Here is a 288358-nt window from a genome sequence, read left to right on the forward strand (position 1 = left end):
AAATTTCTTCTTCTGATGTCTCAATGAGTCCTCACTTAATTCTTACTTTATCGGTATAGTCTACACCGATATCACCGTAGGCGCTTCTATCTTCATTGGGGGTTGGAATAGCCATTTTCTATTCCTCCCGAAGTCCTGATAAGTCTCTAATGAACCTTTATGCTTTATACCTCCAAGTCTATTTTATCAGTATAGGTAATATCGATAGTTCCGCCCTCTGATTCTTCAAGTCATCAAGGATCGGCCTAACCATTTTGGGACTACTCAAATATGGTCCTTTTTTTCGATGGGCCTGCCTTCGGTTCCCTTCAGTCATCGAGTATCGGGATAGACTTTTCTCATTACTTCCAATCTCCCGATACTATAAGTCCATTACCCGCTTTGCCTTATTGTCACAAGTTACACCGATGGCTTCATAGGTTATCGGTATGACAATTTCTATGTTTTGTCGATAAGCCGATATATACCTATAGAAAACAACCGCCTTTTGCTTCATCGGAACAAGATATCCTGATGGTATGACTTTTTCAAGAGCATGCACCGTGTTGAGTATTTTTTAAGCGCTCCAATGCATCCGCCTTCTATTTCATCGGTATAAGTTATGCCGATAATCCTTCTTTTGCTTGTAAATGCTGCTTCATCGAGATTACTTGTGCCGATAATTGAAATTTTGCAATCTAGCACAGATGAGCCATCCATCCTGAATAATGGTGATCCCAACCTTTCCCACAGGATCTGATGCATACTAGAAGACAATCCTAGATCATACCATAATGACTTCTCTCCTAACAAATGTTTCCATAATGGATTCCTTGTGTAGTCTATACTTAGTGCATGCCCTTAGTGTGCCCAAGTGATACCTTAATACTCCTTAAACAACTGATCTTTTAGAGAACTTTACCTGTGGTAATAAAGTTCCTGCACATACAAACCAACAATAAATGCTCATATGATAAAAGAAAAAGGCCTCCATATAGCATACAATATTTTGTAAAAATATGTGCTAACAGTGGCTCTTTCTGGGGATGTATGTTCTCTTTAAGGACATAGCAAGATCCCAGCTATCTCTGGAGAAGAAGACCATCAAATAGCACCCCTTCTGTAGATAATTATCTGAATCTCGGGTAGCCCTAGGTCCCCACAAATTAATATTTTCCCTTCCCTCTGTCAAATACCTGATTCTGATTATGCAACAATATGAACCTTCTGAAAATACTATAGTTTTCACTTGCCCCAATATCTATATATTTCATTATATTCCTTTTCTCCACTCTACTATAATAGGCACAAATACACTCCACCAATATTACTTGATCATTGTATCCTTGATTATATATGGCTTCCGGATTTGCAATTTGAGAAATATTTATGCAATGTTTATTTGAAAACCCTAATTTTTCATCATATGCCTCATCTTTGGAAAAAATTAAATCAAATTTACTATATGTGAATCTCACCTGAGTGTAATTTTCCCATAAAACTTCCATATCATAAATTTGAATATTGCATTTTTCAACTGTGCAATACTTCTTGGGTAAAAAATATTTGGTAAATAATTCTTATAACATTTTGAAATATTTATATCCATAATATATGAATTTGGATCCCCCAAATTTTCATAATTATCCTTTGTGTCATGTTGTATCTTCTTTATTTACATTATGTCCCAAAACACCCTATTTCTTTCACATAACGATTTAACATGAAAGTGATTTTCAAAAATATTTTTGTGAGATAAGTCATCATATATTATTGTTTTACTTTCATCATATAGCTGATTTGAAAAATTTAGGTCATCCCCAAATGCATTTTCTCCTTCCCTTTTCTCATATGATGCTTCTGGACAAATGTTATTTTTGGAAGCATTCTGTGAAAATATGCTATTCCTTTTGGTCATATCACCATTTATTATTACCATATTTTCCTCTATGGTTTCCATTTCTGAAAAAATATGATCAAACTTGCTTCCCTCTAACTGCAACAAATAAAAAAATATAGGCATGCCTTGATGTGAGCCTTCATATAATTCATTATTTAAAAGATTATTATAATACGTACTTTCATGAGAGGTATTAGGTGCTTTATCTTTTGGAATAATGTCTTCACAAATATCCTCTACAGAGACATCCTCCTGTGCATAAAATGTATGTATATCTATTTCACAAAATTGATTAGAAAAGAATTCATATCTTGGAAACCTTTCTTCAATTTCCTCTGGAGATTTGTTGTACTCAAGATTTGAAAAACTATTTCCAAGCACACATCCCCTATTATACTCATCACCATGTACGAATTCCTTTGACATATTTTCCTGGGAATCATCACTTACTTCATCAAACGCACCCTGAATGTGCCCTAATCCATTAGTGTGCTTAATTTGAAAAAAAATTGGACCATTTTTCTGAACATACCTTTCATATTCCTTTTCTAACAGATAAGAAATTTCTTTTGTACTAAGAAATGGTTCTTCCTCCCCTTTGCATTCATTCACACAAATGGATTCTTCTTTATTTAAATCCATATTGTCCTCCTCATGTGATATCGGAACACCATCAAGTTCTTCTTCTAAAATTTTGAGCAAAATTTTTACCTGAGGATCATGATGAATCCCTAACTCACACATTTTTCTTGAAAATGAAGGCCTGATATTTGAAGGTATTTTTTCATAAATGTTGAACATCCTTATGAACAATTGTATTATAGATTCATCCTCATAAATTTCTAAATCAAAGAATGTCTCCAAAGGGGAAACATATGATTCCTCTTTCAATGAATATTTGTTTTTCATCCTGCTCATAACAACTATTATCTCCTTCAACATCTATAATATAAAACTCATGTGAGAACAATTTCTCAAATTCTCTCCAGGATGAAATGCTATGTGCAAGCAGTGAGTCATATTCTTCCCTTGCCCTATCTTCCAATGTTCGGGCAAATAATATCATTACTTTCCCTTCATCATCAATGTCATGGTATTCTATAAATGAATAGAATGCTTCTAAATGCCACCTCACTGATTCATTATACTCACCACATAACCTTGGTAAAACTTGTGCAAGATGTAAAAACAAATCATCAAAATTACATGAAAATCTTCTAAGGTCCAGTGGCCCATTGTCCCCTAGAAAAAACAAATTTTTTAACCAATTCTGAAACATCTTGTAATAGATTTCCTATTACCATCAAAGAGAGGAATTTTCATCTCCCTTTGGGTCTCTTCCCCTAGTAGAGTTACTAATTGAAATAAAACTTCTTATTAGGTAGAGTCGCCACCTCCTGTGGAGGAAAAATTACTTATTAATCTCTTGGGTTCTTCCTTCCATTAGAGCACCTTAAATGAGATTCTGGAATTGATGTTTTACAGACAATTCCCCAGCAAAGTCGCCAAATTGTTGGTGCCCAAAACCATAGATTGGAAAACCAAAAGACTTGCCAAATCCTCAAGCAGTCCAATCAGCCTTGGCCAACGAACAGGGATAGTCAAAGACTAACTCCCTCTACACTTTAGGCTCCACTGAACCTAGGTAGGTATACCTCCCCCTCTCAAGCACAATAAGAGTTATTTAAAGTGGATTTAAACTTTGCTAAAACAGCTCTTTGCAAGAATGGCAATAATTTCTTGCTACTGTTGAGTGCTTTTATTTGAATTCTTTTGAAATTGAAAACTGAATGTACAGATAATTGTGTATAAAGATTGTTGTATTTTGGAAATAAAATGCTTTCAGGACATTCAAGAAATATGCAATAGATTAATTCAAAATGCTTTAGAAGAATTTTTCTCTCTCAAGGACCTTATGCATATCAAATCAGAATCTCAAAGAATGAATAACAAACCAGTGCCTCTATCCAAGAATATATATGATACTTTGTGGACAAATAACTTTATCAACTCAGGAGACAATGTTAATCATCACTATAAAGGTTCAGTATGTGTCACATAAACAATAAGAACCTAATCTCACATTTAATGTAATGACATGTGATTCACATTATAGCAAATCCTTAAACAGATTTATCAAGAGGACAAAGAATATTTTATCAACACAGAAGTATACACTATATTTGAAGTAGAAACAATGAACCTTGTATATTAATCTCTGAGAAATGACAACACACAAAAGATACACTTGGAGATACTTCATTACAATTTGCTTACACAAAATGATACTTCTTCTTCCTACAGACTTCTCTAATACATATAGCCTACAACCCGTACAAGTAGTGATAGATTGTACCCTCTCATACAAAAAATAACTCCATATAAATATGTGGGCCAATAGACATGAATGAAAGGACACGTCCTTTCATTTACAGAAGGAAGCTACATACAGTTGTTTTCCAAAGGACACACCCCTTGATAAATGATTACAAATAAGAACCATAAATACATACTAAATAAAAACTTTAACAATACTCTTTTCAATCTTTCACTTTGATAAAATTCCATTTCCATTTATGCATTCTTTGATATTCCTCGTCATCAAGCTTTGATGAAATATCCTAGAGAGATCTGAATTTATGAAGCACATACATACCTCGCATCATAGGTTCCCCGAAGAACTCCTAGCAACTCACCATCTACCTTAACAGTCCTATCAGGACTCGACATAGCATAAAATTTCTTCTTCTGATGTCTCAATGAGTCCTCACTTAATTCTTACTTTATCGGTATAGTCTACACCGATATCACCGTAGGCGCTTCTATCTTCATTGGGGGTTGGAATAGCCTTTTTCTATTCCTCTCGAAGTCCTGATAAGTCTCTAATGAACCTTTATGCTTTATACCTCCAAGTCTATTTTATCAGTATAGGTAATATCGATAGTTCCGCCCTCTGATTATTCAAGTCATCAGGGATCGGCCTCACCATTTTTGGACTACTCCGATATGGTCCTTTTTTCTGATGGGTCGGCCTTCGATTCCCTTCAGTCATCGAGTATCGAGATAGACTTTTCTCATTACTTCTGATCTCCCAATACTATAAGTCCATGACCCGCTTTGCCTTATCATCACAAGTTACACTGATGGCTTCATAGGTTATCGGTATAAAAATTTCTACGTTTTGTCGATAAGTCGATATATACCTATAGAAAACAACCACCTTTTGCTTCATCAGAACAAGATATCCCGATGGTATGACTTTTTCAAGAGCATGCATCGTGCTGAGTATTTTTTAAGTGCTCCAATGCATCCACCTTCTATTTCATCGGTATAAGTTATGCCGATAATCCTTCTTTTGCTTGCAAATGTTGTTTCATCAGGATTACTTATGCCGATAATTGAAATTTTGCAATCTAGCACAGATGAGCCATCCATCCTGAATATTGGTGATCCCAACCTTTCCCACAGGATCTGATACATACTAGTAGACAATCCTAGATTATACCATAATGACTTCTCTGCTAACAAACATTTCCATAATGGATTCCTTGTGCACTCTATACTTAGTGCATGCCCTTAGTGTGCCCAAGTTATACCTTAATACTCCTAAAACAACTGATCTTTTAGAGAACTTTACCTGTGCTAATAAAGTTCCTGCACATATAAACCAGCAATAAATGCTCATATGATAAAAGAAAAAGGCCTCCATATAGCATAAAATATTTTTTTTAAATATGTGCTAACCGGTGGCACGTTTGGATGTGACAAATGATTCATCTGATCTGCCTCCCAAATGGAAAGCCAACTAATTCACAAAAAACCAATACGGTGACTTGTACTTGCTACGGTGCGTAGTCGAATTGTCAAAAACACAAGCTTCAACGTCACAAGAAGGAATAATAATAAAGAAAGGTTGCATTCAAGATTTAATTTTGGTATGGGATTAGGTAAATTCTCATAATGAAAGGCAAATAATTCGACTCACAACCTTTTTTGGCTTTGGGAGTTATATATTTAGTAAGAATGAAGGCATTATCATTGCATAATTTCCTTTGTCTAAGAAATTTGATAGTTGTAGATATGGACACCTCGGTTTTGTTGGAATCTACATATCAGCAAATGACATTTCTTGGGGAGATTTTGGAGAAGCATATTCTAATGGTTTTGGAACCAAATCATCCTCTGATTCTACATGCGGTGAAGAAGATTCTGGGTGTAGAATTTCTACGGGCATCACACAAGTATAGGGTGAACTCGAGCATCTCGGCTATGTTTCTAGAAATGTGCATCTAGATGGGAGTTTGCAAGCCCAGAACTCAGAAGGTGTACTGGATGGTCTTCAAGCACTCCTTCCTAGTAGAAATAGATGCGGTGTTGGACAAAATCAATGACCAGAATCGTATTCCCTTAGCTCACCAGTATTACATGTCCAAAGATGTAAGAGGGAAAATGAGGAAATTCTACATTCTACAAACCCTAGAGCTAGAAAAATTCAACCAAATCCATGCAGAGAGAAAAAAAAATTTGGTCTTCATTATGTATGTCACGCGAATCCTAGCAAGAACAAAAGTCTATGATTTGGGGAAATTCTTGAGGGAGGAAGGTCTGCAGGGCAGGAAAGATATTAGGGTGGATGAAAATGGGGTTTTTGCGAAAGGTAATGACTAGGGTTTGGGTCGAGGTGAGCTATGGATCCCAAATGACATGAGGTTGGTAGAGGAGATTGTGGCAAGGGAAGCTCATGTGGACTGTGGTAGAGACTGCCCAGTCATTGCTCAGACCCTCGCACCTCAATGGGTCTACGAGAGCATTCTGAGCCCCTCAGACAGTGATTGATGCAACTCCTTTTCTCAGTTTTTTTGTTTATGTCTAAAAACTAAAATGCCACTTCTTGTTTCCACTATTTTGTGTTTTAATGTTCATAATTTTTACACAGTTGTGAGTAGTGAGTAGTCGGTAGGATGTAGGCCTTTGTGCTTAGGTTTTGTTTCTCTGGCAAGAGGAGATATATAGTCAGGGGACATTTTGTTTGTTCTGGTAATGAAATTTCTAGCAGAGAAACTAGATGAAATTAGATGTTTTCACACTCTACACCAACATTTTGTGTACCTAGGGTAGAGTTGGGCAAGATAGGGTAGGCAAATATAGACTTCTCATAGATAGCCCTTTTGGTCAGGAGGGAAACGTAATACACACACCCTCCTCATATGTATCTTTTTACATTATCAATACTGGTGTTGGCATATCCATCTTTTTACTGATTAAAAATAATAATTAAAACATTTTAAAGTACCTGGGACCTTCTCTCTCTTTATGGGAATGAAATCCTCGGTCACCACAAATGTGACTGGAAATTTCCCATACTAGTAATACGGGAAGATCCAAGAAATGCTACTAAAACATCACTAGTACTAGTGGCCTCTGCATCCCCTGATACATCTCCTAATGCATGTTCTGGCATGTGTCAATTGCCAGAGGGTGCACCACCTAATGCCTTCATGCTATGTGTTGCCGATATTTCAGTCAACAATATAGACATGGATGATGGGATCAAATTATGCGATGTATGCGTAGGAAAATCAGGATCGACACTTGTACCAACCCCTACTCCCCGAGAAGCACCTACGGTACCCTGATCATGGACAACAACATCATGAGGGTGCAAAAAATCTTGTAAAAACAACACATATTTTAGTTCATGACATAAAATATTACAAAACATAAAACCATGAATGACCTTATGTTATAATTAAGTATCTCATGACAGCTTACTTGCAAGTTTTGTGCTCTCTTAGTCAATAATTTAACCCTTTCTCTTATCTCATCTATTTGAGGCACTATGAATAACAACTGAAGGATTTCTTAATTTCTTTTTTTTGGGGTCTTCCTTATCATATCCAGAGGGTTTGCGAAATATGTGATGTCATCATCACATAATAGTGACAACACCTCCCTATGGATGCTCTCCTCTACTGCTGGTGGCTTTCCCTGATCATCCGATTGCGACAAGAATATTAAAAACATTATCAAAATTAACCTGATAAACTTATGAAAAAATTATAATAATAATAATAATAATACCTTTTGCTCGTATCTAATTTGTACAATTACAATGAGGTCAACCTGTCGGGTAGAAGCTCCTGAAGATGCATCGTGATCTGTGCTCTGGGTCGGAGCCTTCCCCCTATGATCAATGTCCCACTGTGACAAAAATTAAATATAAAAAAATATTATCGAAATGAAACCAATAGACTTATGAAAAAAAACATAATAATAAAATGTTATATTGGAGTCATTAATTGGAGGTTGGGTAAAATGGTATATAGTATGTACCACCCCCATAGTAAATGTGTTTGTATCTATGCGATTCAAATTGTAATCGATTAGCAACTCTTCCGTGCAGTTATTGATTTTATCACACATTTGAATACACAGTTTCCCTCTCATGCCTCAAATATGCAATTGGTTTTCTTATTTGTTGACCCAGGTCATGTACTATTTATAAACCCTACAATATTCCCTGATGCTTTTGGCCTTCCATCAATATACATAGCTACTCCTTTATTTTGATCCTTATCTTTTAGCTGTATATAATTTGTTGACAGTGCATACCTATGCATACTTTGTGTATATCGAACCGGCTGCATCCAATCTTTATAACTGTAATAGGGTCCAACATACTCCATCAATTTTGTAACTTTGTCGTAACATACCTTTATGTTGTCCATGCAAAATAGGCCCAAACCATGTAATGATGATGGTGCTATGTGATATATCCTCTCGTTGACACAAAAATCAGTGTTTATTGGAGGAAGTTACATGGGTACCCATTGTTTCTATAGATGTTTGTACCTTAAGGGAATGTCGATGTCATCTATGCTCTCATCAACATAAGAACATGACCCCTCTTTAGTAAGAAAAAATTCCATGCGTTTACAAAATTTTCTTCTAATATTTTGACCTATAGTTGATCTCCCTCTTTTAGACCTACTACATATCTCGCTTTCTTCTTCTCTTCCTGAATTTCCCTCGCTCGAGGAAGACAGATCTAACAAATACCTATTTGGTGATACCTACAGATGAAGTGTTTGTATGGTGAATGGTGTTTGAAAGTGTTAGGCCCAATATGGAAAGATAATGTACTGAGAGGGGAGGGGTGAATCAGTACTACAAAACTTTTCTTGAATAATAACTTTACTGTTATGCATAAACAGAATAGTGCAGTAACATAAAATAAAGTTAAAACAAATAGATAACAATAATACATGATTCACTCCATAACACTTATATTTTGGTTACGTAGAAACTCTTGGTTAGAGAGAAAAACTGCGGTGGGGATGGCACCCACAACTTCACTATTGCAATAATAAAGAATGCTCAGTTAGAACTACATTTAGCTATTTCTGATAGCTTACCCTATTAGGAGTAACAAGATCTATTAGATCTACCTTGCTAAAGGATTTTACAACATTTATTCTGAATGTTGCACCTGATTAGAGGCTTTACAATTTATAGACTTGGTTAGAGTCTTTTACCCTATTAAAGGTTTCTCTTTCAACTTCACAATATTACAATAAAATAATTACAAATATTTGCAACTTTACATCTGAAATGTTATAGTAGATTCTATGTGCTCAGAATAGATTACCTTGCTTATAGCATACCTCAGTAACCCATATAGTAACTCGGTAAACCCTTCTATTTACTCTGTTCTTCGAGTGTTCTCTGAAAACCTTCTCGGTGACCTCTGTGTCTCTATAATAGTCTTCCTTCATGCATACATACACTTTTCTAATGCTGTATAAATAGATCTCTTAAAATGGTGATCTAATTCATTGCTTCGATCTTACAAACAAGATTCCTTGAATGAATTACTAAACAAAATATTTCATTGGTTAGATTGTCCTTGTAATCATACACAATCTTTTGGTGCAATTTCCAATGTAATAACGGATAGATGTGCCTCGATCTTGTAACACAATTTCATATGCATGTCCAGGTTCAACGTATCTGGTAACACATTTCACTCGGTGAATATCAACTTGGTGTGTCACCTTTACTGCTCGGTAGTCTCAAAAAGATACTCGGTAGACAGCTCGGTGTATACTGCATTTTGTGATTGCTTTCTTGTGTACCGACTAGACTGTGCATACCGACTTCTCTATGTGTACCGACTGCATGATTCGGTAGTGTTAACCGGCTAGAATATATAGTATGACTTTGAATATAAAAACTAATGGCAATTTGATAAGTAGTAACAATCTCCCCTTTTGACATTAGTTGAGATGTTTGACAAAAACTACTTTCAAAGTCATAACTCAAAAATCTATATACTTTGCAAAATGACTATACTTGACAATATATACAATAGTCAATGAAATAGTATATTCAGATATACTCCCCTTATCATTATACTGTACATAACTCTGATTTTGCATGCTCGGTTCTATGCTTGTTTACTATCCTTGGATATTCTGCATATTCTGCTCAATATACTCCCCTATATACAATACTCAAAACTGTATTATAAAAACTGTATCACTCCCTAAATATAGTATATTACTCCCCTTATGTAGTATTACTCCCCTTTTTTGACAAACATCAAAAACTTAATTTCCATCCGGGGGCGGTAACTGATCAAAAATAGATTTATACTTCTTCTGGGCATCAGTGAGTGCGACTGAGAGTGCATCCTTTACACTTTCCATTAAAGAATTTTGTGCTTGAATATCAGCCAATAGTGATATTAAGCCATCAAGAGTGCTTCCCTCTTGTGTAGTAGATAGGCGTGTAGCTCGGTTAATCTGTTCTTGAACTGATGAGAGATGAGGAAAGAATAATGTCTGGAGGGTCATTATATCCATCCTGATCTTATGTTCTTCATTTCTAAGTTCTAACTGTTGAACCATGAGCTGTTGAAGCTTGGTATAAAAATTCTGAACTGAATTGGGCTCTGTGGTCAACTTATTTGAGAGATCGGTGATCTCTTTCTCAATTGCATCAATTTTATTCTTGATATCTTTAATGAATATGGAAAATGTACAAAGTTTCTGAAATAAATAAAGAATATGCTTGAGTTGAGGGGACAACTCGGCAATGAATTTGACAAGCTTGACTTTCCCTATAGCTAGAGCTTTTTGTACCTCTTCTATCATTTTTGCAGTAAGCTCTTTATCTTTTAGCTTGCTCAAGTACTTAGATGCATCAACTCCAGATGTTTCTATTTGAGTAAGGAGTTCATCCAGTTGAATGTGGATGGTTGCATCGGTTGACATTGTTGCTGAAGGTAGCATATCTGTTAGTAGTGTCTTTACCTTCTGAAGTACTTTATTCTTCTTTTGAATGGCCATTTGTTTTTCTTGTTCGGTCTTTGCTTTGCATAGTTCACCGAAATCAATAAGTGCTTGCCCCTTTAATTTTGAGATATCCACATTGGGCAACACTATTGGTTTAGATAAATCAACTTTAAAACTATGCTTTTTCACCTTCTTCTCCTTACCTTTGGTTGGTTGGACCAAGACAATAGCTTGTGAGGCTTGCTGACCCTCGGTAGGTTGCTCGGTAGATGCAACACTTTGGTCTGTTCCTGTAGCCATTGTGGTGTCCTTGGGTGTCTCGGTAATAGGGGTCTTAGCTGTAACATTTTCAGTGCTTGACAGTGTTTGAGAGGTCTGTTCTTGAGTTGTACCTTCTGCTGCTTCAGACTTGTGACCTTCGATGCCTTGTGTTGTATCCGTAGGTGCTTCGGTAGAGACAGGTGGCTTGACCGGCGGACAAGGTTAAACTTGTTCTAAGATAGATTCACTAGATACAAGTTTTGCATAGGTAGTGCCTTCTATCATTTCCTGCTCTGGTGCTTCTGCATCCATGACATCTTCATCAATTTGAATAGTGTCATCCGGGTCTTGCTTGGTAGCATCAGGACCTTGCTCGGTGACATCAAGATCTTGCTCGGTGACATCAACAATTTCAACTTGAGATTGTTCACCAACATCCTTTATTTTGAAGATTTCCTGCCATTTTGCTTTTGTCTCATTTTCTACATCGATATATAGCCCATTCATCAATTTTAAGGCTCTTTGTTTGACAAACAATTTAGAATTGTAGGTTGTCAAATGTTCTTTAATTTCTACAACAGACATATCAGGAAATAGATGGACTAGACTTCTTTCTCTGATTTGTTTCTCTGAGTCCATTGCATATTTCCACCTATTATCAATATGCAAATACAGTTCACTCGGAAGTGACTTTACTAGTTCTAATGGAGCTAGCCGAAACTTTAGAAGTGTACAGATGACAACTTCTTCAATTTGTCGCTTCTCATCATTATTCCTAGTCTCATACTTGACATATCTAAAGGAACCAAATCCACCATATTCTTTAAGATTGGCACAAAAGTTTTCAACACTATGAATATTTACCTTTTTGCTCTTTACAATCTGGAATTTGTTGGCATCTTCTGATTCTGTATCACTAGACTCTTTTGCCAAAATGAGTCTCCGAGTAGATTTCTTGTAGGTCTTGGTTACCTTGGGAATAGTAACACTCTTTTGTTTCTTACTTAGTGATGCAGTTGATGCTCTTGTATTAGGTCTCTTTGTTGGAGATGGTGTCGGTAGGGCCTTTGAAATGTCCATTTTCTTTCTTTTCAATACTTTACCCTTAGGCAGTTCGGTGCTTAATGTTATTGCTGCCTCTTGAGCTTCTGATTCCTCTTCGGTAATGGCAAGAGTACCTTTGACAGGTGTACAGGAAGAATCTTCTCCAAATTTCTCAGATAATGTCTTAATCATCTTTGTAGCCTTTCTTGTAGCTTTAGGTACTACAATGCTCATTTTTACCTTTTCCTTAACTTCTTCATAAGTCCCATATCTCAGTTCGGTAGCATGCCTTGGTAATGAAAGATATGCATCAATTTGTTGTTGTGTGATATCATAGTCAATCTCGTAACCCATTGGTGGCAAAGATTGAGTCCTTGGTTCTACAGTATTCACATAACAGTAATCGGTGTCTACCTCAAAGCATATATCATCCTTATATTTCTCTACCAGCTGTGGTGGAATCCGGTACCTGTTTTGCATCTTTGCTTGAAATTTGTTGAAGTAGTCATCCATGATATCATTGAAATTATCTCCCAATCTCTTGATAAAGTCATTAATTTGATGGGTGATTGGACGGTGTAGCTCCCAAACTACTTTACCAGCTGATGGAAAGAATTTCTCAAAGTAGAAAAACATGCATACAAGAAGTGAACCAAATTTCAGTGTATTTGCCGAGTTGTTCTTCTTCGGCTTCCTTATTGTGTTCAGGTTCTCAAACAAGTTTTTCAATAACACTTCACATAAATCAACTTTCATACCCTTTTTCACTATTTTATAGGATAAGTCAACTACTGCACAGGGTACACTGTTTTCCCTTGCTGATTGGAAGAAACAGTAACCAATTACTCTAATTGCAAACTTAAGTTCTGCATCAGTGACATTGTTCAGTTTTAATCCTTGGTAATTGGATTCTACTCCAGTTAAACTGATTAACTCCTTCTGTGATATCATCTTCTGTGCTCATGCATGATCATAGATAGGATACCCAGTGATCACATGAATGATTTCCTTAGTGATTTTGAATGGTTGCTCCTCTAGCCACATGAAATCATCATGAACTCTGCTCAAAACAAACTTAACCCATTGGGGTTTGAACACATGGGGATAGGCTAGGGCTTCAGTTAATCCCTTGATTTTGATATGCTCGTACTTGCTATCCATTTTGCTATCGGTACATAGCTCATCATATGTGTCACTTATATCAACATGACCGAGTTCTTCAACACGGCATTTGGTGAAGAATCTAACATCTTCGACTAACAAGACTCGATCCGGGATGAGTGAAAAGGCAGTTTTGTCATCCGGTTCGGTGGCAAATTTAGGAGTCAAAGTGTATTTCAGTGAGGGCTTCTCGACATTCTTGATGATTATGGGATCTTGGATCTTGGGTGCCATTTGTAAATTTCAGATAAAACTAGCAAATTACCGTAGGGTTTGACAGCAAACAGCAAATGTTTCACACTCGGTAGATAATAGCAATTTGACAACATCGGAAAACCAGCTTAACAGTGTGATGAGATTTGATGTAAATACCTTGGATTTTCTTTGAATGAGGTTTGATCGCCTTGATTCGCTTTGCTCTTCTCTCTTGAAAACTTGGTGAATGAAAATGACCGCAAAAATACCTTTAAGTACACAAAATACCTTATCGGGCTCCATGCGGGTTAGGTCAAAACATTAAATGCACTCAGTTCACCTTTAATCGATTTACTCTTTTTTTATTTTAACCGAGTAACCAAATTTCCTTCATTTACCGACTTGACAAGCTTCCTATATTCACCAACTTAACAGGTTTCCTGTAAAGTACTTTTGATAGAATTTCAAACTTACTAATGCATCTTAACTATGCAAATTTTGGATTTAGTACATAATAGAATAGGAACTGTTATGATTTTAACCTTCAGAGAATGCAGTCCCTTCATACCTTTTCTAATTAATTTTGAATAGGTGCACCTAACTCGGTAGGTAAGGTGCTTTCTTCATTTGACATGATTTCCTTCTTTTTCCAAATCATCTTAATTTTTTCTTTTATCTCTTCAGTGTCTCCTCTAGGTTGATCTCTGCAATCTCCAGCCAAGTGTCCAACTTTTTGACAATGAAAACATGCCATACTAGGATTTCTCCATGATCTTTGGTTGTTCATTCCAAACCGTATAAAACAGTTGGCACTTATATGTCCATATCTTCCACAACATTCACACCATATCCTTGTATTGTAATCCTATGGTACTGCTGCATATTGTCGATAAGGATTTGTGTTAGTTCGGTAACCTCTAGTGTTTGCTCGGTGTGCAAACCACATGTAGTTCTTTTTCTTAAACCAACACTTCTCGGTACTATGTCCATATCTATTGTAGTTTTTACAAAACCCTTTGAATTTTGCCTTCTGATAGTTGTTAACAGACTTTGTCCTACATTGATTAGATGTGTGACCATATTTATTGCAATTGTAACAATAATCATTGGACTTAGTGATATTCAGTTGCTTACCTTTTCTGATTTGGCATATGTTGGCAGTATGACCTTGATTTCCACAGTAGTAGCAAATAGGCTTCTTTCTTTTGATGTTATTCCTATTTCCAGCTTTCTTTGATGATTCTCCTCTCTCGATAGTATGAATTCCTTTCTCGGTAGATTCTTTTCCTTTGTAATTGAGTCCTGCATCTTTGTTGGGTCTTCTTGTATTCAGTTGCTCATCCAACATCTTTCATGCTTCATAACTCTTCTTCAATGTTTCTTTCGATTTCTTCTCTGTTTCATGTTCATTGATCAATCTTGATACTTCAAGTCTCAATGCTTGATTTTCATCATTCTTCAGAATTGCTTCATGATGTGCATAACCTAGTTGATCTGTCATATTTTATTGAATCGCAGTTAACCTTATGATTTCATCATTCTCATCAGATACTAAGACTTCAAGTTGTTGTTTCTCTCTCTGTAGATCTCTTTCTTTATCCTCTGTTGTCCTCAATGCATCTAGATTTTCAGTCATCTGTGTACTGAAATGTTCATGTTCTCTTTTCATTTCTTTTAGTTGATCAACCAATGCTTTGTTCTTTTCTTTCAATACTCCAATCATTTCTTCAGTTTCTTCAGATATACTGTTCTTAGATGATGTCTCAATTTGTTCCACTAACTCTTGAGAATCCTGCAAGTCATCAGATAATCTTCTTCTTACTTTCAGAGATTTTTGCATTTGCCTTTGCATGTCTACAATCACTTGATTTGCATGATCCAGCTCTTCTTGTAGATAGACAATCCTCCGAGATTGTTTATAGCCTTCCATTGATAAGATCTTTCTCTTTAGGTTGTTAAACCCTTTTCCAAGATTCAAGCTCTGATACCAATTGTTAGGCCCAATATGGAAAGCTAATGTACTAAGAGGGGAGGGGTGAATCAATACTCCAAAACTTTTCTTGAATAATAACTTTACTGTTATGCATAAACAGAATAGTGCAATAACATAAAATAAAGTTAATACAAATAGATAAAAATCATACATGATTCACTCCATAACACTTATATTTTGGTAACACAGAAACTCTTGGTTAGAGAGAAAAACTGTGGTGGGGATGGCACCCACAACTTCACTACTGCAATAATAAAGAATGCTCGGTTAGAACTACATTTAGCTATTTCTGATAGCTTACCCTGTTAGGAGTAACAAGATCTGTTAGATCTACCTTGCTAAAGGATTTTACAATATTTATTCTGAATGCTGCACCTGATTAGAGGCTTTACAATTTATAGACTTGGTTAGAGTCTTTTACCCTGTTAAAGGTTTCTCTTTCAACTTCACAATATTACAATAAAATCATTACAAATATCTGCAACTTTACATCTAAAATGTTATAGAAAATTCTATGTGCTCAGAATAGATTACCTTGCTTATAGCATACCTCGGTAACCCATATAGTAACTCAGTAGACCCTTCTGTTTACTCTGTTCTTCGACTGTTCTCTGAAAACCTTCTCGGTGACCTCTGTGTCTCTATAACAATCTTCCTTCATGCATACATACACTTTTCTAATGTTGTATAAATAGATCTCTTAAAATAGTGATCCAATTCATTGCTTCGATCTTACAAACAAGATTCCTCGAATGAATAACTAAACAAAATATTTCATTGGTTAGATTGTCCTTGTAATCATACATAATCTTCTGGTGCAATTTCCAATGTAATAACGGTTAGATGTGCCTCGATCTTGTAACATGTTTTCATATGCATGTCCAGGTTCAATGTATCTGGTAACACGTTTCACTCAGTGAATATCAACTCAGTGTGTCACCTTTGCTACTCGGTAGTCTCAAAAAGATACTCGGTAGACAGCTCGGTGTATACTGCATTCTGTGACTGCTTTCTTCTGTAACCGACTAGACTGTGCATACCGACTTCTCTGTGTGTACCGACTGCATGATTCGGTAGTGCTAACCGACTAGAATATATAGTATGACTTTGAATATAAAAACTAATGGCAATTTGATAAGTAGTAACAGAAAGGCTGCAAGCAAAACAAGGCTTTGTTTTCTCCAAGGAAACCCCTAAGGTGTAAATTGGTTTGTGTCTAATTGTTGCCCCATGTTGGAAGTGCTAAAATTCATCTTTTAAATATGCCCCTCTTGTGTTTTAAAATCCTAGGGTTTAGGGTTTTGAAGGGTATTACTTCTGGTAAGTTTTCTCTTTGTTCTCCCTGGGCCATGTTATGTTTCTTAGTTGACTATCGTTTGTCGATTTCCTTGCCTCAAGTATGATCGGGAAGGTTCTTTGATCGGGAAGGTTCTTTGTCATCGGTTAACCAGCCCTATGCATTAGGGTTTTATATTGGGTCGGTAACCTAAAGTACTTGTTCCCTAAGGGTCATATAGTTTCCCCGATGACTAAAGCTTAGTCATAAATTTCCCTAGGAAGGCCCCATCGCACGATCACTTTACCCATCATAAGTTCCCACGTGTTTAAATTATTCACTTAAGTATCAACCTTAATATCCCAATTCTGTGAGATAAACATATCATAAGGATGTGTGAGAGGATGCTATCCCACGAGTAAAATCACAGTGGGTCCTACTCACGCGGGATAAGCTGAAGGCATCAAACAAAGGGAAATGTTATTCCACAGCACATCTGAAGCAAGGAAAAGGAACTGCAGGATAAGAAAAATTTTAAAGAACAAGGAGAGGCTTATCCCGCGTCGTTCTTCAATATGCAAATTAGCAGCATGAGATAAGATTGATCAAAAAAGACTAAAAAAAATCTTATCCCGCGAGGGAACCTGCCAGTTCGAAAAGGCTTGCGGGATAAGGTTCCAAGCAAATGAAAGAAGATTTCTTATCCCGCGTGGGGATAAGAAATAGGTTGCGAGATAAGAAGTATTGAGACAGAAATCTTATCCCGCCTGGATAAATGCATGGGGGGAAAGAACTCCCAAGCAGAAAATGGACAAAAGGTTATGAGCAACACAGGATACAGGAATTACCTTGCAGGCATGCCCAAAGTCTTATCCCGCAAAGGAAAACAAGGTCAGCTATTGTGACATGGGATAAGGAAGAATAAAAGTCCATAGAAGCAAAACAGTAAGGGAATATCCCACAATGATGAAAGAGGTGTTCCCAGATGGAACAGGATAAGAAAATAAAGTATAGACAAAGAAATCTAAGTATCCCACACGGATAGAGAAGACTATGAAAGGTTGTGCGGGATAACTAAACATGGAGGTTTCAAGGCTAATGTTATCCTGCATAGTTAAGACAACTAGAGTGGCCAAGGTGAAATAAAATAAAGGTGGTCAAAGAAGCCATATGAAGAATACCATTTCATCAGTCAAAAGACGTCAGGAGATGATCTTGACCGTTCCTTTCTAAATCAATGACCGAAATTCAGATTTAGCACCAATGACCAACTTTTCTCAGCATCAATGAATTAATAGTGACGCCATAAAAGAGAAATTTTATGGCATTATTCTACATCTTACATCTGAGCGAATTCAGAGCATTTGCAGAGCAAAAAAGAAGAGTGAATTATGGCAAACTAGTGCATCCTCAAGTGTTTTCAACTAAGTAGAAACTAGTAAGTGAATTGTTTCCATCTTTCTACATTGATTAGGTTGTTTTAGTGTGTGTGTACGTTGAGTTTCTATGTGTGCCCGAGAATCTATAGGTTTTATATTTGTATTTGAAATCCAAAGCCTTCTTTGTTTTAAAATTTCAAAATGGACTCCCTTGCTAAGGATTCTACCGTCCCCAATGCCAAAAAAGTCCCTGAGACAGGAAATAGCTATGCAATGCTGGAGATAACCCATGTTGTACCTATTGACATAATTGCACCCATGCCAGTGATAGAAAATGTTCCTGTTGAAGAACCAAACCCCAAACTCGTCCCACAATCATCCATGGAGGTCGAAGCTAGATCCCCTCCAAAAGAAAAGACCACAAAAGCCAAGAAGAGAAGAGTATCTCGGAAGGTTACTGCTATAATCTCAAATAGTGAGTCTTTCGATGAGCCTCCCCCTAATCCCAAACCCAAAAAGCCAACCCAAAAGAGGAGGGTTGCTCAAAATACCTCTACAGAGGCATCCTCTACAATAAAATGTATCTGTTGCAACTAGCCCTTCTGCCACAAAAACCCCAATTGCACAAGAGTTGAGTCCTCAGGAGGAAATCTCTCAGGAACAAGCCAAGGAAGTTGCTCCTGCAAAGAAACCCGCTCCTAAAGCTACTAAGTGGCCTAGGTAGCCCTCTAAGCAAAAATAATCTACACAAATAGAGCCACCCTCAAAGCCTACCACCCCTCTTGCTCCAGCCATGATTCCTGAAGAATTGCAATAGGAGGTAGAATAGAAGTTGGAAGAGTCTGCACAAAGGCCAACAAGGCAAACCAAGATCCTGCACCAATATATTCTTGAGCTATTTGAGGGCTCAAAAATGTAGGACAACTTTGAAGTTGTATTTAATGACAAGGAGGTCAGGTGCAGGGATGCCCACACAAAGAAGAGGGGGTCAGACATCTTCTATTATTTCTATGGGAATAGAGAAAATCTTGTCCCAATGTCCAACCCCTGGAATTTAAATTTGGGGAAGCTGGTAGTACCCAATATATTTTTTGAATCAATGTTGATCAAAGAATTGGCCAAAGCATATGATCCACAAAGTTTAACAGTAAGGATTGCAGAGGGATTGATCTTAGTTGATATTTCTCACAAAGCAATTTTATAATGCTTTGGTTTAGATGGGTTTTCCCTAAGAGGTATTACAGGGATAGCTTGCAAAGGGACTACCAATATAAAAGGGATAGATACAGAAAGGATCTCATTTCCCCTTTCATGAGAAAGATCTTCAAGAACTCCCAAAAGTATGTTTTACCATTGGAGAAGGAGCCTTTCAAATTGGAATGTTTTGAGCCATACTTGAATAAGATATACTTTGCCTTAGGCCAGATACTTGGGGTGGATTGTGGTTTAACAAAAATGCCCATTGATTTTATGATGTTGGCTATAAATATCCAACACCCTTCCATCAATGAATTGTATGACTTTTCTACCGTAATACAAGACACAATCCATGAGGGATTAAAAAGGGTAGAAATGAAGGATGAGAAGTTGGATTTCAAACACTACTCATTTTTGTGTCATTTAATTATTTTCCAGAATAGGTTCTATTGGGATGTTGAATAAAAAATAAGGGTCAATGATCCACATACTGGTTATGAATGACCAGTGCAAAGATGGACCTAGGTCTAGGATAAAGGGTCCAATTATGGAGTGTTGGCATTTGCATGAAGATTGAATTAATGAAATGTTATGTTGTCATTGATGTACATTAACCGGTAATGATATTATTGTAATGTTGTTTTGTAACCGGTAGGAAGAGCTAGTGGAAGGGAACTGTAACCAGTAGGTAATTTTGTGGACTGAACCAGTATTGCTAAGTATTGGAGAGTTGAATTGGTAAACCCTACCTATTGATTTGATAAACCCTAACCGATTAAGTCTGGTGAATTGGTTATATTGGTTTATGATCTGATGGTGAGCGGTAATGATTATGACACGTATGCATATTGTATGAAGAGAGTTTCAAAGTGTTTTTGGCACGTTGAGGTAACAGTTTTTGTCTTGGGAATGAACAAGTATATTGTATGTAATGCAAAGAGCATGATGAGTTACTAAGTTCGATGAAGTGATGATCAAGGAGTGGTCGAGGCTTTCTTGAATGATGTGTAGAGATTGTTATGTAATCCAACAGTCATACTTGAACCGAATTGTTTGTAATCTCTATGTGAATTAGGTTTTTGTTGTGTTACCGACCTAGTTGATTTGTTTATAAGGTCGATGAGTTGTTTAGTTTCAAAGTTGGAAATTTTTTAGTTGAGTGTGTGGTTGTTGAATCGGATGATGTATTTGCAGTTTGAGTAAAGGTAGATAGGAGCATGAAAAGGATCTGAACAAGCAAGTGAAGTGCTATTCAAACAGATCAGCAAACTCCTATTATTTTCTAACAATTATAGTAGATTGAAATCCCCTAACCGGGTAAGCTCTAACAAGCTTGGTGCTATTCAAATCCTCTAACCAGGTGGTCCATTAGCTTGGATTCTAAATACTTTACAAAGGTTACTCCTCATAGGGTATTGCTTCTAACAAGGTATTATAGTCAATCCCTTAACCGAGTGGTCCCTAACAGGATCTATTTTTAACATGACTTTTTGTAAAGCTTTAACAGGCTTGGCTCCTAACAGGGTGAACTTCAGAAGAGTTCAGATAGTTATCTTGTGAGTCTCATCTCACCGTGGTTTTCCCATTTGGGTTTCCATGTCAAAAATATTGTGTCAAGTGGTGAATGTTTTTTTGGTTATGTTTTGTATGGTTGATTTTTTTAACTACTTAATCCACTTTGATAAGTCATGATAACCGACACTAACATGAAATGAAGTTTTACTTATGTCAGTAAAATTATTTGGATGTTTGTGAGTTTCAAGTTGTTTACTATTAATTTGTTATGATGGTCAATTGGTTTAACTTGACAGTGTTATCTTGACAGTGATATTACATTGATAGGTCTAAGTTTACTTTGAGAGATTGATTAAGAGATTGGTGAGGTTTATCAGTTTTTCTATCTACTGATTCACCCCCCCTCTCAATAAGTTGATTGGATCTTTTTTCTTTCATCATACCATCAATTGGTATCATAGCATCTCGGGTCCTCTAAGGTCTAAGCCTAAAAACTTGAGGTAAAGATCTTGTAGAACATGATGAAGAAGGAAGGTCTGAAGTTTAATAGAGAGAACTATAGGATATGGAGTGATAGAATGAAAATTTATATCAAGAGTCTTGGAAATCAATACTGAGAACATGTTGGTACTCAATATGTTGCACCTAGTGGGATTATGACTGATGATTAGAAGAAAGAGCAACAAGAAAACAATCGAGCACTAGAGGCTATTATTAGTTCTTTGTCTGATGCAAAGTATGTATATGTCCATGGTCTGGAGACTGCATATGAGGTATGGAAGAAACTTGAAGAGATTTATAGCAGTGATGAACATGTGAAGATTGTCAATGAAGGGAGTCTAAGAGGAAAGTTTGATGACATGTGGATGGCTGAAGGTGAGAATATCCAACAGTATGGTCAGAGGATAAAAGAGATAGTTGGTGAGATCAGGAGTGCAGGTGGTAAAGTGGAAGATGCCATAGTGGTTAGTAAGGTATTGAGAACCATGCTACTGTTCTACACTATCCAAGTTACAGCCATTCGGGAGTTGAAATCTATTGACAAAACTAAGGTAACCCTTGACTCCATCATTGGTAAGCTTGCTACTTTTGAATTAAATGGTTATGATGGTAGTATTAAAAAATATGAATCAACATTTAGAGCTTCTATTTCTAACCCATCTATGAGGAAAAGTAGAGATGTCAGTCACAGTTATGAATCTAGATCCAGTAGAGAAGTTGATGATGAAGACAATTTGGTTAAGCTTGAAGCATTGTTGGCCAAGCGGTTGCCTAGAGGAACTGGTAAATATAGAGGTAAATTACCTTTGAAATGTTTTGCATGAAACAAGATTGGACACATTGCTACTAACTATCCTAATGGTGATAATGAGCACAAGTGAGAGAAATTCAAGAAGTACAAGGAAAAAGGCAAAATAAATTATCTTATTGCAGTTGATGGTGGTATCACTAATGAGGAATCTAATGGTGATGCTAATGAAGACATTGTGTTTGTAGCCATTAAAGAAGAAAAATCTGATCAGAAGGCTTTAGTTTCACGAATGGATAATTCTGATGAGTGGATCATTAATAGTGGTTGTTCGTATCACATGACCGGTGATCGGAGCAAACTTCTTTGTTTGAAGGAATTTGATGGCGGAGTTGTAAGATTTGGTAATGACTCACCCTGCATGGTTAAAGGTAAGGGAACTATTTCTCTTTATGGAAAGAGAAGTGCAGATGATGTCTACTAGATTGAAGGTCTAAAGCACAATCTTTTGAGTGTTGCACAACTCAATGACAAAGGATATCCATTGGATTTTAAAATTGGTATGTGAAAAATCTATTGGAGCAAAGGTGAAATGATTGCAACTAGCAAGAAGACTAAAGGTAACTTGTTTCACCTGAATCCTAAAGTTAGCAAGTGTTTAATTGCTAAAGTAGATGATAGTTGGCTTTTGCATAGGAGATTTTGTCATATAAATTTTGATAACATTGTTAAAGTGAGTAAGTCAAAGACAGTGAGAGGTTTTCCTTAGTTGGACAAACCGGTTAATGCTCTATGTAAGGAATGTCAATTGGGAAATATGACATCCTCAACTTTCAAGAGCAAATCTTTTTCAGCGGAACATTTGTTAGATTTGGTTCATACAGACCTCTGTGGACCAATAAGGACTAAAAGTATTCAAGGTGACAGATATTTCATGATCTTCACTGATGATTGCTCAAGGATGATGTGGGTCACATTCTTGAAAGATAAAACAAAGGCATTTAGTAAGTTCAAGGCATTCAGGGCCTTAGTTGAAAAGGAGAGTGGTAAGAAGATAAAGTGTCAGAGGACTGATCAAGGTAGAGAATTCACTTCTGAGGAATTCACTAGATATTGTGAAGAGAATGGTATCAAACGACAACTTTCTACACCGAGGACACCACAGCAGAATGGTATTGCAAAGCGAAACAACCGGTCAGTTGTTGAAGTTTCTAGGACGATGTTGATACAAGAAGGTGTAGCAAAGACTTTCTGGAGAGAAGCTATCAACACAACTGTCTACACTATGAACCAGATTTTGGTAAAAAGAGGTAAGGACAAGACTCCTTATGAATACTGGTATGGTAGATTACCTAATGTTATTTATTTCAAGATATTTGGCAAAAAATGTTTTATTAAGACAGGTGACTATATTAGCAAGTTTGAGGCTAAAAGTGATGAAGGTATATTTCTTGGTTATTCCACCAAGAGTAAGGCCTACAAATGTTATAACAATCGGACACGAAGAATCATTGAGAGCGGAGAAAAAAGATGAAGATCCTTGCATTTTGTTTTTGGAACCAGAACCTATGAAACCTGAAATCGGTAAAGAGAATGTTGTTGTACCAGTTCAATCGGAACAGGTAGATTCAAAAGAAGATGATGTTAATAATGAAGAAGAACTTGAAGATAATAATCATGTTATTCCAAGGTATGTGAGACTCAATCACAATCCTGAATAGATTATTGGAGATAAGGATGCTCGAGTATTAACCAGAAGAAGAATTAGAGAAAAATCTTGCATGATCTCCACTATTGAGCCTAGAACTGCTAAGGAAGCATTTGAAGATGATCATTGGGTTAAAGCTATGGAGGAGGGGCTTGAAAATTTTGAGAAGAATAACACATGGACCCTAGTAACCCAACCGGTAAATAAAAATGTGATAGGTAATAAGTGGGTTTTCAGGAACAAGCTAAATGAAGATGGTGTTTTAGTTTGCAACAAAGCTAGATTGGTTTGCAAAGGTTATGCACAAGAAGAAGGAGAAGATTATGGTGAGACTTTTGCACCAGTGGCTAGACTGCAAGTGTCAGAATTTTACTTGCATTTGCAGCACACAAGGGATTCAAAGTATATCATATGGATGTAAAGTCAACATTTTTGAATGGAATACTAGAAGAAGAAGTATACATTGAGCAGCCAGATGGTTATGCTCTGACTGATGAGAAAGACATGATATGTAAGTTGCATAAAGAATTATATGGATTAAAGCAAGCACCAAGAGCATGGTATGAAAGGCTTCATTCACACCTGATGAAGATAGGTTTTCAAAGAACCAGTGGAGATAGCAACATATATCTCAAATCTAAAGGAGATAAGATATTGGCTAGTGAAGTGTTTGTAGATGATACCATATTTGGAGGGAATGATGACATGATCAATGACTTTGCAAATGAAATGAAAAGTGAGTTTGAAATGTCTCTAGTGGGAGAGATAAAAAATTTCATAGGTTGGCAAATACAACAAATGAAGAGTGGTATTTTCATTACACAGTCTAAGTATGTGAAGGAAGTATTAAAGAAATTTGGTATGAGTGACTATAAACCAGTTGGGACACTAATGGTTATAGGTTGTAAGTTGTCTAAGGAAGATGAGGCCACATCTATTGATGAGAAGGAGTACGGGTCAATGATTGGAAAATTGCACTATGTTGTTCACAACAGACCGGATGTAGCTCATGCAGTTGGTCTAGTTGCTAGATTTCAAAAGAATCTGAAGGAAACACATTTGATAGCAACCAAGAGGATATTTAGATATTTGAAAGGTACTGTTGACTATGGATTATGGTATCCATATGAAGGAAACTTTGACTTGAAGGTGTACATAGATGTAGACTGGGCAAGTAATGTTGATGATAGGAAAATCACAACCAGTGGAGCATTCTTTCTGGGAGGCAGACTTGTTTCATGGAGTAGCAAGAAGTAGAGTTGTATTTCATAGTCTACTGCTGAAGCCGAGTATGTTGCAGCTTATATGAATTGTACCTAGGCTATCTAGATGAGGCACATTTTGGAAGGTTTTAAGATGAAGTTTACAGAACCTGTTAAGATTTATGTGATAATACCAGTGCCATAAATATTTCAAAGAACCCTGTCTTGCACGCACAAACCAAGTATATTGAATTGAAGTATCATTTCTTGAGGGAAAAAGTGCAGAATAAAGATATGATCTTGGAGCATGTTTCTACCAAGGAGAAGCTTGCAGATATATTTACTAAACCTCTACCTAAGACTACTTTTGAGTATCTTAGAAGTCAACTAGGGGTTGTACCCCTTCATGAGGTGAATTGAGCATGATGTAGAGTACATCAGTCCTGGAGCTACTTGCTGAAATTTACAGCAGGATTGATATAGGAGTGGAGTTATTCCACAGGGGGAGCATCAAGTTACAAGTTATTGATGTTGAATAGTGAATTTTTACATTGCATGTTTTACTTTCAATTTGGCATTGTTGTCAAAGGGGGAGAAGAACTAGGTGATATGGGGAGAAGAATTGTATGATTGACAGAGGCAAGATGTACAACCAGTTGGTAACTAAAGACAAACTAAAGACAAGGAGAGTACATGGTAAAATGTAAACCAAGATTCCTATTCACAATCACAGCAATCAATGGTATTGATATTTGTATTGCCATCAATGCCAAAGGGGGAGATTGTTGGCATTTGCATGAAGATTGCATTAATGAAATGTTATGTTGTCATTGATGTCAATTAACCGGTAATGATATTGTTGTAATGTTGTTTTGTAACTGGTAGGAAGAGCTAGTGAAAGGGAACTGTAGCTGGTAGGTAAGTTTGTGGAGTGACCCGGTATTGCTAAGTATTAGAGAGTTGAATTGGTAAATCCTACTTGTTGATTTGATAAACCCTAACCAATTGTCTGGTGAATTGGTTATATTGGTTTATGATCTGATGGTGAGCAGTAATGATTATGACATGAATGCATATTGTATGAAGAGAGTTTCAAAGTGTTTTTGGCGCGTTGAGGTAATGGTTTATGTCTTGGAAATGAGCAAGTATATTACATGTAATGCAAAGTGCGTGATGAGTTACTAAGTTCGATGAAACAGTGATCAAGGAGCGATCAAGGCTTTCTTGAATGATGTGTAGAGATTGTTATGTAATCCAATGGTCATACTTGAACCGACTTGTTTGTAATCTCTATGTGAATTAGGTTTTTGTTGTGTTACCGACCTAGTTGATTTGTTTATAAGGTCGATGAGTTGTTTAGTTTCAGAGTTGGCAAAGTTTTAGTTGAGTGTGTGGTTGTCGAACCGGATGATGTATTTGTAGTTTGAGTAAAGGCAGATAGGAGCATGAAAATGAACTGAACAAGAAAGTGAAGTTCTATTCAAACAGATCAACAAACTCTTGTTGTTTTCTAACAATTACAACAAATTGAAATCCCCTAATCGGGTAAGCTCTAACAAGCTTGGTGCTATTCAAATCCTCTAACTAGGTGGTCCATTAGCTTGGATTCTAAATCCTTTACAAAGGTTACTCCTCACAGGGTATTGCTTCTAACAAGGCATTATAGTCAATCCCTTAACCAGGTGGTCCTTAACAGGATATGTTCTTAGCAGGACGTTTTGTAAAGATTTAGCAGGCTTGGATCCTAACAGAGCAAACTTTAGAAGAGTTCACATAGTTATCTTGTGAGTCTCATCTCATCGTGGTTTTTCCCATTTGGGTTTCCACATCAAAAATATTGTGTCAAGTGGTGAATATTTTTGTGGTTATGTTTTTTTATGGTTGATTTTCTTAACTACTTAATCCACTTTGATAAGTCATGATAACCGACAACAACAAGAAATAAAGTTTTACTTATGTCAGTAAAAGTATTTGGATGTTTGTGAGTTTCAAGTTGTTTACTGTTAATCTGTTGTAACAGTCAACCAATTTAACTTGACAGTGATATTGCATTGATAGTTCTAAGTTTACTTTGAGAGATTGATTAAGATATTGGTGAAGTTTATCAGTTTTTCTATATATTGATTCACCTCGCCCTCTCAGTAAGTTGACCAGATCCTTGTTCTTTCATCATACCATCATGGAGATTATTGCATATTCTTTGATCATTTTGTTATGAAGGTTGTGTCAAGGCTTGGAGTCATGTTGCCAAGGCTGCCCAAGAGAATCATAAGAACTTTGAGGATAAGAATTTGCAGGGCTGAAGGGATAATTTATCTAGAGGGGGCCTTCACCCATAATTTTGGGGATTTATTTTTCTATGGAAACTGCACTATTATTAGAGTCTATGGGTGTGATCAAGTACCACTTTTCTTGCCAATTTTTGTCTCCCCAAGGCTAGTATTTATTGAGTTTATATGGCAATTTATGTGGATGGACAGCGACCAGATTAAGATAAACAAGAAAGGGAAACTCCTCCCTAGGGTAATAGTTTTTGAAGAATTCACTGTAGGTTGTGATGTCTTGGAAAATGTACAAAACTTTTTGGTGAAAATATACAGGTTGAAGGCTACCCAAGCCATGCATTTTGACCCTGAGGGGTGTATAAATGATTTAAGAATAAACAAGTTGAAAGAAAAGGGTTTCTTCCACTCATTTGATGAAAAAGAAGATCTGATAAAAAATGCTTTCCCCACTGATGTAGCCCAAAGAAGGAAGAAGTAGGAACTTTTGAAGAAATTGGAGAGGGAAAGGAAGGGGGAGGATCCCAATTTTGAAGGATTTTGCAGAAATTTTCAAAATGATTTTTGTTAGAATGTCTTTCATGATCAGAAAGGCTGATGAGATTATAAAAGTTGAGATGGCTAGAACATATGACATGGAGAAGGGAATGAAATTTGAAGAGAGGTTGGTTGATACTTCTCCAAAAGCTCACAAAATGAAGGGAAGTACAATTGTGATTAATGAGTTGCCTCCAGGGACCTCTCAACAAAGTGCACAAAAGAAGAGGCAGCCTACAACTGAATAAATTAGAAGAATTGAAAGGGAAAAGGCAAAGATATCCAACTTTGCAAATATATGGGAGGATTTTAATGTTGGCGTTCCACCACCTTCTCCCTCGTGAGATACTTTCCATGAAGATAAATTTGTTGAGGTCCTAAATGATATGTATAGGGTCATCATCCCAAGCATAATCTCAGAGGAGGAAGCTGATGATGAGAGGATTACTGCCTCTAAGAATTTCATGGTGGATGACAATTTTGTTAATACTCCCAAGTTCAAGTCTTTTTGGCTTAGGGAGAAATCGAAGAGTTTATCTGATGATGAGATCAAATATTTTGATAGAAACAACTTCCAATGCACACCTGAGGAAGACAGGGAAATGGTAACAAATAGTGGCATGCTTCTGGTACTTGACTGAGATTTTGAAAAAATCTTCTTATTAGACTAGATCATGAGGCAAAAAGACCCCAATTTTGCTAGAGAATTTGGAGAACATGGGTAAGGGGTTAATATAAGTTTGAATGCATTTGCTTTATGGGATAAGGCCCCAAACATTCAGAAGCCTATAGTCTTGCAAGGTGGACAACAAAAAATAGGGGATGATGTAGTTAGGACATTGGAAGACACTATTGCATCTGAAGTTGTGGCCATAACATCCCATGCAGTCTAGTTTGCTCAACTAGTTGTGGAAGACCTAGAGCAAAAACATGCCAGGCTTAAGGACATGTATGTGGCTCTCAATGCAAGCCATAATAATTTGTTCATTAAAAATGTTGCATTGAAGAATAAAATAAACAAAATGAATGCAGAATCTTCAGGAGGTATAAGGCCTGAAGAGCTGGAGAGAATGAATAAATAATTACAAAATGTTAAAGATGAAGTTGAGAAGAACTATTTTGAAATTAGAAAATCTTCAATTTTGCAGATTTCTAATAAAGTTATTGAAAAGTTGAATGAGGTGCACACCTCTTATTCTTTCACATCATATCCTCTCATCCAGCTAGATGAAATTCTTTCATTCTTTCAACCTATTAGGATTACTTGGCTATCAAAAAGTCAAATTTAAAGGAAGTCCTTTTGGCAGTCAAGAATGTGGCTTCTCCACCCCAAATTATGGGGATAACTTGGAATAACTATAATTTATTGATTAAGGAGTTGTCTTACATAGAAGAGGAGAAGAAGGAAGTGATGGGTATGATTGACTCCCTCCAAGGGCTACAAAAGTGGGATATTCCTACCATTTTTACAAGGGAAGGACAAATCAAAGACTTGGACATATGGAAGCAAGGATTCCAAGATGCCATCAATGCAGTTTTGAATTCATTGTCTATGGATCCTGCCCAAAATGATACATATCATAATTTAATTGATAAAATCATGGAAGTTGATTTAATGTATCATAGATTTACTGTGGAAGCCACAACTGTGCCAACCCATAAAACAAAAGAGAAAATGAGTGAGCTGCAAGGCTTAAAGGATTTTGCTTGGACAATTGATAAAATAGACATATTACATTAAAAGTATTGTTCTCTGGAAGAGGACCAGCCTGAAGAGGAAGACTAGTCTAAGTCTTTCCATTTTTGTTTCTCCTAAATTTTTTGCATAGATTTTCCATTTTGGGAGATTGATAAAGAGCATTTAGTCATCAAGAACCAGTCTCCAAGACACCTGCCACCAAGCACCAAGCTGCACTTTTTGACCCTAATAGGAGCAGATATAAAAGTACCAGTGTAAGGACACTTTTTGCATATCCATAGCCCCAGCACCCAAGATGATGCCTTCTCAACTGCCTTCATTTAATGTATCAAAGAAGACTACAAGCAAAAAATCAAGGACAAAAGCCTTAGGGAAGATATTAGTACAATAGGAATTTGGCATGTGTTTTTTTTTGGCCAGAAGCCTGTTTTGCTCCCTTGTGTTATAAAAGGGAATTTGGGGCTAGGAAGAAGGAAAAAAACTTTTGATTTGTATGTATTAAGAAATCTTAAGAGCAATACATCGACAGTTAGTCTTTTTTTAGGTTTAGTGTACTAAGCAGTTTATCATGAATGTATCAATCTTATTTTGAAGATCAATAAAGATAGAATTCATTGCTTGCTCATGTTTCTTGTGTTATATTGTATGAGTTAAAGTGTTAATGATGTTTTTAACTTCTCTTCTCCAATGGGAAATGTGTGTCTTCTTGATGGGTTTCATTTCAAGAAAATGAATTAATTTTTTTCTTAAGCGCTACAATATATGTGTAAGAAAGTGTGAGGAGGGTGTGGATGTATTTTTTTGGTTTAAGCATATTAAGCAAGTCTTGTATGTTTAATGTTGAGTATTAATATTGATAATATGATGTTGTTTTAAGCTTGCTATTTGACTTTGTATTCCCTTTAGAATAAGCACTAGTCATACTACTCATTCAGGATCATTCTTATTTCACCTTTTATATTTTTGCCTTTTACTTTTATGTATTAGGAGTAGTTATAAGTTTAGAATCAATCTCAATTTGTACAAGAATGACATAAACCAAGGTTAGAGTCATAGCCAAATGTTTATCTACATTTCCTTAGTAAATTTTCATTGAGAAATCCTCTTTGTTTTACAATGTCATAAGTCTAAAGAGTTGAAAATTTCTTAGTCGTTGTATAGGGGAACCCACCTAGGTTTTAAAAAGCCTAAAGTGTAGAAGCCCTCAGTTTTCAACTGAGTCTTGTTCGTTGGCCAAGTCCCATTTTGAGTTTGTTGATAATTTAGTGGCAATTTCTTTAGAACTCAGAATCTATTGATTTGGGAACCAACACCCCAAACTACTGCTCAGTCTAATCCATTGTGTAGTAGTCATATGTACAATTGACTCTTTGTTTGTTTTAGAGTTTGATGTGTCTTGAACCATCATTATAAGCACACCTAAGATGTATATTGTGCTTGGTAACTCTGGAGGAAGGTCTGATAAGGTTGGATCATGTTGTGTTATCCAAATGCCATTGTTATTGGTCCCCTAGGTTTGTCAGCCTGTCCCTTATTGTGAACATAACTGTTTGAGGGAAGTTAGTACTAAACAAAGTCTTTTATGTCCCAAGGTGTGTGGTGCAGGAGCACCTAGCTTCATTCTCAACTTCATTTTCATCACAGGTTTGATTTTTTGTTAGTTTTAAGTTGGAAAGTTGTCTTAGATGTTTTTGAAGTTGTTCTAGGTTGTTTGGATGAGTTTTGAACTCATTGTGTTGTTTCAGTTTCTTGTTTTCATCTTTTTGCTCAAAGTTGCCAGTTTGGTGTTGCCTGGCAAAATGATGGAAAAATGAGTTTTTAATGTGGTTTTTGTTTTAAAAGGTTTTAGACATGTTTTATGCTTGGGTTTTAGATGTGAGAAGTGTTTTTAGGTGATTGTTAGTCTTGGAGGTCAATCTTGCATTTTCTAGGCACCAAAACTTGTCATTTAGGCATCAAAATGTCAATTTTAGGTGCTATTGGACATGTACCTGTTCGTATAGGATGCTAACCAACTGGGAGAGGTATTTAATCTCCTATTTGAACCATTGTAAGGGTTGATTTCATGAGTTTATGAAGCATTTTCCAAGTTTGCACTAGTTTTACTTGGTTTTTCTCTAGTTTTTAACTCCATGTGAACAACAGTCCATACACCTGCTGTACTTGGTCATACTATTCTTGCATTTTTAGATTCTATTATGTTTTCTTAATCTTTTCCCTTTGGTGGCATCTAATTTTATCAAGTTTTGAGTTTGTAGCAAAATTAGTTTGATTTGACAATTTCACTACCTTGTCTAGGAAATTGGCAAGGATGCTTGACCAACTTGGTTTCTTGAAGTCCTAAAATATTCATGGCTTCCCAAGAACTAGTTGGTCAACTTGTAAATTATGTAAATACATTTTTTTCTTTCAAGAATGCAAGTGCAAGGATTTATGTGGCCATGGAGCCCTAGGCAAGTGTGCCATTTGGCTAGGGTCTTGTTAAGGTTTGATGCTTTGTTCTTCCATAGCAAATGCATTCTTCAGGTGGACAGACTTGTCTTGTTGTCCAAGATTGTAATTGAAAGCTAAGAGGCTTTCTAAGCCAAGAGAAGGAAGGTTACAATTTCAGTTTGTGCAAATTGTAAGCAAAAACAGTGAGTCACTGTTTTGGCATTAGTTTTCCTTTCATTTGTTGCTCTCCACCATTTATTGGTGTGTGTAAAACCTTGTATCTTCTTTGTTTGTTTGCAAACAAGAGAAAGGAAAGGTGTTTAACCCTTGTCCATGGGTTGGAAAGTTGCCAAGGTCAATTGATGATCGTTGAGGCAAAGTTGTAATGCCCAATTTGCTGCCACAGTCAACTATGACTGGTTTTTACTTTCTTTATTGAAGTTATACATGAAATTCTCTTCTCCAAGTGGCAGGTATGAAGGACATCAAGCTTTAAAAGGTAGAGCATTGCTAAGGAAGCTCAAACAGATCTTCAAATAGGAGTTTTGACAAATGTAAAGTGCAGGTCCAAAGGAGAAAACAGTGAAAAGAGAAAAGTGCAGTCATAAAAGACTTGAAAGTGAACAAATCTTTGTTGTAATGGCCTAATAGCTTTTGTGCAGGGCTAATGAGATATTTTTGTGTCTTTAATAATGGACTTGTTCTCATGTTTTGAGATGTAATTTCTTTTCATGCTAAAGATGTGCTTATAGACAGCAATAATGAGAAAGTTGTCAACGTTGCATGTGCCTTATGAGCAATTTTTGTAAATCTGATTTCCTAACCTTTTGAAGGTGTAAAACCTGTCTTTTCATGGCTCATTTAACAAGTAACAGGGTAGAAACAAGGTTGTATAGTCCATGTGGAAGGTCTCCAACTTGTTAGTCATTATTTGCCATTGAAACCCTTGCAAACCCTCCTTTTCACCCATTTTTGGGATAGTCACGGAGAAGGCCTGAGAGACCCTGAGACTTTGAAAATCTTCAAGTATTCCCAAAAGGGTATCCATATATGTGAATCTTTTAGTCTGGAAGTCCATCGCTTGAGCAGGGTAAGCACAAAACCCCAAATGGAGGGCTAATGCCTAGTAGCCCGTTTTTGGCCTAAAACCAAGTTTTTATCAAATCCGGTATGCCAGTGAAGGTTGCAAAGCATGAATTCCAACAAATCAAGTTGAAACAAGTTAACCTAATGTAAATCCAACCTATTTGGTGAGTTTGGCTTCATAAGTCAGTTTTGGAGCACTTGAAAGGATGACAACAACTAGGGAGTTGGAGCCTTTGAGTAGCCAAGGAGAGTTTGACTTAGGGAGGTGGAACAAGGTGAGTTGTTAGACTGCCTTTGAGCTATTTGCACTCTATCCTTGGGGACTACACCTTGAAAACAGTAAGGATCTATCACTTAGCAAACATACTAGCCACTTAACAACCACCTAGCACTATCCTCCCTATCATAGTCGTATCAGAGCCTAGTTACACTTGGGAAGAAGTAGCAATTTGGCAACCATGGTGACAAATGCAGAACTAGCAAAGAAAGTGGAAGACCGGGAAGAAGAAAATAGGTTACTCAGAGTGAAGCTAGACCTTTTAGAGCAGAAGTTGGGTGAAGTAGAAGTGAAGGCAGATGAAGCCAGCAATAAGATAGAGGGAACAAAAGGCAAGGGTAAGCTATTAGCTATATAGGATGAGACCCCTATACCAGACCCTGTGATAGAGAATGAACCCTTTTTAAAAGCCTTGAAGGCTATGAGTGGGAGAACACTAGAAGGAGTCCCACTATTCAGTGGTAAAATGGACCCAGAAGTGGTCATGGAGTGGATTGAGGGGCTTGAGAACCATTTTGAGTGTGATGGTGTGACAGAGGCCCAGAAAGTGAAGGTGGCTAAATCTAGGTTAAGAGGAGCTGCCTTAACATGGTGGAAGTTCATTCAGGATGAACATGAGAAAGAGGGCAAAAAGCCAATAGCAACTTGGGAGGGAATGTTGTCCAAGATCAGAGAGGCTTACATTCCAGAGGACTATGAAATACAACTCCATAGGAAAAGGCAAAACCTTAGGCAAAAAGAGTTAGATGTCAGCACCTACATTGAGGAGTTTCAGAAGCTATGCCTTAGGTCAAAGATCCAAGAGGATGAAAATGTCAAGGTTGCTAGGTATCTCAATGTCTTGAGATGGAACATACAAGAAGAGTTAAGTTTGTTGTGCTCTACAACAGTCCAGAAGTGCTATCAACTTGCACTCAAGGTAGAGGAAAGGAGTAGGAAGAAGCAAGAGCAGCATAATAGAGGTAGAGGAAGAGGCAGAGATGGTCGAGGCCATCGAGGCAGTTTTGGGGGAAGACACATAGATCAAAGGTCCCAGGGGGAATCTAAGCTTATAGAGCAAAGCGGGGATTCTCAGAGCAAACCTCATTATAGGGGAAGGGGATCAAGCAACCCAGGAAGGGGTAGGTCTAGTGGCCCAGGTAGAGGGTCTTACTTCTCCACAATGAAATGCTACAACTGTCAGAAATTGGGTCATCCTGCTTATAGGTGTCCTAAAAAGCCTAGTTCTTCCCATGGAGGTGAAAAGAGAGTGAATTATGCTCAGGAGGAAGGAAGTAGTACAAGAACTCCAACAATGCACCTAGAACCCAAAGATGGTGAGAGTCTAATGATGAGGAGAGTATTGATGCAAGAATCTCATAAGTGTGAAGTGTCTCAGAGAAGAGCATTGTTCAGGATAAAGTGCAAAATCTTGGGCAAGGTATGTAAGGTGGTTATAGATTCAGGTTCCACAGATAACATTATCTCAGAGGAGGCAGTTAGCAAATTGAACCTACCTAGAATGAAGCACAGTGAACCCTATAAGGTAACCTAGTTAAACAAGGGGCAACATGTCCTAGTGAATGAACAAGCATGGGTAGACTTCAACATAGGTGAATACAAGGATAGGATAATATGTGACATCCTTCCCATGGATGCTTGCCATCTACTATTCGGTAGGCCTTGGCAATTTGACAGAAGGGCACACCATGATGGTGAAAAAAACACATATTCCTTTCAAAAGGATGGCATTGTCTACAAAATTCAGTCCCTTAGTGAAGAGACAGAGAACAGCAAACCACAAGCACCTAAAGTGCTATTAGTCAATGAAAAAGAGTTCATCCAAACCATGAAAGAGGGAGATGGGATTGGTTATGCACTTGCAGTGAAACCTAAGGAGGAGAAGAAAGAAAAACAAGTTGAGGTCCCACAAGAAGTGCAGCAAATTCTTGATAACTTTAAGGGCATCATCAGTGATGGACAACCACCAACATTACCTCCTCCTAGAGCCATTAGTCATCAAATTGACTTTATACAAGGAGCTTCTTTGCCAAAAAAAGTAGCATACAAGATGACTCCTAAACATAACAAAGAGGTAGCTAGACAAATTCAAGAGTTATTGGATCAAGGATTAGTAAGAAAGAGTATAAGTCCTTGTGTCGTACCCACTGTGTTAGCACCTAAGAAAGGGGGCACATGGAGACTATGCACAGACTCCAGAGTTATCAACAAAATCACAATAAGGTACAGGTTCCCTATTCCCAGGATAGAAGATTTGATGGATTGTTTAGGGGGTGCGAGGTATTTCTCCAAAATAGACTTAAAAGGTGGTTACCATCAGATAAGAATCAAAGAGGGTGATGAGTGGAAAACTGCTTTCAAAACAAATGAGGGTCTTTATGAATGGTTGGTTATGCCTTTTGGATTCTCTAATGCTCACAGTACCTTTATGAGGTTAATGAATGAAGTATTGTAGGATTTTCTCAATAAGTTTGTGGTAGTCTACTTAGATGATATTCTCATTTTTAGTAAGACTAAAGAGGAGCATTTGAAACACTTAGCTATTGTTTTACAAAGATTATCTGATGAGCAGTTAACCATAAATCTTGAGAAATGTGATTTTATGCAGCAAGAGCTAATCTATCTTGGTTTTGTTGTGTCTAGTGGAGATCTTAAGATGGACCAATCTAAAGTTGCAGCCATAACAAGTTGGCCAACCCCACAATCAGCTAGTGAAGTTAGGAGTTTTCATGGTCTAGCCCAATTTTATAGGAAGTTTATCAGAGGTTTCAGTGAGATTTGTGCACCCATGTTAGATACAATAAAAGGTGGTCATAAGGTCAAGTTTCAATGGACAGAAGTAGCAAATAAGGGGTTTGAGTTACTCAAAACTAGAGTTTCTACACAACCAATGTTAATCCTTCCTAGTTTTGATAAACTCTTTACTATAGAATGTGATGCTAGTCATCTTGCAGTAGGTGTAGTCTTGAGTCAAGATAATAGACCAGTTGCTTTCTTTAGTGAAAAACTGAATGATGCAAAGAAAAAGTATTCATCTTATGATTTAGAGTTATATGCATTGGTGCAGGCACTCAGGAAGTGGAGGCATTATTTGCTTCCTAAGGAATTTGTTGTGTATATAGACAACCAAGCAATCAGTTTCTTGAATTCTCAGGATAAACTCAACCATAGACATGTGAAATGGGTAGAGTACCTACAAGCATATACCTTTACTCTTAAGCACAAGAAAAGCCAATGTAACAAAGTAGCTGATGCTTTAAGTAGGAGATTATTGACTATTCAAGAGATCCAAGTTAAGAGTATTGGGATTGATTGCTTTCAATATTTATATCCTAATGATGATGATTTTGCTATTGCTTATAAAGTTTGTCTTGCTTTTGAGAATCATTTCCATAGTGAGTATGCTGACTATACATTGCAGAATGGTTTATTATTCAGGGGAGGATAGCTATGTGTTCCTAAAGGTTCCATGAGAGAAAATATCATCCAAGAGAAATACAATGGCTGTTTGAGTGGCCATTTTGGTCTCAGTAAGACCTTAGAGTTGGTTCAATGCTTTTATTACTGGCCTAAGATGCAGAGAGATGTCCGGAGGTATGTGGAACAGTGCATGATATGTCAGAAGGCCAAAGGTAATAGCACAAATGCTGGTTTATATCAGCCACTCCCCATTCCTTCTAGGCCATGGGAGTGCATCAGTATGGATTTTGTTGTAGGTCTACCAAAGACAAAAATAGGGCATGACAGTATCTTTGTGGTTGTTGACAGATTTAGTAAAATGGCTCACTTTATACCTTGCAAAACTAATAATGATGCTAGTCATATTGCTTTCCTTTTCTTTAAAGAAGTTGTCAGAATACATGGTTTGCCATCTAGCATTGTATCAGATAGAGATGTTAAGTTTTTGGGTCATTTTTGGAAGACTTTGTGGAAGAAATTGGGTACTAACTTGTCTTTTGGCTCAGCTTACCATCCATAGATAGATAGCGAAATAGAAGTGGTGAATAGAACATTGGGTAATCTACTCAGATGTCTCACCAAGGAGTATGGACAAAGCTGGGATCAGCTCATCCCACAGGCAAAGTTTGCCTACAATGACAGTGTAAACAGATCCACTAGTAAGAGTCCATTTCAGATTGTTTATGGTATGCACCCAAGAGGTGTTTTGAGTTACATGATGTGACTAACTTGCAACATGTTAGTGGGACAACAGAAGATATGGCACAATCTCTAAGAGAGATACATGAACAGGTTAAGCAGTCTTTGCAGGACACCACAACAAAAGTCAAGGCAAGGGTGGATGCTTCTAAGAGGGATGTCCAATTCTCAGTTGGATATTTTGTGATGGTACATCTCAATAAGTCTAGATTGCAAAAGGGATTTCCTACCAAGTTACAGATGAGAAGAATTGGACCCTGTAGGATTTTGGCTAAGTATGGTCCAAATGCTTATAAAATTGATTTACTTGCTGATGTTTCCTTTTCTCCTATCTTTAATGTTGTAGATTTGGTACCTTTCAAGGGACAGCCTCTAGAAGAGACTCAAAGAGCTTCAAACATTTCTCATTCCCTTTCTGATCTATCTATCCCCTCTTCTTCTTCTCCCATTCTTGAACAAGTACTTGATTCCAGAATCATCAAAAAGACTAGAAAGCATGACTACCTTGAGCATTTGATCAAGTGGAAAAATCAACCAGCTTCTGAAGCCACTTGGATACCTGAAAGTGACTTCACCAAGGCTGGTATTCCTCTCTCTTTTCTGCCCAAAGCAGTCACATGACTTCTTTGTCACCGGGGGAGTATGGTGCAGGAGCACCTAGCTTCATTCTCAGCTTCATTTTCATCACAGGTTTGATTTTTTGTTAGTTTTAAGTTGGAAAGTTGTCTTAGATGTTTTTGAAGTTGTTCTAGGTTGTTTGGATGAGTTTTGAACTCATTGTGTGGTTTTGGTTTCTTGTTTTCATCTTTTTACTCAAAGTTGCCAGTTTGGTGTTGCCTGGCAAAATGATGGAAAAATGAGTTTTTAATGTGGTTTTTGTTTTAAAAGGTTTTAGACATGTTTTATTCTTGGGTTTTAGATGTGAGAAGTGTTTTTAGATGATTGTTAGTCTTGGAGGTCAATCTTGCATTTTCTAGGCACCAAAAGTTGTCATTTAGGCATCAAAATGTCAATTTTAGGTGCTCTTGGACATGTACCTATCCGTACAGGATGCTAACCAACTGGGAGAGGTATTTAATCTCTTGTTTGAACCATTGTAAGGGTTGATTTTGTGAGTTTATGAAGCATTTTCCAAGTTTGAACTAGTTTTACTTGGTTTTTCTCTAGTTTTTAACTCCATGTGAACATCAGTCTGTACACCTGCTGTACTTGTCCATACTATTCTTGCATTTTTAGATTCTATTATGTTTTCTTAAGCTTTTCCCTTTGGTGGCATCTACTTTTATCAAGTTTTGAGTTTGTAACAAAATTAGTTTGATTTGACAGTTTCACTGCCTTGTCTAGGAAATTGGCAAGGATGCTTGACCAACTTGGTTTCTTGAAGTCCTAAAATGTTCCCAAGAACTAGTTGGTCAACTTGTAAATTATGTAAATACATGTTTTTCTTTCAAGAATGCAGGTGCAAGGATTTATGTAGCCATGGAGCCCTAGGCAAGTGTGCCATTTGGCTAGGGTCTTGTTAAGGTTTGATGCTTTGCTCTTCCATAGCAAATGCATTCTTCAGGTGGATAGACTTGTCTTGTTGTCCAAGGTTGTAATTGAAAGCTAAGAGGATTTTTAAGCCAAGAGAAGGAAGGTTACACTTTCAGTTTGTGCAAATTGTAAGCAAAAACAGTGAGTCATTGTTTTGGCATTAGTTTTCCTTTCATTTGTTGCTCTCCACCATTTATTGGTGTGTGTAAAACCTTGTATCTTCTTTGTTTGTTTGCAAACAAGAGCAAGGAAAGGTGTTTAACCCTTGTCCATGGGTTGGAAATTTGCCAAGGTCAATTGATGATCTTTGAGGCAAAGTTGTAATGCCCAACTTGCTGCCACAATCAACTATGACTGGTTTTTACTTTCTTTGTTGAAATTATACATGAAATTCTCCTCTCCAAGTGGCTGGTATGAAGGACATCAAGCTTTAAAAGGCAGAGCATTGCTAAGGAAGCTCAAACAGATCTTCAAATAGGAGTTTTGACAAATGTAAAGTGCAGGTCCAAAGGAGAAAACAGTGAAAAGAGAAAAGTGCAGTCATAAAAGACTTGACAGTGAACAAATCTTTGTTGTAATGGCCTAATAGCTTTTGTGCAAGGCTAATGAGATATTTGTGTGTCTTTAATAATGGACTTGTTCTCATGTTTTGAGATGTAATTTCTTTTCATGCTAAAGATGTGCTTATAGACAGCAATAATGAGAAAGTTGTCAACGTTGCATGTGCCTTATGAGCAATTTTTGTAAATCTGATTTCCTAACCTTTTGAAGGTGTAAAACCTGTCTTTTCATGGCTCATTTGACAAGTAACAGGGTATAAACAAGGTTGTATAGTCCATGTGGAAGGTCTCCAACTTGTTAGTCATTATTTGCCATTGAAACCCTTGCAAACTCTCCTTTTCACCCATTTTTGGGATAGTCACGGAGAAGGCCTGAGAGACCCTGAGACTTTGAAAATATTCAAGTATTCCCAAAAGGGTATCCATATATGTGAAGCTTTCAGTCTGGAGGTCGATCGCTTGAGCAGGGTGAGCACAAAACCCCAAATGGAGGGCTAAAGCCTAGTAGCCCGTTTTAGGCCTAAAACCAAGTTTTTATCAAATTGGGTATGCCAATGAAGGTTGCAAAGCATGAAATCCAACAAATCAAATTGAAACAGGTTAACCTAACATAAATCCAGCCTATTTGGTGAGTTTGGCTTCATAAGTCAATTTTGGAGCACTTGAAAGGATGACAACAACTAGGGAGTTGGAGCCTTTGAGTAGCCAAGGAGAGTTTGACTTAGGGAGGTGGAACAAGGTGAGTTGTTAGACTACCTTTGAGCTATTTGCACTCAGTCCTTGGGGACTACACCTTGAAAATAGTAAGGATCTATCACTTAGCAAACATACTAGCCGCTTAACAACCAGCTAGCACTATCCTCCCTATCAGTGTGTCAGACCCATGAGGATGTTCGATAAAGTTCTTTCATCGTGATGTGATCCCAAGGTATGGGGTTGGAGGATTAAAAACCAAGGTTGTCACTGCTAGTCAAATGCATGTGGAGGTAACAATAGTTGTGAATGTATCAATAAACCTTGTAAGGGTCTGATGATCAGAGATCACTTTGTAAGCATGGGAATGGTTTGTAGGGTCACCAACCTTGTTTTTTGAAGCCTTGGATTTTGGGAACATCTAGAGGAGTCATTGTCTTTTTTTTTGGAGGTTGATTAGGTTAGTTGGTGGAAGGTTGCTATTAATTTTTGTACATGTCTATGAACTTTTTTGGACCACCTTCCTCAAAGACAATAGCCCCTTTGAGGTAGTACTGGTGTCTGGTTAGTTAATCTATGAAATTTTTTGGACCACCTTTGATGTGAAATAGCTCCTTGTGAAACCATCCTTTCAATATATTTGTGAATGGACAATCCCCTTTCCTTTAATGAATAAGCTCCATAGGTTTCTACCCCTATGGTTTTTTTGGTCTCCAAAATAAAATAATAAAATATGGGCCCTACTCAGAAGAACCCGAAAATGTATCAGAGTTTCTTTCTTTCTTAAGAATCCAGTTAAAGAGGCTAATTGGGTTCCTCCCTATCCAACATTCCTTCACCATTTTCTAGACACCCACAACATCTACGAACCATTTATACTCTTCTGGAACTTGAAAAAAAAAGTCCACTTTCATTAGTGTTCTCTTTCGAGCTTTCCCTAGTGTTGGCATATGTACTGTTCTTTTGGAGGTTTGGTTGAGTCAGTGAAATATTTAGAAGTTTTTAATGGCTCCTTATCTTTTTTTCATCTCTTGTACTTCTATGCATTCTCTTATGGACATGCACTAGGCATTTTTCATTGCACTCATGGACCATGTATTGTTTTCAGTCCCTTTGATCATTTATGGACCTCAATATGTAAATTTATTTCATCGAAGTTTAGAAATTTGAACCCTAGTGATCTTCGTGTATTGTTGTGCGACGAGAATTCCTTTCAATCTTATAGTAGAAAAAATATGCTAAGATAGATACAAAAACTAGAGTTCATAGGCCAAAAATGGCCACCCAACTGATTGAACATCTCAAAGCTTGGCTATTCAAACTAACCAGACATCAGTACTAGATAGTACTTGGGTTTGTCAATGGGACATTGGCTTGAATTGACCAAAATATCGCATGCAACACCTTGATGGGAACAAACAGAGTCTAAATCAATGTACTTGCAACAATATTTCTAAATGTGGGGAAAAATCACTTACAGTCATTGCCCCTTGGTCGATTTTCCCTTTCTGAGTGCCCTCACCTCTCGCTCTGGCTTTCCTCCTGCCAAATGGTTCCTAGTCTTCCTCCTCGACTCAATGGCCTTGTAGCACTCATCTAGTGAACTCTTGCAACTCTCCACTCAGGGGTTGGATGTAGTGGTTCTTGGTGCAACTCTCTAGTTAGGGTCTCGGTGCAATATTCTATGTCGTGCTCCAAGGCACGCACGACCAAAATTCATAATATATAGTTTTTATATATACTATGTCAACATATAGTTTATATACAAATTAAAATATATATGCTATGTCAACATATAGTTTATTTTTGTCCAAGGGTTTGAGCTTAACTGGCTAAAACACTGGGTTCTCACTGTGGAGACCCAAGTTCAATTCCCAATAGGGACATCTGAAGTGGAATTCAAAGCTGTGACTCTTGGCCTTCTATAGGATGGGGAAGGTCTTCAGGTCAATCTAATGGAATTCTAAGCTATGACTCTTGGCCTTCCATAGGATGGGGAAGGTCTTGGGGTCAATCTAAATAATAATTCAAAGATATGTAATGGGGATGGGGGCCCCTATTGTGTCCCCACTGGTTCATAGCTCCAGTCAAAAGCTATTCAGGCTTCGGCCAATTACCAATCAAAAAAAACAAAACATATAGTTTATTTTATTTTCTACAAAATATAATTTCTATGGTGGCTTTCTGAGCTTATATAGTTGGTTTTCTCTTTCTTTATAATTTTTGATGATTTATTTCCTATGATATGATTGAATATTATCTACAGTCCTAGTGATTATTAAAAAGGCTTATGATATGTGATGTTTAATCATGATGGATGTCTAAGAATGAGTGATTGAAATACTAGAGTAACGATTGAGCTATCTGATATTTTGTCATTTAAACATCATGGAATAAATGCTTGCAATCAATGTCTTACTAATGTAGCCTACAAGGTTTCTTTTCCTAATTTTTTTTGGTCCTATTCTTGTTATGGCTTATTTTTTTACATTGGTCTACTACTGTAATGGAGAGCATATCTAGTGAATCGATTCTTTTAGTCTCTTTGATTCTTATCCTTGCGCATAACAAGTTTTCTTCTATCTTATGATTCATTGATTGTTGGTTTAAAACACTTATTACAACTAACATGGATATGAATTATGACGTGGGTGTGAGAAGGGATTGTTGAATATGAAGGAATGGTATAGGAAAGTACTCCTTAATCCAAATGAGTCATTTTATTGTCATGGAATGTGTTAAGAGATTTTAAAAATATATTCAATCTAGTTAATAGTGACACATCTAAAGCATGCCAAAGGAACTTCGAAGATATGCTATGGCATAAAGAAGATCGTTAACGTGATGTCAAGTCTTGATCCATGAGGGTAGGAAAAACATAGATGCATTGGTACAAAAGGTTCCATTCAACATGGAGGAAATGGATAATTACCTAGGGGGCTAATGTGAGATTGGACCAAGTTTATATTATGATACAAACAACTTGGGAAAAGGGATGATGAAATGGCTAACTATGGGAAATTGTAGAGGAGATATATATAACACCGAGGGAAGAACACTGGAACTAATTTTAGCACTATGGATTAATACAAGACTCAAAATTCAACTAAGAGAAACCCTTACCTCTTAAATTAATTCCATAGGTTGGTTTATCGTCCAATATACTGCCATTGGTTAGCTTATCATGTGAACTTCCGCTATAAGTAGGATTACCATACACTTTCATAACATGCATGTGTGGTTTCAAAAGGTTTATACGTTCTTGTGAATTTGAAAGAAAGGCATGTTTTGACTTTTCCAATGGGTGTTAGGGGTTAATTTGACTTGGTTTTAGCATTAGAGTGACAAACCTTGTGGTTTAGATTCCATAAATAAAATATACTCATTTTTTTAGCTTCCTATTATCATCTTTATATTCAATGAGCTTTTTAAAGATCATATAATTATTCATTGCTAATGAAAATGCACAAACTGATGTGTAATAGATCCAAGGTGAGGCTCAGAGAGCCTTGTCTTTTGAAACCATTAACCAAAGGAATGCTAAGAACAATATGGAAATTAGGTTATGATCATATGGAAATTTCTTGGAGAGCTATGATAGTTATAACATCATGAATTAACAACATTAATAAGTACATCATGAATTAATTATGTAGTGGCATAAAAATTGAAAACATCATGAATTAATTATGTAATGACATAAAAATTAAAAACATTATGAATTAATTATCTCAAGAAATCAATATCAAATAGATAATATAATCACATAACTCATACATCTCAATGCCATTGATCTTCTTCTTCATCCAACTCTTTGTCTGTATCATCCAATCTAGATTAGACATTGTAAGGATTGGTCATATCATCATCGTCATCATTAATATCAGTTTCGATAATATCATCATCCACACGGATATCATCTTCATGAACATTAACTCCTACATCATCATGATATAGTTCCTCTTCTTTGACATCTTCTCAGGCACATCATCAACTAACTATTGATCCTGATCATCACCTACATCATCTTCTAGTTCTTCGGTATCTTCTTCTTCCACCACATTATACTTTACTGACCTTCCTCTTGGATCATGTCTAACAACAAATGACCAAATCGGTTTACTTGGAACCTCTGAGTAAAATACCTGCTCACATTGGCTTGGAAGAACATAGGGCTCATTTCCAACTCGCTCGATCAACCTTGTATTAACCATGGTAAATCTATTATCATGTTCAATAACAGTTCTCTCGGGATCATTTTCATTCAATCATAGTGTGTACCATTGGATGGCGAACATAACTAATTTGAAGGACTTAAAGTCACACTCGAGTATATCATCCAAAATCCCATAGTATCGATTTTTTGAGACTACTGGATGTATGTCGCTTCTAGATGAGACATTAGTCACCTGAAAGACTACAGTTATCCCATAATCACAAATTTTCTTCATGTCATCCAACTTTTTGATTCAAAATTTATGACCATTGCACCACATAGCCTTGTGGTGTTTCACCTGCAATATGTCCAACATGTAAAAATTATTGCATCGTCAGTTGATAAACATATTTATTCTTGGTCAAATGTATGCAAAGAAAAGAAAATCAACATATATACATCAATATAATTGAAAAGATTTAAATACTATGGGTGATTAATACACTTATACGTACCTATTTATCTCTTAAACTATATGCTAAATCAATTTCCCTTGGCGTAACATTGGAATCTCCATTACAATGAGTGATGCAAAGCATCTTGGAAAACCAATCACAACTCTAGGATCATGTTGATCCATCCATATTTTAATCGTAATAACAATTAATTAGAGGCATATTTCATCATTCTTCAACAATCGATCAATCAAGAAAACATAAACTTAATCTAGGTATCAAACTTGCCAACTTGTTGTCCCTTTGGATAGACCTGTACACAAAGGTCTATAACTTTCTAACCAGATGTAAAAACCTCAATCCCTTTTGTATGACCCTTAATAACTAAATTAAAAACAACATATCCAAAAATTATCCACATCCAACAGTTAGATTAAACATTATGGCCGCTTCATTGAGACCCATTTCTATTGTCCCCAAACAAACCATGTGCATGCCCAGTCCGCCTAGGGCATCAAATATATTTCAAAAAACAAGCCAAAATGATCCCAAACTAATTTCACATGAACCCTTTATGGATTTACTTTCATAATATGTAATCCATGAAATTTTCTAATGGTTTAATCATTATATAAAGACAAATCATTGCTTGCAACTCCATTGAAGATGGTTTAAAACCAGTTTTCACCAAAATCTTCATAACTTCCACAAATATAAACAAAAACGTCTTAGACAAAAAGGAAAAGAAAGAGGATTCACATATATTTCCAATAAATCTATTTATAGGTCATAACTATTCCATATGAGTCCATACCATACGTTGCAACATGACTGTTCTCAGAAAACCTCAAATCTGCAATCAACAACTTTCACCAAAAATTCCATAACTTCTTCATTTCTAAAGATAATCACTCCAAACCAAAAGGAAAAGAAATTTAATTCACACATATAACTATAAATTATATATATACAAAGGTTTCCAGGCCATACATGGTCGTACAAGGCCTGGAACCAACATAAAAACTAGAAAGCCAATCAAAATAACAAAAGTAGAATGCACCAAAATGTATCAAAATATTCTCCTTTCTTCCCTTTTTTCCTTCGGAACGACCATAAAATGACTTTTTATAGACTCTTGGTCAGTTTGGACCTTATAACTACCTCCAAGACCTTTCAACTTCCCATTTACAACTTTTAATGCAATTTTGCATTATTGCATTTTTGCCACTTTTCATCTTTTTGACAACTTTTTGTGACATTTTCACATAATGACCCCAAAACTTGACAAAAACCTTATAAACATATCAAATAACCATTAAATGACCTTTTACAAGCCTTTATGCCCTTTCATGGCATGTTTAGATCATTTTGACCCCACTAGGTCCTAAATGGACAACTATGCAAGTTTTACACAAATGGCTCAAGTAGCCTTACATTATGACTCCATTGGATAAAAATGAACTCAAATACATACATATATTCTTTACAAGTCATAAATGACCCAAATTTAATCAAATAGTGACCTTGGACATCCTAATTGTGCTTCTACAATGGGGTGCTCCTGCACTAATGAGCTTCTTTAACCAATGAAGCCACACCTTCTCATGTTAATGCGTGACCAGATTGTTGACATCGTTCAATCCATACCGTCATCCAATCAAGATTGTTTGTGACATACAAATGTAGTGCATCCCACTCTCAACCAACCGTATGGAAAAAAATTGAAATTCACAAACGACGTATAATTAGTTAATTACCATGGTATATGACCTTAATTTATAATTGATGTATCTGAAAACCTAACATCCCACTACCAATGATCTTATTATCTTTCATAAGAAACCTCTGAACTATATTTATCCAAGACCCATTGTTCACACATTTCAAATTTCACGAAGGAGTTAGAGCAAAAAAGAAAAGATTGCAAGAAATAGATGATTGATTTGAAGAAGAATCTGCGAGAGAAAATGAAGCACAATCAAAACAAAGAATAGTCTCTCGGATGATGATTGATGAATATGAAGAACTCCTTGATAGGGACTTATAAGTAGCCACTCATCAGAATATTTGACAAAGGCGGAGTAACAATTTTGTGTGATACCGATAGAATAAATTGTTCCGATTTTGCTAAATTGGCATAGCTCCGCCGAAACAGAAACTGAGGGTACCTATCGAAATGATTAACAAAGGTGGAATAGAAATCCAACATAATAGTGATGGAATGAACTACCTCACTATATCGACATAGTTGTGCCGAGCAAGAGAACCAAATGTCTATCAGAGTACCTGTCAAAGGCAGAACAACATTTCTCTATAACCCCAATAGACCAAACTATTCCAAGATATGGATATCGAAATAAGTTATGCTGATATGAATTCCATCGAGATCACATACAAGATCGAGACAAGTCTAAAAGGTTACCCAGATAATGCAACTTATCCCGATAAAGGAAAATAAAGGAGGAATCATCAGTAAAGCATTATACATGCTTATCAGTATAACTATTAAAGATGGAATAACAAGTTCATAGTATTCCAACATTGGAAGTTGTTCTGATGACAAGTAAATAAAATAATGTCGGGGAAGTTACTCCAATCACAAATTCACAACTTAGAAAGTCAAATTGACATAACCAATGGTGATAAAGGGCAACTAAAGGTAAAGTCTTTATCAGTATAGCTAACAAGATCAAAATCATGAATTGTTTGTGCTCCTACTATGTAACTTATTCCAATAGAGCATGGATATAACAATATATTCCAATCCCAAGCTTGTAACTAGAAAATCAACATCGAGATAACTTATGGCGATTAGTGAAGTTAAAGGCGAGGCTTTCATCGGAGTAACTAAAGAAGTCGGGAATGCAATCCCAAGAGATGTTGATGGTTAAAGTAATTCCAATAGGCATTGTCCAAAAGGTCTTCGACATAGTTAACCCGAAGATAGGGATCAAATGAGTAATGGATTATCGATGCAACCTCTATCGAATTGACATGAAGGAAACAATTATAACATACATCAGAATGTTGCCGTATTTATTTGTAGCGATAATCATGTCAAAGTGGCACTAGATTTACAGGTATTGACAAAACTGATAGCACACGTCAACAAAAGAAATTCAAATTTCAAAAAGACTTATTTATTGATTAGCAGGTCGAGACATTTATTGTGTACGAATGACATTCTTTGCAAATATATTCAGGTTGGTTTCATATACGAACACATTATTCTACAGACGCTAAAGGAAAAATTGGAGTGAGCCAAAAAGGGTGACAAGAACAAGCAAGCCTGCAAAACAAGTAAGTCTTCGAAACAGTCCTTCTGCAATTTTCTCAAAAGATCAATTGAATTGTTTATACAATGGAGAGTTCTAGAAATACTATAAAGAGACATAAAGGGTAAACCAGTAAGACATAGGGTAAAAAACAAAAAATAGAGGATACCAGTATAGAAATGGAGAAGACTAAAACAAAAGAAAGGAAATTGAGTCAAGATTTGCTTGATCAATTACCTGGGTCAACCCCTAAACCTAAGAAATCCGCACAATAGAAACTTGAGGATAATTACAACAATGTGGGGGATGTCTACACCACCATTAGGGTCTATGAGTTGTTCATGTTCCATTATCATAGGCAAGACGATCCTGAACCAATTTGCAACCCATGGAGGTTAAACTTAAGAAAACTCGTTGTTCCTAATGTTTATGTCAATGTAGACATGTTGGAGTTATTGGTACAACATTATGACCCCAAGAAGAGGGAAATTTACAACAGAGATGGTGAGCCCTATTTCTATGTGTCAAAAGAAGCAATCTTGGAGGTGTTCAATTTGACTAGGATCTATGATCATCCCATTGTTCTTGAAGATTTGGTAAAGGAATTTTGTAGACTAGATACTACCTACATAGGATGGAGGCTACCCCTTCACATGCTCAATCCTGATGCAATATTGGAGGAAGAAGAAGGACTTGGATTCCACGTAAACCTGTTTAAAACCTATCTCAGGTATACATACTATTCAGTTGGTCAGGGCCTTGGTCTCAATACTCTAGATGTCATGATGATAGAGTCCATGGTAATCGCAGTGGATATTCAATGCCTCAATGCAAGAGAATCTGATTTTGCCACATTTGTTGCTAAGCAGATTGATTTGAGCCTTCTTTCTATTACGAAGGATCCATCTAAAATTTATTTTCCACACTATTCTTTGTTAATGCACATGATATTGTTCTATGGCCAAGAACTTGGTGTCTAGCTTAAGGAGATGAGGATTAAATAGTTTGATGATGATAATCAACCTTTGCTAGTCCAATTGTGGACTTCAATTTGGGATTGTAGATTTGTTAGGTCTAGATATATTAATTTTGAAGAATATTTGTGAAAAGTTTATACAAATTTTATGATCACCCATGCAACTCTGCACTCATAATTGAGGTAAAAAGGTTCCTAAGGCCTACAGACTTTGGGGGACCTAAGCCAACCAAACATAATTGGGGTGATTGGTATTTTTTCTCAGACGTGACAATGATTAGGGTTTATGGCTTTGAAGAATCCCTATTTCTGTTACTTAAGATAGTGCCCAACAGGATAGCCTATTTAGAAATTATTAGACAAATAGGAATTTCCAATCACACACACTTGAGCTCACATGACAAACAGACTTTTATGCTAGGGACCATATGCATTGGTGAATTTACTATCACTGGGAAGGAAGGACATGAGCTCACACTGAACAAATTAGCAAAATTACAACATGAAGCTAGGTGCACCAAGAAAAGGGTTTGACCCTGAAGGATACATTAATGCTGGAAGGAGAAAGCAAAAGATTGGTAAGTATGTGCATATCCCATTTGTGAGGGAAGATTTGATAAGGAACCTGGATGAGAAGGAGGCCAAAATGGCCATTGACAATCATAACAGAGAGATGGAACAAAAGATGATAGAGACATAGAGGATTGATGTGTCATCATCTAGCAATGAAGAATCATCAAGTGATGATGAAATCTCTTTTGAGAAACTCTCTAAAATCATAATTGATGAACATGTGTCTCCTGTTAGGGATCTGGAGGAAGAGGTGCCAATTGAAGAGGATCCAAGGCAACTAGCCTGCAAAGATTTTGTGTCAGATGATGACTTTGTGAAGTCTTCAGAATTCAAATCTTTTTTATATGAGATAAAGGGTAAATCAGTCAGGGAAAGTGCAAGAGAGTTGAATGCCTCCAATGAAAATTAGTTATTGGTCACCTTGAAAGGTGAAGTTGAGAAAGAAATAAGTCATATGACCCCTGAGAGAGGGAGGAAGCTACTTGAGGATGCAGGTGTTTTGATATTTCCTGGATGGGATTTAAATTCAGCTTTGGTATTTGATAGTTTCCTCCATGATATATATGCCAAACATAAATTGTCTCCTGAAGGAGTAACCCAGGTATATATGGGTTCCATGTATAATCCTGATGAACATTCTATGCTAATTTGGTCTCTCTACCCTCCACACAAGAAACCAATGATTATTTATACTCATAAAGCTTTTGGGAACATCATGACACTCAAGGTAGGAGAGACATATCCAATTGTCATTGTTGATATGGGTGTTAATGTTGCTAAGCTCAATAAAGCTCAAATTCAGTTGCTATTGAAAGAGGAGTTTGGTAGGCCAGAGAACATCATATTGAGTAAAGAAATTGATCATTTAAAAGAATTACTAAAGTAGAAAGAGCCACATAAATTATTAACACAAGGAGAAAGCTCATGGTTGCAGACTAAAGCTAGCAAACTTAAGGAAGAAATTCTCCATCTCTAGGCCCAGTTAAAAAAGTGTCAAGATTGAGACACTATCTGCATTTGTTCAAAAAAGGTTTATCAATTGGATGGTATGGATGGATAAATATTGGAAAATATACTCAAAGAACCAATTGGCCATTGAGCATGAAAGGTTCGAGAAAAGACTTCAAGACGGGCTTGAGGAGCTCCAAGGGAAAGACAAGGTGAACCCTAATGTTGTTAAAAATTGTGAAGAATTGATCAAAACAAATAAAGAATATCTAGAGGTGTTGAGGTCTAAAAGTGCTGATTTTATAGGAGATGGATCAAATGGCATCCCACCCCTGCTCAATGAAGATGGAGACCTAAAGGAGAAAATGGACTGGGTTCATTATTGTCAGATAGTATTTAGGAATGCAATGAAAGTAGCTAAAGTAAGGAACACAGACAGTGGTGGACTGTGTGGAGGACATGGTGACAATGGAGGTTGAAGCAAGAGATAAAATCCACGACTGTGACACCCATTACAACAAAGAGTACCTGGAGAATTTGACCAAAGCACACTTGTTCTTGACTAGATAATGATTAGTTTCCTTTAAGTTATTCTCTTAGTTTATTTCCAAAAGACACTTTTTAAAGGGCATGGCCCTATGATATGTTATAAATATTTGATGTAATAATTTTCAAGACAGAAGTTAGGAGTGAAAAGTTAGACATTATCAGTAATTTTCATACACATGTTCAAGCAAATACTCTTATTTTGAAATTAATACAAAAGCCAGTTCTCTTATATACTAATTGTGTTGTGGATGCTTTTGATTTCAATTCAGTTCTATGTTATAATTATCTATGGTTGATGATTGTTATCTTAAATCCTTGTGTGAGGATTTTATGTTATAATTGCAAGTTAAAGGAATATAGAGTGCAACTGAGACAAAAGGTGGCTATTTGCATTCTATTCCGATTGGTCTCTTTGTGAGAGTTAAATTCAATCAGACTAACTGTAATAAAAGATATCAAATTGTAACATTGAGGGTTGGGTAGCTGACACAGATAAATTTAATAAGACTATCTAATGATTTGAGAACCAACACCTTGGAGGAGTATAAAAAACATCTCTTAGTGGCTAAGTAAATGTTAGGAGAAGATAAATTTTTTTATAAGTTTAATTAAGATCAGTAGTTTAATTATTTGCCAAAAGACAATACGAAGAGACACCTTTGTTGGGTCTTCTTCTTATATATATGAAATTTGAATTGTAATATTTGATCATCAACACTTTTTTAAGATTTTAATACTTTTCAACAGTGAAAGACTTATTTTTTGGAGTAATACAATACCAGTACATTTGTATTTGTGTAGAAGATTCTATCATTTGGACTAGTTCTCTGTTGTTTCTTTTCAAAATATTGAAGGCAATGTAAAGTGTATTCTAATTAATCTCCATGACCATCTTATAATTACCTCTCACTTTCCTCAATCTACCTTTCCCCATCAGGTACTCCCCTTCGAATTTGTTAATGAAGTTGGCATCCCAAATGTGATCTACATGGATCTTTGCTGCGAACTTAGGAAGATATTCAGTAATGTACACCATGGTCTGGTATACCATATATCCCTCCACCATAGAACCCTCGGGATGTGCTCTTTGTCTAACCAAATCCTTCATAAATTTCAAGTGCCTCTCAACCATCCACATTGACCTTATGTGTACAAATCCAAACAATTCAATCTCCTCAACTTGGTGTATGAGGTAGTGTTCTTGTGCATTGAAAAATGTTGAAGGTAGACACTTTTGCATTTCACACATTCGATGAGGAATTTTTCTCTTCCAATAATTTATATCTTCTTTATGGATTTCTTTAGATGACAACCATCTACAAGTGATTCAAGGCGCAAATATATTACCAAGATTTAACAAAAACATAATATATTACATAACAAGTAAAAGAAATGTAAAATAGAAGATCTATACAATGAATTGAACAAATATCGCTACTTACCTCATGTATTTTCCAAGATCATATATAAATTGCTTGACATTTTTGTCGAAGTTGTCTGGGAGAGATAGAGGTAGAATATACTGCAACAATTATAAAATTATCTTTTCATTATTTTCCCAAAACTAGTAAACATAATACATTCAAAAGTACATGCAGTATAAAAATATATATAATATACCATAATAATTACCTTAATGAAGGTATGTCAATCATGTGTTTTCATCCCTGACCCAAATTCACCTTTCTTTGTTATGATATTGTTTATGTTCGCAACAAATCCTGTGAGAAATCGAATTTTTCGTATGACTTCTTTTATAGCATTGCTTTGTTGCTATGTTAATAACCAAGGAAGGGCCTTGTATTAATTTGGTCTCCATTGCTATTTAATTTAATGACATTTTTCATTGCATGATTGGCTTCTTGAATGTCACTACAAATTTTGACAATTTTTTCTTTGTCATGCCTTCCATCCAATATTTTCCATAACGTTTCTGTTATATTCTTTCTGATATGCATTGTATCAAACAAATGCACAATTTGTAGCTGCTCATAGTAGGGAAACCTACTAAATTGTCTGGGATAACTTTTCAGTCCCTATGGAAGCTAGCCATTAATGCCTTGACGACCTTCATGAAGCATATAAGTTAAACAAATTAACAACGACAATCATTGTCAATTACAACATGAGTAAACAAAACACAATATAAAAATATCAATTCCAAACATATCATATATGATAGATAAACAATTTGATCTGATGTATAACCTTGACGATTAATTATATTATATTCCAACTTCCATAGGCGAGGTGTCATTCTTTGTGGCTTTGATGTAGTCTCTTCTTTCCCATTGAAAAGATGTTTTTCAGTAGTTCGATACTTATGATTTCTATGGAGGAAGTGCCTATACTCATCAAACACCTACTTTCCTAAACTTGTTGAACGACCACAAACTGGACATGCAAATTTTCCCTTTGTTTGAAGACCTACAAGATCATATATAATTGGATTAAATATGTCAATTTTTATAACTATATATAATGAATAGATTATTTAAATAACATGCAGGATATCTACTTCATAAAATTAAATATCGTTAAAGTGCAGTCAAACGTTATAACATACCATAAAAATGTGTTAGCCTTGGGCATCATGAATTGTCCATACAAGCATTGCATTGCATGGAATTGAAATTGTCTTTGTCCTATTGGTCTAGAGATGCCATACATAGTAACACCATTCCATAACTTTAGTAACTCGTCGATAAGAGGCTCGATATATACATTCATATCTTTAACTTGGGACTTACCTAGTTGAATGAACATAAACATTACATAATTATTATAACCATTTTACTGCAATATATATAAATTAATGTACATGACTATTAGATGAAAAAAATATGTCATTATGCAACAAATAAGACAAATGAGATGCTACTACGTTAAACAAAATTGATGTAAACAAATACCTGGAACAATCATTGCCAACATTATGTGCTCCCTCTTTATTGACATCCATGGAGGAATGTTATTGTTGATAACAAAAATAGGCCACATCGAGTAAATAGATCTCAGCTCTCCAAATGGATTGACACGGTCTGCTGCCAATGAAAGCCTGAGATTATGAGGTTCTTCTTTAACGTGTGGTCATTTTTCCTCCATGTCCCTAAATGCAGAACCATCAGTAGGCATTCAAAGAATGGCATCTCCATTTCTATTCCATGCATGGTAATCCATAAATTGCATTAAGCTTTCGTACCTAAATAATCGTTGCATACGTGGAATAATGGGAATATAATGAAGAACCTTGTGAGGCACCTTTTTTGTTAGTTGATCTGTTTGATATCTATTGATATGACATTCCAAGCATTTTGTTGCAAATTCATGTTGTTAATGATATATAATATGATCATTGGGACATGCATATATTGCTTGATACTCCATTCCAATATCTTTCATAATGGCAGATAAATCTCGGTATGAGCGAGGTAAAATATTTGATAGTTGTAACAAAAATTCACCTATCAATCTACAACAATTTTTTTTTTTTTAATATAAAAAATATTAATGATACATATTTCATCCTTTATTTACTAGTGATGAACTAACAACAAAAATAGATGAAAAAAGATGACATATATGACATAACTTAACATTTGTGAGATTGCTATGTTGGATAAACCATTCATCACCTTCAAGTTCACTAGCAACAATACAATAGAGAGAAGAGTTGTTTGGGAGCCTTCATAAAGGGGCTCATATGCCTTCTCAAGTACACGTTAATCATGAACATCATCAAAGTCATCTCAATCATCATGATCAGTTGTGCCACTAAATGTGTCATGGATCAATGTATTTGTACCATCATCTTCAACAGTGTTTTCTGCCTCATGATCATCTTCTTCCATAGGATCATTAACTTCATCTTTGATATTCACAGCTCCACATTCCTCCGCTTGCAAAACCACATTCTCTGGGTCGTGATAATCCATATCATGTGCCCTAGGGCGCCCCACTTTTATAATAATGATCGACACAAATAAAACATGATCATGATCAAGTGATTATATATATATATATATATATATATATATATATATATATATATATATATAATGTTAAAACGATATAAACATTTACAAATTATATCAATATAAAGACATATAATGAACAACTTACCAATGGGCGATAATCATGCCCCCCTTCAACGTGACCATGCTACCTAGAATGTTTCTTAGCTATTGTGATTAAAAGTCTTCTCATCTTTAAGCCCTTGCAATTATTGCAAGGACAATAACATTTCCCATCACCCTTTCTTTTCAATATAGCCCACAATCTAGCAATTGTCTCTTCATTTTATTCTAGAAAAATATTATATGACATGATTTTTCTTTACCAAGCTTGAAAATTTAGATCTTCAAAAAATATAGAACTCACACTCCAATAATTTTTAATCATAAACAGGTAACAAAATCTAATAATTCTGATATTTTGCACCAAAAAAAATCGGCCTGGAACCTCGACAAACGCTAACCATATACTCATCGGCCTACAAATTTAAGTGTATATTAAAATAGTGACGAAAATCAAGGAGCGTCACAATTTCGATGAATGTCGGGCATAAATTTAAAAAATAAAACAAAAATTTAACATTAAATACATAGGTACCCAACGATACAATTAATTACTGGGCTTTCGTCAAAAAGTTTCGTTGGATTTTGCAGTCAAATGAGTTAGTGGATCACTCTTCCTTGGCATTGTTGATAATCTAATTCTAGCTCAAGCTTAATTCGCTATTCCTTAAATTCTTCTCAATTCACAAGATTCAAGAATTACCGTATTACTTGTGATTGTGTAGTTGCCTCAGTGTTCCCTTTCACCATCGTAGAGCTTCAATTGCTAATTGCTTCAGGTGCAGAATGAATTTTTTCAAGTGAAGCTCTGGTTTTAATTTGGGTCTGTGATTGTCATCTTGACATTCAAGAATGCCAATTCACTGTCGCCACCCTTTTAAAAAAATAAGTCATGATGTGTTGATGTCATTTTCCACTCTCTTTTTAATTTCTTCAATTACCGTTGTATCACAATTTGTTTTAAGCCCTTTGCATGATTTTTACGGGGTTGCGATAATGGTTACCGTGTTACCACAACATCCCTTTATACCATTTTTATGCTTTATGTGGTACCGCGATGCCACTTTTTTCACTTAGCGCTCTATCGCACCCCTATTTTCTTTAACTCCCGACTCCTTGTGGTCTAGCGAAAACCCATTATTGCTTTACCACAAATCTTGTAATTGTTCAATACTTCTCTCATGGGGTGCAATGGTAACTTTTAATGCATTGTATCCTCTTACCGCTACATTTCCCAACTCCTTCATGCACCTGACTCCACTACTGCAGTATTGTGGTAACGGTTAGCACATCACCGCAAAATTATTTTATGTTACATCTTCTCATTCTACGGAAATGCGATGTCAAAGTTTCCTTTTATCACCTTATCACAACATTGTTCTAGTATGGTTTCCAACATCGTGCAGTATGGCAATAACTTATTATGTTATCGCTCAGTTGCAGAGTTCATCATCATTTAGTGTTTTGTTTTTGTGGGATTGTGATGTTACTTTATTCCTTTATCACCAACCCACAATCCACCCAAAGGGTTATAACTTGACATCTGTGATAGCGTGGTAACCATGTTGAATTCTTTCTTCCCTACCACTGCATTGCCGAATGTTTAATAAGAGATATTTAGTGACTTGTGAGATGGTGATGTAGTGACTTATGACCTTTTATGGTTAACGCCACCCCACAACCTTGTAATTACTTTGGTTTTTAACCACTGCGGTGATGCAGTATACTGCATTTACATCTTATTTGCCTTATCGTTATCCTACAACCTGCTTGCAATTATGGGATATGATGCATATGGTATTGCGGTAACTTATGGAAATGGATTATTTGGTCAATGTAATGGGATGATTACAATCAAGGAGAGGAAAATAGGGTTTGTGAATCATAATAATTGGGAATTTTGAAATACAAAGAATTTTGAAATGTGGTTATTATTTTGGAGGGAGAATGAGTAAAATGCAAGCTTAGAAATCACAATTTTCTAAATTTTTTTGAGGGGTTCTAACACATACAACCTTATATTAGCTTAAAAATCATAAAAGACATCACATCTTTTACATTACAACATATATTCACTGTAGACACCTAAAATTGTCCAGTCTAGTTAAATAAATATCTTTATTTATTTATTTATTTTAAACCTAATTCTTCTATTAATTAAATAAATCTTTATTTATTTAATTAATTCATTTATCCTTTTCTAGCCTTTTTCCTCATTTAAATAAATACATTTATTTATTTAAATTATCCTTTTCCTAAATTAAATAAATATCTTATTTATTTAATTGATCCCACTTCTTCTATTAATTAAATAAATCTTTATTTATTTAATTAATTCATTAACCTTTTCTACCCATGACACATGTCATTCATCTCTTAATTCATACACTACCTACCCTCTCATTATTTTCTTATTTTCTTTACCTACCCTCTAATCATAGCCGACCATTTATCTTTTACACCTCTTAATCTTATCCCTCCATTTCTTATAGTGTCTTCTATATAAGGAGATGCTTCCTTCATTATCAACCCCCGACTAGTCTACGCTTTCGAATTTTTATATGCGATCAAGCCTACTTGCAACCACATTTCCGTTCTTTGTTGAGCTCTTGTGCACACATAAAATCTGAGAGCAAATATATCAAGCAAGATCAATGGAGATAGGAAGAATGGAGATCCAAACCCTACTGGACATGTGATGGTATAATCTTTATGATTTAATTTTATTTGCATAGGTAATCTTCATATGTTATGGTGGATCTTTGTTGATTGTTAGGCTAGGGTTTTGTGGTTGAATTCATTTAGTCTTTCAATATTGTTGTTTCCACTTTCACCATAAACATTTTGGCACGCCCCGTGGGACATGGATTTTTGTTAGATCTATGTTTTTTTTTGCAGGTTTTCCTAACCTTATATTGTTGTTTTGTAAAACAATTTGGAGAATAACCTTGTGCAGCTAGGGTTTTGGACACAAGATCAACATCTTGGAGAGATTTGATCCAATCTCACAAACAACTTGGAATTTTTGCATCAATTTTTTTTTGTAGGTTTGAGACAGTATTAAGAGCTCGCAATCCAAAATTCAGATTTATTGGAGCATATTGTAATTGTCTATGAATTCTTAAAAAAATAATTTTGAGAGAAAATGATAGAATTTTTTGGATTTTCTTATATTTTTTGAAAGCTCTCTAATTTATACACATGATTTGTTCTTTGTAATTTTAATTTTGATGCAAAATATTTCCTTAAAAATCGGATCTTTAAAAATTAGGGTTTTTCATTATTTTGATTAGATCTCACAAACAACTTTGAATTGTGGCATCAAATTTGTTTTGCAGGTCAAAAATATTATCACAGGTGCTCAGTAAAAAAATCAATTTTTTTGGAGCATATTTCAATTTTCTATGAATTATTTATGAATTTTCATAAAAAATTATTTTGAGAGAAAATTAGCGAATTTTTTGGATTTTCTTACATTTTTGAAAATCTCTTAGAATTATACACAGGATCTATTCTTTGTGATTTTAAATTTGATGCAAAATCATTCCTAAAAAAATGGATCTTTAAAAATTAGGGTTTTGCATTATTTTGCTCATATCTCACAAATTGCTTGGATTTTTTGCAGATTTTTTTTTATGCAAGTTTGGAAGACCATCATGCGTGTCCAATAAAAATTTTAGATTTTTTGGATCAATTTTTAATTTTATATGATTTTTTTATGATTTTTCATAAAAAAATAATTTTTGGAGCAAATTAGCAAATTTTTTGGATTTTCTTACATTTCTGGAAATTTCTTGAAATTTTACAGGTCGCCTTTTTTTATGATGAATTAGATCTTTGAATTGGTAAAAAAAACACATTGTTGAAGGCCCCTATTTCACAGTGTCTTGTGGATCTAAAATTTACCTAACTTGTGTGCTTGCAGGAGGGGTATTATTGCAAAACTACTAACAAATATTTGTTGAAGAATTTTGGCAAGGGTTTTTTATCTTCATTGTGTGCCTTGTTTTCATAGATTATCAAACACTTTAATTGGTGCACTAAAATTGAACCAATGTCTTTTGTGTCTTGGGCAATAGACTCTTTTTGTTTAATCTCTAGAGGGCTTGTCTCCCCGTGTGGTCATTAGGACTACTAGTGAGGAGAGAACGACCCAAGTGGTAGCAAGGAAAATCCATCCTCTTCCAAACCACTATAAATAATTGTATCCATGGTGAAAGCCATGGGTAACGTGTGCTGATTAGTTCATACCGACACTATGTCTCCCCATAAACCCGTTTGATCAAATTTATTTGATCAGTTGTAGGGCATAACCCCTACCAACTGGGAGCCTTCTGTATTTACAGAGCTGAAAGTGCCACATGTATGGTCACACGAGTGGATGCCCTTACTAGCACCTTTTTGTTTTAGAAAGCCAAAATCCTTCTAGATGTTGGGTCAGGAGGTCGAACCTCTGGAGCGACCCACACACATACAGTTCTTAGTAGAGATACAAAGTTCACCACAGGGAGTTTTCATGGGGACTGATGCTTGGCTGCCCCAGAGAAGTGAGTTCCGAGGGTGGAGCCAGTGGGGTCAAGCATCTAAGTATCCACTCTGAATAGCATAGCCTCGGGGGAAACCCCATGTGGGATCAACAACTATTGTCCTAGCCAGCCATAGGAATTGTGCTTGTCTTCTTTTGAACATTCAAACATTCAAGATCAAACATAAAAACATTGTGTCTTTTGTGTCTTCAAGTGTATGTCAAACATTTTTACATCAAACAACACACTTTCTTTTGAGTCATTTTGAGTCTAAACACTTGCAAACATTGAGTCCTCATCAACATTGTGTCATCTTGTCACGAAAAACAGTCAAAAAATTCAGATTTGGTCACAACAAACAACTTCACAAATTGGAAACATTTACAGTCCAACAAACAAGAACAATCAGTTTCAGACTTATTGAGCTTCCTAGGTTATCTCTCTGGGTTTTCATCTAGCATTCAACCTATTTTTGTGTCTCACAAAGTCCATCATTGCTTTACATCTTGCATTACATTCACATTTGTCTAAACTTGAGTCAAAAGGTCACTTGCTTGTCCAAATCTTGCTTTGTCAACACACTACATACAACAACATTTTGCTAAGTGGTCCCTCATCAAGGTCTATCACCTTTGGGTCTCATTTGCCCTTACTTAGAGTCAAGGTCAACTTACCTCATCAAGAGAAACTATCATCTCTTTGGAAGCCACACCTACTCTACTACATATATACTTGGTTTTACACTTTGGACATTGCAAGTACACCTCAGTTTCATTTACATTCCATCCAACTCTTGGTCTTCCATACCTTTCCATTTTCATCTAATCTTGCACATCTTGGTCAAGACCTAGTTCATGGTTGAAAACCATTCCCAAAAATCTAGGAGAGAAGCTAAAGAGGCTCAAGAGTCCGCAAACATGAGTGCCTATGAGTATGACAATGATGTCTTTTTCAATTCTGATCATACTACATTACTTGACATGGATGCCTATAGAAACATTCCAAATGTTGAGAACATGGACACTATAAACAACAATGATACACACAATGAGAATATGGACAACTTTTCTATACATTCAGCAGAAGTGGAAGACTCCATTATGGATCCTCATTTTAATCCATTGGTTGAGGAAATAATGAGGAGGGATAGACAATATTTCTTACAAGTGATGGCACAAAGTGGAGCCAAGATCCCTCATGAATTTGACATGTCTGAAATAATAGAAAATCAACCTTTGCAACAACCTCGACTCAACATGGATCAAAGGAGGCCTAATAGTGGAGCTAATAGAGGACCACATCTTGTGTCTAAATCACCATCATCTTTGTTTCAAAAACCTAAGGTCCCATACACACATGGTCAAGCATATGATACTCACCTTTGCAGACCATTATGGAAGTCTTATGCAGAAAAGTATACTCAATCACATGCCAATACTAAGGACCAACCACCAAATCAATTGGATATCCAAAGGCATGCTCAAAATTTGGACACAAGGAAACCCCGGGTCAAATTTGGGGGCAACACACTAGAACAAACTCATGACATGCCTATAGAGTATGGTATACATGGACAAAACAGATATTCCATTCCTCACCATGACTCTATGCCAAGTGGTCCTTATACACAACATCTCTATAGACCTCCTCCATATGAACATGTGTATGATCAATACCATCCATATCTGCAACATGCTCCTCCTCCACCCAGTGGTTCGGGCATGGGGTATGGTCCAAGAAGTCGATCTCCACTTAAGAACAATTTGGAACAGAAAATAAAGGACTTACAAAAGAAAATGAAGGACATAAATACACCGAAGCCAACTTACACAATGAGAGACATATGTCCCTATCCATTTGACAAAAGCATTCCAATGCCTCCATTTCCTACACACTTTGTGACACCTAAGTTTGATAAGTACAAAGGAAAAGGGGATCCTAAGGCACATATAAGACAATTTTTCATAGCTTGCATTGAGGTAGCAACAAAAGAGACATATTTGATGAGATTATTCCCACAAAGCTTAGGTGATCAAGCTATGGAATGGTTCTCCCAACTTCCACCTGGAATTAAGTCATGGGGTGACTTAGCAGAGGCTTTTATCCAACATTTCTCATACAACATAGAAACAAACATATCAGTCACCACTCTGTGCAACACCAAGCAAAAGGATGGAGAATTTTTTCATCATTTTTACAAAGATGGAGGAATCTAGCTAGCAGATGCTCTTGTGAAATTCCACAAAAACAAATGGTAGAGATGTTCACCCAAAATGTTAACAAAGACATTGGTTATGATCTAAGAAAATCTTGTTTGTCCATCTTCAAGGACGTCATTGAGAAAGGCTTAGCAATGGAGAAGGTCCTAATTGAGTAAGGCATCGTTAAAATATTCAAAAAAAACAAAGAGGAATTTAAAGGAAAAGACAAGCCAAGATTTTGGAATAAAAACAAGAACACAGTCAATGATGGTGTTGCTGATGCCAATATAGTACGACCCAAAATCGTTTTTTCTGGATCAAGCTCTACGAACAATCAAGTGAATACTCAAACAACTTCAAAATCATGAAGGAAGTACACCCCATTGGGAGAACCACTTGAGTCATCTTTCAAGAAGCTAGTGGCAAACAAGATAATAAAAATTCTAGATATGCCTCCATATGAGCCAAAGGTCAAACCAAATTGGTGGAATGACGATGAATACTATGAATATCACAAGAGCAAGGGCCATAAAATAGGAAATTGTCATCGACTAAAGAACATCATACAAGATCTTATTGATAGAGGTGACATTGAGATCGAGGGACACTCATCTAACCAAGAACATGAAATGTTTAAAGAACCATTCCCAAAACATGACAAGGGAAAAGCCAAAGCCACAAATGAGAAGACCAACTATACTAGAGCATCTTATAACTATGATTCAACTGTTAATCACATTTCAATGGACAATTATGTCTCTACCATTATCATCAAGGACAAAATACCTGAAAAATTCTACTCAAAGACCCAAGGTTGTCCTAAAAGGCATTGGACCTTCTTCTGAATCTAACTCCAAATGTAATGTCACAACTCGTCGAGGTAAGGTCACTTTGCAAGGTGCTCCAGCTAAAAACACTGCTTCCTCATCAACCAAACCTAGGTATGACCTTGTAGAACAATTAGGGAAGACACCTACGCTTATCTCCATCCTTGAGCTCTTACGCATATCCCCTGCACATAAAACCATTCTTGATTAAACTTTGAGAGACACTTCCATCCCCATTGATCTAAACATGGACCAATTTCAAGCCATGGTGGGATACCTTTCCATTCCACACTCCCTTACATTCACCGAAGCTAACGATGCCTCTGTAAGCCAACTGCATAATGCACCTTTACACATTGAAGTCTTCCTACACAAACATCAAATAAAACGAGTCATGATAGATGGAGGAGTTGGTCTTAACATATGTACTTTGAACACAATAATACAATTGGGATATTCAGACAAAGTTGTGAATGCTACAAACAAAGTTACCATCAAAGAATATGATGATGAAGAGCATTCATCCAAAGGCACAGCCACCTTGCCCCTCAGAGTTGGGCCAGTTACAAAGGATGTTGTTTGTCAAGTCCTAGACCTGGATCTCACATACAATATATTGCTAGGACGTCCATAGATTCATGAGATGAGCGCAGTCCCATCTACATATCATCGATGTATCAAGTTCTCACACAATGGAGTTGAAGTGACCGTCAAAGTTGATCCCAATCCGTTCATTTATTGCAATAACCTGCGACCAAGATCAGAAATAACAATCCTAGTCAATCGAGAAGTTGTTCCATCCTCGACATATGTGGATCCAGAATCCTTGAAACCTTCGACATCCAAACAAGAAGAGCTCAAAGAAAAATTCAAGGTTAAAGACCTGGGATGTGGTGAGTATATCTTTCATGTTGATCAACTCCCACTATCTCCTAAGACATTCAGTCGATAGGAATAACCTACAAACAATTTGCAATGCCAAGGAATTGGGTATGAACCACCTAGTGCTGTGGCTACCAATTCTGAATGCAAATCTCCTCTAGTGGTGCAAGCAGCTCTTGATATCAATAGTCCTAAGAGTGGTTCTAGTGAAGAATCTATTGAGCGTATCGCCAGCCCTCTTGAGAACTCACATATCTTTACCATATCATCCACTCATGCCATTTCCATTCCTCTCCCAGACTTGGATCAACAATAATTACAAAAGCCCTTACTCATTGGGGATCAAAAATCAAGCTTTGAAAAGAAAAATCTAAAAGTCAAAAATAAAGAAAAGTCCTTCAGTCCAAATCAAAATCAGAAGCTATTGGACTTTGAAAAAATTAAGGTCAAGGATAAAAATCCTATGAAAGAAAAAGAGCAAGAGTTGATCTCCCCTAATATCAAAATAACTGGGGGCAAAAGTTCTACAATTTCAAGTCAAAAAGCATACTTGTTGATCCTAAGTCTCCATCATGCTATCCTACTTTCACTTCTTTTCTCAATCACAAGCCTTCATCACTCATCCACTTGTTCCGCACATCCTTTCCCTTCTAGCGATACATCATGGACCTTTAATGGAACTTCCTTGAAGGACTTTGTTATCAAGGATGCCCAAACTTCTTTAGGTGACACACTTATGGGCCTATATAGTCCACACTCTAGTAATTCTATCTCAGTTCCTTTATCGAGGAAAACAATCACTCAAGCTACACATCATTCAGTCAAGGAACGATGCAGTTACAATCACAAGGTAAAGCCTCACACATTTGAGGTGGGTGACTTAGTTCTCAAAGAAAATCCTAAAAACTAGCAAGACAGAGAGAAGAAGGGCAAGTTCGAACCAAATTGTCTTGGTCCTTACATCATTACAACACTTTATGGATCTGGTGCATATCAACTCTCAACCCCAGATGGTGAGCCTTTGGAGGATCCTCTCAGAGTATCTCAATTCAAAAATACAAAAAAATCGAAAAATTGAAAAATACAAAAAAATCAAAAAATTTCAAAAATACAAAAAAATCATAAACATAAAAAAAATCGTTACTTGGTGAAAACATGGAAAATAGGCGCCTTGTGACACGAAGAAACAAAAAAAAAAAAAAACAATAAAACAATAAAATAAAAATAAAAAAAGTAAAGAAAAACATTTCGTCCAACGGTGAAAACCACTTCGGTTGCGCCCTGGGCAAGTACCATGGCAAAAACTGGGTCACCAACGCCATGTGTAGAGACATTTCTCCTCCCTCCTTTAGGATTCACTTTCATCCTTTCACTTTTTGCACACACTCACAACCTATTCGTCCACAATAAACTTACCCATTCCCATCATGGCTTGTTATTGATTACCCAAGATTGGTTAGCCATCATAATCCTTCCTTTTCACCCCTTTCCATCCATAATAAATCAGCTCTTATCTATGGCTAAGGCTAATCCTAAGTCTAGTGATGGGTGTGGAACTGAGAACATCACATGTTCTGAGGAGTACAGTTTCTTCCAGTTTTCTTCAGTCTATCCGTGCATAATCCACAATAAAGCAACACTTGCATCGCCAATCAGCAATAAAGTTCCGCCTTCTCCGCAATAAAGTATCAGTTTCATGGATTTAGTCAGTCAGATGAGACACAACAACAACAATGGGCTTCAACAAATCAAATCTTTCAACAGACTCAAACAACATTATGGTTCAGTGCTATCTATCCTTTTGTGAAAGTAAACATTGTGACCACAATCAAATAAGACATACAAGTGACAAGAGACACTAAAATTGAGGACTACAGTGGATGTTGGTGTTGAGTCTTGGTTTTCTTTTGATTTTTATCTTTTTGGTGACATGTCTTTTAGCTTTTCCGGGATGTCTCTGACTAGAGATTTTATCTCCAGGATGTCTTTGACTAGAAAGGCGAGGATGGGGTATCGTCACCTATTTTTATTTTGCTGTCTGTGGATTGTCTCTTAGTAATGTTATGACTTGTCCAAGGATATGAGGACACTGTGAGTCTAGTGTGAATTGGGGCATTCTTTGTTTGCGACTATCTGATCTCCATGCAAATAGGTACAATGACTTTCTGGGTCAAAATATGCCTCGATTGTCATAACCTATTTTGCCATAATAAAGCTCAATGATGATAACGCACAATAAGCTTTTTCACTTCCATATCTTCTATCTTCCATCCCCCTTTCTTGATTGACTTCCGTCATCCTTCCCGAGTCTGTATAGCCTGCTATCACATGACTGAGTATAATGACACACCAAAAAAAACGTTCACATTTCATGTAGTTGCACCTGTATTCCCACATATTAGTGTTTCATACATACATATAGATATCACAATTGCATCACATCCTGCACACAACACATGTTAGCACATTTTACATTCTCATCATGTAAATAGTTATTTGCATTATCATATTCATTTGCATTTCATACATTCACATTTGCATCATGCGTAACATTTAAAAACATAAAAGCACAACAACATATTGCATTTCCCCGTGTACATATTTGCATCCATATCATAAGCATCACATAGGTACACATGCATATAAATGTCGCAAGGATGAATCATCTCATATATATCAAAATAATAAGTGTCATGATACAATGATGTCAAAATCATATGGCTACAATCACCCGAAGGTGTCTACATCATCATATAAAATGGTACAAAACTGATACATAGGGAGCCCTCTAAGGTTATGATGAACTCCCTCCCTCAGAGCCGATTGGCCTCGATAGAGTCTGAGCCTTGGAAGTCCCTACCCCAGGATCATCTCTCCTGCCCCCTCTATCTAGTGGTGGTGGAGGACCCATAACCCCACCACTCAATGCCTATCTCTTGTCTCTCCCTCCAATGGTTGTCATAGTCCGTGATGGTCTCCAGAAGCTCCTAGCCCATTGATCTGGTGGCACCACTCCATAATACAGGTTTCTCCAGTAGGCTATCTCCTCCCCTTCCTGCAGAAGATAGGCGTATCTGGCCCCTATGTCCTTTGCTGCCTACCTCCCTGCCCTCAGTGCTGTCTCAGCCTCCGTATAGCGTTGAATAGTCTGATCCCTCTCTCGCTCAGTATCCCTCAGCTGTCTCCTCCCACCTCCCCCATCCCATAGCCAACCCTCGTGTCACCCTGTCCGGACAAAGGAACCCACTGATCAGTCTTGCCAACACCGCCAGTAGAGACAATCTTGTCGCTGTCATGGTATCCCAAGCCACGTATCTTGCCCTCATCTCCAGTCCTAGATCCCAGAACACTCATCTTAGCGCATCCCTATCTCTATCTCGATCATAAGGAACTAACTCCCCATCGATCGGTATCCGCAGTATCCTATACACATCCTCTAAGGTGACTATCATCTCACGCATCCGTAAATGAAAAGTACAAGTCTCTGAGTGCCATCTCTCATCTAATGCAGTTAGCAATCCCATGTTCGCTTGAAACTCAGGCACATACATAATATATCGCAATCCCATAGCCTCCACTGCTGCTCTATCCTCGAGTGTCATCTTTGGTCATAAACTCTGAGTCGATGAGAATCCCCCTCGTGACTCCAACATAGGTAGGTCCTCCCACAGTCAAGCAAATCACTTGTGTCAGTCCTAGTGGTACTCCCTGTTCATCACAAAGTACTGCTCTTTATCCTAGTAGAATTCCCTGTTCATCACAAAGTGCTGCTCTTTTGAGACTCCCTGTTCATCACAAAGTAGTACTTTTTGGCATTCCCTGTTCATCACAAAGTGCTGCTCTTTTTAGTACTCCATGTTCATCACAAAGTACTGCTTTTTTATCCTAGTAGCATTCCCTGTTCATCACAAAGTGTTGCTTTGATCCTATCTTTTAGGGCACCTACTTGAGTGTATCCTCTTGAGTAGCTTATTCAATTGACAACGTATGTTTTATCACAAAATTGTCAATTTCAGCCTAATCCAATTGACAACGTATGTTCTATCACAGAATTGCCAATTTCTATGGTACTCCCTGTTCATCACAAAGTGCCTTGTTCTATCCTATCCTAGGGCCTCTGCTTGAGTGTATCCTCTTGAGTAGTTTCTTGATTGGCAACGTATGTTCTATCATGAGATTGTCAATCCTAGCCCTATTTTCTATTCTAGTATTTCATAGAGGACCTGCTTGAGTGTATCCTTTCAGCAGCTTATCCAATCAACAACGTATGTTTATCACAGAACTGTCGATTCGACCTTGAAAACATAAACGCACATTCATGACACAAACACCCTAGCCTACCCAGATGCACCTGACACCAACACAGACGCGCCTTAATGTTTTTCCTCCTGCTTGACATTTTTCTAGACATACCTAATGTGCATTTATTACCCTACCTAGCATGCATTTATGACAACAATTAATGTGGAAAGTCACAAGGAGGTTTTGTAGTACTTACCGACTCTTCTGCATCCGCTGGACTCTGATATCGACGAACGCGATCGAATCTGTGAACCAATGCCATCACTGCTGACTGTCGACTGCTCTATGCTCTCTCTGCACTCTGATCTCTTGGATGTGTGGATGACAATGAGGATGTTTTCCCCTCGTGGTCTATCTTATAGACTACCCTAACCCTATCCCTATCCCTAGCCCTAGCCCTAGTCTCCCGTGTCAGTCTTCGTTATCCCGTGACTCTGTCACTCTATCCTATCCGGTCAGTCCATTTCTCGCCTTTCTTTCTTATCAAGAGATTGTCTACAATCTTTTCATACATTTTTCATCCAATCTCTCAAGGGGGCATATCATTCCCATCTTGGGGCAACTTTGTATCAGTTCATCCTATGTTCTTTGAAACAACGCGACAAGCTGCGTTGTCTCAAAGAGGGGCAAAATGTTGACACCTAAAATTGTCCAGTCTAGTTAAATAAATATCTTTATTTATTTAATTATTTTAAGCCTAATTCTTCTATTAATTAAATAAATTTTTATTTATTTAATTAATTCATTTATCCTTTTCTAGCCTTTTTCCTCATTTAAATAAATATATTTATTTACTTAAATTATCCTTTTCCTAAATTAAATAAATATCTTATTTATTTAATTGATCCCACTTCCTCTATTAATTAAATAAATATTTATTTATTTAATTAATTCATTAACCTTTTCTACCCATGACACATGTCATTCATCTCTTAATTCATACACTACCTACCCTCTCATTATTTTCTTATTTTCTTTTCCTACCCTCTAATCATAGCCGACCATTTATCTTTTACACCTCTTAATCTTATCCCTCGATTTCTTATAGTGTCTTCTATATAAGGATATGCTTCCTTCATTATCAACCCCCGTCTACTCTACGCTTTCAAATTTTCATATCGATCAAGCCTACTTGCAACCACATTTCCGTTCTTTGTTGAGCTCTTGTGCACACATAAAATCTAAGAGCAAATATATCAAGCAAGATCAATGGAGATAGGAAGAATGGAGATCCAAACCCTATTGGACATGTGATGGTATAATCTTTGTGATTTAATTTGATTTGCATTGTCTTAGGTAATCTTCATATGTTATGGTGGATCTTTGTTGATTGTTAGGCTAGGGTTTAGTGGTTGAATTCATTTAGTCTTTCAATATTGTTGTTTTCCACTTTCACCATAAACATTCACAAAAGAAGACCTTATTCCCTTAATGGACTAAACTTAAGGTGTCACTAGGAAAATGAGTTCAGGGTTTCTAGAGGACCTCCAAATATTTTTTGTTGGTCATGGAATTCCCTTGCACAATTGAAACAAACATCAAATACATCTAAGTAAAAATCAAAGCAATGCATAATAGTAATTTAAACACATCCATCACACTAGAAAATTCGTTTATTTATAAAACTTTCATAATACAACTTATAATCTAAAGCTCCCTAATTACACAAATTTAGCCTTTCAATTTCTTATGTATAGTTTCCTAATGTTACTCTATACAAATTGTAAAATTAATCAATCATAATTCTCACATCAATTTAAAAATTAAGATTAATTACTATATCAAAATACACATTTCAAACCTTTAAATTCAATTCAAACATGGAAAAATAGAGAGATTATGAAATCTCATATCTAATGAACATCTTGCAAGATTGGTCCCATGAGAATAAAATCATCTAATTTCAATTATGCATCTAATATATCATAATGATAATAATTATAAAAAACATCCACTAATCTAATCGATATAATATATTCACAAATTATACCAATATAATCAAAATGCTAATATATAATAATGATTATAATCCAAAAATATATATGTGAAAATCAACATATATCCATATCTAATAATAGGTATTTCAATGTGAATGAGATTGCATGAAATAGTGGGACTCACATTAGATTTAGTGAAAATATCAACAAGACTAAAAATAAATTGATATTTTATATCTTATTTTCTTCTATATAAAATTGAATAATATAATGAGCATTCGTTCTAATTTTTTTTGTAAGAAAAAATAAAAAAACTAGGGACCAAAGGAATTACATATCAAAATACATGAGAGTTAAGGTTGAATCTCTTGTCTTCATTGTCTATATAGGTAAAAATAATTTTTGTTTATAAAAACAAATTTTGGGCATCTTGTTGGGGTTCACTGGATTCTAATAAAGAGTGAATATTTTTGGACAGCTCTTAAATGCCCTTATGCTAACCTAACAATACAAAAAGAAGTAACACATGGTTGATTGCTTGTGTGTGTTTGTTGTTCAAAATTATTCAAGAAGATGTAGAAACAACAATAATGAAAATTACAGAAAGAAAAATGTAAAATTAAAGACATATCCATGTAAGACAATGTTTTGGTTTATGATTTCTTAACAATATATAACAAATGAAAATAAAAGAAAATCATAGGACATGTGTAGTGAAAGGAAACACTAGTTGCTCAATATTTATATTTATAAGTGACCTTTGTATGAATTCTACTTTAACATTACTTATTTCTCTCTATCTATGTAATACATGTAGCTTGTAAAGATAAGTCAATTATCTAGTTTTATTAGTTAATGGCTAGCTAATAGTTAATTTTTTTTGAATTGTAGAACACGTGGATAAGTCATAGTACATGGAAGGTGTAATCTCGAGGCATTATTAAAGTAGAAGCTTGGATTGAAAGTGATCCCTACTTCCTAACACACTTATCAACGACGTAGTGGGTTCATAATGACATTATGAGGTATCACAAACACCATCACAACATTATGTCTACAAGGCTTATTCATATTGCACTCATGTCTATTGTGTATCATTAGTTTGGGAATTGAATCATTTAAAGGGTTCACATAAATATGAAATGAAAGTGAATAATGAATAAATGATTTAACCATCTACAATTGACATCTCCAAAGGTGACAAGATCAATGTTTTGTAACCAGTTTATAAATAATGTACACAATTGTTGAATTGGTGCTATAAAGTTTGACAATTATTGTGAAACTTGATATGTGGTTAAATGTATCAATTGAAGAAAATAATTGATTGTGTATCTTCAAATAAAGAGAAAGAAGGGTCATGTATAATATAGTTGTAGGAATAAAACTTTGGTAGAAATATTATTCTATGTCATTCTTCTACAAGTACTTGGATTGGGAAGATGAGAGTTTTTAAATGTTTTTTTTCTTTTAATGTATGAATGCTAAGGGCCCACTCTTGTGGTTACATTAGATTGTGCTTTGTGCACCAACTATATCCTTATTGACTATGATCGATAAAAATAATGAATCTCCAAACTAGCATACTAGACTTTTATGTTAATAACACATGTGGGACAAAAAATTTACAACCCTATTCCTCGGGAAACCATACTATTACCCCTCCATAGTACTAGTCCATTCAAAATTCGTTAAGTGCATAGATTTAAGTGTTGTTATGATAATAGACTATAACTGATTTTCATGTGATCATTAGAAAATGAGAAAAAAATGGTGAAGGATCCCTATTTTCACAAAATTTGTGTTTTTGTGGGCTTCAGTAAAATATATTTTTTGTTGGATTATAATATATGCAAGAAGTCATCCACGAGGTATTTGGTTTTTACATATATTTTAATTCTATTTATTTTTTTCTCCATTTGTAATAATAATTATAATTATTTCTATAAGAAATTATTTGAAAAAACTAAGGATATAATTAATTTACTATAGAAAGTTTCTTATATATTTATTGTAAAAATATAAAATTATGTATGATTTAGATTCAACAAACAATTAATTTAAAAAAAAAATTACATATATTTGTCTCATCTTAAATTAGATGAAGATTTAGATATAGATTGCTAACAATGATATAAAGTGATGGTTAAATGTGGTATTGCAGTTCTTACCCTCAAAATTAAATCCCTACTAAAGTATTATTATTTTTTGGTCGGTAATATATACTTTTATTGTCTGAAAATAACATTTATATCGATTTTTTCATCCCAACATTTTTCCATCCTTCCCTTTACAATTTTGTGATATATAAGCTATTAAGTCCAAAACTACTTAATGAGGCGATAAACCAAACTACCCCCACCCATACCCTATTGTTCATACGAAACCACTATTTCAGGGGTGTAAAAAAAACCAAACCCCATTAAAACTACTACCCAAACCACCCCGCAACCAAACATACATGCATTTTGACAGAATGCACAAGAAAAGGATTTCCACATCACCAGGGATGAAACCAAGAACTTATCCACCTCGACATTCATCCTCTTGGGCTCTACCCACTTCGAGTCTCCTCTTCTTTGATTTAGCCACCACTTTCCTCCTTGCAATCTGCTTCCTCTTCTCCTTGACACCCATTACGTAGGCCACAACACCACAATTGAGCTTTGTCTCTTTCTGCTAAAGAAGGGTCTTTAGAGCATCCCGCCCAATTAAAGCTTCTACACATCTCTCCTCTCTGTTGCATCCCATCGGTCAACGTATGATCAAATTAGTTTATACACTTCATTTGCATCCACATGACCAATACCTTCTCTTACATCAAACCTTGCACCCCAAGATAACTCATTCCATAACATAATTCAACCCATGTATCCAATCTTCATAAACACTTGCCTTCATGACCCCTTCAATAGTCTCCATCCTTTCTCCTAGTTCTAATCCCCACAAAACCACAATGGAGACAATGTCCATGTTGGTTTGGTATGGATGCTTAGTGTGTAGAAACTCCTCTCCCAACAAGGTTTCCAAATATTTGCAGAAACATCGCATCCTCAAATTTGAAGAGGCTTTTGAATCTCTTTGCAAAGACAAGCCCCAAAAATGCCACTTGTTGCCTTGTTGTGAACAAAGTAAATGTCTCCTCCATCTCCCTTTGCCAACAAAACACTCGTCGCTACTTTTTGCAAAAAACAACCGCCTTCCACCACCTTTAAAGCCACCCTAAAACCCATGTCCCATCGATCATCCTCTCATATATTCCTCATAAATGCTTTCTTCCTGTGACAATGTACCGAGAATGTCAAAAATTGCATGCAAGATTGCAAAAATATTCAATTTGCATTTCACCTTCATAATTTAAGGTTAACGCCCACTTTGGAAGGACATCTGCCACCTCATTACCCGCACATTGTACATGTGATATTTGGTAACAATCAAAGGTTGCCAATTCTTGTTTGATACCACAAATGTACTTTGATAAATGCCACACTTGCACCTCACCTGATTTAATTGCATTAACATTGATCAAAGAGTCACCCTCCAAGTGAATCTGCAGGAGTCTCAAGCGTCTTCCAAATTTAACAGCTAGAAGAGTGGCCTTGGCTACTACAACATTGTTCGTCCCGCCATCTATCTACTTTGCTCCCATAGTAATGATATTCCCTTGACAATCCTTGACCACAAATCCCGCTTCCGAGGGGCCCGGATTGCCCTTAGAGGCTCAATCGAAATTAATTTTAAACCATCATTTCATCAGTTTCAACCATAATACCTCCTTTGGAAGACTAAGATCCAGATGAAAATCAATGGTTTGAAGCAAGTATGTAAGCACTATAGGCAAGAAGCCCCACTATTTCTCCATGATTCTTCCCAAGATAAGCCTACTAAAATATTATTACTAAGTGTTCATGTTAAGAATAAGATTTCCCATCTATGATCTTATACAATCATAACTTACCTCCATATTTATACACCCTCCCCACCACACCCCACCAAAAAAAAACCCATTCGTTAAGAAAAAAACTGCCATTGCTAATTAAAATATCAAATAACAAAACTCGTGCTTTCCCAAAGACTTGTTTCCCATGGTGAGGTGGGGATTGCACTTTTATCCCTAACAGAATACACAAGGAAGCTTCAATTTTATCCTTTGATTGCACTTTCATCCCGAACTGAATACACAAGGAAGCTTCAATTTTATCCTTCTGTCACTGAATGCACTCACCAATAACGTTGCAATTGTAGTGCACCCCTCGTTTATCATCAACTACATCAAATATGACACGTTCCTTAACATGGTTACCGTACTTCCTGGCAAGGCTGGAGGTGACAGTGACGGTGCTGCTGTGTGTGGGAGGAGCATCAGCAGCCTCGGTTTGCTCGGCAAAAGGTAAGTCTGCTTTGTAAGAGGATTTTATACATTTCTGCCATTACAGCGATGCACATAAATGATCGTCTCTGGTATATTCTTATTAACTTGAAATCAATTATCACTGAATGTGACCTTAAAGGTATGTACGTAACGAGGTGCCGATTCAGTGTTGCCAATCTAAACACTTCAAACTGTGTCAACGAACCCTTGAACTTTTTTTTGCAATACCTGATCACACAAGTTCAACTAGAGTCCATTCAATCCAACTGATTATAATAGGTTGTACAGTTGCCCGTTGTCATAAGAACAGAGAACAACTTGAAAGGGAGCAAGGTGTGCAGAAACAACTTTCTATACTTATCTACTCAAGAAAGATTGTACAATTTTTTAAAACTTTTTGAATATTTACTATGAAGATGAAAAAGCTAATCATTAAGGAAATATTAAAAATGTCACCACAGATAAATGCACACAACACAAGATGTATGTGGAGAAATGCATTTGGGAGAAAAATCCCACACTCCAAAAACCTGCAAAGAATTTGGTTATATATAGGTTGTAATACTTGATCACACAAGTTCAACTAGAGTCCATTCAATCCAACTGATTATAAAAGGTTGTACGGTTGCCCGTTGTCATAAGAACAGAGAACAACTTGAAAGGGAGCAAGGTGTGCAGAAACAACTTTCTATACTTATCTACTCAAGAAAGATTGTACAATTTTTTAAAACTTTTTGAATATTTACTATGAAGATGAAAAGATGACCATTAAGGAAATATTAAAAATGTCACCACAAATAAATGCACACAACACAAGATGTATGTGGAGAAATACATTTGGGAGAAAAATCCCACACTCCAAAAACCTGCAATAAACAATTTCTTTGGTTTAAAATCTCCGAAAATGGGAATCTCATCAGAATTGCAGCATGTTACTTCGCCCCTTAAGTGTCAAAAATTTACAAGGGTAGGGGGCTTGACCACAAAGACCCTTTTGCAGCCTTGAAAAAGGATATCGCAATCTATTCTCAGCTAGGAGAAGTTCTTTTGGTAGGTGATTTTAATGCTAGAACTGCAAATGAACAAGCTAGCATTCTCTGTTATAAGGAAAATTGCAACCCTATTTGGCTTACAGAAGAAATTGTCAGTGGGATAGAGTCTCAGAAGACAGCAAAGGCTGAAATCTTTTTGGGGAGCAGCTGCTTGCTTTATGTGGGACATTTAATTTTGTCATTTGTAATGGGTTGGCTAGATGGATGAAGTCTGGTAATTTCACTTGCAACACTTATGAGGGGGCAAGTGTTGTGGATTATATTATGTGTTCACACGGCCTCTTTGAGAGAATGAAGTCAGTCCTTGTTGGGGAACAACGCTGGGATTTGAAATCTGATCATAAATCGATTTATTTAGTTTTTCTTGGACTGGGCAGCAGCAGCTTGGGAAGAAAACTATTCATATTAAGCAATCTCTATCAAAAGGCAGAATTTTATTAACTCAAAAAAACTGTGATACTTTCCAAATGGGTCTAGAGAGGTCTCTCAAGAACAAGAAAATCCCTTTCCATGGTCTTCATAGCTCCGAACTAACAAACATTATTCAAGGAGCACTTAATGGATGCAAGAGAGCTAAGAATAAGAAGTCCGATATAAATTGTTTTCTGGTTAATGCTTGGTTTGATGAAGAATGCAAAAAAGCTAGAAGGGTCATGAAAGAAACCAGCAATAATAAAATAAATAACAAAGCCTACAGCAGATTTAAAGAAAGAAAAAAGCTGATTTTATGGTCACAATAAGAGAAGAGTTAATCTCCCTTGGAAAAAACAAACCCAAGCTATTTTGGTAGGAGCTCCAGTTGAGAAATAAACAAACTGAAAATACTATTACTGCATCTCAGTGGTTCGATTATGCTAGACAACTGTATGAGCAAGATTCTCAGGTTGACCCGCCACCCTTGGTCAACACCAACACTAAGCTTTTCACTATTCAAGAGATTGAAATGGGTATTGGCAAAGCAAAGGACTTAGTTGAGCTTCAAGCGGAATATCTAAAGTGGGGTATGAAAATCCTTGCTCCTCATATTACAAATATTTTCAACAGGGCTTACCCATAGATTGGAATACTAGCTTAGCAATACCTCTTTTCAAGAGTGGCGATATCAACAATCCCTCCTGTAGACGTATAAATCTGACCACTTTCCTAAGTGAATAATTTATATTCATTTTAACCTCATTCTTCTATATAATTAAATTCTATTTAATTAATTTCTCCGCATTCATCTATTTGATTAAATAAGTTACTCAATTTATTTAATTAAGTTCACCTAAGCCTTTTCTAACCTTTAATTAAATAAATCACTTTATTTAATTAATTCCCCTTCCTCCCCTTTTAATTAAATTTACATTTAATTAAATTGATCTTTGCAAATAAATAAATCTAATTTATTTATTTAAAACCCCCACTTGCATTCTCCTACATCTCCCACTTGCCTCTTAAATCCCCTCTAGATTCTTTTAATCACTTCCAATTTAGCCTAATCCATCTCCTAATTACTGTCACATTCCTAAGCAAAGAGAAGTCACTTCTCAAAGCCTCCAAAGTCTTTGAAAACCATTAAAGGCTTTATGTCCTCAACAAGTTAACCCTCAAAGTCTTCTAAACCATTTAAGGCTCTTACATAACCATTAATGGTTAACTCAACCTTCTTGCATGATTAGAGACTTTCTCTCTAACTCAACCCTCATCTAATCCAAGGGTCTCATCAAGCATTCATGGCTTTAACCTTGGTTATCTCTTTAACCCTTGCACAAGAGTTTACCCCTTGGGTAAAAGCTTTATCCAATGGATAACCCTAGTCTAACCTTAACCCTTACCCCCTAAGGTAACCTTCATGTCTTCTCAAACATTTAATGCTTCTTTCATCTCCTCTCAAGCAACCTGTTGTTGACGATTGTCACCATTTCATTGGTGAGAATTGTAAACATGGATTGATTAACTTTCAATCCTGGCCCTTGTTAAGATTATCCAATCTTGACCATCCATTGCCCTATTTTCCCTATAAATAGAGCTCTCTTTCTCTCATTTGGATATACAAATATTTCATGCATCTAATTTATAGTCATTTTTACTAAGCATCGTGCCTCTTTTTGTTAAAACACATTAAACATTTAGAAGCATTTTTAATATAATAGCATATCCATGTTAGACTAGTATATCTTGTTAGGATAGGATTACTAATCTTTATCATAGCACCATATTCATACTAGTTTAAATCATTCTAGTTTCAATATTATACATGTTGTAGGAATGCATTCATACTTATAAGCAAACATCACTCGTTCTTGGAGTTGTCATTCCTAAGTCACTTTGTTCAGTGATCTGAGAGCAAAGACATTGACTTCAGAAATCTTGTGAGATAGAGAACAATGGGACACCCCTTGGGAAGTTGAGCTATTCATATAGCTCCTATAACTTGCACCAAGAGTATCATTGGTGTGTGGACACTTTGAAACTTGACTTTCACATTTATGTTGCTCTCATTTCCCGCACACATTTTTGGCACCCACCGTGGGGCTCAACCCCATTAATCACATCGTTTTTGATGCAGGAGCAAGATTGCAAGCACGCGGAAAAGCTGTATTAGTGCATTGGAACCTTTCATTAGCGCGTCGGAACTTTTTGTTAGCGTTTCTGGTACACTATTTAGCGCGTAAGACCCATCCCTTAGCGCATATAGACTTTCTGGTTAGCGCATAACATTTTGGTTTTATTCTGTGCATTGGAAAAACAGCGTAGCGCATTCAGTAACCAGTGTAGCGCTTAGGGACCTTTAATTAGCACATCAGTAACTTCTTGTAGTGCATCTGTGCAACAATCTAGCGCATGACTCTGACAGGGATAAAGCAAAAAATTGTAACCAAGGGAAGAAAATTTAGGCTTGTGTAAGCCCACCTTCAATTCTGGTTTTTACTAACTTTCTTCTTGTAGGTAAATAACCATTTTTCTTGCAGGTTTAGATTGAGTTAAAATAGAAATTTTAATTCTTTCTAACTTTTTAGTTAGATAAAAAGAATTCACTTTTCTTTAAATTGGGAAAAAATCTCATTTTTCTTTTGGGTTTAAAAAATCTACCACATCTTCTTTTGGGTTTAAAAAAAAAACTTCATTGTTGGATAAAAAGAACAACAAAGCAAACCTTTTCATTTTGGCAAGTTGGACAAAACACTTCAAAATTGGGTTTAAAAAGAACAAGAAAATTTCCTTTTTCAATTTGTAAAAGGTAAAAAGAACTTCACTTTCCTTTGGTGCATAAAATGATTCATTTTGATTTTTTTTGCAAAGGATAAAAGAACCTCATCTTTATTTCTGTGCAAGGCAAAAGGGAAATTTTCATTTATCGACTGTACTTTTGTTGACCAATATCGCAATTTCTTTTGTTGACTAGGATTTCCATTCTTAGATAGAAAATCATTGCTATGCAAAGTTAAAAAGAACCCCATGCTTTTTAGAGCAAAATCTCCAAGTAGAAGTTAAAAAATCATTGCTTTGAAGGATTAAAAAGAACACTTGTGTGCTTTGTTGTGAAAGTGGAAGGTATATGCTCTCCCCTTAATTGGGTGACCAAAAAGCCAAACCACTCTTAAAGCTTTCTTTACTTCAAGCATTTAAATTCTTTAGCAGGCCTGCCCTCCCGAGTTGCTCTTAGAGCGCTATTAATGGCCGGTGAGAGGGGAACGACCTAAGTGGGAAACGACTTTATCGCCAAGTGTTCCAACCCACTATAATCAAATGTGAAGGTTGACGAAAGTCCCCTTCAACGGTTTAGCTCATTTGTTAGCCTTCCCCCAGTATCTTTAAGATACGTAAAACCTTTGTTCTAAAGGTTGGGAAGCCTCTCGAGAAAGTTTATCACTGAAGACTGAACGAAAGCCTGACTAAGAGCCTTGGCACTCGAAACCTTGAACCGAGTCAGTATAGAGCCTTGGCACTCGAAACCTTGAACCGAGTCAGTATCCAAATATTTTCAACATCATAGTGCAAGGGTGGGGAAGAATCCGCCCCCAAGATCACTCACCATATATCTCCCAAGATAACTACTCAATTGTGAAGCAATTCACTTTGGGTTAATTTCTGGCAAAAGGCAAAAAAAACGGGTGCCCTCTAGGGGGTGACACGGTTGTTTGAGCCGACAGAGTATCGAGACTAGTGGGCTATGATGTTGTTAATGACCCTTGAATAAAGAGTCTGCCCGACCTGTATTACTTGTTATCTAAATCAGTGAAAAACATCGGGGATTTGAACACATTCTCACAGAACATACACTAATTGTCTAGCATAGGCAAAATTTGTTATCTCTTTCATGCTGTGTTTGCAATTTATTTTTCAGAAAATCATCCATCCAAAAACACGTGTTAAAAATTCCCAAAAACAGCAGAAGCAAAGAAATCAGGGTAGCTTAGCGCGTAGGAGCAACTTCCTAGTGTGTGTCAACCATTCTGTAGCGCATTTCAACCAAAACATAGCGCTTTCAGCAGTCACATTAGCGCATTTCAACCAAAACATAGCGCTTTCAGCAATCACATTAGCGCATAACCAGTATCACACTGGTAAAACTTTCAGTGGTGCTTTTTGGTACCAGTCTAGCGCATTTAAACATCAGCTTAGCACATCAGAGACATATCTTAGCGCCTTCAGCTCAAACAGTAGCGCGTATCAAGGACATATTAGTGCCTGACTTTTCCAAACAAGTCAATTTCAAACAATCTGAGTCAGCGCGTAGGAGAGGCAGCGTAGCGCATAGAGAACCTTCTGTGGTGTATCTGAACCATTCATTAACGCATCCAGTCTCTGTTCTAGCGCATCTTAAAAACCCAGAAAAACAGAGAGCAAATTAGGCATTTTAGGAAAATTTTATCGACAGTTTTAGATACCCTTTCAGGTCCTCTAGCAAACTCAATAGTCAAAATCCAAATCAAATTATCAGAGAAAACAAATTCCAAAATAAACAAGGCATCCTTAGAGCAAATTTTTCAAATCTTAAACTAGCTCAAGATAAGACTTCATCCAACAAAATTATGCAGTATCATAACAGTGATCTAGGTTTCACCATCTAACGGATTCTATCAAAACAACATACCTCATTTAAATCTTAAGTTGTCAAATCAAGTTTCCATATCGGGAAACTTTTATCTATATCATTTGACACACTTTGTCGTGGAGGCGAATCTAACTAAACCTCTACTTGATAAAGTAAGCTTGAGTATTCAAACAAAGTATCCAAATCCAACATCAACATCAAACCTTTGATCATTCGTTATGACCACTCCTCATATTTTGAGAAGAACAACTCTTTATCACAAAACTAAGTTGAAGAAGAGACAACCTAGTTCTAAGGCACTTGCAAGAAGGAATAAGTTTCTCTATATCAATCGCCAACTCTTTGCATCACATCGCGCATTCTTGCGTCGCATGCAATTGTATATCCAAGGCAAAACAAACGAGTTTGACGAGGAACCCTTAAGAAGTAGAGCTTATATTCAAAAATCGACATTCAACCAACGCTTAAATCGTGGAGGAAGGATCAACCCCGTTTTATTTCTACAGTTCTATATCACATATAACGAAGCTCGACTTGAACCACCCACACCACCCAGGACTCCCATAGAGGACGAATAATTCATCACGGTAGAAATTTACTAAATGCCCGCTGTCACTCGATCTCAGAGAAACAAACAAAGAGAATCACAACCAGAATCAAGTATGGGTCGTAGATTATCGAACCCTTTTGATGAGTATGCCAATATGGGTGATACAAAGATCACCAAGGAACTTCTCCAAGAGTGTCAAGAAAACCCATCATTCCAAAGGCTCATGGAAAGACTTATTGATGCAGACAAGGAAAAATATCTACTCATGCTAACTAGCAAATGAGTTAGACTTCCTGAAGATTTCGATACCGAAAACTTAAGGAATGTAGACGAAAGAATTTTTATAACAAAGTCTAGAAATTACGCCTATCAAAACCAACAAAGAGAAGAAGAAACACATGATCCAGAAAACATACACGAGCAAAACAACACCCCCGAACACAACCATGCCCGCAATTGGGACAATCTTAATGAAAGGGAGGAAGCTCTCCCTCGACGTGCAAATGCACCCATGGTCGCTCTTACACAATAAATCCAAATGCTGCAAAGACAAATGCAAGACATGTGGCGAGGATGCCTTCCCACTCTATGGAGCAACTTTTCAAATCTTAAACTTGCCAAGTGTCACTATGGAGATTTGTCCTTATCCTTTTGACAGGAGATTGAACATGGTACCTTTTCCCCCAAATTCAGATATACCAAAGTATGACAAGTACGATGGTAAAATGATCCCCGTGATCATGTTCGGGAATTTTGTACCATAAGGCTAGAGTTTTCTCATGATGACACTTACTTAATGAGGCTATTCCCAAGAAGTTTGGGAGGGCAGACAATGGAGTGGTTGTCTAAACTCACACCTCCCATCAGATCATTTGATGAGTTGGTAAACAAATCTATCACGCAATACTCCTATTATATTCAACACGCCATCACCATGTTGGATGTATGTAACACCAAACAAAAGAACAATGAAACATTCATGGTGTTTCTTCAGCGTTGGAGACACATGGTTTCGAGATATCCTCGAGACGTGCCTGAAAAGGAAAAGATGGAGATCTTTATCGATAATCTAAATAGTGAGATGAGTTATCAACTCAAGCTCCAATGCATACCATCTTTTGCCAAGTTGATAGAAAACGGAATCCAAGTGGAGGAAGCCTGCATCAAGAAAAGAACATTGAAGTTCTTTAAGAAAGGAGTTAACTCGTCACACACTAACCCCTTTAACAATCAAAACAACAACAACACTTTAGACAAATCCATATTTTGGACAAGGAACAAAAACGTTGTTAACGATGGGGTAGTTGATACTAATGATGTGAAGTCCAAACAACCAGTGTTGGCCTTATCAGGTAACCCACCATCTAACAAAAATAAAAAAAGTGTTAATCAAGGCACTAACACTTACCCGCAAAATACCACTCAAGGACCTTCAATTTCAAACACCAACAACAATACCCAAGGCAACACCAATAACCAAGGCAACAACACTAACCGAGGGAATAATACAAACCAGAGAGGCAACACCAACACTTTCCCGAATAGACACATCTACACACCATTGGGGCAAACCTTAGAATCAGCGTTTCGAGAACTCTTGGCGAACAAGATTATCACATTGCCAGCCATAAACAACTTTGAACCTGTTGGTGTTTGTTTTATCATCTACCAAACATTAGAATAAGATACCTAAAGGTATTCTATCCTCTCGTGAAAAATCACTACTGATTCCAAGGTCTATATGTGCGAACAAGCGACTTTAGTGGGATAGCTACTCGGGTAGTGTTTGTTGAAAATCTCAAGGGGGACTTACGTTAACAATTTGTCTTTGAAGCTGCTGGACTTAGACGGATTTAACAATTTTAGGCTTTTTTTTTTTTTTTGATTTTGGGGGATTTAGACCTTCAAAAAGGGAAAAAGGGAATAGGGTTAAGAAGGCTGATCTAATCCTACGAACTCTGGAGATGGTATCAACTGGGCACTCTCGGGAAACCACACTTTGCTTCGCCACACTGAGGACAACTACACAAAGTGGGTGCAATCTTCAACGGGTTGTGCTTATGATTGAAATATTGGCATGCACAGAGGATAGGCTCAGACTAACTTTGCACAGTTAGATGGAAATCATCCATTCACCAAAAGTATGAGCAGAGATACACCGTCATTTAACACTTATCAAATCCTTCATTCAATTTAACAACATGAAAGCAAATCTAGATTAATTTTAACTAAAGTGTTGAGGAAATTGAAACCATGCTAATCACTCAAACAATAGGGATTACAAAGCCTTAAGAGAAAGCGCACATGCAATATATTATTCGAAAATGACCTTCATGCAACAATATGCAAAAACCTCACTCTCCAAATGAGAGGAGTTAGCCTTAAATAGTTTTTCAAAAATAAATGAACGACCGAGATCAAACAGTGATCAAGGGCCCAGATTGAAAGCTACAAACCCTAATTAGGGTTTCCCAAAACTCTATTAGTTTGAAAGAATAAGAAAGTGACATGTGACACAACTGCTATTGTCACTGAGGTGAGTGTCCAGTTTCCCCTTTTGCAGATTCGATGTATCTGGACATGATGAGCCTGACCAACTCCATAGTGACACTTGGCAAGTTGCTAATCTGGAAGTCGATGATGTCCACATCATCAGTACATGTGGCGAGGATGCCTTCCCACTCAACTGCTTGGGCAAGAAAGTTCTCGTCAATGAAGAGAAAACTTGCAATCCTTGAAAGATCACCTTTATCAATCATCCCCGAGTCTTTGAAAAAGCTTGACTGAATTCTGGCTCTCAGGTTCTCCGCCTGCAAGTGTTTTTCTCGTATACTCTATTTCTTCTAGATCTCTGATGCTACACGAAACACTTTACTCAAAATTTCTCTGACACTTTCCTCTGTTTCAAAGCACCTAGTCTCAGATTTCTTCAGGACTTCAATCCTGGTGACTAAAGCATAATACCAGGTGTTAAAGTCATATCTATCCCTAGCTTGTATGACACCTGCATCCACCAAACTCCGTTGTAACAGGCCTCAGATAACCTTCAATTGCAGAAGTATTTCATCTTGGATTTCTTCAACATCTTGCCAATTTGCAGCTAGGTCCTGAATTCGACTGACTAATGAAGAGGCCGACTCATGTGCTGATACTAAATTTTCTACAAGTATGTCAGCACGTGCCGAAGCGTCTGAAATCCATTCCTTGGCCTGTGTGAATGTGCCCTTCATGTCCTCGTAATCCTTCATTGACTCTTGCTGAAGAGGCTGCAGAGGAGTGATCGGTATCTCATGGTTGAGTGGCTGGGTGAGATGGAGAACATATTTCCTCCATTGCTGGTTCTCTTCCTCTACCTTCTTCCTTTTCTCCCTCTCCTGGGCTAGACTCGCCTTGAGGGCGTTGCAGGAGTCATCAAAGTACTGGACTTCTTGGTCCTGGGTAGGCTTACCCAACTCTATAGCGGTGATCTTATAATCCTCTGGGGCAATATTGTCCCGAGTTTTCCCTTCCTTTGGCATAGCTATCTGAACTGTCTGAAACCCTGCACTATCCCTCTAAATCAAAGAGGATTTTTTGGTTGGCTTAGGTGGCTTGACTATGACTGGTTCGTTCACCTTTTCTAGAAATGCTGCTGTATTCTCTTCAGAATGGGTTTCCTTAGGGACCTTAGCCCTTATCCTTTCCCTCAGTCAATCAGGAATGGTTGACTGCTCCACAGTGTTTTGATCAAACCCATCATCTGCCCTTCCTGGTCTAGTAACTATACCATCGAGGAAAACTACTAGGGGCTCAGGCTCTTCAACTTCTGTGGCTACATTTGAAACCTGTTCCCTGTCTGGACTTTGGACAACTTCTTTCATTATTTCCTCAATTGAAGGAGAAGGCACTCTCACTTCATTATTTACCATATATGTGTCCATCTCTTGCTCTTCAACTGCATTTTGATCCGGTACAAGAGATGCAACACTCAGGATGGAATGACCTTTGTTGGACTCCCGTCTCTCCCCGATAATTTTTTTTCCTCTGGCCATTCCAGAGCTTCCAACTAATTCCTTCCTTTTCCGAGACCCAACACTCTTTGGATTTCGAGCATTGCCTGCAGAGATACAAGGGTTGGAGGACAGAGAGTCATCTACTCCCATTAAATCATAGGTCAGGGCCACACCTTTAGACTTCAATTGTTTCGTCCTCTCATATGTCCACCACTTAGAGTATTTGACCATCGACCTCATGAGGTCTGCCTGATTTGACTTCTCTCCCTCTAACCAATCGACCAAGGCTAGTGGCTCATTCCTCATCTTCTCAAAGCCTGGCTGCTGAAGCTCAAGGCTGTCTTCTTCTTGATCGGCAACTCTAAATACCTCCGTTGCTCTTACCATGCTCAAGGGAATCCTTGACCAAAATCTCCTCCTGATTTCGAAACTATCGGCTGCGTTAGCCCAATAATCTTCCAAATCAGCTCTGTGGTCAAATGCCATCCCTTCGACCCTTTTCATCCTATGGAACGGATCAATTTTTTTTTGTTGCTTTGTATTGGTAAAAAGGGTACCAAGCCAACTCTTTCTCAGCAGTGGCAACGGCTTGTGATGACGGGCACGTTTCTAGTCCATTTCCAATCGTGAGAGAGGAGGTTCCTGCCTTCTTCTGCTTATCTCTTTGAACTGTCATATATCCCTCCAATTGCCTTACAACCTCCAATCGCATGAATCGGTTGGTAGGATAAGATGGGAGCTTATAAGGAGATCAGGAAAACCCCTGAATTCTTATGTAAGTGAACTTCGGGTATTGGATATACCAATATCCGAATCTACTGATGAAGTCCATAGACTCTTGAGAGAGTCTCTGATGTAGTCCACCTTGTAGCGTCCGTGTGATGTGCATAAGAAATGTGTCATTCACCTTCTTGAAATGGAACTTTTCTTCCATGTGAAGCTGGGGATAACAGTCATAGATGGGAAACTGATTTTTTTTGTTTCCCACTTCCCCTTTGCAGGTGAGGCCTTTGTATTTGTAGGTTCTAGCCAGGGAATAAAACAGGTACGAGCTCATGAAGAAGGTCCTATTCGCTTCCAGATTCTTCAGTTGGCTGCCCAAGTTATCACTTATCATTCGAGCCCAGTCTATCATCCTAACTCCGTTCATTATTTCATTTATAAAATAATACATCCAAGGCTCAAATGGGGTGCCTTGGGGATTACCCATTATCCTGTTTAGTAGGACAATCATATCTCCAATATCTTCCTTGAAATATGCCCTCACCAAGCTCTTCCTTTGTAGTTTGGAGGCACCTTTCCTTGGCTTGTCCAGCCAGGAATGATTGACGATGGCGTCATACTCCTCCAAATGATCCTGATACATGCGATCAACTTCATCCTTGGTTACGTACACAACATTATGATATTCTGGAATTCTGAAGGCTTCCCTGATGTCCTCATCGCTAATGTTTGTCAACACTCTCCCATTTGGTGCGACAATATCCCTATTGACAGGGTTGTAGTGCCTAGCACACTCAGCTACCAACTCAGTGCACTGCATGGTAGGGAGGAAACCGGCAGCATGCACGATGCCACTTTTCATCATCTTTCGTGCGGTCATGGTAGGCACGAGGTTGTCCAAACCGAACATCCTCTTCTTTAACTCCCTTAGATTAATATGCCCGAGGTTAGTGTCGCTAACATTCTTCCACTTCGAGGCCATTCTCGACTCAGGAGGAGCATCCTTGTTTACTTGGAACTTCATCGTGCCTAAAAATCTGCAAGTAAACACAAAGCTTAAGTTAGAAATCAGATCTTGGATTAAAGAAAATCGAGGCTGAGAATGGCTAAGTGCTTGGAGATTTTATTTCATTTTCATACTTAGCCACAAAAATGGATTTTTCACATGTAAACAATTCAACCTAAGGATATTTACGATTGCAATCCAACAAACCAAGTGTTATAACTTCAAAACTCTCCTTCCATTTAGTCAACAAAATGATTTTTCTCACTAAAAATTTGAATAAGTCCACAAAAATTACTTCCAACAAATGTGGAAAACTCAGAAAAATGCAATAAATCTGCATTTTAAATCCAACTTCACCTTCTAATGAATGAGAATAAGGCTAGAAGATCTAAAGAAAACTCAGAAAAATTAACAACTCTGCCTTCCACCAGCTAGTTCCACTCCAAAATCTGCGGATTCTTTGACAAGAATGAAGCTAATAAATCAGAATTCCTCAAGAAGCTCGCCCAAACTGCAAGAAATAACCTTGCAACACCAAGATTTTCTTCCAAATGACCTTCAATCTGCGAAATACTTCTCAATGTTTTCCTTAGCTTGTTCAGAAAGTTCGAACTTCTTGGTGTGAGAATGAAGAAACAAAGAATGTATTTGTAATGAAGTTGATTTCACAATTAGAAACATGTAAATACCATCCAACTCATGTTTCTAAATTCAACTTAATCCTTGGGAAAGTTTCCAATTGAATTTCGAGTTGTGTTGTCATCTCTTTGAGTTCGAAAATCTTCTTCTTGTGCAAGTTTCTAAATTGGATTCAGTCCATGAATTCGAACTAGGCCTATAGATTGGCATCTTCAAAAAGGTTTCTAATTTGGAACTCAGTCTAAAGATCACCTCAATCTGCAAATATCTTTTGTCCAATTTTAATTCATAGTTCCAACTCGAGTTTCCATTTTGATTTCCCAGCTCATTGATCTTCGAAAATCTCTTTTTTCAACTTTCTAAATTAGTTAGAAGTTCAAATTTTAGGAAGATTTGATGACATCACTAGCATTTGAATTCGATTTTGAACTTGCTGTTGACTTTGTTTGACTTCGAAGAGTAGGGCGGAGTTTTGAGACTTCAACTTTATGCTTGGGTGGAGTTTCCATCTTCCAACTTGATGCTTGGGCGGAGTTTAGAGGTGCCTCTATCATCATGTTTGTTTGCCTTAGACTTCTTTCATCCCATTCATAGGGCGGACTTTTGAAGGCTCCCCATTGTTAGGTTCTCATGCTTACTTTGTTAGGCTCTCACCAAGGCGGACTTTGAATGACTTCACCACGTGGCAGACTTTTGAAGGCTCTAGGCAAGGTGGAGTTTGGATGACCTCTCCAAGGCGGACTTTTGGGTTACCTCCTTAAGGTGGATGTTTTATGACTTCACCAAGGGCGGAGTTTGAAGGTATCATCCCATAGGGCGAAGTTTAGAGAGATAACCTCTAAGGCGGAGTTTTGGGAGGCCTTAAGAGGCTTGCATACCATCATGGGCGGACTTTGGAGGCATCTCTCCATGGCATCATCATACCTTGGCTAGGCAGACTTTTGAAACCATCTCCAAGGGTGGACTTTTGGTCTATCACCAAGGATGGCGGACTTTGGAAGCATCAAGGAGGGCGGAGTTTTATGCTCCCTCTTCAAGGCGGACTTTTGACTACTTCCTCAAGCATGGCGGACTTTGGTGTTCCCTCCAACATGGCGGACTTTCTTCACTTCTCATGAGGGCAGACTTTGATGCTCCCTCCAACATGACGAACTTTCTTCACTTCTCATGAGGGCGGACTTTTGGAGGCATGACTACCTTCATCATCAAACTTGGGCGGAGTTTGAAGACACCTCTTCAAGGCGGACTTCTGAAGCATGGCCACTTGCTTGGAGGGCGGACTTTTAAGGATGCCTCCATCATCAAGGCGGACTTTGAACTATCATCCCATAGGGCAGAGTTTTATGACATCTCCACCAAGCATGGCGGACTTTTGAAGCTCTCCATCATAGGGCGGAGTTTTGGAGGCATGACTACCTTCATCATCAAGCACCTTGGGTGGAGTTTTCATCACCTGCCATAACACTCAACATCATTCATTAGCCAGACTTAGAAAAATTTGGAAATTTTCAAAATTTCACAATTTTACCAATTTTAACCAGATTAACTTGAAATTTGAAATCCATACAAGCAAACCATCTGAAGCATTATGACCCCTAAAATGTAGGAAACTAGCTTTTTAGGTCAAAACTTGGAAATTCTTGATCGCGATCGAAGCAGGTTAGTGGTATTAGTGCAAACCCTAGGTCCCCACTCCGAAAAAGCAAAAAGCAAGCATCCCTAAAAAATAGGGAAAACTTTCTAAAAATAGTCATACCGGGGATTGGGCTAAAAATGCCAAAAAACGAAACTTCCTAAAATATAGGAAAAAGCAAAAAAGCAAACTTTCTAAAAATAGAAAGTTGTTCAAATTCATCCAAATCAATTGCGATCTTCGTCCTTTGGCCTTTCTAGGCACTTTGACGGTATCCAGACTCTAGTATCACTTGGCTTGCAAAAACTAACTTTCAATCTCTAGGACTCGAACTGTTCAAAACTGAGCAAGGCTAGGCAAAACTGAAGCAGAAGGCCACGGGCACTAACAAAAACCCTAGAAAGCAGGAAAAAAGAGGGTCTCCATTTGCAATGGGGCGATGTGTGAAAAAGGTCACAACAGAACCCCAGGTAAAACCACCTTGGTGGAATGACTCACATTTTTGTGATTTTCATTGAAACAAAGGACATCACACAAATGATTGCACGAGGCTTAAGAACATCGTTCAGGACATGATCGATAGAGGCGATTTGACAGTTGATGGTCTCAAAACAAACGGTGACCATGACGCCTTTAAAAGTCCTCTTCCAAATTACAACAAGGGAGGAGCTTCATCATCAAATGATATCGGAGGAGCTCGTATAAATCACTTGTATAATAACACCATCAATCACATATCGACAGATGAGAACCAAATAAATGTCATAAAAATCAAGGACAAACAAGACCACGTGTCGATCAATGTGACAACCAGAGCTCAAAAGTACGTCTTGAAAGGGCATACATCAACATCCACCACTATCCCTAAAACTCAATATAATTTGGTTGATCAACTGCGGAGAACTCCCGCTCAAATATCCATACTTGAGTTACTAAAACTCTTGCCAAAACATAACGACATCTTAGAACAAGCACTTGTCGAAACAAACGTTCCTAAAGATCTGGACATTGATAGATTCCAAGCCATGGTGGCTCATATGACAGGGCCTCATAACCTTACATTTTTTGAACACGATGATGTCTCCTTGAATCATCCGCATAACACTCCTCTCCACATTGAAGTCTTAGTCTATAAATAGCGAGTTAAGAGAGTGTTAATAGATGGAGGAGCTGGTCTCAATATCTGTACTTTAAAGCTTATCCGTGCATTGGGCTTCTCCGAGCAGTCTATTGATCCAAACAAAAACATCACCATCAAGGCCTATGATGATGAAGAAAGGTCATCCAAAGGAACAGTGATACTAACTATTCAGGTAGGACCAATACAAAAGGACACTATGTGCGAAGTCTTGGACATAGACTTAACATACAATATTCTATTGGGTCGTCCTTGGATACATGAAATGCAAGCAGTACCTTCGACATACCATCAGTGTATCAAATTCCCGTACAATGGACAAGAAATTTCCATATCTGCAGATAATAACCCTTTTCAGCATTGCAATGCTATGGGGGCAGCTCAAGACAGCCTGGTTCCACACAACAGGGAAGCCCAACCTTCCTCAACATTCGATCATCATCAAGAAAAACTCAAGTCTTTATCCATAGACTTCAAACAAAAGATGAAAATCAAAGATCAAGGCATGGGGGAATACTCTTTTGAATCCATGTGTCTATCAAAATTGCCAACATCGCTAAAATCTTATGGACAACCTTCAGCATCAACACAGCCCATCACCAAATTTGATGGCAAATTTATACAATTAGGCACACTAGCAAATGAATCAGAAGAGAAGGACATCCTTAGTTGGCTATACAAGGATGAAGAAGAGGTCAAAGTTGCTGCCCTAGAGGTGGCCACACCGACACAACAATATGGAAAAGGATTCTGAATCATGCAACGGATGGGATACAACGACAAAGGACCTATTTGCAAGAGTTAAGAAGGCATTACAGAACTGCTACAACCTCCTTCACAATTTTCATGAGACACAACAGGACTGGGATATGGACACAGTATACCACCTAGGCAAAAACAAAATAAGTATCAAAAACCTCAGTGGAAAGCAAAGAAGAAATACAATGAAAACTCATGGCAAGAAGCACTACACCAAGCAGCTGAAACGAAAAGGAAAGAGCAAGAAAATGAGAAGTGACGAGAAGAACTGGCTATTCAAAGGGAAGAAGCATCTTATAAGAAAGTGCATCATGTGCAAGAACCTGTTCAAACCAAGGCAGAGTCACCACCCGAAGAAATTCCTACTCCCCGAGAAGAAACAGTGTATGAACAAATGCAAAGAATACAAGCAGGCTTTGATTCTGAATCAATAAAAACTACGAGACTGGTATCAATTGTCAGAGATCTTTTCACCCTACAACATACCTGTTAGAAGCAGTGAGAGACTTTGGGATAGTACTTCTGAAATCGATTCTAATGAATATGAATGGGGTAGCTGTTTAGATGTTACTGAAGATATCGAGGAAGGTACTATCCATTCATACACACCCCTTTCTCAGGAAGGACAAGGCGCAGAGTCTCGATCACTTGAATTCGGACCACGACATATCTATGAGGCTAAGGAAAACGAGCAGTAGCAATATGAACAAGTCTACATCGAAGATGATACCATCGAAGATCTTGACAATATCATTAACCTAACTAGCATCCCGAACAACTATAACACTACCTCTATCATGACACATACTGCAGCCGATCTCAACCCACCAAATGACTCTCTACCACTCGTATTTCCCGATTTGATAGACTGGGAAGAACCTGAACACCATGATATACCCATTTTCCCAGATGATGAATCCATTGTCCAGTATCTATGTATAGTCAATCCGGAAATGTGCTCTACCAGCGAACAAAATAACGATATCTGCAATCAGGGGAGTGCCAAGTCTCTCAGTCGCAAAACTGAAAGAAACAAAGGGTCTAATACTGAAAACCAGTCAATGGCAGTATTAGATCACAAAAAAGTAAAAGTAAAGGACACATCTGCAGGTGAAAACCTTTTTGAGGCACCTAAAAATGGGAGACTTGACACTCTTCTTGAACACTATCAAGAGAGGTCACCCATATTGATCAAGCCCACTCAATTAGTAAACATCGGTACAGAAACAGCAGTCAAAGCCATACACCTAGCTGAATCACTAACAAAAGAAGAGCAACCAGATTTATCAAATTCTTTAAAGAAAAGCAAATCAATTTTGCTTGGTCCTATGTTGATATGCCGGGAATAGATCCGAACCTGATCATGCATCATTTGTGCATCACTCCAGGAGCTAATCCGGTCAAACGGAAATTAAGAAAGATGAACCCGCATGTGGCATTGTTGGTCAAAGCTGAACTAAAGAAGTTATTAGACGTTAGATTCATTCGACCTATAGACTATGTTGAATGGATTTCAAACATTGTATCGGTTTCAAAGCTTGATGGAAGCATCAAAATATGCACCGATTTTAGAGATGTCAACAAAGCCTGTCCAAAGGATGACTTTCCTTTGCCCAGCATCGACATAATTGTGGATCTAACAACAAGCCACGCAATGTTATCATTAATGGATGGTTTCTTTGGCTATAATCAAATCAAAATTGCCCCAAAGGATCAAGATAAAACTGCGTTCACCTGTCCGTGGGGAACGTATTGTTGGAATGTCATGCCTTTTGGCTTAAAGAATGTTGGGGCAACTTATCAAAGAGCCACGACGACAATCTTCCATGATATGATGCATACCTTCATGGAGGACTATGTGGATGATTTACTGGCTAAATCATTCACCCGGGCAGAACATCTGGGCATATTAGATAAAATTTTTCAAAGATTGGAATAGTTCAAGGTCAGACTAAACCCTAAGAAGTGTCTTCGGGGTCACATCAGACAAACTATTAGGCTACATTGTGTCTGCAAAGGGCATTGAAGTAGATCCAGCGAAGGTACAGGCCATCATGGAGATGCCACCTCCTAGGAACATTAGCCAACTCAAATCTCTACAAGGACGAGTGCAGTCTATCAGGTGATTCATAGCCCAACTAGCAGATAAAAGTCTACCATTCAATCATCTGCTACATAAGAACATACCTTTCAGATGGGAAGCCAAGTGTGCAGAATCATTCTACCAACTTAAGCAATATCTAATGAATCCGCCAGTTTTGGTTCCACCGATAGTAGGCAAGCCGCTCATTCTCTACATATCAACAACTAAAGTATCATTGGGGGCATTGCTAGCACAAGAAGATCCGGAAGGCAAGGAACGAGCTATATATTACATCAGCAAAACATTAAACGGGTATGAACTAAACTATACATTCATTGAGAAGGCTTGCTTAGTTGTGGTAGTCGCCTCTCAAAAGTTCCACCACTACCTGCTAGCTCACACAATCAAGCTGGTAGCGAAAATTGATCCTCTCAAGTATTTACTCAGCAAAGCAACTCTTACGGGACGATTGGCTAAATAGGTCATGATTCTCAGTGAGTTTGATATCCAGTACACAGAGCGTCGGGCTATCAAAGGACAGGTAATTGCAGATCAACTAGCAGAAGCACCGCTATCAAATAAACAACCAATGCAGGTGGAATTTCTAGACATGGATGCCCTTATTGTCACACCCAAGCAATGGACCCTATACTTTGATGGATCCTATACCCAACATGGATCAGGTGTCGGCATCTTGTTCGTCACTCCAGAAGGGCACACCATCCCATGATCTTATAGAATGATGTTTCCATGCGCCAACAACATCGCTGAATAGGAAGCCCTGGTCATAGGAATCAAAATGGCTGTGGAATGCAGAATCACAGAATTGAGAGTCTATGGGGATTCTCAATTAGTCATCAATCAGATCAACAATGAATCTCAGACAAAGGATGATAAACTAATGCCCTATAAGAGAATGGTGGATGATTTCAAACAGTACTTTCTACACATCACCTTCGAGCAAATACCAAGGTTGGACAACAGAGCAGTCGAGCAATGGCCACTATTGCTTCACTGCTGCAAATTCCAGAGAAACATGGTCGTTATGAGTTCCTGGTAGAGCAACTGTTTTCCCCAGCCTATGACAATTCCACATCCCAAGTCATCTGTGCCTTAATCGGTTTAGACTCCCCTCTATACGAGACAATCTATGAATATCTTAAGAACAATACCCTACCACTCGACCTATCTCGTAACAAAAAACACAGCTTCATCCGGCAAGCCGCCCGTTATACCTTAACCGCTGACACCCTTTACCGTCGAGGTCTAGATGGTACTCTTCTTCGTTGCCTCGATCATAACGAATCTGACTCTGCCTTAAACGAGCTTCACGAGGGTATCTGTGGTACGCTTTCAAGTGGTCCTACTATCACCAATAAACTTCTAAGAATGGGATATTGCTGGCCGACAATGGAGAAAGACTCTTATCAATTTGCAAAGAAATGTCCTAAGTGCCAAATTCATGGCAATCTTATCCATGCACCAGCACAGGAGCTGCAGCCATTTACAACATCTTGGCCTTTCTGTCAGTGGGGACTTGATTTAGTAGGGAAAATCCATCCTTCCTCTTCAAATGGACACAAATTCATTATCACTACAACAAAGTATTTCACAAAGTGGATTGAAGCAGTCTTGATGACCACAGTAACTGGAAAACAAATTGCCTCATTTATTCTTAATCATCTCATTTGCAAATACGACATTTCAAGTTCCATCATCACAGACAATGGGCGTCCTTCAAAAATCAAGACGTACGAGAGCTATGTGAAAGATTCAAAATCCAACATTGCTTCTCTACACCTTACTACCCTTAGGGGAATGGTCAAGCAGAAGCATCAAACAAAACAATCTTGAAAATCCTCAAGAAATAGTAAATGATGCGAGTAAGGGTTGGCATGTACAACTCAATCCGGCACTTTGGGCATACAGGACTAGCATTCAGACACCTACAGGGGCTACGCCATATTCATTGGTGTACGGATTAGAAGCAATTCTACCTCTTGAGGTAGAAATTCCATCTCTCAGAGTATGTTTGAAGGGCCTCATACCAGATGAGGAGTATCGAGTCAATAGATTGCATGAACTAGAGCTTTTGGATGAAAAACGACAACATGCCTATGATCATCTCAAGGCATACTAGCAGCGAATGTGTAGAAGTTACAATCACAAAGTCATCCCTAGGGCTTTCAAAGTCGGTGATCTTGTACTAAAAGAAAATCCCAGAAATCAATAAGATCGAGAAAACTCTAGACAACTCTATGAGCAAGATTCTCAGGTTGACCCACCACCCTTGGTCAACACCAACACTAAGCTTTTCACTGTTCAAGAGATTGAAATGGGTATTAAAAAGATGGGTATTGGCAAAGCAAAGACTTAGTTGAGCTTCAAGCGGAATATCTAAAGTGGGGTATGAAATTCCTTGCTCCTCGTATTACAAATATTTTCAGTAGTATAGTTCAACAGGGCTTACCCACAGATTGGAATACTAGCTTAGCAATACCTCTTTTCAAGAGTAGTGATATCAACAATCCCTCCAATTATAGAACCATTATGATGAAGAATGCAAAATAGCTAGAAGGGTCATGAAAGAAACCAACAATAATAAAATAAATCACAAAGCCTACAAGCAGATTTTAAGAAAGAAAAAAGCTGATTTTATGGTCACAAGAAGAGAAGAGTTAATCTCCCTTGGAAAAAACAAACCCAAGCTATTTTGGCAGGAGCTCCAGTTGAGAAATAAACAAACTGAAAATACTATTACTGCATCTCAATGGTTCGATTATGCTAGACAACTCTATGAGCAAGATTCTCATGTTGACCCGCCACCCTTGGTCAACACCAACACTAAGCTTTTCACTGTTCAAGAGATTGAAATGGGTATTGGCAAAGCAAAGGACTTAGTTGAGCTTCAAGCGGAATATCTAAAGTGGGGTATGAAAATCCTTGCTCCTCATATTACAAATATTTTCAACAGTATAATTCAACAGGGCTTACCCACAGATTGGAATACTAGCTTAGCAATACCTCTTTTCAAGAGTGGTGATATCAACAATCCCTCCAATTATAGAACCATTATGATCAATCCTTTATTCGCAAAATTGTTTGGGAGTATGATAGAACGCAGGATCAGCAATTGGGCGGAACAAGGCAATAAACGTGCTAAAGGTCAAGCTGGTTTTAGAGCTAAACATTCCACAGTTGATCATGGTGTCACTCTAAGGCACATCATTGAAAAAGTTTGGGATCATAAGGATGAAGTCTTTTGGTGCTTTTTAGATTTCAAAAAAGCATTTGACACGATCCCTAGGGACAAACTTTGACACAAAATGGAGGAACTTGGAGTTCCTAGTCATCTCAGGGTAGCTGTTCATAGGTTGTATGAAGAGGTCAAAGTTAAAATCAGAACTTCGGCTGGCATCTCAGAAAGTTTTAGGAGTGACATTGGGGTCACATAAGGCTGCCCTCTATCCCCTACACTTTTTGGTTTATACATCGACAAACTCGAAGATTGGTTAAACTTACAAAATGGGGATAGTGTTCACATGGGCAAGTTTGTCATAAGACTCCTTTTATATGCAAATGACCTTATCATTATTGCGAAGTCTGCTATTGGTTTACAAGAGCACCTACTCTCCCTTGAGCAATTTTGTAGAACTGTGGGGATGCAAGTTAACATCAGCAAAACAAAAGTGAAGTGTGGGGCAGCAGTACTTCTGTCTTGCAATGGAAACAAACTGAGAAAATTCAAAAACGTTTGATTACAAACAAGTTCAAGCTTAAAAATTCAGTATCTTATGACATTATGTTGAGTGAAGTGGGGGCAGCACCCATTGAGGCTATTGCTATGACGAGACTCATAAGTTATTAAAAAAGAATCGAGAGAATGAATGAGGATCGATGGCCTAGGATTGTCTTTAATGATACTCTATGCAAAAGAAAGAAGACTTGGATGCAACAAAATAACAAATGGTTAAGTAAATGGAATATCTACTTGAACGCGTGCCCCACCAATAGCAAGGAGATAAAAGCATTTGTTAGAGACAAGTTTCACAAGTGCACTTGGGATAAAAACCTTGGGAGAAAGAAAAAATACTATATTGAAGAGTTTAACCCCACTTTTAATTATCAGCAAAAGACGTGCATAGGGGCCAATATTCCTTGGAGAGCCAAAATCCTTATTGCTTAGTTAAGAACTAATTCTCACCAGCTTCGTAGTGAAACCGGTCATTGGAAAAGACCTAAAGAAGATTGGGAGGAGAGAGTGTGCATTTTCTACTCAACGGGTAAAGTGGAAACGGAAAAACACTTCATTTTAGAATGTGAAGCTTTCAAGGACAGCAGGGACAGCTATATTAACATCTTGACAGCTAACTCTTGGGACAATCTTTCTAGTGAGGGAATTGTTGAGAAGCTGGGAGCACTTATCATCATGCTGCATAAGAAGAGAGCTGAAATGTAGAAGGCAATCAATGCTTAATCCAGTGCGGTTGGCAGTTTTGTCCCATAGGCTATATTTAGTCTCGTGGACGTTAAAATAATTTCTTCTTCTTCCTCTTCTTCTTCATTTGCACAAGTTTCTTCCAAAAGTACATAAGTGTTCAATCTGGAAAAATTTGCTATCATAATAGTATCTACAAATAATCTCGTAATAATGCAACTCCAATCCTCACATGTGTAATTATAACGCTTCCTTGCATGCAACATGCAAAACTCAACATGGAAAGCACACACATGTACAAAACTCAACATGCAAAACATATATACATGCAAAGCACATGTACAACTCACACGTGCCATAGCAACTTTCCATTTTTGATTCCTCCAGTGACTTAACTTCAACAAACATGGTCCACAAAATGACATCATTGGATGCACATAAATAATTACATAGACAAATAAATAAATGATCATGCTAGGAATTAACAAAGGCTAAGACACTTTATTCCTAACATTTTCCCACTTGGCGAACACTTTTTAAGAGCTAATGGAAACACCATGATTTTTATTGTTAGGAGCTATGAGGCCCATAGACTCTGAGCTTCTTTGTGCCCATAGGCTTTGTCAAGGCATCTGGAATATTTGCCAAAGTGTTCACTTCGTCCAACTTTACCTTCCCATCCTCTACCATGTCACAGACAAAATGATACTGGACATAAATGTGTTTTGTCCTTGTGTGGAAGGTTGGATTCTTTGTCAAAGATATGACACTATGGTTGTCACAACAAATAGTGATCAACCCTGCATCAAGCCCAACATTTGGACACAATCTCCTAACTTCAAGAGATTATTTTAGGAGTCATAGCTGGATGCTGGCCGGAGACTTCAATTCTCCCCTCTACCCTTAAGAGAAATCGGGAGGAACTATGGAATTGTCAGATAGCGTGTTGGACCTTGAAAATCTTCTTGTTAGAAGTGGCCTCATAGATCTTGAATTGGAAGGGAGCCAATTTACTTGGCAGAATAAAAGAATGGGAGAAAATTTAATTCAAGTTAGGCTTGATAGCTTTCTTGTTTTGACCAATTGGGATATTATCAAGCAATGCAAATTGTCCTCTCTGTTAATAATTGGGTCAGATTATACTCTGTTGCTTCTTAATTTGCACTCTTCTGACCCCAAGGCTCCATACTGTTTTAGATTTGAGATCATGTGGACCCATCATGTTGATCTTAAAATTCTTTTAAAAAGTTGGTGGGATATCGAGGTCTAGGGGACTGCTATGTTCAGAATTGTTCATAAGCATAAAATCATCAAAAGAAAGTTAAAAGTTTGGAACAGGAATTCCTTTGGGAACATATTTACTTAAAAGAAAGAGGTTAAGGAGCAGCTTTAGATAATTCAAGCAAAGATGGAAAGAGTTGGAGCTACTAAAGAGATTTTCCTTTAAGAAAAATTCATCTTAAGTGATCTACATAACCTGGTTGAGAAAGAGGAAGCTATATTGGAAACAAAGAGCTAGAAACCAGAGGATAAAGGAAGGCCACTAAAACACCAAGTTTTTTCACCAAAATGCCCTCAAGCATAGGAAAAGGAAGCAGTGTTTTGTCCCCCATTCTGGACGTAAAGACAGCTAGGGTCAACACCCGATTAAATAAGTTTTAATTAAAGATTTACTACAATTGTAATATCAAGGAACCATCAATGCATTTTGACTGGCTCAATGAGCTATACCATTGCCAATCATCGTCAACATTCTTAAGCAACGAAGTGTGAGATCAACAGACATGATCCAAATACCATCAGTTACATTAATACGTAACCTACATATCTGGCAAATTTGATCAGCGAATTGAAGTTCGATCACATGTGCTGAGTTAACAAGAAGCGGAGTACAAGATACCGGATTATATGGGAATAAACAATAGTGCAGGGATCTTCCAATCACGTGACTAGGAAACCCAATGGAACATGATACGGACTAATGCATATATCTTTGCTAACCTGTAATCATAATCCAAGGAAAATTTGATAAGATTTATAATCGCTGATCCCCATCTAATAATAATATCGATCATGATTAAGGAAGAACAAACCAATCGCATTAGTTAGCAACAATAACCGGGTAGATTAATGAAGGGATGCGATTATGGTAGACATGTCTCTACAAGCGAATGGACACCACCATTGATCAATTGCATCCTTATTTATATGGGCAAACTCTCCATTACCAAAGGCAAGCAAGAATTCGTATTTCTTCTCTCCTAAAAAAATCCCATTGAATTACTCTAAAACGCAGATTGCCATTAAGGCACGTGGGAGCTACATATCAGATAAAGATAGAAATCAGGGACAGCAACCAGACTTTGCATATAATTGTGGTGGTATCTGAACAGCAGTTTATCATCGTGCACAAACAATTATCTTCATCTCAGAAGCAGCATCGTCAGACCTGCAGACATTATTGACTATATCAGTCACAGCCGCAGAAGCAATAAGTTCATTGCATAGTTCATCATCGTCATATTGGGAAAGTCGACTGGAGCAAGTTACAGATTGGAAGGCTACAAACAGCATATATGTCAGCAAATAGATCAGAGATAACTTTCCAAAGGGGAAGTTTCAGTACATACAGCACAGTTGGCATTCATAGATTGTGTCAATTAGTTAAAACAAGTGACATTGAAAGAATCAATATCTATATATATCTGTATAATTCATAGCCTAAAACTGATATTATAGTCTATAATAAGTTACAGATTTTAAGTCATTGTCTCTTTCCAGCCAAGAATCCTAGTAGGGACATCACAACCGGATTACAAAACTATATGATGAAAATGGAAATCTATTTTATATGGAAGATTAAATTTATCAAGAAGGTATCAGATTTTTCAAGGGTCTTTTATACCTTCTCTAGTTTGAAATTCCCATTCGAAAGCTATTTTTGACCTAGTTCTCTAGGTCATTCTTAGCACATTATCCAATTTTAATCTGGACTCTATGGAAAGGCATACTTTGGAGGAGTAAATCAAAGAAATTGTGTTCTCTCTAAATCCTTACAAAGCTCTAGCCCCGATGGGTTCCCACCTGCCTTCTATTTAATCTATTGGGATATAGTGGGTAAGTATGTAGTTTAGGCAGTCAAAGAATTCCATTCCTCTGCTGGTCTACTTAAGGTGATAAATAATACCTTCATTGCCCTCATCCCTAAAAATGCAGGAGCTATTAGAATGTCTGAATTTAGACCTATTAGTCTTTGTAACACCATTTACAAGATCTTCTCTAAATTGCTTGTTTAATGTAACAAACATTTCTAGGGAAAATGATCCATCAAATCTAGAAAGGTTTTGTGCCAGGTAGACAAATTATTGATGCCATCCTTTTGGTTCATGATACTCTTCACTCTATGGACAATCAAGGAAAGCAGTCTTAGAGCTGGACATTTCCAAAGCCTTTGACAAAGTTTTATTGGAAATTCCTTTCAAGAGTCCTCTACAACTTTTCCTTCAAAGGAAAGATGCTAAATCTGATTGAAAAGTGTGTCTCCCCTTTGGCGTTCTCTATGCTAATCAATGGAAGTCCTCAAGGTCATTTTCAAGTCACTGGGGGACTTAGGCAAGGAGGTCTGCTCTCTTCTCTCCTCCTACCTTTTCATCATTCTCACGGAAGTCTTGGGTGGGAACATTGAGGAAGGGATCAGATGAGGCAGCCTTAAGGGTTTTAAACCTTCCTCAAGCTCCTTCAGCTTATTTTGCACTAGCCATTTGTAGATGATACTCTCCTTTTGGGAGAAGCCACTATTGTTGAGGTTAAAGATTGGGTCAGTATTATTTTGGATTTTGCTCGTCTCTTGTCAAAATATTAATAGACAAGTGCTATTTTCTTTCTGAAGGTTCCCCCATGGTTACAACTTAGAATTACATGAATCCTCCATTGTCAGATCCAACTTCTGCCCTACACATATTTAGGGATGCTATTAATTCACGGGAATGTTGCCAGTTTAGTTTTGGACTAACCTTCTTAAAAGTGCTCAAAGGAAGCTGGCCAACATTATGAGATCAAACTATTTAAATGGTCAAGAGGGAATCTCATTTCTCCATTCCTAGCATTTACCCAAAGGATCCAACATTCGGAACAATTTCTTCAAGGCCAAATATTTCCCAATAAAATGGTAGATTGGAAACACAGAAAAGACGAGATTCCGGGAAGACCCATGAATCTCCAACACCCTTATGGAATTTCATCCTATTTGCTCTGCAATTCAAAATGAACAGAAAAGGAGCCTGTGCAATCTCATGAAAGATTATTGAGATACCTTCAACAACACCTCCTCTTAGAGATTAGATCTCAATTGGTTTGATCCTCTTTGCATTTCTGTTAAAAAACTTCTCATTATAATCTCCAAACAAAGGTTTTATACTTTATAGAGTTCCATCAATTACTTTGTGAGATCAAGTTATAATTTATTATCTCCAAACTGGCTTGGTCAGTTCAATTGGATGAACCTATGGAAGCATAAAATCATTCCCAAAACAAGTTTCTTTTGGTGGTTGTTTGTCATAGGAAAGTCCTAACAATTGATGATTTTTAGAGAAGAGGCATGCAATCAGTAAACTGATTTTTTCTATTTGAAGAAGCTAGGAAAAGCATTGAGCACCTCCTAATCTTGTATGCTTTCTCTTGGAGAACTCTGCTAAAGAGATTCAACAAGTTCTCCATCTCTTGGACCTAGTAGAGCAGTGTTAAAAGTATCATTCAAAGCTGGACCCCCTCCTTCTCCCATCCCCTAATTGTTGAAATCAGGTGGCAGACTTTGCTTAATATTGGTTGGGGATTATAGAAAGAACAAAATAAAAGGATTTTTAGAGACAAAAGGAAACCGTGGAAGGTTCTAGCTAATTCAATTATTCATATTAACATCTAGGAAAACATTAAAGGTGTTCACCGCATTAAGACAAAAAGAATTCTGTCAGAGCTATAATTGAAGATTGTCTAGATATGGGAGATTTCTAATATTATTAGAAATGTGGATAATCATAATTCCTTATCCCGTAAAGCTACCATTTGGTCCCCCCCGATCCTGGTTGGTTGAAACTTGACTTTGATGGCTCAGTGAAAGGGAACCCGAGATAGGTGGGTGGGGGTGGTATATCTAAAGATAACAAAGGAATCATGACCTTTGCCTATGTTGTCAACCTTGGTTTTCAAACCTCAAATTTTGCTGAGGCAATAGTCGCATTCCACAATATTTAAATTGCAAAAGATAAAGGATTAACCAAGGTGTTAATCAAGGGTGACTCAAGAAATGCTATCATTATGCTTCAAGGCAATGCCACTCCTAGCTGGGATCTTTAGGATCTAGTTGGGGAATCACATCAAAAATTGATTAATTTTGAGACTCATAGTATCAAGGGAAGGTAACACATCAACAAAGTTGCTAGCAAATTTGGGCTCTTTTGTTCAAATAGTTATGGTTTGGACTGATGTGAATTCTCTCCTAGAGCATGTGAAATCTAGAATAATAAATGAAGCAAATTATCTCACAGCCCCAAATATCAGAGGTAGGAACAAAACACCTTCTTAAGAGGATGGCTCACACTAGCAACAAGCCCTCAAATCATGTTTATTTAAGGAAGATTTTTTTCCTTCCTCTCTCAACTTATTGTGGAGAGTGTTTTTCTAACAAAAAACCGACCTCTTCTGCTTGTCAAAGAAACTTGTGGAGTTTTAGCCCCTGTATGCCTACTCGCCACTCAATAGTTGCTTGTGGTTGACATACCATGGGGGTGATCTCTTGCAAGTGGAGCCCAAGGATTGTGTCGCTCTTAAGAATGACCAAGATTGTTGGAGTATTCTTTAAAAGAGCATCCTAGCTTCGTATGTAGAGGCAAGAAATGTATTTGACGTAGCTCTTTCAATTGAGCTTTCCAACTTGTAGAGAGATGGCATTGTTCATGTCAAGGGTATTTCCTTCAATGTCACTATCAAACTCATTTGTATAACTACACCTTCCTCTTGAGGGTGCTAGACTCTTTAAAAATCCTAAAGGTAATTATCAAGAGGAGATTGAAAAGGTCTATGAAAAGGGGGGAGAAGATAAACATGCTACAAAATGGGTTTAACAGAGAAGATCTCTTGGGCATCTAGAATAAAATTGTAGAAGTCCTGATGAGGTAGAGGGTCGCAATAAGTGGTTCCACTCTTATCTCTTTCCCATGTTAAATCATTTTTGTCACAATGTGAAAATAGATTTTGCCTTTTGGATTCTTACTTATTTGGAGCAGTTTGTAAAATGTGTCATTGTCATTGGCAAGTCCATGTCTCTCCATCAAAGTCTTATCTACCACCTCTATTGGTATAACCTTGCCCCAACCCTGATTCTCTCTGCTCGTTTGTAGGTCGTTAACCCTTCGTTTATCCAACAAGAAGAGGGATCCACCCCAAAAAGAGAGAATGCAACAATCCCTCACCCTTGGAGTTGAATGCCCCCTAGTAAGAATTGCGATTCCCGATCTAGCCCTTACGCCTCTTCAAAGGGTAAAAAAGCCACGTCTGTTAATTCCCCTTTCTCTTCGAAGGGTAAAAACTCCTTCCAAGAGCCCCCTAAAGATTTCATCAACATTTTGGATGATGAGTTAGATTATCCTTGGTCCACCACCCCTGAAGATTCTTACTTTCTCCTGAAGTTACTACTAGCCATCCTCTCTCCCCACTCACAAGGGAGGTACCTTCTAATGACTTTCCCTTAAACCCCTTTGGTATCTTAGAACCCTACCCCTTAGGACCTTTATGCCCAGCTCTGTGACAAGATTGGTGATCTTTGTAAGGCCTACAACCTTCAAAATGACATCTTGAAGTGTCAGCTCGCCCAAATGCACATGACCAAAAAGAAAATTCACAAGCTGGAAACTATGGTCTTGTGTAATTCCTTGGATTGGCTTGAAGAGACAGTGAATGAAGATGTCTAGGAGTCCATGAAAGGGATTGATGCCATCTTTGACAAATGGGAGAGCCTGGAAAAAGAGGTTGAGAGCATAAAACAAGTGGCTAGTTTTGTTGAAGATTGCAAAAGGATGGAAATAGTGGTTGGTAGACTTCAACAAGTGAACTAAGAGAAAATTTACAAAAGTATGCCAAAAATAATTGCCTACTGTAAGGAGTCCGTGAAGAACTCAGCCACGACCTTATAGGTGTTTCAATGTAGTATCTCTCACTAAATTTTTTACCAAATTTTGGTACTCTCCCTCAGTGAGTAATATGTCAAACAGTTTGCGTGATTGTGAAAATTAAAGGTTTTTGTTTGCAGATTTAGATGTTGCTAGGTTGCAAAGATCTCATAAACATTCATAATACATAGGCATTCACACATGAGCTAATAAAAAGATGCAATGGTATAACAAACAATCAATAACCATACCTGCAATTAAAATTTTTGTTGCTGTAATAGAGGTATGTCCTTTACAGCAGAAGAGAGTTACAAATTGATAGAATTCTGACCTTAAAGGCAATTTAACCGTTAGCAATTTTTGAGCATAAAGATTAACTTGTGGACTTTTGAGTCTGCTTTTGTTTGCTTCCAAATTGATCTTGGAATTCCACATGTTTGCACTTTTTAAACTCTTGTGAATGGACTCTGCTTCCCTTGGTGGTTTAGAAAGGTTATTGTTACCGTCTGAAACCAAAGAAATGGGACTTGGACTTGGCTCGGACTCGGCAAGGCCGACTCAGACTCGGACTTGGGAATCGGAGTCAGACTCCACTGTACTCGGGAAAGTGAAAAACTCAAGAAATTTAGAGATAATTAAAGATTTAAAACTTGTTTCATGCACCCTTTATTGAATACACCTTAAAGACACAATAACATCATCAAACTCGGCTCATTTGATTACATACACAAGTGTACATCAATCACATAAGCATAAACACAAATTGTAGCTGAAGGAAATAACAAACATAGATATATAAATATTGTCAAATGTATAAAATATTACAAAACTCATGGAATAAAAAATCCATGTCATCATATGATCATCATCAAATGTTCCACATAAATACCAAAGGTAAATACAACTACAAGCCTATGGCTCAGAGGAGCGTGCACCCTCTGGCCCCGGCCCCCTGCGAAGGTGTCTAAGGTAGGTCCTGGATGATTCGACAACTAGAGCTGCTCCCCATGACACCATGCCATGCTCACCAACATCAGGAACATCTGTGTCACTATCAGTATCTGCCTTTGAATCTCCTGTCTCTGCTCGTGCTCTCTGCTCCTCCTCTACCATGGCTACAGCCTCGGCCTCTATATCTACCTGGTCAATCCAATTAGTGCCATCATCACTAAAGACAGCCGCAGGATCTGTCTCAGTGGCCCACTCTGCATCAGGATCAACCTCATCTAGAATGATAGGAGAGATGTCAGCTAATGCATTCTTTCTCATTCTCAGGCGGAGGTTGTAGTGAACAAAGACGAGATCATTCATCTTCTCCACAGATAATCTATTGCACCTCTTGGTGTGTATGTGCTCAAACATACTCCAATTGCGCTCACAACCAGATGCGTTGCATGGTTGGCTCAAGATGCGAATGGCCAACTTTTGAATATTTGTTGTCATTGGGCCAAAAAAGCTCCACCAATTATCTGAGTTTGAAATGAGCAAAATAATTAAAATCAGTCTCACTCAAACTCATTTAACAATATACAATAAAACTAAAATTAAGTCTTACAATTTATTTTTACCTGGCATCATAGTTGTCCTACTTTTTTTTGGTGATAAGACGAGAGAAGGTCTCCCCTTGTGCATTTGAGAACAACTGTAGCTCTCGAATAAGCTCTGTCTGAGTAGTACTAGCAGGTGCCATCTTCTCCATGATCGAGTATAGCCCATTAAGGACCTCCACATCAACCTTGAAAGAAGGGATAAAATGGAATGCCGGATTCAGATAATAGGCTGCTGCATGGATGGGCCTATGAAGCTGATGATGCCATCTCCTAACAATGATCTCCCAAATGGAACCATACTTGCTCTCATCTCCTTCATAGATGGATTTGATGCCCTCCTTCGCCCTATCCATGCCCTCATATATGTAGCCCATTGCGGGATTTTCTCCATCCACAACTCGCAACAAAACCACCAAGGGCTTAACAAACTGCAAAATTGAAAATATTGTGTAATTTAAAAAAATGAGCAAAGAAGAGAATATGAAGAATAAGTTATAAAACAAAAAGTTAAATTGTAGAATTTATAAAAAATTTACCTTCACTTTCTCATTACAAGGGACCCAAAAGTCTCGCTCATAAAAAATGCAGTTTGCCATATCTTTCCCTGCAGGGGTGGCAACATAGGATGAGGAAGACTACTCCTCACCAACAATCATACGTCTCAAGGCCTACTTACATCGAAGCATGGACTGCAATGTGATGAAGTTTGTTGCAAATCTTGTGATTCTTGGACGAGCTAACTCCTTCTGCTCTGTGTATTGTCTCATAAGAGTCAACACCCATGAATGATTATATACAAATTTGCACACATTTCTCGCCCTTTCTACACATCTCTTGACCCATGGGAGTTTTTCAATATCCTCCAACATGAGGTCAATGCAATTGGTAGCACATGGAGTCCAAACTATAGATGGGTGCCTCTCCATCAATAGTCTACCTCTAGCAACATAATTTGTTGCATTGTAGTTAATGAAGTTACAAAATAGTAATTAATTTGCAAACAAAATTAGTTTGTATTCAAAAGTTTACCTGCAGCAACATAATTTGCTGCATTGTCGGTCACCACCTGTACCACGTTCTCCTCACCCACCTCATCAATCACCTCCTCTATCTGCTCACATAGGTAGGTGGCATTCTTGCAATGGGCGGAGGCATCAATGGACTTGATGAAAACGGTGCCCCATGAAATAAAAATTTAAAGCAAGATCAATGATCATTCAACAAATCATTAAATAAAAAATAAAAAATTAATGACTAATTGAAACTAAAATTAATCAATCACCTGCAGAAGAAACAAGAAAATTAAGGAGAGTTCTATTTCTTCTATCCGTCCAACCATCAGTCATGATGGTGCAACCTTTAGTGCTCCATATCTGGCGTTGTTCACCTAATTCCTTCTCACAACATTCACCAATTGAGTCAAAATGGGTCCCCTCAAATCAGGCTCAAAAGGGGCTTTGAACCCCGCCCCGCATATGGTAAGGGCATCAAACATTTCTTGCCAATAAGGAGACCTGTCACAAATAAATTAAATGAGATAAGTTAAGTATGTACGAGAAAAAATAAAACGAAGAATCAAAGTATGAAAATTAAAACAATCAAACCTAAAACATTCACCTGGCTGTAAAGAATGGAACACTGCCGTAGACCCAAAACCTGCCAATTGGCATTTTAGCGGCATCATGGATCTCCTTGTTCCAACCCATGCTCTCAAGCGACTGTTGGGACCCAGGAGTATTGCGAGGCACAAAGAAGGTATCCAACCTAGATTTACAAATCCTAGGTCCAATGCTAACACTCCCACTACAACTACTAGTGCTATGAACATGAGAAGTGGCAGTGGCACTGCCACTTACAGAAGTAGAAGCGGAAGCACCAACACCAGTAGTAGCAAACTGAGTGGGGCGATATGGAGGTAAGGAAGAAGGGCCTCCAACACAACCTAACTGTGTCCCTCTTCCTAAAGTTGCCTCTCTCCCAATGGCCGCTTGATCCTCCTTTTGTTTCTTTTTCCTTTCAATTTCTTCAACCATTACATAACAATCACGTATGGCCTCAAGGAGTGCTTTTAGGCATGGTTCGGCATCATGTCCATGCACACCAAAAATATGGTATTTCATTCTATGTATACCTCCATGGAATATTGTTTTGCAAAATGTACATTTTGTTTGCCCCTTTCCTTGCCCTGGAAAATCCTTGTGATATTTCCAAGCAAGGTCCTTTCTAATGGGGGGTCTAGAAGTTGAAGTAGACATTGTAGGATAGTTTTGTGAAACCTGAAGTTGAGGCAAATAAGAAAGTGAAGTTTGCTGCAATAAAACATTACAAATACAAAATGAAATTAATACATACATTCAAAAAAACTAAGGTAGGTTTTGTAAATTTAAAAAAAATAAAATTGTAGGGTTTGTCAAACCCTACTTTAAAAATAAATAAATTTACAAACACTACATAGTACAACTACATACTACATACTACATACTACATACAAACATACAAAAGATTTTGGAAGAAAATGTAAAACTTTCAAAATAAATGAATAGAAAATGGAATTTTTGCATACAAGAAACAAAAAAATCTTCAAAAAAACAATCTTGCCTCTTACAATTAGCTTGAAATGAGCTGCAAACTCTTCCTATCCAACTCTTGATGCACCAAATCCAAACACAATGCAGCCCCAATGTGATAATTTGAAGAAAACTTGAGCTTCCTCCTTGCTGGTTTTTCTTCTATGCACCCTTGTTTTTCTTCCCAACTCACTTTACTCCTATTTTTGCAAGTGAATGAAATGAAGTTGACTTTTAGGGGTTAGAGATAAATAACCCCAAAAAAAGAAGTTGAAAAAGCTTTTTAAAATGTTTATTTTTTGCTGTTTTTTTGACCTTGCCACCGACCGAGTTTGAGCCTCGGAACTTGTCGAGTTTGGCGAGTTTGCTCACCAGACTCGACCGAGCCTGAGTCCGAGCTCCAGAGACTCGGCGAGCATGTCTCGGGCTCGGACTCGCTGAGTTTGGCAAGTTTCGAGCGATTTTCTAATCTCTGCTTGAAACACATAAGTTTATTTGAATACTAAAAGGGCACAACCAGCTAGAAGGAGCTATCACGCCATACCGAGAAGAATTAATACTCAGCCAATGCTAATCAAACCATATGATCACAATAGGTGTTACGCCCAACACCACCTCATAGTCATGTCCAACTATAGGTATAACCTCCAATGCCCTTCCCAACTCGCCTAGAACTGTCTTTAACATTTAGGCCATGTTGTGACGTCTTCACACATCGCCCAATTGCAAATGGGGACCCCCACTTTTCGCTTTTTTAGAGTAGAAGTTTTGCCTAGATTCCTAGTGTTTACCTTTGCTTATGAGAGGGTTTTTGAATTTTGAATAGGATCATGTGTTTAAAATGTCAAAATGTTAGAGTGATCTTGAGTTTTGCCTAAGTCTAGGGGTTGCCTTAGGGTTTTGATGTATTCTTGCTAAGTGTTGCGTTGACATTTGAGCGTTAGCGTGTTTTTGAACGTCCATGTCGGTGATTTTTGAGTGCCAAGGTGTTTCAAGACCTTTAGGAGTTGTTTTCTCACTCCTAGGAAGTTATTCAAGTTGATTTAGCACTTTACTTGATAGGTTTCCTTGTTTTCGCTCAATTTTTTGATGAATTTGCCTAAGTCCAGATGAGTTTTATTGAGTTTTGAAGTTTCCTAGTGATTTTGAGTGGAAAAATCATCATTTTCCGGATGAAAATCCATATTCTAAGGGTCGAAAGGTCAAAATTCTACACTAGAGGTGCTTTTTCCCTCATATTCCTGACTACCCATGATTTTCCCCCACTCAAAATCTAGACTGGACATGGATTTCCCTTGGAATCCAGACATGCCCTATTTTTCCCCCATTCAACATCCATACTAGGGTCGATTTTCCACCAGGATGATTAAATTTTGTCTCCATGTTGGGAATTTTCCTGACTACCTTCGAATTTCCCCTAGGGAGTGTGGATGAAGTTGCAGATGACTTAAGTGAGGATTCCTAATGAATATCGATTTTCCACCAAGACTTTTGTGACGAGATTTCATGGATTTTAATGCGGATACTCATTCTTGACTCAAGGCGATTTTCCACTGTGTGATGATTTTGACAATTTTGAGTCCGGATAACTGTCCAGATAGAGGTTGATTTTCCCTTAAGGGCAAATTTGTGCAAGTTTGATGAAATTTTGTTCGGATTTTTATCCAGATAGGGGTCGAATTTCCCCAAGTGTGCATTTTTGAAAATTTTAATTATTTTTATTTGGATTTTTAATCCAAATAGGGATTGATTTTCCCCATGGGTCAAATTTTGGATAAAAATCTTTTTAATGATGTGACCCAAATTTAATTGTTTTTAATGATGTTGAGGATAATTTAAAATAAAAAAATAATTAATGATTTGCAATAAACATTTAATGATTAGATACTTCTAGAAGCAAATCGATTTTCCCCAGGCAAGTATAAGTATCAAAGTTTTATCCCACATTGCTTGTGTGGTGAAGATTCAAGGTGAAAATGTGTTTTAAGTATGCCTGTCCAGCAATAAAATAACATTATAAGTTGCTGATGTGACAGTTAGGTGGCTGATTGAAGGCAGATTGGAGGTCCCAGCTGGGCAATTTTTGCCCAAGTGTCAAGCTGACACCATTGTTGGAGTTGAAGTTGCAGATTTGAAGTATTTGTTTGTCCAATTAGACCTGGGCGCCATGTTTGGAGACCATTACAGCAAGCTTGGAGGACAATTTTCATGTCTTGGGCGATTTTTATGAAGTAGCGGCATGGCTGAAGTTAGGCGATTTTATTTGGGAGGCTGATTCCTCCATATCCTTATGAATTTTGGTGATATTTTTGAGTGTTAAGGGGCTGCCATCATTTTCAGACCTTGTTGGGAGTGATTTGACCTCCATTGTTGGCTGGGAATGCATTTTCAAAATTATTCTTCATTGCCTAGCTCATCCACACTAAAGGTGATTTTGGTTAAGGGCTGTTTGGAGGAATTTTCAGTGCATTTTCAAGGGTTGCCATTGTTGTTGCAGTCTGAAACTCCATAGTTGCAGGTTGTCTTCAGATTGATTGTCATTTCCAGCCACTTGCCCACTTGGGAAATTTCACTTGTGCATCATCCTTATGAGTTTTTTGGGCATCTGGTGGAGCTCCCATTGCTGATCTAAGTCTGAAACTTCACTTTCAGATTTGTCTTCTAACTTAGATATTTTTTACCAGCCCTTTGTTTGTGCCCAAATTTGACAAACTTCTCTTTGGGAAGGTGAAATTTATCAAATACAGGTGTTTCCTATGACTGCGACAAGTTTAAATGACTAATTTATTGAAGTTGCAGGTTGTCTTCAGACTTTAGGCAGCCATTGTTGGACTTTGGAAGGGTGACTTCAGACTTTAAGAACTAAAACTAGACTTTTCCACACCCTTTTCCAAGCATTTTCAGAATTGTGGTATACTTCCGAGCACTAATTTTGACATTTTTTTGAGTTATCTTCAGACTGGAACTTCATTTCCAGCCACATAGTTGTGCCCAGATGTGACCATTTCTGAGTTTTGAGAGGCAAAATAATTCAAATGCAAGCATGTGACTTGGCTATGACCACTTCCAGCCATTGATTTTCATCATTTTCAGAGTGTCTTCAGACTTTTTGGAGCCATTATCAGACTTTTAGAGGGTGTATTAAGACTTAAGCATCAGAAAATCAGACTTCAATACGCTATTTTCTGAGTATTTTCAGGCATTGGAGGGTGTATTCAGACCTTGTCCTCAGAAAATCAGACTTTTATTACAACTTTGATATAAAAAATTAGTCACTTTCTGACTGTTTTCAGGCCTCCAAGTGATATTTTCAGATCTGGACATTCATTTTTGCGCACCAAATCATACATTTTCTAAGTTTACAGGGGTATTTTCACATTTATTTATTGCAATCAGACTTATCCTAAGTTTGAAAATTGGGTTTTCTTGACGAAAATCTTCGAGACTTTAATCCGGACTTTCATAATTTCCAGAGTTGGTGTTACAATTTTCTAAGATTACCTATCACATGTTGGGACAAATGTCCGGAACAAAGTCTTGATGGTGTTTGGATTTCCACTTCATCGAATGATGATCCAATCAACACAATATTTTCAAGGACAATGAGTCCGGATGGGGTCGGATTTCCACTAAAGGGTGGAATTACAAAGGAAGGAAGTTGTCCAGATAGACATCAAACTTCCACCAAGTGAAAGAATGGACAAGGATAATGTGGATGGTTTTGAGGAATGATTAGTCCATATGCGTATGGATTTCCCACCAAGGTTGAAATCAAGTTTATCACATGGGTGTTTGATTCAATGCTTGTTTGTTTTGCAAGATTGTTACGAGGAAAGGAAGCACGATGATCAAGGCTTGAGGTGAAGGAGGATGCACGTGTAATGTCCCCATTCTAGTCAGGGACTTGGGATTGAGGAGTTAGCTTATTTTTGGATCCTTGTAGGCTAATAGAGTATGGATAAAGGGGTCAGTAATGTAGTATCTTGAGGAGTGGTCTGTCTATTTGTTCTATTTCAGTGTTGAGTTCAGTTCTGGTCTTCGTTTCATTAGTTTCTGACACTTTATGAGGATTTCCTATTTTTTAGGGAAAATTGCTAAAAATAGACATGGTCCTATTTTCATTGGCATGGCGAACTGTGACCCTAGCTTCTGACAGATTCAGTTTCCAAGCAATAATGAGCGAGATATGAATTTTTTAGTGGTTCCACAGACAATTAATATTTTAATGAAATATTAATATAAAATCATAAAGTGCATCACTTAAATTTATTTAAGTGAAGATTTATTATCTCCTAAGCTAGGCGTGGCTTTTAGGGTTAAGCTGGGAACCCTAAAAGCAAGTTATTATTTTTAAATCCCTAATTGCCAAAAATCGCACCTTTTGGGTATTTAGGCAGCCGAGATGGAAATTAAACCTCATTCTTGATATTGAGCATTTGACATTTTCTTCTAAGCACTTGGCTATGGCGGCTAGGGTTTGGACCTGTTTTGGAGAGCGTGCATTCTTCAGAATTCAGTAGCTTTGAGATTTTGAAAGATCAATCGAATTGTTGCAGCTTGGTTGGCTTCATTCAGAAGTCAAATTGAATTGAATTGGGGCAGATTTGGCTTCTTACAAGGCAGATTTGTTGTAGGGTTTTCCTATTTACTATTTTGTTGTTGATTCTTCTATGGTTTGGAGGCTTCTTTTCCCAAACACACAACTTGCTCATTAATTGGCACCATCTTCCACTGTTTGGGTGTCTTAGTATTTAAATAAGAGCAGATTTGAATTGTTCCAGAATAAAAATCAGAACTTTGTAAGTTGTCTTAGTATTTAAATAAGAGCAGATTTGAATTGTTCCAGAATAAAAATCAGAACTTTGTAAGTTGCTGATTTATTCTTTCTTTTCAATAAATTGGCTAAGGACCTATGGGTATGCTTCTAAATTCTCCAATTCATTGTTTCGGTTGATTAAATTCATGTATTATTCAATATGTGTTGCAAATTAAAGAAACCCTCTTCTGCAACTTCTGTCTATTTCTAAAAGACCATCTTAATAATTAAAAATTACAAGAAGATCTACAAATTACAGCAGGTTGAAGAGTTGAACCAGCAAGGGTTCATCACAACAGGCAATGCGGATAAAGAAGATCAATACTTCAAAGATTGGATGGGGATTTCCAGACAAAGATTCTAGAAGGTGAAGATGAGGACTAGATCAATCATGAAGAAGATTTCACCCTATGAAGGAAAGCAAGTTCAAGACATGAGCACAAAGGATTCCACATTATGAAATCCAGAAGTACATCAAGGAATTTCAACATCAAAGAGCGCCAAGGAAATATTTCAAGATTCCAAGATTGGGAAATTTTCCAAACATAAGGAGGGAACAGTTCATGGAATTCCTTAACATAAGGATGGAATGTAAAGTATCATAAGGGATTCCAAATATTGTGAAGATGAAGAATGTACAAGGCAAATTGGTTAAGTGTACAAAGCAAGTTGAGGTGGCATCCTAGTCACCATCCGTTCAATCAAAGGGTTCCAAGTCAACATTCATTCAAGGAGGGAATAAGTGACACATGGCGCTACATCAAATATTATTTATCTTGCCTACCCTCGTTTCTTATTGGCCAATGTAATGGTGGTTGTACAAACCCTAATTAGGGTTTTATCTTGTAATCTTGACCGTTGATCTTGAATCAATCTGAGCCATTCATTTCTTTTGAGGCTCTATATATACCCCATTGCCTCTCATTTGTAAGCGAGAGTTTTTGTAGAATTGTTGGTATATGCTGCAGCTATTTGAATCTAAATCATTGTTCAATTTGTTGGTGATTTTGCTCTTCAAATGCTGTCTTTGCATTCATGGTTCTCAATTCCTCCAAGTTAGATTAGAATTTGTTTTCATGTTTGTTAGATTGAGTGGAAGATTTGTTGAATATATTTGTGTGGAATCCTTAATCCATACCACTAGCCTCTTGTTGTTGGTAAGTGCGCCTTGTGTGGTCAACTGGAAATTTGAGTAAGCTTAACTTCAATTATTATGCATCCCTTGACAAGCTTCAACTTGGATGGTGTCAACGTTTGATGGTAATAGTTTGAAAATCAATAAGTATACCTTAGATGATTGCACTAAGCTTGTGTCAATACTTGTTTGTGAGACCCTGCCTAGTTTGATTCCACTAAATTTGTTCATCATTTCCTACATTCCTAGTCTTAGAATAGATTTCCTGAACCCTATTCCTTTTGCCCTTTTTTAATAAGTCTTGTTAGAATTAAGTCTAGAGCTTCATTGCTAAATCCTAAGTCATCAGCATACCCATCCTAATCCATGATAAGATTGAGTATTCATGTACAACGTAAGTCCCCTTGTGATCCAACATTATCACATCAAACCACTGAACTTATCCACATGTCAAGACTTGACATTTCGTAACCTTGGAGTTGTCTCATTTGATCGCGAAGCATAGCATATGAGAGACTTTGTTCAAGAGAGGATAAGATACCTTGGTATTTTATTATGTGTTCGTATGTGCATAAAAAACACATCAACATGCCACCATCAATAGAACCAAACAATCCTCATGCCACTATGAAAAGTGCTTTCAAAATCTCGAACAATAGTTCCTATACTCTCATGTCCATCTTCAGATGATAGGCAATTAGCAAATGTCTAAAAGATGTCACCAATTGGCTATGTTGAGTCTTTAAATCCTTCAATCTGTTGTTTTCTTTCCCAGACTAGCCAAAATGTGGAAAATACAAAAATTGTTTAGAAGTGAAATTTGAAGGTGCCAATATACTCAAGAACTTCCTAAAGAACCAACTTACTAAAAATAGACACTTTCCAAAAATATAATTTTCCACCAAGAAGTTTGGAGTGCACCAAAAAAGTCGAAATTGCTCTCGGAAAGCATCAAGAGACTCAACATGATCCCTAGAACTCAATGTCAATGACCAAATCCAACTTGATAAGGATCTCTCCCTTCAAGAAAGATGGAGCTAACACAAATGTAGGAATGACCAAAAAAAGGGACATTACATTCAACAAGAGCTGGAGGAAAGGAAGGCTAAGCATAAGTTGGAGGAAGGTGCTGTCACTACTAAGCCAAGTTCCAAATAGAAAGGCAAGGATAAAGCCAATAGTTAGACTGTCAACATTACCACTCCTGAGAATGTGGTGAGCAAGGTTCCTAAAGAGCTACCATTTAAAGACAAGATGGATTTTCTAAACAAAGAGTGGCTAGCTATCATGGATTTTCACAAGAGATACCACTAGTTAGACTGTCAACATTACCACTCTTGAGAATGTGGTGAGCAAGGCTCCTAAAGAGCTACCATTTAAAGACAAGATGGATTTTCACATCTAGCTGAAAATGTGGAAAATACAAAAATTGTTCAGAAGTGAAATCTGAAGGTGTCGATATACTCAGGAACTTCCTAGAGAACCAACTTACTAAAAATAGACACTTTCCAAAACTAGAATTTTCCTCCAAGAATCTTGTAGTGCATCGAAAAAGTCAAAATTGCTCCTGGAAAGCCTCAATAGACTCGACATGATCCCTAGAACTCAATGTCAATAACGAAAATCCAACTTGATAAGGATCTCTCCCTTCAAGAAAGATGGAGCTAACACAAATGTAGGAATGACTGAAAAAGGGGACATTACATTCAACAAGAGATGGAGAAAAGGAAAGCTAAGCATAAGCTGGAGGAAGATGCTATCACTACTAAGCCAAGTTCCAAATAGAAAGGCAAGGATAAAGCCAATAGTTAGACTGACAACATTACCACTCTTGAGAATGTGGTGAGCAAGGTTCCTAAAGAGCTACCATTTAAAGACAAGATGGATTTTCTAAACAAAGAGTGGCTAGCTATCAAAGGCCTCAAGCTATTGGGAGACCATAGCTGGTCTTGGTTTGGTTTTTTCTATATTTCTTTTTTTTCATGGTTTTTGCTCTATTTAGTTGTTTTTTGGTTTCTACTATCTTACCTCTTGTGAGGCTCGTTTCTTTTGTCTCTATGGCTGCTATGTAACGGGTTTGGGCCCTTCCCACTTTATCTAATCAAAACTTAAGCTAAATAATTAAATTATATCTGATCACCATATTAGCTTGTGGAAAATACAATAATAAGTTAGGGAACTCTTGAAAACTTAAGCTTGGATTTGGGACATGACACAAAATAATGAATATCTCAATGAATAAAAATAAATTAGAATTGCATTTTAATAAAATTCACATGCCTGTTAACCATTCAAAAATGCAATAATGCTACAGGAAATGTTTTAAACCATTTTTAAAGAGCTCAATGCAAGCGACCACATCGCTAACTCAATCAACACATATTAGATTAAGTTTGGGTTTGCATGGCATCTTTAAAAGGGTTTTTAGGCTTGGGAGTCAGCTAAATGAATCCTAAAATGTACTTTTAATGAGTTTTGTTGTAAGTTGTAATTGACATATTTTGAATTGGTGGCCAACTAATTGTACTTGGAACTTGTATTTTCCAATATTATTTAAATTCTTATAGTTAGTATCAATAGCTTTGCCTTGTATGTTTAATGGTCTTTTAAAAATGTACCATTAGTTATGAATCCTTGTTGAAGGAATCATTTATTTGTTAAGAATATCAATGAACATATTATCGCTCAACTATTGTTGCTTCTCACAGATGTATCGCGTGTAAGGAAATTGAGTGATAGTCCTCAACATAGCTATGGAAGAGAAGGATTTGTACATGTAACTGTTGCAGGTGCTGTGTTACATGGAATGACAGAGGTAAGGACAATAACTCTTATTTGATGCTAGTATTTTTCTTCTAAAACAAGGAAACATTGAGTTCAAAATGAAGGAAATTGGTTGCTTTATAGTTAGTGCTAAATAATGAATTATAAAAAATAAAAAAGAATGTTGGAGCTGTAGGACCAGTATGGTAACCAGATGCTAAATTGCATAGAAATAAGGTATGTGGTAAATTTAATTGGATAAAATGTGATCAGGGATTTTTCATAACAATATTTTTGAATGCATTATTCTAACTATAAAATATAGTGTAGGTAAATGTAAAAAATTTACACACTGAAAAATATTATTGTTGTCAAATAATTGCTATGACTTGTAAGTTAAACTTTGTTAATTTGTTAGGTTTATGTGTATCCAACAAATTTTTACTTTGTTTAAGAAACACTAAGAAAAATATAATCTATAACTACTTGCAAAGGAATCATGGGAGAGAAGCTGACTGCAAAATTGAACTGAATCTGCTGAAAACCAAAATAGGTGAAAACTAACCTATTCAATGAGGATGGTACCACCTATTGAGCACACTCAATATTGTTTTGATCGAGGAATGTTGGTTTTTGGTCAGATGTTGACGAAGTATATGCAAGACTGCAAGTCCTATTTAAAACCGAACTCCCTATATGAAATGCACATCTTATTTAATTAGGGATCCTTGATGAATAGGGAAACTACTTGCAAAATACAAAGGGAATTGTTTCAGATTGTAATTAAAACATAATACTGTGACATGCTGTAAATCAAATCAGAATAAAAACAATCTCAACTATCTTATTGTTAACTATCCAAACAAAACATGAAATAATAATCAGGTAGCACAAATGCACAAATAGAAACAAACCTAAACCATCACTAATTCTCTCAAGTGGGACACTTTCCCAATTTAAATTGATGCAGAACACAATCTTATCCCATAGAAACAACTTTTTTCTGATAAATAAATAATATATAAATCAAGAACAGTTAAAGGTTGCTGCTTCAAGCTTTTTCTTTTTTGTGAAACAATGGAATTGCTAATCATTTGGAAGAGATTTTTTTTGATTTCAAGATGAGGAACCAGCATCCTTTAGCTAAAGCATCATATAGATACTAGTTGTGGCATTCTGTTGTAACAATAATGTAAAATAGAATGCCACCTATAAAACTCTTAAAATAATTTCATAACAACTTTGCTGAGTCAGATTTGTACTTTGTCTAATTTCAACATAGGCAATTTCCTCTTTGGCAGCTACCAAATGAGCATCTAACAATCGTTAGCATGTTGAACAGAACCTCTTTTACTCTAGTTTTGAGACTCACCACATTTGGAATGCTGCCATTATAGACAAGATATACCCTTGTGCAATAGATTGGTTACAATGCACAACAAAGTGGTCTTGTTGTGCAACATATTGGTTGTGTTGAACAGCTCAGCAGCTTCCCCACACAACAGATTTATCTTGTACAGCAAGTATGGCATCCATGTTAGCTTGCACAACATAACCAACATCTTGCACGATAAAACAAACTATTGTAATGGATCATTTATGTCTTGTGTAGTAGCTTTAATTCCTTTTAACCTTTAGAAATGCACAAAAGCAACTATACAAAACAACTTGGCTAAACCATCTTCAGATTATTAGTTCATTCTACCATATAGTACTGAAAAAGCAATCAATTAATCCATAATAATCATAATATAAAATAGGAATCGCTGCATAAGATGGATGGAAATGTGAAGTGATCAACCCCCAATTTTTTTCAATTTCGTTTGCCAATGTTATAATGTTTCTTGCCAAATGGAATAGATTTCTTTTTGTAGATGTTTGGAATAGAGTTTTAAAATATTCATTCAAGATGCCATAACAATGCTTAAGCCAAAAAAAGACAATACCAAACTTGAAGATTGTAATTAATAAACTTAACATTCAACTATTGATTGGAAATGATTATAGGTACCTTATTTTAGACGCTTTCATTAACTTTCAGGTCTGATTACAATTATCCTCTTGGACAGCGGCAATAACAGAAGATGATGAGGCTCAAATCTTATGATATTTCCTTTCAAGTGCAGCAATATGACAAAGGATCTCTGCAACAGCTACTATACTTTTCTTTTCTAGATGCTTTCATTAATTTGCTGGTCTGATTACAAGTATGATAATAACAAAGAATAAGCAGCTGGGAGAAGAGCCTCCAAACCAAAGAAACGGGACTCGGACTCGGCAAGGCCGACTCGGACTCGGGACTCGGCGTCAGACTCGGCTCCAGACTCGGCTGGACTCGGGAAAGTGAAAAACTCAAGAAATTTAGAGATTTTTAAAGACTTAAAACTTGTTTCAGGCACCCTTTATTGATCATCAAACTCGGCTTATTTGATTACATACACAAGTATACATCAATCACATAAGCATAAACGCAAATTGTAGCTGAAGGAAATAACAAACATAGATATATAAATATTGTCAAATGTATACAATATTACAAAACTCATGGAATAAAAAATCCATGTCATCATATGATCATCATCAAATGTTTCATACAAATACCAAAGGTAAATACAACTACAAGCCTATGGCTCAGAGGAGCCTGCATCCTCCGGCCCCGCCCCCCTGTGAAGGCGTCTAAGGTAGGTCCTGGATGATTCGACAGCCATAGCCGCTCCCCGTACACCATGCCATGCTCACCAACATCAGGAACATCCGTGTCACTATCTGCCTCTAAATCTCCTGTTTGTGCTCGTGCTCTCCGCTCCTCCTCTGCCATGGCTACAGTCTCAGCCTCTATATCTACTTGGTCGATCCAATTAGTGTCAGACTCGGAGCTTAAATTTTCCCTACTTCTATCGACGCAGTTTCCCCCCATATTTTTCGACGGGGGTTTGGGGGTAGCGCCCCCAAGGTGGGGTCAAGGGGCAGCGCCCCTTGCGCCTTCCTTGTCGCAATACAGGGTGGGGTCGAGGGGCAGCACCCCGCGAGGCCAAAAAAACTTATTATTTAATAAAGGTGTCGGGTTTTATTTTTCTATTGGCTGACATTTTGTAACCCTAATTTTTCTCATTCTCAGGCAAAGGTTGTAGTGAACAAAGACGATACCATTCATTTAAAAAAAACTTTTAAAAATGTATTTTTTTTGTCATTTTACTAACCCAGCCAGTAGCCGAGTTTGGGGCTCGGGACTCGCCGAGTTTGGCGAGTTTGAGCCAAACTCGCCAACTCGGCGAGTCTGGTGAGTTTGCTCGCCAGACTCGGACGAGTTCGAGTTCGACTCCGAGTCCCAGAGACTCGGCGAGCATGACTCGGACTCGGAGTTTAGGCGAGTCCGGGCGAGTCCCGTTTCTATGCTCCAAACAGATTTAATTCCTTCCCAAGGCAGCAATGAATTATTTTTCCAACTCAAAAATGCCTCTCAGAACAAGCTCATTAATGGAACATGTTATCACAAAAGCTTGCACTCTTGCTGAGCTATCAACTCAACAACCTCGTGAAACATGGAAACAACCCCAAAGTGTGGGACGTTGTGCAAGGGGGTTGAATCTCCGTAGAAGGCCGTCTTCCTTCTCAATCCAAGTGCAGGTGTTGAAACAACTCAACACTCCAAATCTTACTTCTAAACCTATCCTAATAGCTTGTAGAGGAAAAGGGAAGAGAGAAATGCTTAAAATGAAAGGAGGTGATGCACCGAGATAAGAGACGTTTCTCTCCCTACCCGAAATGGCACAAAGAATCAATTGAAATACCCAGGAGATGCACAAACTTAAGTTGAATGAATGACCTTAACGCACATATGGAGGTTAGGACTTGCTGAATGTCAAGAGGGGAGAAGGTTTCCCACAAGTCACACCCAGAAACAGGTTAACACAACATACATGTGAAAGAAAGCCACAAACATACACTTACAATGAAGGTAAGAACACATACACAACATACATAAGTTGAAGGTAGGCAAGAGTGATGATTTCAATTCATTATAAGGCCAATGGCCAAACTTATAGTTGCAGAAGTGCAAGATAAATACAAGTCTTTAAGAGAAGTGAAAAAAACATAGAATAGCTCAAGCCAGCAGGGAGAGAACCCTTTACAATGAGGCATAACAGCCTTATATAGAAAACTGGTCGCAAGAGTTATTGGAGCATTAAAAACTTTGAGTGTTGATCATGCCATCTGGAAGTGTTGCAATCCAGAAGGAAGTTGGGAATACTTAGGCTTGGGATCTTGGGATCTCGGGGTTCTGGAGTTTCGGGGAAGAGAATAGGAGGCAAAAGAAAGGAACTTTGGAACCTCGGGGTTCCGGAGTTCCGGGGAAGAGAAAAGGAGGCTAAGGAAAGGAACTCCGAAACCTCGGGGTTCCGGAGTTCCGGGGAAGAGAAAAAAAAGACTAAGGAAAGGAACTTCAGAACCTTGGGGTTCCGGAGTTCCGAGGAAGAGAAAAGGAGGCTAAGGAAGGAACCTCGGGGTTCCGGAGTTCCGAGGAAGAGAAAAGGAGGCTTAGCAACCTGGAAACTTCAGGTGTCCGGAGTTCTGGGGAAGAGAAAAGGAGGCTAAGGAAGGAACCTCGGAATCTCGGGGTTCCGAAGTTTCAGGGAAGAGAAAAGGAGGCTAAGGAAAGGAACTTTAGAACCTCGGGGTTCTGGAGTTCCGGGGAAGAGAAAAGGAGGCTAAAGAAGGAACCTCGAAACCTCGGGGTTCCGGAGTTCCGGGGAAGAGAAAAGGAGGCTTAGTAACTTGGGAACTTCGGGGGTCCGGAGTTTCGGGGTTGAGGACTAAGGAACTTACTCCAGACAAGACAACACTTCACACTTCATAATTCCATTGCTTTCTCCTTGATCAACTGGGGCAGCATTGGTCCATGGATCGTATCTCTGATCGGTTCTCACTGATGGACCAAGGGTGTCATAAATGACAACATTTTTGGCGACCTCTGTGGGATGCTTTCCTGCTAAGCATATAGATCAGAAGCCTTGAACATCCATTGGGCACTGAGTCATTTGAAAAGACCCAAAACATGTGTGCACCATCACTTGGAGGGAAACTGGAAACTAGAGCACACACCCTCTTAAGGAGGGTGCGGCAGGTGCACAAGCACTTATGAAAGCAAAACAACTTCTAGTCTAATATTTACATAGTCATCAATACCCTCTTTAGAAGCAGGGCTTGAGATGAATCCCATTCACTGGGATTGGAAGAACTTCGCCATCAAGCCTGGAGAGATGAAATGCATTTGCCTCCTTGCAACCAGTGATGACATATGGACCACTCCAGATAGCATCAAATTTGGAGTGTCGCTCAGCTTTGACTCTGTTTGTATCCCACTTTAGAACTAGATCTCCCTCTTTGAAGATCCTATTAGTAGCCTTTTTGTCAAAAACTCTCTTGACCTGTTCTTGACGAGTCTAAGCGTATGCATAGCCTGACCTCTAACCTCCTCTAGCTCCATCAGCTCAGCTAGCCTTACTGTCATGGCATCATTTTCTATCAATTCCAACTGATGTGCTAGTTCAAGAGAGGGTAACTCTAGGGAAGTTGGGAGTCTTGCTTCTTTCCCATATAGCAGCATGAAATTGGGAGTCTTGCTTCTTTCCCATATAGCAGCATGAAAGGGGAGTTACTAATCGCCCTCTTGGGTGTGATCTTGTCAGCCCATAAGGCTGTCCTCAACTTAATATGCCACGACCTCTGGTTGTCTTCAACCGTTCTTTTGATTATCCTGATGAGGTTCTTGTTGGAAGATTTAGCTAAGCCATTACCCCGAGGGTAATAATTGGTTGACGTCTTCAAGTATACACCATGCTTAACTGCCCAAGAACTGATTTGGGTTCCAACGAATGCCTTAGCATTATCTGATATGATGGCGGAGGGGACACCGAATCTTGTCACAATTCCATCAAGGAATTCCAATATTGAGGCCTCAGTGGCATCCCTCAATGCAACTGCCTCTGTCCACCTAGTGAAGTAGTCTGTTGTGGCCAAGATCCACTTGTGGCCAACACTAGAAGGTGGATTTATCATGCCAATGAAGTCTCAACCCCATTGTGCGAATGGTTGATCTTCTCAGATGGGGTGAAGAGGTAGGGCAGCTAGTCTTTGCTTTCCAGAGAAGAAAGCACATTTCTTGGAATTCTTCACCCTTCTATGTGAGCATTGAACAAGGATGGCCAGTAATAACCAGCCCTCATTATTTTGATAGTTGTGGTCCTTGCAGAGAAGTGGCCCCCTGAAGAGCCATCATGAAATTCTTCTAACAATCTGCTAACTTGATTTTGCTCGATACATCTTAACAAGACTCCATTAGAGTCTCTTTGAAAAAGGGTGCCATCCACTAAGACGTAGGGGATGCATTGCAACCTAAAATGCCTTCTTTTGGTCCTGTCCAGACCTTGGGGGTATCTACCTTCCATTAAGAAGGTGGTCATGTCACTTGAATTGAGTGTCGTTGCTAGTTGATTGATCCTCTTGTAACACAAGGGCGACCTCTGAAGTAGTCTCAGAAGATGAGACAAGTTGTTCTCATAGGCCCCTGCCTCTTACAAGCTTGGTGATCTTGATGTTGATGTCGTATTCCATGACCTTGGTTATCCACCCAACTCTCCTCTCACTGATGTCCTTGTTTAGAAGGAAATCCTTGACACTTGCATGTGGAACTAAGAGCTGGATCCTGTTGTTAGACAACATGTGTCTGAAATTTTTTAATGCCCTTACAACAGTGAGGACTTGCTTCTCTACATAGCTATACTTGAGCTCATAGTCTTTTAACCCCTCACTAAAGAAGGCAATAGGTTGCTCTAAATTATCATGTTCAGCCGTGTTAGGACAATTGAGATGCTGGATTCTCCTTTGAAGGTATAGAGGATAAATTCCCTTTCATAGTTAGGGTTGACAAAGGTAGGGGCTTGAGCAATTGCTTGTTTAATCTCTTCAAAACCGGTCCTCCCCTCCTTGGTCCAACTGAAAACCAAATTTTTCTTCAACATTATGGTGAGGGGTTTTACCATGGTGGCAAGGTTGGGAATGAACCTCCTCACAAAATTGATCCTACCAAGGAAACTTTGCAATCCCTTCTTGTGACTGGGGAGTGGGAGAGAAAGAATAGCCTCCACTCGCTCGGGGTCAATGGTCAAGCCATCTTTGGATACAATGTGTCCTAGCAATCTTCCTTGATCAGTAGCAAATACACACTTACTAGGGTTCAAGGACACACCATACTTCCTGCATTTCATGAACACCTGCTCAAGATGACCAATATGGTCAGTTGCATGCTTTGAATAAACAGTTATGTCGTCAAGGTATATAAGCACAAACTTTGCTAATACCCACTTGAAAGCCATGTCCATTGCTCTTTGAAGCTTGGCACCTGCATTGGTTAGCCCAAAAGGCATCTTGCAATGAGAATAGGTACCCCACTTACTAGTAAATGCAGTCTTGTATTGGTCTGATTCTTAGACTAAAATTTTATTGTAGCTTGAATACCCATCCAAGAATGAAAATCTTTCTGAGCCACTGACCTTTTGGAGAATCTGCTCCATGGAGGAAAGGGGATAATGATCCTTGAGGGAGGCTCTGTTGAGGTCCCTAAAGTGTACACATAGTCTGATTTCCCCATTTTTCTTCCTTACAGGGACAAGGTTGGCCACCCAGGAGGAGTGCTTGATAGGGAATATGATATTGGCTTCTATGAGTTTGGTTAACTCCGTCCTCATTAGTGGCTTAATCTTGGGGTTTATTGGTCTTTTCTTTTGTCTAACTGGCTTGGCATTCAAGTCTATCTCTATAGTATGTTGGGTTAAGCTAGGGTCAAAACCCTTCAAATCTTCATAGGTCCAAGCAACTATGTCATCATACTTTTGACAAAGCTCAACAAAGGCCTCTTGTTCGGTTGAGGAACATACCTTACCCAAGTTTAGAGACCTACCCTCGGCAACAACAACTGGCTTGTAATCACCCTTCTTTGCAGCCTGGTTCATCTTCTTCTTCAATTGATCATCCGAGTTGAAAATGCCTTCCAAGGTAACTAGACCTTTAGGCAACTTGTTGGAGTTGAGCTGCATGATTTGATCTCCATACTGGTCTTGTAGCCTAGACTGATTTTTAGCATAAAATTCTGCTTCATTTTGCAAGAAATTAACAATCTGCTGATCACTTTTGAATACTTGCCAATTTGCCTGATTGTCTTGGACAACAGGCCTCACAACAAGCCTGATGTGTTGTTCCTTCTTGCTTGCAACATGTGCTGGTATGTCGAACTGGGCACCAACTGCTGCAAGCCTATCAACATGCTTGTTTTGACTTCTAGGAATACTCTGGATGTTGAAGGCCTCGAATCCTTCAATCAAGTCCCAAACCCTTTGTTTGTATGATTTGAGTAGGTTTTTCTTTGTTATACTTTGAGCTCAGATGTGATTAACAACCAATTCGCTATCTCCAAATACTTGCAAGGTTTTGATCTTTCTGTTTTGTGCAAGTTGGAGGCCTTGGATCAAGGCTTCATACTCAACGACATTGTTGGTGCAACCAAACTGAAGCCTAAAAGAGAAGAAATATTTCTCTTGCTCAGGAGAAACAAGCATCACACCGACATCTGCACCGTTTCTATTTCTTGAACCATCAAAAAACATGCTCCACAACTCCTCTGAATCTCCTTGTGTCTTGCTGAGGTTAGGGATAGGAGTATTCTCTTCATGGATACAATAGGTACCAAGCCCAGTCTCTTTAGTCTCGACTAATGGATCAAACTGAAAAGCATTGGTCCATTCATCCAACAAACAATCAGGGACCTCTTGCAAAAGAGTAGCAGGCTCACGGACAATACACTCCTCCCCCTCTTCGTGCAAAGTGTAATTCATGTTTATAGGGCTGGGGATGTAGGGCTCAATGTGGTTTTGCGCAATGGGCTCACCCTTATGGTAACCTTGGTACCATACCTTGTTCGAAATAGCATGTGGGATCAATCAAAAGACAGGTATCCACCTATCTTGGCGGTGAAGTCTCTAGACAGACAAATGGCAAAGAATACAGGGAGGTCGATGATTGGTACGTCTTGCAATACAGTGCAACCAGGGCATGCATGCAATGTCAACTTCAAAATTTTAACAACCCCTACTTTCTTAATAGAAGTGCCATCCAATTGGGCCACCTCTTTGGTCACAGGTTCATATTCTATGCCAAGAAGATCAACTACCTTCTTAGACATGACTGAGCTACTAGCTCCTGAATCTATCATGCAGTTGCGAACTAAGTTATCTCCTATGATTAAAGAGAGATAGAAGGGTCCCGACTTGCTGATCTTGCTTGAATCTTCCTCCTCCTTGGGTTGTACCAAACTGGTGGAAATTGCCTTCCTGCTGACTTCTGCCTCATCATCTAACTGGTTGATGTCCTTCAGTGCCTCCTTGAGCAAATCCCTTTGAGATGGGATGGAAAGGGCCTCCCACATAGTGACATTGAGGTTGGCCTTCTTCATCTGATCAACTATATTGACAAGAACACTAGCTGATTTTGGAGGCCCCTTTGAAGCTACAAGGTCTACCTTTTCTCTTTGGACGACTTGGGCCTCCTCTTGCCTCTTGCTACTCTGCATGGTATTTTGGCTTGTACCTTGGACAGCTACATTGGGCGTTGGAGCTTGGGCCGATGTTGAAGGTGAGGCAACTTCCATGGCTCTTTTCTTTGACCTTGTATATTGTAGCATAGATTCACCGTTTGTCTGCCTCCTGCCAATTGACAAAGGTAGAATCTCCTTGCAAGTAAGCCTGAGTGCCAACACTAGGCTGATTTGGGTCATATTGCTGGCCAGAGGTGGTTGGCTCATCCTGCACCACTAAGGCTTGGACAATCTCTCCATTTTGACATGCACCTTGGTTGTGTGGTTGATTGCATGGTTGACACCAATCTTGCTCTTGTGCGAGGCTGTTTTGCATTGGAACTATTGCTTTTGAGTTACTTGCAGCTATGGGGTTCACACTATTCAAAGTCCTAGCGTTGCTCCATTGGTTTTGCCCTTGAAAGGGTGGCCTATTCTGCTGATAGTTCTGATTTTGTGCTTCATAAGGTCTACTATGCTGGGTTTGTTGCCTCTTTAGTGTCACCAACTTATTGCCAAAGCTTTGCAATAGAGTCTTGACTTCATGGAGCTCATTAGAGGATGTAGAGGATGTAGACGGTTGACCTGTGGGCGCCATGGGGATAGGAGCCAAGGTGGGTGGTTGAGTAGGAGCTTCTGGGAAGAGAGGCATTGGAGGCCTTGGAGCAATCTTCCCAACCTGTATCAAACAATTTTCTACCCTTATGGCTATGTCATATGCATCCGGTAGGGAGGCTCCACCCATTGATTGTATCATGACAGCTATATCGCTGTTGAGAGTTCTCAGATAATACAAGAAGGCATGATTTGGAGATGGCTTCATTAGAGCAGGAATTCTATTCCATGTCTTTTGGAATCTGAAATTGAAATCTCCCATGAACTCATGAGGTGCCCTCTTAATTATAGTCAACTGCTCCACAAGTGATAGGTGATCACTTTTGTCTTCGAAATGGTTGCACAACTTCTCCCCTAATTCATCTCAATTGTGAATGGAGCTAGACGACAACACTCTATACCACTGCAAAGCTTTTCCTTTCAAAGATGTGGCTAAGAGTTTGACAGCAACATCATCCTGAGTGACATTATGGACGAAGCAGATGTTCACAATGTCTTGAATATGCTCAATGGGGGTAGTAGCTGTTTCACCAGTGAAGTATATAGTATGCTCTTTAACTCAGCCACTAGTATATCATTCCATTGGGTCAAAATAAGAGGACTCCCCCCATTGAAGGTAACAAAAACCTAATTTCTGGCCATGTGAAACAATGGTCTATTGATATGAGTAGTGGGAGCCCAAGACAGTAATGGTCTTGTAAATGGAGGGGTAAAACGAGACTTGGGAGATGGAGTGTTAACGACCTTGACAACCCTGACTCGTGACAATGAAGGTCTACCTCTCTGCCTTCTAGAACTTGAAGATGGGAGTTCTACAAATTGGAAAAAACCTTTAGAAGACGTCCTTGTATGAATTTTGGGCATGAAATCCGGAGTTGCAACAATTCATGAACAAGAGTGGACTTGTGAGCAGAGACTTCGTAACCTTGGGGTTCCGGAGTTGAGGACTTAGGAATTTCGAAACCCGGGGGTTTCGGAGTTAGGAACAAGTCATGAACAAGAGACTGGACTTGTGAGCAGAGTCGCCAAGTGCTTGAAAAATGACTGCCTCTAAAGGATGAGACACTAAGAACATCACTGAATCCTTAGCATGTAAATCGAAAGTCTGTCCCACCGGGCGTGCCAAAAACTGTTATCACAAAAGCTTGCACCCTTGCTGAGCTATGAACTCAACAACCTTGTGAAACATGGAAACAACCTCAAAGTGTGGGACCTTGCGCAAGGGGGTTGAATCTTCGGAGAAGGCCGACTTCCTTCTCAATCCAAGTGCAGGTGTTGAACCAACTCAACACTCCAAATCTTACTTCTAAACCTATCCTAACAGCTTGCAGAGGAAAAGGGAAGAGAGAAATTCTTAAAATGAAAGGAGGTGATGCACCAAGCTAAGAGATGTTACTCTCCCCACCCAAAATGGCACAAAGAATCAACTGAAATACCTAGGAGATGCACAAACTTCATTTGCATGAATGACCTTAATGCACGTATGGAGGTTAAGACTTGCTGAATGTCAAGAGGGGAGAAGGTTTCCCACAAGTCACACCCAGAAACAGGTTAACACAACATATATGTGAAAGAAAGCCACAAACATACGCTTACAATGAAGATAAGAACACATACACAACATACATAAGTTGAAGTAAGGCAAGAATGACGATTTCAATTCATTATAAGGCCAATGGCCAAACTTACAGTTGCAGAAATGCAAGATAAATACAAGTCTTTAAGAGAAGTGAAAAAGCATAGAATAGCTCAAGCTAGCAGGGAGAGAACCTTTTACAATGAGGCATAACAACCTTATATAGAAAACTGGTCGCAAGAGTTGTTGGAGCATTAAAAACCTTGAGTGTTGATCACACCATCTGGAAGTGTTGCAAGCCGGAAGGAAGTTGGGAAGACTTAGGCTTGGGATCTCGGGATCTCGGAGTTCCGGAGTTACGGGGAAGAGAAGAAGAGGCAAAGGAAAGGAACTTCGGAACCTCGGGGTTCCAGAGTTTCAGGGAAGAGAAAAAGAGGCAAAGGAAAGGAACTTCAGAACCTCGGGGTTCTAGAGCTCCGGGGAAGAGAAAAGGAGGCTAAGGTAAGGAACTTCGGAACCTCGGAGTTCCGGAGTTCTAGGGAAGAGAAAAAGAAGACTAAGGAAAGGAACTTCAAAACCTCAGGGTTCCGGAGTTCCGGGGAAGAGAAAAGGAGGCTAAGGAAAGGAACTTCGGAACCTCGGGGTTTCGGAGTTCCGGGGAAGAGAAAAGGAGGCCAAGGAAGGAAACTTGGAACCTCGGGGTTCTGGAGTTCCTGGGAAGAGAAAAGGAGGCTAAGGAAGGAACCTCGGAACCTCGGGGTTCCGAAGTTTCGGGGAAGAGAAAAGGAGTCTTAACAACCTGGGAACTTCGGGGGTCCGGAGTTCTGGGGTTGAGGACTAAGGAACTTCCTCCAGACAAGACAACACTTCACACTTCATAGTTCCATTGCTTTCTCCTTGATCAATTGGGGCAGCGCTGGTCCATGGATCGTATCTCTGATGGACCAAGGGTGTCATAAAATGACAACATAACCACTTATTAGAAAACACTTACAGATCAGAAAATAACCCTGTGAAACAATCCAATGAAGAATTAACCTGATCTTCACAAGTTGCCACCAAAGTTGAGGACTCTTGGAGCATGCGATAGGCTGGAAAAATAAGTTACTGTTGCAAAATTGCCGAAAATACGACCAAGCTTCAAACCAACACCTGCTACCAGCTAGGATGCCAGTTAAGAAACTGGAAATAAGCTTAAAATTGGCTCACAAGATTAGATCACTTGCTGGTCGATAATACCCAATTCTGGATGCTAAAGTGGAAGGCAATTTATTGAATGAATTAAACTCTTCAAAACATTTAGTCCAATTTGCTCAGAAATGGAAGGCTGGGTCAAATAAAAGCAATGAGACAATACCCACAAAATTCTAAACACTATTCAAATTGACCTCCAACAGATTTCTTGGACTGTTTAACTACCAATCAAAATAATAAACTTCAAACTAAGATACCGGTTCTTGGCATTTTAGGCTAGGTTCGGGTCCTGGTTCTTGCCCGGTCTTGGTCCTCCTCGGGTTCTCCCTGGGTTCCACCTGCGTCCTGCCTAGGTGGATGGGTTCTCTGTGGGTCCTGCCACAGAGAACCCACAGAGAACCATCCACCTGGGCAGGACCCAGGTGGAACACAGGGAGATCCCAGGAGAACCCAGGCCCATGGGTTCCCAAAAATGGGGCCCACGGGTCATAAAAACACAAAGACCAATAAAAAATACTTTTTAAAATATTTTTTTAACATGTAAACCCATGTCTCTCTGATATTTTCCAATATGCTTCACCGGTCTGCTCTAAATTATGTTCTTATCCTCTACATAAGGCTACTCATATATTCTCTCGTTCTATCGCACCAAGCTGTTCTAGACTACTGCAGATCTGCTTTTATTTATGTCCTTATTCTGTTCATCCTTCTGTCCTAATGCTATTCTTATTCATCCCTGCTGTGCTCTAACTTAGGATCCTTTTTTCGTGGTTGAATGATGTTGTATTATATTATTCTCTGTAATATCTGATATGTTAATAACTGCTGTAATATATCATTGCAGCAGTCACATTGTATATTTCATTTTTGTATGGATTGTATCATTGTAATAATCAATAATGGTAGTGATAATTTATAAATTATATAATTATATTTTATAATTTTGATGTTTTAACATATATATATATATGTGTGTGTGTGTGTGGACAAACCCGTACTCGTACCCAAGATTTTTTTTGCCGAATACGCGAATCCGTACCTGAATCCGAACCCGAACTGGTAACGTAGACTTCAGAAAATAAGCCTCTGCTGATAATCACCAAATTAATGCTCCAATAAGATCACCTTGCACTGAGAAAAGCATTAGAAGAATACCCATATAGTTTCCTGGCTTTATCTACCTAATTGATTCAATTGCATGATTTACATTCCATTTACTTTGTATGACAAGATGAGAAATTAATAATAATTTACTCACATTCCAAAATCAAACTCAATCTTATGCAAGAGACCACTCAGAATTAGAGCAATATTCAATCAAAATACCATATAGATTTTCATCATGAACAAACCCCAAAAACTTTGAATATTTCACCAAAATCACTGAAAATTGATGCCCATGTATGGTCTCTGAGATGAAACAATCAATCTACCATCCTAGAGAGATCTTTCACTCTTGAAGATGACCTCCTCAAGGAAGATTTTTGCCCGCCAAGAGCTTTGTAAAACTCAAAACCTGCAATTCTTGTCCTTTTTCTTCTTGCACCGGACGCAAGATGAAAGGAAAAACTTTCTTTAATTTCTTTGGCCTTCACCATGCCAAACTTAGGCAATTAATCTAATTTTTTGATTCCCGCTAAGTCCATGCCCTTTCAATGGGAAAATAAAATAGTTTTTAAAACATCCCACTCTCGCCACTTAGGAAGAATTAAACAATTATAATATTTCCCTTACATCCCCTTTCTTACTACACCCAAGACGATTAGAACTTAGGATTAAATTAAAATATTGCATTATTCTCTTAAATGAGTGCCAAGACCAAGTCAGTTAAATGAGTGCCAAGACCAAGTCAGATAAAATATTAATTAAATGCAATGAAGTGAAATTAATGGAGCCTTATTTTTGCATTTAATTAATAAATATCCCAAAAGTTCCCCTATCAATATGCATTAACATATGGAGAAACAATGATAGGCTAACAACCTCCAAATACTAAGGCCTATAGAGGGGATATTACAATCCTCCCTCCCCAAAATTGCTTGTTCCCAAGCAATTTCAGCTCTGGATGTTGCAAACCCTGCTCATTCTCCCACATGGTATCCTCGATTGACAAGTTCTTCCACTTCACCAAGTACTCTCTAATAACTCGCCTCTTAAGAGTGCATTCCCTGATATCAATGATAGCCTTCGGAATGAGAATAAGTTTCCCTTTCTCATCCAATGGTGGCGACTTGGAAAAAGGAACTACATTATGTCCCAATGCCTTCTTGTGTTGAGACACATGGAAAACATTGTGCACCTTACTATTTGCTGGTAATAGCAACTCATAAGCCACTTCTCCAATCCTCTTGGAGATCCTGAATGGGCGGTAAACCCGGGGGGTCAACTTCTTTGATCCACTCTTCTTGAGAGTGGACGACCTCTAGGGCTGCATTCTTAGATAGACCATGTCACTAACCTCAAAAACTCTCTCAATGCTATGTTGATCTGCATATTGCTTTTACCGATTTTGGGCCTATTTAAAATTTTCCTTCAAGGATCTCATTATGTTTTGGCTATGCTATAACAAATCCATTGCATTAGGCACTCTTCTATCTCCAAATAATAAATCCATGAAGCTAGGAGGCTCATAACCATACAAGGCCATAAAGGGTGACATCTTAATTGACATGTGGTATGTGGAGTTGTAACAATACTCATAAAGGTGAAGCCATCTTACCCATGCCTTCTTCAGTCCTAAAATGTAATTCCAAAGGTATCCTTCAACCCACTTGTTAACAATTTCAGTCTGTCCCATTTTGTGGGTGAAAATTGATACTAGGAGTGAGCTTAGTCCCACTCAATTTGAATAATTTTTGCCAAAACAAGCTTAAAAACTTGTTGTCCCCATCACTCACTATGTTCTTGGGTAACCCATGTAGTCTGAAAATCTCTCTAAAAAATAAATTTGCCACCTGAGCTGCTATATACAGTACTGAAATAGCAAAAAAATGGACAAATTTGGTTAACCTTGTTGGTTGAAAATTTTGTACACTTGGGGAAATATACAAAATTGTGGTTTCAACCACAGTGTGTGAGTAAAACTCTCCTAATTAAGGGAAGGCTCCCCCTATCTAACTACAACTTTAAAAATAAAATAGGATGGGACAGCAGTCTTTCTTCTTCTTTCAAGAAAGGCAATATCCTTTTCTCTTCACAGAAAAGTGATAGCGATTTGATATAAAACAACAATAACAACTTTCGAAATGAAATGAGAGAAAGGAAATGAAGTTTCCTGAAAGCTCAAAGACTTCCGTCACTTCTTTCGGGACGGGTCAGCAATATCAAGCTCAAAGTCTTGATTATGTGAAGTCCTATTTAACCTTTTCTATACTAATTTTATTAAGAACAAATTATAACAGCACAAAGACTGAAATATCTTATTCTTTCTATGCAAGATAGCAAGAACAAGTGTGAGCTCAAAGACTCTCAGCTATTTCTCATAAAATCTACTTACTTCTAAACTCTATTAAGAACAAGTGTAAGCACAAAGTCTTACAACTTTTTGCCAATAGAACTTCTACTTTAACTAAATTAATCTCCAATACTTGCAGCTCAAAGACTACAAATCAGATTTGATTAAGTTCTCAAAGAAACACTTGCAAGAAAGGTAATATGTAACACAAACTCAAGAATGTAGCACAAAGACTCAAAGCTTGAGCAATTTTCTTCTATTCCTTTCAATTCTTCAATTTACACATAAAAGCTCAAAGACTTCTTTGCTGCAAATTTGGCAGAGTTTTTACTTGCTTTCAAAAAGATAAAGACTACAATAGACACCTCGAGTATTTATAGAAGAGGAGCCTTGAGAAAAAGGTGGGAGGATCCTAACTAACATGAAAGATTCTCTCAACCAACAAGACTTATTCAATAACTAACTAAGACTTATTCCAACTACAGTCCTAACTGAACTCAACTTGTAGTTGCCTTACATGTAATTACAAAAGTGCAAGTAAAGACTTAACTTGCAATTTACAAAAAGCTTTTACATGTAACTTGTCAAAAGAAAAACTACAACTAAAAGATTACAAATATGGAAAAATACAACTAAGTGTTGAAAAACACTTAAGCTGCAGCATGTGAAGACATGAATCCTTCGAACTTCTGGATGATCATTCGCAGCTCGGTAGGATTCGGTTCGTGAGTGTTCTTGGCAACAACCATGGTCTTCACAATGGTATCATGGCATCGAAGAAGCATACAATCGTTCTTCTCCAAGATGGACTAGATTTCGTGCAAAAAGGTTTGATGTTTCATCAGACCCTGAATTGAAGCAGCTGAGAATTGTTCGCTTCTCCATTCATCATGAATACTCATCTGTAGATCTGCAAGAACTTCTTTTGGTATCAGCTCTCCATTTTGACTCATTATGTTGCAAGAAGCATTCTCACAATGGGAAACAATACCTTGAAATACTTCACCCCACAATCTCATTGCATCATCAATCTCCTCAATGAGGGATTTGAGAACAAGGGCTTTATTCTCTAGAAGTTCTTCAAATTCCAAGTACATGACCCTGGAAGAAATAATGGCATGCTCCTAAAGAACACTCAATTGTTGTTGGGGCATGGTGCGCCAGATTGTCAAATTATCTTCAATCCTTTCCAGATTCTGTTTGAAAGTGTCAGAGGTATGTTTCAATTTCTCTTCAATGGCCTCCAACTTAGACATCATTTGGAAAATGTCTTTCAACACTTGTGCACATAGATCATGAAGTTGATCCACCCAAGAATCCAATGCTTGTACTTTCTGGGCAGCTCTCTCAACTCCACGAATCGGTTCTTGACAACCGGAAGAACTTGTAGGATTACTCCCTTCACCAGCAAGTTTTGTAATTTTATGAACAGATGCAACAAGTTGCTGGTTCTCCTCTTCTAGCTTGTCTTTCTTTGCTAGAAGCTCGTCATACCGCTACACTAGTGAGGCTACAGATTGCTGGGCATCGTGTTTGACCACTTCATGCGTTTGTTTGCTCAATTCTATCCTTGTAACCCTATAATCAACAACTTGCATTTCCTCACGTGGCTTATCCGCAAGGGGCTCAACAATTTCTGCCACTTTCATCTTCTTGCTATCAACAGTCAGTCTTGAGATTGTCTTGGCCGTTTTAGCAAACTTGGGCCTAGACTGTTTGAGTTGCTAATAGTCAAAGACATCAGGAGAGATTTCCTGCTTCTTCCTCTTTGGGGTAAAAGAACTAAGCCATGGAGGTAAAACAACTAGTTCTCCTTGAGTAGCTGCTGAAAGCGAAGGAGAAGCAGTTTCTATTTGAACAGCCGTGGTCACCCTAGGAGGAGTATCTGTTTGGATGGCGACCATGGTTTGCTCAGTAACCAATGGGCATGAAGATTGCCTCATAAATTCTTCAAAGCCAGAAGTGGAGGTATCAATCTCTGACAACTGGATACATGTAGTAGTATCCTCAGGAATTTCCAGCAAACCCTCTTGTTGATGATCAGGAGGCGGCTCAACTGCTGAAATAGGAACGACATTTTGAGGAGACTCTTCCACTGTTATGTCAAGAGAAGAAAGAGGCGTCTCAATGGAAATTAAGGAAGGAATCTCATGAGGTGAGTCTGAAGCTAGAGACTTAGGAGCATCATCAGATTGTTGTCTTTCTTCTGGATTATCAGGATCGATCACATGAACATGAAACCGAGACTTTTCCTTTCCACGAACTGTCGCCTCCTCAGGAGGAAGAACTACTGCCCGAATAACCCGCAATTTGATCTTGGTGCCAGAAGATGATGCACCTTCCTTCTTGTTAATCTGAATCTCAGACTACGTCCAAGAGGCCCCGTAGACTCATCTTTTTTCCCAACCTTGATCTTGATGAGTCTAACACCATTACCTTTGAGCCAAGTGTTGGTGTTAGCCAAGATAGGCTGAAATCTTTCAAGAATGGGCGTGCATTCTTTATGCGACCATTGGATTAAAGCAAGTGGAGCTTCCTCAACCCTTCGTGAAATATATTTAGGATCAAGTACATGCCCATCATCAATCAGCCCTTGTGGAATATCCACCAAGTTCAAATCAATAACCTGCTCAATAGTAAGCTTGCAGTAATCCATCTTGAAAACCTCCACTTCTGTATGAAGATCTACCCAGATATCCTCAATATGATGCACGTGTATGAAGGATTTCTTGATTTTTTCCTTCATACCCCGGTAATCAAAATCTGCCCTAGACTTAAACCTTTTGAGTTTAATCTCTTGCATCTCAGTCTCCATAGCGCTTTGACGGATGTGACAAGAGAATACCGGCCAATTTTCAATGGGTTTGTTGTAGAAATCCCCATTCCGACTTTATGTCTGACAGACTGATGAGCATGCACGACCATGATCTGTTTTCCCAACTCCATAAGAATGATCTTATCAGTCGGGTATCTAGGGAGCATGTATGGCTGCCCACTATAGCATCTGACTCTCATATAGGTAAAGGTCGGGAATTGAAGAAACAAGCACCCATACTCATTCACTCTTTCCCATGCCTCATCTGACACCCTTCTGTTCTTTAGAGTCTTGTCACACTGGCACATGAAGTAGCCAAAGAATGCACTTGAACTCTTCTGAAATGCAATCTGTTGGGTCTCAAAGGCAGCTGATCATAATATTCCCATACAGGTATAAGCGAGCGGTCACCCTTGGTAGAAAGACCAGGGAAATGTCTGAGTGACGCTGCCAAATACACTAAGTATGAATTCATGTAGAAAGTCATGGTGGTAGGGACTGCTGCAAGTTGCTCGCATAAAGCATCACTGATAATCTCTCCCCATGATATATGATGGGATTGCCTTATGAACATGGTGAACTGATACATCCAGGGTTCGAAAACATTGGAGTGTTCAAGACCCATCATCCTGCTGAGGAGAGTTATGATGTCTCCAATTTCCCACTTAAAGTCACAACGGTACAACTTAGCCCACCTTGAGAAGGGGGCTCGTGGCTCATGAATCCACCTGTTAATATGACGTTTGCAATCCTTTTCTCTCTTGACATAGTACTCGGCTGCACTATCCTTTGAAATTTCCATATAAATAGGTGTTGGTGGTATTCTGAAGACTTTCTCAATTGTATCTGCATCAAGGCGGATTATTGCTTCACCATCATCATTTTTAATGGTTCTCATCTCCTTGTCAAAGCGATGGGCGCAAGCGAGAACAAATTCAGGTTCTAGGGCAGCCACTGGAAAAGAGGATGCATGATGGATGTGGCTATCCAACAGCCGCTGCATATTACTATCATGTAGATCCTCCACTCTCTTGACAAATTCTGACATGTCCACATGCCCTATCTCTGTGTCTTTATGCGGTCCAAAGGAGAGGAAACTTGCGAAGGTGAAACTTCATTCTGGTACTTGTCATATTTATACTTCATCTTCTTCGAAATTGGAGATGAAGACAAATTTGACATTGAAAGATAACCTGGTATATTGCGATGAAGACTTAAAAGTGTTAAGGCAACATCATGATCATCTGCAACTAACATTTTTCCTTATTCAAATAGAAAGAACTCCAACCCTTGCACTTCATGATTTTGTGAGAGAAAGATGGGAAATAAATGGGAAATGCTAGGAATCTTGACTTTGACCAATTTCGTATCTTGGGGAAAATTTTACAAGTATACAAGTTGGGAAGAATGCACATGCAGTCGGATTTTTAAAACCCGAATGCAAGTATACTTGTAAAACGGAAAATGGAGAAATGAGTGAAAAATGAGAATTAGACTTGCGGGAAATGACGTGAACGGAAAGTACGGATATAGGCGATATGGATGGATAAAAATGGGAAGATTTTGGGAATGTCACTTCCAAGCAAATGGGAAGAACTTGGGACATGCAATCCGGTTCTAAAAACTCAATTTTGGAAGGATGGGTATTTTTCATCTTTGCAACTTGAAATTTCAACAAAAGATGGTTAAATTCTTTTAACCGTAAGGGAAGAACAATGATTTTCATCCAACTTGTAATCGGGATTTAAAATCCCGAATACAAGTAAAGAGGGAAAATGGGGAAGAACAATGCAATTCAAAAATTGCTTTACAAAGGGGAAAATCTCTCTCACAAAACCGATTTTTGGGGCAAAATAATCAGATACACAAATTTACAACTAGAAAGGAAAAACAAGAAGACAAGAAAACAAGAAAATGAACCAAAGAAAGAGAAGAAATCATACCTTGCTTCAAACTGAAAATGCCTATAGAGAAAATCGGGTTTTAATTCCCATATAGCAAGTTTAAAAAGTCACTTTTCCCTCACCAGGCAAAATCGGGTTTTGGAAATTCAATTAGAAGTTTAAAATTCCCAAATTTGCACTTTATGAAGAAAATCGGGTTTTTTGGGCACAATAGCAAGTTTAAAATTGTCACTTTATTTCATTTTTAAGCAAAATCGGGTTTTGGAGATAGATGTGCAAGTTACAAATTACTTGTAAAGGGAAAATAAAATCCCTACAACAAGTTTTAATAACTTAACACATGTAATAGGGGTTTAAAATCCCTATTACAAACAAAAGACATTAAAATAGGGGTTTTAGAAAAGAATTACAAGTTATTTATAAATATGGAATTTAAAATTAAGTTGTAACTTATCCAAAAAATCCCTATTATAACTTAAAAAGCCAAAAAGCAACAAGGGGGAAATAAAAAGTAAGTTACAAGTTCTCTTTTAAATAAAGTGCACTTGTAATTAGCCAAAAATTTCTCTACAAAGACCAAAACAAATGAAATCATTAAAACTTGCATTTCAAGGAAAATTTCCCACTTGTAGTCAGGGAGAAAAACCCGATATTGAAGGAAAGACATAGCAAATGAACCCAGAAAGCAATGAAATTCGAAACGTGGTTCGAGGATGGACTGAAGATTAAGACAGTCCAAGGATTAGGCAAAATTTTGCCTCGGGAACCGTGCCATAGAGTAACATTTTCATTTTTTGACAAAAATTTCATGTAATGATCCTTCATTTTTGAAAACAAAAATGAGGAAAACAAACCTGTCCACCGCAACATTGATGCAATTCTTCCCTTGCAGCTTGGGTAGCTTTGTGATAAAGTCCATTGAAGTACTTTCCCATTTTTTTATTGGGAATAGGCAAGGGCTGCAACAGACTGCTGGGACATATATGCTCAGATTTGTTTTGTTGACATGTGATACTTCTGAATGTACTTAAGGAGTTCATTCTTAAGACCCTTCCATGTAAATTTTTCCCAAATTTGCCTATAGGTCTTTAAAAAACGCGTGTGACCAGCCATGGGAGTATCATGAAAAGATTTTATAACTGTCATCTTAAATTGAGAAGTGGGTTCCAAAAATATTCTACCTTTATTATTTTATAATTGATGAGCTTGTTATGAACTGTATACTTGTCATCCTGTGTAGTACCCTCCAAAATGATAGAAGCCCAAGTGTCCTTGGCATATTTTGATGTAATTTTCTCTCTCCAATCTGTTGTAATCTCAACAATAGAGCATAAATGTGGTCTCTTGGAAAGTGCATCAACCATTATGTTCCTCTTTCCCTTGACATAAACAAGGTCAAAATCATAAGCTTGGAGTTTGCTGACCCATTTTTGCTACCTCTCATTCAAGTCTTTCTCATTAAGGAAGTACTTGAGGCTATTGTGATTCGTTTGGATAGTGAACTTGCCTCCCACAAGATAAGGTCTGAACTTAGCCAATGAATGCATGATGGCCAATATCTCCTTGTCATATATCGAATTACTCTCAATTTGCCTCTCTCAAAAGCTATAGGATGCCTATCTTGCATTAAAACTGCACCTATCCCTTTTCCTTGGCATTAAATCTTAGTATTTAGTATATGCAATTTTGCTATTTTACTAATTTGCCAAAGTTTCATTTGAAATGTAATTCTTATACATCTTTTCATAACTATTTTTTCAAGTACTATATGTATATTAGCACCGACCTCCCTCGGTGCCATCCCCCCACCGTCCCCAAACTTAGGCCCTTGGTTCCTCTGTCCCCATGTTCCCGTGTCAAGAAACTCGATGGAACATTATTTTTCCTACACAATGAGGGTTTCTTGGATAAAAGTATGAGTTGTGAAGGTTTGTTGCATGCTTATTTCTGTTTTAGATGACAATATTCTCTTCTCTAAAGAAAACTTCATTTGCATAAGTAGTAAGCAGATTAAGCATTTTGTTGATTCTTGAATTCTATCTACATTAGGAACTTATGGATCAGGGACGTGCAGTATCTACTTTAACTATGCTTTTGAACACCACATACATGCCATTTCAAGAATAATAGGTAGCCAAAGGGTCCATTGTTTGATCACTTGTAGTTTGGATTCACATTGTTGCTTTGTTCTTTTTATATGGAAAATACATGCTTTTAAATTTTTTTGATGTTGTTTGTTAAATTTCTTGCGTCTTTCCTGAGTGTTACATACACTACAAAAAAAATGCAACACCTCCATTTGTTGCAGGTAGAAGTTTGGCTTCAAACATTTGCACCTAGTTCCCAAACTCCAATTCATAGACATTTATGTGAAGAGGTATTTGTGGTGATGAAAGGCAATGGAACACTTCTTTTAGCATCAGATTCAGAAAAGCATTATCCTGGAAAGCCTGAACAATTTGCAGTGGTGGCTAATAGCACGTTCACTATCCCCATGAATGCTGCACACCAGGTAAGTGCATTTTATGTAAAACAAAAGTTGAGTCAAATGCTAATTTAATTAGCCAGTATAATATGGATTAATTCTAAGATATTATGAGGTTGACAAAGTTGTTTGTTCTCAAGATTCTTTGCTGATGACCTTTAATTGGAGTATGAGTTAGAAACTTATCTTGATTGATAATCGAATCTTGGTGAGTAGTGAAGGCTTTGCAGCATATATGTCATTTCACTTTCAATTGGTGCCATTATGCCATTTGTTTGGTGTTGATGTTGTTACATATGTCGTTAATATGCATGTTGTATATGAGCCAAGATAATACACCATAACAGTAGATAAATATAAGACTAATCAGAGTTGTGTAGCATTTTTAGAGTGGTTCCTTTCCTAATCTGTCCAAGTCATTACCTTGGATTTTTTGCCTATAGTCTAGTTGGAGTTCCCAAACTCGCCGCGAGTCAGGCGAGTCAAGCCAAGCTCGGTGAGTTTTGCTGACTCGGGACTCGGACTCGGCGAGTTTTGACCATAACTCGCCTGACTCGAGACTCGGGTGAGTTATGGCAAAACTCGCCGAGTCCAAGCTCCAAGACTCGGCCACGATAGGTCAATGTTTTGATTTGTTTTACAAGTTAGTCTCCCCGTCAGGATTCATATATGGAATATAACATTTAAGTATAAGTGACATTTCCTTATGTCTTTTCTCTTTCTTATACTTTAAGTTATATTCCATATATATTGTCAGGATGTTTGAGAGTGGTTTCGGACCTCCATGAGTTATAATGCAAAATCTAGTTTTTGGAGGATCCTTCAAATTTCCAGACTTAGTCAAATTTCAGGCCATTTCAGGATCAGGATGACATTCCAGATTTTTAAGGCGAGTTCACTCTGACCTTGATGTAAGGGACGGGACCTAGGAGGACACTATGCATTCAACCAAGGTTTGATTTAGCAACTTGAAGCGTGACCAGATAGTACACAAAAACCCTAGGAATGATCTAAATAACCCCTAATCACTCAACTGACCTAACCTCCTTCACTCCACCTTGAGGAGATCCACCTGATTTGATGACCTTTGAGAAACTCAATCCCTTCAATGCAAAGGCTAAGACACTAAAACGACCAACAACAAAACTAAAAGAGCTAACCCTAGAAAGCAAAAAGTGGGGGTCTTCATTTGCAATGGGGCGATGTGTGAGTACCTCACAACAGAGATGTTTCTTAAAATTTTGAAAAAAGCGGGTGAGTTGGGGACATTTCCTACCTGTCCCCACATCCCAAAAAATCCCCCCATGGGGCACAAGGTTATTTTTGGCAAGGGACATGTCTCTGAGGAGCATATTTTCAAACCCTTTTGGCCTCACAATTCCTCCGTCCATCCAACATATATATAGCCTAAAAACTAAGAGGTCCAAGAAAGACCAAGGTCAACTATAGTCCCAAGGTAAAACCTAAGTTCAACAAGCACACTATTTAAAGCTACCATACACAAGCACTCCTTACAGTTTCCAAGTGAATGTCATGATGTCTCATGTTGGTGCTCCCAAAATTTCAATTTGGCCAAAGAAAATACTAAACAGAAGCCCCAAACAAGTAGATACTCTACCAACATGCCTTTCATGGCATAACAAGCTAGCACACATTATAGTTGGGCTTTATTCAATAATGGGTGCATGAAACAAGTTTTAAATTGTTAAAAATCTCTTAATTTCAAGGGTTTTTTAATTTTGCCGAGTCGTTGCCGAGTCATAGCCGAGTCGGCCTGGCCGAGTCCGAGCCGAGTCCGAGTCTGGGAACTTTGGACATCATAAACAAATAGAACTGGAAGACCACACACATCTAGTTTTTAGTTGGCAGCATACTACATAGTTTTTTTTTTACAGGTTGTAAGCCATGCATTTACTATATTATTGGGGATTTAGAGCATTGAAATACACTTGTGAAATGGAACATCACTTGAAATAGTCAGTAAAAATACTTGATAACTTTGTTAAGACCTTGTAAATTCCAAGAAGTTTTTTTGTTTTGTTGTTAGTTGTCACTTGGAGAGGTCTTTAACTCTTCATTTGTTGGTATTTAAAGGGTTATGCACGTACATCAAATGTTATATAGTAATGAACATAACCAAATTCCAATAATTTGTTATCCTAATTTATGTGATTTAATTGTGGGCCAAATTGGGTGTCTAATCTCTTTTTCGTTATTGGTAAATTCTTCTCACAGGTAACCATGTCATTGTAGGCCAAGTTGGTCATTTCTTATCCTTATCTTTATTGGTAGATTCCTCTTGTGGTTAAACTTGGAATTAGATGCAACTTTTGTGGTATACCTTAATTTAAACATTTAGCATCCCCCTAAAGCTCATCCCATTTGACAGGTATTGTAATCTCTTAATCTGAAGACGACATTGTCAATATTAAATTATACTATGATGTATATGACCAAGAGGCTCTACATTCTACAGCTTTCGAAGACGAACCTATATATGTTTGACCGCACACAAGATAGGGAATTCAATTTGCTATTTTGCTTTTCTAAAAGAATGCTTATATTGAATTTTGTCTTCTATATTTTGAACCTAGATCCAGTAATGGAATAACAACTTATGAACATGTTCTTGATGATTCTAATTATGTCTGTTTGATTCTGTTTTCAACTTAATATATTATTGAATGTCATATGTAGTAGGAAAATCCAAGTAGAAAGAATTCAGAGACTAGAAAAAGGATGTGGTAGAATGAAAATGTATGTCCTAGATTATTTCAGAGAGTTGAAAAGAGAGAAACAATCAATAAAGATCCTAAGAAACACGATGCAAAGATTGCCCAGTAGAAATATTGGAAGAAGCATATAGTGGATTAAAAGATTTGTTGCTTTCACAGGAAAAATTAGACTTGGCTGATTAGATGCATGTTAAAGATTGTTTTTTTGACAACTTATGGTGAAGGTAATGGACTTGAAAAAAGTAGAAAAGGAAAATTGATGCAGGAGCATCCCCGGTCTATGAGCAATTTTGCATCAACCAAAAATATTTCCTTTCAGTTTAGTTCTTGTTCAGTTTAGTGTGCAGTTTTCTGTGTTCTTACCGGTAGTTGCTTGCTTTTCATTGCAGATCCTATTTTCGTCTTCCAGGCTTGTTCATGTGCTTAATTCTAGATTTTCTGTCCATTTGGATTCTTTTCCGGCTAGTTATTGCTCCCGGTTGATTGTTTTTGGGTTCCGGGACAGTTATTGTGCTTACCGGTTAACTTTCCTTCATTACCGGAGCGGTTCTTGGCGTGTGGATCTATTTTGGGTCTTGTTCGACGTTCTTTGGCATGTGGCCGACCTTCCTGTTGAACTACACTTCTTGGTTGTTATTTTCTGGAAAGATTTCTTTCATTCTTAGGGCTGACCTAGTTACACGTTTCATTTTTCTGCATTGGTAAATGTAATCTTTTGAGCCCGACCCGGATATGTTTTGGAGGGCATATATATGGCACTATGTAATCATTTGTAGGGAAGAGGAATTAGAAATCAGAATAAGGATTGAGATTGGTAATTAGTGATTCGGTTGATTCTGAGAGTCCCGATAGGATTGTATCTGGCGGATAGCCTGCATGTAACTTGTTAACTACCGGATGTTCTAAGATGGTTGTATGATGATAACCGGTTGGTTGCCAAAAATTCTAAGGCAATAATATGACCTGTTTTTGTAATCTTACTATGTTTTCTTGTTGCTTTCGTTTTGTTACTCTTGCTGCATAAGCCAGTTAATTCTCTTTGAGGGTTTTACCGGTTATGGCTGCATCAAGTGGTATCAGAGCTGGTTATGAACCGGTTAGTGGAAAAGTTGTTTGCGAACCTTGTGGCATTCCTTTGGGAGGACAAATCGCCGAGGGGAGGCAATTGAAACTGGTAGTCAGATCGCCGAGTTGAGGCAGTTCACTGGAGTGGAAGAGGAGATGCCGCCTAGAAGGACAAACCCCCAGAGGGTAGAGCAGATGATGGAGGACTTCAAGAATGAAGCGAGGAACGAAATGTGAAACGCTTTGGTTGGTTTGCGGAGAAACGTTGAATCTGAGGATGAGTATGAAGAAGCCGGTGAAGAACTTGAAGCGAAAGAGGCTGAAGGACCGGAAGACGGAAGAGAGGAAAGATTCCTGAGAGTAGTGGCGCAAGCGAGTAAAGTTCATAAAGTGGAAGTTTCAAACTTTTCCGGAACGCTGAACCTAGAGGATTTGATTGATTGGATTGGAGAGTTGGAGGATTACTTTGAGTTTGAGGATGTCAAGGACCCGCAGAGAGTTTGGTTGGCACAAACTAAGTTAAAAGAGCATGCTGCCTGGTGGTGGAAAGAATTGCAAAAAGACAGAGTGGAGAATGGAGAAATGAAGATCACCCGGTGGAGACAGATGGTTGCAAGATTGAAGGCCAAGTTCATACCAGAAGACTATGAGTTGGAATTGTTCAAGAAGTTGCAGAACCTGAAACAGAGAAACATGACTGTGAAAGAGTACACCGAGGAATTCTACAAGGTGATGATTAGATCTGGACATTGAGAGATGGATAGAGAAAAGCTGGCGAGGTACATAAATGGACTTGCATTTAACATTCAGGATGAGATGAGTATGTTGAGGGTTTCCACAGTTGAAGAAGCTTACTAGTATGCTTTGAAGGTTGAGGAGAAGATAAGAAGAAGATAGCCGAATAACCCTAGAGGGAAGGAGAGATTCAAGGGACAGATGAGTACAGGGAAGCAGAATGTTGAGGAAGAATCAAAACCTAAGTGGAGTAAAGAATCGGAACAAAAAACACAGAGGAAAGGCACTGGCAGTACTGGTAGAGAATTTCCCGGCAAATGTTTCAAGTGTGGAGAAACCAGATAGAGATCTTATGAATGTAAGCAGGGAATGGCAAGAAGTTGTGTCACTAATGAGGAACCAGAAGTGAAGTTACTGGACCTGACTGGACACCGGAGCAAGGAGAATCCCTTATGTTTAGAAGAGTCGTGATGGAGCAGAGTAGTGAGGATACTGGATCTACTCAGAGAAAGAGTCTTTTGCGGACTGTGTGAAAATCAGGTGGTAAGTGTTGCAAGGTTATTGTGGGTAGTGGAAGTATTGATAATTTGGTATCTGAAGAGATGGTAGTGAAGGTTGGGTTGAAGAGGCTTGAGCATCCTTGTCCTTACAAGGTAAGTTGGTTACAAGATGATCAAAAGATAGAAGTAAAGGAGCAATGTTTGGTGAATTTCAATATTGAACCTTTTAGGGATAAGGTCTTGTGTGATGTTGTATCTATGAATGCTTGTCATGTCTTGTTGGGAAAACCTTGGCAGTTTGATAGAGGAGCTATTTATGACTGTAGAAGAAACCTAGTCACTATTGAGAAAGATGGGCAGAAGTTCACATTGACTTCTTTGATGGAGAAAGAGAAGGAGGTGAAGAATCTGAGTCTTGAGAAAAGTTGCAGTACTGAGAAATCGGTTGCAGAGGTAATACCAGAAGGTGGCATGAGTTTGCAGAAAGATCTGATAAATAAGCCTGATGGACAGATAGAACCGGATGACAAAGAGCTTATGGTGACAAACCGGATGAAGTCTTATGGCAGAAACAAATCAGAGTTGCAGAAGAAAGAGAGCAGTAAGCAGAGACAATGTGCACATCTGAAGAAAAGGAAGAGAAACAAAGAGAGTTAGGGGTTAGAGAAGCCGGTAGAGATCCTAGAGGAGCTAAAGAAGAGGTTGGAAAATAACGAAGATGTTTGGATCAGAAATGAGCATGGGGTCTTTATCCCGAATCCTTTTAGATGTTCATGAGTTGCCTCTCATGGAACATGTTTTTCTACTTGGGGTGTCTGATGTAGGAGCATCCTTGGTCTATGAGTAATCTTGCATCAACCAAAAATATTTCCTTTCAGTTTAGTTCTTGTTTAGTTTAGTTTGCAGTTTTCTGTGTTCTTACCGGTGGGTACTGGTAGTTGCTTGCTTTTCATTACAGATCGTGTTTTCGGCTTCCAGGTTGGTTCATGTGCTTAATTGTAGATTTTTCGTCCATTTGGATTATTTTCCAGCTAGTTATCGCTCTCGGTTGACTGTTTCTGGGTTCTGGGACAATTCTTGTGCTTACCGGTTAACTTTCCTTCATTACAGGAGCGGTTCTTGGCGTGTGGTTCTATTTTGGGTCTTGTCTGATGTTCTTTGGCGTGTGGCCAACCTTCTTGCTGAACCGCACTTCTTGGTTGTTATTTTTTGGAAAGATTTCTTTCATTCTTAGGGCTGACCTAGTTTCATTTTCCTGCATTGGTAAATGTAATCTTTTGAGGCCGACCTAGATATGTTCTGGAGGGTATATATATGGCACTATGTAATCATTTTTAGGGCAGAGGAAGTAGAAATCAGAATAAGGATTGAGATTGGTAATTAGTGATTCGGTTGATTCTGAGAGTCCCGATTGGATTGTATCTGGCTGATAGCCTGCATGCCGGTTAACTACCGGATGTTCTAAGATGATTGTATGATGATAACTGGTTTGTTGCCGGAAGTTATAAGGCAATAATATGGTCTGAAACTGTAATCTTCCTATGTTTTCTTGTTGCTTTCGTTGTGTTACTCTTGGTGCATAAGCCGGTTAATTCTCTTTAAGGGTTTTATCGGCTATGGCTGCATCAAAAATGCTTGAATAAAGGCAATGGGGGACTTGGATGGTGATGGTGAATCCAATTTGATAATTGCCATAGTGAAACATATGTTGCAAATATTTATTGAGTTGAAGGACATTACAAAGAAAGTAAAGAATGCAATCTGGTGTACATCCTATTGCATTGGAGTTTGGTGTGCATCCTATTGCATAGAAGGGCACGTTGGTGCATATTTATTAAGCAATCAGTTATGTGTGATGGCGTGTGTTATGGTGCTGCAGCCAATTTAGAAACACAACATCGAACCTGTTATTCATTATATTGAAACATGGGAATGATCTCAATGTGTGGGACCATGCAGGTGAGATCAAACCTTTGGAGAAGGTGGTTCCCTCTTTAATTTGGATGCAAAGAGTTGATCCAACTCAACACCGAATAAACCTATTGACTAATTTTATTCTAACAACTATAGAGGAAAATGCAAGAAAATGAAAAGGATTGTGATGCATCTAGATTAAAAGTTCTCTTCTAGCCTAGGATTGCATAGAGAAAGAAAAAAATGACAAAGCAACTTCCATAGACCTCTATTCTATGACTTCTGAGACAAATATGAAGGTGAAGGGGTTTGGCAAATGCTGAAGGGAAGAAGGAATCCACAGTTAGCTTCTATGAACAAATTTTACACAACATACATGCACTGAAACACAAAAACAATCATACATTCATATAGGCAATAAAGCTTGCATAGTATGGAAGATGTGAAAAGAGGTAAAAAAAGCAATTTTTATTGATTCAAGGCATGGAGTCTATTATAGTAGTAGAGCTGCAAAATTGCATGTGCTTGTTGAGAACAAAAAGGAAGAACCCCTACAAAATGCCTTTTATTTTGGGAGAGGCACAAGAACATGTTAGACAAGAACTATACGCGCTAACTGCTCCTTGAGGTGTAGACGTGTGTCAAGAAATTTGATTGACTAGAAGGTGTGAAAGAACATTCTTCATTTATGGCATATGAATAGATCAAATCCGCTGAAGAAATCTACTAAAATCATGACTTGAGGATGGGAATGTCAAAAAAGGGATATGTGTAGCAGTAAAATAAGGCTTGGGTGTTGCTTCTTCTTAAAAAATATGTTAACAAGCATTACAAATGCCTTTGTAGCTCCCCATGAATCCGATTTGGTGGTTACAAGGAGGGTGCAACAATAATTGCAAAAATCCAGGGAGTTATCTCTTCATTACGACACTTTGCAAAAATCTACCCTCCATTGGGTTTTGGCAAAACATTGGCTGGCAACAACACATGTAGAAAATTCTATCGGTATCTGAACATTACCTATTAAATGCATGAGCTGGATCACTGGGAAATGCCCACAAATGCACATCAGTTACTACTGAGCCTTGTAGAAATTCCATTGTCATCAAAAAATGTGGGAAGTTGGATTCCATTTGCCCACAAAACCCATACCTAGACAAATTTGTGCTTCAATGGTTCCTTTTGTTGGGGGTAGGAGGAAGAACGGGGAGTGGGAACTTTGTTAGAGGTTCCCATGGTTTCGGGAACCACGAGAAGCTTCAACTTCATTTTTACTCAGTCTCCTCTTCGCTACTTAGTCTTTCTAAGATCCCCTTTGTCTTCATCTTCCGTCTGTTGGAAATCTAGAGTTGAGTAGGAACTCGGAACCTCGTCAGAGGTTTTGGTGGTTCCAAGGAATTACTATCAATGTGTAATATTCCTTTTTATAATTTTTAACAAATGTCATGTTTGAAACATAAATAACAACATTCATTGAATAATATGAACCACTCCTTACTAATGAGATCCAATAGAAGAATCAATTACATTCAACAACACACATAATATTGCACAAATGATTCAAAACTCCCAAATAAACTTTATTGGTTATAATTTGATCTCTACAACAAGGGACTGTTATGACAGTCATCATACAACACACAACAATAAGAAAAAATGTTCACACTAACTCACTAAACTCTCCTACAAATCCTTGAGGCTCCGATGCACTCTTCAAGTGAGAATTCTCTCCAAGAACTAAAGGGTTTTTGTCCTCTGATCCTAGCAACAATTGGGTTTTCGTCCACAGAATGACTTGAACACAAAGTGTTTGAAAGAGGCAATAACATAATATGGATTACCACAATTGAAAAGATTTTCTTAATTTTATATGTTCCCTACACAGAAGAACAAATAGATCAGCCTAAGCCCAAAATGGCTCAGGCTCTTCCCATGTGGTGTATTCAATTGGTAGGTTTCTCCATTTAACTAGATACTCCTTGACGCTCTTGTTTTTTAAGTGTTTGATGTGCGTCCATCTCTTACTTTGGGATTAGAGTCAATTGTCGCTCATTGTCTAAGGGTGGAAACTAAAGAAAGACACACACACTTATGCTGAGAAGGGGAAGGGGGTTAATTAGTTTACAACATTTTTCTCTTATTTAAACTTTAGCAACCATAGAGCAATAATCACAAGTAAGATCTAGTAATGGAGAACTGTAATGTCCCCAAAGTTGGACATTACATCGCTAATATTTCTCAATTTTGTGAAGTCTCTAAAAGTGACAAAATTGCAAAAATGATAATCAAATAAAGAATATTATATACCCTTCTTGACCATATCAGCAAAGTTGATGAAAGAAAGGAACGACAAAGACAAAGAAAGATTGGCGATTACTCATTCATTGATCCTACACGTGGAGAGCATAGACAACAATGTTGTTAGTATCTGTAATATTCCTAGTTGGGGATTGGATTATTTGGCGTTCAAGTCCTGCAAACAAACGTTAGTATACAAACAATATGAAAGATAATTAAACATATATATTTATTTGTGCAATTATACAAGAAAGAATGCTATACGTTATTCTACATATTTAACAAATAATGTTAATTGATTTATTGTTATCTATAAAAAAGGATACAATACTCAGTTGGACCTTACCTGGATTGACCCAACCCTCTATTGAGAAATATTTCTCAGTTAGGAGCAACCCAGGATGTCGTCCTCCTAAGGTCTCTATTTGGGATCTCTATTAACGAGTGAAATCATTAATGTTCTCAAAGCTTGGCAGAGATCCCACCCCTGCTCAAGCTTCTCTATTTCTAACATATGCATATGGTTAACCTCTACAATATATATATATATATATTGTCTCTAAGAGATTCCCTATGAATCTCTCTCTGGATTCCTCTTGGAATCTTGGCATTCAATTTTGCCCTCTGGTCTCTATGGCTCCTTTAAAGGGAGCAATCATCGTAGACATTATCAGGGACTTAAATTTAATTCTGCTTTGAAATGCCTCAATGATCCGTAGCTCTGTAAATTGCCTCTGAAGCAATCTCTATTTCCTCTGTTTTAATTCTGAGTGTATCTCTACAATCTTATGATAATTGTTATTTAACATCACTAATATATCACTATTATATTATAATCCTGAGTGTATCTCTGTCTCTAGAAGTGTCGTTACAATTCTGAGTGCATCTCTATTATGCTAATTCTGAATGTATCTATGCAACATTGATTCTAAATGCATCTCTGATATATTAATTTAGAATGTATCTCTGTTATTTACCGGCTATTCTGCTTTAATTTATCTTGCGGTATGATTCGAATTCCACGGCATTATTCATGAAGTATTTCCTACAGTTTAGGGCAAACGACTTACCGTTCACTTGCCGGTGGTGTATCCTGGATATGCTGGGTACGCTCTACTCCTTCCACAGTTTTTGCTTCCAACGTGGCTATCACTGTTAGCACTATCCCCATGCATACCACCAAGAACACAAATGTTACTGCCTGTAACTTGATAACAATTCTGATCTGATCTGATCAATGGTGATGTCACTAGATGCTTTTGATTCCTTCCCTTTATATCTCTCAATTTGAGGGAGAGGTCACACCTCTTCATCATGTATGCCCTTTGGCAAGAGACACACCCTTTCACCATTAGCACCCTTTGAAAGAGTGCAACTCTTCATTATTTCTACCCTTTGAAAGGGACACAACCTTCCATAATCAGATGTGCACTTATTATTTAAATCAGATCTGCACTTCTCATTTCCAAATTATCCCCCCTCTCAAATGAGGTTCTCTTCTCCCTTTTATATCTCATTGTTGAGGGAGTCGTAACTTTTTCTTTCATGTCTTTTGACTTTTCATTAACTTTATTAAATTTTAATTAATCATATTGAATTATATTATTTTATATTTTAATTTAGTTTTTAATGTTTTAATTTTATTATTATCATTTATTATTAAATTCTATTTCAAAGTGGGGACATTACAGTATCAGCTCCTTATAAAGACAAGGGTCAATATCCCCACAATATGAAGATACACAAGATATAATTATAAGGGTACCGCCAACAAATGTTTATTATTCATGGACATCGTGAAGGATTACTACGGATGGTGATCTTTAGCGTTGATTGCTCACGGATTAAGGAGTATTGAATTGTTTAAGAGGAGCCCGATCTGTAATGGATGCCCCAAATATTTTTTTTGAAAGTACCCAACTGCTGTATGAAGGTTTAGTGTTTGTGTTTTTCTGATTTGTTTGTTTGAACTTCTCACATGCCATTCATGATATAATAATGAGAAATGGGATATAACAATTTGCAAGAAAGCATACAAATAACTCACTAAGTAGCAGCTTTCAATACTCCAATAATCAGAATTTTTATTATTGATATTTGAAGAGCAGATTACAAACACATATAGCAGATTTTAGAAGTGATTTCAGACCTGGGAATTGAGGCATAACAACAACATATCAAACTCCACAAAGCCCATGCATAGAAAGAAGTGCGACTCTTAATTCCCTTCGATCCCCAACCTCATACAACTCTGAATCTCGGTGGAACTGTAGCAAAGTCACTATTCACGGCTACTGTAGTGAAATCACTATTCACGGGTAGTATAGCAAAAAACACTATTCACGGCGACTGTAGCAAAAACACTATTCACGGGTACTGTAGCAATAGGTACCAACTTTTGATCTGCACTTCAAACCCTTGTAAAAACTCTATGCAAACTCGCCAATGAAGCCCACTGTGTTTCCTGGATGAAAACACCCCATAATCCTCCTGACTATGTCTTCCAACAACGAAGAGAATGCTGGCAAAAAGGGATTTTGTCCTCGAAGCCCAATAAATCAGATTTCCAAGAAATCCAACAGCATAATATTAATCATATCCAAGCATACTAAATTGAAGTTCTTCCATCTCTTTTATAGTGTTCTCACAAGAGCCCATTCCTTGGTTTTGTCAATGTGGGATAAAACATAACTCCCTTTATGTAACTTATGTCTCCAATGTATTATAAAATAAAGGGGACTCTTTTATTTAAATATTTCCCACAAACTATAGTCTATGCATTAATAAAGTTAAATATTTAAATTTAAATTTATAAAATAGCTTTATTAATGCACAATAAATCATATCAATGATAAATAAATCTTCTTGTCGATTTTAAACAATTACCATCGACATGTCACTGCCATTGGATGTCTATCCATGTCCAGAATGACTTGCTATAAATAGTAAGTTTGCCCAAAACTACCTCAAAATCCCTCAGAAAGACCTGCAACTGAAATTGTCTAGGCCAAATGGCCTCTAAGTCCCTTTAATGTCCTAGTTAACCTACAGGACCATGGGGAAATAGGCTAACGACAACATCATGCTATGAATGCTAGAAAGGGGACATTACAGTCCGCGCTTCCCAAAATTGCTTGTCCTCAAGCAAAGGACAAGCAATTTCAACTCTGGATGCTGTAATATCTGCTCATTTTCCCAAGTAACATCCTCCACTGGCAGGTTCCTCCACTCGACTAGGTACTCCTTGATGACTCCTCTCCTGAGTGTTCTCTCTGTGGTATCAATGATAACCTCAGGTTTCAATATCAACTTACCCTCTTCATCTAGAGGGGGCAAATCAACAGATGGAACAACACTATGACCAAGGGCTTTCTTCAGCTTGGAGACATGGAACACATTGTGCACCCTATTGTCTGCTGGTAACTCCAGCTCATATGCCACCTCGCCAATGCGGTGTGCGACTCTGAACGACCCATAGAATCTTGGTTTCAACTTCACTGCTCCACTCTTCTTAAGTGTAGACTGCTTGTAGGACTGAAGTCTCAAGTATACCATATCCCCAACCTCGAAACTGCATTCCACTTTGTGTTGGTCAGCATATAACTTCTGTTGATTCTGAGCCTATTGAATATTCTCCTTAAGTGATCTCAGAATATCCTGCCTGTCCTGTAACCAATTCCGTGCACTCGGTACCCGACTATCTCCAAAAAGAAGATCTGTGAAGCTAGGAGCTTCATACCCATATAACAATACTCACCTAGATAAAGCCATTTGATCCAAGCCTTCTGCTGTCTTGATACATAGTTCCGCAAGTACCCCTCAACCCACTTATTAACAATCTTTGTCTGCCCATTTGTCTGTGGGTGATAGCTAGTGCTAGGAGTGAGCTCAGTGCCACTCAATCTAAAAGGTTCTTGCCAAAATAGACTCAGAAACTTACTGTCCCTGTCGTTGACTATGTTCTTAGGCATCCCATGAAGCCTAAACACATCCCGAAAAAACAAGTCTACCACTTGGGTTGCTGTGCTGGTAGATGTAATAGCAAAGAAATGAGCATATTTTGTTAGTCTGTCCACCACCACATAAATATAATCTCGACCCTGCACCTTGGGTAGGCCTATGATAAATTCCATTGAGATGCTCTCCCATTTCCTATTAGGAATGGGTAAAGGATGTAGTAATCCAGCTGGAGGGGTATGCTCATCTTTATTCTGTCGGCAAACTGGACATTCTCTAACATATCTCTGCACATCATCCTTGAGTCCCCTCCAAGTAAACCTCTCACGAATCTGTCGGTTTGTTTTGAAGAACTCGAGATGTCCAACAATAGGTGCATCATGGAATGTCCTCAAGATATTACCTTTGATGTGTGACGAAGGTACCAAATAAATCCTATCCTTGTACAAGATAAGATCATTAACCACCACATATCTATCATCCTGTACAGATCCCTCTATCAAATCTGTTGCCGACTGATCCTTAGCGTATTCAGCTATTATTTTCTCCTTCTAGTCTGCTGAAATCTCAACCAGGGAGCATACATGTGGCCTCCTAGAAAGTGCATTGGCCACTACATTCTTCTTCCCTTTGACATACTCGATGTCGAAATCATATGCCTGTAGTTTGGTGACCCACTTCTGCTACTTATTGTTAAGATATCTCTGGCTCATAAAATATTTTATACTGTTATGATCTGTTTTAATCACAAATTTTCCCTCAACCAGATAAGACCTGAATCTGGCCAATGCATGCATTATGGCCAACATCTCCCTATCATATACAGAGTAGCTCTTCTCCACTCCCCTTAGCTTCCTGTTTTCAAAAGCAATGGGATGCTTTTCCTGCATTAAGACTGCACCCACCCCATCTCCAGATGCATCACACTGTAGCTCGAATGGTTTGGAGAAGTCTGGAAGTGCTAATCAGGACAAGATGTCGTCAACTATTTGAAGTGCTCGAAGCACTTCTGAGCTGTATCTGTCCATACAAAGGCTCCCTTCCTGATCAAATCTGTAAGTGGAGTTGCTGTCTACGAGAACCCCTTCACAAACCTCCTATAGAAACCACATAGACCAAAGAACCCCTTGAGTTGGGTAAGATTTGTAGGAGTAGGTCACTCAACTATAGCTCTGATTATATTTGGGTCCACCCTCACTCCATTCACGCTAATGATGGGCCCAAGGTACAATAACTCTGTCATGCCAAATTCACATTTAGATTCTTTGGCATAAAGGGACTCACTCTCAAGTATGCTCAATACCTCCTCCAATTGCCGCAAGTGCTCCTCTCATGTCCTACTGTATATCAAGATATCATCAAAAAATATAAGCACAAATTTCCTTAAATGTCGCTTGAACACCTGGTTCATACAACTCTAAAAGGTAGTTGGAGTGTTGGTTAGCCTGAGTGGCATAACCAAAAACTCAAAGTGGTCGTAATGGCACCTCAAGGGTGTCTTCTCCACATCCTTTGCTCTCATCCTAATTTCATGGTACCTAGAGCACAAGTCTATCTTCAAGAAGTAACGTGCACCATGTAACTCATCTATCAGCTCATCTATTCTCGGTATGGGGTACCTTTTCTTGATTGTCTTTTTGTTGAGATCCCTGTAATCTATGCACATACACATTGTCCCATCTTTTTTCTTTACTAGAACCACTGCTGAGGCAAATGGACTTTTGCTAGGCCTAATTTGCCCCATCTCTAGCAACTCCTTTATCGCCTTTTCGATCTCATCCTTATGCACCTTAGGATGACGATAGGGGGTGGTAATTAAAGGCTTCGCCCCCTCCTCTAGTTCAATTACATGCTCTATTACTCTCTCTGGAGGAACACCTGGTGGAATGCTTCCAAACACCTTTGTATGTTTGGATATGACCTCCTGAATGTCCGGATGGTACACCTTAAGCTGTTGCTCTGTAGCTGCAGGCATGATCATACATTCTGCTACCCACTCCACCTGGTCATGTCTAAACAAATGTTCCAGCCTCTTAAGTGAGACTACTCTGAGTCCCCCATCCGATAATCCTCTAAGAATCACTTTCTGACCCTGATACTCAAATCTCATTTCCAATTTTTCCAAATTGAAGGTGAACTCCACTAGGGATCTCATCCATGTCATGCCTAGGATGACATCATAATCTCCCATATCAACAACATAGAACTTGCCTACCATGTCATAGTCTCCCATCCACATATGGAGATCAGGAATCATCCAAGTGCTGAGAATCTTGTGTCAATTAGCTACCATCACCCTGAACTCCTCATGCTCCTTTGCTTGAAGTCCTTGCTTCTTCATGAATCTTTCATCAATGAAATTGTGGTGGTTCCTGTGTCTATCAGTGAAACCACTTGCTATCTCTATATTACACCTTTTACCTTGAAGGTTATTGATGGTTTAGTACTGGTAAGTTGTGCAAAGGTTTTATCTCCTCCAGCCTCTTTTGCCGTAATATCTTCTTCACCACTACTTTCTGAATCCGACTATTTTTTAACTCTTCTGAAGCTGATTCTTCAACAGAATAATACTCTAACTGTTTTGCCTTCGCTTTAATAGTACACTTATGCGAAGGTCCCGTGGCTCTCTGCAATGAAAACACAGTTTCTTTCTTTTGAGCTCATTTAATAGATCACTGTCAAGTCTCCTTGTATCTGTCCGTGGTGGGTGTGAATCACTCTGTTTCTTGTCCTTTCCTTTTTTCTGTGGAAAACTCTAGACTGAAATCGGCTTCTTGAGCTAGAAGCCTCCATGCCCCTTGCCTTCTTAATGGCCTCCTGTAGTGTAAGTGGATTGAGGGCCTTAATCCACCCTCTCAATGGATCAGCCAACCCATCCATGAAAAGTACCATGAGCCTCCTCTGTGATATGTCTGTAACTAATACTGAGAGTCTCTGGAACTCTGAGATATAGTTCTCCAATGGTCCCAATTGTTTCAACTGTACCAACTCCTTAAAATGTAGTTTTGGATCCTTTCTATCAAACCTCTCTATCAATCGTTCTGTAAACTCAACATAGGAAGTGATTTGATCATGTCCTATAGTCACCATGCCATGGTGCCACCACTCATGTGCAACTCCATCAAGGTGTATAGCTGCATATTTAATGGCTTTTTCTTTAGGCATAGGATTAAGCTGAAGGTAAGTATCCACCTATTGAAGCCAAGCTTGTGTTGTCTTCCCAGAAGCATCAAAATACGGTAGAGACAACTAACCTACTTTCTTCTGTAACTCGAAATTTTGGTTTCTATCTCCCGCAGGAGGCATGTGTCTCATCCTTACGTCGATGTAATCTCGTAGAGATATGGCTGCCTGAAAATTGGGTCCTCCACTCTCCCAATCTCTTATGAATTGATCCTATAAGTTAGTGATCTGAGGCTCATTCACAGGCTTTGATGGTGCCCTAGGTGAGAAGGTAGGTAGAAGAGGTCTAGAGCTCACTATTTTAGTGGGCTGAGCTACATGTCCAAAGTTGTCGTCCACATTTCCTCCTCTGTTACCCCATTTCCATTTTGTCCACCATTGTTTCCACCATTGTTTCCACCATTATGTCCATTATTACCTCCATTCTGATCATTATTTCCACCATTGTTTCCGCCACCCATTTGGCAGGCTATCATTTGTTTCAGTAAATCCAAAAGCTGATTTTGTTGTTGTTCTCTTTGCTTTGCTAACTGCTGTCCCTGAACTAGTGTGTCCAATAACTCTGAAAATCTCTCCTCACTAGGGTCCCTTCTTTCACCCATATTGTTAATATTCTAATTAATATTCTGATCCTCTGCAGCTCTTTGTTCCTCTTGTCCAGTATTAAGCAAAGCCTCGTTTCTCCATGTGTTGTAATGATGTGATAATGGTTGTACACTCCAATCAGTCATATCACTGTTTGTTCATGTTTAACCCCTTCAGGATGGTAGGATTTTCTGCTCTGATACCACTGTAATGGATGCCCCAAATATTTTTTTTGAAATTACCCAACGGTTGTATGAAGGTTCAGTGTTTGTGTTTTTTCTGATTTGTTTGTTTGGACTTCTCACATGCCATTCATGATATAATAATGCGAAATGGAATATAACAATTTGCAAGAAAGCATACAAATAGCTCACTAAGTAGCAGCATTCAATACTCCAATAATCAGAATTTTTATTATTGATATTTCAAGAGCAGATTACAAACACATATAACGGATTTTAGAAGTGATTTCAGACGTTGGAATTGAGGCATAACAGTAACATATCAAACTCCACAAAGGCCACGCATAACAAGAAGTGCGACTCTTAATTCCCTTTGATCCCCCACCTCATACAATTCTGAATCTCGGTGGAATTGTAGCAATTTCAGTATTCACGGGTACTGTAGCAAAGTCACTATTCATGGGTACTGTAGTGAAAGCACTATTCACGGTGACTGTAGCAAACACACTATTCACGATGACTGTAGCAAAAATGCTATTCACGGCTACTATGACAATAGGTACCAACTTCTGGCCTGCACTTCAAACCCTTGTAAAAACTCTATGCAAACTCGCCAATTAAACCCACTGTGTTTCTTGGATGAAAACACCCCATAATAATCCTGATTGTGTCTTCCAACAGAGAAGAGAATGCTGGCAAAGAGGGATTTCGTCCTCGAAGCCCAATATATCAGATTTCGAAGAAATCCAACAACATAATATTAATCATATCCAAGCATACTAAATGTAAGCTCTTCCATCTCTTTTATAGTGTTCTCACAAGAGCCCATTCCTTTGTTTTGTCAATGTGGGATAAAACATAACTCCCTTTATGTAACTTATGTCTCTGATGTATTATAAAATATAGGCGACTTTTTTATTTAAATATTTCCCACAAACTATAGTCTATGCATTAATAAAGTTAAATATTTTAATTTAAGTTTATAAAATAGCTTTATTAATGCACAATAAATCATATCAATGATAAATAAATCTTCTTGCCGATTTTAAACAATTACCATCGACATGTCACTGCCACTGGATGTACAGCTATGTCCAGAATGACTTACTATAAATAGTAAGTATGCCCAAAACTGCCTCAAAACCCCTTAGAAAGACCTGCAATTGAAACTGTCTAGGCTAAATGGCCTCTAAGTCCCTTTAATGTCTTGGTTAACCTACGGGACCATTGGGAAATAGGCTAATGACAATATCATGCTATGAATGCTAGAAAGGGGACATTACATGATCCTTCATGAGAATAGTTTTCTTCTAAGACGTTGCTATTGTATAGTCTCCAATGAACAATAACAAAATACAAGCAAACATTGACTCAGTAATATTAGTAATGAAAGAATCGATATTAGTTGGTAGTGACTAATGTTTCGTGGAAAATATCTCTTGAAGCCGGACCTGAATATTTGCCATGATTGATAAAACACAAGAATCCTAGCTAGAATATAAACTACAAATTATTGAGGTTGTTGACTATTGTTGAATCCATCAGATCGATAATCATCTACATACGTTGTTATTGGATCAATCTCCTACAAGAGTTACATATGGGAAGGAATGATTCTAATAAGTGAAGGTGAACTATTAGTAAGACAGCAAGATGATACTAATCAGCGATAGAATTCCATGTAGGATCCTAGTTGTAATAATTGACCAATAAAATGGTTGAAGCTGATTCACTATGCATCATGACACGCAGAGTAATTGAAGGAAGCAATTGACATACGAGGAAATCATATGGCCTCTTCGACAAATGACAAAGCTGCAAAGTATTATCAGTAGCTAATGGGCATTAGAGATATCAACTATATACCTTTAAATTATTATAACCACTGTATGGACAATCACAACCTTAGAAGTATAATTATCGATCCCTATATCTTCATGATATCTACCTGTGTCTACCATGCAAAGGAGCAAAGATAGAAGTTCGTGCTTGTTCTATTTCCGACATGAAATACGATCTGCTAAGAACATAATACCAACACAGTTAAATAAGGATTAATATCATTATCAAAATAATATAGTGTTGAAAACAAGCTACGATATTGATAAACATTTGCGATTAGTCAAGGCACAACTAATAATCATAAAGTATGAATAGGCCCGATGGTTATGAGGAGGTGCGATTAGATTAAATGAACCATTTTATTGTGAAAGAACATGTCTCCAAATAATTTTACCGATCAAAGATATAAGAAGGCCATTGATCACACTCTCGGAGGGGAAGGGGAGATTTGGAAGGGGATATCATATAAATCGGAGAAGGTATAAAAAGATAGAGATACAATGAAGGCCAACCATAGCAGATCGGAGATCTTGTGAAATACAACAATGAAAACTAATAGAGGAAGCTTGTGCTAATAAAATAACAATCATAATTAAAGGTCAGCGCTGGAACCAGGCTAAGTCTTCTAAGGAGCTGGTTCGTTTTGAAAAATCCAATTATGAAGAGGAATGTCTCATCGATTTCCAAAGATGCCATCCTTTTGGTTTGAGAGCCATTCATCCTTATCAATACAGATGAAAGAAAAGATTTGTCAACATAATATAATTCCTAAATCGAAGAAAATTATCAAGATCAAGGTAAATCCCAAAAGGGGACATTATAGTGGCATCAAAGTATAATCCTGCCAACCTGTGAAAGAATTAACACTCTAAAAATCAACCATGAGACCTAACCAAAAGTCTCAACATCCAAAGAGAAGATCATCTACCGTCAACCTAGGAAAAGACATTGGGATCTCAAAACTATACTGAAGAAAAGAAACTACTTGTAAAAAAATTGTACAAAATTATTATCAAATCCAGAATTCCTACATAGATTCCATGATTTTACATGTGATAACATCTTCACGACAAGACAACAGTGGATAGAAGCCTTCTCGCGGAGAGAATTCCTGTCATTTAAAATGATCTAGCACACTGCATGCTTTCATCAAATGAGAAAAGAATTTTCTATGAAGACAATATTAAAAATAGTATTGTATATTCAATTGTAAAAAGAAGATATTAAAACATTTAAAAAAAAAAAAAATTAGCTTGTACATGAATGAATAGTGCCCTATATAGGTCAACATTATTTAAGACCATAAGCGGCATCAATGTAAGAATGTATAGATCATGCATATGAGTAATTAGAATGAATGACTCATGAAAAGGTCCATCCTAGAACATTTAGAACCTTAAGGGCCTTACCTTAAGGAGTTGAGCAATTTGGTTACAACAACCAAGAGGGAAGTGAGAATGGTGGTCAAGCCTAGCCAGGGCCGCCAAGTAGATACTTGGTGTAGGAATGGCTCAATAAAGGCTCCATTTCTTCCCAAAGAGTAGATAGGGAAGTGAGAATGTGGACAACAAATGTGAGCTGCCAATTGGAGTGAGAAGGTTGTAGGGAACAACCTCTCTTAGGCTTGGTGTAGAAATGGTTCCAATTAGGCTTCCCATTTCTTCCCAAGAAGGGAATGAGAATGGCACAAAGGCTACCCTGAGCCGCCAAGTAGGGAAAGAAAGTCTCTTAGGCTTGTTGTAGAAATGGCTCAAGGGAAGTCCGCATTCCTTCCTAGTATGATCAAAAGACTAGTATGAAGGCCAACTTGAGCCGCCAAGTGGTGTAATAGAATTGTAGAGAACAATTCCTCTTAAGCTTGGTGTAGAAATGGCTCAAGGTAAGACCGTTCATGACTTTATGGTAGAAATTAGTTGATTAATAATTGATTATTTGACTAAGTGAATAGTATTTGATTAATAATGGCTTAGCATTTGATTAGTATTTCTTTTTCTAACCCCAAGATAAATATGCATCTATGTGTCTTTGTATATATATTGTGCAGGATCGACTTATAAGATATTGTCTAATTCAAAACCAAGATCGCATTACTAAAGAGATATTCATATGGCCATATGTAACCCTCCTATAAGGAACATTAAAAAATGATCAATCAAGATAAAGGGCCTCTTGCATAAGGGAGGAAACATTTATTTTGCAAGGTTATGATCTCCATCACAAGATTGTAAGATTGCTTGAGGGCAAGCAAATTCAAGGAGGGGAGACTGTAATGTCCCCAAAGTTGGACATTACATTGTTAGTATTCCTCAATTTTATGAAGTCTCTAAAACAGACAAAATTACAAAAATGATAATCAAATAAAGAATATTATATACCCTTGTTGACCATATCAGCAAGGTTGATGAAAGCAAGGAATGACAAAGACAAAGAAATATTAGCGATTACTCATAAATTGATCCTACACGTGGAGAGCATAGACAACGATATTGTTAGTATCAACTTATAAAGACAAGGGTCAATGTCCCCACAATACGAAGATGCACAAGATATAACCGTAAGGGTACCGCCAACCAGTGTTTATTATTCATGGACATCGTGAAGGATTATTATGAATGGCGATCTTTAGCGTTGATTGCTCACGGATTAAGGAGTATTGAATTGTTTAAGAGGAGCCTGATCCTTCATGAGAATAGTTTTCTTCTAAGATGCCACTATTGTATAGTCTCCAATGAACAATAACAAAATACAAGCAAACGTCGACTCAATAATATCAGTAATGAAAGAATCAATATTAGTTGGTGGTGACCGATGTTCTGTGGAAAATATCTCCTAAAGTCAGACCTGAATATTTGCCATGATTGATAAAACATGGGAATCATTGCTAAAATATAGACTACAAATTACCGAGATTGTTGACTATTGTTGAATACATCAGATCGATAATCATCTACATACGTTGTTATTGGATCAATCTCCTACAAGAGTTATGTAGGGAAAGGAATGATTCCAATAAGTGAAGGAGAACTATTAAAAAGACAATAGGATGATACTAATCAGAAATGGAATTTAATGTAGGAACTAAGTTGTAATAACCGACCAATATAATGGTTGAAGCCGATTCACTATGCATCATGATACGCTGAGTAATTGAAGGAAGCGATTGACATACGGAGAAATCATATGGCCTCTGTGACAAATGACAAAGCTGCAAAGTATTTTCAATAGCTAAAGGGCATTAGAGATATCAACTATATACCTCTTAAATATTATAACCGCTGTACGGACGATCACAGCCTTAGAAGTATAATTATTGATCCCTATATCTTCACGATATCTACCTGTGTCTACCATGCAGAGGAGGAAAGATAGAAGTTTGTTCTTGTTCTATTTCCGACATGAAATACGATCTGCTAAGAACATAATACCAACGCTGTTAAATAAGGATTAATTTTATTATCATAATAATATAGTGTTGAAAACAAGATATGATATTGATAAACATTTGTGATTAGTCAAGGCACAACTAATAATCATAAAGTATGAATAGGCCCGATGGTTATGAGGAGATACGATTAGATTAAGTGAACCATTTATTGTGAAAGAACATGTCTCCAAATAATGTTACCGATCAAAGATATAAGAAGGCCATTGATCACACTCCGGGAGGGGAAGGGCAGATTTGGAAGGGGATATCATATAAATCGGAGAAGGTTTAAAAGACAGAGATACAATGGAGGCCAACTATAGTAGAGCGGAGATCTTGTGAAATACAACAATGAACACTAATAGAGGAAGCTTGTGTTAATAAAATAACAATCATAATTAAAGGCCAGCGCTGGAACCAAGCTGACTCTTCTAAGGAGCTGCTTCATTTTGAGAAGTCCAATTATGAAGAGGGATGTCTCATCGATTTCCAAAGATGCCATCCTTTTGGTTTGAGAGCCATTAATCGTTATCAATATAGATGAAAGAAAAGATTTGTCAACATAATATAATTGCTAAATCGAAGAAAATTATCAAGATCAAGTTAAATCCCAAAAGGGAACATTACAAGAACAATAGCACACAAAATTTTATGTGGAAACCCTTGCAAGAAAATCCTACAACAAAATATTGTTTTTATATATATCTTCTTCCAAGCTTCATAGACACGAATCCCCAGAAAACACCAATCCCTTCCATTGAGCACCAACTCAGGTAGGATCACCAATCTTCTGAGTGAGAGGCACCAACCTCCCGATCTCACAAAATAGAAGGCACCAACCTTTGAAATGCAATATGAGAATTATCAGGTTGCATACAGTATTTCTGTTACAATTTAATGAATATTGTCATTGTTTTTTATTTATCAAGTTGCATACATTATTTTGCAATTTTAAGGATCATTCAAAATACCATCCATCACTTGCAATTTGAAATTGTTCAACTTACCACTATCATACTAACTTGCAAGCAAATTGTTTGACAAAATACCTTCATAGCTTATTTGGTGAAAGAAGTGCAAAAAATTGGTACTAGAATAGGGGTAGCATCTTACAATGGATTGAACTTTGTCTTATTCATTTCCATTATGACATTCCTCCCCAACTCTAGTGCATAAACACCATACTCAGCAACCAATTTATTCAAAATTGATTTCGTTTAAATTCATTCCTTTGTCTTTAGTTCCTATTGTCTTTTGCACAGCATGTATGGTACCCAGATCAGCCCCTCATCTCTCTTTAACCTTGAGTTATATACTATTAAAGGATAGTGTGTGAGTTCTAGAAGTGATTGGACCAGCCTTGGATGATGAATTGGCACTTGCAATGATGTGACAACCTCTCATTCATTCTAGCCTTGTCTCAACATAGGAAAAAGCATGCCTTATTTCTTTTCTTTAGCACACAAGCTGATTTGTCATGTTCCAGCTACTCAAAGGATTAGGGAAAAAGTAGTGGTAGAAGAATATTGCAAAAGCACTCCTTAAATCAACCACTTCAAAAATCTCCACTCTATTTTTTTGTACTGACAATTTATACACTTGCGAACATGACGCAAGACATTGTTCTTGAAACCCTCCCATGAGAATCTATCTCTAATCTGCTTGTAGGTTTTGAAATAACCTGGATTACTTGCAAGGGAAGTGTCATGAATGGCTCTTAATATTTTCTCCTTCAACTTCAATTCAGGAACCAAATGAATTTTGTGCTTGTAGTGAATGACCTTATCTACTACCTTGTACTTGTCATCCTAAATTGTACCATCCATCAAATTGCATGCAAAAGTATTTTTGTAATACTCAACTAAAAGATGAGCCTTCAAATTATAGCTCAAATCTCTATCAAAGAGCATACAATGGGTTTCCTAGAAAGAGCATTGTGTATGTGTTTTTTAGGACACCTAGAACATAGAATAAATTACTAAGTATTCTATCCTCTCTTGAACAAAGAAACCTCATATGCTAAAGAATATGATCAAATGAGATAACTCCAAGGTTTACAATGTGAACAATCGACTTTAAGTTCTGGATAGATTTAGTGTATGATGTGATAATGCTGGTAATCACAAAGGGATTTACGCTTATGAACACAATTGGAATGTGTAATTTTACTTAACTTGGGAAATAAAGGACAAAAAGGAAACGGTTAAGAAATCGAATCTAGATTTCTAAGAACAATGATGACAAAGGATGATGCTTTGATAGATGAATTCCTTAATCAAGCCTTGCTTCGCCATGCAGAAACAACTACACAAAACTGATGCAATCTCAAAAGGATAACGAAGGATTTTCATATCATGAACATTCATTCAAACACTCAATACAGGTGCAGTCCAAGTGAATAACCACAATCAAACTAGTGCTTAATGAGGTTCAGCCTAACCATACATTGCAACTTACAGTTAGCAAATTACAAATGGTATGAACCGGGATTCCATAAAATACCATTGCATTTCTCCATTATAATCAACGAATGTTATTTAAATTTGAGAAGTAACAAGAAACCATGCATCATGTAGAAACAACACATAGAAATCCACCATGCTTCAATGAAAATCATGTTTTAACTCCAACAAGTCTCGGCAACAACTTTGAGCTTCCTCCTACTCTACTTCTACTTTCTATTCACTACTGATCCACTAATAATACAAATGAGAAGGTAATGCCTTATATAGACATCCCAATTACAATTGAATGGCCTAGATTGATTCAAGATCAATGGTTGAGATTACAAGATTAAACCCTAATTATTGTTAGTTATAACTAACTCCTTTTCGACCAATGAGAGAATTACAATGCTTAGGACACATGTCCTTTTCTTTAATGTGAACCAATAAGAATGAGGTTAGGTACTTTGAACTTAGTGCCCTCCACATGTGAGATTTTTGATGAGTTAGGTTCAATGCACTTGGATGCCTTGACTTGGAATTATTTGATTGGTTGAATGTGATTAGGTGCCAACTCAGCTTACACTTCTTGTTGATCATCAAAAAGAAGTCTTTGCTTTGGGCAATGTCTCTTGATCCTCAACATTTCCAATTGCTTGATGTGATGATGGATCATATTCCCAAATTGCATCATTTCAGTGATCAAGTTTCTAACTTTTCTTAACTCTTCTAAAACTATCACAAGGTCCTTGATCACGTTTCACTTTCTAACTTTGGGAACTTTCCTTCTTCATGATGAATTTCCATTCTCATGTTAGGGAATTCACCTTGTTTTGATGCATTTCCAATCTCAACCTTGGAATCTTGAAATATTTCCTTCTTTGATGCTCCCTTTGATCTTGCAATACTATGTCTTGGACTTGAACTCCTTGGTGGAGTTCTTGACTTCATATTACAATGTCCTTTTTATCCTTGAAATTCCTCTTCTTGAATATCATCTTGCCTCGAGTATATGAATTTTAACGTCATTTTTGAAAGATGGAATGTCCTTGATGTTGTATCATCTCAACAACATCTTGAATGTCTTCGACTTTGACTTAGGATCTTGGATTTCCAAACGAAATTCAAGATTTTGCGATGTCTTGAGTATCTTGAGGTTGTCATTTGCACTTGCAATATTGCGATATTCCTTCATTTCATCCTTGAAACTTGATTCCTTCACTTGAAGTCCAATTTTTGTCTTAGGTGATTGATTTCCCTTTGTCTTATTTGTCTTTGATGTGAAACACCTCTTCGCCTTGGAATGTAGACCTAGTCTTGGAATTTCCTTGATCTTCATCCTTATGTTGCATTTGCCTCCTTGACTTCAAAACCTGAAAAAGTAAACAAACATGGATCAAGGATCATGCAAGTAAAATAATAAAAGAACACCTAAATACTTTCACCATCTTACAATACTAATTTCTCTTTCAATGATCAAGTCAAATCTGAAAAAGACAATCTGCTCATGGAATTCTCTTGAAATTAGTCAAATTTGAGTTCAATCCACAAAATTGCTTAGATTTGTACCCTATGCCTAGGTCCCTGTCCTAATGCAATGGTCTTTGATGGAACCCTGGTTCATACCATTTGTAATTTGCTGATTGTAAGTTGTAGTGTATAGTTAGGCTGAACCTCATTAAGCACTACTTCGATTGTGGATATTCACTTGGACTGCGCTACTATTGGGTGCTTGAATGAATGATCGTGATATGAAAATGCTTGGTTATCCTTTGGAGATTGCATCAGTTTTGTGTAGTTGTTTCTATATGGCAAAGCAAGGCTTGATTATGGAATCCATCTATCAAAGCATCATCCTTTGTCATCACTGTCCTTAGGACTCTAGATTAGATTTCTTAACTGAACTATCCCCTTACTTTTTTTTTTTTGAAATTTTTAAGTTTTCAAACACCACAAACACCTATTAAGGTTAGGAAATATAAACTCAATACTGCTGAAAGATAACCCTTCCACTTTCTGATCACCAAGAGCCTAATGTGGGAAGGTGAGAGCATATGGTGAATAGGGGATCGTTAGCTCCAATAATCAATTGAATTTACAATGCCGGGCGGCAGGCCAACTAGCCCTTTCCGCTTGTCCAACGAGCAAGAACAAACTAAAAGAGAATCACTCAACCACTTTTCAGCGGGAGGACGATTATTACAAGGAAATAAATCACTCAACCACTTATGCAGTGGGAGGATTGAAAAACTTAATAACAATCCACTCAACCCCTTATTCAGCGGGAGGACAAAAGTACAATGAAATAAGATAGGCAGAAAAGACAACCTCTTCCACTTATTCAGTGGCGGATTGTTTACCTCACTGGGTAAACAGGAAGAATACAGAAATCGAACAGTAATGCACAATGCAAATACAAAAGAAGTACCAGAATAATCTTTCCATTAATGTCAAAGGATGTTCATATTATATCTGTCGTACATATTACATGTCACACGACTAACATTACATTCCTCAACACCCGAAGGTGGTACAATATATGACTGCCGAAGGGGTGCGACCCAACCGTCGCGACTCTAACTACCTACCCGTCGGCTAACTAACTATTGATAATTAACATTACTAACTATACACTTTTTCCCGATAACATCATCCCCCCCCAAAAAGAAGTCGTCTCCGACGACTAACAACAAAATGGAGACAATGTAATATAAATATACAACCAAGTGAAAGTCAAGGAGGGGGCTGAGGAAGCGTCCCTGAAGTCGAAGGGTGAGATGCGGGTGGCTGGGCCGCCAGGCAGGCGCGGAGCTCATAGACCTGCTGGGTGCGTGCCGCCACATCCCGCTCTGCTACCAACACCTTCTCTAAGGCAGTCTTCACCATAAGCGCAGCCTCCAGTAGCTCCCTCTCCTTGGTATCGGCGGACTCCGTCATGCGAACCAACTGAGCCTGAACAACATCTAACTCCTGCTGGATGAGACTCCGCGCACCCTGTTCCTCTGAAAGACGGGCGTCCACCGCAACCTTCTCTGCACGGGCTGCCTCAAGCTGTGCGACCAACTCTGATCTCTCGGCTGCCCACGAGGCTTGTTGCCTGGCCGTGTCCCGCTCCAACTCCACTCGAGCAGCCTCGCGAACCGCGGACTCATGCTGTGTCTGGCGTAAGGTATAGTAGGCCTCCCTATAAACCTGCTCAATCTCCCGGACGAGAGTCGTCACCCTACTCTCCACGACGGGCTGAGGCACACGCCAAGCCTCCAACATCGCCTCCGTCTGGGTAACTGGCCACCCTCGTGCCTCAAAACATGAGGTAAAAGCTGCGGGACAGCCCTCTCGCATGAACTGGAGGACCTGCTCTAATTCCTCCACAACCTGCTGTAGAGACCGTGTCTGGGCCGCGGCCACCACTCGCCGGCCCCTCGTCACCATATCTGCCAGATAAACCTCAATGTCCTCTCCCTCTAGCCCCGATGTAGGTACAGGAGGCCCACGTGGTAACTCAAAAGTCTCCTCAACCACACCAACTGCATCCTGCTGGCCCAATGGTGTGTCTCCCGCCCCCTCAAGTGTAGCAGTCGCCTGCTCTGAGCCGGTAGGAACACCCTCTCCAAGGACCTGTCGCTCTGCTGGTGCCTGCGTCTCCGCCGAGGAATCCTCCAGATCCACCACCTCAGTGGGAGGCTCTCGCTGAGGTGAGAGTACAGCTGCTCCTACGGGTGGCGTCACTGTCATCTAGAATCTCCGGGTCAGCCAACTCCCCATAGCCGCCACTGATGGAACTGCACTCAACACCTCCGACCCTCTCGCCCCCTTGGAGACATGTCCCGTGATGGGCTCCTCCAACAAGGAGGCCGCAACCGTCACCACTGCATCGGATCCTACGACATCCAGTCGCACCTGAGGCTCCGTCTCAACTATCTCCTCTGCCAGGCCTCCCTGCGGTGGACCACACAACTCCGCCGTGCTGTCAGTACATGCCTCCGCGGGAATCGGTCCTGCGGCTGGTATGACGGAAGGTGCTGCGGCCGGCTGCATGGGCCTGAGTGTAACGGGCGTGCGGCTCTGTCCAAATGCCGGAATCGAAGTACTACCCGCGGACGGCCCCACAAGTGTGCCAAGTGGGAGTGTGAGTGGTGCAAACAACACTCGCTCTCTGGCGGGCTCCATCCTCCCCTCGTCTGTGGCCCTACTACTGTCGTCCTCATCCTCTGAATCCTCGGAATCCTCTGCACTGCTAGAAGTTTCTCGCCCACTATCTGGTTCTGCTGCGGTGGTCTCTAATACCCGTTTCCGCTTCGCGGAAGAGTGTCCAATATCCAGATGTCGCCAATGCATGATAGGAGGCTCACCCTCCGCCAAGGGTCCCTGTGGCCGTACCTCCAACTCAGCCTCTGGCACTGCTTCTCGTGTAGCCTCCAAGAACAGTCCAATGGCATAGTGGGGCATGTAAAAGGTGCGCTGCTCCATCATCAAGAAGGCGCACATCCGCTCGGATAACAAGGTAGCCCAATCATAGACGACTCCGTTCATCAACCCGTTCATCAATACTATCTGTGGTAGAGCGATGTCTGATGCCCTACCCGACCCTGTCAACCTGCTTTTGATGACGTCCATAATACATCGCCAGTGACCCTCTGCGACAAAGGACCTGCGCATCCCACGACCCTTCGTGGCGTCTACGATGCTCGCCAACTCTGCGGGGGTCAAGTCTCGGGACACTCGCTTAATCCAATGTTCTTTTTCTTCCCGTGTCATCTTCTTCGGTTTCAAGTCCACTTTCTTGCCATGTATGCCTGGGATGCCAAATACTCTGGTGAAATCTGCAGGTTTGAAGGATATGGTGATATCCTTCTCCAAATACTCAAATGTGCTCGTCCGTGAGCGGCTATCAAAGGTATCAACCATATACCGCAATGCTCCCTCGTACTCGCGAATGGCGAACACAGGCATCCGTATAGCCCATTCTACCCCTGCTCGACGGAGACTTGTTTTCACCAAATTATCATCCGGCGTGTCTTGCCACCATTTCCGACATTCCACCCCATTCAATCCCTCAAAAGTGATATTCTGTGAAGTGGAGGTGTTCTTCCCTCATACAGTGGACTGCTGTGGTGTCTTTTTCTTCTGCCTGGCTTCCATTGTGCCACCTGCTATTCGAACACCTGAAGGGAGAATACGTGCATCCGGCTTCTTATGGCTGCTATCCTGCAATTGTTTTTTCCAGTTTCTTTTTCCCGCAGACTCCATTGACCTGCTAACCGCTTCTTGATTTGCCCTTGTCGGATGGAAGGCACCTAACTACCTCCTGGCAGGTAGGCCGTACGGCTGTAATCCTCAACTACCTCCGGCTAATAAAATGCTCAAAACAAATCTTCGTCCACCTCCCGCACTACACCGCACGGTAATTTTGAAAAATCCTTGCGGCTGCCAAGTTCGGTTCAAGCCCTTTGGGCTTATTCTGGTTCAGCGACTGATACTAGCAGCTCGCGGGGTGTAACATGCGAAGGTCGTTTGCCAAAATACAACACGCCCTAAGCCTACCGTAACTCCACGGGATACCCCTTCGGTAGGCGGCGTTGTTTCTCCCTTCGGTAGCTTCGTTTTATTCCCCTTCGGTTCGGCGTGGCTGTTCGGTAGGCGTGGCTGTGCGGCGTTTGTTTCCCTCCCTTCAGCGTTTTATCTCCCTTCGTTCGGTAGGCGTGGCTGTGCGGCGTTAACCCTGTGCGGTGCCTTTGTCTTGTGCGGTGCCTTTGTCTTCATCCGGTGCCTTTGCTTCGCGTTTTGTCTTCGTTTTGCTTTGTGCGGCTTTTATAAATCTCCGGACTACCACCGCACGGTGGCTTCCACCTACGGTGGTGTCCACCGTCGGTGGTGCCACCGCACGGTGGCTTCCACCTACGGTGGTCCCGCCGTCGGTGGTGCCACCGCACGGTGGCTTCCACCTACGGTGGTCCCACCGTCGGTGGTGCCACCGCACGATGGTGTCCACCTACGGTGGTGCCACCACACGGTGGTGTCCACCTACGGTGGTGCCACCGCACGGTGGTGTTCACCGTGGGTGGTGCCACCGCACGGTGGTGTCCACCGTGGGTGGTGCCACCGCACGGTGGTGTCCACCGTGGGTGGTCCCACCACGTGGCCACCGCACGGTGGTGCCACTACGTGGCCACCATGCGGTGGTCTTTTTCGCCCTTTTTCTAACTTTTTTTTCATTTTTTTTTTTTTTTCCAATGTTTTTCAATTTTTTCCTTTGTATATTTTTTCAATTTTTTTTTTTTTTGAATTTTCTAATTATTTTTTTTTTTTCCCTTCTTTTTTTTTTTTCATTTATTGGCTGACTGCGACTGTGCACCTCCTGTCGGGCTGCTCCTGTGCGCTTCCACCCTCTGGTGATACACTTTCAGTTTCGACCCATTGACGCCCTCTGGGATTACCTGTCCATCGAGGGTCGAGAGTTTGACGGATCCGTTGGCGGCGACCTCTTGGATCCTGTAAGGGCCTAGCCACTTCACTTTGAACTTGCCGGGCTTAATCTCGTTCCTTCCGTTATACTTTAGGACTAATTGGCCCGGTGTGAACCTCGCCCGCCGAATGTGTTGGTCATGCCAGTATTTCCTGCGTTGTTGGGCCACGTCTGTCACCCACTGTGCCATCGTCCGTCTTTCATCCAACTTATTTAAGGCGTATAGTCTCTCTCGAAGGCTTTCCATGTCACCCAGTTTGTTGTCAATGGCGATTCTGAGACTTGGCACCATGAATTCGATCGGTACCACAGCCTCCTGGCCATACATCAATTGGAAAGGTGTCTGCCCGGTGGTTACTTTGTAAGTTGTGCGGTACGCCCAAAGTACCGAAGGCAGACGCTCTTCCCAGTCTTCCTTTTCCACCCCACAGGACTTATAAATTACCGACACGATGATTTTGTTGGTTGCCTCGGCCTGACCGTTTGCCCTGGGATAGTACGGACTCGATAGAGAATGAAAAATTTTGAACTCGGTTGTCAGTAGTCGAACAATATGATTTACAAAGTGCCCTCCTCTATCACTTGTCAGTTGAATCGGTATTCCGTACCGGGTGATAATCTGTTCATAAATGAATTTCGCCGTGCTGACGGCGGAGTTGTCTGCCAACGCCCTGGCTTCAACCCATTTGGTCAAATATTCTGTCGCCACGACAATGTATCTACATCGTCGGGCACGACTCGGTTTTAATGGACCAACGAAGTCTAACCCCCATCTTTCGAACAATTCTTGAGCATGCGCCGGGTTAAGTGGCATGAAATCTCTTTTTAATGGTCGCCCAGCACGCTGACATGTATCACAACTTGTCACCCATTCTCTGGCGTCATTATGCAGTGTCGGCCACCACAAGCCAGCTAGTAGGACCTTCCTTGCTGTCGTATCCGGTCCCATGTGCCCTCCAGCAGCCCCTTCATGGGCTTCTCTCAATACTCCTGGGATTTCCTCTTCCAAGACACATCGTCGTAGGATCTGATCAGGTCCCATTTTGTAGAGAAGACCATTTATAAGTTGGAATGTTCGGCTTCTTAATGCAAGTTTCCGTCTTTCACCTGGTGGCATTTCCTTCGGAAATTTTGATGTTGACAGATATTCACCCACACTGGTGTACCAATGAGGAAGGATGGCAATGCGGAAAAGATGGGTGTCCGGAAAATCCTCGCTAATGCCTTCGGCCGGCTCTCCCGACTTGATCCGTGATAGCTGGTCGGCTATGACGTGGCTCCTGCCAGGTCTGACAATGATGTTGAACGTAAATTCTTGTAACAGCAACAGCCATCGACTAATCCGCCCCTGGATGATTGGCTTGTTCACCAAATACATCAACGCCTGGTGATCCACATAAAATGTGAATGGTGTCGCCAGTAAATAATGTCTGAATTTTTGGACGGAGTATACCATGCCGAGGGCTTCTCTCTCCGTCGTGCTGTAGTTCCTCTCCGCGTTTGACAAGAGTCGACTTGCAAAATATACTGGGTGGTCCAGCCCGTGGCTGCCGACCTGTGCTAGGGTGGCCCCTATGGCGAAGTTGGATGCGTCGACATGTACATGGAACTCTTTGTCCCAATCTGGGTATGTCAAGATTGGCGCACCCACCAATCGTGATTTTAACTCTTGAAAAGCCTCTTCTTGGGCCGTCCCCCAGACGTAGGGCTCCCCCCTTCGTGTCAGCTTATCAAGTGGGTATGATACTTGGGCAAAGTTCTTAATAAACCGCCTATAATACCCGATGTGTCCAAGAAATGACTTGACGCCGGTAACATCGTCGGGCGCCTCCATCTCCACGATGACTCGTATTTTGTCAGGGTCCGTCTTCAGTCCAGCCTTGCAGACGATGTGCCCTAGTAACTTGCCCTGAGGCACCATGAATCTGCATTTCTTGGGATTTAGGGCGAGGCGGGCTCGTCGGCATCTCTCCATGCATTCGCCAAGTGCGGCCAGATGTGCCTCCTCCGTGCTGTAAATGGACCAATCATCCAAGAATGCTTTGAAGTTTCCCACGGACATTTTATCGAAGATATGGAGGATTATCCGTTGAAAGGTAGCTGGCGCGTTGCACAACCCGAATGGCATCCGGTTGTATGCATAGACGCCATCTTCTACGATAAAGGTGGTCTTCAATTTGTCCTCCTCTGCAATGGAAATTTGATTATATCCGGAGAATCCATCCATAAATGAATAAATTTCGTGACCCGCGACTTCCTCGAGGATGGTGTCTGTGAATGGTATGGGAAATGGGTCTTTAATTGTGACAGCATTCAAACACCTGAAGTCTACACAGATTCTTATCTGATCGGCCTCCTTTTTCAAAGATATTACAATGGGTGATACCCATTCACTCGTCTGGACCTTGAAGATAATCCCTGCTTCCAGCATGCGGTCAATTTCATTATTTACCCTGGCCGCATAATTTTTGTTCATTCTGTATGGCCTCTTCCGTACGGGCACGGCCCCGGGAACCAAAGGGATCCGATGTACACAGAGTTCTTGTGGTACCCCCTTGAGGTCCTTATATGTCCAAGCGAACACGTCTTTGTATTCTGTAAAAATTTTGAACGCCGCCGTCTTTAAGACGGGATTCCAGTCGTCGCCGACTAGAATATTTTTCTGTTCTGAAGGTTCTCCAAGGTTTGTAACTTGAAGTGCGGATTCTTCATACCTTATGGGCTTACTTTTGTCAAACTTGTGCGCTGGTGCGTCATCCACAGGGACATCCCCTTCCTTGTATTGTCCGTACTCTGGCGGAAACTCGTTCATGTCAGGTCCTTCGATCCCCAACATATTGCACCCATACAATAATTCATAGTCTTCCATTTGCCAATGGAAGAGCCCTCTCAAAGAATCCGTCTCATCCTCAGAACAGGCTTGAATTCCTAAGATGCCTTCATCATTTGGTTCCCTGCCCTCCTTCCCTTCGTCGGTATCGTCTCTGTCGGACTCTGACTCCGACGCCAACTCTTCACTGACCTGTTGAGTTTTGAGGTCAATGGTATACCTTCGGCCAGCCTTTTCCATGGACAAGGTGTTTTTCTTCCAATTGTGATTTGCTTTGGCCGCCACCAACCAGCCTCTGCCGAGGATGGCGTCGTACCCCTTCTTCTTCAATGGGATGACCACAAAATTCAGGACGAATGGCTGTGTTCCGATCGTCACCTGTTGCGCCATGAGTGTGCCCAGCGGCTTGATGCCGTGTTGGTCTGCTCCCAATAAAGTAAAGGTGGACGGCCAGAGAGTAGGTTTACCCAATTTTTTCCATGTTTCCTCTGGCAAGACATTTACTCCCGACCCGCCGTCGACAATTGTGTCGGTCAGGATGGTGCCCAATATACCCATTTCCACCACTGCTGGGTGTCTACCATTGTTGATCGTCAGGGTTAATGGGTCTGCTGCTGTCTCGCCAAGGTTGTCCTTGCCATGTATTGGTTGGCCTACTGGGGTTACTATTGCGGATTGCAACAACGTCGCTCGCAAGTGCGGCATACTTTCTAGGAGGTCCTTCATTTTGACAGGTATCTCGACCTGTAACAGTTGGTTTATAATGTTTGTTTCTCCTTCAGAGCGAGAAGTACCCGCCAGCTTTTGTGCACCCTTGCTCCTCAACATCTCCCTCTCCAATTCTGCTCGTGCCTCCAGTGCCTTTTGTTTTTCCGTACGGGGGTCTGGATAAGTGGCTGCTTTCGTCTTGGACCTTGTTATGGCGAGTGCATCCTCCGTTTCTACATTCAACAGGTTCACGCTAGATTTGGGACAATTGCCATCATCATGGTCCCCGGGACCGCACCACTTGCAAAGTTTTTGTGGTGCTTCCTCCACCGTACAGTCTCTAGCGAAATGCCCCCAGTGATTGCAAGCTCGGCATTGTATCATCGGCCGCCCTTTAGCGTCGTATTGGATTCGGCTTCTATTATTCGTATTGTTATTATTGCCTCTTCCTCGCCTGTTGTTTCGGTAGCCGCCAGACGAGGCGTTGTTGCTCGCAGGCTGGGACGTGCCAGCTGACGCAGATGGTTTTGCAAAGAGGACCTGTTGGCTACGAGTCCTCATATTGTACGGACACTCCTTGGTAAGATGTCCGGCAATCTGACAAATATCACAAAATGCTTTTTTCGGACAAGACCCCTTGGTGTGTCCGTCGGTACGGCAGTCCGTGCACCATAACTCCCCTTCGTCGCCCTTGCTTGTGCTTCCTTTCGTTGCCTTTATCTCTCTCATCATTCGCTCCATATCTTTTTGGAGAGCCCGTACCTTCCGATTAGAGTCGTCATCACTACTATCACTTTTGTCCGAAGAGGAATCATCGTCCGTTGAGGATTTATTTTTCTTCTTCTTGGACGTCTTCTGTTCACTCTCTAAATCCATTGCCCTGTTATAGGCGTCCGAATATGAAGAAGGGGGTACTATCTTCATTTTTCGTCTAAGGGATTTCTTTAGGCCTTCCACGAACCACCGTTTTTTCAATCCGTCTGCCGGCTGGTTCTCCATCTTTCCTAGCAGCTCTTTGAGCCGCCGGCTGTAGGTTCGGACAGTCTCGTCCTTCCTCTGTTTCGTGCTGTAGATTTCGGCTACGATCTCATTATCGTCTCTTAGGAGACGAAACTCTGCTTGAAATTCCTTCTTTAGGTCTGCCCATGTGCCAATTTTGGCCTTGTCCGCATCCGAAAACCAGTCGATGGCTACGCCCCTCAGTGTTGCGGGAAACTGTGTTACCCAATCGTCCTCGTCGGTAACACCATTCGCTCCCCAAATTGTTTCACACGTGCGACAGTGGCGGACAGGGTCTTCTTTCCCATCCCCATGGAACTTTGGAAGTTTTTGTTTTTGTGCCATACCTTGCCTTTTTACCACTGGTGGTGGCTGTTGTCCTACTCCTGATGGGTCAGATCCTATAAGGGGTGCTTGACCGCCGTGCCCCGGTGTCCCTCCGACACTCCTGGCAGCCCCGGTGTCTTCTCCCTCTACTACCTCCTCCCCACTCCTTGGAGTTTTGCTAGCCTCTGGTGTGTGTGGCAAGTCCCTCAACTCCCTCAACTGAGTTTGGGTACACTCTATCCTGCGGCGGGTTTCCGCAAGTAACTCCTCCCGACTCCGTGGGTGGCCTCTGGCCTCACCGTCCCCTTCGGAGCGTTCCTCCTCTCTTCGCTTATACCTCTGTCGCCTTTCCGCTTGCTGTTCAAGGATCAAGGCACGTTGGGCTACTGCACGTTCATCTATATATTGTTGCTTATTTTTGTCTTTATTCAGTGTATTGGGCATTAATTCCCAGACCGCTTTAATGACATAAAAAGTAGAACACTTTTATTCATTCATAATGTGGAAGACAAGTTTATGCCAACAATATGACATAATTATTACAGTAAGTGTTCTTTATTCCGTCCCGTATGGGTCACGGTTCAAATGCCCCTCGCGCCATCTCGTTCTGCTTCCCGTTCCTCGTACTGTTGCAAAATTTCTTGGCGTCGGTCCTCCCGGGCAATCTCCTCCAGGCGAGCTTGTTGTGCCAACGATGCTTGTGCTAGCAGTCGAGGGAGATGGTTCATCAACCGATTTACCTCCGGACTCACTTCCAACGCTGTCCACACGGCACTTGGTGGGACTCCTGCCTCCGCCGCCTCTCGTCGCACGTGGGTCTGAATGGCTACTTGGAGTAGAATCGAAAATTCTCTCGTCGCAGTGTCTTCTCCTATATAGAGTTCTGTTTGGGCATCGTCGACCTCGGGATTCACCTCACCAACGGGTAGGCCCATTGTGTCTGTGCGCCATCCGTGTCTTCCGGTCCTGAGTTCGTGTCGGCAACGGCGCCAAATGTTTACCTCACTGGGTAAACAGGAAGAATACAGAAATCGAACAGTAATGCACAATGCAAATACAAAAGAAGTACCAGAATAATCTTTCCATTAATGTCAAAGGATGTTCATATTATATCTGTCGTACATATTACATGTCACACGACTAACATTACATTCCTCAACACCCGAAGGTGGTACAATATATGACTGCCGAAGGGGTGCGACCCAACCGTCGCGACTCTAACTACCTACCCGTCGGCTAACTAACTATTGATAATTAACATTACTAACTATACACTTTTTCCCGATAACACGGATGTGATACAATCCAGAACTAAGATAGCTGGTAGTACTACTGATCAGCTTTACAATACATATCATGGATTTTCAGATCAACGATATCGCTATCCAAAGCTGTAAATAATGTTTAACTCCCTCAAAAAGCTACTAAAGACCAACTACACCCAAAAACAACCTCACACTCCAAATTTTAGAATCTGATATACCTTTTCTAGCAAGCTGCATAACAGACCAGCAACTTCTAACCACACTAAAATGCACACAACTCCTCCAAAACTCAACGGAAAGACTCGAGGCTGATTGCAAATGATTTCTAAGGAGGTGACCTGATTAAGACTAACAAACAGTAGCAAACTTGCCTAAAACATTAATGCACGCATTTCTAGACAATTCCAGCATGGTATGACTTGGGAAGTAGAGCAATTTTCTCTAGAAAATCCAAAACAACTCCAAAACCCACACAAGCTAGCAAAATGAATCGCCTAACATAGAGGAAGACATAGGAAAGATACCCAGAAGCGGCGACTGGACTTCCAGAGACTTATGAATGATTTTCATGATCAGCTCCATACCAAACAGCAAACTCCAGCATTGAAAAACAACACTCCAAAAATCAAAGCATCAAATAACTTCATCTTCCTTAAGCTCAATCTGCTCCTTTGAGTGAGAAATAGACACAATATTCAGCTAGTGGCTATCTTTCAAGCTCGAAACTGAAGGAGACTAGGAGGTAAGCATCCCTTGAAGAAAAGTCTGAAATGATTTCATCAACACTTCGTTATGATAAGCAATAGATAGTCTCAAATGAAGGCCAAGGCACTTATTTATAACCTTCTCCCAAATCGAACCACCTTTTCCCTCTAATGTGGGACTAAACAATGACATTCAAATTCACTTTAATTTGCATTTGATCTCATCCCTTTCACCGAGTCTTCCCATTTTGCCTAGACAAGACACTTTACTAAAATGCAAATAACACATAATGTTAGCACCCAACATATAATTGAAAATATTACTTTAATATAACTTAAGCAATCCCTTTAATAAATCGTGCATATTGCCTTAAGTTATAATCCAACTTTAAAGAACATTTTCCAACAAATCGACCCGCTCAAGGTAGCAAATATACTTCATAAAAATATCAAATGGCGTCCAAGGTAATAAAGTGAATTATTTCATAAAATTAACTTATTTCTTTCTAAGGCATCCATCATGCCTTATAAATAATTCACTTATAAAATATTTTTCCTCAACCATGAAGTCGCCCAACATAAGCTCAGACTTGCCAAAATAGCTCCAAAAATGTTGGAAGACCAGCTGCTCAAACTGACCTGCCAGAAATAGCCATCTGAACTGACCCGTTGAAACCCTACTAAAAATAGCATTGCTAAAAATAGCACTTACTAAAAATAGCATACTGCTAAAAATAGTAAGTGTGTCCAAATGCATTTTAACCACATTTTGAGTAGCTGTCACAACTTACTAAAAATAGTTAGTCCGGAAAAGTCTTCGGATTTTTTTGCATGTCATACCATCGCAGGGCTCTCTAAAAACCCAGAAAAATAAGCTGTCCTCGCCCCCACTTACTAAAAATAGTAAATTCAGAAAAGTCCTCAGATTTAGTTGCATGTCACACCATTGCGAAGCTCTTTGAAAACCCAAAAGAAATCCAAAATCATAACTGTGAAATTCCAACATGCAAGCCACCAAAAATGCCAAAACATCCTCCTAGAAAATAGGAAACCCTAATTCTATCTCTGACTGACCAAAAGGTCTTGGAATTGGCCAACAGTCCTCAAAGCAAATTAAAGCAGAAAATGGGACATTACAGTCCGCCCTTCCCAAAATTGCTTGTCCTCAAGCAATGCCACCACAACTCCAAAAAAATTTAGATTGATCCACACCAAATGAAGTACAATCCCATGGTCCCATGTTTGTCTTGGGAAGAACCCACCATGCTGATGTTGCGCCACTCCGATCACATCAGTGAAAATATCATGCCAAAACTGCACTAACCTCCCTTGTAACTCCAAAATGTTACAATCCATGATACTCAAACTGAAAAATCTTGAAGGACTGAAATCAATATGATGTAGAATCTCATGCCCATAAGGCTCTGAGTAATCAATATCAACAATACTGTAATGTCCCTTTCTTAATGATGAGAAGTTTAGTTGGCCATTAGCCTATTTCGGAGACTCGTAGGCTAATTGGAAGCATAAATTAGGGTTTCCAACTTTTGTGGAGGTTTGCAGGAGCTGTTTGATGATTGACGAGTTGGAATTCTACAATTTAGATTGAGGATTCCTTCTGGGTTTTCCAAGAGCTTCGCAGGGTGTGACATGCATTCAGTTCAAAGAAGTTTTCTCAACTTACTATTTTTAGTAAGTTGGAGGCAGGTGTCAAAATTTCAGGGTTTATCTGGGCTATTTGAGTTCACTCACAAGGTTCGAAGAGCAATCTTTTTGGTGATGTTTTCAAGACTTACTATTTTTAGTAAGTACTATATTTGGCAGTACCAGTTTTAGCAGTTTAGTTTAGAGCTCCAACACAGTTAGTTTTGGTGATTTCCAGCACTTCAGTCTCTAGCTCAATTTGGCAATAATCAGTATTTGAGAAGGTATTTTTAATATATTAATACCTTAGGCATAAGGTTTTAATATTTGATTATTTTATGGATGGACAACTTAGGAAAGGAGGAAATGATAATTTTATCCTAAGTCTACTTGGGTGAATTAATTCATCCCCTTGTTGGACGCCAAAGTACAAATGCATTATTATTATACACCTTAAGTTATCTCCAAAAGTTCGACTTAAGGAGGGAGTCATGTTTGGACGCCATTTGCTACGAAAAATATGAAAAATGCAACGCCAAGTCTAGAAGGTGTCATGAAATGAAATGAAAGTGAAATGAGGGGAATTTGGGCGCCATTTGGATTTGAATTTGAGCCTTCAAAATCTTTAAATATGAGTGCTGGCCTCTTATTTGGGATCTTTGAGCAAATATTATAACGAAGTGCTGTCAAAATGCAGAGTGAAGCTTCGAGGAATGCTTCTCCTATAGCAACTAGTCAAGCCAGAGCTTGCTCTTCATCTCAGAGGAGTGGACTGAAGATAATGTCGCAGATTTCAGTATTGTGTTCTGATCTTTGGAAGTGTTTTAGAGTGTTCAGGTTCTTGTTCGTGTGGTGTGCTGAAGAAGGTTTCTGTTCGTAAGTCACTGTGTGTTATTCTTCTCATTCTGGGTATTTCCTCTATTCCTCTGTCTGGTTTTGGCGATACATTTTGTGAATTTATAGAGCTTAGATTGGTGTCTTGGATTTTATTTTAGCAAATCGCCCCCTTAGCTGGCCGTACCATGTGGCTGAGTGCTTTGGGATGTGTGCATAATGTATTTGGGTCAATTTGCTATAGTTTGTTGTTCTAGGCTTGATCACCTACCTCCTAGGAGTCATATGCTTTCAGTCTCATGTCATTCTGATAAGAATTGAGAGAGTTGTGAGTGTTTTAGTGGGATTTGGTGTTGCTGGTTTGTGTGTTTTCAGCGTGTTCGGAGTTTATCAGATTTAGAGATTTCCGAGTTTGGAGTGTGTTTCTTGTGTGGAGAGTCCCTTGTACCTTGTGGAGCTGATTGAGCAATATGTGCAACTTTGTTCAACGATTTACCTTTGTTGCAGACATGATAATTATTGTAATGCTAAATAGTAGTACTATCAACAAGTTATATTTGGAATTGCTCTTCACTTCCCATTGAATAAGTGGGAGGCTGGCTTGCTGCCTATATCTTATTTTGTATTACTGTCCTCCCGCTACATAAGCGGTAGAGTTGATTGTTAATTTCATTCCCAGTCCTCCCGTTGGATAAGCGGTTGAGTTATTGTTATTTCAGTTTCTTGGCTGGTTTACCACCAGGTGATTTTTTTAGTTTTTCTGTCACCCGTTGTATAAGCGGAAGGGGCTGGCTTGCCGCCCAAGCATTGTAATATTTCCAGTTATTTGAGGCTAACGATCCTGTCAACACCGTATGCTCTCACGGTCTCACCTTCCCATATTGGGCACTTGGTGATCAGAAAGTGGAAGGGTTACAATTTCAGCATTATTGTATCTTGATTTCCTAACCTTAACGGGTTCTTGTTGTGATTGTAATTGGAATAAATTGAAAAAAATTTGTGGGGATATTACATTGGTATCAGAGGTTGTTTTCCTGCCATCCTGTGAGTTAGTTGATTAGAATTCTCCATGAGTGACAGAGACATCCATTACTACAACAAAGATCAAAGAAGGCAACAATATCAGATTCTGTTTGTCTCAGTTGAAGAGACCTTTTTAGAAGTTTTGAGAAATAGAGAGAAAGCAATTGATTTAGTTGATTCGGCAGAAACTTTGGCAGAGAGGACAGCTAGTCATAATGAGGATCATGATGTCAGAGCGGAAAAACAGTTTAATGCTATGATGGATATGATGTCACAATTATTGGCTAAGCTCAATCAAATTGTTGTGGGAACTCCTAATCAACCCACTAATGGACATGATGCCAACACCTCTAATAACCCTGGAGGAAATGGAAATGGAAGCAACTCGGGGAGTAACATTGGAGGTACACTTGTTGGGTCTGTTACTAGGCCTTTGCAACCCATCTTCCTTCCAAGAGAAGCACCGCTACCTGAAGTGGAGGTCCCAATGGCTGATGAGATAAGAGCTAGTTACATGGAGTATGCATCTCTTCCAGCGAAGATCTGAAGCATTCTCACCCTAGACCAGTTCATGAACTAGAAACAAAAGAGAGGTGGGAAATATGACAACCATTCTTCTGTTCCGAGAGACTATCAACAAACTCTTGGGAAGGTAACTCTAGCTCATTTTGATGGGAGTGATAAGTGTTCAGCTAGAGCGTGGGTTTAGAAGTTGGACAATTATTCGCCTTGAGACCAATGCCGAAAGAAGATGCAATCAAGTTTGCCACCTTGCACTTGGACGGGGCTGCTCATGATTGGTGGTACTATGGCTTGGTTACACTCGGCCATAGCCTTATTGTGACTTACAATGAGTTCACTAACAAGCTCATTGAGAGGTTTGACACAAAGGATCCAGAGGTGAAGTTCTTTGAGCCTGCTCAGCTGAAACAACAAGGTTCACTAGATGTTTTCATTGAAGATTTTCAAAGACTCGCTGTGATGGTGCCCAACATCACTGAGAAGATGCTTGTAGTCCTTTTCACTGAAGGATTGGATGAACTGTTGAAGGGTTGGGTGAAGGCGTTCGATCCATCAACTCTTGGTGAAGCAGTCAAGAAGGCTAGAAGTATGGAGTTGGCTGCATCGAGGCCTAAGTTTCGGCCCCTTCTCTTAGAGGAGAGATAATAAAAGATTTTCAAATTCGGCCAAGAAATTTCCTCCTAGGATGGACAATGACCTTCGAGAGGAGCTTAGAAGAAAGAATTTGTGCTACATTTGTAAAGAACCATGGGCCCTGGGTCACAGATATTATGGCAAGGGTAAGGCACATCACATGGAGGCCTATTCTGCTGATGATTCAGAATCTGAATTTTTGGAACAGCAGACTGACTTGGAAGAAAGTGAGTATGAAGATGTCTTGTAAGAGGCTAGTGAAGACAAAGGGGAAGGCAAGGCAGTGGCCCACCTTTCAAGCTTTCACAAGAATGAGTCATTCAGAGTCCGAGGAACATTGGGAGAGCATCAACTCATTGCTCTAATTGATACCGGAGCAACTCACAACTTCATTGATGCTAGAATAGTTGCAAAAAGAGGCCTTGTCATAGATGAAGTTGAAGACTTCAAACTCATGGTGGCTGATGGGTCAACCATTTGTTGCAAACGGATGGTTTCCAATATGTCTATGAAGTTGGGTAACTACGAAGTCAAGGATGACTTCTATGTTGTTAACATTGGAGGAACAGATGACGTGGTCCTTTGCATACAGTGGATGAGATCTCTTGGAGAGATCACTCTTAAATTGCAAACCATGGAGTTAAAGTTCATGCTTGAAGGGAAGAAGATAGTGTTGAGAGGGATGTCAAATGGAGGCCCTCATATTGTGTTGTTAAAAAGGATGGAAAGGCTGATTCGACATGGACAAGTTGAGTGGACAGCAAAGTGTATGATTATGTCATCTGATCCTGTTGAAGTGAAGAGACAATATCCTTCAGAAATTCAAGCGCTAATCACAAAAAGAAGTAAAGTCTTTGAGGACTTACCACATGGGAGACCTCCAGATAGAGGGTTAGAACACATCATTGAGTTACAAGTAGCAAAACCGGTCATGACCACTCCATACCGGTATCCTAAGAAGTAGAAGGATGAGATAGAGAGGGCCATCAGGGAACTCTTGGACATGGGCTTCATCCGTTCGAGCAAGAGTCCCTTTGCTTCAGCGGTGGTTCTAGTTGAAAAGAAAGATGGGACCATGCGTATGTGTGTGGACTACCGAGCACTAAATCAAAAGACTATCAAGAATTGGTACCCCATTCCTAGGATTGATGAGCTCATTGATGAGCTACATGGGGATGACTTCTTTTCAAAAATTGATCTTCGCTCAGGGTACCATCAAATTCGCATGAGGGAGTCAGATATTGAAAAGGCTGCATTCAGGTGCCACTTTGGGCATTTTGAGTTTCTAATCATGCCCTTTGGCTTGACTAATGCCCCTATGACATTCCAGTCATGCATGAACAAGATCTTTCAGAAGTAGGTGAGAAAGTTCATCCTTATCTTTTTTGATGACATTCTCATCTTTAGCAAGACATGGGAAGAGCACTTGCAGCACTTGGATGAAGTAGTCAGTATACTGGAGTCAGAATCTTTGTTTGCTAAGGAGTCTAAATATGAATTTGGAATGAGAGAGCTGCTTTACCTTGGTCACATCATCAGTGCAGAGGGAGTTAAGGTGGATCCTGAGAAGATCAAGGCAATTGCTGATTGGCCTCCGCCTGAGAACTTGATGCGTCTGAAGGGGTTCTTGGGCCTATGCGGTTTCTATAGCTTGCTGCCCCCCTTATTGATCTCACTAAGAAGGGAGCTTTTAGTTGGTCAGAAAAGGCACAAGGAGTGTTTGATAAGTTTAAGGAGATTATGAGCTCATGCCCTGTGTTGGCTATACCTGACTTTTCCAAGCCCTTTGAGTTGCAGTTTGGTGCATCCGGAGAAGGTGTTGGTGTTGTCTTGATGCAAGAAAAACACCCTATAGTGTTTAAAAGCAGGAAGTTGCATGGAGCTGAAAGACTTATTCTATTTATGACAAGGAAATGCTTGCAATCATGCATGCATTAGCCAAGTTTAGACAATACTTGGTGGGGAGCAAATTTGTTGTGAAAATTGATCATAATAGTCTCACACTTCATGCATCAAAAGGATTTGAATGAGAGACAACAGAAGTGGGTGAGTAAGCTACAGGCTTATGACTTTGACATTGAGTATGTCAAAGGCACAAATAACATTGTGGTTGAGGCCCTATCCAGGAAACCTCATTTGAGCTCTTTGTGTGAGCTTACTGCTAACTGGAGGAACTTGTTGCTTGCTGATTATGCTAAAAATCAATTTGCAACCAGCATCATTGAAGGTACTTTTCATGATGAAAAGTACAAATTGGTGGATGGGCTGATTTTGTACAAGGGAAGGATCTTTCTAGTGCTCGAATCCAAACTGAAGGAGAAGATTTTACAGACTTTCCATGACGTTCCCCTTGCTGGTCATCAAGACTATTTCAAGACATACAGGTAGATCCGAGAAAGATTCTCTTGGAAGGGGTTGAAGAATGATGTCTTGAGTTATATCAAGGAGTGTCATACCTGCCAGATGAACAAGGATGAGCATACTACACCAGTTGGTTTGTTGCAACCTTTGCCAATTCTAGTAAAAAATGGGACAATATATCAATGGATTTCATCACGGGGTTGCCACGAGCTCAGGGTAAAGATTGCATATATGTTGTGGTGGATAGATTAACTAAGTTTGCTCACTTTTTGGCCATCACTAGCTTATCTACAACAGCTCAAGTTGCTGAAGTGTTCTTTCGAGAAGTGTTTAGGCTGCATGGGGTGCCTAAAAACATTGTAAGTGACAGGGACAACAAGTTCTTGAGCACTTTTTGCCAGGAAGTTTTTAGACTGTGTGGTACTGTGCTCACTTCAAGCACTAGTTATCACCCACAGATAGATGGACAAACGAAGATTGTTAACAAGTTGTTGGTTGAAAATTTTGTACACTTGGGTAAATATACAAAATTGTGGTTTCAACCACAGTGTGTGAGTAAAACTCTCCTAATTAAGGGAAGGCTCCCCCTATCTAACTACAACTTTAAAAATAAAATAGGATGGGACAACAATCTTTCTTCTTCTTTCAAGAAAGATAATATCCTTTTCTCTTTACAGAAAAGTGAGTGATTTGATATAAAACAACAGTAACAACTTTCAAAATGAAATGAGAGAAAGAAAATGAAGTTTTTTGAAAGCTCAAAGACTTCCGTCACTTCCTTCGGAATGGGACAGCAATATCAAGCTCAAAGACTTGATTATGTGAAGTCCTATCTACCCTTTTCTATACTAATTTAATTAAGAACAAATTAAAACAGCACAAAGATTGAAATATCTTATCCTTTCTACATAAAACAATGGGAAGTAGTATAAGCTCAAAGATTCACAGCTATTTCTCACAAAATCTACTTCTAAATTCTGTTAAGAACAAGTGTAAGAACAAAGTTTTACAGCTTTTTCCAATAGAACTTCTACTTCAACTAAATTAATCTTCAATATTTGCAGCTCAAAGACTGCAACTCAAATTCGATTAAGCTCTCAAAGAAACACTTGCAAGGAAGGAAATATGGAACACACAATCAAGAATGTAGCACAAAGACTCAAAGCTTGAGCAATTTTCTTTTATTCCTTTCAATTCTTCAATTTACACATAAAAGCTCAAAGACTTCTTTGTTGCAAATTTGGCAAAGTTTTTGCTTGCTTTCTAAAAGATAAAGACTACAATAGACACCTCGAGTATTTATAGAAGAGGAGCCTTGAGAAAAAGGTGGGAGGATCCTAACTAACATGAAAGATTCTCTCAACCAACAAGACTTATTCAATAACTAACTAAGACTTATTCCAACTACAGTCCTAACTGAACTCAACTTGTAGTTGCCTTACATGTAATTACAAAAGTGCAAGTAAAGACTATAACGACATGGATTAACTTGATTTTCATTGTGGAGCCTAGGGCTTTCGCAATTTTCTTCTTTGATCATAGGAAACGAAAACTTCCTATTGATAGCAATTTTGAAGGTGTGAAATAACACCTGAATTATTGCAGTTGTGGGAAAAAATACTTCAGTTCTTTCATTTGTGCAAATTGGTGAAGTTTTCTACAAGGGTTTGAAGTTTATTGTTGGAGAACATTTATAATTGGTTGTGAATCATCCTTCTTTGGCACATGGAGTTATATCATTCTTGTTGGGAGAGATTATCAACAAATTATTCAAGGTTTTAAGAGCAGATTGCAAGTTTGTTCTTGCTGCTACAGTGCCGTGAACAGTGCGCATGAACAGTGCCGTGAACAGTGCGCTACAGTGCCATGAACAGTGCGCTATAGTAGTTTGAGTTCTATAGAAGGGGATTTAGAAAGGTTGAACAGCTATATATATTTGACAAGGGATTTGCATATGAGGAGAATCAAACCAATATATCAAGGCAGCCATTGAAATACCAGGTTTTCTATCTATGGTCATTGTATTAGAAAATCATTACTTCATTGCATCATTTTCTATTATGATTATATCATGAAACACTTGGAGGTTGCATATGTTTAATGGAGATATAATTTGCATATTCCACATTCATGGTAACATTCAACATTGATCAGCCACTTAGCTTTCATGCCAATTGTTTGCTTAAATGCCTAATGGTTATAGGTATACATTGGGATGCATGACAAGTGTTTGTCTTAATGTCAACTAGCTGTACTAGTTAATTTCAGTCATTACATATGTGTGGAAAGGTCTAAAACAGCTAGTATATCATTTCTATAACAACTTTGTATTGTTAGAAGCTTTCTATAACTTCATTTGCAACCTACAAACCCAAAGAAGACAAATAAAGAGTTCACTACAGCGGCTTCAAACATTGTATGCCAAGTGTTTGACAATATTCCTTGGTGTTCAAATAAGCAAAACAGGGTCAGATTAGCCAAGGGATATTACAGTGGTATCAGAGCGGTTTCGTGCCAACCTGTTGGGTGATGGTTGCATTCAATTGGTGGGAAAATCATCCGTGTACAAATCAGTTTTGATTTGGTTTTCAGTTGGGTAGTAAAAATGGGCTACATGACAACATTGTTCAGCGATAAACAGGCACTGAAAGAACTTGAACAATCACAATACAAGCTCAGCCGAGAGTTGTTGCGTTTAGAGCAAACGTTTTCAAAGTTTGGGTTGCCTAAAAGATTCAATTCACTTCCTACCAGCAAAGGTCGAACACCACAAAACAAAGAAGAAGAAGTGATTAGCATGTTTAAGGAGTATAGCACTCTTCCTCAAAAAATTAAGAAGGAACTTCCTTTCATGAGTTACATGGATTTGCACCCGAGTCTTTGCCATAAGACAGAGTTTGCAAGGAATAAATATCACACTATAGCTAATGAATTGTTTACACATGAAATGGATAGAGAATCTACACATAAGGATGATACAACTCTTCATCAAAATGATTTGGTATCTTCAAATTCGTATGAAGTATGCAGAAATTTATATGATGAATTTGATAGACATGCTGATTTGATTCAAGAAGACACTAGCACAGCTTTGGATAATGATTTATCTACATCATCCTTGCAAGAGGTGGCTCAAGAAGTTTCTAATATAGAGGCTACTTCTGATTTTCATGACAGCGATGATGAAACTTTGCATGAGCATGAGACAGCAGTGTTTTCACATGTGCAAAATGATCCTATTGAATTGTCACATGAAAGTACTCAAAAATTGGGTACTAATGATGCATTGTATGTGGAGGATTCATGTCATGGTGAGTCTGATTTTCCAGATCAGACCTTTGAAAACAAGCTAGAAGATTCATATGTTGATACGAAATCCCAAGATCGTGCTTTGGATGGGCATGCAGTTACTTTGAGAGTGGAGGTGTGTGAAGATACTGTCATACCAGCAACTTCTACCTTATCAGTTGAGCCATCCTTTGAGGTACAAAGCAGCAGTACCTTAGATGTTGAGGTGTGCATGGATGAAAGCACACATGATGCTGCTTATCATGTAGTGAGTGATGACGAATCAGCCTCATATCATAGTGCATATTGTGAACCGGAAAACTTGTATGGGGGTCATAAGCTACAGAATCCTCATCATTTGGTTGGGCAACTAAAAGTGAATGACAATATGATTGCCACAACCATTGAGCATTTTGATGTTGCTCGTCAGATGTTGGCTACCTATGGATGGAGTACTCCTTTGACAGATGAGCATGGTGATAGTGGTTTTTCCCTTGCAGAGATACATGCACTTCGAGAAGCAATTGGAATGATGAAACAAAATTACCTAAAACTACTTGTAGACAGGGATTTTCTTCTCGAGTGGGATTGCATTTGTTATGATGCATTGAAGGGAAAGGAGGAGCAGGTCGATGAGCTCACTCATGAGCTTGAGGTGACTATGGACTCATTGCAAAGTGCCGAGTTGGCTCTTCAAGAGTCACAGTTACAGATTGAGAAGCTTACCGAGGAGTTGAGTTTGGCACAGTCTCCACCAACTGCAGATATAGTACAGTTATATACAGAGTCAGTTGATGAGGATTTTATATCCACTGGTTGTAGTGAGGATGTGGTTACATCTATCATAGATATAGGTACGAAAGTTTCAGCTGGGATGAGTACCTTGGTTGAGAGCAGTAGAGAACCACTAGTTGCATCAAGTTCTCCTGAGGTCAGTACTGTGACAGTTGATGCAGGACAGTTTACTGGTAGCTCTTGTGTCACTATGGTGGATTCTCTTGAGAGTTGTGTGGTAGTACACAACGCTACTTCGTCCTCATAGGGCATTTGCAGAGTGTCATCTAGTTGGGAGTATGGCTCCCATGTTGATTTGTTCCCATCTCCTGGAAGCAAATCTGTCACTTCATCCCATGCAGCTGATTTTGGATGCCAGCTTGTTGTTTTTCAGAATCAAAGGGATCAGTTGCTCGATTCAAGTGTTGTTAGTGATGAGCCATTGACAGAGGTTGGAGCATTTTACCGCGACTACACAGTGAGGAGTGCTCATCATTTTTCTTTTGATCCACACACAGAGGACTTGATGATGCATCCGTGTGGATTGGCTCCGAGATGCCATCCTTTGTGGGATGGGTATTCATCATCTTCAGAAGATGGGATTAGCAGTTGCGAGCGCCCGACTCAGCAGTTTATGGGGGATTACTTGCAAGGATAGCTGTCAGTTATACATCATGCTGATATGTATCCAACAGGGTTTGCTACTTCTATGTCACAAAGTTTTCTTATGGGTACATGGTTACAGGATGACTATGGTTTCAGTGGGCATGATGGTTTGGTTAGTTATCACATCCATGGGAGTTTACCGAGAGTTGTAGAGAGATATTGTGTTATAGAGGCTTCCAGATATTTTTATCTCTATATGGCGAATGGATGTGGGGTTCAGTTGTTTTGGGATCCAGGAGGCGACAGGTTTGGCACAGTGTATTGGATGGGTCCTATTGGTTTGCTTCACCACTTCTGGCATGTTGAAGTTGAGATCAGAGTAGCGCAGAGGAAGTCAGAGGGTATTAGGCTTGGCAGACTTCCATTCCGGGTTTGGGATCCAGGGATATTGTGCGCAACTATGTTTATGTTGGTGCTACAGGAGTCGGTTAAGGATGTGTGGGACATTTCACAATTCTCCTTTTGGGCCTCCCGAGGATTGGAGTTTCTTTGCAGTGGGGATTGCTTGGGGACAAGCAATTTCAGGGAGGGCGGATTGTAATGTCCCCATTTTGCGAGCATCAGAGTTTGTAAGAATTAGCCTATCATTTGACCCTCGTAGGCTAACAATTATTGATAGAGGGCCTCGTATGGCAGTTACTTGGTGATTAGAGACATTACTCTTCAGCTGGATTCAAGTTTTGGCCTTTGCACAGGTTTTTTGACTCAGATTGGCACACTTACTATTTATAGTAAGTTACTATTTTGGGAGAGTCAGGGTTCCTATTAATAGAAAGACACTTGAGCAGAGCTTATTGGCAGTATCGACCTTGATTGGGCCTTTGCAGCTATTTCTAGACTCAGTTCCACATACTTACTATTTATAGTAAGTCACTATTCAGGGTTTCTATTTTTAGACAGGCATCCAATCACATGGAGAACAGGGAGAGTCGACTCCTGGCTCAGACGGCTTAGCAATCAGACAAGTACATCAAGAGATATTAAAGTTTAAGTGACTTAAGTGATTTATTTAATATTTTAATATTATTATAAAGTTCTAAAGTAACTTTATAATAATAAAGTCACTTTAATATAATAAAGTGCGTTAAGTGAATAATTTAATGTGGGAATAAATCTTTTATCCCACATTGGCCAGGAAGGTGTTTGAGCTCTCTTAAGGAAAGAATAAAAGGAAAGGCAGGAGTTCATTCTCGGCATCCAGTTGATGAATAGTATTTTGATTGATTTTCATTGTGGAGCCTAGGGCTTTCGCAATTTTCTTCTTTGATCATAGGAAACGAAAACTTCCTATTGATAGCAATTTTGAAGGTGTGAAATAACACCTGAATTATTGCAGTTGTGGGAAAAAATACTTCAGTTCTTTCATTTGTGCAAATTGGTGAAGTTTTCTACAAGGGTTTGAAGTTTATTGTTGGAGAACATTTATAATTGGTTGTGAATCATCCTTCTTTGGCACATGGAGTTATATCATTCTTGTTGGGAGAGATTATCAACAAATTATTCAAGGTTTTAAGAGCAGATTGCAAGTTTGAACTTGCTGCTACAGTGCCGTGAACAGTGCGCATGAACAGTGCCGTGAACAGTGCGCTACAGTGCCATGAACAGTGCGCTACAGTAGTTTGAGTTCTATAGAAGGGGATTTAGAAAGGTTGAACAGCTATATATATTTGACAAGGGATTTGCATATGAGGAGAATCAAACCAATATATCAAGGCAGCCATTGAAATACCAGGTTTTCTATCTATGGTCATTGTATTAGAAAATCATTACTTCATTCAATCATTTTCTATTATGATTATATCATGAAACACTTGGAGGTTGCATATGTTTAATGGAGATATAATTTGCATATTCCACATTCATGGTAACATTCAACATTGATCAGCCACTTAGCTTTCATGCCAATTGTTTGCTTAAATGCCTAATGGTTATAGGTATACATTGGGATGCATGACAAGTGTTTGTCTTAATGTCAACTAGCTGTACTAGTTAATTTCAGTCATTACATATGTGTGGAAAGGTCTAAAACAGCTAGTATATCATTTCTATAACAACTTTGTATTGTTAGAAGCTTTCTATAACTTCATTTGCAACCTACAAACCCAAAGAAGACAAATAAAGAATTCACTACAGCGGCTTCAAACATTGTATGCCAAGTGTTTGACAATATTCCTTGGTGTTCAAATAAGCAAAACAGGGTCAGATTAGCCAAGGGATATTACAGCCTTAGTCAAATTTTCACCAAGAAGGAGGCCATGTAGGAGCAAAGGCCAAAGTCCGCCAAGGTTAGAAGGGTCATGGGGGAGCTAACACCAAAGTCTGCCAAGGCTAGAGAGGTCATGAAGGAGCCTCCAAAAGTCCGCCTTGAAGAGCAAAGGTCTGGAAGTCCGCCCATGTTGGAGATGTCTAAAAGTCCGCGATGTTGGGAGGTAGACCAAAAGTCCGACATGTTGAGAGGTGTCTAAAGTCCGCCATGCATATTTGAGAGGCTATGAAGAGGGAGCATAGAACTCCACCCTCAAGGAGACCTTCCTAAAGTCCGCCTTGAGAGGCCTCAAAACTCCGCCATGTCTTGTGGACTCTCCAAAGTCCGCCCAAACTTGTCGGTGAAGATGGTAAGGACATCAAAACTCCGCCCAAGCATGTCAATTGGTGGTCATGCCTCTTAAACTCCGCCCTATGCCTCTTGGAGTGAGAAAAGAAGATGTGGGAGCCTTGTCCAAACTCCGCCCTCCAAGCATTGAGAGTCCTTAGAAGTCCGCCCTACCCTAGCAACATGATGGAGAGGTCTAGAAGTCCGCCTATGAGGAGCAACCTCCAAAGTCCGCCATAGGTTGGGAAGATTTTTGAAGAGCAACCTCCAAAGTCCGCCCAAGGTCTTCAAAGTGGTGGGAGCCTAGCCTAAAGTCCGCCACATATGTTAGGGAGAGCCATGAGGAGAGGCCTCCAAAGTCTGCCATGTCTTAGGACTCTCTAAACTCCGCCATGTGGGAACCAAGTCCAAAGTCCGCCCAAAGTAAGGAGACTCATCCAAAACTCCGCCCTATCCTACCATGTTGGTGGCCAACCCTTCAAAGTCCGCCATGTTTTGGAAGAGGCCATGATGGCCAACACTCTAAAGTCCGCCATGTGTGTGGGGTGCCCAAGGGGTGAAGTCCAAAGTCCGCCCTATGTTGGAGACCCATCAAAACTCCGCCCTACCCTAGCAAGATGATGCAAAGGTCTAGAAGCCCGCCCATGTTGGAGATGTCTTAGAGGTCCGCCCAGGGGGTGTGTTCCAAAGTCCGCCCTATGTCTTAGCTAAAAATTCGCCTTGATTGAGCTTTGCTCAAAGTCCGCCCTCCATGTTGAAGGGACCCTTCAAAACTCCGCCCAAGGAAGTAGATGCTAAGTATGATGTTGAAGAGCCTTCTCAAACTCCACCATGCCTTGGAGAGGTAAGGAAAGTCCGCCCAAGTTTGAGGAAGATGAAGGTAAGCCTCCAAAAGTCCGCCTACACATAAAAGTCAAACAGAATCAATGAAAATACAAAGTGATGTCATGAAAATCCTTCAAGATTTTGAATTAAATCCAAAATAGAAAGTTTTCAAAAGGAGAATATTGGAAGATTGATAAGGATTTCGAACTTAAATCCAAAATAGAAAGTTTTTTTTAAGAGAATATTGGAAGATTAATAAATATTTCGAACTTATAGCCAAATTGGAAACTTTTGGAAGATATTTTCTTCGAGTTTGGAAACATGACAACACTTTCCAAAAGAATAAAGTTAAAATTGGAAACATGATTTGGAAGATTTTAAGGGTTTCTGATTGAGGATTTAACTTTATCTACAAATACTTCGATGTAAACTTCATTTCTACACCAAGAAGTCGAAAATATTAAGGAGAGCATAGTAAAATACTTTCAGTTTGGAGTTCATTTGGAGAAAGTTTTGGATATTGTTGGAAGTTGGATAAACTTTTTTGACAAAAGTTTCACAGATTTTTGGAGAAAAATAACCAGTATAAGGACGAATTATTGAATCTCTCTTGAATTTTTGAGTTTTTTTGAAGGTGAAATTAAATTCATGATGCAGATTTATGTATTTTCTGAGTTTTTCCGGAGTTTGAGAAATGATTTTTAGTGAATTCGTTCGAATTTCTAAGGGAGGAAAATCATTTTTTTGGCTAAGTATAAGAAATTTTCAGAGTTATAATACTTGGTGTTGGATTGTGATCACAGTTATCTTGAAGGTTGGAGAATTTACATGTGAAAATCCCATTCTCATGGCTAAGTATGAAAATGAAGTGAAATTTTCCAAACAATTAGCCGTTCGCAGCCTCGATTTTCTTTAATCCAAGATAGATTTCTAACTTATTTTCCTTTGGTTTTACAGGTCGCAGGAGGAAATAGAAGCGAGATCATCATAGAGATCGCAGTTGGAGTTTCAAGCCAAACGAAAGATTGAGGACAAGTTCACAGGTCACAGGAGGAAATAGAAGCGGGATCATCATAGAGATCGCAGTTGGAGTTTCAAGCGAAACGAAAGATTGAGGACAAGTTCACAGGCAAGGTTCATCCGGGCGTGAAGATAGCCAAAATTTGGCTAAGTATGGGAAATGTTTCACAAAGAAAATTCCAATTTCCCCAATTATGATGAAGGCATGTCAGGGTATCGAGAAGGACATGATCACAGCGAATGCCTGAACAGCTTGATCCCATCATTTCATATTTGCAAGGGGTTACCCAGAGCTTTTTAACCCTCCTCCCATGCAACATAAATTGGCAACTGAAGGTAGGATCATCACAGAAAACACAAATGGAGTTTCGAGCCAATTTCAGAATTGAAAATGGGACCACGAGCAAGGTTCGTCCGAGCATAGAGAGGGACAAAATTTGGCTAAGTATGAGAAATACTTCGCAAAGAGATTTCTTCTCCAAATTCGAGGCATTTGAAAGATTCTCAAGGCATCAAGAAAGAAAAGTTCTCAGACTTGGTGAAAATATGGGAAAGTTAAATAAACTTCCAACTTCTTGAAGGATTTCATCTTCGGAAGGAATTGAAAAATACAAGCTCTCAAGCAGAATCAAATGGTGACAAGAAGGAATCAAATTTCCATACTTAGACAATTTCTGGACACAAATTGGAAAATTCAAGGAAGACATTCAACACGTTGAGGTGGCGCCTCGTCATCTTCCAACCAATCAGATCGCTCCAAGTCAGCATGTCCAGATTCGCTGAACATGACTTATCCAGAAGCTTCTAGAGGGGCACACTTCACAATGCAACAACCTTCTATTTTCATTGATGGTTCATATTTAGCAAGAAGGACAAGTGTCCCAAATGTAATTGGTCGAGGGTAGTTAGTTTTGGGAAACCCTAATTAGGGTTTATAGCTTTCAATCTGGGCCCTTGATCACTGTTTGATCTCAGCCGTTCATTTATTCTTGAAGCTATATAAGGTTGCCTCCTCTCATTTGGAGAGTGTGAGGTTTTTGATATATTGTTGCTTAAGGTCATTTCCAGATAATATATTGCATGTGCGCTGCTTTGTAATCTCTATTATTTGAATGATTTGCATGGTTTCAATTGCCTCAACACTTAGTTAAAATTAATCTAGATTTGCTTTCATTGTTGTTAATTTGAATAAAGGATTTGATAAGTATCAATTGATGGTGCGTCTTTGCTCATACTTTTGGTAAATGGATGATTTCCATTCTACCGTGCAAAGTTAGTCTGAGCCTATCCCCTGTGCATCCCAACATCTCGATCATAAGCACAACCCATTGAAGATTGCACCGGCCTTGTGTAGTTGTCCCTAGTGTGGCGAAGCAAGGTTTGGTTTCTCGAGGGCACCCAGTTGATACCGTCTCCGAAATTCGTAGGATTAGATTAGCCTTCCTAAATCCTATCTCTTTTCCCTTTCTTTTGAAAGTCTCAATCCCAAAAAATTCCCCCAAAAAAAAAGAAGAGCCTAAAATTGCTAAATCCATCTAAGTCCAGCAGTTCAAGATACTTGTCAAACGTAAGTCCCCCTTGAAATTTCAGCATACACTACCCAAGAAGCTATTCCACTAAAGTCGCTTGTTCGCACATATAGACCTTGGAATCAGTAGTGATTTTTTAGGAGAGGATAGAATACCTTCGGGTATCCCATCCTAATGTTTGGTAGATGATAAAAAAGACACCAACATGACTTTGTAATCAACAGCTGACATCTCTTCAAGTGGCTTATCTGCTAGAGGCTCAACAATTTCAGCCACTTTCATCTTGTTGCTATCAACAGTTACTCTTGAGATAGTCTTGGCCTTTTTGGCAACTCTGGGTCTAGACTGTTTAAGTTGCTGATAATCGAAGGCATCAGGTGAGATTTCTTGCTTCTTCCTCTTTGGAGTAAAAGAACCAAGCCATGGAGGTAAAGCCATCAACTCTCCTTTAGTAGCAGCTGCGAGCAAAGGAGAAGCAGTTTCTGTTCAAACAATTGTGGTCATCTTGGGAGGAGTATCTATTTGGATGGCGACCATGGTTTGCTCAGTAACCAATGGGCATGGAGATTACCTCATAAATTCTTCAAAACTAGACGTGGAGGTATCAATCTCTGACAGCTGGATACATGCAGGAGTATCTTCAGGAACTTTCAACACACTTTCTTGTTGATGATCAAGAGGCGGCTCGTATGCTGACATAGGAACGACATTCTCAGGAGATTCTTCCACCATTATGTCAGGAGGAGAAAGGGGTGTCTCAATGGAAACTGAGGAAGGGATCTCATGAGGTGAGTTTGAAGCTGGAGACTTAGGAGTATCATCAGATTGCTTCCCTTCTTCTGGATTATCAAGATCAATCACCTGAACATGAAACCGTGACTTTTCCTTTCCACGAACTGTCGCCTGCTCAGGAGGAAGCACTACTGCTCGACTAACTCGCAATTTGATCCTGGTGCCAGAACATGATGCACCTTCCTTATTGTCAACCTGAATCTCAGACTTACGTCCAAGGGGCCCCGTAGAATCATCTTCTTTTCCAACCTTGATTTTGATGAGTCTTAACACCATTACTTTTCAGCCAAGCGTTGGTGTTAGCCAAGATAGGCTGAAATCTTTCAAGAATGGATGTACACTCCTTGTGTGACCATTGGATTAAAGGAAGTGGAGCTTCCTCAACCCTTCGTGAAATATATTCAAGATCAAGCACATACCCATCATCAATCATCCCTTGTGGAATATCCACCAGGTTCAAATCAACAACTGGCTAACAGTAAGCTTGCAGTAATCCATCTTCAGAATTTCCACTTTTGTACGAAGATCTACCCAGATATCCTCAATACGATGCACGTGCACGAAGGACTTTTTGATCTTTTCCTTCATACCCCGGTAATCAAAATCAGCTCTGGACTTAAACCTTTTGAGCTTAATTTCCTGCATCTCAGTCTCCATAGCCTTGGCTTTGACGGATGTGACAAGAGAATACCGACCAATTTTCAATGGGTTTGTTGTAGAAATCCCCATTCCGACCTTATGTCTGACAGACTGATAGGCGTGCACAACCATGATCTGTCTTCCCAACTCCATAAGTATGATCTTATTAGTCGGGTATTTAGGGAGCATGTATGGCTGCCCACTATAGCATTCGACTCTCAGATAGGTAAAGGTCGGGAATTGAAGAAACAAGCACCCATACTCATTCACTCTTTCCCATGCCTCATCTGACACTCTTTTGTTCTTTAGAGTTCTATCAAACTGGCACATGAAGTAATCGAAGAATGCATCTTGAACTCTTCTGAAATGCAATTTGCTGGGTCTCAAAGGTAGCTGATCATAGTATTCCCATACCGGTATAAGCGAGCGGTCACCCTTGGTAGAAAGACCAGGGAAATGTCTGAGTGACGCTGCCAAATACACTAAGTATGAATTCATATAGAAAATCATGGTGGAAGGGATTGCTGCAAGTTGCTCGCACAAGGCATCGTTGATAATCTCCCCCCATGATATATGATGCGATTGCCTTATGAACATGACGAACTGGTACATCCAGGGCTCAAAAACATTAGAATGTTCAAGACCCATCATCCTGTTGAGGAGAGTTATGATGTCTCCAATCTCCCATTTGAAATCACAGAGGTACAACTTAGCCCACCTTGAGAAGGCGGCTCGTGGCTCATGAATCCACCTTTTAATATGGCGTTTGCAGTCCTTTTCCCTTTTTGCATAGTACTCAGCTACGCTATCTTTGGAGATTTCCATATAAACAGGTGTTGTTGGTATTCTGAAGACTTTCTCAATTGTGTCTACGTCAAGGCGGATTATTGCTTCACCATCATCATTTTTAATGGTTCTCGTCTTCTTGTAAAAGCGATGGGCGCAAGTGAGAACAAATTCAGGTTCTAGGGCAGCCACTGGAAAAGAAGATGCATGATGTTTATGGTTGTCCAACAGCCGCTGCATATTGCTATCCTGCGGATCCTCCACTCTGTTGACAAATTCTGACATGTCCACATGCCCTATCTTTGTATCTTTTATGCAATCCAAAGGAGAGGAAACTTGAGAAGGTGAAACCTCATTTTGGTACTTATCATATTTATACTTCATCTTCTTTGGAATTGGAGATGACGACAAATTTGACATTGAAGGACAACCTGGTATACTGCGATGAAGACTTAAAAGTGTTAAAGCAACATCATAATCAACTGCAACTAACATTTTTCCTCCTTCAAATGGGAAGAACTCCAACCCTTGCACTTCATGTTTTTGTGAGAGAAAGATGGGAAATAAATGGGAAATGCTAGGAATCTTGAATTTGACCAATTTCGGATTTTGGGGAAAAATTTTCGAGTATACAAGTTTGGAAGAGCGCACATGCAATTGGATTTTTGAAACCTGAATGCAAGTATACTTGTAAAATGAAAAATGGAGAAATGAGTGAAAAATGAGAATTAGACTTGCGGGAAATGATGTGAACGGAAAGTATGGATATAGGTGATATGGATGGATAAAAATGGAAAGATTTTGGGAATGACATTTTCATAAAAATGGGAAGAAATTTGAACATGTAATCTGGTTCTAAAAACCCGATTTTGGAAGGATGGGTATTTTTCATCTTTGCAACTTGGAATTTCAACAAAATATGGTTAAATTTTTTAACCGTAAGGGAAGAACAATGATTTTCATCCAACTTGTAATCGGGATTGAAAATCCCGAATACAAGTAAAGAGGGAAAAAGGGGAAGAACAATGCAATTCAAAAATCGCTTTTCAAAGGGGAAAATCTCTCTCACAAAACCGATTTTTGGGGCAAAGTCAACATATATACAAATCTACAACTAGAAAGGAAAACGAGAAAATGAAACAAGAAAAGAAAAGAAATCATACCTTGTTTCAATCTGAAAATGCCTCTTCAAAAGATGATCAATCTTTGAAAGAAGGAAGAATAGCTCTTAAATAAAGATTAACCGCAATCCGAAAACCCTTGCCACGTTTTACCAAAACGCCTAAGGCAGAAAAACGTGGCACCAAATGCAAATTAAATGGCCCAAAAAAATGGTCAAATCTCCTTCCAACTTTAACGCCTAGGCATGAAAGGCAAAAACGCCTTAGGAGATTGCAACTTCATGGAGTATAAATCCCCCAAAATGTGGATTCAAGGAACCACATGGTAAACCATTTTTGCAGAAAACAAGGGTAAATCATCACAAAAACAACAGCAACGTGTTCTTCAACTCACATAAATCGCCCTGCTACAAAATCGCCTCCTTACTCCTTGAATTTCTCCACAAAAAAATGGGAAGAATTTGTAGAAAAATTGGCTTAGGAGAAGAAAATCGGGTTTTTGGGAAGGAAATACAAGTTTTAATTCATGTATTCACATGCAATAGAGAAAATCGGGTTTTATTTCCCATATAAATTGTCACTTTTCCCTCAACAAGGCAAAATTGGGTTTTGGAAATGAAATTACAAGTTCAAAATTCTTTAATTTGCACTTTATGGAGAGAATCGGGTTTTTTGGGCAAAATAGCAAGTTTTAAATGTCACTTTATTTCATTCCTAGGCAAAATCAGGTTTTGGAGAGAGATGTGCAAGTTATAAATTACTTGTATAGGGAAAATAAAATCCCTACAACAAGTTTTAATAACTTGCACACTTGTAATAGGGGTTTAAAATCCCTATTACTAGCAAAAGACATTAAAGTAGGGGTTTTAGAAAAGAATTACAAATGACCTTTAAATATGTAATTTAAAATTAACTTGTAACTTGTCCAAAAAATCCCTACAAAGACTAAAAAAGCCAAAAAGCATCAAGGGGAAAATAAAAAATAAGTTACAAGTTCTCTTTTTCAATAAAGTGCACTTGTAATCAGCTAAAAAATTCCCTACAAAGACCAAAACAAATGAAATCATTAAAACTTGCAATTTAAAGAAAATTTCCCACCTGCAGTCAGGGACAAAAAACCCGAAATTGAAGGAAAGACATAGCAAACGAACCCAGAATGCGATGAAATTCGAAACGTGGTTCGAGGATGGACTGAGGATTAAGCCAGTCCAAGGACTAGGCAAAATTCTACCTCGGGAAGCGCGCCATAGAGTAAAATTTTCATTTTTTTGACAAAAATTTCATGTAATGGTCCTTCATTTTTTAAAACAAAAATGAGGACAACACAAGTGGTTGGGAGGTTATCTCCATAATTATGTTTCTGAGCAGCAGAAGGCGTGGGTGAGATGGCTCCATTTAGGAGAGTACTGCTACAACTCATTATAATACCCTAAAAATGGTCACCTAAACCATGGGCCTCTAATCTCGACAATATCACCAAGGTCCCTAACCAAAGGCAATTAAATCAACCTTGAGCACCTAATTAATTAATTCTTCAATCATTAATGTTACATGGCAAGTTAATCACTCTATATTAATTAAACATTTATTTAGTTAATTAAATCATTCTAAATAAATCATTTTGATCAAGTATCTTATTTTATTTAATTAAATATCCTAGCATATTTAATTAATAAATAAATTTGCCATTTAATTTACAAAAAAAGAGAATTAATTTACAAAAAGAGATCTATCACAAAAAGATGAATTAATCTGCAAAAGAAAGAGTTAAATTCAAAACAAAAAAAAAGAATTCAATTGAGAGAAGAAATCAAATTTAAGATATTTCTTTTTCTAAAATTGAGATAACTTGAAAAATCAGAAAAACAATTAAATCGAATTAATCATTTTCTCTAAAAATAAAACTTAAAAGTTTTTCTTGAGAAAATAAGTCCAGTTGCATTGAAAAGACTTTTTCTAAATAAAAATCTTGAACAAATTAAAGAAAAGTGCATGGAATCACCTATTTTTATCTCAAGTGCATGGAATCAACTAAATTTATCTCCAATGCAAACTCAGACTTATAATCTGAATGCATTCAATCAAGCTATAATTGGAATCTATCTCAAGATTAACTGAATCTGATCTCTCAATTATTTCAATTAACCAGGATTGTGCTTTTTCTTGAGGAATCTCAACCGTTCATTGTTAATCAATCTTGACCATTGGTCTCTCTTTTGAGTCTCAATAAATTCAGCCTTCATCTCATTCAAAACACCCTGGAGATTTATTGTTATTATGCAGTTTTTGCTCTGGAGTCATTGAAGATATTGTGATTTGAGATTATTGCGTCTTAGTTTAGCTTTTTGCATATTTAGTTTAATCGTTATTGCTTTCATTCATCTAACTTATTATTCATTCATCTAGCTTAATCTTGCATCCATTTAGCTTATTCTCGTGCTCATATAGACTAAATCCTTCTTCTTGGTGTACTCTAGTCACTGGTATTGCTTATATAAATCTGAGAGCAAGTCTATACTCGCATCTTTTAGAAGGCAATAGGTCGATTTGTATGGTTTTTATATTCATGAATATATCTGTCTAACCATGCATGCAATGACTTAATTGAAGTGTTGTGTCTTACAACTTGCAGATACTTTATCCACTTTTCACACACATTTTTGGCGCCCACCGTGGGGCAGAAGACTACATCTTTCGGCCTCGTAGATTAACTTAATTCCATTTTTCAGATTTTTTTCTGTACAGTTTCTGCAAAAACTCATACGAGTTTTCACAGAGGCTCGAACAACAAACTACAGGTATCGTACGGTCCGTCGCGAATTTTCGTACGACTCGGTGAGAATACTCGTTTGGTATTCTGGATTTTGGTATTAAAAACAGACTGCATTTTAGGGTTTTTCTGGTTGAATTTTTATGGTACTAATTCTGACCTTGGCGTGTTGTCTATCTGCCTGAGAAATTTTGACAGCCTAACCAGTTTTTGCAGAACGCTTGTCGCACAAAAAGAATATGACTACTGATTCGTTGTTTTTGCAGGCTGTCTAAGGAGATTCAAGTGAACATTGTGTATTCTTTAAATTCATTTTTAGGCACTTAAATTGCTATCTGGTTAATGAACAAATTTGTCTATTGTGTTTTAAGAAAAATCTAAGAGGTAGGAGAGTATGCTCTTGTCTGCACAGACAATCAGAAATCTAGGCCCTTGAAGCTTTTTCTAAGTTTTGATATTTGTGTACTTTTAGCGGGCCTGTCATAGTGGGAAAAAGTAATCACCTTGTAAGAACGACCCAAGTGAGTACAGCTGGACCTGAGCATTCCAACTCACTATAATAAATAGGCCTCTGGTGATTAAAGTCTCAAAGGACAGTATTATTAAAGTTTTCTCTTTGAGATCTCTCATATCGAACATTTTGTAGGGCCTCGCGGTCTCAATCACGTTTACGTGACTACAGCTTGTTTCGGTACCTTGTCGGGCTATAGGTCTCAATCATGCTTGCGTGACTTCAAGGGGTAATTTCAAACGAAATTCCTGACTAAGAACTATAAGATAGAGGCTACCCGATTCACCTCCGAAAGGGGGATAATCTTTGTGCAAGAGAGATAACAACTCTCCCAAGATACTTGCCATTTCGTGCCCCCATTAGCGTTTGGAGTCGGCTAATACGGCGTTGAGAATCCATTGCGTGAGACTCAGCAGCCGTATTCTGATTAGCTATTGGGTGTGTACCTGAGTCTGCAAGCAAAGGTTTTCTTCTCTAGGCCAACTTCCGTAGGGTTAGCGTGCTGTGCTTGAAATTTATTATACATATTGCATGTTTTCTGTGTTTTCATCCTTGAAACTGAAACTGGAGAAAACAAATCAACAATGTCAACAACTCAGTGATCAAAACTCTGTCTGTGTCAAAAACTGGTCTCTGTCAGTCATCAAAACTCAGTCCTAGTCAAAAACTGGTCTCTGTCGGTCGTCAAAACTCTGTCTGTGTCAGAATCTCGTCTCTGTCCAATATACTGTCGTACGAGTCTACTGAATTATCCTCTAGCTATATACCTATTGTCGTATGAGTCTTCATTGGTCCTTTCAGTTTATCGTCTGGCCCTGTAATAATTGTCGTCCGAGTATACAGAATTGTCGTTCTGTTGCTAGAAAATTGTCGTCTGGCCTTCAACATACTGTCGTACAAATAATCATCATACTCATCAGATTGTCGTCTGGAGCTCATTAAACTGTTGTGCGAGTTTAGGCAGCAACTCGTACGAGAATTTATCTGTGTCGTCTAGGAACTAATAAATTGTCGTCTGGTTCTGAAAACTCTGTCGTACGAATTCCTGATTTTGTCAGTCCAGAAACTTGTCTGTCTACACACTTTTCCAGAACAGTCATACTTGCCTAATCAGTCTACAGCGAGCATAAATTTGGTCATCATAATTCTATGCATAAACAATCTTGATAGTGTACTTCCGTTGTGCTGCACGATTTTGTCAATCATCTTTCAGCTAGTTCAATCAACTACTTATCAAACTTAAGTTACTTAGATCACATCTTATACGGGATAGATCGTTCTTGAAACCAGACCAAGTCTTAGTCACTTCTCTCAAATCAAACTAAGTTACTTAGATCACGTCTTATACAGGATAGATCGTTCCTGAAACCAGACTGAGTGTTAGTCACTTTCCTCAATCACTACGTTAAGCGCGTAACTAGCTCTGATTTAATCTTGACTTCTACATCACATCTAGCTCTCGGTCCCATCGGTTGTAAATGCCTATTCAAACCAAAAGCTCTTCTAAAAATTCTGACAAGAGTAAGAAGCCCATGGCTACCTTGGCCCAACACATTCAAGATCTCAAGAGAGAAATATATGACATTCAAGCTCAACGAAAAGATTCAATGACCCCTCTTGAGATAAAAATTCATGATATTAAGAACACTAGACTTCAAGAAATGCTTAAACAATTACATAAGGTGGAACAGAAAGTAATTGAAAATCAAAAGCCAAATCTCATACAAGATCACAAGACACCTTCACCAAGATAAAAAGACATCTATCCCCTAGATAGACAATTTACACCTTTGGGGCAACCTATTGAGTCAGCTTTGGAAGAGCTTCTTAAGCACAATCTTATCATATTGCCTAAAAAGACCACATGGGGATGTGAAATTTTGAGTAATTACTGTGCATATCATAGGCATAACAAACATAAGACTTCAATGTGCATGGAATTAAAACATAAAATTCAAGACCTCCTTGATGATGGTGTTATTGAAATTGAAGATTCTAAAAAATCACCTAAGGAGAAACTAGATGTCATTACCAAGCATGATCAAAATTATGAACTCGTGTCTAGCAATGGCCCACATGTAGCCTCCATCTCTTCCATCATGCCTCCATCTCCTAAGGCTTCTCAACAACAATCCATATCATATCCCTCAAATAAGAACCTAATGATGAAATTTTTCATGGTGACCCTCAAGGGCTATCTCAAGGGCTATCTCAAGGGCCATCCCATCCAATGGTTGAAAAGGATCTTACCTCCCTAGAATCCCATGATGATCCCATTATACCTTTCCATTTCTTCCAAGATGATCCCCTTCCATCTCAAGAGCAAAGCATCCTTCCTAAACAAGATCATGATGCCTCTTCCACCTTTTCAAATGATCCTATCCGAAATGAAGAGTCAAACACCCTTCCTACTCTATCCAATGGTCCTCTTCCATGTCAAGATCAAAGTATACCTTCATCTCCTTGTCATAATCTGTAATGTCCCCTTCTCCGCAGTGATTAGTTCAGCTGGCCGTTAGCCTATTTCAGAGGCCCGTAGGCTAGTCAGGAGCATAAATTACGGTTTCCTATTTTCTAGGAGGATTCTTTGGTGTTTTCAGGGGGTGTATGTGGGAGTTTGACAATTTGGATTTTGGATTCCTTCTGGGTTTTCAGAGAGCTTCAGGATGGTTCGACACGAATCTACATCGGGTTACTTTTTCTGGACTTACTATTTTTAGTAAATGCGACAGCTGCTCAGAATGTGGTTAAAATCACTTTGGAAACACTTACTATTTTTAGCAGTATGCTATTTTTAGTAAGTACTATTTTTAGCAGGATGTCAGCAGGCTTGTTCAGATGGCTATTTCCGGCAGGTCAGTTTGAGCAGTTGGTCTTCCCTCATTTTTTGGTGCTATTCTTTGCAAGGGTTCCTCAGCTCAGTTCAGTGACTATTTCTAGTAGGGCAATTCTCTTAGCTTGTTTCCCCATATCCTTGGAGCTTGTTTTGGCAGGTTCAGTATTTGATAAAAAATGGTGTTTTAAGTTAAATTATAACTTAAGGCAAAGGTTGGACGATTTATTTAAAAGGGATTGCTTAAGTTATATTGATATATAAGTCATTTCCTTAATTATATATTGGGTGATTTATTGTTGAGGAAAAATACTTTATAAAGTGAAATATTAATATGGCAAGATGGACACCTTATGGAGAAATAAGTTAATTTTATAATATATTTCACTTATCTACCTTGGATGCCACATTATGATTTTATTGTCATTTTTATAAAGAATATTTGCTCCTATGAGAAGGTCGATTTGGAGAAAGGAGAAATGAAATGTAATTTCAAAATAATGTGAAGTGAATGTGCATTTGGATTTGGCGTTCATTTGGAGGGAATGTGAATTTGAATTTGAGCCCTCAAAATCTATAAATGAGAGTGTTGGGCTTCCCATTTGGTATCTCAGACAATTTACACTGTTATGCTGTCGGATTAACTCCAGACAATCTTCGAGGGTGAATACCTCCTAGGGCTCTTGATAGACTTCGAGTGTGAGACATCACTCCTAGCTATGATTGGATCTTTTGAATGTGCAGTTCGATTTTAGTGTGCATTTTCAGATTTTTAGTGTGGTGTGGATTTCAGTGTTGCTGGTTTTTGGTGTGGCTGAAGCGAAGATTCGATCGTATCTCCCTGCCTGTGCAATTGATTATTCTGGGTAATAGCTCGTTGGAAGCGTATCTGGAGGGCGATCATTCTTCCACCTTGGCCTTTCATTTGGTGTTTTTGATTTTTGGCAGCAAATCGAACTTTCCAGCCGGGCCCTACCATCTCTTGGCTGCCTTGGGTTGCGTGTTGGCTGTTTGTGGTGTTCGCGATGCAGGTTTGAGTCTCTGGTTGCATCGCCTTAGTCATAACTTTCATTTGCTTCCGTTTTTGTGTCATTCGGAGTTAATTTGGAGAAGTTATGAGCATTTTCGGGTGTCCGTAGCTTGCTGGTCTGCGTGTTTTCTGTGCATGTTATTGATTTTTAGAATTTCATAGTGTGTTAGAAGAGCTTTTCGGTGTGAGTAGTCTAAGTTGGTTTGGGAGTGATTATCTATTATTGTTGCAGCTGTTGGACTTGTTATCAGCACTTGATTCTTCATTCTATATGATTTGTAATGCTGGTTAGTAGTACTAACAGCAAAGTTATGTTATTTGTTAGTCCCACTGCATAAGTGTAAGAGGCTGGGTATGCTGCCTATCTTTGGGATAGTGATATTTCATGTATTGATAATCCATAATGTGCATTGTAAAGCTAGTTAGTAGTACTAACAACTATCTTTTGGATTATTGCTTGTAGCCCCACTGCGTAAGTGGAAGAGGTTGGCTTAGCTGCCTATTTTGAATATTTTGTAATGTTGTCCTCCTGCTGAATAAGCGGTGGAGTTGATAGTAAATTTCATTTCTAGTCCTCCCTCTGCATAAGCGGTAGAGTGATTGTTCTTCAGTTTCTTGTATTATCCTTGGCTGGTTCACCGCCAAGTGATCTTCAATATTCTCCATATCCTGCTGAAAAGTGGAAGGGGCTGGCTTGCCGCCCGAGCATTGTATTATTTCTAGTTATTTGAAGCTAACAATCCCGTCAATACCGTGTGCTCTCACCTTCCCATATTGGGCACTTGGTGATCAGAAAGTGGAAGGGTTACAACTTCAGCATTATTGTATCTTGATTTCCTAACCTTAACGGGTTCTTGTTGTGATTGTAACTAGAAACAAATTGAAAAATTGTTGGGGATATTACACATTTCCTTATTTTTGTTCACACTTGTTTATGTAAAACTTAAAACTTAAAGCTTAATGTTTGAATTTTCACAATGATCACAGTTCATAAAGCCTCTTGTTGTTCTCCTACGAGTTGCTGATGGAGAGAAGCCCACAATGGGCTACATTTATGATGGCATGGATAGGGTGAAGGAGGCCAGTAGAGCTATTTATTCAGGGAATCGAGCTAAGTTCAGTTCCATATGGGAGGTCATTGATCGATGATGGCACAATCTGCTTCACAGGCCTATACATGCAGCTGCCTACTACCTTAATCTGACTTTCCAATTTCGCCCAGATTTCAAGGCCGGTGACAAGGTGTGGAGTGGGCTTTACGAAGTTGTACAACAAATGTCACCCGGTTCATTTGTTGGAGCACACATAGTCCGTGAGATAGAGGTATTTAGGAATGCACAAGGAGACTTCTTTTCACGAGACATATGCAAGCAAAACCAGATAGAAATGATGCTAGGTAAAAATCTATTCAAGGCATAGTTTAAAATTTTAATCTTAAACTTTTCTATCTATGATTCTATTACCATTATCATAAACTCAAAGCTATAGAAGAGAAACAATTTTTATTTTATCTTTTTTTAGATGCATGGTGGGAGATGTTTGGTAATAAGGTGCCAAATCTACAGTGGATTGCAGTTTGTATCTTGAGCCAACCATGGAGTTCTTCAGGATGTGAGTGCAATTGGAGCATGTTTGAGCATATTCACTCCAAAATGCGCAACAGGTTGGTAGTGCAAAGGTTGAATGATCTTATGTATGTTCATTACAACCTTCGCCTCCATCATAGATAGATCTTGGGCACTGACACATCTCCTCTCACTTTAGAGGAGGTTGATCCATAGGTAGAGTGAAACATTGAGGTTGGTGATCTTGTTCAATGATGAAGACTTGGAATGGGTTGAATAGGTGGATCGAGAGGCTGAGACAGTAGCAATGGTAGAGGAGGCTAGAGCACGAGGAGACCCATTGGAGGACCCCGAGGATGATGTAAATGAAGATGTGGATGTCACTGAGGTTGAGCCTGAGACATAGGCAGATATGATGGCTGCAGAACTATCCAACACCTATCTTAGATGCACACGTAGGAGGGTTGTGGGGTTGAGTGGCCATTGATATTAGCTCCTCTGAGCCTTAGACTTCTAGGCTCTAGCTTTTATTTTTATATATGTTTTGAACTTTTGATGCCCTGGATTTCATATTCCATGAATCTTGTAGACATTTGACACTATTTATATTTATAATGTATTATTTAGTTTAACTAAAATTTGCATTTATACTTATGTGATCAATGTAAACTTGTGTGTGTTCAAAGTAGCTTCTATTTGATGAGATTATTGTTTCTTTAAGGTTTATTTATTAAAGAATGCATGAAACAAATTTAAAATCCTTAAAAATCTTTGAATTTCTTGGGTTTTTCAATTTGTCGAGTCTTGGCCAAGCTTTTGCCAAGTCCGGGTGCTGAGTCAAAAATCAGCTTGCCGAGCCCGAGTCTTGTAACACTTTCACAAACCACACTTTTGTCAAAAGATTTCAATATTTGAAATCTACTGTAAGTATATAGGCCACGATTCCTTCATTGACAGCACCTCTAGTAAAAATTATCCATGATTCCCCTTATTTTGTCTTTGACCAAATCTTGTCCTTCTCTTGGTTCATGCACACAGCTGTAACTTATATTTCCACAATGACCACTGTTTGGCAATGATGAGCTTTCCAACTTAGTCACTACCCCAATATAAACACCATGACTTGCTAGTTTATTAAACACCAAATAATCTTCACAGACTCTTTGTTATTCATCACCCTTTTTTGTCTTCTTACCAGTTAACCAAACATGATGCAATACCTAGTATTATAGAAAAATATCAACCAGCACATAGATTTAAGAAGACACATGACTCCACAAGATTATCTAGCATCAATATTAAATCGCTCAACATAAATGATATTCAATATTAGTGTCCAAAACTTACCTCTTTTGCATGAATGTGAACTTTGATTGCATTTGCCTCCAAAATGCACCATGAATGAGGTTTTTCATCCCCGTTATAATCAACATCAACTCCTTGACAATCCCTGTATGGAACCGCTCTAGCAAAGCACAAGGGTTTCCATCCTCAGCTTCAGACCTTTGGGGTTTTCATTCCACTAGCTAAGTTTGGCCTCAAGCTCAAACTAGAAATCTTTGTAGAGAAATAACAAGTTCTCAATCTTTTGTATATTAAAAATGAGACCCCAAGCCCTCTTTCATATCTTTCTTGTGAAACTTCCGGAAGGGATGAATTAAAACACTTATGATTTAATTTAACCTTATGTCTCCAAAAAGTGATTTATTATTCAAATATAAATTATCTTGGCCTTAGTCATTTCAAATAATTAATTAAATTTGTCTTTTAATGTATCTTTTTGGACAATCTAAAGTAAGTTATATTCACCTGAAAATGGAGACATTACAACCTACCAAATACTACCTAAATTTTGTCAGTAAATGCATGATGGCAAACATATCCTTATCGTAGATGGAATACAATCTCTTTGTATGATAAGCTTCCTACTCTCATAGGCAATGAGATGCTTATTATGCTTAAGCATTGCTCCAATCCCCTTACCTAAAGTATTACATTCCAAAACAAAAGGATGAGAGAAATTAGGTAATGCCAAAACAAGACAGGTGCTCATTATCTCCTTGAGTCTATCAAATGTGCGTTGAGCCTGTTTCATCCATTTGAAATCTCCCTTCTTAGTGAGATTTGTAAGAGGTGCACCAAGTTGAGAAAACCCCTTCACAAACCTCTTGTAATAACTACAACGGTCGACGAATCCCCTCAATTTCGTCAATTTCTCCAATGGTGGCCAATCCCAAATGGCTTGAATATTCTCCTAATGGACCTTCACTCCATCCTCATTGATCACATGCCCCAAATAAAGTATCTTTGTGAACCTAAAATCACACTTGCAGAATTTGGAAAACGAGGACTCATCCATGATGCCCAACACCTCATCAAGATGCCTAACATGAACCTCCCAAGTCTTGTTGTAAATGAGTCTGCAACTACTTGTTGAAGATGTGGTTCATGTAAAATTAAAAGTTAGCGGGAGCTTTGGTCAAACTAAATTGCTTGACAAGGAACTTATAGTGGTTGTCTTTGCATCTGAATGTTGTTTTATGAATGTCTAACCCTCGAACTCTATTCTAATAGTATCTAGAATGAAGATAATTTTTTCAAAAAATAAACTACATCGTACAACCCATCCAAATGCTCATCAATCTTGGGAACCGGATATCTATTTTTGATGGTCTTTTAAAGAAGTGCATGATAGTGAATGCACATTCGCATGGTCCCATATTTTAAGAAGTGAAAGGAATTGAGCTAGGTCTAAAGTGTCCCATATCCGGTAACTCCTTAATTGTTTTCTCGATTTCTTCTTGGAATTTCTTCAAATCCTAGTAAGGAGTAGTAATAACAGGCTTAGAGCCCTCCTCAAGCTCAATAAAATGCTCAAAATCCATCTCAAGGGGTCTCACAGGAAGAAAGACACTAAAAACCAAACTGTGCTTATTCAACATGGATTGGATATCAGCATGATACTTCTCATCACCATCAGGAAGAGTTTTAGAAGAAATCAAACACTGGGATGCCCAAGCAACATCAAAATGTTTGAAGATACTCTCCATCCTCTTAGTCGTCACAATCCTTGGTGCACCACTCAATATACCTCTTAGGATCACTTCTTACCATCAACTTTGAATTTCATATACATGGTTTGGAAGTTTTGAGAATACTTCCCTAATGAGTGTAACCATTGGAAACCCAAAATAGCAGTAGTATATCCAATGTCAACTCCATAGAAGACATTGGTGAAGGTATAGTTGTCTAATGCAATGCTCAATTAAGGAACTCGTGTGGTACAAGTCATGGTAAAACCATTTGCTACTACAATATTGAAGCCCTCTAAGTCCTCTACCTGTAGACCTGTCTTGGCCACTAATGCTTTCTTATTTAAATTTCCTTACCAAAGCTAGCAACCCCAAAGAGTACCACAATTTCCTTAGATTTGTCTTCTTTCTTACTTTGTCTTCTAGCATTGAGTTTAAATCTTCCAACTTCCCACAATTTATCTCACACCTTGATCCCTCTTATTTTGCCTTTTACTTTAAATGCCAAAACCATGAATTAATATTTGCCCACAATTTCTAAGAGAATGGCATCTGATCTCAACTTCACCAATCATTAAATATTCTTCAATGAAGCACACAGGCACACAAGTGAAGAAAAATTCACATAACCAAAATTGCAAACCTGATGGAACTTGCAATACCAAAATATTAAACTTTGAAACTTGCAATCATGCCCAAGCTAAGACTCCAAGCAAATCTCCTAGCATCAACAACCAGGGTGGATCCCTCACCACCGCAACTACTCTTCTTTAGAAGGGTTTCCGTCCTTCAAAAGGATGAAACAACAATCCTCAAACCCCAAGGATTCCCACAAAGAAAATATAATAATCTTCAACTTGTCAAATAAGCTTCAAAACACCTTTTTATAACTTCAAGCCCAATGTCCTAATTAGGGTTGTGCAACTTTTTAATTTAATTTTTAAATTCACCTTGTCTCCCTAGGTTGCCAATAAATTCATTTTAATATTTTATTAATGTAACATTATTAAAATAAATAACGTTAGTTCAATATTAAATTCAAATTTATATTTTAACATTTTTCTAAAATATATAATTCAAAACACCTTATGTTGCCAAGAAAATCATTAAATTAAGAAATCATTGACTAACCAAAAATAACAACTCTGCCAATGGCCAAGTCAATGACCAAAATTGACACTATAAATCAAATCAAGCTTTTGAGCATTAGAGAATAAAGGATTATAGAATCGTCTCCTTAATGTGCATTCACAATTTATATGAATACAAATATAAAGGGTCTTCTGCATTCATCTTTGTAGTATTTCCTATGATGTGTGTCTTGTTTATGGCTTTCTTTCAAGGAAAGAATTGAATGCTTTAAACAATTCATAGTAAATTGGAATGTATGATGTGGATTTAAACAAGAATTTTGTAGTTCCATGTCCAAGATGCACTAATGCAATGCATTTGTGTGAAGATCCTCTGATTTGAGTTCTTTGGCTAGAAGATGCATTGACTTATTGTAATTTGACTATGTAACCCTAGGAGTGGCACCGACTGAGTGAAGTCCATTTGTGGTTCAAAAACAACTTCAATTATCAAATCGATTGTTTTAGGAGTAGGTTAGATTAGAAATTGTTCTCGAAAGTGATAAATGTCTGATATCTAGGAATTGAGCCAATTTTGATGAGATCATGCATTTCCTTGGTATATTTTCATGAGAAATAATTTTGCATTTTCACAATATTTGAGTATAAAGGGTTAACATCATAGATATTGTAAGGGAAACCCACCTAGGTCATGTAAAGATTGAAGTGCAGAGGATTTCAACCTTTGGTTGGATTCTATTCGTTGGCCACTGATCCAAGGGCTTGAGCATTGAACTTGGCGAGTTCATAGAGTTCTCTTGGACAATCAATTGGAGCATCCAACAATGCCCAAACAAGGGAAAAACATCTTCCAAACTTATAAATTTCTTTCAAATCTTTTGGATGCTTTGTCACCTTCACCCAACTACATGTGAAGAATAACAATCCACCATTAACTCCACTCAACAAAACCCTAAAATAGAAATTGTTCAATTACTCATCCTTGGGCAGCCATTTAAATAACTATCTTTTAGGAGTAAATGTGTGAGTTGTCACAAGTTGTAACTCCAAGAATCTATGCCCCAAGAATGAATATTTTAAATTTGAGGTTGAATATGCCAGATTCAACTTTGAATTTCCTACCACCATGGATGCTCTTGCATTAGACTCGTAAACTAATGTAGATTTTCTTCTTATCCTCTCTTCCTCTTTTCCATACTCAAGGCCTTACAAAGACTCATCAACACAATTTTTTTTTAAAAACCTTAGATTTTAGATATGTAAACTGTCTCACATTCGGCAATCTGTTTACAAAACCCACTTACAATATTCACAAATATTATTGGAAATTGCCTCCTTCAACAATTTGCTTATAACCATGTGAACCTTGGCTCCTCAAACCCTCTAAAAAGTTCTTGCAAGTTGCATCTACACTTGCAATAAATCTCTCACACAATCTAACCCTCAGGTTTTGGTGGAAACTACCTCACATCAGCATGTTTGTCTGCACATATGTAGGGATTGGAAACCCTAAAAAATTCACACATGAAAATCACTATTGATTTGACTTAAAATCTAATATGGGGTATTCTCTTAACCCAAACCACATACATATGTAGAAAATCAGCAAACTGCTTCTCATTAATCTTATCCAAATGTTCAGGAAATGAACAAATTACATGGTAAATCAATAAATACATTGCATGGCAGCTTTATAGGCTTGAAATAACACTCCAAAATCAAATTAAAAACTGATAAAATCAGTCACAATAACTAGAAGAAATTACAAGACAAAACACTTCTTCCACTCATACATTGTGTTGAAAAATTGGCTTCTTAACCTTCAACTTGCAACAAGATTCAACATGGCTTCATATTTTAAGCCTAAAATCCATAATCATATTTCTCCATGTTCAAATCTTCCATCTCTTCAAAGACAAATTTCTTCTTCTCCTAAACTTTCCAAAAATCTGAAAGTGGAAATCCTAAAATGAATGTTGCAACTTGCCTTTTAAACAACATAGTTATCATAACCTATTTTGGTAACCCTCAAAATGTCACGCTCAAACAAGGGAAAGGCATCTACCAAACTTAGAAATAACCTTCAAATCTTTTGGATGCTTTGTCACCTCCAACCACCTAGATGCTAAGAATAACAGCTCTACTCAACAAGACCCCAAAATAGAAATTGTTCAATCACTCATTCTTGGGCGTCCATTTGAACAACTATCTTTTAGGAGTGAATTTGTGAGTTGTCACAAGTTGCAACTCCAAGAATCTATGTCCCAAGAAGGAATATTCCAAATTTGAGGTTGAGTATGCCAAATTCAAATTTGAATCTCCTACCACCGTGGATGCTCCTGCATCAAAACAAAGCAAGTGTTTTTCTTAATTTATACATTTTGAGTGGATATTTAAATTGTGAATATTAGAAGTATTAAGTAATATGATTTCCTATCTTCAAAGTCACACAGATTTGACTTACTATCTTCCTCTGTGTAGCATGTTATGTAGTGAAACATAGCATAAAGTTCTCAAGTTTATTCTAAAGGATAAAGTACTTTGTGTGCCCTAAATTTAATTAATGTCCTAAGATTCTTCTTAATCTTAACCTAGTACATTCTCGTTTAGCATTTTGAAATGGCCATTTGTTCCCTTAGTTCTCATATTAAAACTTACAAGAGATCTTGATAATGTCAAAAAAATTGTGGTTCTTGTCATGTTATTTCACCATATATTATGAGTTTCTTAGTTTCCAAATTTGTGGATAAATTTATATTTTCTTTTTCTTTCTTAGTATATATTGATTGATTTATGTCACTATATGATGGTTGTGATAAATATTGATTTTTTTTTGTATTGGTACTTGGGTTGCAGGTATGGAATTCACATCCAGAAGAAGACTTGCAACTTTTGGTCATCATATCTCGCCCTCCTATCAAAGCGTGAGTTTTATATATGTGAAAATGCTTCATACAATTACCAGCTAAATGGAATGGCCTCTCATTCTTATTCTTGAAAGACATAATATTGCAATTTATCTTGTCATAAGAGTCCTTTATCATCCTAATATTGATTGAGATTTTTTCTTTGGGTGTTGTTCAAAGTTAAGGATTCTAAAATCTTACTCATACCATAATACACACACATTGTAGTTAGATTCATCACAAACAGAAAGAACTTATAGACCACAACATGGCAAAAATACTTTGTTCCGTTATCATTACATGGTACACTATCTAGAACTATGATGGAAATTTATGTAAACCCACATTAGTATGGACAAACCCAAAACAAACCCAACTGCAAAATAAATTTTGACCAAACCCTCTTACCCGAACCCAAACCAGTACCAAGATCAATGACTTAAGCTTCTGCTATTTTAGTACTCTTTATTCTTAGCATGAGGAGCCTATGATATTTTTAGCTTTCCACTATTTTAGCTGCTATTTATAGCATTTAGTCAAATATATTTGGATCTTTCTCCATGCAAGAGATGTCAGCATGTCATAGTTTGTAATGAATTGAATCTACAACATAATTCTAGGTTGCATGGTTTTAGCTTTACTACTAGAGGATAAGATTTTGTAATAAAAATTATATGTCATGTAATCAGATATTTTTTAGTAGTTAGCTTTTTATTTGTTTTCATGCAATAGCTTTATAAAAAAGTGTCAATTTATTTTAAAGTAGTTAGCTTTTTATTTATTTTCATGCAATAGCTTTATAAAAAATACTTATTTTTAAAGTAGTAGTTAGCTTCTTATTTATTTTCATGCAATAGTTTTATAAAAAAGTATTAGTTGCTATTTTGCACTTCAATTTCCAGTCGTAATTGTCGAGCTTGCATATTGCTGAAATTACTATTCACCCAATATTTGTGATTGTTAATCTAGAATTCAATGTTTTTTATTAGGTAAGCAAGGATTTGAAAGGACCTTGACCTTTTAAGAGAAAGGCAGAAAAATAAAGCCCAACAAGACACCGGACAACAACAAATAATAAATATGAAACTATGAGAGACAAGCAACATAAAACCTTACAAAAGACCAGCCCAAAGTTAGGGTGGTTTGAAGAAGTGTTCCAAAGATTTTTGCTTGACCTCAATACAAGGATCCTTCTCTGTGATAATTCTTTTCTTTGTAACATGAGAATCCACATTGTTGATGTGTTTTTTATGCACCTTGAACACAAAATAAAATACCAAGGTATTCTATCCTCTCTTGAACAAAGAAACCTCATATGCTATACAACGTGATCAAATGAGATGACTCCAAGGTTTACAATGCGAACAATGCACAACTTAAATGCTTGGGATAGACTCAATGTTTGTAATGTGATTTTGTTGGAATCACAAGGGGACCTACGTTTTACTTGAACTCTGCTGGAGTGTGGGACTAATTAACTCACTTAGAAAATAAAGACAAAAGAGATGAAGGGTTTAGGGATCTAGTTTAAGCCTAAGACCAATGACAATAAAGGATGATCCTTTCATAGACGAACTCCATAATCAAGCTTTGCTTCACCATGCAAGTGGTGAAGCAAGAACAACTACACAAAACTAATGCAATCTTCTAAGGAATAACGAAGGGTTTTCATATCATGAACATTCATTCAAATACTCAAAACTGGCACAATTCAAGTGAACACTCACAATCAATCTTGTGAGTAATGAAGTTCAAAACTTCAAACTAACCATACATTGCAACTTACAATCAGCAAATTACAAATGGTATGAATGGGAATTCCATCAAGATATCATCACATTTCTTTGTTACAATCAATGAACTGTTGCAAAACTACAATCTTCGTCTACGTTTGAGAGGGGTGACTCCCTCATATGATGGGGGTATTTGTAGTTCCTATGTACTTTTAACCTTGAAGTACATAAAGGAGAAAAAATAAAACTAAAAGAGGATGGAAAACAAAAACCCTACTAGAAGACATACAAATACCAAATAGGACTTCATAAATGATAACGATTACAAAGGGGTTCTCATGATAAGATATGTTTTGATATAAAATGATGATGAAAGAAGTACAATGAACCTCAACATACGAAGAGATAGGCTATACTAGCACATACAAGTCAAGACACTAGGAAATGATGTGTTTCATCAAGTCAATTACGTAGATCATTGAATTGAAAACCAATGGATTCTACCAATACATAAAGTGATTACTAATTTAACTTATGAGAAATTAGTAATAATAACTCGTGAATAGATTCAAGACATATGAACTCAATGCATTTTTCATTATTCTTTTGAAAATGTACAAGTTCAAAAACCCTTAAGTACAAAGTGTGAACATTAAAGTTCTCAAAATGTTTCTCCACAAAATTCTCTAGAGTTTCCCATTTCAAAAGTCCCCTCTTGCATTACAGATAGCCTTGTATTTATAGGCTCCACAAGATAACTACCTTGTAACTACCTAGTAACTACTTGGTGACTACCTTTTTGAAAATAGATTGGTTTTAAAGAATTAAAAATTTACTTGGTCAGGATTTCCATCACTTTTGCATAAATAAGACTCATTTCCTAATCTCAGTCGCAAAAAATGACATAAGTCATTTTAAAGAAAAGGAAATTTAAAACCCATTACATCAAAGAGGGAACAAGATATTGGTCTTGTCAAAGTGGCATTTGTCTTCTTGTAATCATGAACAACTTGGTCTTCGAGAAAATCCATGCTATGGTAATGACCAATTGTTTTTGCCAAGAACTTGACATCTCTTTTTAAAGAATTTGGGCTTTTTCGGTAGTTAACATAACTACATTGGTTATGTTTTCAAATTTTGAAACTCACAAATTCAATTTGTGAGTTGTGAAATTGTATTTCACATTTCGTAATCAATATATAAGTTTCAAACAAGATTTTACTCCTCGCATTCACTTTTGAAATTATTTTTCACAATCCACAACCTCCTTGCATTTAGTTTTCACAACTCACTACTTCTTTACATTCAATTTTCATGATTAACAACCCCTTTGCATCCAATTTTCACAACCAACAACTTCGTTGCATTTGGTTTTCACAACCCACAACTACTTTGCATTCGATTTTCATGATTCACAACCCCTTTGCATCTAGTTTTCACAACTAACAACTTGCTTGCATTTGGTTTTCACAACCCACAACTGCTTTGCATTTGATTTTCACAACCACAACCTCCTTGCATTTGATTCTCACAACTCTCAACCTCCTTTGCATTTCATTTTCACAACTCACAACTTCTCTATGTTCAATTTTCATGATTCACAACCCCTTTGCATCCAATTTTCACAACCAACAACTTCCTTGCATTTGGTTTTCACAACCCACAACTGCTTTGCATTTGATTTTCACAACTCACAGCCTCCTTTGCATTTGATTTTCACAATTTACAACTTCTTTACAACGAGTTTTTAAAACTCACATTCTCCTTGCATTGAGTTTTCAAAACTCACCTATTTGTGTTCAATTTTTAATATTTTATGATTCACAACCTCTTGCATTTAATTTTCAATTCTCCCAACCTCCTAGTTGTGAGTTGTGAAATTGATTTTTCACATTGCTTAATAATTACCCTACTTTTATTTTTCTTCTTGCAACATGAATTCCATTTTTGAAAGTCATGACTTGTATTTTTTTTTTTTTTTTGAAAATCACAAATCATTTATGACTTTTGATTTAATTTTTAGAAGTGATTTTTTTTAATTTTAATTTTATTTTATTCACTTCCTTTTTGCCTCTTTCAGATATTCAATCATAACTTTTGACCAAGGAGGAATTTGGCTTCGGAATTTTGACCAAGCGTCAAGGGGATGAGGTGACCATATCAACCATGCATATATATACATTTGGTCAAAGATAGTTGAAAGACGATCATCATTGATCGACCCAATGTTGGATTTGAGATGAAGCTGGAAAATTGGGTTGACCAAAAGTGGGGGTAACACAGTACACCTTGACAAGTTTCCATAAAGTGTTAGAAATTATTTTAATAATTTCACTTAAGTGTTTCAAAAGTGACTTTAAGTGTCAACAATATTTTGAAAGTAAAATAAGTCACTTTTTGGAGTTATAAGGTTTATTAATATTAATAAAGTGATTTTAAAGTGGAGTTTTTGGAAAGTTTCCCAAAAAGCTTATAAAAGGGGGGTTGAGAGCTCATTTGTTATGTGGAAGTTTATTACCTCTTTGTCTGAAAGCCCTTGTGATTCTGGGGACGTGGTTCATCTCAGCCTCCTTGAGGATGAAAACCCTCTTGGAGAAGATTGGTTTTGGTGGTGAAATCATGTAGGTTTGTGGTGAAATCATGTAGGTTTTGCAGTTGGATTGAAAGTTTTAGGTTCGGTGATTTGTGATATCGTCTTTGGAGATAATTTTCAGAGAGTTTGTAGTTTCTTTATGATATTATTATTTACTCTGGCTGGACATAAGGTTATTTGGTATTCAGGTTTTGATTGGGTTTATTGGTTGCTGAGAATGGTACGAATTGACATCATGATTGGAAAGATTTCTATTCTGCAAAATGGTCAAAGTTTAGTAGCGGAAACTCCTTTGTTCCTCCCTGGGCACATGTATCCCCGTATCCATTCCCGTTTCCGAAACGGATACGTATCCAATACAGTCGCTCAGATACACGTCGAAAATTGTACCCACACATGCCCAAAAATCCTTGATTTCCAACCTTGCTAGATACTATGCGATTTAGTTTTTTTTTAAATTTGACGTAAATCTTCCTAAATTTAATTTTAAAAAACTTCATTCATGCATTTAAAAAAAAAAAAATTGGTATTAACAAAACCTACACCAAATGAGAAAGACAAATGAAATGTTTTTCTATTTCAGTGACCCATTTTTTAGGTTATCTTCCAATGCAACTCTACTATTTTTGCATATTGTAAAAATGTTATATCAACTTATCATTATTTATGTAGCAACTTTGTGTTTATATTGCTTTTGAAGTAATGAAAATCTCCTCGAATAACTTAGAAAATTGTGTTAAATATATGTATATGTGTTTTTTATGAATGACATATCCAGCCGTATGCATATTGGGGGTCTTAAAAAAGGGCCGTATCCATATCCAATACTTACGGATACCGTATCCGTGTCCATGCAATTTTGGGTCAAACTGTTGTTGGCTCTTGAAGGATGACTTCATAGGGGAATATGTCAATAATTCCTATTAGGCATGCGAGCATGATATGGCAGAAAATCGTGGAATAAAGGAGCTTGTTTGATCGTTAATGTCAGACCAGCTTATCTTGGCATCTAAATTTCCCCTTGGTGCTGGGTGAATTGGGTATAGCAAGTGGGGTGTTCAAATACTGGCCCTTGATAGACGTCTAGGGCATTAAAGACAACTATATTGGAGTTGTGTGTAGGTTTAGATTTTGGTTGTGATACTCCTTGCTTGGTGTGGATATCTTTGGTTAGTAAACATTGTCCTTTGGGTGGCGTGACAGATATTGTAGATCTGATTATTGTTTAAGGCAGTGATTTGTGTTTCTCTTTGTGCATTCAAGACTTTGACATAATTTTTTATTGAGCTGAGTGTTTCGTGGGACTTTTGAAAGGACTTATCTGCTTGTATTTATCTGAGAGTCAAGCTTTATTCAGGCTCTCATTTCCTTCACTGTTTAATTTGTTGATGGTTTATATCTTGAATGCTTGCTTCTGCTGATCAAGCTATCTTTGGCTTTTTATGACTCTTTTGGATAAGCTGGAAGTGTAATTTGGGATTGTTAAACAAACATTTTCTGAGTGTATCAAGTCATATTGCTGTAATAAATATCTCAGTTTGCTGGTGCTAAAATCAGATCAGAATTTCAAGCTTTCCATCTGCATTTTGCACATAAGGATCTAATGAAGAAAATATCCATTTATGTGTTTAATATATGATGTTATTTCTTCATTTGACTGTGAGACATCTTGCAAAAATCTTTATCCAAAACTCTCAAAACAATATCATTGACTTAGCATTGGAAAAACTCTCCTAAATCCAATGCAAGCTAACTGTTTGACAAAATTACTCAAAAGTGAAAAAGTGCAAAAAGTTGTAGTACAAAAAGGGGTAGCATCTTACATTTTCCTTTTCATTTTAGGGCATTCTCTCTTGTGGTGGCCTTCTGTTCTACAGAAAAACAGGCATTTAGCCCTCCCAACCCCTCAATTTTACCGAAGATAGTTTTGCCTCCCAAATTAATTCCAATTTGCTCCAGAATTTCTACTCCATGAGATAATGCTATCAGAATTCTAGCATCCATATGCAGAAGATTGACTCCAGATTCCTCAATTTGGAGGACTTTTCCAAGTGGGGAAAGAATATGAGAGACAAAAGCCCATCTCTGAGGTGGCAAATTTTTCAAGATAATCCATCTAGGAACTATGTATTCAAGGATTTCTCCACTTAAGACCTTAGGAGACCATTGAACAATTCTAAATACAAAATTACCTACATTCTAGATTCTCTTTATTAAAGCTCTTTTTTGTATAGCGTGGTTATTGAAGGAAACAACAAACAAACCCTTTTGTAGCATTCTGTAGAAAAATATATGAATATCTAGTTTCTTCCTTCACACACTTCGAATCCACTGATCAAAAAAATTTCAAGCAGGGAGTTTACCCCTATCAAGAGGCAACGAAAAAGCTGCAATAATTCGAAATCTAGATTCCTCTTAACTAACTGCATCAACCATATAACGATCAGGCTCAACGCAAAAGGTTTTCATGGCCAGAGGAGGAAATTTACCTTCCTCTCCTCCCTCATGTAGACCACCAGCAGCATCTCTGACGTCATCCACAACCTCTTTGAAGTCGGCCTCCTCTAGAATCACCACCGACTCTCCAGGAACAACATCGTAAAATGAAGGTTTGTGCAGGGAGCCGCCGTTCATGTCCATTAATTCTCCATCACATGAGGCTTCCACCGACTTCCTAGCCACCTTGACAACCCCCCCTTGCATTAACTCGTGTATGAAAGGCACTCAACTGCTAGTGGAGGAAAATATGGTAACCAACTCAAAAATTTGAATAAGGAAATAAACACAAAAAACGACATAAAAGCAAATAAACAAGGCACCCAACATCCCAAACAATACAGGGAAGATAACCAAAGAAAGCAAGAGGAGAGATCAGGAACAAAGGCCAAAAAGAAAGAAGAAAAGCAACAAGCATTGGAGGAAGACTCTTGGTATTCCAAGCTGGTCACAGAGCTCCTTCCCCTATATCCTCAATTTTTTCTGAAAATTTAATATCAGCTAGTTAGCTGTAATAGATACTATAAAAATTATAACATCAGAATGATAAAGATACAATTAGTTTTATTATTTATATCCAACTTACATGCGTGTGATTTCTTTTGTACTTCTATGCTAGATGTGATATCAGCCATTGTTGATCTTTCATTTACACTGATTCAATTATTTATCAAGGATAGAAAGCAGTTATCTATATTCCATTATTGAGAAATGTATCTCAGTGCATTTCAGAGCAAAATTGGCATATTTTGTCATTTAAGTTTTATAGAATACACATTATAAATGCTATAGTTGAATCAAAGAAATTGAAATCTGTTTTTACGTTTATGTCATTATGATGCATATACAATTTTCAAATTTACGTAAGTTAGGAGCATAGATCCAAGACTTGGACTTGGCTTGGACTTGGCAAAGGTGACTCAACTCAAGACTCTGGTCTCAACAAAAAAAATCGGCTAGGACTAGGCAATGTGAAAAACCCAAGAAATTTAGAGATTTTTAAGGATTTAAAACTTGTTTCATGCACCCTTTATTAAATAAACCTTAAATACACAATAACATCATCAAATAGAAACTAATTTGATCATATACACATGTATACATCGATCACATTAGTATAAAGTTAAACACAAATTGTAGCTGAACTACTAAAGGAAATAGCAAACATAGATATATAAAATATAAATAGTCATAGTGTCAAATGTAAAAATATTACAAAACTCATGGAATATGAAATCCATGACATCAAATGTTCCACACAAATATCAAAACAACTACAAGTCTATGGCTCAGAGGAGCCTACATTCTTCCTATGAAGGCGTCTAAGGTAGGTCCTAGATGATTTAGCAACCATAATCTCTACCCATGACTCCATTCCACCCTCACCAACATCGGCTGTGTCTGCTTCTATCTCTGGCTCTAGCTCTAGCTTTGCTTGTGCTCTAACCTTCTCCTTTGCCATGGCTATAGCCTCAACCTCTATATCTGCCTGTTCGATCCACTCTAAGTCCTCGTCACTAAAGACAGGCTCTGTAGCCTCACTAATCCACTCAGATTCTGGATCGACTTCCTCTAGCATGATCGGGGTGGTGTCACTGTCCATAACCTGTCTCTGTTGAAGACGAAGGTTGTAATAATCAAAGACTAGATCATTCAACCTCTCCATAGACAGTCTATTGCGCCTCTTGGAGTGTATGTGCTCAAACATACTCCAATTGTGCTTACAACCGAAAGCACTACATGGTTGACTCAAATTACGAATGGCTATCCGATGAAGATTTGGTGTTTTAGGACCAAACATCTGCCACCATCTATTTGAGATGAGAAAAAGAAAAAAAAAACAGCTTCATTTAATAATTAATAATAAATTGAAATTATGCCCCTAATTTTGTAAAATATATATTTTTACCTGGCTACATTTTTGTTCGATTGTTTTTGCAAAGCCGACGAGAGAAGACCCCCTCTTCTGCATTAGAAAAGGCCTCTAGCTTGTGGATTATAGTGTTGCTATGACCAGGCGACATTCGCTCTATCACTGAGTAGAGCCCACTAAGAAACTCCTCATCCGCCTTGGAATCAGGGCGGAAATGGTATTGCCAGATTGAGGTATAAGAAGTTGCATGGAGGGGCTTGTGAAGCTAGACCTACCATCTCCTATCAGTGATATCCCAAATGGGACGATACTTACGCTCATCCCCTCCATAGACAGATCTGATGCCCTCCTTGGGCCTATCCATGCCCTCGTATATGTTGCCCATTGCGGGCTTCTCCCCATCAACAACTCGCAGGAGAACTACCAAGGGCTCAATGAACTACAAATATTGTGAAACATTATCTAATATCAGTTAAGTGTGAAATTGTGAATGAAAATAAGCAAATAAAAGAAAAATACGAATAAATATTAAAAGTTAAAACATAATGTAGAATGCTTAAAATTTTTACCTTCACAATCTCAGCACAAGGGGTCCAAAAGACTGGCTCATAAAAAATGCAATCTACCAAATCAACCTCTGCAGCCATCCTAGCATAGGATGAGGAAGTCCATTCCTCACCAACAAACATACGTCTCAAAGTTGCCTTACTCTAAATCAAGGATTGCAATGTGATGAAGTTGGTGGCAAATCTTGTGATTCCAAGACGAGCCAACTCCTTATGCCCTGTGTATTGCCTCATTAGGTTAAGGACCCATGCATGATTGTATACAAATTCGCAAATATTTTTTGCCTTCTCTACATGTCCTGATCCATGCAATTTTACCAATGTCCTTCAACACGAGGTCAATGCAATGGGTGGCACATGGAGACCAAAATATAGATGGGTGCCTCTCCATCAAAAGTTTGCAGCAACATAATATGTTGCATTATCGGTCACCACTTGTACTACATTCTCCTCACCCACTTCATATATGATCTCCTCTATAACCTCACATAGGTAAATGATTTTTTTGGTATGTGTGGCAACATCAATGGACTTTAGGAACATGATGCCACCTGAAATTTGAAAACAAAGAAAAATCAATGATCATTCAATAAATCTTAAATCAAAAATAAAATACGAATCATTAAATAAAAATCAAGTTATTCAATCACCTGTAGAAGAAACAAGAAAATTTAGAAGTGTTCAGTTTCTCCTATCAATCCAACCATTGGTCATGATAGTGCAACCCTTCTTCCATATCTCTCATTGCTCCTCTAATGTGGCTTTTACATTAGCCACCGTATCTGTCAAAATTTGGCCACTTAACTCGAAATAAGAAGGGGCTTTGAACCCCGCCCCACAAATAGTGATGTCATCAACCAGACTCTGCCAATAAGGAGATCTGTCACAAATAAATTAAATAAGTATGTCTAACTCTATGCCCAATAAAAATTCATTAGACAAAACAAATTGTAAATATTAAAAAGTTAAAACAATCAAATAAAACTAAAAGGAATTACCTGGCTACAAAGAATGGAATATTGCACCAATACCAAAATCTCCCAATTGCACATTTAGCCTTATTATGCACCTCCTTGTTTCAACGCATGCTCTCAAGCAAAGGTTGGGCACCGGGAGTAGTGTGTGGCTCAAAATATGAATCCATCCTAAATTTACGAATTCTAGGACCAATGCTTGCACTCCCACTGGCACTAGCACTAACAGAAGCAGTAGCACTCGCACTATGATGATATGGAGGCATGAAAGAAGCATCTCCAACACAACCTAGACCAATGTTAGCCAACTCCTCCCTTTGCCTCTTTTTCCATTTCTTTTTGAGCCTCAAATGTCTCTAATTGCACTTGGCACTCACAAATAGCCTTAGGAATTGTTTTCTCGCAAGGATCAACATCATGGCCACGTATGCCGGCAATGTGGTATTTCAATCTGTTTATGCCTCCATGAAAGATTGTTTTGCAATATTTACACTTTGCCTCTCCCTTTTTTGCCTGGGAAAAGATTCAGTATGTTTTCAAGTTGAATCTCTTCTACCCGGGTAAGTTTTAGGGGTAGAAGTAGAACTAGACAATGTGAAAAATATGGTTTTCAAAAGTTGAAGGTTCCTAGAATAAGACAATTACAAAAAAAATGAACATTTGTGTATTGTTAAATTATAAACTAATACAAAAAAACAATGAAATAGAATTGTTTTGAAAAAAAAAACAATGTAATAGAATTTGTATTCATTTTCTTTCAAGGAAATCAGCAAACCCTACCATGTAGATTGTTTTTTTTTCATAACTTAAAGAAACCAACAAACCCTACAATGCACATTTTTTTTGTTTCTTTAAATTTAAAAAAAAAAACAATCTACATAGTAGGGTTTTCTATTTTTCTTGAAAGAAAATGAAAACAAATGTTTAAAATAAAAACAATGTAAATTCTGCTTATAAAATACCCAAAAACCCCCAAAAAATCAATCTTACCTCTTAGAACAAAGTTGAAATTAAATGCAACCTCTTTCCAATCCTCTCTAACAAGCTCTTGATGCACAAAATGCAAGTATTACATTGCCCCAATGTGATTTGTTGAAGAAATTTTGCTCCTCCTCCTTGTTGGTTGCCCTACTATGAACTCTTCTTTTTCCTCACAACTCACTCTTCTCCTATTTTTTCAATAGAATGAAGTGAGATGACTTTTAGCCTTTAGAAGAAAATATAAGTGAAAAAAAACAACAAGTCAAAACATGTTTTTAAAAGTTTATTTATTTATTTAATGTTGGATGCACCGACTGAGTCTTGGCATCGGGACTCGCCGGGTCCGAGTCAGGTCAACGAGTCCAAGGACTTGCTAGGACTCGACGAGTCCAAGTCCGAGCCCCTAGGACTCGCCAAGTCCTGGTGAGTCTCGAAACTTTTCTTAGGAGTGTATGTACCATCTGTCAAGTGACATTGTTGATTTTCTATATCCTAGGTTAAAGGAAACTATAGTAAACCTATGAATTATATTTGAGAATTTTCATTAAAAAAAATTTGATTTGATGTTGTTTTCGTATCCCTGATTATTTTTGTAGGTAATTGATTATATCAAATATTTGTCATCTCTCCCTGACACACACACACACACACACACACACACACATATAACATGCATTTTTTGCTTATTTCTTTTCTCCCTATTAATTTCTTGGTGCAGCCCGTAAAACATTAATCCATTTGTCAGTACAAAATTTTACACAAGGATTCTCAAAAAAAATCATATAGGATGTAGTAAAATGAAACAACGTACCAATTACACAAGGATTCTTGGAAAACATCATATAGGATGTGTTGGTATGCGTTTTATCATTCACCGAACAATAGAATAAAATATCCAAGGATACTCTACCCTCTCTTGAACAAAATCACTACGTGTGCCAAGATTGCAAGAAAGACCACACGACGACTCCAAGGTTTATATGTGCGAATGGGCGAGTTTATGTGGGACAACTTCCTTGGTTATGTATGCTGAAATACAAGGGGGAATTACGCTTGGCCTGTTCAATTCACAATGGAGACTTATCGTTTGGGTTTTGGATCATGGATTTCAGAAAAAAAAACCTGAAAAGGAGATAAGGGTTTAGAAATTCTAATCTATTTCTAAGAATTCAAGAGACGATATTGACTAGGTGACTTCAATAACAACACTTTGCTTTGCCATGCTTAGGACAACTACACAAAGTGAGTGCGATCTTCAAGGGATGTGCTTATGATTTTCATACTTATGAATAATACCAGCAGTTGAACAATATTACTCAAAGTAGAAGTTAAACCTTCGCAAAAAAAGCTCAGACTAACTTTACACAATGAACAAAAATCATTTGTTCAACAAAAGTATGAGTAGAAATTCACCATAAATCAATACTTATCAAATCTTGCATTCTTCTAACATACATGAAATAAAATCTAAACTATGATGAGGGATAAGAACCATGCCAACTCCAAAATAAGAGAGGCAATCACCATCAATTTGAACAATGCATTACTTATTACTTTAGCAGTTGTAAACAACAATTTACTTATCTCAATATGTTAAACAACATGCTCCCATGATTTACAAATGAGGGGTGAGCTCAATTTATAGGCTCCCCAATTACAATTCAATGGCCAGGATTGATTTCAAATCAACGATCGAGATTACAAAATAAAACCCTAATCAGGGTTTGGTACAACTAGCTACCTCTCGACCAATGAGAAGGTTACATTTGAGGACACTTGTCCTTCTTGCTAAATATAAACTAATAGTAAAATAGAAGGTTGTTGCATTGTGAAGTGTTCCTTCTAGAAGCTTTTGGATAAGTCAGGTTTATTGAACCTGGACATGTCGATCTTGATTGTTGAATGTCCTTCTTGAATTCTCCAATTGGTGCCGAAAAATTGCCTATGAATGGAAATTTGTTTGAAACAATCTTCTGGCCACCATCTGATCTTGATTGGGAGCTTGTCTTTGATTCTTCAAGAGATGAAATCCTTCAAGAAGTCTGTAATTTTCACCAAGCCTGAAGACTTTTCTTGATGGTTGGAAACTCTTTCAAGTGTCTTGAATTTTGGAGAAGAATTCCCCTGTGCATTTGCCACAATGAAGGAAATTGGAACTTTTTTTGTGAAGTATTTCCCATACTAAGCCAAATTTTGGCTAGTCAATTTTATTTTGTGACACCTTCATGTGGATCCTCCAACACCTAGCCATGATTTTTTTGACCATTTCTATGCTCAGACACACTTTGCCCGTGGATTTGCCTTCAATTCTGGATCTGGCTTGTGCTGAGTAGAACAAATTCCGCCCTTGGACAAGGATTTTATTCATCTTCTCCTTACTTTTCGTCTTTATTCTTCTTCTTTCTTCCCGTTTCTTCTCTAACACTTAGTCAAAATCTGATTTTTTTTGTTGTTCTGGAAAATTCTACACTTACACATTTTTCATGTGTCAAACTTTATTTTTCAACCCATTCGTTTGATTGACCCTTGATTTCATGTTCTTATTTTGTCAAAAAAAAATTTCCTCTTGCCATTTTTTTATTTTTTTGGCACGACAAGTTGATCATCTTCATGACTTATCCTTGAGCCATAGCCGATTTTTTTTGTCTTGCTCAAGCATCTTCACATATTCCATTTATGCCTAAGCAAATTTGGAATGTATGTGTCTATCCATCTTGGCAAACTTTGTGTAATACGTCTTACCAACTTGTGTTTGATCAAACTTTCAAGGTGATTGGACAATTTACCTTGGAAAATCTTAATTTTCTTTAGGCAATTTTTCATGTTTTCTTTGGACTTTGGATAGGCACATGTTTGGACGTCCATCTTAACTTCTTTCCATGTGTATTGCTTTTCTTCTTTGCAACCTTGGTGGACTTGAGAGTTGTTTGGACAAGGTGGAATTGAAGAGAGTTGTGCCAAGGCAGACTTTGGATGGTGCTTGGACTTAGGTGAATTTTACCTTCCTTATGTCATGCCTTTTATACCTCCTAGGCGGACTTTGATGTTTTCATGCCATATGCAGACTTGAAGTGTGCTAGGCCAAGGCGGACTTGGCATCACCTTTGCCATCTTTCCTATCTGCTAGTAGATTTTACTTCATATTGGACCCCTTTTATGCCTAGGCAGACTTTGAGGTTGGTCGGACATTGTTTTCTTTGGGCAGGGCGAACTTTGTCTTAGTCATGCCTTCCATATGTTGAGCGAACTTCACACTTCATGTGCCATGTCTAGGGCGGAGTTTGAAGGTGTCTTGACATGTCAAGAAGAGGGCAGAGTTTGATGGTGTCTTGACATTGCTTAATTCCTTTGCTAGGCGGACTTCACCTCCCTCTTGCCACACTCTTCTTGTCTAAGTGAACTTGAAGATGACAAGCCATGTTTGTTTGGCTTAACCTTAACCATATGTAGGAGTTTGTTTGACTCTCGCCATGAGTTTCTTAACTGAAGGTAGGAGTTTGCCAATTGTTTGCCAACTTCTCCTTTGCTTGAGCGAACTTGGAAGACTTAATGCCAAGGAGGACTTGGCAACGTGTTGGACATGTTCAAGACGGAGTTCATGAATGAGTTTCCATCCTCTCCATGGCATGGTGGACTTGGAGGAAGTCAAGACATGGCAAACTTTGATCACCATCAGCCATGTTCTTTCCTTGTGCGAATTCTTGATCTTCCATATCAATGTTCAAACCTATCACGTCCAACTTGGGTCTGCCATATCAATGTTGGATTATCTGAAACAAAACCCTCATTAGGGTTTTAAATTGCTTTTTGCACTTGGAGACATAATTTTTCAATTCTGAGGACATGGGCATTGATCAAATGGCCTGGGGAATGATTTTCTGGAACAAAACCCTAATTAGGGTTTTTACCCTGCTTTTTACACTTAAGAGGCAAAAATCCTTAATTTTGATAACATGGGCAGTGATGACATGACCTGAGGAACAAAACCCTAATTCTATTTTCAAAAAAGCAGAAAAAAGAAAAAAAGAAAAAAAAGAAAAAAAGCAAGCCAAAAAAAGCTACTTCCCGGATTGGGCCCAAAGTGCCAAAAACAAAACTTTCTAAATTTAGAAAAAAGCAAAAGAGCAAAATTCCTAAAAATAGAAAGTTGTCAAAAATGACTCAAAGCAATTGTGATCCTCGTCCTTAGACTTTGTAAACACTTTGACAACATTTAAACACAAATTTGAGCATAAACTCTTTATTTGGCTTGGGATGACCTCTCAAAAACTCTAACTCATTTATAGAACCACTGGTGATTAGTAGTTGCGATGCCAAAGCAAAACCTTAAAAAAACAAAAAAAACAGGGGGTCCCCATTTGCAATGGGGCAATGTGTGAAAAAGGTCACAACAGGATGTAGTAAAGTGAAACAACATACCATCACAAGAAAAACCTGAATATGGCTTCATGATTGACAATGCACTGAAGATGAAAGTCATAAAGTTGAATATGGTTTGGTTGGCTTAAATCACCCACTCTGCTCCCCCAAAAGCCATTATCAAGAGGCATTAATTTTAAAATACACTTGACTTGCAAAAAGTCAACATGGGTCTCTGAAACAAGGAAGTCTAAGATAATTTGCTTCAACTCAAACTCATGAATACATAGATAGAATTCACAGGCTAACCAATAACTAACCTAACTTCGAGATTAAGTAATGTAAGATAACATAGTGCCATGTAAGCATCATGGATATAATCAAAACGTGTCTCTTAGTATAATAGAGCCAAAATGCCTAACACAATATGATATTGTAAATTATAGTCAAGGTTGCATCAACTGGTATCAAGATTTCCTATACCCCAAAAATAATATCCATACATCAAATTATCCTATTAATACAAGAAGAAAATCTATCTCAAAATAATCATCATATTTTACTTATAGATATGTATAAAAGATCATACAAATGAAACATGTGAAGCATTGAGTGTTGTAGAAGCACCATAATCAATACCATTATTAGGATTAATTGAAAACATATATAGTAGTATCTTATATTGAAATAAAGTCTTCGATCAAAATAATCCACTCAATATTGTTACAAGTACTTATACTGTAATCCATATGCACAAACTTGATATATGCAATCATGAAGCTAATCCAGATAGTAGTTATCGTCTTATTAATTACTATGATCACATCAATAAGAAAACACGCATAGCTTAATATCTCAAGCTAATCCAAATAGCAATCATCATCTTATTAATTACTATGATCATGTCAATAAGAAAACACATATAACTTAATATCTCAAACACACATCATAATCTAAGCCTAGATAATAACAAAATATCCATGGATAGAACTACTAGGTTGTCACAATGACACAAGAAAACTGGCTTGTATGCATGTTGTCATTGCTACATTCAACAAATAGAGGCTACATACAATTTATCAAAAAAAACTACTAAGTGGGGTAGGTGTTTGTTTTATCCCTTAAATGGTTTGGGATTATAAGATTAAAATATATTAACTATTCCTATTGTTTACTGGATTCTTCTATGGCTACTCATATGGTTTGAGCTCTGGCTGATTCCTTCTTGGTCTCAACATCCTACTCTTCTCTTGATATGGACTATGCTCTGTATTTTTACAGTTTTGATTATGGCTTGCTCCCTTACAGTGGTTTCATGTCTTTTAATAAGTTTCTTGCTAATAGATGGATTGGAGAGTTGGTTTATGTAGCTAGGTGTGGATTATTTGGTGATTGTTTTGATGGTACAATTTTGTGGCTTCAATGCTTTTGCGATCATGTTCCTCCTCCTTATTTTGCTCCTGCTCTTGATGTGTTCTATGGACTTGCTCTATCTTGGACAATTGGTGGTTGGTTCTGTTTCTCCTCGGCTGATGATGTGATCCTTCTTCTTCTGCACCTCTGGAGGAAAGTCCATGTTCATGGTTTTTTTGAGGCATGATGTTAACCTCTTGTTTGTAATTTTGTGGGCTGGTCAATGTGGGGGAGGGGGGGTTTCCCGGATGTTTTGGTTTGTTTTGGATAGGGGTGGGTTTGTTATCATGTATTGGGTTATTCAACTGGTTTTTTCATATGGGTTTTTGGTCAAGGGCTACAATCGGAGGTTTTCTTTGCCTAGTCCTTTCTTACCGGTATGCCCATCCGAACCAGGCTTTTGTAAACTTTTATATATATATATATATAAACACTAGAATATTAATATATTAGAGCATTGTGTATACTTTGAGTCCAGAATGCCTCTCAATCACTCTTATTATATGATGAATAATAAAAAAACATATATTATGGCAATCATTAGTGTTGTTCTCATAGTTATACATCTCATGCTTGCTAATTTGAATTTATGCACTACAATAGATAACCAATCACAATCCTTTAATAATTAGATGATAGTCCTTAATGTTCCAATTAAATTTATCTCTATTGTTCCACACTTAATACTCTAAATTCTGTCCATTAAGTTCTCAATTTCTCATATAAAAAAATGACAAAAAATTCAATAATTAGATTTAAGTTGGTGCCCTTACTACCTATTTTCTACTTAAACGAAATGCTTGGTGCACATTTTTATATGGATCTTGGTTAATATGATCTTATCAACACGATTATTTTGATTGATTTGTTCCTTTATCCATTACCAAACACAAGTTTTTGATAGATGGGTTTCACCCATAACATCTAGATTGTAATTGAAATTTTGAACTGTTAGCATCTAGTTATTATTTATGCAGTATGAAGCATGCATTGTGCAATGCAATGTAATCAACCATGAGAACATGAACACCACAAATCTATATTTGACAATTCATAGACTAAACTCTCGATAATATTTTCTCTCAATATCTCTAAGCTATTAAAATACCTTTAAATTTATTAAAAAAAAAATTATCATTTTTTTAACATTTTTTTAAATTCGTTTTGTTTCTCAATTTTATCCCATTTAAATCCTAATTTTTATTTTTTCCAAAAATATTTTTACTATTATGAAACTAATATCTAATTGTATTGAATTAAATTTTCACCTGAAAATCTAATTGATTGAAACATGTTAAATCTAAACTATTCATGCTTGTGTTGTTTTGTCTTTGATTTTTGAGCAGCTTGTTTATAATAATGTATAGCTATGGTTGGACATTAGGCCTTATTTGTGTTAGTCATATGCAGGTTTATTTATGATGATTGGTTTACCGCAGCTTGTTTATAATAATGTATAGCTATGGTTGGACATTAGGCCTTATTTGTGTTAGTCATATGCAGGTTTATTTATGATGATTGGTTTACCCCACATACTTCAGCAAGGTTGAAGTTTCCATACTTTTGGGATGCTGAATGCCTGAAAACTGATTTAAATGATACCTACACATTTGATGAATTATGATGAGGGGGTAATGTGTATCTCGCTATTCACTATTGAGGACATGCATCCCAATTTCTAGAGTCATTTTCCTCTTTTCTACATATGATCATAGTGAAAAGAAAAAACTTCTATTATGTGCTTGCTATTTTTCATATGAATCTTTTAAGAAGATATGACTTTGAATTTAAATTCTATTTAGATTTATTGATTGAAATTGGTGGGAAATGATAAACATTTGGAAATTAATTAGATGTATATATTATCTCATTATTTTGCAAATATGGGTCACACCTTCATTAGTTAATTTTAAGACAATTGTAAATCAGAATATATTTTTCAAACTTAATTACATAGTGATCATTTAGTATACATGGCTTTATATTGTATGAGTTGTTTAGATTTTTTTATATTCATCATGATGGTCAAAGTTGTCCTGAATGGAACCTTACATCATGATAAGGCATATGCAATTAGTTGCGGTTTATGGATTGCATTTGATAATGATAAGAAATTATAGCAAACAATGCTCATCAACTTTTATTTCTCACAGATAGGGTACTAGCTTCACATTCTACTTCACTACTTGATCTTTATGTATCATCAAGTCGTCTAGTGATCCCCTTCCATGTTATGTTGGTAAATATGTTTAGGGAAGTTTTATTATGTAATTTTAAGTCATTATCATGGACTTAATTATGTTTTTATATATAATTAAATTTATTTGACTTTTTAAGAATTAATAAATATTAAATTATGCAACAATAGTTTATTTATGGAGCAATGAATTTTTCTTCTAATACAAAAATTTGGTTTAAGATCCAAGAACCATGAAAATGAAGAGAAACCCATTAACACCAAGCTAAAGCCCTTGTAGAAACCATAAGGTCCAATGAGAGATCAAACCAAAATATTACATAATCAGTATTACTATATTCACCAATCGATATAAACTGATAACAAAAATGGTCAAATTCACAAATTTAAATGCCACCCAACCAAATAGTCAACACTATAATATACTAACATAAGTAAAGTTTGAAAACATAAGAAATGACCAAGGCAAATTATGTAGGCCTCACAATTGGCCATATGCATGAACTTACGTTTTTCACACAAGACATTAGAACCCAAATATTTCTTCTTTACATCATCTTAGCCACATGTCCATCACAAAAAAATGAGATTATAGGAATGGTGTCCATTGCAATGTCACCTTCAAATGTAGAGCAACTTCCTCTACTGCTCATTCGAGACAAAATTGATGATGCTTAATGGCATGAAGGTGCTCTAGAAAATAGTCAAAATGAACCATCTCTTGAAGCACAATGTCACCAATATCATTGTGTAACAAATGGGAACTAGCTACCATCAACAAGAGAGATTGAGCACAAAAAATAGATCACCAAGTGAATAGAAACATTGATTGAGCCATCCACACTTTTTGTTAAGACCTGAATCCTAACCATCCAAAGCCAAAGTGTTGGATCTGAGATTTCCTTTCATGGTTGTTTCCCCCAAGATTTGAGAGGAAGATATGACAATTTCTCTATTTGGGGGGCAAACAATTGCTATATGGCTATAGTCTTGATAGTTCTTATCGTGTGACATAAATTTTATGATTAAAAATTCGTATACTATTGTTTCATATATATTTATTGTAATAGTTTACTTTTAAGTTTTTCTATTATAATTATATGAGACTTATAGTTGAACCTTGCCTATAAAAATTACATTGTTGATAAAATTCTTTAGTTAAAATTTATGTTATTTATTGTTTGAAAGTTTTCTCGATTGTTTCTTTCTCATCCACTCATGGAAAATGTTATTTAAGATTAAAACACACAAAAAGGTTCCATTTTGAAGAGGTATTAATGCTTGCACTTTGTATTGTAGAATCCATTAGTTGTTTTTTATTAAAGCAAAAGCACGTTTTGTAGGGACCCGAACCCCTTTACAAGTAGATTTTGAAAGGATCTGGAACCCACAACTAGAAAGTTGCCCAAACAAAAGGCATTAAAGTGTGGACAACCATAGAGAAAAAGACAACAAAAAGAGCGACATGCAGCCAACCACCCCAAAACAATGCTACAAAAAGAGCAACATGCAGCCAGCCTAAAGCCAACCCCCGAACAAGAACCATCAAGATTTACATTTCGAGTTACTCTTGTGGGAGCGGAGAGTCATATCAAAAGAAGGCTTGGAAAACTTAGCCTTCTTGCCCTTGATAGAAATCCAGCCCTCCTCCACTTTGTTGCCTTATCATGCCAAACCAACGCACCATTATCCTGTGAATGAAAGCCAACAACCACAGTCTCAGAAATATCATCTGTGTACCTCCCTGATGGCTTGGCCTTATCCAAAAGGCCACCAGATTTAGTAGTTAGAGCACTATCACCAGAAATGGCATCCTGAGGTCCATTCGCTCTCACATTATGGGTTTCAACAGGAGACTCATGCACAGTTTCAGCAACCCCACCCATTGTGACATCTGGATAAGGTGCCCCAAGATCCTGCGATTCCTTAGCAACCACCTCAGAAAAAATCCTTGGTTCAAATTTTTTATTAACCATATAATAGTGATTGGAAGCACATTTCCACCATGTAGTCGTCATTGTCTTCTTCTCAAAACCACATTGCGCCACTGCATGACCAGTTTTAAAACATCTTTTGCATCAGAAGGGAACCCCTTGAAAGTCCAAAGATTGGACCCAAGAACCCTTAGAAGATTTAAGTAAAATCTCAGCAGGCAACCCTTTTGAAACATCCAAATCAACCAATATGCGGGCAAAGGTGCAATGGAAAATATCAAAGGATTCATCATCCATCATCAAAAAATCTCCAAGGGCATTACCCACTTCCTCTAAAAAGGAATCATTCCATAAATGAAGGGGGAGATTAGGGAGCCTAACCCAAATCGGAATCTTGTTAAACATTTCAGTAGAAGGGTTGAAATCAGAGTGCCAAGGCTTAATCATTAACACAAATTTGTCCTCCTAGCTAAAAAAATGATCACATAAGATTTTGTTTCTATCTTGAGCATTATCAAACTTAGCAACAAAAAACCCCTTAGCCATGGGGAAGATATGAAATTTACCAGAAATTAGAGGCTCCCATTGGTCAGAGATCCATGTGTGCAGCTGAGGGAGGGAGGGCCAAAAACCCCTAAATCGGCAGGATCACTCCATGTGAAGCAAGAATAGAAGCATTATAAGCAATTTCTTCTGTCGTATCATCTTTCAGATTAACGGAGATGGTGTTAGCAACAACAATAAAACCCCCATACATGTGTCTCCCAAGCCATGACCTCTGGGCCTCACCCTATCCACCAGACACATCCGCATTCGGCAACAAACCAGAAGGCCTCACACCCTGTGAAATACCAGTAGAAGGGTGGGAGGAAACATCAACGCCCATCGACTTACCTCCCAAATCCTCTGTAGGGACGACAAAGGCCGAGGGCCGAGAAGCTCCAATGCCATATAAAGCCCTTAATGCATGCAGAGAAGCGACATCTCGTGCACACGAGGCAGGGGAGCCAACAAGCAGAGTAGGGCCACTGCTAGAGGGCGCCGAGAGGGGAGCATGAGACGTTGTCACAGAGGCGGGAGAAGAAGCCGTTGAAGCCATTAGTTGTTATCGGTAAGATTTACAACAATATGGAAGTTGATTTTGAGAAATGTTTAGAGATGAATATTATTAGAAGGGATTAATTTAAGCATTTATTTTTTATTTTTTTAATATGAGAAAGTGTTGAATTTTGTTTGTAAATAAAATGCAATGGTATTGAAACTGAGCAATACCATAAGGGATTGTTGTTGATATATAAGTTATAATTTAATGCACGTGCTATTATAGAGTAAATCATGGATCTAAGTTTTTAATATTTGAAGTAAATTGTTAGTACAATGCTATTATGGAATTTGCATGAGAAAGAAATAGAAATCTATAATACAAAATGATTCTAAATCATTTATAAGGCATATAAGCTTTGGAGAAACTTCATGCATAGGAAAGGTTCCATAAAGACGTCAAGGGATTGATGTAGATTTTATTTGCAACCCCCATCAAAAGTGGGTAGAATTTTTTTCTTTCTTTTAAAAATGTATAAAATTTATATGCAAACCATGCAAGTAATATCAATAAAGAATCAATATGATGAGTATCGAATCCAATCCATTATGTACAACTCAATATAACCAATAACAATAGGTCATGTGCTACAACCCTGCGATGTAATATACAATGATTATATTAGGTTATCAGTTGATTGTCACATACACTAGTGGCCTTAATATAAAACTAATAAATTATATGCATGTTTGCAACTAGAATCTACAAGCTGATCCATCCAAGCTTTTGTTTTGAATTGGGGAAGGCATTGAACTCAACATTAGAGGAAATTCCTTTTCCCCCAACTATTACTCAATAAAAAGAAGTATTCATATGATAACTCAATGGTAGGATTCACTAGCAATGCTAGTGATATCTTGTTTAATATCATTCACTTAATATATATATACATATGTATATATGTATACATATGTATATATACATATATGTACATCTATACATATGTATACATACATATATATATATATATATATATATATATATATATATATATATATATATATATATATATATATATATATATACATATGTATACATCTATATATATATATACATATGTATACATCTATATATATATATACATATGTATACATCTATATATATATATACATATGTATACATCTATATATATATATACATATGTATACATCTATATATATATATACATATGTATACATCTATATATATATATACATATGTATACATCTATATATATATATACATATGTATACATCTATATATATATATACATATGTATACATCTATATATATATATACATATGTATACATCTATATATATATATACATATGTATACATCTATATATATATATACATATGTATACATCTATATATATATATACATATGTATACATCTATATATATATATACATATGTATACATCTATATATATATATACATATGTATACATCTATATATATATACATATGTATACATCTATATATATATATATATATATATATATATTAAACCATAGAGCAAACGACTTAACCACATTGAAGTTAATTAAAGATTACATACTTTAATACTCTTGCCAAACAATCAATCTTACAAGATCCCACAACATTTCCCCACACATTATTTTGAATATCAAATTCATACATGAATGCAAGTAGCTAAACAAAGCATAATGCAAAAAACAAGATAATTACACACTCCTGTTGCACCCATCACAAATTTCTATACCACACCATAGCAATACATGGAGAAACCACTCACTAGTGGAAAATGGTATGCACCACAAGCCATAACATGTGACTTCATTAGATCACAGATCTAGTGAGTGAAGAGAAATAATAAAATGTGTAACACATAAACATTGAATCACCCACCCAAAAAGAGAACTATATCCTAGGATAGGAAAGCTTGTGGCGAGAAAATAAAACTCTAATATGTACAATCCTCATGCAATTTATTCTTGAGGGGAGATCTTCAAATGTGTTGGATTTGGAGTAAATAAAGTGATATCAAATGTATTCATTGATAAGGACACCCAATTCTTCTAAATCCAATCTAATATTGGCACCTTATTGGTAACAATTGCTCAAATATTTATAACAATACAAATAGGTGTGGAGAAGCTTGGAATATACTTTCGACTTAGACTTACTCACAAATCACCTTATAACCTATTATGTTCAACTCACTAAGGATATATTATAGTAAGAACCCAAGTTGGAGTAACATCTAAACATTGGGATAACTGTGATAATTTTTTCATACAAGAAAAACACACATAACATTAACAAGTGACTTCTATCATTCTATAATCGGAAATATTGACAAAATGACATTTTAAACCCACACATTTGATTTGAGATTAGAAACATATAGAAAAATCACATTGAGTTCCAAAACACTTTTTCCTAATCTATTATTAAATTTTTTCCATGTTCTCTCTTATAACTAACTTTCGAGTGTTAATAGAAATTGCTACTAAAACACAATTTTTTTTAAATTTCTTTTTGAAGGTCTTGTTTCATGCTATACATAGCTAATAAAACACAGTTATTAGATGTAATAAACTAATTATTTTCATGAATGTTTTTACTTGTTTTTCAGTTTTCCTTTATTTCATTTAAACGGGCACAAATTTGCAAGAATGAGCTGAAAATAACAATAAAAGTACATGAATAGTCAATTACACATCATAAATTCATCCATTAAGAACTTCACAATATCCAAATACTCATTTACTAAGGAATTCATTATCTTAGTCACTTCTAGTATTTTCCTATATGCATGATAATGTTACAACTCCTTATTAGATTTATGGTTAGATAAAATTCATGGAATTCTAATTAATTTCAATTATCAATTCCCAATCTAAATTTTTTATTCTAAACCGAACCATTAGTAATTCCATCCCTATTGCGACCCTAATAACCTAGTCTATATTGTGTATTCATGATTTAATATGTTATTTCCGAGTGTTTACATTCTAAGGCGTACTTACATTTTTATAATTCTTAGGTATGTTGTTATTAGATTAATCAAGTTTTGTATATTGAAGTTTAAATATAAAGATGGTTAAAACTTGGAGTAGTTGTGTTGAGGTTATGCTATATCATGATATTGGAGATTCTAGTTTTGGATTAAGGCAAAAATAGGTTTTGAAGGGACCCTGAAACCCTTTACAATGAAGATTCTAAAAGGTTTAGAATCGACACAACCAAACAAATACCAAAACAAAATAGGCTATAGAGGATAAAGCAATACATAAAGCAGTCAAAGAGCCAACAAAAAACCAACAGAGAGCCACAAACCAGCAAAATAGAAAAACAAAGAACGGGAATTATATGAGGCTCTTAAGGGTCTCAGCGACCTTAGCCTCCAAAAGACTCATATTGTCAGCAACAAACCTAAGATCTTTGTAGTCCAAAGTTTGAGCAGCAACTTTCTTCTTCAGGTTCCCTCTAGTTTGCTTGTAAGGATCAGACTCCAGCTGTGTATTATCTTTGTCCTCATCCACGCTGATCAACACCTTGTCCTGACCATCAAGACTATTGGCCATTATGTTCATGGACTCTGTTGTCTGCTTGACAATTTCATGACTCTTGGCCATAATGGTCCTGAGAGTAACTTGGATTTTCTTGTAATTCTCCTCAACAATGGAGAAACGATCTTCAAACCCTTTTTTTGTGATCAATGCCAGCAACAACTCTATTAACACAATCCACCACATATTTCTTCTCTTCTTCAGTCTACTGACCATCACCATGGTGTTTATCTTGACAGGTAGGAATATGCATAGCTTCCAACTTGCTCCCCAAAGCCCTTTGGTTAAGTTTGACCTCTTTGAGCTCATGGAAGAGCCACTTGAAAAGGTTGAAAGAATCAATAGCATGATCTCTAGCCAAGCCCAAGATATTCTCATAGTCCTCCCTCTTATCACTCAACTTCACGCTCTTAGGATGAAGGTCCTTCTGAGAAGCACCCCTTATTCTATTAGCCTTCAAATTACAAAACGAGGGGGGAATTCCAAAGTTGTGGCTACTAGGCTCCAAAGTGACTCTCTGTTTGGCATTATTATCCTCATAATTCCCTCTATGATCATCAGAAGCAGAGGCATCATTACCAGCAGAGGTAGAGGAGGAGGAAATAATAACATGTTTCAAGCCCTTCTTGCCCTTGCCCTTACCAGATTTAGCTTTAGGGGAAGTCTCAGTCTTAGCTTATTTGGGAGGAGAGAAAGTCTCATCCTTTGACTCTGAGGAGGAATCCCCATACTCAGACTCTCCAACGTTGGTATTATCATCAGACGAGGTAGGGATATAGGAGGAAGGGGCAGGAAGGGCCTGAGCATACTTATCAATTAACACCAACAACCCTTCATGAAGAATAGGGTATTTAACAGGGTTCTTCCTATGATCTCTGAAGCTAGCTCAAATGAAAGACATCAAGAAAAATGGAAGAGAAACCCTAACATTATGGCGGAAGCGATTTAACAAAACAAAATGGTGGTCATAAACCCTAGTAAAACGCCCATCAAGAGTGAAGTAATCCATAATTACCTTGAGGAGTTGGGCCCAGATGTCCTTGACAACACTGATGTCATAATAACTAGTCGTCTTCTTCACCAGCTTACCCTTTTCCTTGTTCGATTTTGGGAAATTCTGCACTGCAATGTCAGTATAAGTCCTGTCTTTGAAATATTTCATGCCATCAGAGGAAAGGCCAGTGACCTCAACTATCAAATTCTCATCCACAATAGTTTTTCGCCCATGTAAAACAATGGTAAAATCCTTCAAGTGCTTATCGAAATAAGTAGTGACATCCTTGTTAACCCCCTGCAACTTCTCAATGTAAGAGGTAACATTCCCTTTCACTTGTAGCTTCCATATCTTATGGTTCTTCTTCAACTGCTCACAACTTGGAGGCTTGACCTTCTTCCTAGCTCCCCCCATGATGCTAAGAGATAAAACATAAAACATAACGATAACCCTATAGGAAAAATAACAGGTAGAAGGGAAAACCACCCACAAAGCATGCAAAATAATAACCCCATAATTACATTGTATGTGACCAGCACAACTCATAATGATAACAAAGGTGATCTTTCTAGAATCACTACAAGTAATAAAAACAATCTTATTCATTGTCCTTACTGCTTCGAGTTCTGTCATGAAGAATTAGCATACAGAGTTCAGCCTCCACCCCGTCCTCATTGGTCAACGTGACTTGGCGTTCACTACTAACCCCTTTGTTAGCAAGGTAGTCAGCAACAATTTTAGACTCCCTATAGATATGGGATACAATGCACTTATCGAAAGACAAGAAAATATCCCTCGCTTTATTAATCCATAATTCCACATTCCAAGAGGGCTTAGATATACCTTTAAGATATTATAATATATTTTTAGAATCACCCTCAATCCAAACATTCTTGTAATTATGTCGCTTGGCAAGACTCAAGCCTTGAAAAGCCCCAATGGCTTCATCTAGGTGGTTAGACTGAGCTCCCAAGGGGAGCGCCACCGCTGAAATAAGCATGCCATTATGATCTCTCAACATTCCTCCACATCCAGTTGGCCCAGGGCTACCCTTAGCCGCCCCATCAAAGGTAATTTTGACCCAACCCTACGGGGGCCTCCTCCAATCTTGAATGATCCTTTTCTTAGGATTAGTCTTAAGAGTCAAAGAGATATCAAACTGCACCCCCCATGCCTTAGAAACCCTAAGATCATAATGATTGCAAACCAACCTATTAAGATGATTAGGCCTATGATTCAAAATAGAGAGGTTATCAATAATAGCTCGATTGATTTTTCTGAAAATAAAATCTGGCTGAAGGTAGACCTCCCTGAAAATGCAATTGTTACGCTCCTTCCATATTCCCCAGACAACATGAGGGAAAATAAAAGACTAGAGAAACTGTAGGATGTGGTTCTTAGTCAGCACCTTCTATTGATCAATAAAATCCTTGTCTGATTCAGGAAAAATCCATCTTAATTCCCATCTTTGAAGCACATAACTCCAAATCTCAGCAGAGAAGGGGCAGTGCAAAAAGAGATGATCAACAAATTCATCTTCTTGCATATAAAGATAACACATGTTGGGAATAGCAAAACCTCTCTTACAGAGATTGTCAGTAGTAAGGATCTTGTTCAAGACAAGGAACCAAAAAAAATGCTAATTTTTGGAATCAGATGTTTCAACCAAACTTTAGACCACAAAGGGGATGGAAGAGAATTAACCGATAACTGCATAGTCGAGGCCACATAGTAGTTACTAGAAGAAGAACATCTCCAGACCAACTCATCCTCAGAATTCACATTCTCTAAAGAAAAGGAGTTCAAGGAAGACTGCAGAGGCCCAAGAATGAGTTTGATCAAAGAGAGGTCAACCCACTGTCCATATTCCCAATAATCTACCACTTTCAAACCAAAAGAAGCAATACAATATAATCCAACAATCATCCCAGAACAAAATGCTTCTGCCATTTCCCAGCTTCCAACAGGACCCAAGAAGAGAAATATCCCTCGCCTTGATAATATTGTTCCAAAGATGAGATCCATTAGGGAGGTTTGGGGAGTTGAGAAACATCTGAAAGTTCTAACAATCAAAAAGGTATTTATTGTGCCATAGAGTGTTCCATTCTCTTCTATGTTCAAAAGTCCTCCAGACTTTCTTAGCAAGAAGAACAACATTGAAAGATTTAATTCTCCTGAGCCCCAAACCTCCAAATCTCCTGGGTTTACACACATTCTCCCAAGCCACCAAAGGAATTATTTTCCGTTCCTTCACCCCAGACCACAAGAAGCGTTTTTGGATTTTCTCAAAAATATTAACATACTTTACAAGGATCTTGAATAAACTCAAAGCATACACCGAAAAATTTTGAAGAGTGGACTTAAGAAGTTGAACTTTCCTAGCCTGGCTCAACAAGGCACCTTTCCAGCCTGCCAACTTCCTTGTTGAAATTGTCAACCAGAGAGAGCCAAAAGGAATCAGGAGGCTTATGCCGCAAAGGTAAACCCAAGTAGGTCGAGGGGAGTGAGCCAACCCGACAACCAACGATATTAACAATATTTTTCTGTCTAGCCTCTAGGGTATTGATAAAAAATATGGAGCTTTTAGTTCTATTAACCATCTAACCAGAAGCACGTTCATAGAGATATAAGGTAGACTTAATACTTCTAGCTTCACCAACTGTCGAGCTCCCATTAAAATATTGTCATCAACAAATTGCAGTTGGGAACAAATCAGGCTTGCAGAAGAAGCTTTCAAACCCTTTAAGGATCCATTACCCACCTGTTTCTGAATAAATCTTCCCAAACTCTCTGCCATGATAGTGAACAACATCAGAGAGATAGGGTCACCTTGTCTTAAACCATGAGAAGTTCTAAAAAAATGGCAGGGTGACCCATTGACAATAACAACCATGGAGACGGTAGAAATAAGTTTCCATATGAGCCTAATGACCTTGTCAGAGAAACCAAAAGCCACAAGAAATTTCAAAAGGAATCCCTAGTCAACCCTATTATAAGCCTTAGAAATATCAAGCTTCAAAAGAAACCCTTGAGATTTAGATACATTCAAAGAGTGAATATTCTCATGGATAGTGATGATAGAGTCCAAAATCTGTCCACCGGGCACAAAACCATTCTATTGAGGAGAAATTAAAAGAGACAAAATCCCAAGTAATCTAGTAGTCAACATGTTAGAGATGATCTTGTAGACAAAATTACACAGGCTAGGGCGAAAAGAATCTAGAGAGTTGGCTCCCTGCTTTTTACGAACAAGAAAAATAAAGGTAGAATTAAGTTCCTTAAGCAAGGATCGGGCCCCAAAAATTCCTTGACAACACTAGAAACATCATTCTCCACAATATCCCAAAAGCTCTAGAAGAAGAACATGGGAAGACCATCCGGTCCAGGAGCCTTGTTGCCATCAAAGGAGAAAACAACCTTCTCAATCTCTTCATTAGATGAAATAGCAACCAACATATTATTTTGATCAGCATTCAAAATGTTTAGGATAGAGTCAGCAAGACTATTCTAAGCCTCCAAGTCCAACATAGGATCAACCTTTAAAAGGTTAGCAAAATACTCAACAACAGCTTTAGTAATATCTTTATCACGCTCAACTTTGGCCCCATCTTTAAGAATATGGTCAATTGTGTTGGCCACTCTATGATTCAAAGTAGTGATATGAAAAAATCTAGTATTTTTATCCCCAACATTTAACCAGAGAGACCTGGAGCGATGCTTCCAAAACAACTCCTCTGTAGAAATGATATTATGATATCTAGACAGAATGTCACTTTCCATAGAGAAGTGATTCCCAACATATCCTTCTCTTTGAATTTTCTCTTGGATAAGGATCAACTCAGCTTGGATAGTCGATTTTATCATAAAGATGTCACCAAAGGTCTCCTTATTCCACTTTCTGACATTCTCCTTAATAATTCTATGTTTTTTAGCAATGCAAAATAACGCAACACCATCAATCTCAACATTCCACCAATTATGTATGCAATCATACAAACTCGAATGAGAAAGCCACATCTTTTCAAATTTGAAAGGGAATCTCCTCCTCCCAACTTTAGGTTCCACCACAAAACTGATGGGATAGTGATCAGATCCAACTCTATGGATCGCCTTCAGCAAAGAAAGATAATGAAGTAGCCAGTCAGTAGAAATGAGGGACCTGTCCAACCTAACTTGAATAAGCTCACCACCTACCCTTCTATTGGTCCAAGTATAGTTGGCACTCGAAAGGTCCAAATCTATAAGGCACTGATCATTAATAAAGTCAGCCAAATCCTGATTGCTATCAAGCTGGATTTGGGATCCCCCAAATTTTTCAAATTCTTGCAGGGGGGTTATTGAAGTCTCCCATGATAAGGCACGAAGACCATAATGGTTTCTTCAAAAAGAGGAAAGCATCACCCAAAATATCCTTCTAGAAACCTTAATATTAGGGGCATACATATTAGACAAAATCCAAGAAAATCCTTCTCTAATGTTCTTGAACAGAGTAGCAACATGATTTCCATCATCATATAAGGGTATGCTTTGAACAAACTGATAATTTCATAAAGTAACAACACCGCCAGAAGCACCATCATAACTACTACCTTGAGATTCACAAAACTTGAAAAACTTTAATTTTTCCACTCTATCCTTAGGCATCTTAGTTTCTTGAATAGGAAGGATATAAGGCCTATGATCCCTAGCAAAATTTCGAACAACATCCTGTTTATGGGAACTATTAAGCTCCCTTATATTCCAAGATAAAAGTTTCATTTCTTACCGAGGGATTGAAAAAGAATTTCATGGATCATCTTCTGTGACCCATCTATAATATTTCGGAGACACTCTTGCTCTCTTTGCCATCTTGAAGATTTCCTACCCGCACTTCCTTGGGGACCACAATCTGCCCTAATTTTGTTTCTCATGGAAACTCCCACTCCAGAGATCTATTGCGTTTTCTTCTTCCTCCTATCAACTTTCGTATAGGACATTTCCTCATCAAACTTAATATCTTCCAAATTAATATTCTCCTTATCCTCCCTACTCCGCTCGACACTTGGAGATTGAGCAGTATCTAGGACTATAGTACTCAGATCCATTACTGAAAGAATACCATTGAGGTTCAAGGTAGAAGAAACCTTAGGAATGACACCCTTAGTAACAAACATACCAAAAGAAGAACTCATCACAGGTGAAGATTGCCTATCTTTGAAAGTACAGCCCAACTGACCCTTTGAACTGACCAAACCCTCCAAGTCACTGCCAATATCACTTACAATCACTTTTACAGATCCAACATCATTGGGTGACTTGACCAAAACCTCCCCGTCCTTAAGATAATCATTCCTATTCTTATCAACACTATTTTCCGCATGCAAATCCACATTACTACTTTTCTCCTCCACTTGGTGAAAGGAAACAACCTTAGAAACATCTTCCCTAGAGACTATCTTCGTGGCTTCCTGCTCAGGACAGGGGGACTTAACCCCATCTTGGGTTTCCTCAAAACAGTTGCCAGAAGCTACCACATTTACCGACTTCTCCCTTCTCAGCTGAAGGATATTGGAGGCTCCCTCATTCATTTTATCAACAAATTCTTCTCCCTTCTCATCCGACTTAGTTTTAGGTTGGCAAACCCTAGGTCCTTTGGGTTTAGAAAAATCCTTATCACCATTTAGAGGGAATCTCTTCGCCCAATGTCCAGATTTTTTACAAACAAAGCAGACAAAAGGCAACGACTCATATTCAATGGTCTGAGAGAGAGATCCCAACTTAGAGACTAGATCGATCGAGCTCAGGAGATCCCTAGATTGACCAACCCCAACACAAATGCAAGCATAGACCATCCTTTTCCTAGCTGTTGTCAGCAGATCAATCGATAGCAGTTCCCCAAAGGAAGCATCAATACCCTTGAAGATATCCTCATGCCAATATTCCAAAGGAAGTCCATGGAGCCTGACCCACACATGCACAACTTTGAGGAAGGAATCAGACATATCCATATTAGGGGTCCATTTCTTTAAAGTGAGAGAATAACGCCCCATAACCCAAGGTCCACCACAGAGAATGGCTGGGAAATCTTCAACACAAGAGAAAGAAAAAGAGAAAAAACCCTTTGAGAGGGCCGAAGTCTCAACCTGACCCTTAACATTCCACCTCTTACTAAAAAACACCCTGACCAGATAAATATTAGGTATCGGGCCCGAAAATTTTCCCACAAGGGTCATATCCATAACAGCTATGTTATGATCAATAACTTGATCAGGAATCTTAAGAGAAACCTTACCACTGTTTTTATCTGAAACAACAACAACTGGGGGAAAAGAAGATTTCCCATCCAGTTTAACCTCAAACAAAGAGGCCCACTGATTTCCTGTTAGATGAGATAGGTTGATGTGATTTGTGATTGTGAGCTAATCTCCTTTTGGAGCCTATGTGTTAGGTTGTTCAATATCCATAACTATGCTTGTAATTAATGATTGACATTTGTGTTTGTTGGAGTAATTTAGGACAATTATCTAATTATTTATTAATTACGTCCTTTAATTGCTTTTTCACTTAAGCTAAACTTAGATGCTTTATTTTATCTAGGTGTTTTCCTTTTTGAGTTTTAGTTCTTTAGAGGCACTACTAGTTAGCCGTTTTAGCTTGAAGTTGAGATTAATTTAGCTCCTACTTTGTATTTCTTTAGTTCTTTTAATTTTAGGATTAGGGCGTATCTTTCTTTCTATAAGGCAAGTTATTCATTCATTGTAATTACACCTTCAGTATTTAATCTTCAATTTTTTTGTGCATTATACAAAATTCTTTGGTTGCTATATTGAATATAATCTTCACTTGATCTCTTTTGTGTGATAGGTATTTTTCTTGCAGATGATTCTTGGCTCCTGTGGTTGATTATCAACTTCTACAGTGTTGTGTGTCATAGATAATAATTGATTTAATGATGAGATGTTACAATCAATTTCCATGTGCTTAAATTTGATGTTCAATTATGGTGATGATGTTATAATGACCACTGGAGATGTTTTAGAGATATGAGGATGATGTTATTCAATTACTTTATGATGATGATGTTTAATATCTTATGATGATGGCTTATGATGCATATTTATATGGTTAAGATGATGTGATGCTTAATGATGGGATATGATGCTTTATCCTTAGTTGAAATTCATTTGATGGGTGTTGTATTTCAAACTTATATTTTTATCTTATGCTTTGGCCATATTATTCACAAATCTATTGCTGCACCCTATTGCGAGTGTGCACGTACATGCCAATGGGCATTTAGGGTTGAGCTCCTATTCCTTGTTGTGATTCCTTAGAATGACCGATCCTCTTTCACATGCAGGATATTGGATCATTTGTTAATGTTGTAAATGTGTTTTATTTCGTAAATGTGAGCTTGAGTATGGTTGTTGTATTGTGTCTATATGTTGTAACAGTATTTTCATCTTGGAACACTTGGAGTTTGTATGATCTTGAGTATGGTAGCTTGTGGTAATTTTTCATCTTTATAATTTGTGCTTTCAAAACCTTTATTTGACCCATCAAGTCTTTTAGAAATGGAAATTTAAGTCCTAAGGGGTATAGTATGGGTTTAGGGGTATTTTAAAGTATTATATTGCTAAAATAATAAATTTTACCCATTTTAACATTGGATTAAATTTTTTGCACGAATCTCGGAAGGTGGTTGGAGAGGATAAGATTCCTCTCTCAACCTCTTTCTCCCAAGAGGTGGTAAGGAATTGGTTGAGAGGTGTGGTGGAAGAGAAAGGGTAAGTGGATGGTTTAGGTTGTATAAAAGTGGCACCATTCTATGGAGTGGATGGATGGAATGGGGAGAGGCCACTTGGTCTAATCTCATCCATCCCCTCACTCAAAAACCCTTGTTATAAAATAAGGTAGAGATAGTGTAGAAAAGACTTTTTTTGGGCCATTTTCCTTTTTAATTTTTTTGGAAAGGGCAAGTTAGAGAAGGAAGGAAGAAGAAAAGGTGAAGATGGAGATAGTTGGATCAAGTTGTAGAAGACCTATTGTCAAGGAGAGTTAGATTCTTCAATCTATTGCTTGTAATTTGATTATTATTGTAATTATATGTGTGTGTTGGTGGGGTGATTTTTGGGAGTATTGTATATGAGTTTTTTAACAAAGTTTCTTACAAATTTGTTACACTTTGATTAAATTGTTTTGTTTTGTGTTAAGGAGAAAACCCTTCTTTCCATGGGGGAAAGAAAGAGGATCTCCTTGAGTTGTTTAGGGGTAGGGTGTGGCACTCCCAAAAAAGGGTATGAGTACCCATGATATTTTTATGTTGTATGAGTACCACTATCCTATTATCTAGATGTTATTTTGAAGGGGTATGAGTACCCATGGTGTTATTATGTGGTATAAAAACCACCATTCTTCTATATGAAATTTTATTTGATTTATTCATATGTTTTGAGATGGGGATTAGGAGGTTTAAGGGAGGTTGATGTGCATTTTTAAAAATATAATACCTTGAGAGGTCCCCCCTACACCCTTTGGAGGCTGAGAGACATACTCTTGTTGTGTGGGTGTGATGTGTTGAACCCGTAATATGTTTATTGAGTAGATGCATATTTAATGAGATTATTATTTGTGGATGCATAATATTGTAATTGTGTTTTGGATGAATCCACGTACAATGTAGTTCTTTGTGTTGTCTTGAGTGTACCTTGGAGTAGAGCTTCAACCCCAGCTCGGGGGTGAGCTAATATTCAGTTCTATGGTTGGGAGGTAAGCCCCCATTGGTAGCTTAATTTTTTTGTAATTTGTGGTTGTAGGTTTATTGTTGGAATAATTGGTTATTTTGAAGATTGCAGAAGTCTTAAAGTGTATGTCAATTTTGGGATAAATTGTTAAAAAAAATTAATGAGTTAGTGCTCTATTGTTATCTTGAGAGAAAGAGAAATGTATGTAAAATAGAAGTTATATGTTGTGTTTGAAATTAGAGGATTTGGAGAAACTGGTTTTCATTTTAGCAGTTGGGATAGAGTTAAAGTAGACTCATTTAATATATTGAAATATGTATCATTCTCATTATGAGTTATTAATAAGTTTTTCTTTATTGTAAATGCTTTCATACCTATTTACTTTCTAAATCTCATGTTTATTAAAGACTTGATTTGGTCATTATTGCATTCTTATTGCTAAGGTTGTGCTGAGAAACTTTAGTTATTTATGTTCATTTTATATTTAAATCTAAATATTTACATTAGGATAATTAAACATATGTGAAAAGTAAATTTGTTTAAATGCCATTTGAACATCTATTTGTATACTATAGGATTTGCCTTTAGATCAATAGATACAATCAATACACTTGTTTTTGCCAACTAGACTTATGTCCTTTTTCCTATATAAAAACATATATATGTGCATTTGTGTTGCTTTCTTTAACCATCTGATAATTACCTTATTCATTACTTATATTTACACACACACACACACGTGTGTGTGTACATTCTCTCTCTCTCTCTCTCTCTCTCTCTCTCTCTCTCTCTCTCTCTCTCTCTCTCTCTCTCTATATATATATATATATATATATATATCTTTGTAAATTTTTTGATTATAAACTACCAAACCCAAAAAAAACCATAATAAATAAATAAAGAGGGGGAGGGGGTGAGAGGAGGAGGAGGGCGGAACCGTAGGTTGTGACCTCCCATTTGAGGGATGCAGTGATTTGCCACCTCTCAATTAGGAGACACAACATGTTGCAGCCCCCATATGGGGTACATATCATGGCTGAAAGTGCACCAAGATGGTGAACAAAAAATCAGACACCAGCAAAAAAAATGCCTAAAATGGACGAAACACAATCGTGTTTTTTAATACATTCAAAAACCACATACGTGTTAAGGCTTGGAAAACTTAAGCCAAAACGCGTATGGGTACTTTAAATTAAAAATGCTTATGGGTTCTTTAAAATAAAAATACGATTGTGTTTAAAAAAAAAATGCGATCATGCTTTTAAAATTAAAAACGTGTTCGTGTTATGTTTAGCAAGAAAAACACAATCCTGTTATTCTTATATTAATTTAGATAAAGAACATGGACTTAGATGACAATTCCTTTAGCATTGCCTTGGTTTTTTCATCAAGATATATACATAAAATATAACTTAAAGTATAAGAAAGATAAAAGACATGGAAAATATAACTTATATTTCTTATACTTTAAGTTATTTTTTATTTGAGAGTGGTTTCAGATCTCCAAGAGTCATAATGCAAATTTTAGATTTTAGGAAATCTTATAATTTTTCAGACTTAGTCAAATTTCCATAATCAATGGGCTTAAATCATCATTCTCCTGCTATCTCTTTATCTCATGCTCTTTGTCTCCCCTAAGCTTTAGACCTATCTATCTCCTTCTCCTCCCTCTCTACCCTCTCTACCTCTCTCTATATTACTCTCTCCTCTCTCCCCAAGCTCTAGATCTTATAATTTCTCAGACAATCAATTTTCAGCAATCACTAAGCTCCTATTCTCTCTCTCTCTCTCTAGACCTATCTCTCTTCCTATCACTCCCCCTCATCTCTTTATCTCACTCTCTCCTCTCCAAGATTTAAACCTATCTCTCTCACCCCTCTTTATGTCTCCCCTCTCTTCTCTAAATACATGAAACACATTATCTCCTCTCTATGTCACCTCTCTCTCCGCCTCCCCAAATCTCTCTCTCTCTCTCTCTCTCTCTCTCTCTCTCTCTCTCTATATATATATATATATATATATATATATATATATAATGTCTCCCAACATACATCCCCTCTCCCTCTCTACCTCTATTTTTTATCTCACACTCTTTATCTCCCCTCTCCTTCTCTCTACCTACCTCTCTTTTCATCCATCGCTACTTTTAACTCCCCTAACTCTCTACCTCCTTCCCTTCATACTATTATCTCTCTATCCTCTTTGTACTCTCTCTCTCTAACTACTTGTCTCAATCTGCTTGTTGGGAGGTGTGTTGAAATTTTTGTCTGACATAGGTTTAGGGTTACAATGTTTTAGGTCTACAACCCTTAAACCCTAAACCCTGGTGTTATTTCATTTTCCTTTTGTTCTATTTGCATGGTGACCTCCAATAACTAGTTTCTAGTACCTTAAGTCATCACATGAGCGTATCGCTTCGTCCCAATGACCGGCCCCTTTGTGTTAGCCACTCGGTTGACTCATTTTCTAGGACTCCTTATTATCTTGCACCTTTGGCCAGATCTACGATCTAGATCTTCACGCGGTTGTGAAATTTAATCAAAGAGCTATCGTGCACTAACTCTGCAACCCCGCCTTCCTACTTGGCACATTGGCCCCATTTGAACAGGTCAATATCTGGGTGGACCAATAAATTATTTCCTAATGGGTGCTCGCAGACACATAGGCAAGGTGGGCTCAATATCCTCATGCTATTCACTACTTTAATGAACGATCATTTCCTATTGATCAGACGATCTGGATCATTGTGCGATTGCGCGATTGCCCAAAGTTGCTTAAAGAAGTTAATTTCGCTGCCCCGCCTACTTACGTGGTGCGTGGGACCTACTGGTGGTGATTGTACATGCTTGGGCGAATAAATAGAAGACGGATGGAAGACTGAGTGACATGGTAGAGAAGTGGGTCTGGTACACTTGTTTCCTAAATACAATAATGTGTGCTCACCTTGCATAAGATCAACGAATAGGATGCTCGTGCGTTTACGCGATTGATTGAAGATGCACACTAGGACTAACTCCACAATTTCGTTGTGCACATGGCATATGGTTCCCATGGGGGGTGATGTCAGATATCATGGGCTTATAAAAGCATGGACACGTGGATGGCTGGGCCACATAATAAGGATGTGGGTCCTATGCTCTTGTCCTCCAAGTGGGGTAAAAAGAGAGACCTTTGTAGTGGATCAATGGCTAAGATCTTCACGCAATTGCGCGATTGAGTAGAGGTGTGCAATCGAGCTAACTCTGCAAGGCCAACAAGGGATTGTAAGAAAAGGGGAAATATTAAATAATAAATTTTTTGTGTCGACTTCCTATTCGTCACCGACTGACTGAGATGTTGTTGTTGGGGCCCCTACTTTCAAATATGAATTGTAACAGCGATCTCCCGTCATTAGACTAGCCTACATGCTTGTAGCAAATGAATTCAATTGCCCATTATGATCCAGATTTCTTTGGCTATATTAGGATCGTCTTTGCCTAATTTTACATTTACACTGCTCTAAACACATTGTGAACTCCTTTGTAATTCTCTGATAACATAATTAGGGTTCATAAGATAAGGGTTGTCATGTATACTGCTGCTATAATTGCTTTGTCATTGCTATTTCTTTCCCTATATTCCTTGATTGTGTACAAGTTATTTGAATACCTTGGTTGTAGTCTAAGCTTGATTTCAAAGTTTTAGTTACTGTTTCAATAGGTGTTTGTAAAACCTTAACCTTGAAAAATAACAGAATCTTCTAGCTCGAGAAAGAGAAAATTATCAGAGGAGATAATTGTACAACTTGTTGGATCATCTGAAATGCGGAAGAGGTCAAAGTCGGGGTCCAAGCCAGATGAGTTTATCATTGATCATTTAGCCAAAATTAGGGATGCATTGATTCTACCCTAGGGTTTTAGCCTCTGGAGAAGAGGATATATCAAGAAGAAAGAAAGGATTCCAATTTCAAACATCTAGAATTGCAATTTGGGGAGGCTTGTGGTGCCAAATGTGTATGTCAACACTGAGTTGATCACTGCCATTTCTGCAAATTATAGACTTGATACCAAAGAGATCGTGGCTAGTGAGGGTGGTGTTGGTTCTCAAATCAACAGATTGGAAAGTTGTAAAAGTATATCAGAATTTATGCTCAAACCTTCCAATTGACTTGGCCAACAAATAGAGTGAACCCTTGGGATTACTCACTCCCTGCACTTCAGGCTTTGCAAGGCTTAGGTGGGTATACTTATTCACCAACTGATTCTTCAAGTTGATTCTTTTTATAGTAGATTATATCTTTTCACTTGCTTTTCAACTCTTTCTAACTTCTATTGTCCTTACTTCCAATGTTCCTACTTCCTACTCTTGTATTTACATATATTTCTTACTGTAAGCATAAATAATATGAGTATTTTGATTAAAATTTTGCAATTAACAGACCAGTGATTTCTCCTTTTGGGCTACAAAGTCACCGTCTTCTATACTTTCACGTATAACCCTATGAGACAATTTTTAAATCCACCCTTTAGATGAATCTGTCAGGATATCCAATTCTTAATACTATTTAAACTACTATTCACCACAACAACGAGTCTGATTGAATTTAACTTTTCCTTAGAAAGACCAACCATCAAGAACATAAGGATGAGGTTGTCACACATGTATCTTAATTTATCATATTATTGTGATGACAAGTAACTCTTTCATAAAAGAATTTAAGATATCATTCATTCACTAGAAATGAAAATCATAGAGAACTGATATCTATAAACAAGAGATCTTCCACAACACAACTGAAATAAAACACTGATTCTATTATTGGAATGAAAAAGGTTTTTTTGTAGAGTGTATATAAAACTACTGATGATGATGTCTTTTCAAATGAGTACATTACATACTTATAATAAAGTGGGGGGTCATGCCCCTTCAAAGCATTTTGAATCTTAATTAACATAGAAATTAACTTGACAACTAAGTACCCTAGGATCTAATTAAGCATATATGCACTTTTGTTAAATGATCAACATATCTTTGGCTCAAATGAGTATCACAATCCTCCATGGTGTTCCTTTCCACATTCTCTGTAGCGATCATATCCTCCATATGGTTGCTGACTGCATCAGAATCTCCCCTCTTGGCTGCTTTCAAGGCACCTTGTAGTTACTTTTGGCAATCTTGGATCCACTTGATCTGCTTCTTTATTTTTCTATCCTCAGTTAGCAAAGGTGGTATCCCCTTTTTCTTATCAAAGACAAAATATTCAGATTCTTCAATCATTTCCTTTGCATGTTTCATGTGGTCCTCTATCAAACTTTCAATATCCTTTATTATTGTGGCATCAGAGCTGCTCCTTTTCTGTACTTCACCAAGCCTTTCCTTCAACCGACCCTCTAACCTTTCATTCTCTGTGATGGCTAGTCGGTTTTTTGAACAAGTAGTCCAACATTTGTCTATCCATGTCATCATAGCAGTAAATCTTCTCTAGATGAATGTTGACATTATATCAAATTTGATGTTATCCAGTTGATCTTGTAGTTGTTGGTTCTCCACTTTCAGTTTGTTATACTTATCCTTTGGTTGGGACCCTTATCCTTGAGTGAGCATGGGTGTTGGTCTTGCAGTATTGAGTATATCTCTCAAGGACTTGATTTCCTTAATCAATTTGCTATTATTGTGCTTGTATGCATCCCTCTCTTTCATAACTAACTGAATTTGAGCCTTATTCAACTTGGCTACATTTATGCCCAGGTCAATTGTGATCACAGGGTTTGTCTCACCCACTTTGAAAGTCATTACATGCTCGAATGCCTTCTCAGTGTCAACAATCATGGGCCTTTTGTTTGGAGGATAAAGTGCCCAAATAAGAGTGAATTTTCATTTGGATTATATCCAGACGTAGTAAAGACTTGAGTTACACCTGGAGGGCTCAATTTATGTTTTGCACCACTATTGTGAAGGAAACTGTCAAATACTAGTGCAAATTTCAAATCCCACCCAGGGAAGATCAGAATACCTACATCTTCTAAAAGTTTTCTCCCCTTCTCAAGAGTCATGGTTTCCATCTCATGATCAACATCCATCTTTAATGTTCCTAGTAGCTAACCTTCATTACTGTTTGTAATTGTGTCAATTATTTCTCTTAAGGCCTTTCAATTTATACAAAAAGGATTTAAATTTTGAAGTCTTGATGAATTGGTTATCATAAATAAACAGCTTACATGCCAATTGTCTAGTATCTTCCTCAACAAGCTCTCCAACTTCTAGCTCCCTTCTCACTGGCTAATATGCCTCCATTCTGGCAGTTGGAATTCTATTTCGTTCAGGAGGTATATCTTCTTCATCGGATGACCCCTCACTTGCAAAGGAGATAATTTGTGTGTATTGTATTTCCTTCATTCTTGCCTCTATGTCCATGTTATATCTTTCAATAGCCCTTATTGCATCAATTTCACCTAGGTTTCTTATTACATCTTCCTAATGGTAAGGTTTATGATTATATCCACTCAACTTCTACATTCTTTTAACATTTTCAATGAATCCTTCTGGATCAAATCCCATTCTTGGTGTTGCTCTATTCATGTTATACTGCATCAGTTTACCCAAAATTTGGTCATATCCTTTGGTAGAAAGTACAGTGAATTCATCGAACACAAAGTGGTTGGCATAAAAGACCGCTTTTCATAATATCTCAAGTGCATACCATTAGAGAAATATAGCTACCTCACTATCTCAAGATAAGCAATTCTATCTGGAACAGTTTTAGGCAGTATAAAACGGGTATCCTCAAACCTATAAACTCTGATTATGGTGGCATTTGAGTAGCAATAACAATCTCCCCTATTATGTTCCACAGTTTCGGGGCCACCATAATCCTTTGGTATCAAAAATATCTGAATCACCTTTGATAAAGAATGGTGACATGGATGATTGAACATTCTAATTTTTTTTTTCACAAAGTATTCTTCAAAGTATGCATAATTTTCCCTATAAACCCCGTTGTCCCAAATAGATGTCCACAATCGGATTGGTAGAGACTCACCTTCCTGATCAAGTTGCCTTATTTTCAATTCATCTAGCCACATACCCTTCTCATATCCATATTATAGGATCATATGCATGAGAATTGAATAATGCTTGAGATACATTTTGGAGGAGTTCTACTTGATTTCCATGAGGGCTAGGTCAATTAGCCGGTGAACTAGGGCTACATAACAAAAGTTTTTTAGGGTTGTGGCTTTGGACATCACAGAAACTACCATAGGTTCAATTTTCATAAACTCAGGAACCTCAATTCCTAGCACTTATCTAGAAGAATAATAAGTATATTTGAAATCATTTTCAAATAAATTTACGTCAAATGGTGGTCCATCATCATCTTCTAGGGGCACTAAATTTTCATCCACCTTAGGTTTGTATAGTGGCAATCTCCAACCCTTGTAAGTAGTATCCAACCTCCAATATTCTTTGCTTAAATTCTCATATAATCTGATAATCACATACATCTTCAAACCCAAAGACCTCCTCGATTTCTTCCTTAAATAAGTGCACAAATGGTTTTCCCTACAAATCACATATGGCTTTGAGGTCTGGATTATAATATTTGGCCAAAAGCTCAATCAAGTCCACATTTACAAATACATTTGGAACAACTATATTCCCTAGGTTCATTCTCCAAGGGTTACATATGGGTTCATGTATGGTTCTCCTATGGTGATGGAAGAGAAACAATTAATATCCCTTAATGTTAGTCCATACATCCCCTACATCCTAACATTTGTCTCCAAATTTACTAGCACTAGGGTCTAATTGGACTGATCTTTTGGATTTTATCCTTGAACTAGGGAGTTGGTCAATTAAGTCTTAGCACAATCTCTGTTATTCAACCACTTCTTCTAATTCAACTACTTCTGACTACTTTGGAGGTCTCTCTTTTTGTGTTTTTTGTTTCTTGCCTTTTTTTTTACTAGTTTCCCCCTTTTGTCTCTTTCCCTTGGATGTGATAGGGCAATCCATTCTTCTAAATGACAGAATGTAATTTGAAATGAATTTCGTAGAGTTACGAAAAGAAACCACAATTGCTAATTTGTTACTACTTGAGTATTATGGTTTGTTCTCCCGCCTTGACTACTTGTGATACCTTGCTAATATGCTTTAGGCTGAAATATATGTAATATTCTTTTATAGAACGCTCCTATTATGCAGAATTAATGTCATCTACGACAATTAATGCCTCAATGAATTTTGAAAATCAAACCATCCGACCAATGTGACAATTTCTTTTTTCGGTGTAACACTATTTGCTTGCATATCGCCAAGACTTGAGTTATATGTTATTGATGAGGGATGTATTTTGGTCGTCTTCCTTTGGTTTGGGCTGACAATTAGCGATCTTGTCGATTCACTTGGTGACCTTTCAATTTGGTATTCTTTTCTCATCAAGGAAACCTTCTCCAATCCCTTTTATCTCTTGGATTTCCTTTCCCTATAGTTATCGCTGAGAGTCACAACAATCAAACATCATTAGAGGGATAGTGGCTATCAGAATCACAAAAGAAACCTCTGGTTGAAGGCTATTATCTTGTCGATATGAACATTATGTCAGACATAGAGTCTCTCATTACTTTTTCTTATCGGTGTGACCCTGAAGTCGGGCTAACTCTAAATGTTTCTTTCTGATTTGAGCAAGTCTGGCCGACAAAGACAATCTTTCGTTTTACCTTTTCGAGGTGATGAACATATCTCCTACCGATGTATTTAACTTCTTCCTCTGTCGGGGTGAATTACTTAGTCAATTTATCATTCATGGTTTCATCCTGATAGTGTTGGTCTCGCCTATCTACTTAGCTCGACTTGTTATTCGCATCGGGATGAGTCAGCCTGATATGTCTTTCATGTAGTTCCGTCGATATGACTTTAAATGTCTAGCTGACTTTTGGAATCTCACTTTGACTTCATAACTCCCTCCAATGTCAACCTCATCGGCCAGACTCTTCCCAATAGTCTTCCACCTGTGGATGTGTATCAACATGACATATGAAATCGGGTTGATTGCTTCAAGCTCACTCTGACAAGGGTTATCATGTTGATACAATTCATTTATTTGTTTATCGATATGTCTCTCTCTGATGACAATGCAAGTCCTCTTTTCACAAATGGATCTCTTATTGGTATAACACAATGGTGTCTTCTCGAAAATTGCCTATAATGCCAGTTTGAAGGGTAGTAGTCTAATCAGTATGACTCAATGGGGGTCTTGCCGATTTACTTGTTTTGAGGTGCTTTACTAAAATGAAATGTTGGGCTTATTCACTGGACAAATTGCTTGTATTTTGACAATTTTAAATGTATCTAAGCAATACTAATGTGGTCTATGGGTATCAAAATGCATAACAATGGGGGTTCCAAGCCTATATGATAGCCTTACATAGGGAAATTATTTTATTTTTTCTAAGTGCTAACAGGTGGCAGACTCACCCAAATTATAGGAGATGTTATCAATGAGGTCTTTATGCTCAACCCTAATATGGATTGGGCCATGAATCCACAAAGGTTAGAGGCCGAATATCAAAAGAATGAGAGGCTATACATAGGGAATTTGACATCATTCAAAATTGTAGAGATTAAGGGAGATGAGAGAAAATTGACTCCATAGCAAACTACCCCCTATAGTACTGATCTATTTGATGGCTATTTCATAGACACATACTATGCCCTATGCTAGGTGTGTGCCAAAGATGCAAGGGATTTGATTCCTAATTGTATGCTAGTAATATGCATGGATATCCGAAGGAGGGATATCAATAGGCCTTTTTATTTTGATTCCTTGGTGGCAGTGGGTCTTCATAATGCCCTCTATGGTTTAAAAGATGTAAAGTCATCAAGTTTCAGGTATTATTCTCTGTTGATGCATATATTTCTGTATAAAGGCCTCAAGGTTTGGCACCCAAACCTACAAATCATTACCGTGGTTAAGGGGGAGCAACTTAGTCCAAGAATAGACTTACATCTAGGACTCACACATTAATGAGTAATTATTTAGTTTTTAAAAATCTTTTTGTTAGGTGATAGTCCTAAAAATGACTATGCAAAATTTTTAGTCTCCCTGTCAAAGTTTTAGCCATTTTAAATACTGATGCTCTCTGATTCTTTCCCTCAGGGTTTAGGGTTTGAGGTTTATGTATATCTAGGAAAGTCTTTTATTAAAAAAACCAAAACTCGTTATGTTTCTTGATTACCTTTGTCACTTAAAAGTGAGGGTCATTTTCATCGTCGAAGGGACCATGTTTCCTTTCCTAGGTGCGCCTCTTAATTTTTCCTAATTATGCATTATTTTTCCTATGGTCGGTCCCCTTTGATATTTTAGTGGGCATTGATAAAATGTACTAAGTCCATCCTTAATATTTCGACCGATATTTCTATGATTAATTATCGGGCTACTCAAAGTTCCATAAATCTGCACATGCATCAAGTGGACGATGATGTTTTAACCCAAGTAGAAAGATGCTCAAAGGTTAGCGACCAATGTTAAGCGGTTGTTGTAGCCTACAAATAAAAAGAGAATAGATCTGATGGCCCTTGCAGGCCCGTGAAGGAAGATGCAGGGAAGTTAAGGATCACAACATCGTGAGATGATGCTGCGTGTCCGAGGCAGACTGAGAAAGACTGACAGTGGGACTGCTTACATAATTGAGTTGGAAGGTGATTTGACGATGCTTAGTCAGGCTTTCAACGGACCCACTTGCCACATTGGAAGGTCAATATCAGATTGACCGATGGTGATCGTATGATGCGTCAGGATGGATAAGATCTATTGTGTAAATTCAGAATGTATTTCAAAAAAAGTGATTAAAGTTGCTTGCCTATCACTCGTGCGAGAAAACAAACGCAGAAAGAACTAAGCTCGTCGACATGGGATAAAGGCCAACAAGTTGAGACACATGGATGTTGACTAATTTTTAGAAGCCTGTTCAAAAGGTTGTTTAACGGGTCAAGGTGAATTGGCAAGCAGAGCGGGCAGTTCCTAGGGAGTCGTCTTAGCAAATCTTATTGTCGTGACAACAAGAAGTTAGGATTTTAGAGGCATAAAGGGATAAGGATGATTTACGAGTTGGAAATAGAAACATCAAGGGTCCGTCAACAGGATCAAAGGATGCATATTGTCAGGGATTCTCAGTTAGGTAAATCAAGGAACTATCTCCAAGAATAATTCAAAAGATAGTGATTCAGTGTCCTGAAAGGGGTTCTGAAGCTGAAATTTTGTAGTCAAGGAAAAACAAAATCAGAACAAAATTGTTCATGTAAGGTGAGATTTGTCAGAAAGTAGTGGATTGATAGCTTGAAGATGATGGTATCTTGGGTTTGATAGGCATGATTTCCTAAGTCTATAGTTGGCAGGATGACTAGAAAACATTGAAATAATAATTTTTCACATGCATGAGCACTGCCAAGCGAAGTATTTTTTATTATAAATACAACTAGGTGGTGTTTTCAGTTGGTAGAAAGAACAAAAACCTCATTATGTTCTAAAAAGGTTTCAAAATGACAAGGATGGTTTTTGAGCAGTATCATGCAAGGATTTACAGTGAGCTCTATGATACCAGATGGAAATCCTTTTTGAGTGAGTATGCTTCTAGTCAGTGGAGCCTTGAAAATGAGGGGGATAGTCAGTGGAGGCTTGAAATTTATTTTTCATCTAAAAAATCCCTGCATGACACATCCTATTCTTCTCCTTTGCCACTAGTTGGTAGGGGATTTGAGGAAGGATCTCACAAGGGGACAAGTGCGGAATAAGGTTGGGGTGGAGGCAACAACCAGACATCTTTGCAATGGCATGGAAGCTGCGACGCCCTCCCTTCTTATTATGTTCCTCTATGAGCTCCTCTTTCCATTTTATCTGATCCTGGGCATGAAGGTTGAAGCTCCTCCTCTAGTTTAGGGGCGACTTTACTTCTTGTCGGGATCTAATTTCCCTTTTGGGAAGGGAAATGCTCTGTAGGACAAAACGACGCATCTCACAGTCCATCTAGAGGCATCAAGGGTGATAGTGGCATGACTCAAGGAGTTTTGTTTCTACCAAAATACAGTTAGGAATTTTGGTTCTACCTCATCATCAATGCTAGTGTGGAAATTTTTTGGGAAATCATAAAGAATATTTTTTAACAAAATCACAAGCGGTCTTTTGGGCTTGTGACAAGTGTCTCCTCTAGACCGAAGCTTGTTTGCTCCCTTGTTTCTATAAAAGGGAATTCAAGGCCATGAGACAAAAGTCAAGAAATTTGGTCCAAAATTTGCTTCCAAATCCTTGGTCATGTATAGTGAGTCTAGGTGAAATGAGCAAGTTGTAAAAGTCATTTACAAAGCAATAGATAAGTCTTGTATCTATTTTCTTGCAGATTCTTGAAGGAGTTATATGTAAAATGTTTTGTAACAAAGAGTAGCAAATTAAGTAAATAAAAACATGTTTCATACCCATTTATCCAGTGTGTAATTCTATCATGTTTTGAGTGAGTAGAATCAAGGGTTTTCTTATTCATTGCACTATTGTGGTGTATGTATTTTTTGTTCATGCTTTGATCTAAGGGGTCAATTAAATTCTTGAGTGTAATTGCAGAGTGGTAGGGCTTATGGAGGGATTCAGATAAGCAGTTTGGGTTGGGATTTGCCTATGAGAAATATTGTAAGGCAATATTTTCTTAGATATCATGCTATTAGATAAAATTCTGTTATATTTTCATTTTATGTCTTGTAAATTCAGGTGCCCAATGGATAAGGCACTGATCACAATTTGTAATTGTCTTTATGATAGTTTTGTGCTCAAAACTCACCAACAACTTGTTGTTAATTTAGTGAATATCAAAATCTCTTTTCATTTTTACGTAGATTACCATTTACTGAAGATATCTCATGCTCCAAAGACGGTTGAGGATCACTGAGAACTAGCCATTCTGTAACATTCTCCCTCTTTGTTGAGCCCTTTTAAATGAGATTATCTGCTATTTTAATGTCATTTGCCATAATGGTGCAGAGGTCGCAAATTCATTAAGGGATCACCCTCTCAAGTTTGGCAGAGCCCAAAGTGTAGAAGGGTTTGCAGACCCCTATTAGTTGGTCCAAGCTCTTGAGGATTTTAACAGTTGAAGTTGGCCTCTCCACAGGTAGTTATAAGAATCATCTTGGTCTCTGCCACGTTGCAGTTTAAACCTCTTTTTTCGGGAACCAACATTAGGAAGGTCTTGATTATTTTACAAAAGGAGGTTAGATGGGGTCTAACTCAAAGAGATAAAGAATTTTTGAGACCCAAGGACCTTAAACTTGTATTGGATATCCCTCAGAATTGGGGATCATGGTTCTACTTCAAATACCATACAGTTAATAGTTTGTTTTGTAGCTTTGTCACTCCTCAGCATCTACGTATTACTATTCAAGATAGGGTTTTCCTATTGGAGATCATGCATCAATTAGTTGAAGCTGACAAGTCTTTGGTTGGATGGTCTCATAAAAAAGGATCAATGATCCCGGGTGAACTCACAATACCGGTTCCCACTTTTTGACCAACTTTGACACTTAGATGAACATTTTGCAAAAAACCTTCACTTTCCGACACCTATAACTTTTAAATCGTTAAGAATTTGAAGATGATGTAAACTAGTGATTTGTAACATCCTTTTTGTAGATTCTAAATATATTTTTTTCAAATTTTTTTGAATAAAATTTTATTGATTTTTCCATCTCCCTCAAAAGTAGTTTTTTACAGGAAACAACATTTTTTAAGAGTGATGTGCATCCCGAAACGTATAAATTTTTTTCTATAAATGATAAAAACTTATCTCTTTTAAATTTTGGTTTGTAACATCAATACCCAGGGCATGTAGTTGGTTTTATAGTGATATGTTGAATATTTTTTATTTTATTAAGTTTTGAAGTCTGACTAATTATAATTTAGATATAGGTGTACGTTTGAACACATAACTTGCTCTATATATATCAAAATTAAGTTTTATTTTTTTTGTTAGAAAGAAGACATCAATACCTAGGGCATAGATATTTTTCAGAATTTTTTTGAATTAGTTTGCTATTTTTCCCAATGCATTGAACAAAGAAGTTCACGTTCGGTGAAAAACCTACATTCATAAAAAATAAAATAAAAATATATTAATAAACTTAAATATATTAAAAATTATACTATTTGGAAAGCTTATGATAAGGACTAAATCCTTAAGAAAACAAAACTTCTAAATGAATTTGTTTGACCCCTCAAAAGCTAATGTAAAATTGGTTTTTTATCAGCATTTGAAAGATGCAAAGGAGACTCCATTGCAAGTATGATTTAGAAGTAGAGAGGTTCTATCCAAGAAATTTTGATCTAAGAGCCTTTGACCTAACTCTCTTCAATTAATTACTTCAAATGGGACCTCTTAAAGCTTAAATAATTATATTTTCCAAAAAATGTATGATTTCAGCAAAAATCAGGATGTACCAAAAAGTGGGAACCAGCTTTGTGAGTTCACCCTCCCATCACAAGTCATGATTGGAATGTATCATTTCTTGAATAGGAAAGCATATAAGATCCTTGATTCAATCATTAATAAATATAGACTTCCCCGAGTTAAGTATAGGTTTTATGACACTAAATGGTTTGTCAAGAAGCTTGAGAAGGTGAAGATATCAAAACATGAATGGGATAATAAGGAGGATCTCATAAGAAATGCAAAAGACTATAATGATGTGTTGAAAATAAATGAGAGGTGGTATAAGATCTAGTATGAGGAACATAAAAAGAAAAGGGACGACAATACCTACTCTCCTGCATGGGAAATGTTGCAAATCCCAAAAGCAAGGATGAAGGCCATCTTTGCCACTTATCCTGATGTTGATAAGACTATCTTGCCTCATGAGGCTACAATTAGCAATTTTATCACCTATTTAGGCAATAGAGGAGGAAAGGCCAAAATCTCCTCAGTCAATTGGTTCTCCCATTGGTCTCACCTCTCCCCCACCAAACCTCGAGGATCCCTCTTCAACCCCTACTGTTGTTCCTATTTCTTCTGACCCCTCCTCTCCATAGATATTTCTTGTAGAAACTACTATGCAAAGGCCTACGGTTGCATCCTCCTCAGGTGGTCATCTTTCTCAAGTACTAGAAAGCCTAAGAGCTATGATCCCCGTGCATATATTATCCCTGGAAAGAGATATTCCTTTCCAGTCTTATGAGGGTTTTGAATTTCAAGGAGATGAACCTTTACCCCCTCATAGGTTTGATGCAACATTAGGGGTTACAATTAAAAGTCCCTTTAAGGAATGGGCCCTTGATGCATTCAAGCTTGGGGGTGACCTCAGTCATGATGTGAGGATAAATGCTTGTGAACAATTTCTGAGTGATGATGATTTTGTGAATACTAGGGAATTCAAGCACTTTGTGATAAGGAACTTGACAAATGAAATGGAAAGAAGGAGATGTGTTGAATTTAATAGCTTGGGGTATGATGAAAGGGTCAAGATGAAGGATGGAATATAAAAGGCTGCAAATGAGTAGTTTGCAACTATGACTCATGAGGTAAGAAGATAAATTGTAAAAAGAAGTGGAGTACTCCTTTTGGAGGGGTGTGACATTTCTTTTGACATTGTTTTTGATGAATTGAGGAAAAAGAATGATATTGATTTGGATACAATGGACCCGTCACAAAGAGTGAAGGTTCTTTCTGTAGTGATTTTTGATGATCATCTTGATCAGCTGGTTATTTGGTGCCTTCATAGGGTTACAAAAAGGATTAGAATGAGTCATGAGATTGACCAACTATTTGGGAGTTTACTAGTCAAAAGAGTGGTTAACACATCTATCATGGAGGCAATAGGCCTAAACTTGAATGTGGCAAAGTTTGCTCACAAGGTTTCCATAAAGACAAAGGAGGAGGTCCTCATCCTAAGAGAAAGGGTGACAACATTATAGGAGAAGTTATATGCAGGGCCTACATACAAACCTCTTGGCATGATCGAGTACTCTTCTAATGAAGAAGTAAGATTGAGAAATGACCTTGCTCAAGATAGACTAGATATTGCAAAGTTGAAAAATGAGATTGATATGTTGAGTGGAGATACCTCACATATGGAGAGGAGAGTAAGAGTAGAGATGGCCCAGTCATTGCTTGGATCAAGGATCAATAAAATTTTGGATCATGCAGACATAGCTTGGGATGAACATAGAGAGTTATTGAGACTCTCTCAGGAACATCTGAAGTGGCAATGGCTCGTAGCTTGCTCATTATCTCATATGAGAGGCAATTGTAGAACTAAAGGTTTCACTGGTTAAACCTCTCCCAGACAACTTATATACCATGATCATGAGCTTTAAAGAGAGATTTAAGGTGGTTAAGCATATTTTTGCTATCCAGAAGTTATACACACATAGGATTAGTGATGAGCTTAGGAGCTTCCAATGTCTAGTTACAAGTCACATGCCCACTTTGTTTGATAGAGAAAGAAGCAGAGTAGAAGGTGGTAAATTTATTAGGTCCAAATTAGAATGGAAGGAAAACATCATAACAATACAAGGTTAGATATTTCCTGATATCACTACAGATGATGCACAGTTCTTGAAGAAGATAGAAACATATATGGATGCACTATCAAGACTTGATAGTGGGATGACTATAATGGAGGTGGTTAGATTAGAAATTAAAGATGAAGAATACCAAAGCCATCTCAGAGTACTCTAGGAACTCAAGGACTATGGATTTGAATATTTCTAATTCTCTTTCTCTTCTTTTTCTATGTTTTTCAAATTTTGAAAGTTTGAATTTTCAAAATTATAGTTTCCCGCCTTTTATTTCATCTCATTCTTTTTCTCGGATGTAATGGGTTTTAGTTGGTGTATTTCTTGAATGAATAACTAATCTTTATTTTTGTCTAAAGATATTGACCTTTATCTTCCTTATTAATTGCATATCTTTGAGAAGGGTTTGTAAGCTGCACTTTATCATTGTGATTTAATAGGTTTGTAGGATTATCACACTTTTCAACCTAGTAAGAGATCTCGAATAAGGAAAATGAGGATTCTAGATCACCCCCAACTTATTTCCAATATCTACCACCTACAGAGCAACAAAGAGGAATGTTTGTCTTTGTCAGGATCTCTAAAAAGTTTTTTGTATTTTTCTTGTTAGGTGGTTACCTAAATTTTGGTATTGTAAAAGGCTCGAGGGTTCTTGCATCCTCAAAAAAATTCTATAAGAGGATAATCAAGGCCTTATTTTCTTCTTCTTCTTCCTCGAGACAAATATATATAATACAACCAGTCCTATAGAAGCTTGTATACTATTTTTTTACCAAGGGTGAATTGTATGCAATAGTATTCAAAATTTTTGCAAAGCAACACTATGATTTAGTTTCATGTCCTACAAGTGCAATAAAATTTTCAAAGGATATGTGCACATGTTTTTCTTTTATATATACAAACATCTTGAAATCCAATTCAATGATTCTATACTTGTTATCCAGAATCTTATATGAATCAATGAAATCAAGGGTTTTTGGTTCATATGTCTTCACTATGTTGATGAATTTGAATAAATTCCATCTTTTTCTAAAGTAAAGGATTAAATTTGCTATTTTTATTCAAAAAGGTGTAGATAGCAAGTATTGAGATACAGTTGTGAAATTAATTTCATGTTATGACTGATATCAGGTATCAATCATATTAGGTAAGAGATAAAACATAATTTGCACATAGTATATTGTAATAATGATTCATCTAGCCCAATGGAGAAGGAACTAATAATAGTATTGTGATTTTGATTATGACAGAGAAATTTTTTTCAAATAATACAATAATTATTTTATTTTATCATTTTTCATTTTCAAGCACATAGGATAGTTAGTTCTCATTGTTATCAAAATTGTATAAGGATGAAGGCCGCATCCTATAAGGTTTAAATTTTACTGAATCACATAATAGCCTAAGAACATATCTGTAGTAGCATCAAATAAGTTTGAAAATATCAAAGGTGTTGTTGTAAGGGATACCCACCTAGGTTTTACAGAGCCTAAAGTGTAGAGAGGCTGACTAGTCCCTTATCCCTAGTCATTACTCTATTAATTGGTCCACTAATCCAAAGCCTTGAAGATTGACATTGGCCTCTCATAGAGAGATTTTATGGAGTGATCAGTTGGAAACACCTACCCTCCCTCTCTTTGAATGAGAGAGGGGTCGAGATATATAAGGGTTGAGAGCGAAAGGGAGAGGGAGAGGGAGAGAGGGAGAGAGGGATTCAGAGAGAGGGGTTAAGAGAGAGGGGTTGAGAGAGAGAGAGATTGAGGGGGAGAGAGATAGAGGGAGAGAAAGAGGGAGAGAAAGAGAGAGAGAGAGAGAGAGAGAGAGAGAGAGAGAGAGAGGAGAGAGAGAGAGAGAGAGAGAGAGAGAGAGAGAGAGAGAGAAGAGAGGTTGAAAATGGATGTTGAGAGAAAGACTAAGATAGAGACATAGAGGGGTTGAGAGAGAGAGGGGGTTCAAAAAGAGAGAGAGATAGAGAAACAAGGGGAGAGAGAGGGAGAGAAAGAGAGGTTGATAAATGGAGGTTGAGAGAGAGAGAGAGCTCAAGATAGATGGATAGGGAGGGGGAGAGAGAGGGGGAGTTGAGAAGAGAGAGGAGGAGAAAGGGATAGAAAGAGTGATAGAGAGTGAGGGAGAGAAAGAGATATCGAGATAGAGAGAATGATGTTGAGAGAGAAAGGTTGAGAGAGGGAAGAGAGAGAGGTTGAGAGAGGGAGTTTGAAAGAGAGAGAGAGAGGTTGAGAGAGAAAGAGATAGAGAGTGAGAGAGGGAGAGAGTGAGGGGTTGAGAGATAAAAAGATTGAGAGGGAGAAAGAGGTTGAGTGAGAGAGAGAGGGGGGAGATAGAGTGAGAGAGAGTGTGTGTGAGAGATAGAGACATAGAGAGGGGGTTTAGGAGAGATAGAGAGAGGTTGAGAGAGAGAGATTAGGATTAAGGGATAGGGAGGGGGGAGGGAGAGGGGTTGAGGAGAGAAAGAGGGAGAGGGGGGGTTGAGAGAGAGGAGGGGTTAATGAAAGAAAGTGATAGAGAAATAGGGGAGAGAGGGAGGGAGAGAGGAAGATTATGGAGAGAGAGAGAGAGAGAGAGAGAGAGAGAGAGAGAGAGAGAGAGAGAGAGAGAGAGAGAGAGAGAGAGAGAGAGAGAGAGAGAGAGAGAGAGAGAGGGATGGAAAGAGAGGTAGGTAGAGAGAGGGAGGGGCGAGATAAAGAGAGTAGGAGGGAAGATCGATGGATAGCGAGAACAAAGATAAATACATAAAGGGAGAGGGGAGATAGAGATTATAGATAGATAGGTAAGTAGAGAGGTGGAGGGAAGGAGGGAGGGATGTATGAATAAAGAGGGTGAGACAAAGATTTATTTAGAGAAATAAAGGAAGGTAGGAAAGGAGGGAAATGTATGTATAAAGATGGGGAAAGGGGAGATAGATATAAGTAGAGATAGAAAGGGAGAGAGGAGGGAATGAGATCTATGTAGAAAAATAAATGGATTGAGAGAGGTATGCAGAGAGAGAGAGAGAAATAATGGTGAGAGAGGTAAACATATGTGTCTATATCCTGGGGTGGACAAGAGACTGAGATAGAGGTAAAGAGAGGGGAGAGAGGGAGAGATAGGTATAAATCTTGGGTGAGACAAGGAGAGAGATAAAGATAAATAGAGAGAGAGGGAGCGAGAGAGGGATATATATGTAGACAAATAAAGGTAGGGAGGGAGGGAGGGATGTAGAGGTATGTAGATAGAGTCAGAGGGGAGATAGAGGTTAGTAGAGGGAAAGGTTGAGAGTGAGATAAGTAGAGATGAAGCATGGGAGGGTGGGACAACAAAAAAGGGAGAGAGAGAGAGAGAGAGAGAGAGAGAGAGAGAGAGAGAGAGAGAGAGAGAGAGAGAGAGAGAGAGAGAGAGAGAGAGAGAGAGAGAGAGAGAGAGAGAGAGAGAGAGAGAGGAGAGAGAGAGAGAGGTATGGAGAGAAGTAAATGAAGGGAGTGAGGGGAGGTATGCAGGAAGAGAGAGAGAGAGGAGATAGAGATAAACAAAGGGAAAAAGAGAGATAGGTGGGGGGAGAGAGGGAGGCAAGATAGAGATGAGAGAATGTGCATAAGGTGGGTAGAGGAGAGGAGATACAAAGTAGAAGGGTGAGAGACATAGGTTTAGAGATTGGGGAGAGAGGAGGGCATGATATAGAAATATGGGGGGAGAGAGAGAGGGAGAGTGATAGGAAGAGAGATAGGTTTAGAGATTGAGGGAGATAAAGAGGGTGAAAGAGAGATATAAAAAGAATGATAATAGTATCTTAGTGATTACTAAAATTGGACTAAGTGTGAGAAATTATAAGAAATAGATCTTAGGGGGAGAGGAGAGAGAGAGGTAGAGAGAGGTAGAGAGGGAGGAGAAGGAGAGAGATAGGAAAATAGATAGGTCTACAGCTTAGGGGAGACAAAGAGTGCAGGATAGAGAGATAGCAAAAGAATGATGATAGAAGCTTACTGATTACTGAAATTTGATCAAGTCTAAAAAATTATAAGATCTGCTAAAATCTAAAATCTGCATTATTACTCTTAGATGTCTGAAACCACTATCAAACATCCTCACAATATATACATAAAATATAACTTAAAGTATAAGCAAGATAAAAGACAAAGAAAAAATATAACTTATACTTAAATGTTATATTTTATGCATATATTCTGATGAAAAAACTAAGGGAATGCTAAAGGAATTGCCATCTAACTTAATGTCCTTGTCTAACTTAATGTAAGCATAACACGATCACGTTTTTCTTGCTAAAAATAACCAGATCATGTTTTTATTTTTAAAAACACAATCATTGTTTTATTTAAAAAAAAAACATGGTCGAACCCGTACGCGTTTTTAATTTAAAGAACCTATATGCATTTTTCCTAGTACTTAGGCTTGGATAGAAAGGTTGAGGCTTGGGAGCCTTATTTCCCTCCTTTTTATGTGTTCTCTTCTTCCAATCTGGTTTCTCAACTTCATCATCATCAGGTTTACACTTTATCAAGTGGGTATTTGTAAAATTGCCACCATAATTTTTCCCATCTTCTGACCTTTTTAACCATATATTTTTAAAAAAAATTGAACAACATTAACATATTAATCTTGATTTTTTTTCTATCAATGTCTCCAAAGTTCTCAGAGACAGACATGTACCATTTTTTAATAAATTTTAAACTACTTGTCCAAAATTGAAACAAACTATATATTATTGTTCTAAACTTCATTCTTTACACTTAAAATAAAATAAAATAATTTTTTGATTATTTTTGTGCAAGTTATGTGATGTGCACAAACGGGTACCTGATTTTGAGAATGCGTCCACTTTGAAAAATCATTAAAAAAAAAAAAAATCAACAAAACATCACAAACAAATACACAACTTCTAGTGCTCACTCTTAACTATATTTGTACCAAAGGGTTTTTTAAAATACTAAATGTAACTATAACTTTTTTGATGCGCTCATCAGACACTATTTTATGTTTTGATAAAAAAAATAGAAACACTTTTGTGTGCGCGAAAGATTTGACCCCCTTAATCTTATCCAATTTTGAAAAACTTTAGTAGTTTGGAAACTAGATTCAGAGTACTGCAATCTTTGTTGTTTGGACATCTTCAAATTTTGAGTGAACAAGTCTCAAATTGCTCTTCTAAGTTCAGGTTTAACTGATTTCAGAAGGAAAAAAAAGTGTCCACTTATACCCCCCTTTTTGTTACCATTTTGGTGTACTTACCCATGGATGTGGCTCCATATGGGTACACAACATGGTTGTGGCCCCTATGAGGTTTGCAGTGGTGGCGTATGGGATTTGAAACCCTTGTTTTTTTTTTTGGGTGTGTGTGTTAAATAAGAACCTCTAAACACAAATAAATATGCTTTAAAAAAATGACTTGAACTCCTCTATTAACATGCAAACACAAAAAACAACAAACAAAAGGAAAATGGAGAATTTATTTGAAAGCCCATAAGAGGGGTTTGAAATATAGAAAAGAATGTTGTCTTCTTCTTCCTACACATACATGAAACAAATGAAAGAGTAGGTTTGTAAAAAAATTTTTTTGCCTTCATAAAGATGATTAGGGTTGGAGAGAGTGCCCTAAATTATAGGGTGAGGATTAAAAGAATCCAATGGTGGGAATTTAATACTGATCCTATGGATTTTAAGTGGTGTTTTTTATTATGTATTGAGTCATAAAGGAAGGGTTTGGAGAATTTTCCCTTTTAGCATTTATAGTGGATAAAAAATCTAGATGTTTCTATTTTGAGGTCAAATGGAATAGCTAATATAGAAAAATTGCCAAATGAACACTAATAGTCAAATTATTTAATTATTATCTTATAATATATTCATTTTATAGATTGTTTCTAATTGGGGAATGAATATTAAAATAAATGGTGGGAAAGCTTGGAATTCTATTTTAATTGTTGTTATAATAATTTATTGAAAACAATAGGGGGTGTATGGATGAATAAGAAGATAAATCATGGTAGATACATTATACATATAGGAATAATTAATATGTAATAAATGAGCTTTACATTGATCTAAAATTTTAAGGTTTCGTGTGGGTGTACAAATATAACAACAACAACAACAACAACAACAACAACAACAACAATAAACAAATTTTAGGTTAATATATTTAATTTCATATAAGTGGATTTTAGCATTGTTAAGTGGGAAATACTTAGACCAAATATATTAAAGTTTAATTTAAGTTGGTGGATTGTGCTAAGGGAAAAAAGAGGGTTTCTATTTTTTTTAACTTAATGGGTCCTTCCATGGAATTTGTTTAGTTAGACTAATAAATCCTAATGTAATTAAGAATGTGATTATATTAAATCAATTTAATGTTAAACTATTGCATCTTGGCCTCATCACGTTGGCCACATTAGTAATCCCTTGGTGGCATAACTTCATGTCACAAGGTGCTCAAAAGTAGATTTAGTACTTTAATTTGTACCTGAAATTGATTATTTGAGGTGTTTGTAACATTTTAATCAAAAAATTTGTAGGCGAGTTTAGCTTGTGTCATGTTCCTACCTTGTAAAAAGTAGGCATGACACCATCTAAGTATTTAGTTCTCCTTAGTTCTTTCTTTCTCAATAAATTTCTTCATCTCTTTCTAGATTCTAATCTAGATGAAAAACTTGAGTTTCAATGAAGATTTCATGGGCTTCTAATTATTTTTCTAAGATCATATAATATCAAATGAAATTAATCATTGATGTTGTTTTTAATGTGTCATGGTTTCTTAGAAAAGCAAGATTATCCCTTAAAGAAATGTATTCAAGGTTTTGATTTTAAAAAAATACCAATATGATACCTATTTGGGTCAAGCTAATTATTTTGTTGTTGGAATATTGAGAGAAGTTCTTTTCTAGCATTATTAATTCATTTTAATTAACTATTGAAGGTGGATGTGATTACCAAACCTAACAATAAATTGTTGTATGTTAGATTATGTGTTTTTATGGAGGTGGATAAAGTTCTACCCTCAAAGATATTGTTTTTGATTGAGGATCAAATAGGTTTTTAGGGAGCCTAAAACCCCTTTCAATAGGTTTTGAAGGGACCTAAAAGCCTCATATTTTACACGAATTCACAACCCACCGAAAGATAGTTGCACCAAGATACAATCATCAATAACCAACAACCCAACCACAACCTAAAAACAAATAGTAAACAATGAAAAACCTACTATAAGAAAAGAAGGCTAAAGCCATCAAAGAGGTTAACTCACATAGGGAATTACTAGGCTCCCTCAACCATAACAACGGGTGTTGGAAAGGCTCCCATAACCATTAAAGGGTTTTACCAATGTCCCAAAACTTGAAACATGGGTTTTACAAGGATCCCATAACCTAAATTTTTGAGAAAAGGGGCAATCTAGGGTCCCTTCAATAGGGCAATGGGTTTTGAAAAGGCTCCCATAACCTTCACTTTTAGAGACAAATAAAAAAGACATGAAAAACTAGTTGGAAGGATGTGTTTTAGAAAGGCTCCCAAAACTTTTAGCTGGTGTTGAAACATAAACCTATCAAACACCGAACAAACTAACTTCACTAATTAGGTCTCCACCTCCATAGGAGAAAAATGATGGAGAAAAGGAAGCAAGGTGTAGACAACATCAACACAACCATCCACCAATACCAAGGCAACAAAAGCCTCCAAGAAGTTCCTTCCAACATCACCCACCAAACTATTCTCCACCTCAATAGAAGAGAAATCCACCTCAATAGGATTAGCAAAGATGATATAAGAGAGGAAGAAAAACCAAACCCTGATTATCCCCTCCAATAGAAACTCCATCTCAATAGGAGAGAAGAGAGATAAATAGAGAGTTACAACAGAAAAAGCCCAAGAGAGAAATCTGAAACCAGAAAAGAACCGGACCCTCAAACCAGAAATGAGGTAGGCTTCACCAAGGATAGAGGAATCCTCATATTTCCCACACAAAAATCAAACTCTAGCACCACAGCTACCAAAATCCCCTTCTGTCTCAGAGAAGACTAGGCGAACAACCAAATCATCCCCTCCAAGAACAAGAAGGGCCAAAGCCAGAAGTAGAGGCACCCCACCCCAAGCCGAAATCTCTGCAAAAGAGGAAGGGAGAGAACAACAACCCCACAAACCCTAGAGAAAAAATAATACACCACAAGCAGGTTGCAACACCAAAAAACACCAAACAAACCCACGAACATTCTGGTCATATCACGCCACGATGTAGGAAGAGGAAGAGCACTACATATGAATAGGCTCACACCATAGTAGAGCCAACCAAATCCCAAACAAAACTATGATCAGATAGATCATTCTGTCCATAGAGACCGTAAAATAAGACTATCCCAGAATAGAGCACACCCAAAAAAGCTAGAAGGCACCATAACATGGCAACCCCATGACATGGAAAACTTGCAGACATAGAGCCATCCTCACAAACCTCCAAATCATCCTCTAAGTCATTCAAATCTCTCTCATCTTTAGAAGCCCCCTCTCCAAGTTGGCCATTTTGAAATAATGGATCATGTTTGAGGATTAAATTGTGGTTTGTAACACATGCATCAAGTGAGGTCATGCTGTGGTTGAATGGCTAATTATCAAGCATTCATATCCATCTTTTGAGGAAAAATTCTCTTACTCTTATTAAAAAATTTGAGAACTCTAAAGAGTTGTACAGGAGGTTTCTCATGAGATAGAAGTAAAAAAAAGTAAGGGCTCTGGGGAAATTAATAGTTCTACCAAACCTCCAAGTCAAGATAGAAGGATGATAGAATCAACAATGAAGACTAACCTTTCTACCTCAAGGGAGGTTTTCAAAATTGGGAGTTGTACCAAGATAGAAATTTTATGTAAAGCTCCCATGGAAGGCGGTGCTTTGTTCTCATTAGAATATTAAAATTTCAAGATGCATTGATTTGGTTGGTCTCTTATAGTCTTAGGATAGCCTTCCCTTTGTCTCTTGTGTTTAAGCTCTTGAGTTGGGTTGTTGATCTTTCACTAACATTTTATAGTCTTCTTGCCAATTGCTTGTTATTACTTCTAGTATTTGAATGACTTTATTGACTTGTATTTCTTTCTTTGTACAAGAGGGTTAGGGCTCTTTGGAAACCCTCATTTTATGATTAATAAGAAATAACTAGTTTGTTTAATGTTTTTTTATTGAATTAGAAAATATGAAATTCGAACCACTAGATCACCACCCTTACAAACAAGAATGTACATTCATTTTTAAATTCAAATAAAATGTTTTCTATAATATTTCTAAAATAAGGTCCTACCTCAAGGTCTTTAGCGAATTTGGAAATAATTGATAAAGATCCATAATCTAAACACAAATGTTGAATTATTTAATAAATGCAATCTAATCACTTAAATCTTCAAACCTCTATAATTTATTTCTAAAATAAAAAAATCAATAACTTTGTAACAAATTATCTTTCTTTTCAGTTAAAAAAAAATCCCTTAACCAATCTAATTATAAGAAGGAATGTCACTTAATTAGTGAGATAGACCAACTAATATGGACATTGATTCTTTCCCATGCTTGAGAAAACTTCTGATTAGTTTCTTCACTCTGAAAAAAAAATTCTTAGTTGAAACTTAGTGGTGTTTGTTAGTTCCTTATAATGACTTAGTAATAAAGATTCACTTCCTTGAACAAAAAGTTTCAATTCTTTGTTATTACTAGACTACTAACTCATTAATAAGGAATTATTTCAATTGTCAACCCAAGAACGTATACTTGAAACAGGTCTACACTATATGTGCACTAAGAAACTCATGAGGAATACTAACTCAAACTTGAAGCAACTAAACAAGGAATTGATGAAAAGCATAAGATTCTACCATTGATTCTACTAACATCAATTTAACCTACTTAAATGAAGCTTATAACTCTATGTAGGATATAAACTAACCAGTTGGTAACTATGAACTCTTTTTTTCCCTTGGCTGCAGGAACAGTCACGGAATGGAGTTAATGTGGTTGCAGGACAATCAACAAAAAGGATTCTAAACTATGAACATGATCTCTATATAAACTTATTTAGCAAAACACGGAAGTGAACAAAAGTGGATGCTCTCCCAAGTGGGCCCCCTTGATTGAGCCTCCAAAACCTTAACCAAATCTAAAGATTAGAACAACATCACACACATGTTGAAATTCTGAACAATAAGATAACATAACTTAAATTTCTTGTATTATTAGACTATAAAAGAAGAGTACACTAAATAATTGAAAAGATAAAAAACTGCATTTCATACTCCATCGTTAATTGATGGATTTATAGAAAATTTAACAACCGACTAACTAAATAGACCAACACATGTTCTGAATCAATAACTGCGTCAACTGCAACTGGGAGCTCTATCAGATTCATCAACTGTCGACTTGACTAGTTCAACAACCCTATTTGAGTAGGACTATAACTCTTCTGAAACAACAACCGATGTCTCTGTGTTGACTTGGCCTATTTTCCAGCTACACCCATAAAAGTTAATACACACAACACATATTTGAACAATATTACTTCTAACCAACATTTTATCAAGCATTTGCATATCATTCAAAGAGATTTATCATATCATTTATAAGGTTGTTTAGTAGATGGAAAAGTTCATAGTTTTAAACACAAAAGGCATACCTATCACAACCTAAATGTCTAAGTTACACAAAATGTCAAATTTAACATTACATAAGTCCATACAAAATAGCCAAAAAGGCTACTCATCATTTCCCCCCAGCCTAACTAATGCTTGTCCTCAAGCATTCTTATGATCTTCCAATGTTTCCATTATGAAATCTGTCACTTTAGTCTCCCCTGTAGCCTGAACATATGGATCCCAATAAAAACCTCGATTTTCCTCTATCTCCTTCCATCGAGCATCCTTAGCTTCCTTATCATAAGGTTTTAGGTCCTTCCAATATGGAACATGGTATAATAATAGTAGAGGATGGAAAGTGAGAGGAATCCACCTCTCCTGCAATGATCTCCCAATCTGGATATACCTAGCTGCCCTCTTCAACATTGCATGGTAGTTCTGCAAAGAATGTGGTTCCCACTACTTCAACTCATCTGTCAAATCATTCCATCATTGAGAAAGGTAACCAAACACCATATGTGTTGAGTTCTTAGCCATTGTTTCATATTCCTCATATACCTTCTCTCTTCTTTCCAAGACAAGATCCCTATTCTAGTTATCACTCAAAATCTAGTTCCATTCACATAATACATTGTCTGAGTCAGATGTCTTTTCTCTAATCTCCAATGGAGAAGTTAATTCTAGATCCCTATATTTCCTAAATTGTTTCTCTCGACTATTTTGATTTTGGACGTAAGACATGAATGCCTCAAGCTGAACATCACCAACGCATAACAAAGGGTTCCAATGGGTGTCAATTGGAACTGCATAATTGTGCAGATATAGCTCACAAAGAAAGTTTTTGAAATCAGAATGCAAAGTCTCATATGCATAGAGAAATTCCCTTGGGGTTAGTAGAGAAGAACATAAACTAGAAAAATCTCTTGATAACTAATAATAAAGATATAATTATTTCAAGTATAGAGAATATACCCTAGGAAGGGGCCTACATTGCATAATTTGGGGAGCTAATTCCATTACTTCTCCCATAGTGGTTTTCATCTTCATAATTTCCTTATCTTTCTTATCAATTTCCTTTTGTAACCTTTCCTTCTCTTGTTTCCAGGTTTTATGTTCCTCTTGAATAGTTTGATACATCTGATACAACAATTTTGGCCACATTAATGTTGGAAGAATTGGTAAACGTATCTTTATTTTTTCTTGACTTGCAGAAGCCATTTTCTCTATAGCGTCTGCAAGTTTATTCAAACCAATCATTCCTTTAGTTCCTACTTGACTACCATCTTACAGTGGTACATTTAGGTTAACAGTTAAATTGATCCCCCCTTCCTCTTCCATTCCTACATTCTCTAGTGAAAAATCATGAGGTGGGGATGAAGGAGTTTGAAATCTAGAAGGTGATTTGGTATACATCACCTTTACCAGTTTTTCTAAAGAGTTAACATCCGATTCATTGTCACTTTCTACAATCACCTGCTAAGAAACTACCCTAGATTTCCCTTTAGCTTTGTTCCAATTCTAGTTACTACGTCTCAAAGGGAAATCAGAGGGTTTGAAGATCATTATTTTTTATTTGTCCATAGGAGGAACTATAGGTGAGGGTTTAGATTTCTTCATTTTAGGCCTTCGAGGACTATCTTCTTTAACACCTAATACCCTTTTCATAGGAATTTATTTCTATTTATTGGGTACATCCTTCAATGGTATTTTGTCCTTCACAAGCTTCTCCTTCTTCTATTTTTTAGAAGAAGGGGTTAGGGATACTAGGGTTTTTGCTTCCATTCTATTATCTAGGTTTGAGGAGGAGGATTCTACAACAGGCTTCCTTGAATTTTTCTTTCTAGAAGAAGAAGGTTGAGACACATACCCTACATTCTGAATTTGTTCCCCTTTAAGAACATTTTCCCAAGATAAGCTAGGGTTTGTTTCCTAAACACTTCTTTCTACTAATAATTTGATTAAACAATGATGAGACACAAAATTTTGCCTACCTTTTTGTATCTTTGAAGACATCTTCTTTAACACGTGGTACAAAATACTCAGAACATTCATATATCATCCGTGGTGAAGATGAGAAAGAAGCTTGAAATGAACATGTAGGAGATACTGTCGACCCTCATAGGTAATATATTGGATGCTATACACTGCTACAGGAGCCCATTCTGGATGCAAATATTTATTTCTCATTCCTTGCTTGGAAATGTCTAATGGAGGATCATCAAGATGTGTAAATTCATCTTTGGCTGACCTTGCATCAAAAGTGTCCAAACATTTTTCTCCAACAACAGGAAGACCAGTTACCTCAGCAATATGTTCTTCTATGGCTATTATCTTGACCCCTCTTACCATGGCTTCCCCTTGTTCAAATGTAGATGCAAACTCACGAGATACCACATAATTAAGACTATTGAGCTTCAAAAAATAATCCAACCATCGAGAAGCTCGAAATATTGGTGCACAATTTGCATCCGAAAGAATAAGCTCATGGTCTACCAGTTCATGCCTAATTGGCGGTCCTCCTCCCATTTTTTTCAAACTCTACCACTTCTTCTTACACAAAGCAATTAGCTTTCTTCTAAAGTTCTATCAATTTCTTAACTTTTTACCCACAACCTTCAGATATTTTGGAGCTAATTATAGCACCTTCATCTTTACACGTTCAAGGAAGGGTGACAAGAAAGATATTTCAAAAGTAAAATCATGACTCAAGACTTAGGATAATTTAAAATCAATCTTTTTGGAAGGTGACCAATATGTGAATTCCATAATTCAACTTCGTATTCGCAAAACAAACACACATTAACCCCTCCCCCCAACCAACATGGGTCCACAAATGGGAAGGGATAGAAATGTGAACAACTTATCAAATAAATGATATGATACAATGATAATGAAATAACTTGAATAAAATGCAGCTAAGAGAAATATGTACAAAATATGTGAATGCGTACCTAAAGGTTGATGCACCATAAGTAATAATGACCAACATTGATGTGATAGCCAAGATATGTTTAATGTAACAACAAAGTTAAAAAATGAAAGAAAATGAATACAGATGGAAAGGCATTAGAGAGAAAGATGAGGTGAAATGATGATGGAAGATAAGAAGAAAGTGTGCGGAAGATAAGAAGAAAGTGTTTCCATGTGGACATGGAAAATTTATTAAGAAGGTTGAAAAGTAAACCTTATCCATCACTTGGTGAACTTGGAAGCCCGCCAAATGTTTTTGTAGAAAATTTGAAATTTGGACTTTGCCTAAATTGTTGTAGGAACTCCTATTTAGAACTGGGTCAGTGATAAAGGTGAATCCTATGGCCATTTACCAACAACTTAAAATGGACTGGATCAATTATTGAGAGTTGAATAACCCTATTTTCAAATACCTTGACAACTTCATATGGTCCCATCCAATGTGTCTGTAGCTTGTCTTGGTTTTCCTGATATCTGGAGTCATATAGCAATGCCCAATCTCTAAGGGAATTTTTATTTATTTTATCATGCCATCAAACCCCTTGTTGTTGAATGAGTTTTGTATGATGGAGGGCTTTCTTCCTATATTCATCCAGAGCATTCAACTACATGATGCAGTCTTGTTGTGCTATAGAAATATTCATGTCTAGATCAAGTAAAGCCAAATGGGGTAAAGCCAGTGTTTGTTTTCCATGAGATCTTGTAAGCCCATACTACCTCAGGTAATCTAGAAGCCTGATCCTTCTTATGGAGATTCACAGTTTTTGTAAGAATGGCTTCAATTTCCCTATTGGTGACCTCTGCCCGGCCATTGGCCTAGGGATGATATGGATTGGAATTTTTGTGATGAATATTATATTCATTCATGAGAGTTGTTATTAAGGTGGAGGTAAATTGTGGCCCTTGATCAGTTACCAACTCCCTAGGGACTCCATATCTAGTAAAAATTTCCTCATAAAGAAACTCTGCAACTCTGTTATCCCTAGCATGTGTCATAGCTCTAACTTACACTCATTTAGTAACATAATTAGTGCAAACTATAATATAAGACCTACCATGAGAAGGAGGGTCAATAGGACCAATAAAGTCCATGCCCCACTTATCAAATGGAGTAACAACTACCTGTGTTTGTAGAGGCATCTCATCAGATTTAGTTGGCCTTCCCATCCTTTGGCAGCGATCACATTTTATGGCATATTTAATGTCATCCTTATGAAGGGTTGGCCAATAATACCCGGTATTGAGGATCTTCATGGAGGATCTTTTAGCAGAAAAATGACCTCCACATGGTTCATCATGGCAGACATGTAGAATATCGTAGGTTTCATCTTCTCTGACACATCTATGCATCACATGGTCTGGCCCAGTAGAGTATAAACATCCCACAATCCAAGAATAAGGAAAACTCTTCTCAACTAGCAACCTCTTCTCCTTTGGGGACAAATGAGAAGGAAATTTTCCTAAGACTAGATAGTTTGATATGTCACCATACCATGGTGTGTAAGTACGGTAGACTTTAAGTCTACCTTGCCCCTTTTGGGGAGTTAGATTTTTTTTTCCCCCGACCGAAGTCCTTTTCAGCCAAAGTTTCCTTTTGTCTCTCCACATCTTCCACATGGCAGTAATGACTCATGTTGTTCAAATTCCCTTTTGCCTTTGCTAGGAAGCCGAGCAGTGTTGACATGTAGCAGTTGGTTGATTTTTTGTTTTAAGTGGGCTCGCGTTTAAAATCTTTTTCGTTCTCTCCACATGAGAGTTCTTCTCAAGGAACTAAATGCTTTTCATCTCATCTTCAGGACACTCCCTCTTGTTTCCATGTTGTGATTGAGGCAATCTCCAAGAATTCTTGTTCTGTCATTACAGAGGTAGTGGTTTTTGGGATGCCAACGGTTTGTGGTTTTGGCATAGTGGTTGCAGATTCTTCTATTTCGATCCACAATTAGAAGATTCGATTGCAGTTGTGATGGCCGAATATTTTTTGTTCAATCAGTTGAGAGGTCGGTTCACGGTTGCTGATGGATGCTAGCAATGCTGTTAGCTTTGGCTGATCTCTCCATTTTCTCTATCGAGCAGTTAGCTTGGGTTTATTTATAGGAATCCTTTTTCTTTTGTAAGGGTTCAAAGATTTTAGAAAATACATACTTCTTGCTAGGGAATTTTTGGCCTTGAATTTTTCTTTGTATTTCTGGAAAACTATGATAATCAGATTATGCCTCTGGCTTTTATGAATACAACTTTTCATTCTGCAATAGTTTTTTCCTGTGCCTTTATGTAATTCTTCTTAACTTCTGAGATATATGTTGTAAGACTTTGTGGATTAAACTATGTTTTCCATACTTGTTATCTAACAGATGAATGGTATATATAGCTTTATATTAATAAACTATTGTTTGTATTCAGATCTTGATTTTACCGGGCATGTAGATTGTTGAATGGGCTTTAGAGAAGCATATGTATGAAGTTCTTTATGCTTATAGCTTAAGTCATATCTCAGCGCATCGCTATAGAATAGTTTTGTTTCATGTTTTTCCTCTTATCCCTTTTCTTACCCATTATGTATGAGGAGCCGACTTCTAAAATCTTGGAGATCACTCAGTGAGAAACGCACAGGTTCCCGATCACTGAGTTTCCCATAAGGCTATTTCCTTTAAGAGTAATTTTATAGGTCAATAGTTTCTTTTTTCGGCACACCCGGTGGGACCAATTCTTGCAATATTTGCCTAATTAGAAGGGTGTATGAGCCATAGGCCCGTAACTAGAAGCTAGACTGCATCCAACCCAAGTCTATTGATACCACCCCTAGTTGCAGTCTAAGCAATATCTAGAGTTGTAGTGCAAGCCCCCGTTCAGGCAACTCACATTCCAATGCCAGCCCTAGCTCCTAGGAATTTTGTCACATGGGATAGTGGCAGTCCCCTTATAGCACCCACCCCACCTTCTCAGTGGGATTTTTGTTAGGCCCAATATGGAAAGCTAATGTACTGAGAGGGGAGGGGCGAATCAGTACTCCAAAAATTTTCTTGAATAATAACTTTACTGTTATGCATGAACAGAATAGTGCAGTAACATAAAATAAAGCTAAAACAAATAGATAACAATCATACATGATTCACTCCATAACACTCATATTTTGGTTACGCAGAAAATCTTGGTTAGAGAGAAAAACTGCGGTGGGGATGGCACCCACAACTTCACTACTGCAATAATAAAGAATGCTCGATTAGAGCTACATTTAGCTATTTTTGATAGCATACCCAGTTAGGAGTAACAAGATCTATTAGATCTACCTTGTTAAAGGATTTTACAACATTTATTCTGAATGCTGCACCTGATTAGAGGCTTTACAATTTATAGACTTGGTTAGAGTCTTTTACCCTATTAAAGGTTTCTCTTTCAACTTCACAATATTACAATAAAATCATTACAAATATCTGCAACTTTACATCTGAAATGTTATAGCAAATTCTATGTGCTCAGAATAGATTACCTTTCTTATAGCATACCTCGGTAACCCATATAGTAACTCGGTAAACCCTTCTGTTTACTCTGTTCTTCGACTGTTCTCTGAAAACCTTCTCGGTGACCTTTGTGTCTCTGTAATAGTCTTCCTTCATGCATACATACACTTCACTAATGCTGTATAAATAGATCTCTTAAAATGGTGATCCAATTCATTGCTTCGATCTTACAAACAAGATTCCTCGAATGAATAACTAAAAAAAATATTTCATTGGTTAGATTGTCCTTGTAATCATACACAATCTTCTGGTGTAGTTTCCAATGTAATAATGGTTAGATGTGCCTCGATCTTGTAACACATTTTCATATTCATGTCCAGGTTCAATGTATCTGGTAACACGTTTCACTTGGTGAATATCAACTCGGATTGTCACCTTTTCTGCTCGGTAGTCTCAAAAAGATACTCGGTAGACAGCTCGGTGTATACTGGGTTCTGTGACTGCTTTCTTCTGTAACCGACTAGACTGTGCATACCAACTTCTCTATGTGTACCAACTGCATGATTCAGTAGTGCTAACTGACTAGAATATATTGTATGACTTTGAATATAAAAACTAATGGCAATTTGATAAGTAGTAACAATCTCCCCTTTTGACATTAGTTGAGATGTTTGACAAAAACTACTTTCAAAGTCATAACAAAAATCTATATACTTTGCAAAATGACTATACTTGACAATATATACAATAGTCAATGAAATAGCATATTCAGATATACTCCCCTTATCATTATACTATACATAACTCTAATTTTGCATGCTCGGTTTTGTGCTTGTTTACTATCCTTGGATATTCTGCATATTCTGCTCAGTATACTCCCCTGTATACAATACTCAAAACTGTATTATCAAAACTGTATCACTCCCTAAATATAGTATATTACTCCCCTTATGTAGTATTACTCCCCTTTTTTGACAAACATCAAAAACTTAATTTCCAGCCGGGGGCGGTAACTGATCAAAAATAGATTTATAATTCTTTTGAGCGTCGGTGAGTGCGACTGAGAGTTCATCCTTTACACTTTCCATTAAAGAATTTTGTGCTTGAATATAAGCCAATAGTGATATTAAGCCATCAAGAGTGCTTCCCTCTTGTGTAGTAGATAGGTGTGTAGCTTGGTTAATCTGTTCTTGAATTGATGAGAGATGAGGAAGGAATAATGTCTGGAGGGTCATTATATCCATCTTGATCTTATGTTCTTCATTTATGAGTTCTAACTATTGAGCCATGAGCTGTTGAAGCTTGGTATAAAAATTCTGAACTGAATTGGGCTCTGTGGTCAACTTATTTGAGAGATCGGTGATCTCTTTCTCAATTGCATCAGTTTTATTCTTGATATCTTTAATGAATATGGAAAATGTACAAAGTTTCTGAAATAAATAAAGAATATGCTTGAGTTGAGGGGACAACTCAACAATGAATTTGACAAGCTTGACTTTCCCTATAGCTAGAGCTTTTTGTACCTCTTCTATCATTTTTGCAGTAAGCTCTTTGTCTTTTAGCTTTCTCAAGTACTCAGATGCATCAACTCCAGATGTTTCTATTTGATTAAGGAGTTCATCCAGTTGAATGTGGATGACTGCATCGGTTGACACTATTGCTGAAGGTAGCATATCTATTAGCAGTGTCTTTACCTTCTGACGTACTTTATTCTTCTTTTGAATGGCCATTTGTTTTTCTTATTCGGCCTTTGCTTTGCATAGTTCACTGAAATCAATAAGTGCTTGCCCCTTTAATTTTGAGATATCCACATTGGGCAACACTATCAGTTTAGTCAAATCAGCTTTAAAACTATGCTTTTTCACCTTCTTCTCTTTACCTTTGGTTGGTTGGACCAAGACGATAGCTTGTGAGGCTTGCTGACCCTTGGTAGGTTGCTCGGTAGATGCAACACTTTGGTTTGTTCCTGTAGCCGTTGTGGTGTCCTTGGGTGTCTCGGTACTAGGGGTCTCAGCTGCAACATTTTCAGTGCTTGACGGTGCTTGAGAGGTCTGTTCTTGAGTTGTACCTTCTGCTGCTTCAGACTTGTGACCTTTGGTGCCTTTTGCTGTATCCTTAGGTGCTTTGGTAGAGATAGGTGGCTTGACCGGCCGATAAGGCTGAACTTGTTCTAAAACAGATTCACTAGATACAAGTTTTGCATAGGTAGTGCCTTCTATCATTTCCTGCTCCGGTGCTTCTTCATCCATGACATCTTCATCAATTTGAATAGTGTCAGTCGGGTCTTGCTTGGTAGCATCAGGACCTTGCTCGGTGACATCAGGATCTTGCTTGGTGACATCAACAATTTCAACTTGAGATTGTTCACTAACATCCTTTATTTTGAAGATTTCCTGCCATTTTGCTTTTGTCTCATTTTCTACATCGATATATAGCCCATTCATCAATTTTAAGGCTCTCTGTTTGACAAGAAATTTAGAATTGTAGGTTGTCAAATGTTCTTTAATTTTTGCAACAGACATATCAGGAAATAGATGGACTAGACTTCTTTCTCTGATTTGTTTTTCTGTGTCCATTGCATATTTCCACCTATTATCAATATGCAAATACAATTCACTCGGAAGTGACTTTACTAGTTCTAATGGAGCTAGCCGAAACTTTAGAAGTGTACAAATGACAACTTCTTCAATTTGTCGCTTCTCATCATTATTTCTAGTCTCATACTTGACATATCTAAAGGAACCAAATCCACCATATTCTTTAAGATTGGCACAAAAGTTTTCAACACTATGAATATTTACCTTTTTGCTCTTTACAATCTAGAATTTGTTGGCATCTTCTGATTCTGTATCACTAGACTCTTTTGCCAAAATGAGTCTCCAAGTAGATTTCTTGTAGGTCTTGGTTACCTTGGGAACAGTAACACTCTTTTGTTTCTTACTCGGTGATGCAGCTGATGCTCTTGTATTAGGTCTCTTTGTTGGAGGTGGTGTC

General features: G+C 37.8%; 1 protein-coding gene across 6 annotated transcripts; it reads left to right on the forward strand.

The window, feature by feature from the left end:
- The first annotated feature begins 74280 nt into the window (after positions 1–74280).
- Positions 74281–235208, forward strand: LOC131076830 (auxin-binding protein T85). Of its 6 annotated transcripts, none has more exons than XM_058014162.2 (6): positions 74281–74686; positions 78272–78373; positions 117662–117768; positions 141211–141414; positions 216289–216356; positions 221443–221968. In XM_058014162.2, exons 1-6 carry the CDS (start codon positions 74575–74577, stop codon positions 221555–221557), a joined length of 708 nt encoding a protein of 235 aa, XP_057870145.2. In that variant the 5' UTR covers positions 74281–74574; the 3' UTR covers positions 221558–221968. The 6 variants fall into 6 exon arrangements, with proteins under 6 accessions (XP_057870145.2, XP_057870148.2, XP_057870147.2 ...); XM_058014165.2 differs by lacking the exon at positions 221443–221968 and adding an exon at positions 234727–234763 and having other exon boundaries at positions 74285–74686; XM_058014164.2 differs by lacking the exon at positions 221443–221968 and adding an exon at positions 234820–235208 and having other exon boundaries at positions 74286–74686.
- Positions 235209–288358: the final 53150 nt, after the last annotated feature.

This window comes from Cryptomeria japonica, chromosome 9, assembly GCF_030272615.1.
Source record: "Cryptomeria japonica chromosome 9, Sugi_1.0, whole genome shotgun sequence".
In the NCBI taxonomy this organism is placed as follows: domain Eukaryota; kingdom Viridiplantae; phylum Streptophyta; class Pinopsida; order Cupressales; family Cupressaceae; genus Cryptomeria; species Cryptomeria japonica.

Coding starts and splice junctions, on each gene's coding strand:
- LOC131076830 (XM_058014161.2), top strand. CDS start 74,575: ATGACACGTTCCTTAACATGGTTACCGTACTTCCTGGCAAGGCTGGAG. Junction 78,374..117,661: donor TCTGGTACACTATTTAGCGC/GTAAGACCCATC, acceptor TGCTTCTCACAG/ATGTATCGCGTGTAAGGAAA. Junction 216,357..234,829: donor TCTCGCCCTCCTATCAAAGC/GTGAGTTTTATA, acceptor AGTCATATGCAG/GTTTATTTATGATGATTGGT.